The following is a 288,358-nucleotide window of genomic DNA, read 5'->3' on the forward strand; positions in this document are numbered from 1 at the left end:
GGTTTAAAAGACTGATACATCATGCTATTTGGTCTTGTAGGCAGCACAGTGAGATCTATCTGCTGCCTGCCAGTCTGGTAAAGAGTTCTATGGGTCAGGTAGGAATATATATCACTCTTAGAAGGACCCATACAACCTATACATATTCCTAAGAGACTTGTAGAAATTTCTATCAGTTCTTTTGCTAGGGTACTGATATTAGGTTTTAAACTAGTGATGGCACTCCGAAGAGACATTAGTGGAGACATGCCCCACTTTGCACGTGCAGCAGCTATAAGCCCAGTGGGGGGGGGGGGGGGGATATGGACTGGGCGCCGGCTTGCGAGAGCAAGGATGACGTGGCATTGCGGCGGCGCCCTCTCCCCTCACGCAACACCTGGCGCACTAGAGTGATGGCAGATGTACCCTTTCACCCGCTCTGCTCTGTAGAGGCACGCTCGCAATGTGGTCACAACCAATGAGATTTGAGGTTCCATTTCGCTGAGACGACAGACGCTGGCTTTTTTACTCAGTGGGCCATTTGTTTAGTCTGTTTGAACAGAAACGGACCTGCCAGAGTTTGGTTGTTTCACGACAAAACATACAGTCATCAACAGAAAGTTTAGTTTTCTACGTTAAGTTCTTTGCGAGATCTAAAATGAGAAAAATCAAGGGCCTAAACACTCAGCATTGTGGCATGCCAGAAGTGACAAAAGACAGATTTGTGAATTGGAGTTGTTAACATACAAATTGTGTTTAGTCATGAAGAAAGCATTCAGTGAATTTTAGTAATTGCATGTGGATCAATATTAAGTTAGCTTATTCAGGAGAAGGAGGCAGTGGCACAAAGTAGCAGAATTTAAAACGCTAGAAGCATCCATTCAACGCAAGAACTAAGTTCAATGGAGGAGATCAAGTTAGTGAACATGACAATATAGTTATGTTTTTCATGCGAGACAAGGTCTTATGGCAACCATGTTGACATTTGTTGTAGAAGTTTTGTGACACAATTTAGGATTATTATGGAGATTGAAATAAATGATGTTAGGGAGGCTTGGCGATTGAGGCCAGCAATTGTTCCGCCCAAGTGCCTCTCATAATATTACTGCGGCAGATCACCACGTGCATTCTGTTCTAGAAGCTGAAAAGGTAATGCTAATCTGTGTAATGCATCTGTCGAATGCCGACAACAGTATGATGCTGATGCGGTGACAACGATGGCATGATCGACGATGGGATGACAATTCTAGAGTCATCACGACTGAGGCATAACGACTTTGGGATGATGAGTGCATGCATGGCAATGACTGCGTATCTACTACACAGCGTGAAGGCGGCAGCATCCAACGGCGTGATATTACAACTAATTTGAAATGACAATGCAATGATGACGACAGATTCAAGACTGTGAATGGTGAACAATGATGCGTCCACTTGGCAACTAAAAAAAAACATATGAGGACAGCTAAGCATGTCTTGTCTGAGTTGTGATTGCGAAAGCATTAATGCCCAATTGAACGCCACTGAGCAGTCCTGCGAGTTTTACGCTGCAAGTGATGCACCCTAGAGCTACATTGGGCCCGAGATAGCAAGCAGCAGCAGCCTGCGGTGCCAACACCGCATGCCACCGACGTGCTGCATGACCAGAGACCAGGAAACAGCAGTGGCCACCAAGGTCGGCAGGCACGCGCAGCAGCTAAGCCCAGTGGAGGGGGGAGATACGGACCGGGCGGCGGCTTGCGAGAGCAAGGATGACGTGGCATTGCGGCGATGCCCTCTCCCCTCACGCAACACCTGGTGCACTATAGCGACAGCAGGTGTACCCTTTCACCCGCTCTGTTTCGTCGAGGCGCTCTCGTGACGTGGTCGCAGCCAATGGGATTTGAGGCGCTGTTTCGCTGAGACGACAGACGCCGGCTTTTTTGCTCAATGGGCCATTTGACGCTTTCGCATAAATAATCGCTACAGAATAATGATGACGTGGTTATGTTGAGCTCGCGTATATTAAACGTGCGGGAAAACAGCTTACATGGTGCCACGCCGTCTTGACATGCCCGCTCTTTCCACACGCAGCAGATTGCCTCTAGAGCAGGGTGCGCGGCTGCGTATGCACTCAGCCGCGCTTACAGCCGCGCTCAGCCGTGTCTCGGCCAGTCATGGCCGAGACGCGCGCCAACTTACCCCCCCCCCCCACTCCGCCCCCTCGCGCGCGCTTGATCGCGTTACCGCGAGCTCGCTTTCCTTCCCCACTTTGCCATTGCTCGCGTGGGAAGGCCGCACTTATGAAGCCACCATCTTTCTTGTCTCACCCTCGCACACTTTCACTCGCACCTAAAGCACAAGTGCGCGGGGCGCGATAGGATCTGATCGCACTTGGACTTAATTTATACGGAACATGATGCGGCTCCAAGCTGTTGTTCTTGTCGCGCTGCACGCAGTTTGAGAGGCGCGTTTGCAAGGAGCCGCTTGTAATTCAGTCATTTGACTATCTGCGTCCGCGGAAGTTACCATTGCTTGTCTCAATTGGCACTCCTCTGCGGCAGAAGCGAAATTTCGTTATATTGAAGTTGCACACAAACACACTTCTTTATATTGAGGCTCTAAATGCATGGTGTTCTATGGAGAAGAGGTTATGAAAAGTTAAATTCTTCGTTATATCGAGAATTTCGTTATATTGAGGTTTAACTGTATAGAGATTTGAATTTATATACCTTGTTGTGCAGCTCCTTGGGTCATGGTTTCTATGACTATGACTCATATGACTCTGTATCTGTTGCGTAGGAAACCTCTCTCACCCCGTTTCCCTACGGTTCTCCTTTTGGAGGAGGCCCCCTTTTGATGCTATCCTTGTTCCACTCTTGGCCCACATCATTTCATAATTGAGGCATCTAAGGCCACAGTTCCTTATGCTATGCAGCTCTGACATCATGCGTACCATACAGAATTGTACATGAGCCTGAGCCCATGCATAACCATTCTTCTGATCAAATGTTAATTTTTAGACTGACGTCCTTTCCTCTTGCATGACAGTTATCTCTGCTGTATTGTTGCTGCTCTCTCATGTACGTATACCAATTTTATATTTATTATTTATTTATTTACAGATACTGCCAGCCCTTACACAGGGCTATAGCAGGAGAGGAATACGAACAATTATAAATCACATATTTTGTACTTGGAAAATTGTACATTGAAACACAAAAAGGGACAATAAATTAAAATTAATAACACCAAGAGGTAACAGCGTAAACCGCTGAAGATAACAAGGACACAAAGTTAAGTATATTATTTACAAACTAGGATATTTTCAATGCGTTTTGCGAAAAAATCAATTGATGAGGATGAAACGGCTTCTTCCTACAGAGAGTTCCATTCTTTGATAGCTCTTGGAAAAAAGCTGTACTTGAAACAATCAGTATGTATAACAGGGGGACGAATAAACATTGAATGACGATGTCTAGTGGTTTCACTAGAAAGAATTTCAAAAAAGTCTGTACGCTTTATATGAACATGATGATGAATGATTAGGTAAAGATATCTAAGTCTTTCATATTTAGATCTAGCCTGGAATGTCGGTAGGTCTGCCTGTACACAAAGTTGAGAAGGGGAGTCCGTCCGCCGATATTTATTGAATATAAATCTGACTGCCAGACGCTGTATTCGTTCGATTTTTGATATATTTATAGCAGTGTAAGGGTCCCAGACCACCTTAGCATATTCAATTATAGGTCTAATTAATGTTTTATAGGCTAGAAGTTTTGTTTCTTGCGTTGCGAATGGCAAATTTCGCCTCAGACACCAGAGTGCCTTGTTGGCCTTGGCACACACATAATCTATATGGTGGTTCCAGCGAAGATCACTTGTGAAAATCATGCCAAGATACTTATGCTGATCAACTCTTATCAGTTCATGATTATTAATAAAATAAGAATAGTTTAAGAAATTTAACTTTCTAGAGACTGTCATAACTACAGTTTTTAACGGATTTAGCACCATTTGCCATTCATCACACCATTTCTTTATTTTCTGTAAATTTGCTTGTAATTTTGCCTGGTCTCCTACCGCATCAATTTTATTGTATATAATGCAGTCATCTGCAAAGAGCCTGATGGAAACGTCTATTTCATTCGGGAGGTCGTTTATAAATAAGAGGAATAAAAGGGGGCCCAAAACACGGCCTTGGGGAACTCCCGACTTAACACATGAAATCTGAGACTTTGTACCACTAATTTCGACATATTGCTCACGAGAAAGAAAATAGGATGAGAACCATTGAGTAATAGCAGCATTTTTGAACATAACATCAATTTTTCTTAGTAGTTTATGGTGAGACACTTTATCAAATGCCTTCGCAAAGTCCATGAACATCATATCCGTCTGTCCCCGAGAGTTAATAGTTTCTGAAAGATCATGGGCTAATTCGATGAGCTGAGATGTTGTGGATAGGCCTTGACGAAAGCCATGTTGGTGGATAGATAACAAATTATATTCATTAATATAAGTTAACAGATGGTTCGAGACGATATGTTCAAGCATCTTTGAACAGGTACTAGTGATTGATATAGGGCGATAATTTGCTAAATTATCAGCACCGCCGTTTTTAAGGACAGGAATCACTTTAGCTTGCTTCCATACCTTGGGTAAAAAACCGCTATGAAGTGAAGACCAAAAAATTAATGCAAGATATTTAGAATTCCATTCGGCATAGCGATAAAGAAACTCGTTAGGGATGCCATCGGGTCCAGGGTTTTTCTTAATGTTCAAACGAAGCAAAAGGTTGAGCACACCTTGTTCAGAAATCTCAACGTCAGCAATAGGCGGCCTGTCAGATGGAGTTTCAATACTCGGCATAATCCCGTTGTCTTCTGTGAACACAGATGCAAAATAATCATTGAAACTCTCGGATTCATTGAAACTCTCAATAAATTATCTTAGTCAATTTCTTCTTGAACATTGAGTCCAATCTTTGCCAACTTAAGTGTGTGTTGAATGTTAATTTTTTAAGACCTGTCTTCACAATCTGCCTCCACCTCATCCATTTTAGCATCCTCAATTCAGTCACTTCTCCATCCTGACTTCTAGGGGACTTTATTAAACTTGTTTAGGTTCCATACAGTATTGCTGGTCATGTATTGTCTTATAAGTTTATTAGACAGTGAAAATCTTCAACTTGACTGGAACCTGTGTAACATAAATATCATAATGCATCTTTTCAGTTTTTCCAAACTATGCCAATTCTGCTGATTCTGTGGGCTGTCCAAATTTTCCATGTTGGTGTTTTCAGTTATCAGTGAACCAAGGTATCCGTCTTCTCTGTGGTTTACCCTCAAGGCTTCCCTTTCATCTACTCTGAGAAATTGGCATGCGGCTACCAGATGTGGGCAGCTTGCCTCACAACACATGCACATGCTCAGCTACTTTCGCCAACCTTTGTGCTAGATGTCAATCAGCATGAGCGAAGCAGTGAGAATGGGGAATTATGAAATTAAGGCAGAGGCTCGAGCATTAAAGGAAGTCATACTTATGAGGTGAATACATGTGAAGAAAAGTATTCAGAAATGTTGGGAATTTGCAGTTTCCTGTTTATTGGTCTATTAAACTCTCCCTAGCTATTTCAGTTATTTCATCATGTGTTGCAATTTTTAGTTGCAATATGTTTTTCTTAAGTGCTGCCACACTTACTACTAGAAGTTTGAGAACCTATATTTCTTATTCACTTGGTTCATTCATACCTACAAGCAGCAGTCTTTTCACTTTACATCAGCTATTGAATGCAATGCCCAGATATGTTCTCAGTCTACTTCAGTGGGAGTCACTAACACAGTGAATGATCATGAAGCATGTGTGTTCTTAGAAAGTGCCTTCGCGTGATGCAGCTGTAAGTTAAGGTAGGGGATGCTTTGGAAAGCATGTTATGTGGCTTACATGATAATTATTTTATGCCAGAAAGCACACAAACATTCGTGTTTATTTCTGGTGTTCTTCTTCCTTAATTACCTTCTTGATTCAGCGCATATATATGAAGCAAGAGATCCTGGCTTGTTCTTTCTTTACATTAGCAAATTACATTAATCATATAATAGCACACTTTACATAATTGAGCACACTAAAAGTCACTTGGCGAGCAAAACATGTACTTGTCTTTTTGAATATCCCAGCTTTATGTTTTAGTGTGTGCAGTTTGGACGTCATTCTTCAGAAGCACTACATCTGCTTCAAGTATATCAGGTATAATTACTTTAGCTTAAAAATAATCCTAATCTTCCTTGATAGCTGTCCTTTTTTTACTAGACAACATAAGCATGGTGCTTAATTCCAAAGTAAATATGCCTGCTGTAACTGTATGCATCAGTGTTTGACTATTCGTTACCTACTATTCCTATTAGAAAAATGTATTTTCCAACCTCCAATTATTTGCATTGAAGTAGTGAAGAGTTTGATGGCAGCCTGTCTGGTTTGGTCAAAAGAGGCACGGTAAGTAGTTTAAAATTAGATGCCAACCATAAAAATGAAACATAAGAACTGGTTCAACTGGAGCTTTGTTCACAATCTTTGTGAACAAGGCTTTCAAGTGGGAGCCGAAACATCTATCTTGTATGCCCAATCTTCATTTGCTTATTATTATTATTTGAATTCATCTAGCCCTAAAGAGGTGGCAATTTATTTCGAATACTACTCTTTGCATTTTGTTTCCATTGCCGAGTTGTTGTTTTTTAAAGTAACTTCATGCACCACACAAGTACAACTCAAACATTTTCATTCTTTCAAGGACGTCACAACTAGTGGAAGGTATTCTGCACTAACATAATTATTTTGAGATTACCAGTAAATATGTAGTCCTCATAAGAAGTATCTAAATAATTTTGGCCTAAGCGGTTATACATTAACTATGTAGGCTTCATCAACTTCTGATATCACTTGGTCTTGGCAAACTTGTGAGCTGACAAGGTTGAGCATGCAGTCACTTCCCTCCATATTTGTTTCGACGAAGGGTTGCCCTTTGGTGCTACTCTGGATCCACCCCCGTTTCCTGTGATTACCACTACGGGCTTCAAGGCACACACCCTCAGGAAAGCTTTTCATGCACAAACCTGGTTCTTTCACACTTTTACTAAGACAGACATGGAAAGCAAGGATGGCATAGCAGGCATGTTGGTTACAGAAGTACTTTATTAAATAGCTTTGTAAGTATTCATCTAGTGGACATGTCCATATCCTCTTCTGCTGAAGTGCAAATTAGCTGGGGGAGCATGTCTCCTTCTCATGCATACGCCAGCCCAGCCAATCAGAACTTCAGGAGCGGATGAAATGGACATTTCCACTAGGTGGACACAGAATACATCCCCTGTTCTCTGTCCTATCTTTCCACCCTTCTCCATGCATTTTACTCAGTAAACTACTGGTTCAGCATGTTGGTCACCTTAATCAATCTTCCAGTAGCTCAGCACTTAAAAGGTATACAATACAAATAAGGCACTGTAAACCCAAGCAGTTAGGCTGGCGATTGCTGCTGTTATGCACCATACAGGCTGAAGCAATGGCTTCACCGTAGCTTTCTAAGTTAACTTTACTGAAGTTTGAATTTAGAGAAAACAGAATATAAATACAGACTAGCATTTTTTTATGTGCTTCACCACTCTGCTTTTTTGTGTTACTAAAATAAGTATATTGAACCTAAATGAAGTAAAAAGACAAGGAAATTGTGTTACTAATTTCATTTCACTGTCTTTTTAAAAGTATAGCAAGATTTTTTAATTGCATTACGAGTTGTTACTTATGTTTCGATCTTAATGTTCATTTCTCATGCTCCAAATAGGGCTACAACTGTTCCCTCATCCACAGCTATCAAGGCCTTATGGCAACTTTGGAAGCTCTATAAACTGAGTAAATGCTATGCATTGCATAATTTCTTAATACATTTCCATGGCTGCCTTTAACCTCTATAGTTCCTCATTAAAGCCAGCATCTCTCTTATGGCCACCTTTAAAGACCTTGTAGTAATGTGTGCCTAACAAAAAAGATGTGTGCTTTGTAGTGCTAGTATGCTCTATGTAAATCGTCTTATGCAAAAATTGCTGACATAATTGTCTGACAAATATTGCATCATGTTTGCTATTTTGCCTTCTGTTTCAATTTCACTGCATCTATACATTTTACCAGTGCATGAGTAGGGTTCAAGGCTGTTCTTTAAAAGGCTCATGAGCACTTATCATGATCAGTTCCCCATATAAGTGGTTTTGCTGAAGAGAATACAGGAATATGAGCAAAATTGACATGGAACCAACATATAGATAACGTCTGCATAACTGCCTAACAAAAGTTATATTTTCTTAGAAAAAAAAACTGGAACGTGCATCGCGTAATGTAAAACTTATTGCATACACCGCCTTCATTAGGATGATACTAGAATATTCAGCGTTGTTTGGAGTCCCCATCAAGCGACGCTTAAGAGGAGGTTGGAAAGAGTCTGGCGGCGCGTTTTATTTGTTCGACATACCGAAGGAAGGAATCGGTCACGCTTATGTTACAGCGTTGCAACTTCGATCTTCTTAAGGTACGTAGAAAAAAATATAGGCTGAAGGTGCTTTATCAAATAATGCAGGATCAACTTAAGATTGATAAGCTCAAATATCTACATGCTCCAGGCAAAAGATACCCGCGAACTAACCACGACTACGTCATAAAGCCAGACCATACCAACAGTGATACATATCGATACTCATTTTTCCTGGATGCGATAGAAATGTGGAACCAATTGCCAAACGCTATTGTTAGCCTAAAAGATGTCACCGACTTTGAAAATGCTGCTGAGGCATATTTATGGGAGTTTTCGATTTAGTTTTGAAGTGCCAAGTGATATGTGCGACTTGATATTCATTGTACGTATTTTGATAAATGTCATAAGTGTGCTGAACAGCATTCAAGTGAACATCTTATTAACTGTGAATTGACAAGTGTTAAGCAACTTTACGTACATTGACATTGTCCATATTTGATTTATGTAATTGTATTGTCCTCTCTGTTATGACCCTCTATGAGAGTTGACAGTATTAGTAAATAAATAAATAGACGAGGAATGTGGGTAAGAACACTTTATTTTCAGCACACATGTTTTTTTAATGAACTGCTGTTATACTGCTAAAATCTGCACATTTAATAAAAGTACACTGCTCTGCTTCATCACTCCATGCTAAGTGCAAGTATCCTGTACCAGGAAGTCAAACCAAGACGTGGGATGTTCAGTCTGTGAAAATAAAAACGAGTTTGAAACATTAACGTGCAAAAACTAAAGCACACTCAAGAAAATAAACACAGCACAGGAACATATACAATGAATCAGAATTACCTTTGAGAGCAAACATATAGTTTCTATGGCACAGTGAAGAAACCTTATTCCTCCGGCTTTTCTTGTGCGCGAGAAAATATGAAAGTGCATGCGTTCTCCCCATATTGTGTATCTGTCACCTTTTCACACACAACAAAGATGTTGTCTCAATGTGCCCAACTGTCTTTGCATATCCATTTCTCTGCTCTCATACCATGATACCTACAGTTAAAGGCTGTAGCACTGCTTAGCTTGAATGAACCAACACAAGCTACATGCACTGTGCTGTTGAACATGGCATTGTAAGTTAGATTCATGCACAGCACATTCATGTGCCATAAACATTTGATTGTGATTGTAGGCGAGATAAATAAAAAGAAGGTATGTAAATAAGAATATTCCCTAATAAGCTGTGCAGAAGTGCTCTCCCGTTTGGACAGAAGCCGAGCACAGCTGCAGTGAACAAGAAGCCAACTTATACAGCATTTAAAATCTAGGTTCTAAATATGCTACAGATTTTTCTGAATTCACGGTCCAAAATCTAGGTGGTAAAGGTGACAAACATTTAAACAGGTCTCTATTCGGACTGGTAATGCTATGTGTCCCCTAGTTTGATAAAATATGCCATATCACTGGTCTCCCAAGCTACGGCTGCTGTCCAGTTGCAAGTGCAAATCACTCAATTATGTCTAGGGCACGTTTGAGCAAAAGGCAGCCAAGATTACTGTGCCATTGAGATCTATTTCCTGACATCTGATTTCTTCTCAGAAAGCTACCTGTCAAAAAAAACCTTCACAACAACATAACCCAAACCTTTCTTGAGTAAAGCCATCACACTGGTCCTTGAACACTAATTACACAGTGGCTCTTTGTGATGTAATGTTATGTACGTCAGCACCTAACGAAGTACAGGAAAATTTAATAATGGCAGCGTGACAGGTACACAAAAAAGTAAAGGGATAAAACATCACACAGGCTGCCATCAGTGTTCATATCTCCATTTCAATGTGGATGTTTTTAGCAGTGAATACATGTTCTCATTAAAGTGAGTCATATTATTACAAAAGCGAAGGGCAAGGGTCTTTACATTCTAAACTGGCCAATGTGCTTTATTACGATTCACCGCAATACAGGAGGTGTTTTGCAGTGAACCATCACATAAGGTTTTGGCTAACTACGGCGGGCGTGTCCTGTAGCGGGGCCTCTTGTGTATTGCGGTAAAGCGTATTATTGTGACAAGAGCTAACCTGGCACGTATGGCTTTAGCCAACAAAAGTTCTCAAGACATCATGCATCCTGCCACGAAAATGTGCTTTGATGAGAGTAGAACATTAGGTTAGTCGCTGACAGAAACCATACATTCCAGATTCACGTACATCTTTCCCAATATCGACTTGCTTCACCGCAACACACAAATATGTTGCGGTGATAACGGTGGTCGAACAGGCTGGTGCAAATGTTTCGACAGGGGAGCGTGCCTTCATCAGGGCAACTGCTTTCCTTGGTAGTTTTCATATACGTGAGTCCCCCCAACTCCCAACAGGGGAGATTTACCTGGACCTTTGCCAAGAGACGTACCGACAAGCGTTTGGTAGTGGCTGGTAGAGATGCAGGAGTCTAAAAAGCGTTGCGAAATTCGGTTCCGTAAGGTTAGCTTCACCGCAATACAAATATGTTAAGCGGTTAGACATACAAAATATGTTGCGGTGAATCATAGCAAGGGTACCTGGCCTTTGATGCAAAGCAACTTCCCAAGAGGCACGGTAATCCCGTGGCTAGTTATGCAGTTCCCCGCATGCGAGTGAGTTCCCTGCGTTCGGCGGTTTCCCAGTGACATACAAAATTACATTGATTGACTGTGTTGTAAATGGGCGACGGCACTATATGCTGATGCAAAAGCGTCGTGTCGCTTTCGAAAACTGCGCTCGGCTAAAGAGAACAACCTTGACTCGCATATGACCAAAGCAGTTGAACAGGAAACTACGAAATTACGTAGCTATTATGGAAGAAATCAACAGCTCAGAAAAAAATGGCCGTGTAAACATTAACTGGCTTACGAGGTCGACAAACCAACGGTTCAAAGCATCACAGCCACGTCCGAAATAGCGCTGAAGGCCGGCCAGTACACTTAGGCGCCTCGGCGCGCGTAATGTAACAGGAGACGGCAGGTGCACGCGTACATCATCAAGGAATACATATTATTTATGTCGGTGAAAGCGGTCACTCTTCAGTTCTGACATGCTTCAGCGCGTAACACTAGTATACTGCGGCGAAGCTGACTTCAGGACGCCGACTTCTTCAACTCATTTAGCGAGGCAGGTCCGTTTATCACGCTTGGCAACGTTTGACATTTGCTGCCTTAATTTCGTTTGTTCTTTTTAATTTTCTTATCACAGTGACCCTGTATCACGCAGTAGCAGAGCTAGTGCCGCGTCTTAACTGCGTTAGGAAAGGCAAGCGTGTATGCAGCAGGCACGGCAGCATTGGCTCTTGTTTGGAAACTTCAAGAGACGCTCTTCCGCGCAGCGATGTCATTTATATTATTAAAAGAATGCAGGTGATGATTAAATAAGCCACAGCAAAGCTGTGAAAAAGCAGTAGTAATGCTGTTCTAAGATCCTCTCGCTCGAGCGAGATGGTCTTAAAAGAAAGCGCGATGTAACGCGATCTGACGGAACAGCTCGTCATGCCAGGGTTTTCTTACGTCCTCGTTCTTTCGCGCATCCTCCCCTGAACCAGGCTACTGAATCGTTCTGTGCACGCACTGACGATCCTGACGGAGGCAATACCACTCACATGAGCAGCTCCATATAAGATGCCACGGCCCATTCCACATGCCGGCTGCAATTTGACGCGGCCAGGAGGCAAAATATGCGCACAAGGTACCTAATGGTCACGCATCAAACTGCTCACAGCCCCAATCCTTTATTACACGCATATAGCGTGGAAAGATGAATTACTCACGCTCTAAGTGGGCACGGAATACGGACCGTTTCGCAGCGCAGCCGGCTCCGTAAGACGGCCGCCATGAAAATGAGCGGATGCGACATCATGGGTTATAGCGGACGTGACGTCATGGGTGAACGTAGACATTTCAGGCACCTTTCGTCTGCTGTGCCCCGGGCACAGCAGACACGGCCTATTTTTAAAGAAATTTGGGTCGACAATTGCCTGCACATTGCACATCGGATACGAAACTAAAGCTGCCTTCACGGCATCCTTATACTTTACCGCATAATACGGATGCGATGCGGCAAAGCTGACTAGAAAAAATAACTGTGTGGCAAAGCTGATTTGAGAAAACCGGCTGCCATTGGGCAACAATTTTTCTCGCTAAAATATCGGGTGCGCATCAGTTTTCTACTTCATTTAACAGCTTTAATGTAATTTGTTTAATATTAACGTCAGTTGTTTTACGACCATATTTTGCTCACGGTGATGTGTTCCGCTAATCTTTCTTTCCCTGCCGTGATTGAACTTTGGAACACGATACCAAGCTTCTTTGCAGCAAATGTCAGTGATGTTTGTGAATTTGACAAATTGTTCAGCATGTATTTCTGTGATTCCACTGCCGCTTGATGAAGCCTCCCTGTAAGAACCCTAAGCAGAGGGTTGACGGTATGAATTAAATAAAAGTAAATAAATAAAATTTCTGTTAGACACCTAGAAAGCGGGCACACGTTTGATTTGGAGGCGTGTTGTAATCGGGCAAATACGGCCAAATGAATTAGCAGTGTGTTTTGGTGTTGTTTTTTCTGCATCTTGTTTAATTCGACCTGCCGGAATAATTCGACCAATTTCGTTGGTCCAGTCAGGGTCGAATTATTCGAAGTCGACTGCGTATACGTGTGGAGCATTTTCAATAACACCCACTGAAAACCCTTGGAAAATAGAAAGAAAAAGTATGCATATTGCTGATGCAAATAGCTGTGTGCAAGAAAGCTTAAATGTTTATGTATACAGTCCAGCATGAATTATTTGAAGGCCATTGTTCAAGTGCATTATGGCATGACGCTTTGTGCATGATGCCGTGATGCAGTACACACTAAGCCTTTCTGTGAGACAGCATTCAGGTGAGCCCATACCTCTGGTTACCTATATTACGCTGCAGGTAATACATAGGGAAAATACAATAGTGCATTATTCTGAAACAAAGTGCGAAGTAAACATTTTAGTGGTGTATGCACGTGGCAGGATGAGTGAAAGGATGACTTTTTAGGCTGTGATATTACCATACTTGCACGATTCTATGTGCCACTGAATCTAACGCACACCCAGTTCTCGCAGATTTAAACTAAGAAAATGAAAGTACACTTGAATGTCACATAAGTCCAATTTATAACAGAAAAATATAGCTTGCCCTCCACGTTGGTGTCCAGGCAAAGCTGGACATTCACAGTTTAACTTCACAGAAGGGAAACCTTTTTTTTTTAACTGAGTATTCATTAGGATGTGGAACGTTGTCGTCGCAACTTGCACTTCATTCGCCACAGATACCAACCATACCACGGTGTTATTCTCAAGTGATCACTTTTAGCGACACTGTACAATCACTTTCACAGGACTTCACACGACTCTGCATCGGACTTTTTTAAACATGTGACCAAGAAAGTTCCTGCCACTGCACGCAGATGGCGAGGTTGGCGTAGCGCCAGAAATGATGGCCGCAGCACATTCCGATGCATCTGGTGCCGAGTCACGTGAAATATCGCAAAAGTGATAGTTTCTCCGAAAGCGATTTACCAAGAATACTGCTCCAGATCGTAGTTCAGAACAGAATGACCCCACAGCACCTTTCGTGGAAACTTGCTCTGTCACCATCGTGTAATGGCGATGATGCTGCTTCTGACGGCTCTGACAGTGGGCTTCTGCCAACGCCGCCAGCGTGGTCTTGGTTTCGTATCTTATTGTAGTGTGCAGGCAATTTTCTTGGAAAGAGGTGCACGTTAGGTTCGTGTTACATAATACAGTACTTCTAGCAACCTCTCTGCTTCTCTTGACCTTTTCCCCCATGACACTTCATTGAAAAATCTTTTTGTTCTCCAGCAGCAATCGACATCAAGCGGAACATCTACGATCTCAAGCCAGATGAGTCGGACTACTTCCTAGCTGTTGTGGAGGTAAGTGGTGCGAATGCCTTAAAAAATGTGAAACAGCCAGGCTAAGTTAGAGTACAGGCTGGTTAAAGGCACACTGAGGAGAAAAACAATTTGCGCATAAAGTTACACTTCTAAAACGCGAGAAGGAATCTGCACTTCCTGTAGTAGCAGGTTTGGCAAGCCAGAAAAGATGCAAAAAAATGAAAAATTTTGCGTGTTTTTCGGAAGTACCTGCACTGGCTCGGTATGATGTTAGGGATTTTGATGGCGTCTGCTTGAGCTTAGTTAATTTTTCATCAGGGAGAACAAGCCAAATTGTAAGCCCTTAATGGGTCACAACAGCCCAAATATCAAACAAACAAACAAAAATAAGGAATCTTATAAACTTGTGATGTCAGGCTGAAATACCTAGGCTTGGATCTCAATGCAAAATTCTAAAAAGAACCTTTGGCCTTCATTCTTTCATCTAATCACCAATGTATTACGACAAAATTAACAGAGGTGTAGTTTTGAGAGAATACTTTATAAATAAAAACTGACTTTTTTTTTTTTCACGCGGTCCCTTTACATATACTAGTAAATGTTGATGCACAGTGACGTCCACCTTTAAAGGGTGCAGAGCATGTGAGTTCAGAGCACGTACGAAATTCTCCCTCTGTCAGATGTGCGATTTCCTGGCTTTGCAGCAGACGACTCATAGTTGTTGTCACTGGGCCACTTTTCTGTGCATTTTGCAGTGCAATGACATACTAACTCCAACAAGCTCCGGTGCTACAGTGCCTGCAAGGCAAGAGCCATGCATTAGAGTGTTCCCTTTAACATGGCATTGTGTCGTGCATTTATTGGGCAAGAAAAGGTTTTTTTTTTAGCAGGGTTAAAGAAGGGCCAAACATTTCTGTTCTCATTTCACACCTGAACTGCAGCAGCATTATATTATTGCGACATCACCGATCTTAAAATGACGGACAGCCTTTTAGAACATCAATCAAGATAGCCCCGCTGATGAAAATATCATGTCCGTGTGACTAACATGAGCACCCTTTCTCTAGGATTTAAATTTTTTTTATTCTTTACAAGTCACGAAAAAATTACTTTTGGGACCCCCACACGGCTAAGGCATGACAACACATAGGATGGCTTATCACGTGACCGTCTTTTAGTGTACATCACGTAAGTTAAGTACTTAAATTTGTGGAGTGGAAGTGGCTGTCCAAAAGTGAAGCCGGTCGCCACCGCCATCTGTCTAAATGCAAGAAGCCCGAACTGCCGTAGCGGCCATTACAGAGCACAGAGTATGTGCGTCGTGTTTATTGGTTGTGCGCTGTTGCAAGTGTTTAACTGATTGTGGCACGCTTTCCGAGGGCAGTTCAACACCTCAGTAGGTCATAGTCGCACCAGTCGCGCAAAGATGACACCAGGTGTCACGTCTCACTTGTACCATAAGATCGCATCGTCTCTGCTCAGGCCTGTCGTACGTCGTGCATGCGTTTGCTTCACTTGGCAACGGTTCGGAAAGTGCTCGTAAGATACCCGTATGTCAGTATTAAATTTGTGTTACCGTGCTATGAATACTTAAGTATTCATAGCACGTACGTCGCGGCTATGAATACTTAAGTATTCATAGCCGCGACGTGCCTACAATTGTAGGCACGTCGCGGCGTGCGCTTTTTATGCAGTGCATGCATGGGCTACTTATTAGAAGGAGAGGATAAGATTTCGCCACTGGCTTGCAGCGGTCTCGGGTATATTCCTCAAATACATGTGCGGTGTGCTTGTACGACGATGTACCCTGTTCGGTTTGGACCGTGTACGTTTGGAGCCGCGACTGCGTTTTAATGGGGGAACCCAGCGAGACAAACACGTACACAGGAGAACACACAGACAGGACGAGTGCTGTACTTGCAAGGGAAGAGTTTTAAGTTCAGTGCTTATTCTGGCCACCTATCTTGCGTAGGCGTCTTCACGTTTCGTAGGCTTCCTGTTGAATCATTTGCACCAACTAGCCCAGCAAGCGATTCTGTTGTAAAAGCCGCGCGGGAACACAAGAGCGTGAGCCCTTTTATAAGAATATTGCAGAGTGCTGTCTCAGGTTTTAGGTACACCACATCACTAATACTAGCTAAACCACCGAATTGCAAAGAAAATACTTGAGCACTGCTAAAGGTAGTAGTATTTAAAAATTAATGAACCATTACGGGCATTGTAAAAGTTCAGGTGTCAATAGGAAATGTTTTATTTCTGTCTTTTTATCTCTGTGTAGCATTTCTGACTGATGTTTCAGTTGTCTCTGTTACAATACGAAGTTTTAGGTGGGATGGATGAGTAGCATCAATTTTTCTGAAGACATAGGAACTGTAGAAGAACATACACAGTGAAGTTCATCACGCTAGCTCTAGCTTCAGCATGTGACTGAAGTTGTTCGCGATGCTAAACACATGGCATGTGGCACCCTGTGTTAACCAGCTCAATAATGTTGTGTACTAAAATAGAGAGTAATTACTGCATTTGCATGTAAATAATGCGACCACGAATAGTGCGAGGGAACTTTCGGTCTCTCAGAAAATGAAAAAAACTGCTTACTATAGAAATTACTATACCAACAAGAATTATGACCATAACAACTGGAAGCAATGCAAAAACGCGGGTGCCCGCAAGGCTTTTATTCATCGTCGCATCGAACTGCCGTCACAAAATAAAGTAAAACCACGAGTGCTGACGTATTTATCCCTTTCAGTGAGAACGGCATTGTCGTCCATAACATCCATCAAAGTTGTTAGCCAAACATCACTTCAAAAAATGCCCGCGATACAATTGAACATGGCAGCGCCTATGGTATCTTTCACATTAATTAGTGGGTAAACAGTGGTGAAAGTTCACTATGAACTCACATCGCAGAAGGACAGTTTGTGTGTGGAGACCGTTCATAATTTAACCAAGCGAGGATGTGCGATTGACGAAGCATGCCGCCGATAGCTTTTCTCAAAGTCCGTGTCTGAAGTGCGCGCTGTAAATAACAATAATAATGTTGCAGGGATAGCTGTATTCTGAGCTTTCGCCTTCTGAGCAGTTCCATCTCACCCAACACATTTGTCCCTAGTTAAAGACAGTGCAAGAAATACTTCACTGGAGTGTAACTGCGTCGCTCAGTTAATTCCAGATCCAACGGCAAAGTTGTTAGGAAATTCAAGCTTGGCAATTTTCGCGTGCCTCGAAGTTTCATAGTCAGCTGCACATTGTGTGACTGTATCGAGCATTTCAATCTCTCTGCACGGTGCCGTTTGCTACCGTTACGACGATTGGGCCAAATTATTTTGTCGCCGTAATTTTTGTCGCAGAACCAAGGCACCAGGGATGCCACGATGAGCAGCTCGGAGAGCATCTGTCGTCTCTACGAGGTCGGTCGGCAACGAGAGGAGGACGACGACGAGGTGAGCGGTCTGGCTTCGCGCTCTCTCGGCAGTGGTGGCTCTGGCAAAGGCCAGGGACTCTAGGGGGACATCTGGCGCCAGTGTGTCTGTGTGCATGGCGGAAAATGCGGCTCTTCGGCCAGTGCGGCAGCAGTGGGCAGTGCGGTCAAGTTTCGTTAATTGGACCCTGGCGGGTCCGACAAAATAAGGTCGGATTATCCAGCAGGTCACCAGCCGCAGTGGTTTATCGCCTGTGGTGTTGCACTGCTAAGTACAACACCGTGGGATCAAATACGGCCGCGGTGGCCGCATTTCGATATGGGCGAAATACAATAACGCCCGTGTCCCGTGCATTGGGGGCACATTGGAGAACCCCTGGTGATCAAAATTAATCTGGAGTCCCCCACTAGGGCGTACCTCATAATCAAATTGTGGCTTTGGCATGCAAAACCCCAGAATTTGTTCATAATATGGTGGGTCGAGTTAAACAAGATGCAGGAAAAATGCCAAATTACACCACCGATTTATTTGGCTGTATTTACCCGATTCCAATATTCCCCCGAATTAAACGCACACCCACTTTCTATGTGTCCAATGTGGTTAACTAACGTAGAAATGACATTAAAACTTCTAAACCAAGTACAAACCTAACGCACACCCATTTTCGGCAAGAAAAAAATTACAGGGTCTCTTAAGATCTCTCCTAAAAGCAAACGGCGAAAGCTACTCTTCCTCCTATTATCATTTGCCTCTTTCTTTGCCTCTTCTCTTTCTCTTCTTTCTTTTAGACATTACAGCTCACTACTAAGCATGTTTAGTCATTTGTAATCAATTGGGGTCATTACAATTCGTTGTTAGACGTATTGGTCATTTCGTAGTCATTACAAGTCATTTCAGTCATTATAAGTCATTACTGCTCACTAGTATGCATCTTTAGTCATTTGTAATCAGCTGTGGTCATTACAAGCCGTCGTTAGACATATTTGTTATTTCGTAGTCATTATTAGTCCTTACTACTCATTACTAGACATTTGTAACAATTGTGGTCCTTACAAGACGTAGTTAGACATATAGGCCATTTGAGAATCATCAGTAGTCATTACAAGTCATTAGTAGGCATTAAACAGTGGCGTAGCAACAGGGGGGGCCGGGGGGCCCAGTGGGGCTGGGGGGGTGTCATGTACGCCTGAAGACACCCCTCTTACCGCCGGCTTGACTGGGCGCAAACTGCAAAGAATGCTCCGGTATCAGTAGCCCGAGCTCATGCACCCGATGCGTTGCGCCGCAGAATTGTCGACTGCAGCTCTATCAACACCCCACGAAATAATTGCACGAATGTGCGGGCTAAAAAGTTTAATTCGCGAAATAGTCGCTAAACTACTCGCCTTAGGGGAACGTTTCATGTGGGGTGCGCTCGTGCTGTGCGTTCATGCTGGAAGCAGGAGTCGCTAAACGTACAGTGAGGCGTTGTAAGCCGTTGGGGCTCTTGGGTCGCTCTTCCGTTCAGAACGCGCAGCGAAGACGAACAAAGACAGCAGCAAGAGGGCGTTCAACCAGCGCGCCCGGCGCTCGCGTTTACGGCGCAGCGTTCGTTGAGAGCGACGTTGCATATGTGGGGCCGTCAAAAGTCGCGAATGGGATTCTCTGGATCGTCTTCAGACTCGGTTCGGCCGAAGAGTTTGGCGGCGTATGACTCGACAGGCTGTAGTCATAGAGAAAGAAATTCTGTAGTCGCGGCCCGCCGCGATGTCCGGCTCGCTTTTACTTCCCCTCTCCCGCTCGCTCCGAGAAGCCGCTGCGAAACCTGCCGTTATGTTTCACGCTTTCCTCCTTACCTTCGAAAGTTTCAGAAAACTGTTGTTGTTGTGTGGCTTCATGTCACAAGTACAGTGTCTGTATCAGCTGCACTGACTTTTATTTAAAAAAAGGTGAATTTTGTAAGGATATTTCCCGATCGAGGTTCTATGAAGCTATGTCTTTTTGTGATTACTAGGAACTCGGTAGTGCGAAAAACATGGCAGATAAGTAAAACCATATCCTTAATAATCCCGTAATTAGTACTTATAGAGGAAGCACTTCAATTCGAGAATTGAGGACTTGAGAAGAATTGAAAGAAATTGAAAAAAAGAAAGAAAAGGTCGCGATGAAGCCAGTGCCAGCGAAAGCTTGCACTACTGTTGTTCTGCACTCGCAATGGAGAGGATTAAGGGATCAACGTGACTGGTCCACTATTTCATATTTCTTTCGCTGCTGCCATATACTGGGCGCCGCCCGCAGTGCCAAAGTACTGTAGGGGCCCTATAACGTAAAACTATTCCAACATGTTTCTATTCCAATCTCCTGACGTCAAATGGAGAATTGAGAATGAATTGAGAAGTCGGATTATTAACTCAACAAAAACTTCTTAAACAAAATCGTTTTGGGTGCTACAACCTAGGGCGCTATAACGTAAAACTATTCCAAACTTTTCTATTCTAATTCTGCTATCAGCGCTCCACGATTGGTCAAAAACTTTTTTCGACCACGCCCACTTCACCTGTCTGTCACGCGACGTCACGAAAACAGCGATACCTCCCCATCTGATATGATGGGTACACACTGATTATGTATGATGTCACAGAAAAAAGAAAAAACAGTTATTTCTGATTCGACGCCTTTTCGCCATTAGCCCCCGGCTATTGGTCAAAAGTTTTCGCGCTGCACCTACTTCACCTGCCTGTCACGCGACGTCACAAAACCGCAAGAACTCACCGCGTCAAAGTGACGTGTACGCATTAAAGATGCATTAATATGCCGAACAAAACTCAATTTTCTTCCGAATAGCCGGAGGCTGCCCCGTTCTGAAAGGAATAAAAGATGGCTATATATACCGCCGATCGCTCAGGTGCATAATAAAACTTCTTGCGTGGCCGTGTAATATTTTCGTGCACTTTCGGCACGTTTGCCATCTCATTCTGCCAACTCTTCTTTGCTGAGGGTCCCTTTTAGCGTCATTCTTAAGCTTCCGTTGCATGCCGCCGCGATTTTCGACCAGCCACCGCAAGCTAAGTAAGGAAAGCCGAAACCCGATCGATCTTGGTCTGAGTAACACAAGCGTTGAACGTGGCTCACAATTGGTTTATGTGGTGATCGCAATTTTCACGCAATATGTATAATTTTGTTCTGTATTTGGAGTGCATTAGATGTGTTGTGTGTTTTGGCTGTACAAAATATCTGACTTATGCGTACGTGGACTGAACTAATGCAGAGAACTTTGCGACTGATGTACTGTTGGACTGTACATTTTTTATTCATCCAGTGTTCTGCTGAGTGCCATATTTCGTGTCGCTATTCTCTCTTTTTTTCGCAAATTTGTTTCCTTTGCCAAGTGACAAGGAGTAGCCGGTGCCACCATAAAGGCACGCCAACCTCTCCTAATATTCACTTCAATATAAAAAAAGGGAAAGCCGACCAATCGCAGACGCCGCCACCACCCTCTTCATCCAGTTATCGATTTTCAGTGCACTGGCTCTGCCGCATCGAATCCCTCTCCACTTGAGCGTTCTCCTCACCTCTTGTCAGCCAATTAGATACGACAAGCCGCTCAGTGTAGGCAATGTTATTCGTTTTTCAAGCAAACAAAAGTGACCTCCTATAAACGAGGAGAGCGCTTTATTGGTGTGTTCAGACAACCCTGCGGGTGACCGCCCGGTGCTTGCGTCGGTGGTTACGCAAATTTGACGTCAGGAGATTGGAATAGAAACGTATTGGAATAGTTTTACGTTATAGGGCCCCTACAGTACTTTGGCACTGCGGGCGGCGCCCAGTATATGGCAGCAGCGAAAGAAATATGAAATAGTGGACCAGTCACGTTGATCCCTTAATCCTCTCCATTGCGAGTGCAGACCAACAGTAGTGCAAGCTTTCGCTGGCACTGGCTTCATCGCGGCCTTTTCTTTCTTTCTTTATGGTGACGCCAAGAATCGCCGCGAAGCGTGCTCTGTTCTGTTCCCAATCTTGCGGTGGCACCGCAGCTCGGATAATCCCGTTTGTCCGTATAGCAGCAAATGAAAACAAGGCTTTATTGATCAGAATGAAGAGAACTCGTAATTTTCATAGCATTGGCGCCGGTAGCGTTTTCTAATAGGGTGGGGAGATCAGCGTCACTGACAAACAATTTAATTTTCGTTTTCGTTCAGGGCTGCCCACAGACAAAATATTGCGTGCCATAGTACCTACGACGATTTTTGTGAAGTTGTTGTTGGGCAAGATATGAATGTCGGGCTTCAATTTTGCAAATGCAATATTGCCGCTAAAGTTAGTAATTAAAACTTTATTATAAAGATATCTTTTGTTACTTGTTACGTGAGTCATATTTTCCACGATGCCGCATTTGTATCGGCTGCCAAGCCTTACAATCTGACAGAAGATGTGCACATAGGCTTATCACTCGTTATCAGTGCAGCACCCTGCGTTATTTGGCGCAGGAAAAACAGCGTGTGTATCTGCTGCTTTCGCGATCTCTGGGAAAGAAAGCGAAGGAGAGGGGGACCCGGGGAACATGCGCGGTATCCAAGGCGGCTGTACTGGTGCTGAAACCCGGAAATTGTCGATATCCTCGCCTTCCTCGACTACATGAGGGGGGGGGGGGGGGTTGACAGAAGACCTATGGGCCCCGGGTGCCAGACAACCTAGCTACGCCACTGGGCATTATTAGTCATTACTAGTCATTATTAACCTCTACCAATCTCTATTATAATGTTATCTTTCACTAACTGCCAATATCAATCATTTTTCATTATTTAATCTGTCTTCGTATGGCGTGCTGATGCTTCGGCAGACACTCCTGCAGTCAGGTCTGCTGACACACACTTCACCCTGGGCCTAGAAAGGCCTTCACCTTAATATTCTTGAGCATTGGTGGTTGGTTTTTTAAAGTCAGCTTCGCCGCAATACGCCTTCGCTATGCGGCAAAGCATACAAATGTTGCGAAAACTTGTTTTGGTTTCGGTTTCGTGTCAGTGTGCACCAAGCAGGCAACTTTTGGACCAATCTTTCTTTTAAGAAAAGGCACCTGTTGAATTTGTGTAAATACCATCATCAAACATTGCAAGCTACGGTTATTGATTGAAAATCTCCCCAGGGCGGGCCAAAAATGGGCATTTTCAATGAGAGATGACGTGCGTTCAATGCGTACTCTGTCCCTTAAGCTCTGTCGACACTTACGCTGACCCTAAAGGGTCGCTGTTGGGGTCAACATAGGGGTCAGGCACGTGCATGCCGACTGGTCAAGTTCGAGTTATCCGGCGAAGGCCCGTTTTATTGTAAAAATAACAAAAGTTTGGGCCCATAGAAATACATTAGTACCAGCTGGCACCTTCGGTCAGGATCAAATGAATCCAAAAATTGAATCAAACTGAGTCAAAATAATGGAAGTCTTGTGTAGTTGGATTCATTTAAACTGCCCATCGGTCTGGATTCGCATACCGTATTTACTTGCATAATGATCGCACTCGCATAATGATCGCACCCCTGAATTTTGTCGTCAAAATTTGATTTTTTTTTATTTCCCGTGTAATGATTGCACCCTGAACTTGCCGCAGCGATATGTTGTGTGCCAAGTCTAGCTAATAATGATAGCGCTTACCAGCTGTCGAATGCTCTTCAAGACAAACCAAGCGGTCTGCACGCACCGAACCTTCTTAAGCAGATGCCCCATTTCGTTCCTTTCATCACTTTCTGCGCTTCCATGACAAAAAAAAAAGCTACAACCAAACTTGCCTTTATTATGTGCAGGATTTATAATGGTTGTGGTCAACAACAACAGCATTTGCATCCCGCAGCAAATACGGGATGAAAAAATATTTTTTTTTTTTTGCGGGAAATTTAACCCGCGCAATGATCACACCCCCGAATTTGCGTTCCTTTTTTTAACAAAAAAGTGCATTCATTATGCGAGTAAATACGGTATTAACCGAATGCTTGAGTGAGTTGGTTGGAGTGATCCATTATTCTGGCATTGCGCACGACGCCAGTAAAGGGACTTGGATCAGATACACGTGAGCTATTGTGCCTGTCCAATGAAAGCTTATTATCGGCAGGAAAGGATACATGTAAGCACGTGCAGGTAGATGCCCATAAATCGTGTAGTAGGAGATATAATAGCAAGTGTCAGTAGTAAATATGCAATGAGGAAAATTCGGCTTATATATTGGTAAAGAAAGATAAAAATACTGCAGTGTTTGCAAGTACTTTGAGTGAACACGAATGCATGGCATTCCATTTTTAGAATATCATTTTTTTGCTTCGTGAACTAATAAGTTTAGAGGTACAAGAGTGAAAAAGGACCTTAAGAATCCTTGCAGGTGCACAACGCTGTGATGCATGCCGATGCTGTGCAAAGAAGTGAGTGTAACTGGATATGCTGGGAAGGCTTCGACATAGGGAACTGCGTAGTGTTGTGACTTTAAACTTAAATGAAAATGATCCGTACTTTGCATTTATGTGTGGGACGTGCAGTTGGATGGATCTCCTTTGTCTAGCCTTGTCTGCAATGCATGAATAACAGATCTCGTATTAACCCTGTGGGTCATCACATATTCACTGAATAGTCATACCTGTTTCCATTCAGCTCCTAAGCACTACCATTTCATAGTTTTCAAATTACAGAAACCATTGCTTGGAATGCAAAAAAAAAAGGAATTGGGAGGTTTGGTTGCCAAACGTCACCTATATTTAGTAACCTGCTTGCTCTTATATCGGTCAGGGTTAATTTATGCATTGTAATTTACTTAAAAGTGTATTTCTATAATAATAATTCAGCAGCGTGTTGCACTCCTGTAACACGTTAAGGCGAATGCCTGCTGCACACTCGGTAATGCACTGTCCCGCATCGTCGCATTGCTGCTTTCCCAGTATTGGTGCTTGAGTTAGTTTTCGATGCTTAGGTTCATGCTTACCTTTGCACGCCCTTATAGAGGGGTCAGTCCATACTCGCGCCAGCGACGTTTCTCTTCGACTTTGTTGCATCCTTTCAGCAGGAGATGGAAATGTATGCTGTTCTGTGTGCTGTACAGGTGATTTCAATGATTGCATGCACTGTTCGCTTCAGTTTGCGGAGTGCTTGTCGCCTCAGCCTTGTGAGGGTATAAGCCACTGCATTGTTTGCTTGCTTACAGGGGTATGAGCCATTGTTTACGGGTGTATGAGCCATTGAGAAGGTCATGCGGTCTTTTTTGTACGACTCGACTATATGCCGTGTTTCTATGCCTTGTGTGCACGATTCCAGTGAATGTATGCACTGTACGCTTCACTTTGCTGAGTGGTTGTAGCCTCTGCATTACGACAGGGATGAGCCATTGCGTTTTTCGCTTGCTTAGGGGGGGGGGGGGGGGGGGAGTATGAGATATTGCTGATGATGATATGTTTTGGTACCATTGGACCAGAATACGCATTTTTTGAGGTATGAGCCATTGCAATTAGCCATTTAAGACTTTCGCCTTATTAACGTAACACTATTGCGAATGTTAGGTACTTACGTGCTGCAAGATGGATTTTCGGGTTAGTTGGTCGACGTCCATGTTGAAATCTGTACAGGCAGTACAACGGAGACAAGAGCACACAGCGCATAAATGCGATTAATGAACTTACCTGCTCTCAAGAAATGCTATGTGAGCCGTAGCATTTCGAGGCTGCCACATACATAGCACAATTTAACCGCCGTGAGCAACAAAAGAACGGCACTGTGCTTTTTCAGCGAAGCCATGTAAAATTGTAGAAAAACAAAAATAATATTGATGGTGACTTAGTACTTTGATCTAGATTTGTGTCTTCAGCAAACTTGGTATGAAAATCTATCTATGGCTGAAGGCATTTGTGGGGCCTCTTTTCATACAGCTGTTGCCCACGTGTCGCATTTGTCTGGAGAAAAGTGTGCAGGCTTCGAAGTCACTCAGCACTTGAATATGCAATGACAACAGCAGTGTTGTGTGACTTTTGGTTTCGCTTAACGTGCATTTGGCTAAAATATGTCATAATTGATTCTTGGGACTGGTGGAAGAAAACAGCAAATCATAACCAGCGCAGAAACTTTATGTACTCAGTGATTGGGTTCTGCGCCTAAAAGCTGCACAACAGGGTATGGGAGTCGCCGTAGAGGAGGACTCTGTAACAGTTTTGACACCCTTGGAATTTTATAAGGAATGCTCCAAACACACAGTTGAGGGGAAGGCTGGGATGTGCCAGAGCTTTATCTTCGTCACAGTGCTGTTGATAAATGTGGACTGGATAAACTGCAGCAAGGCACAACACGATCGTTCTGTCCGTTCTTATCCCATCCTTAAGTTCACATTTATTGTACCGTAACCCGTCCGAAGAAGCTACTTGGTCAAAGCCTTGTTCTGGCTTACCCGTGCGTGTGCCTCGGGAGTTCTGCTGGGCAGCTTTGGTGCACGAAGTCGGAAAGGAATCGAAACACAACTGCTTGCTTTTCACCGCACTTTCGAGAAACGCAAAAAATAATTTATTTGTCACGAAACCGCTTCTTCCTCACACGAACGCCACTGTCTTTCGGCTGTCCTTTCCAGCGCTCACTTCCCGCAGCGGCCGCGCTCTTCGACTTCACGGGCACTGCTGCCGCCGCTGCCGCCTCTGCTGCCACGACCACTGCTTGCGCAGCTTCCCCATCTTCGCCGCGTGTCTTGTGTTTAGGAAAACCTGATGTTCATCACAATTTCGTTACTCCCTGCATGTGGAGAGAGAAAAAAGAGAGAGATTCATTGCCTCATTTTTTTGTTGACCCTTTGTCATCTACACAGGCATTCATTCAAACACGCCTGTGCCGGAGGTGCACAGCGTGCTGTTTCTACAGTTGCTAGTTACTGCGTGGGTCACTATCGCCAGCTACATGCTGTTAGTGGTCAGTGTTTTTTCTTTTTTTTTTCTTCGGCTCAGCAGGGTCACGGCAGAAGCAGTGTTGTCAGCAGCAGCGGCAGCAGATTTACTTTTAGCTTGCAGCTAAAATAAGGCTTTCGTATGGCACGGGTTCTAAGTGGTCTTGGACCAGTAGCTGTTATGAGATTGCAGGAAGTTGTCGAATGATAGTGCTCGATGTCTTATAGGCTGGTTCATTGTTGCAAGTTCCAGCATTGGTGCAGCAGCTTATGGAAATGCGCAAGTTTCCTCAAGCCTATATTTAGTTCATAAAATTACTGTATCTTTATGTGTATGTCAACATGAGGAGAAGGCAGCAAAAATTATGATTCTTGCACCTTGGACCATTTAAATGTTCAGACATCTCGGGTCTTTTCTCGTTCAAGAAAGTTTCACTTTTCAAAACAACAATGGTGTCCTAAAGTTCACATAAGTATACCATGGGACCCTCCATTTACTCATGTTTATTGCCCATGTTATTGTACAGTCGTTTATTGCTGGACGTCAAATATTGCACTGCGGTGAGCCGGTCTTGTTGACTACTTTTCCAGGATGCAGGTGACGACGAGTCTGACAACATGGGTGAAGAGGACACCGATGAGGACGACGACGACGGTGAGTTCATGCCAAAATCTGGCAGCATGTTGCATCAGCATCTGGCGGCTTACGGAAAAAAAAAAACATTTGCCACAAACACCCAAACATCCCTTTCAAGTTCTTAAGCAATCAGAAGTGTCGCTTTAGATGTTGCAAACAAACGTGCAACCAGGATTTATTTTCTGCTTTGTTTCTTTCTTCATTGTAAATGAAAAGACTCCGGTGAAGATGAAGACGGTAAGTGAGTGCTGGCCAAGCCAGTTGCTACGAATCTCATTTGATGGCTTCTGCAGATGAGTGAGTTGAGTGAATTGATATCTAAAAAAAAGAAAGAGCACATTTATACATGGAGTGCCAGCCAGGGTTTTGTAGAAGTATTGGGGATGCAAGTCCTAGAGCCCCTGGACGTTTTCACACGCAAATAAAACCCGGATGAAAGTGTTAGTGTGGGAATGAACGTACAGGCATGGCCACTGCTAGCGGGAACGCGGGGCGGGGGTGACAGCGTCCCGTGGGGTGCCACTCCCCGCGCCTCGTGAAGGCTAGGCACACAGCTCACTATAGCAGACAATTCGCCTGGCTTTTCGCCAGTCGCTTTGATTGCGCCTGCGCCACAAGTCTTCGTGAGGCGTCGGGGGTGGGGCTCTGTGCGGAGCCATACCACAGCTCCCGTGTTCCCGCTGGCAGCGGCTGTTCCTGAACGTTTGCTTGCAAAGTTCACGCCTTCAGTATCGAGATTTCAATGCTAGGCATATTGCTTAATAGCCACGATTTGTCCAGTCACGCATGGATATCGCTAGTGTTTGTTTCTTAAGCGTTATGAGAGGGAGCGCGTTGATACAGGATGGCTAGAGTAGTATCGTTTTTCTTCTTGCATGCTGGCGGAAACCTCGAAAGAAGACAGCTCACTGATTCAGTTGGTCGCTGAGGTGACCTTATATTGAGTCAAGACACGGCATGCATTGAAGGTGCGGCTTCGTTTCTTTCCTCATCATCTTGGACGACTCGCTCAGCACCAGCCACCATCCTCATGTCGGCTCACATTGGCAGTTGCAGTTTCAAAGGAATTAAAACAACTTAAGAAAATCCCAGTATTTTTTTCACTCGTTCATTTCACCTGTGCTCAAAAGTTCTACCATTGTTAAGTCGTATAGCCCCCCAAAAAGCGCTCTTGCACAAATGTGCGGCATGCCTTGTGTCACCGTAGCGTTTGGGCAAGAAGTCGCCCCATACCGTATAGTAGTTGTGCAGCTATATGAGCTCTACATTAATGTGTTATCTGTTAACCTGCCATACATGCGGTAGCATGTATGGCAGGTTAACGCTTGAACATGGCCTTTGACTGGACTATCCAGTGCTGTAACGATATTAGAATTGTGTGGAAACTCTGTGAGAAATGTGAGGACAATGCATGCGATAGCCTAACGAAGTCGCAGCTAGGCTTTCATGTGGTTGTCATGTCTGGTTGTTAATTGTTTTATCTAAATGGCACAGATTTTCTCCGAGGTGTTGCTATACTGAAGTCGCCGATTATATTGCATGTAAGATGAAATTCTATTTAATGCCACAACGAATTGATATCGGAATGATTGGTTTAATGGATATCCATTTGAAAAGGTTACGCACGCATCCTTTTGAAAGCCGGAAGCTTCTGACATGAATGTATGGCACGGATTGTAGAGTAGCTATCGTGCCCGTCACAATAAGCACAGCTTAGCGAACATTGCTATGCTGAGAGAGAGAGAGAGTGTGTGTTTGTGGGTGTGGGTGTGGGTGTGTCATAATAGCTAAGGTTTATAGGATATGAAGTATATATACTGTCTAGCTAAGTAAACTGGGGTAGTACGTAAACTGTCTTACAAGGCTTCCTAGATTTGTTAACTGTTGAATGCATACTGTACCTTTTCTTTGTGTGCTAAGCATGCAAACGTAGGGAGCAGCTGTTTTGCTAACCCTTTTCTCTAATGTGACAGAAGAGATGAAGTCTGGCAAGTCACTAGTATCTTTTAACGTGGGAAGTTCTTTATTAATGCATTTTATGTTGCTCCTCTTGGGAGTGAAGAGCATTTGTTGCGGACACTGCCTGATTCCTATTGGGCGATAGGCGACTCTAGAACCCAATAAAAAATGAAGGAATGTGAAGGAATGAAGCCATGCTACGCATTCCGATTACCCTTTCGGATTTCTCTCTGTGGCAAAAGACACTTTGTACCAACGCAAATCACAATACCCTTGTCGCACACAGAGTGTGCAACGTGTGATGCCGCCAACCTAGGGGATTTGCAGCCAGGACACAAAGAAAAACGAAGCAAGCGATGTAACTGGCCGCTTCATTCACCGTACCTGTGGAGGCTGCACTAATCCTGGTGTCCACAAACAGGCTCGATTCCCACTGCTGTCTACTCTCTAAGGACTGGAGGGCAGCGCTACCACTTAGATTGAACTACTGCGATATGTGCCGCACTTAATAGGTAGCCACGTCAAGGCGCTGTGCGCACAATGTTCAGCAGGACTCGTAACAAGTTGCGTGCATCGGAGACCCCCTTAAATGTGGGCTACAATGTGCACACCGTGTGCACATTGCATGCCGAAAAGGTGCTTTGTCTTTTCAGGAGCTGCAGCTTTTAGAATGCGACTCTGCAAACTGCTTCGATGTCTGAGTGTCTCTCTTGTGTGCGCTTGTTACGTGTACCGTGACCTTTCTAGGAGAGGTATGTGTGTTGTGATTTGGCGTCAAGGCACGGGCAAAAGCTTCGGCATCCATGTGCGAAGAATTGCCAAGGGCAGCCAATAAACAATATCCTTTGTGAACGTGAGAAATGGCGTGTGTTTAGGGCATGTCGCGAGCAAACACATTTTTTCGGCATTCAACAAACAGAATGCCCTGTGTGGCTGTTGCACATTGCCTCTGACGCACATGTGGAACCTGCTTTCGAGAAGGTCATACTTTGCGTGATAAATGGGCTGGGTGACATCTTCTTGGTGGGAAATGTCTCGCAATAACGCAGTAGTCGTTGAAACCTCGGTCCTTCAGATTGGCAATTCCATTTACTGATTCCCGTTTTGTAATGAAGTGAAGCAGCCTATGTGAAGTCTATTAGACGTTTACTTGGAAGTGTGTAAGGCAAAAGGTATTTCCCCAGTATTTGTTTGTCGCCGGAATTGCCAAGTCACACCGTTGAAGCACAGTGGCTAGTTGAGGCCCGCACTGCCGCCTACTGAGCACACATGTTGAAGATGCCAATTGTGAATATGAACTTGCGTCACTAGTGCAATTCAAATGTACCAAAAGAATGATAAAACCATGACATAAAGCCATTGAGCACAATAGAAAGGGACTCGTTACATATGCTGCCTCAATTTTCTTCTGCTGTTGCTTCCTTATCTAAACCCAAGAATAATCTAGGGAGTTAGCCTGAGCTATTTTTTGCGCAGTGTTGTCTTAATTGATCTCGCAGGATTCTTTTTGTGGTGGCATAATGTTGGCTGGCTTGCTGTGAAACCTAATCTCTCTCATACAAGATCTTTCAGTGAAATTTAAGTGTTTATGTTCTTAATGGTAGTGCGCTGAAGTTTAATCTTTAAAACATAAACCACTGAATTTCTTTGGAGTTGTGTGATAATCGCTGATAAAATTTGCCAGTGAGCCCTCTGATCAAGAACTTCAGTGCACATGTAATTGCATGCAGAATTAAAGATAGCCAAGGCTCGGGTCTGTCTGTCTTTGACCTAGTGCCAGTTTTGACACAACCTATTCCCTGGTGCAGTGAAATGTTCCTACTCGGATCCCGCACAGCACTTTGACGCACTGTACAGAGTAGCCTTTCTGGCGAACCTTGTGAAGTACTAACGTGTGTCATGGAACATTGTGCAGGCACACATCGAAATGGATGCTAGTGCTAGGATTTCTGGCATAAATGGGCATCTCTTTAGCATTGCGTGGCTTAAGCAGCACAGTTGCATCCACATCTAAGTACTTAGTTTTGGTACGTCATTTGTGAACTTTGGTTAATTAACCCTTTAAGGACCAGTAAAGAAATTACGGTAACCTGTAGGGAAAAAAGCATTTTACTTCGACAAATGACTCTGTCAAGTTTGTAAAAGCAACGTCTTAAAGTTGTATCAAAAAGTGCACGGTTTACCTTTTGCCTTCAGTGCACACATACCTTTTTACAAAAAAAAAAAAGGAATATATCCAATGTTATGTCTTGCAGAAGTTATGGAAGGCTCCTGTGAAAGCAGCAGCTGCTTTTTCCATAGGTCTTTTGTGTGTGTGTGTTTAACGCACAGAAATATGGTATTGTCCGTCTATGTTACAGTAGGGGAGCATCTTTCATGTCAAGCCTAGTACATGCAGTAACAGGAAGAAATGCCTTCTTCGAGAAGTTTTCCTTGAAGAGCGGTTACTGAGCGGTATTGTTCCTGTTTCAAACCCCACAGTGAAACTGCACTAAGCTTACAATTGCGTGCTTGTTCATAAAATTTTCCCGCCGTCATTGTACAATGTCCTCTTGTTCTGCAGACATGTTTTCTTGCGCAAACATATTGTGCCTGAACGTTGCACAGCGCTTTGCACTGCTGTTTTGTTGCAGTTGGCAGCAACAGCCATGGGGGTAGAAAATATTTAGATTGCTTGCAGAACTGGGAAAACTTGAGTATTGCTTTTGTTTTGAGTCCAATTCAGGGGCTTTCACTGAAATGTTCACTTCAGTGCTAAGGTTCTTTTTTAAGCTTTGAAGTTGGGAGCCACGATAAGTAATTGATGCCCATCTGAGGACCACCTTCGCCATTGTGCCAAACTTGTGTTTATTGGCTGCTAATAATGTTATTGAGTTAGTGCTTAGCTAGTCTCTCTCTTTTTCTCCTTTTTTTAAGCGTTGCATTAACCACTTCCGTGACATGCTATTGTGCTGAAATCTGACCAGAAATTGCTTAATTCTTCAATCATTTACCCCCAAAATCATTTAAAAAGGACAATGTATACAATATTGAAGCATTTATTAGTTAAATGTTAAGCAATTTGTTGCAGAAAGTGAAATGTATTATACAAAAAAGAACGAAATGTATCGCCAACGAGAAAATTAAAATTGCAAGAGTAAAAATACTGTCAATGAGCTGAGCTTGTCACGGGCCGCTTTTACCAGAAACACAAATATGAACCCTGTTCATCAATGGCTCGGAAGTGGTTAACAACGTGGGCGGTGTAAAGCCCTGACAGCAGTTGGCATTTGCTGTGTTGAAAAAATTTGCAACTGGAAATAAACGAAACTTGAGGAGATAATAGAACTGCGTGGGGTAGCCTAGTTGCGGAGAAGGGGACCGTTCAAGAAGCAAAGTTTCGTTGACGTTGCACTGTCACAGCAGATGTAGCTTGCAGTGGAAATGTGTTGGGAGACCCAATGTTGGCGTTGTTACTATAGTTGCGTTGGACACCAAATTTCCTGCACCGAGTGCACTTGTGCACAGTCCCTTTGCATGCCACTGTATTTTGTTATTCTCATCACCTGTTGTGGTTTCTTGCAATCCACTACTTATCGACTGTAGTGATGAAGCAGGAATGGCATTCTGGGTTGATCAATTTTGGTGATGTCACTTTCAGAGAATGCTGCTAGCTGGCTAAGCTGGCAGACAGAATGCTGATAACTCCAGTGAGGCATTGCACCAGATATTGCATCTGGCAAAAAGTGAAAGTACGCCAGAAAGTGATCACTCAGGAATGCAGCCCCAGTTAAAAGTCTAGCCTTTCACCTTGGTGCTTTGATGGACCCCACTTTAGCACCTTAACGGCCACTTTTCTTTCGATGTCTATTGTCTATGGCACTCTTATCCAATCAGCACATTTTGGCAGATGCAATAAGCAAGAATCATGGAATAATGGGTGTTAATTAATGTGCATCTTCTCAGGTGCCTAAATCCATTGCGTAGCAAAGGCAACAGAAAAAGAAAGAGGATGTTGAGGGAAACATTATGTAATGTTGTATTTCTTCAATTCTTTGCTCTGTATTGACCAGATGAAACCTGCCACTTGTTCCTGCAAACCTGTTGAATTACTTTTTCACTTTGCCATTTGTTAAATACCTGCTCAATCTTACACGTTCTTGTTTCTTTCCTGTTCCCCCCTCCCTCGTCCATTTTGGTTCACAACTCAGTGGAAGACATGGAAGCCGACGAGCATGATAACGAAGATGGCGATGGTGATGGTGTGGCGTTCAACCTCTCAGACGTGAGCCCAGACGTGAGCCCTGATTCGGACAATTCGGATGATTCGGACGAAGACCAGGTACTTTTTGCGCTGAACGAAATCTGAGCTTGGAAGTGCCACAAGTCATGGCCGCAGCGGCAAACACGGTGCTTCGCGGAGTGTGAAGGGAAGAGAGAGAGAAAGAAAGAAAACTGTCTTTTAATTCATATAGATTTGTAAGATACTACAACGTGACTACGGCTGACTGGCAGAGAGGACAGTCTGGTCACTGTGATTGATATCTCTTCCCATCTTTTTGTAACGCAAGATTACGAGCTGCGGCGATGGACCGTCAGTGTGCGGCAACACGCTCGTGTTTTTCTCGTGACGCGTCGACAGGACTCGGCGTCCGACCTATGCCGTGATGTTCATGTCTGCGCAAGTACCGAAGACAATATTTTTTTCATTCTCCTCTATCCAGCACCCTTGAATTCTTTAGGCCTCCTCTCCCGCCCCTTTCTTTCCCAAGTTCCATGCACCATGCTTCCGTTTTTATGTTGGCAGCACAGGTTGCCCTGCGAACTGTGTTTACCAGCTGGCCGCTAATTACCTCATGCGCTCCCCGACCACGTGCATGTGCGCTCCCGTTTTGCTTGTTGCATTTCCTTCCCACCAGCCCACACGTTTCCCTGTTGCGTGCTTTCTTAATTTATAATTTGTTTCATTGCATGCTGACGGAATCTCGCTCGCTGGGCTGAAGCAAGCTTGTGCGAGCGTTAGATTGACAAAATTGTAGGTAGTCAAATGCCTTTATAGCAAAATGCTTGGGCACTGCGAAATAATTAGTCTTGCGGTTTGTTGTAAAGCACACAGCGTGTCTATAGCAGGCTGGGCAAGTTTAGCAAAAAGAAAATATTATTCATAATTGATTCAGAGTACGCTTAATTAAACTAGTCGGTAGGTTTCTTCCATACACTTCGTTCAGAGGAATGTGCAACTGCAGTGGACCTTCATCATCATCATCATCATCAGCCTGATTACGCCCACTGCAGGGCAAAGGCCTCTCCCATACTTCTCCAACTACCCCGGTCATGTACTAATTGTGGCCATTTAGTACAGTACAGTGGACCTTATGGCATCGAAGTTTACAGCACGCTTTGCGGCAAAGCCTAGGAGCGATGCAAGGTACAGCTGCACAACGTCGAATGTCGCTATTGCCTACCTTGTCGAGATTCCTGGTTCTTCTGTAGGCTCTTCATCACTGCTGCCTTCGTGGACCTTCACCTCTTTTCCTGTCTTTGATGGCCCAACCATGTCGTCCTTCATTATTTCAAAGCAGGTCATTACATCATCAACTGCGATGTATTCATTAGCCAAAACACCTGCTTCTGCGTTAAAACAGGTTGCATGCAAGTTGAGCAATGCCTGGAGCTATGCAGCAGTACTTGCAACACTCACCATCACGTGCGTTCGCTGTTCACATGTGAACTCTAAGGAGATGCTTTTGTTGTAAAGCGACAAATTGGACGTCGGGACACCTCAGTTCCTTCGTTGTACAGGCAGATTCGTTGTAATAGTCTTCGTTGTAGAGAACTTCACAGTACGTATGAAAGATAGGAATTCGGCCCGGACATAAATAAAGAACCCTTCACGATATAGGTCATCTTGTTGTAGAGGCATTCGACTGTATTTCCCATTCTGCCTTTCTTTTTTACCTGTTCTTCTGTTGTGTTGCCTGCATCTATTTTGTTTTATTTGTTTCTTCCTTTTCCTGTTGAGCAAAAAGTTTTCCCCAACTGCAGCTGGCGAGGTGACGAAGCAGCGAAGGTGTGCGCCGTGGCTTGCCGTGGATGGGTGGAGCGGTGGCGTCATGGTGAATAAATGAATTATGACCCGCACATTGCCGTTATGTCGGGTGTCGAATAGACTGACGGAAAACTGCGTGCGTGTGTTCCTTGTGCACGAACGAAACTGAGTTCACGGCGTGCCTGTCACTTGTCTCGGAACACCATGCAAATATCTGTTCTTGAAAGTGATTAAACCATCTTTTTTACTCAATCCTTGCAGAGGCCTGCTTTCTTTGTCAAATGAATTGTGTTTTTCACAGAATGGCACATGACTTCCTGACCCCCTGGGTGGGTCATAAATCGGAAGAGCGATAGTCAAAGCCTGCCGACAGGCGAAGACATGAAAGGGGGTGAGGGTCCAGAATTGGGCACGCCAGCCCACACATAGAGTGTAGGCTTTCATGTTTCCAAAGTAAAAGTGAATATCTCGTAACATAAAGGTGCCATACTGCCTTGCGTATGTTTCATCGTGGTAAATTTTGTTTTGATACAAGTTTATCAGTTGGGGCCCATGGTTACGCATAATAAAAGTGGTCGATTGGCTCGCTTTCCCGTACGTCATTTTGCCTCGCATAGATTGATTATGCCCTGCCATGGCAACGTGCACTACATAGAACTGGTTAGAGAGCTTTAGAATTGTGGAGACAGTAGCGTACAGATGTGTACCAGAACTTGTAAAGCAAGAACTGTGGTGGTGACGTCTTGCAGAGGTGTGTTGCAACAAAGCACACGGCATTTCTTTTACAAAAGCCCATTTATTGTAGATGTAAATATCTTTACACTTTTGTGCCCTTCAAAAACTTGTGCAGAGCAAAAGAAATGGAAGGTGGTTAAACATTCTATTGATGAGCTGAGGCAATGTCTTCCCGAGGGAGCTGGGGTTGAGAGTGGAACGGTTGTCAATGTTGTTTCTCTGTTTTTCTTTTTTTTTGTTTGTTTGGTGTTTTTTTTCAGTTTCTATTTTATTTTTTTACCAATTTTTTACTTTATACACATACACTGACGCTTCGACCCGTAGGACCCACGCACCACAAACGTAGTTCAAGGGCGCGTCACAGGTCCCCGAGCCCACGGGGTATGTGCCATTGAGCTTGGACCCTTTCTGCAACATCACGAGGATCGGCCCCCATGATTTCTGTTGCCGGAGGCCGAAAAAAAAAATCGACGGAAGGTTAGTCGCATACAGCTTTCGCTGTCAAAAATGATCACCCTTTATATGGAAACACAATGCTCCTGCTGTAATGACTACACTTATTGTTATAGAGAGCACCCGCAGTAGCGGTGTAGTGGCTTTGACGTTGCACTGCCAAGGGTGCGGGATCAAATCTCGCCGCGGCGGCGGAATTTCGATGGGGGCGAAATGCAAAAATGCCCGTGCATATGATGCACATTAAAGGACCCCAGGTGATCAAGATTAACATGTAGTCCCCGCTACGGTGTGCCCCATAACCATATCGCGGTTTTGGCACTTAAAACTGCAGATTCCGTTTTTTTTTTGTTACAAAAGAAGGCCGGTCCGTGGTTCTGCGTATCGAGAAGCAGATTATGCCAGACAACCTAAAACTCTCTACTCGTTACGGATCGGCGATGGATTTTTGAGGCGACCGATCGAACGCCACTGGCATTGTTCAAGCAGCTGCGCGATCGAGGGGGCATTTTCACGAGGTCGCGTTGCGGAAGTCTGCAATGCTGCACAAGATACTGCGAAAGTGTGGCATTACTGTACACCTCTTGCAGCTGCATGCTTAGGCCGGTATTATGACCACCGTAAAATTAACATATATCCACACACTCAGCGCTGCCGCAATTTCATGTAAGCATATTCTTAAGGCTGCAAAGCAATTTACCAAATATCAGTAGTTGACACCGACAGCGTCAGTATTCTAATGCAAGTCGCATAGCTTATAACACGTTCAGAGCATCAAATTTCGGTTCGACATTAAGTACTCCTGAGTGCGAGTTGCTTTTGTCATTTTTCTTTCAAGTGCTGGTGAAGAGCAGGTAATTCTGCATTGCGCAAAAAAAAAACGTGATTGAGAACACTGTCACGCTTCCTAGCTTTGTACTCGCAGTAGAGCAGCGAGCCTTAATTGTCACACTTGCAACTTCGTATTTTGGCATCATGCAGAGTGCTACAAGCAGTGTACTAGTGAAGCAATCACACGCATGCATGCCTGTTCTGTTAGGCACTAGAAATCCAGTCAGCAAAACGACAGCACATGTACTTGTCATCTTTTTGTTTATTGTCACTGGGAAACAACAACACAACCGACACCGCATTCTGTAAGTGGCTGCACACATTCGCACGGACGGATCACTCCACATCTTCGCTTGTGTTCAGCCGCATTAAAGCAGCACATTTTTAACAACCATCGCAACGTTTCTCTTATGCGGGTAGTTGTTACCTCTAATAGTAATAATAAAAAAAAGCATCTGGGCAACTTAGCTTCGGTAATGTGCAGTGGCAAACTTGTTGAAGCTGCCTTTCACATTCCAGCTTTCTGACTAGAACTATAGTGTATGGAAGCTAAGGCAAAGCAAACAAACAAAAATAATAATTGTTTGAACAAGAAAAGAACAGAGACACTTTCTCAACATATTTCACGTAGCACCATGCCCATTCTTGGTGTTCAACTCTGGGCTTCTTAGCAACAATATCTTTACCAGCTTTCAATATTGCAACAAAGGAAAGAGTCTTCTCTGACACAAAATAAATTATAAGCGTAAGGGATACTGAAGTAAGAACAGTCTGCACTATGAAGAGCTTCGTGCTGATGCTCCTATTCGGGGATACCGAAATGCTTGCACAAAAGCGTACAGGAGCCAAGATACAACATATTGTTTGGTCACCATAGGTAATACAGCAGTAATCTCAAGGTGCATTACGACGGTGTGACATTTTTCAACAGCGACAGAGGAATCTTTAGTTTGAGCGATGACGGGGCCTTTTTTTGTTTGTTTGTTTGTTGTTGTTGATAACCATTTCAGTAGTCCCATTTCAGATGCAAAAAAGTTCACAGAAAGCATGTGCACGCAAAGAAGAGTACTGTCAAGTCACATGTTTACAAAATGCCCTGTTTTAATAGCTAACTTAACGAGCAAATACTTCAGACTCACTGAGAAGAAAGTTTCTCACACAATTCACAGCACCTTCATTTGCACTTGGGACGGTTATGAAAGAGAGTTAACATGGAATTCTCATTTGGAAGCTGCAGAAAAAACTATCTTCTGTTAGCAATTCAGCATTGCATAATCATTCAACAGCTTCAACACAAGGAAAGTTTAGAACATGCATTATAAACCACAATCTGATTGTCAGACACTGATTCCACAATGTTTTACATTGATGATTAGGACAAACAAGTAACATTAACAGTTGTAAAGCTTTGATATGTTACATATAACATGTTCTGAGCATTTTGGTTGCCTAGCTGAAATTGTTATATTTCAATGTAAGGTCCAAGTGCATGTTCTTGAACACCCTTTCTTGCTTCAAGCTGAGTAAAGCGAAGATCTTTCTCATAGCATTTGTCCACTCAGAAACCTTTGTTTTCTTGGGAATAAAGAAGGTAGTAGAAACACCTCTGCACGAGGCATATAAGCTTTTCTTTTAAATTTCATCTGTCAAGATATATTTCTAACAGTTATTAAGTGAAACAACATTGACATGGTAAGCGCTAACAAAGAAAGCTCATTCACAATGCACAGGACAGTTTTCTTTAAATAACACCAGCTCATCAAAAAAGCAGCATTTTCCATGCAGGTGTTGTATATTCATAAAAAAATATCTGTTGTAAAAACAAGAGATAACAGTGAACAGGTTAGGGAGTTGCACAATATTTCCTGTACCACAACAGCGCAAAAACGGCTGCTGGTCACCACAATTGCAAATACATCAACATTCAACATGGCAAAGAGAACCTTGAAGCCATGCCAATCTCATCTGGATGTAATCCTTCACGACAAGGTTGCGTGATTGGCTGATGACTTACGTATGCTAGCGTTTCCCAAACCATGGGATGCATCGTCCCCCAGGGGGCGCCCCAGATCCCCTGGGGCGGGGTGAAGAGGGGCCGTGAAACCTCACAATTATTGTGAACTGTAAATTTTAGTTATATAACAGAGAGTTCGCATAGCGAACATGGCGGGTACAAGTGTAGACTTGTAGTGTGCATCTGCAATGAGTGAGAGGGTCTGGTGATGCTATGTTCAACTACTAAAATCGGCAGGATATTTATTGCAATGATCAGCTGTGTTTCACTCATCTGCTGGCGTGAGCATGCCAGCCCAAGCAGAGTCGTCTCGAAGATATTCGCGCTTTTTTTTTTCGATGATAAAAAGTGATGTCTCCCGCTTTACATCGGCGCTGCAGGCGAATCTCGATTTAACGAAATCCGCTATATAACGAACCTTTTTTTTTTTGTTTCCCGGCGTTAGTTTAGTCGAAACCGCCTAATTTTTTGTTCCTGCGATTAAGCGAATTCGGCGCCACAATTTCAATTTCACGGAGACGCATACATGCACGTGAGGCCTAGGTGACAAATCATAAAAAAAAAAGTCGTCCGACAGTATTCGCTTGCGCGCGTTCGCATATAAACGGCACCGGCGAGTGGCCAAAACACAGGACGGATTAATGACGGAAAGCACCGCTGAGCCATCTGCCCTGCCTGTATACGAAAATCGAGCTCGGCGAGCGCCATTTGTGCTGTCGTATATGCTCTTAACCCGCAATGTGCCACACTAGAGTGCTCAACAGCCAAATGCGTCAGCGGACCAGGAGTACCTCAAGCAGGAGTGAGCTCTGAGCGCCTCGGCTGTGACGAAATGGGAACGGTCGCGCTGTCTCGGTCTTGTCGAGAACGAGGGTGCGTCATTCATCCAAAGGTAAATGAAGAAGCAGTTACCCGACCTTGGGCTTTGAAGATAATCGAGGAAACGTGGATGAATCTGCTCGGGGTGAAAGTAAAAGACGGCTGGAAGATTCGTAGCATAGAGGTGTAGGGAACACTCAGAATGAAAGAATAGCGTTGGTCTTTAGGGCAATACGCTTAAAAATAAGTCATTAACACGAAACACAGATCTTAAGGGCCGGAAAGATGAACATAACGAGCTTGAAGCCCCCTCCGCTAATCCATTTCGAACAGGGTGCTCATAAAATCGAGCCCTTCAGTAAATAACGGCCTCACAAATCAATAGGCCATTAAAATAACGGACTAAAAATCAATAACAGCACGGAGGAAGGAAATAATCTAGAAAAAAAGCTTCACGTGCCGACGCCAGCCTTTCCGAGCCAACTCTGCGCCCCAGCCGTCCCCATCACTTTTTCTCTCTCATATGCGTCCAGAAGTTGAGCCCAACGCATAACGCTACCCTCGGCGAACTTAGTCCAGTGTAGTTGGTTCCCGGTAGGTTTTAGTCGATGCGCGCTCGTTCGAAGGATTCTTTGCCACTCGCTCTGTGGATATTTTCTTCCGGTACGCTTGTGCAACTTCGCTCGTTCGATGCAACGTACGCATTTATCATATATTTGTTGGAACGCACGGCAGATGTAGAGACGACACGTTAGTGGCACCTACCCACTCTGGGGTATCGACCGAGAACAGGGATGTTCAATATAAAATAAGAAAAAAAATATGTATAATTGATTATAAACAAAATCTTAGAAGAGATAGTGCGGCAGCCACACGCTGCTGCTGCACCCGTTGTCTTCTCGGGAGAGCGCGGCGCTGGAAGACACTAAAACCTACCGCGACGTGATCACGTTCTGTGCCTGCTTCTTTATGGCTTCTAATTTTATCACGTAACGCTCCCTCCCGGCTTTTCCTTCCTCCATGAGTGACACAGACCAGCGTTGGCGGGTCGCGACACGACAATGACAGACGTGCACACTGTCGCCATCTGAAGGCGGCTACGCAGGCGCCTTCAGCCGGAAGCTTTGCTCTCGACGCGACCTCTGCCACACGCGCTGGTGCTTTTCAATTAGTAATTATTATGTCGAATTTATTCGGGATCCGGTTCACAAATGTTCACTTAAAAGACGATATCAACCACGCCTGTTCCAAGAACCTACGAGAATTTTTTACCGATGATGCACGAAAACTTCGGAGTAACGAAATTCGCGATTTAACGAAGTTTCTCGTTTCAAGAACGACTTCGTCATATTGTGGCTGGACGTCTTCACTAGCTAGAGTTGTGTGTTGTATACTGTAGTGAACTCAAATGTATGTTCATATTACAAAGTACTGTAAACGACAATGATCTCCTTTATTATCTAGACAGCAAAATCCAGTCCAAACTTGCGACTTGAAAGCATGAGTAAGGTATGACACATCATGTATTTCCTACACTACTCGCCCTTAAAAATGTTGAGGACTTTGCCAAAGGGGCATAAATATTTAACACTAGTCACCTTCATAAGGGCTCCTAGTGATAGGTGTGTTAAATACTATCCGTACTTAATATAACAAAACACTGCTTCCCTCCTAATATTTCCAACTGATGCTGAAGCCTGAATTTCTGAGAGTGTCTTCTCGCAAATGGTTTAAGAAAATAGTAAATTATGCCCTCTAATTCCGACATGCTCGTGAAAACGCATACGAAAGAAATCTGCACTACAGTTGCAAAGCCCAAAATTGGCATAAATGAGCTTCAAGCTACAAATCCTATATGCATTTAGGGACTCGATGACTGACATGAGAGTTTGAGCATTACGAACATTGCGGGAAGGAAAGCAGATATGTATGCAATGTAAGTGGATGTTTGCTTTTGTGCAAATTAACAATAGTGCATAACCTAATAAAGCTTTCACACTGCAAGAAAGCACTGTAACGACGCGCATTATCACTCGTAAAAAAACGTGATCGTTGTGTTGCTGAACACCACATTATGACAACTTTGTTGATGGCAGAAATGAAGCATTTTGATATCAAAGTACAAAAGTCTTTCTCCTCACATATCCGAGCCAGTGCAGAATGCCATTCGTATGAAATATTTCTCATAAATGACCAGCATGCCACTGATTAAAAAAAAAAGAACATGACTGTGTTAGGGCGTACCAACAGTGCACGCCACATCAGCATATTATGACACGGAGTCTGGGAGCACAGATTCCCCCTGGGGTGATACGTAACTTCTAGGTGCAAGCTCTAAATGCGTCGCTCTTCGCGCTCACACATTGCTTTGGTACAAAAACACAACTATTTTGTTCGCTTTCCCTAAGTTTAAGGGAGCCCTCTTGGACCGGGTGCATTGAGCTCCAGTCACAGCAGCTAACGGCCATTACATGGTCCAGCATTCGTTCCCAACCACAGTATGCCGAAAACTGAGTGCACAGACCGAATGTCGGTCCAAGAGGAGAGCAGGGAAGAAAAAAAAAGAAAGACTAGCGCTTCTGTGAGCAGCTTGCATTGCCTCGTGCGCCGCGCAACGCCATGCGACACTATGCGGGAGCAGCTCCCACCAATTAAATTAACACACACGCCATGCTCAAGTTCCTAGGACGGAGGCCCATCACTTTCGAGGCTATCAAACTCCTTGGACTCCATCCTGTTGCAGCGGTGGTTGCTGCCATTTCCGCTAGAGCCCGGAATGCCAGCGTCGTCGTCGAAGCCGAGGTCCCACAAGTGGCCGTGCCGGCTGACTTGCTGGGGCGCAACCGACAACGGGGCGGCCCCCGCGGTTCTGGCGACAGACCGGCTTCTAGGCTCTCGGACGTGGTTGTCCCACAGGCTTCGAGACTTCCTCAGGAGCGCGGCGTCGTCCCGGTCCCTGAGCTCCTGGCTCCAGAGGCCCGAGTACTCTGTGTCCCAAAGCGCGGAGCGGCGCCTGGCGGCCGCCCTGGGGTCGTCGTGGAAGCGCGGGTAGAAGCTTTTCCGATGGATGCGCTCCTGGACGCTCTCTTCTCCCGGACTGCGCGAGCCGGGGCTGGGCACGCTGGCGTCGCTCGTCCTCCGCTCTATCGAAATGGGGATGATTTTGGGCCGCTGTTGCGCGCTGGGCGGCGCGGGCTCCTTAGCAGAGTTAGTGTCCATGCAGCATGCAGGTGTCTCGGGCGGGGCAAGGCTCGATCCGGCCGCAGGCTTACCTCGCTCGGCCTGCGCTGGGCGGTCCGGGGGCTCGCCGCCGCCCCGCCTCGGGCTCACTTCGCGCGCCAAGGAGCCGCTGCGCTGCGACAGCAGGCTTCGGAGTCCGCGCGTCTGCAGCGCTTCCAGCAGCGACGAGTCGGCGCCCGGAGAGTCGCCCTCGTCTCGGCGCTCGTCCTGCGGCCAGAGCCCGCACTCGGTGCGCGCCGTGGTCGGCGGCGTGGTGATGACGATGTGCGCGTTCGGGTTGCTGTTCCGGTTGTTGATGGACACCTGCATCCGGACCAGGGGCCTGCGGCCGCCGCCGCGCTCGTTGACGCTCAGGGAGCGGCTGCAGGGCGCGCCCGGCGGCGCCGTCCTGTTGCTCTCCACGCTGATCTCGCTCTGGTAGACGGGTCGGCTTTCCTCGCCCAGGTTGAACTTGTCGCTCTGCGAGCGGTTGTACTTTTGTTGGCACCGCGGGGCGCCTTCGTCGCCGCGCGACTGCTGCGGGTCTGCGTTGTCGTTGGACAGGTGCAGCCACTTTTCGACTCGGTGTCGCGTTCCTTCCGGGTCCTGGTGGACGCCCCAGAAGTCGGGGTTGCCAGCGCCGCGGTCCAGCGACGTGCCGCGGTCGCCGTGGTGACGTCCGGGCAGGTCCTGAAACCTGTTCCTGCGCAGCGTGCCGAAGAGCGACGCCCTGTCGACGGGGTCCCAGACTCCCGACGACCGCTTGGAGAAAGGATCTCCGCCCATGGCGCGGGTGTGCGGTGTTCCGGGCTCGCTTCCGGTCGCTTTCGACGGCTTGTCGACCACGAACCGAAGCAGGGTCTCCCTCTGGGGTCGAGAGGACTGCGACGACGGCTCCTTGGCGGACCTCGAGAATGGAGAGGTGGAAGCGGGCAGGAAGCTCTTCCAGTGGTTGCGGAAGTCGCGGCTCATGTTGCGCATGAACTGGAACAGAGCTTGCGGATGCGAGTTGTCGAAGTGCAGGTCGAAGTCGTCTTCGTCCGAGGAGTCCCTGTCGGTCGACGTCGACACCTGACCGCCGCCGCCGCGTCTACCCCATTCGCGGGCCCGCTTCTCGGGCGTCCGCTCTCGCCGGAACGTCTCCATGCCGGTGAACGGGTCCGCGCCGCGAAACAGGGAGCCCTTGTTCAGCTTCTTGATCGAGCTCTTCATTCGCATGAGGTTACCGAACGGACTCGAGGTGCGCCAGTCGGGGAACATGTCGTTGAAGATGTCGGTCGACTCGGACGAGCTGCCGCTGGCCGACCGCGGCACCGTCAGTTCGTCCTTGGGCGGCGGGCCCGGAGTGCGCACCACCTCTTCGTCCACGCTGGTCGCATTGCTGGGCCTGCGCGTGATCTTGGTCTTCTTCTCCACGGTCGTCCACGAGCCGTCCGACTTTGGCTGCGCGTAGACGCGGCCACTCTCCGTGATGCACGTGCCGTCCTTGCCGAACGTGAACTTCTTGTAGCTACGCACGGGCGAGTCCGCGGCCAACCTGGCGTGCTCGTCCGCGGAGGAGCCTTCGGGAGACGGTCTTCTCGGCGGGCCGTCCGGTTCGGGAATTTCCTCTTCCGGCGTGCCCGGAGTCGCGTTGTCCCACAGGGCCGAAGACTGCTTCTGCTCTTGCTCGGCTTTCTTCCGGTTACTGAGTGTGATCTCCGCCGTGCTCTGGAGAACGTTGTCTACTTCCGGTTCCTTGCTGCCTTCTTCTGTGGACAGCTCGCGTTGCGGCTTGGACGCGCTCCTGCGCAGGATGCCCCTGGAGGCTGCCGCGTCTCGCTTCCTCACCACGGTCGGCGACTTGTCGGACTGAGCTTCGCTCGCGGCTGCGGGGAACGCGATGTCCTCCCTTTCCCTGGGGCTGGCGCTGAGCGGACTCTTACTCTTGGGCCGTTTAGGCACGGGAATGACTCTCTTGTGTCCCACTTTCTCCGGTGCGGCGGACTCTTCCGCCGCTGCGGCAGTCGGTTCCGTAGTAACGAGACTGGGCGGTTCTACGGCGGCCGACTTCGGCGTCTGCGGGAGTGGCGGTTTCTTGGTGTCCTTGAACTTTGGAGACGCCGAATTCGTCGCCGGCGACGCCTGCGAGCTCAGGCACTTTGGAATGACTATCTTGCCGGGGCAGCGCACTCCCGAGCCTCGTCGCGCCAGCACCGGCGCCACCGACGGCGGCTGCTCCTCGGCGGCGGTCTCGGCTGTCCCAGCAGGAGCGGCAACGGCGATCGCTTCCGCCGGCGTCGTCATGTCCTTGGGGGCCGCGTCGGCCTGTGCGGCTGGTTTGTCCGCTTCGTCCTTCCGGGGCGGCTGTTCCTCCTGTTTCGGGGCCACTTCGCTGTTGGCAATCGCCTCTCCCTGCTCCATCGGTCTCTCCGCGCTTTCGAGGGCTTCCGTGGCTTCCTGGACGCCCCCTTCATCCTGTCGAGTCGGCGCCGCTGCGTCGTCATTCTCCTTCGCGCCGGATTCGTCTCGAACCTCGCTCTCGGCGGGCGGTTTCTGCGGCTGCTCGTCGTCGAACTCCTCGTCGTCGTGCACGAACGGTCCTCCCAGGAGCCCCACGCTGGACCTCCTAGACGAGTCGGACGTGCGCACCTTCTTGTTCTTGTGGGAGACGCTCGACATCCTCATCAGGCTGCCGCCGTCGGTGGAACACTGGCGCTTGATATTCTGGCTCTCGAGCTCGGCCGCCAGCGCGGCCGGTATGAAGTCGGCCGAGTCGTCGTTCTTGAGCGCCTCCTCCTGTTCGGCCGCCGCCACCACCGCCGGTTGGAAGTCGAAGCTGTCGCTCTTCTCTGCGCCGTCGGGCGGGTTTGCCGCCTTGTCGAACGCCGCTTCTTCGGGCGTCGGCGAGGCCGGCGCCAGCGCCAGCAGCAGGTCGAGCCGCACGGGCGTCAGGTTGGACATGTCTTCGGCGAGCTGCAGCAAGGAATGGTCAAAGCCCTGGTTGACCCAGCGATCCTGGCATATGTCGATGACCGTCGCTCGCTTGGCGGGGTCCACGGTCAGGAGGCGACGGATCAGCCCCGACGCGTCTGCGCAGTAGAAGAGGGGAGGGGGGGAGACAATGTGAAAGCGGAGTAGTGCTCGTTCCTGTGCAGTCCCGGTGTGTATGACTCCTTCAGCTAAACCGCTCGCTCATTTGCGCTCAGATTTCAACCAGAGGTAGCATTTTGCAGTGAGTTTGGTTTAATACCATTACTTACCCCTTTCCCCCCAGTTATGTCCACAGTAAATAAAAAGTGAGTGTCGTCTGTGGCGACTCCACATAAAACTTATCGATGCCACCCACCATTCCGTCGCAGCGGAAACGAACGTCGCCGCAGACGGCACCCCGCCTTGTGATGTCTTAAGGACAAAACTATCAAACATACGCCCCCAGGCGTCGTTTCAAACCGAACTTGCTCCAAAGTGCTAGCTCCATGCGTGATTTGAGGGGGGAACGAGCCAGCGATTTAGCAGGTAGTCACGTATACCCGGCGTAGTTATTGATGTAACAGTCGGTACGAATAATCTGCCTGAAACGCTTTCGTGTCTACGACGCATTAGGCTCATCAACATTAACGGGAACACATTGTGTGACAAAATGAGGCTGCCCACTGCCCGCGCACTGCTCGACGCACTGCCCGACGAAAGGGATCCAAAACGTTTTTTTTTTTTTTTTTTTTTCTACAATGACGACCTACATGCCAAGCGAGAAAGCTGCGATCTGCGCACCTGTCACTCTTATACGGTAGCATTGACCATTGAGCGCGTGCCGTGCTCTTCGACGCACTCGCAAATTGTTTTAGCCGCCTTCGTGCAGATAGCCGCACCTGAACGTCCTCGACGAAAACATTTCCCGCTTCCCTTACCGCACCTCGCCACTTCCTCTTCTTTACGTCCGTTTGGAAGCCTGTTAAGGTAACGCGAAATTAATGGGCAATTGATGCGCAACGCCGAGGCGTGGTTACACGGCGGCGGCGGCGATCGTTTCCGCCTTCTATATACAGGCGGCGTCTATGCAGACAATAGAAGCCTACTCTCCATTATCGCGTAAAGGCAGCAATAAATACTGACCAGACTTCCGCTTCGGTTCGTAGTAGTCCGCCTCGGAGATCTGACGGACGAGCCGCTTGAAGTTGCTGCCGTCGAAGGGCATGGCGCCGTACACAAGCGTGTAGAGGAGGACGCCCAGGCTCCAGCAGTCCACCTACAGGGCGGAGAGGCACGGGAGGGAATGCCACGAGTGAGATCGTGTGCCGCCGGCACGCGGTGTCAGTCGGATAATACGCAACTCCGGCCGACTCGAGTATTTTGACTTCCAAGTCGTCTGCTACCTTTTCTATGCGTTCTGAAATAGGTTGACTAAAGCGGACATCTGTTCTATTACATGGATAGATGAAGAACACTACATAGGAATCGTGAGTCAAAAGAATAGAACTACGCACGAGAGCCTTAACTAGCGAAGTCAATAATACGTTTACCCAAAGAGCTGGCTGTGAAAGTACTGACCGATATCACCTTCATGTATACGAATGGTACATCTAGCCGGTCCTCCATCGAGCCATGCTTAGACGCAGTTACATTGCGTGGGTTACTGTTAAGAACAATTAATTTTTAGGCTTGCAAAAAAGACGACGCACCTGAGTGCGTTGTATTTTTTTGTTGCGCTAATCCTAATCATCAGCAAGGGTTACTGTTAACTCGGGCCTACCGCTTTTTCGGCCACGTGGATAGAAATAGGTTTCGCAATGCAACACTGTTACGCGACCTCGTTACTTTTACTTCTTGTGGTTATATCGAGGTGTTACGTGACACTGTGTTACTTCCTCAGAAAGTGTCGTGACTCCCGTTAAGCAGCGTCCGTGGCAATGCGCACACGGCTGATGATGATGAAACCTAATTACTATACCACTACTTCCGTCTGTCTTCCACTGCACGAGCACTGCACGAGCACTGCAGGAACAGCCTCGAATTTATACTGCATTTCTATTTTTACAATCTGCACAATTCCTCCGGCACACTACACTTCGTATACCGTTCCAGCTGTTATTCCGGCGCACGTTGCTAATCGCGTGCTACGAATATGCCCGAGTCACCGACATCGGGATGCTGCGTAGTAGCGTGCATTAGATATGTATAATCACACACCTCGGGTCCATAGTAGGGCGTTCCCTTGACGATCTCAGGCGACGCGTAGAGCGGGGATCCGCAGAAGGTGCTGAGAAAGTGCCGCTCGTCGTAGACGTTGGACAGGCCGAAGTCGGCGATCTTCGCGTTGCCTTTCTCGTCCAGCAGGATGTTCTCGAGCTTCAGGTCGCGGTGGCAGATCTTGTTCTGGACAACACAGACGGAGCGGAAGGGTTAGAAAGAAGAAAAGAGTGTTTGTATAGTGTCTCCTGACTTCCCGATGAGGATGTTTAGGGCAGCTCGACGACGTCAGTATTAGCGCCAAGGCTGCGTGATGAATTAAATGATTACCGCGGGTAACGTGAGCCCCGTTATTAGAGAGATTTAGCATAAGGCTGTCGCGCTATACCGTTAGCGCTTTGGCCACCAAGGCGCCTGCTTTGCGAGTGCCAGTTAACCCGCGCGGTTTAGCATGTGCGAAACTGGCACGTGTTGGGGCCACTGCAACGGTATAGGAATAGCGCTGAACTAAAATGGAAAGTTGTCTGGTCGGTACTTCATACAGTTTCGGTCCGCACGGCCTCCACCAACACAGCGGAGGCGGCTGCAGTAGCCCTGGCGATATAGATAGGCACGGGAGGGGAGAAGACAGGCCTATATACCTACGTTCTTATTAGACTTTTGCGCGCACAAAGACAGGACGTCGAACGAAGAACATGCAAAAGTCTAATAAGAACCACGTACAACCAACTCGCCCAAAACGTAACGCTCTTGAATTACCTACGTTCTCACGGACTCCCAGGCTTGCCGACTCTTCCTCCGCGTAGGAATCCCCAGGATCGCCCTCCACATTTTGGGCGGTCTACTAGGACAAGAACGTCACATTGTATTGTGTCCTTTGCACGTTGGTATCGCTGGCAACACAGAGGCAGAGCTCCTGCTCGCGAGACTTACAACCCCAGCAAGGAGGGAGACCCCAATGGGAAGCAACAAGCAAGTACTAGCGTACGAGTGTCTCAGAAGATCAACGTCGTTCACGCCAAGAACTCGCCGAGCCAAACCCGCAATTAACAGTAGATGAGGTTCGGCTATACAGAAAAATTCCGACAAACACCTACTCGCATCTGGGGCGGTGGCATGCCATCTGACCAACCAGATACGCCAATCAATGCCCCTGGTGTACGTGTGAGTGTAGGGAGGGGCGGGGAGAGGCCATCTTTGCCCCATGTGACATGAGAGTGCAAATCACGGCCGCAAAATACAAATTCACACCATTTAGCACAACATTCCTTTAGGGAGCCTCGGACAGCCATCGTCGCCCGAAGTGACCTGGAGACTCGGTCGAGCACTCTCGACCAGGGCCGGTGCATGGCGGTGGCCAATAGGGTCCTGGACTGAGGACCTACCTTCCGGCCCCCCATAACCCGATTTTTCTTCGATAAAGTTTTCTCTCTTATCGTGAAACCGAAGCTGTGCAACGCCCCTTAACAATTATAGCAAACTCGATCTGACGTGCACACAGGATTACGCGCAAACCAAGGAGTATTTTATTACCGCTCAAGATGCAGGACACGTAAGGTGCAGTTCCAAGAAGAGTAAGAAACCAAGCACTACAGAAAACGGGGAAAGAAATACTCAAGTAGGACAGGCATGCTCAATCAACCAGTTATGATTGCTTCGTTGGTCTAGATTCGGTAAGTGTATTTCACACGCTGCTGTCAAAGCTCTAAGTGACCTTGAAACAGGGCTTTGGTGTCTAACGGCACCTGCTACTGAACGAGTAAAGTTGTGCGGGCCATGTGATGCGTAAGCTAACCGACGGCCCCTATCAGCGTAACAGAATGGGTTGCAAAGATGGGAAACGCAGTCGAGTACGGCAAAGCATTAAGGTGGAGCTAAAAGATTAGAGACATCTGCAGGCTTGGGATGGCGTCAGCTAGCGCAGGAATGGGTTAACTGGAGATCGCTGGAAGAAGCCTTTAAACTTGAATGGACATAAACGTGCAGCTAATTGCGATTATGAGCTGCGCATGCATCCTAGTAAAAAAAAACAATGCATTACCTTGTGGCAGTAGTAGACTGCAGACGCCACCTGGCGGAATATTCGGCGCGCCTCCTCGGAGGTGAGCTCTTTGCGTTCGCTGACATAGTCGTACAGCTCGCCGCCGCTGGCGTACTGCATCACCAGCACGATCTTGTCCTTGTTCTCGAATACTGCCGGGAAGAGATGGGAAGAAACAAAGCACGAGCTCAAACTGGCTGCGAGACAACGAAGCGATGCCGAAGCGACAGCGTCGAGACGGGACACAGAATAAGGACAAACGGGTAACGGTCCAATCGAAGAACCGGAATGACCCACGCTGGAAACCAACTGACGCGTGCTCGCTTATTAAGTTATCTCTAGCGACACTCAACTTGAGCCTTTCTAAAGCTCCGAAAGAAACGAGTAAAGCAGGCTTCTCCTTAATGGAACTAATATTGCGGTGAAGCCAGCTTTAACGAGCGCTCCTTTAGGGAACTACAGTCAGTGGGAACCTAAGATACAGTGTCAAACACACCGCTGTCGAACTGGAAGTTAATTTACACAGGTGCGTGAGTGAATGACGTTCGCTCTTTGCTTGACGTCACGGAGGAGGCGAGCTCCTCAATATCGGCGCCTCTCGGAAACTAAGTTTAGGAGTTCGTATATATGCACAAAGGGCAGGTAGAGAGCCGCTTTGTGGACGGAAATCGTATTGGTGTCCAATGTTATTGCCCAGTATAGGCCAGAGTTGTGGAGTGAGACCCTCCATTCCATTTCCACTCTTTATGGGAGAGTGGCAGTCCCCGTTAATACCACTCCATTTCACTCCTCGGAACGGTGAGAGGTGCGCCATTCCCACTCCTAGAGTGGCTGAGCTGATCTGTTCCATTCCTCCAATTCCAGTAAAGCAAATGGTTCCTCTATAATTGTACATTAATTGCGCTTGTCTGCTTATATTAATTAAGAACATATTTTTTTATGTCGTAGAAGCGTTACAATGTTACGTCGAACTTTCTCGTAAAAGAAATATGATTTGCGGCCTGTTATCTCTGCAGCGCGTTGCTGCCTGTAATCTCCCTAATGTCTGCTGCTTTAAAAGGAATTTTTAGCTCGGGCCTAACTCCGACGTGGCCTATTCAAATACATGTAAAACGCAGGGACGCTCTTTTGAGATAGCCCCTTGAACGATTTTAATGAAATTTGTTGAATTTGAGAGAGCAAGTTAAATTATAGTGACTGCGGAAAGAGGAATTTCCATTAAGGGCCTTAATTTTGTTGAAAGAATTTTTTTAAATTAGAAAGTTCGAAAAAATGTAGAAGCACGAAGTTTACAAATTAATAGCTCTGCATCAAAAACAGCTATCGCGGTTCTGTAAACGGCGTCCATTAGATCAGTCAAAGCGGACAAATTAAATATGTCAATTTTTATGTTACGTGAATTCCTTACGATGTGCACAAGGGTTCTGCAAAAGCTGTATTTCCATATTACAAACTTTCTTTAAGTTCAAGTGTAACATATCAATTTTGTCCGCTTTAGACGTACTATTATATGCAATTCACATAATTGTGATATAATTTTTCATTGCTGAGTTACAAAGTTGTCAACTTGATAGTTTCGTTTTCTGAAAATTATTAATAAAGAATTGACGACCTAAATTAATAATTCGTAACCAACAGTGACTACGTTGTAAGTTTGTCTTTTGAATGCAAGAAACTTCATCAAATTTGGTGCAGTGGTTGCCGAGAAAAACGAATTCTCCTTTTAGATGTATTTAAATAGGAGCACCCGCGCTAAAGCTTCCTCTTAAGAAGAGGCCTTTTGTCAATTTTGGCTTCGGTAAAAATCTGTCTGTGCGCTCTGAAAGTGATCATGAGCACTTAAAGAAAGCAATGCGCGGACATTCGTTTGGCCGAGTACATGCCTGGTCAACGCAGTCCTTACACCTGTAAGGGACCTCATTTCATAAACGCCAATAGGAAATGAGTATCCAATACGATTACACGTGAAACAGGACCAGCCAAAAAAAAATACATAAAAGATTATTACGTAAATTTTGTTCATTTACATCTCTGATAGCATCAACAAACATATTTTAGCTGCGCGGGTTAGAAACCATACATATGTCACGTGATTGTAAAATATGCTCAGTTCTTGCGGTCAAAATATCTCCCAAACATGTCAATTTGTGGTGATAGCCTGTCATGCGGTACCCTCTTTCGAAGCCCTACCCTTGCTCATATTTGAAAAGAAAAGCTAAGAAAGACAGCATTAAAGGTTATGCCATTCTCTAGGTTTCTTCATAATCGTAATGATTGATGCCTTCAGAAGTGATAATACGGTTCGCCATGCTTATGCGGGTTTCCTTCAATTTAGTACATCGCCAAACATAATGCTAATTTCTGGCATCATGGCAAACCTATCTTTAAAGTAACAGCCTACAGCTGCCCGCCCGTTACCCCTGAAGTTTGCTTTACCTTAGCTGCACAGCTGTTAGACGGTTCACGACCACATCGCACGCTGTAATACAAGCACAGCTTGCCTTATAAATGATGCGCCATTCCGAAAAACCTGTAATTCTTCTGAAACTATTTTCATACGAGTAAAGCGAATTTATCGGTCGTGTAAACTTGTAAACATTTGCTTACTAACTAAATTAACAAGCACGGTGTCACGCGCGCAGTAGAAAACATGAACACATCTCACTCGATGACCACGGAAACTCGCTGTCAAAACGTTGGAGCGAAGGAGCACGACAGCAGCCGCGAGCGAATTGACCTTCGTGCACGGCTTCCTTCTAAATAATGCACCATTCCGAAAAGCCTGTAGTTCTTCTGAAACTATTTTCATACGAGTAGAGCAAACTCGTTTATCGGTCGTATAAACTTGTGAACATTCGCTGACTAACTAAATTAACAAGCGTGGTATCACGCGCGCAGAAGAAAAGATGAACACATCTCACTCGATGACCACGGATACTCGCTGTCAGAACGCTGGAGCGAAGAAGCGCGGCAGCAGCAGCGAGCGAATTGAGAGAAATGGATGCATAGAAAGGCAGGGAGGTTAACCAGAGGCAGTTCCGGTTGGCTACCCTGCACGGGGGAAGGGTGAAGGGGGCTAAAAAAACTGGCCTTCGTGCTGCCTCGCTTCACCGAGAAATAAGCGACGGGAACACAGCGCACATGGGGCTATCGGCCCTCGGTGCGCCTAGACTCTGTCCCCATCGCAGATCGCTTTCAAGATGGGCCCGCGCGGCCACGCCATAAGTGGTAGCCACCGGAGTAGAACGCCCCCTCACCCCCCCCCATCCCCTCCACCAGGTGCCTCGCCCGCGACGGAAGACGGCACGCTTCGTCTCCGCTTTTTTTCCACCCTTGCGCGCGCGAGATTCAGCCGCCATCGTCGGCTCACCCTCGCACGCATCCACTCACACATGCAGCATACGGCGCGCGGGGACGATGTTATCGACTTTGAGCTTTATGCGGAACATCACGGCAACGGCGACGGCAATAATGCGCCTGGAGCGTCCATATAACTGTTATCGCAACAATAATCTTACAACGTTGGGCATGCGTCTAGCTAGATTATTCTGTCACTTTGATCATTAAGATAAACGCGAAAAGCAGTAATATGTTTTGCTAGGGCGATGTATATACTTCACATCACCTGGCATATATATTAATGGGCAACATTTTCTTTCCAGGACATGTCAACTCCTGATATCGCGCGTTCTGCATACTCAGCAGTATGCGAAAAACGTGGCGCGCGTTCCAAATTACAGTGGACTCCCGCAAGGTGCAACCATTTGCGAAGTCGTTCTTCGCCTCTATCATTGTGTCGTAGGTCGCGTCTCCTCTTGCTAAACCAAACAATGTTGATAACTATAAGTTGCTCTCCTTAAACCTACTTTAGTCTTATAACGCAGAAAGGGTTACGGTTATTCGGAAATGTACACATTGGGCACGCAAAATACCGTGTTTTCAATTTCTGCGGCAGAATAAGCAGTCACTTAAGGGTGGATACCGAAAGAAGCGGTAGGAAAATATATTGGCCAAGTCTTGTTTAGCCTAAATGACAAATATGCCGGTTTTGTGGTTTTGTGTGGTCTCGCTTATTATCACATTTAGCGCTCCAAGATTATAGGCGTGCATTCCATTCGAAGTCCACTGCCGAATTTCTAGCTTTTATTTGATTCCCATTTGATCCGCACAACCGGTGTCCTCATTCCATGCTAATTCCATTCCGGGGATATAAAAAATGTAGAATAAATCCGGAATCAAACTAAGAGCTGCCGCTCCGCAACTAATGTATAGGCTCACAGACAGCTTTTCGGGTGCATAGACGTGCTACATAGACGAAAGCTAGGAAGGCATACAGTGCGGCCCACTGTTAAAGGGAACAGGTGTGCCCAGAACACGCGCGAATGTTTCGCTCTGGCAAGTGTACAACCGCCCGACCTTGCTGCATACAAATTGAGGTTGTGCGGCGCTAGCACACGAGTGGATTGCTGGGACTTGTGAGTATTGCATTGCCATATATCTAAGAGCGCGAACACACAGAGACGACGCTGAACCATCACAACGCTCCTTGATAAAAAGTCGCCGCTTAGCCCGAAAGGTGAAAAGCTATATGATATTTGATAGCGGCAGCAAACTATGTATATATTAGACAACTACACGAACCAAAGGTCGTAAATTCCAGTAAACATTCGCTTAGTGATTAAATTAAGAAGCATAGTGTCAGTCGTGCACAGAGAAGCATGAACAGATGTCACTCGATGACCGCGAACACTAGATATGTCACAATGCCGGCGCGATGAAGAGTGCCGGCAGAGGGCTACAGCAAACACACGCTTCGTGCTGCCTCTAGCTCGCTTCAACGCGCCTCCGAAACTTCAGGCACGCGACTTCGTGACTAGGCGCGCAAAAGGGCCAGCGCACACTAAGCCACCAGCCATCCCCGCTCGCCCAGTCTATGCGCCTGCCGCAGATGCAGATTACCTCCAAGGATGTAAGGCGGTCGGCTCAGTTGCGCCATGGCTAGACTAGAAAGAGGAGACGCAACTCACCAGCCCTGCCCCCCCCCCCCCCACCCCACTCCCCGCCCCATAGCGCGCGCTCGATCGCGTGACTTTCAATATTGTGAGCGCGAGAAGACAGCACCCAGCACGCTGGCACGCTTTCCCTCGCACCCACGGCACACGGCGAATGATATATGTTCTTAACGCACTTGGACTTTACACGCAACGTGACGGTGATGACGAAAATTCGTCTGGAGTGTTCCCATAATTGCTATCGCAATAGTAAAAAAAAAAAAAAAGCGAGAGACCTCTGTGGTGTTCACCACCGTCTTTGTGTGATCACCCTGTTAGACATATAGTAAGACGCTAGTCATTCTACAGCCCTGCAAGCGAAGCGCCTTCGCCGTCACTCGCAGTTACAACGCCAGCAAAGAGCCGAACATTGGCCTGTTCCCTCTAACAGTTGACCACGCTGTACAGCGACTCAGCTTTCTTAACATGGTGCACAAAGCTTCTGCGGTTCAGTGGGTTTCAAGAGCCTGGAACAAAGGCGCGGGCAGGGCGCGTCCTTGCCCTTCAAGCGCTCTCGCGTAAAATTTGGCACAATTTCCGCCGCCTTCGCTCCGGCACGCGCGCGCACACCTCGGTTTGAGAAAACGCAGGCTCCTCTCCTAGGTGAAAAAACGAAAACTACGCAACACGGATCACGTATTCACGCCAAGAATAACGAACGCTCCCTTGTCGCGGGAGAAAGAGCAAAGCGCGAAAAAAGAAAAATCGCGCGTGCTACTTTCTATCCTATTGTCGAAACCCTCGGCTCTTTCAAATAAGCGGTCCGTCCTAGGAGGCCTTGTTCACCGTTTTTCTCTGCCGGTCCAAGAGTTGCGCAAGAACGCGACAAGGACTGAAAAGTTCGACGAGGGAGAGGGATCAGGCGGTCAGCTGCCCATGCAACGCATGTTGGGAGCTCTTCACCGCGGAGAGGGAGAGATGCACATAGGAGAGTTTTATCTTGCCCTTACTCACGCTGCTCTTTTGTGGAATGCCGTGTTGTTGGGGGCAGCCAATGGTGATGATGGTCTCTAATAACATCTCCTTTGGAACGGGGCGACAAGAAATGCGCACCCATGGCTAGCTTTAGTTAATTACGCTTTACTAGAAGTATTGCAGTCTGGTATTTTGTTCGTACATATATATATATATATATATATATACTTTATGTTCTTTCTATTTGTTAACACCTCTATTCTTGCATTGTACAGTTACCTATGCCTGTAACGATCCCACCACCCCCGTCTCTTCCCTGCGTTTTCCTCACCAGTAACTCAAGGTCTCTCGCTTATCTCGACCACTGACCAGTTAACGTTCCCATCAGCTTCCAATCCCAGCGTTTCTGAAAGGCGGACGTTCCGTACGGTTCTTGCTGGGTGAACATCTTGCCGTTCCATTACGATGCGCTGAGTCGTATCCGGATTTTTTTTTTTTTTTTTTGCCGTAGACACAAGCCTCACCCTGTTGCGAATATTTGCTCGTGCGTGTTCTCTTTTCTTATTTCTTTTTTTTCTTCGGCAAACGTGGTCACTATACGTCTATAGTACCTGCACTTTATTGGAGCCAGTGGCTATCGCTGCGCGCTTAATGAAGAACTATTGCCTGTCTTTCTCTCTCTCCCATTTCCCCCGACGTGTCTCCTCCCCTCGCCCGGCGTAGGGTAGCAAAGTGGAAGCCACGTACTCTAGTTAAACCCTGCCATTTATTTTTCATCGTGAAGCAGCAAGCCGAGTTGCACGAGGCCAAAGAAACCTCGATCTCTCGCTTCCTTGCCTCTCTCGGTGTACACCGCCTCTGGCCGCCCGCCCGCCTTTCTTTCTTCCTTACTTTCGTTCTTTCCAAAAATGCTGTCGTTCGGCTAGTCAGCCGCCAATATCAGCAGTTATACTATACTTCCCCAAGCAGTATACATACCAACGCAGCGCGAAGACGTTACTGTTGTTATTAATATGACTTTCGTTACTTCTTTTTTTCTGCCGATGTCGCGCCCGGCCCAGGAAAGTGCACCCAGCAGCTCCCTTCCTCGTAAAAAAAAAAAACGCGCACAGCTGGACGTCGGCTGCACGCGCGTATATCAGCGACCGCTCGCGTATCTTTTGATGATCTTTGCGATACGCAGAGTGGACAGCGTGCCGCGCGCGGTTGTTCGCCAACGAGCGTCGATCAAGGTGCGCATCAAGCTGCGCGTTCGACGACCGCTTTTATTCGAAGCAAATAACCCCCGCCCTCCCCCACTCGTACCTCCATTTCTTTATCGACTGCGGCGAAAAACGCTATTCGAACTGAGAAGAAATGGGCGGCTCACTGGCGAATAATTACGCGCCGAGCACCATTTATAGGACCATTTTTATCATCCATACTATCTGAAAACGGCAGGGCGAAACCACGCGGCGTCCGCGAGATCACGCAGTGCAGAGGATGTATTGACGTCACGTGATACCACCGAGCGCGTTCATCGTAAACGCCCACATCGAAAGCGTTGCACCGTCGACGTGAGGGAATGTATATACCCGCACCGCTGCATCTTTGTTTGCCGCAGAGGGTCGTGGTACCATCGCGTATTTAGGAGGAGGGTATGCTGTGAAGCGCTGTTACAATCGAGCGAGAAACGGACGTATGCACAATTACTTGAAGTTACACTGCACCGGTATACTTGCGGAAAGCGATGGTGCGCGCCGCAGAATAAGAGGAATAAGACATCACGTGAGCGCGAGAGTTGTATGCACTGGAAGCTGTAGAAATGCGCCAGCGGGTACCAGATACGAGCGCGCGCGGAATGCGCACCGCGGTGGCTCAACCGCCATGACAATCCGCCGCCGAATCCGAGGTCGTGGGTTCAAATCCCGGACGCGGCGACCGAATTTTCGCTAGGATGGGTTATGCACATGCATATAAAAAAAAAAGAAACTGCTGGAATATGCTCAGCGACAACTGTGGAAAGTTGGGCATTGTAACATCAAGCGTTTCGTTATATATATCATAGTGTCCACAAGCGTGGCACAAACGACTCGGCGCGATGTTCCCGACGGCGAAGGCGATGTGATGCATTAACGCAGCCGGCGCGTAGCTTGAGCGAGAGAGGCCTATAGAAAGTGGCTGCTTAAAGCGCAGCCAGGTAATCTCACAATTTCGTCCGTATACTTCACTCACACGCCATGCACGAAAGCGTCCAGTGAGAAATAAAAACTTCAACGCAAAAACTATGCCTGTTGCATCGCGAGCTCAAATATACGAATCACGGGGCAACTTATTTTTTCCTTAGAAGACGAATTCGGCGTCTCGTGTTACAGGAATGGTGCATCGAAACCGCACGGAGCGATCGAACTACATCAGAACGTTTCGTGAGCCGCATATGCAGGGGGGGGGGGGGGTTCGATGAATAATTCAACGCATGGACGCTCGAGGCAGTCGTCCGCACGTAGACGACAATTGGGCGTGGCATACCTGAGTACGCGTTGTCGCCGCTGTTAATGCGTTCGTTCCCAAGCAGAGCTAACGCGACGTCGCGGTCAGAGTGTCTTTTGGAAGCAACGATAAGAAAGACTGCACGGCCTGCGAACACGCCGTCAAGGTTAACGAAAGACGCGTGCTGCTTCCGGCACGTTCATTACAAAAATAAAAAAGTGTATCGTTAAAATAGAAAGAAAAACATGCACCTTCCAGATGCAGCGTCCCATTTCCAGACGCCAAAAATATAGGAAAACGGCGTTACTCGCGTTTGCTTTCACATTCTGCCAAAGAGCAACTTTTCCACAAGTTTTGTGCAAAAGCCGAGGCACTACAGTCTCCAAACAGGACGCTGCTGCTCATTTTCTTTGAACAACGTAACCTACTGCGACGTGAGTGAGCAAGAAGTAATTTAAAGCAGTCACCGCTGTTAGATACGGGACCTTTTCCTGAGCCTACTTCGAGTTCACCAGACCACATCGAATCGCGTCACACCTAATTAAGGAGCGCAGAAGCACATCTACCACGTTCCCGAGGCGCGGCACGTCCAAACAAGTTGGCGTCCCCACCTCGTGCGCCGCATGTGGAGCTGTTGTCCCACTGCTTGACTCTTCCCGAAAGTGTAGCGGGAGCCTGGTACTGTTCCAGGTAACGTGGGTCCCGAGCAAAGCTGCTTTGCGGCTCTGAAAGGTCGCTCGAGAACAAACCACCTGCCCCCGCCGTGCACTTGCAAGCCGCGAGACAAGACGGCTGTAATGCACCGTGAAGCCCTGGCAGCAACCCCCTCATCCGCCTTTGTGACGGCAGTTGCAGACCAGGAAGGCAATACCGCAGAGAAGTACTCCCTCGGACAGGTGGAGACAATGGAGCGACCCTCTGCGTCGGGTGTGACTTACATTCGCACGGGCGCCTACCATTGGCCGAAAATGACGCCACCTGAGCGGGCTCGCCGATTGGCCGAACGTGACGTGACTTCGAGACGCCGAAGGGGTTAAAAGCCAGAGACCGGGAGCAGCAAGAGAGCATACCTTCATTCATCTCTTTCGTGCTTCTTGCCACGGGCCGCAGCGTCCGAGTTGCTGCCGACCCGTAATGACTTTACGACAGTTAATTTTTTTGCACTCTCACTGTAAATAATGTAAATAAACCTCCAATTTTCATCCCAAAGTCCTCCTCAACCTCGGCCAACTCCCGCACCCAACGGCAAGGTCCAAAATCTGGGGGACAGAAATTGGGATTGTCCTCCAGATCCAACACCGCTCGCTAACACGACGGACATGGAGAAAACTGCGACAAGGACGAACGCTGATCCTGTAGCATTCGTCTCGCCGTTTTCTCGTGGTCCGTCTCGTTAATTGTCTTAGGTACGAACCTAGTAGCCCAAGAGCAAGTTCTATTGAGAATAAGTCAGAATTCCTTTCTCAAATAGGCGGTGTCCAAATCAAGCGCCCAACGACTGCTTCCTCGCAGTAACAGAAACGGATCTCGAAGGCGATGCTTTTGCAGCCTGTCCGCGCCGGAAGCAACTGCAGAGCCGGAAACAAGTCAGAGCCGCCATGTTTGAGACACCACTTATTCGCCGTTTTCTTTGTGGACGCTGCAGGTCCTGCCATGGGGATATCGGCAATCCCAGTGGTGCACCAAATGCAGGTTGTAGACGGCCTTTCACTTCGTAACGGGGAAACCATGGCAACGGAGGAAGTGGCGTTAGCCTTAGCCGCGACGCACTCCGCGAAGGAATACATTAGTGCAGATTCGCAGGCGGCTTATAGAAATTATACGCGCGGCAGAATCACGCCGCTAGACTGGAATATTATGAGTGAATCTAAGCCTCGAGCTGCACGGAACACAACTGATATTGGCGCCAGGTCACTAGGGTTTTTAGGGAAACGGGCGTGCACGCGCTTCGGCCAGAGCTTTTCTTCCCCAGCATCCCCTCTACGTCCTCCCTTGCTGACTATAGGCTCCGTCAACAACATGGTCGGAAATATTACAGCATTTGCACTTTAAGAGGCACGCACTACCGGGGCCCGCTAAGCAGGTTAATAAATCGGGAGATCGTCGCCTCCGTCGATCGGCTACAAACTATGTCGTTTAATTAATAATCCAGCTAAGCTTGGCGCCGTTAAGCCCGAGTCCTTATATGCGCAGTACAACTTCTGTGGCCAGAAGGCAGACTTATACCATGTGGCTTGGGCTTGTCAGCAAAACAGCAGTGTTGCCATAACAAATCGTCGAACTTGGGAAGAATGGTAGGCGGCCCTGTACAGCTCGGATCTCGAGGAGCAACGAGCCGTCGTCGAAAGAGTGCACGGATAGCGGCTTTGCCAACCCGAGCTCTTCTTGGTTTTCAAGAAAAGTTTTTATCATCGTCACCGCCTAACAGTGAACACCCACCTGTGCTTACTGCTACCATCTGGCCCCATTTTCTTAAATTATATTTCTTCCTTTCCCTTTCCCTTAGCCATAATTCTTGCTTGGTCAGCAACGGTCATCACTTAATCTCTAGTCCCCTATCTTCACTAATCAAAGAGAGTCGTAGCAGAAAACTCGCGGTGTACTGCCGTTCAACCGAATTGTTGGGTTTACAACGTCCCGAAGCTGGCATATATATATATATATATATATATATATATATATATATATATATATATATATATATATATATATATATATATATATATATATATATAGGAAGAAAGAAATATAACTTTCTTGGCTATGAGATACGCTTCAGCCAAGAGCCTCGGATGAATTTTTCATCTGTGCTTCATTAACGCGCATCTAAATTTCAGTAACCGAGCGTCCCTTTCGTTTCTTTTCAAAAATTTATTTCGCCGCCACCGAAATGATGCCGACGCGGTCGGGAATCCAATCCGCGACGTCGCGTTCAGCAGCGGAAAGCATAAAAATCACCGGGCCACCGGGGCGGGAGGTAAATTACACAAATTGGCACTGGCAACAGTAGCAAAGGACAGCTGCGAGCGAGCGCGCCAAGGTTTCCTCCCCCCGCCTCAGACTTTCCAAAAAGACTCGCTTTCAACGCGAGCCAAGCGATTCCCTCGCTTTTAAACTCGAATTTCATAAACGTCAACGCGCGCCCGTTGTGCGCGGCCCGCCGCCACCGCTGCTGCGTCCAAGTCCACGCAACAACCACCCGCGGCAGGTCGGCCCGACGAGCTACTAAAACTCTCCGTTGAAACGCAGCCAGCAGAGGCTACGGGACGCATTGCAGCGGCGCCTCGGCCGAGCACCGCATGCCGTAATGGCGGCAACCGCGAAGGACGCGCTCACGAGCACGCGGACGTGGCAACCCGACAGGGCTCGCACGCGAGAAGTCCTCGCGGCCGACGAATGAACGACGCCGCTTTCCAGTGGTTGCGTTTGCCCCAACGAGTGCCACGGACATAACTCTTCTTAACGAGAGCCAAGACGACGCTGGCGCAGTGTATATACACGCTGCTTCTACGGAGTGCACGGTGTCGACTCGGCAAGGAGGAGGTGGCGAAAGAAAGAAAAGGCTGCACATCCGTCTTGCGGGTATATACTCGGCCGCGCGTGGTAAGCACCAGATCTGCTGGACTCGATAACGCGGCCTTCCGTTGTGCCTGTACAAGAGCACGCGGGTGAGAACTTCCGCCGGGACGTCGACGGCGAAAGGAGAACTCGGTTCCGGAAATACTTATGGTGACGGATGTGACGTAAGAGAGAGGATGACGGCGGTTTGCACGTAGTGTACAAACGGGGGTAGCCGATCTTCTAGTTGAGGTTAAGAGGAACAATAGAAGTTGCGAGGGTCATGGAATGCGGGGTAGCAGATAACAGCGGTGGTCAGTCAAGGACCGCAGAGGTTTCGGGCGGTGCGGTAAAGCTCGTAGGCATTGGACGAAGTCATTCGACATAATGCAGGGTATCCAAGGGGAATAAGTGCCACCCGCCACAATTAGGCGGACCGTCACTTTTCCCCATCACATACCGTCAGCCAAACGAAGCTGTATGCGGTCATCCGCACGACTTATTGACCCAATGGGTTACTCCAGCATCCTGCGATTCAAGTTGAGGCATTAGTAGTACTTTCTTCGTCTCTCGTCATCACAGCGCTCCATTTTCCTAAATAGCGCTGCACTTTCCTAGAAGTTCAGTCTATCCTCGTGCAGCTTGCTGCGGGCTTCCAAACTATAGTTCGGCTGCTACAGCGATTGTGCAGGTCCGAACGCTGGAACTCAACGAATTTTTCCTTCAACTACGAAGTTCCGTTCCAGTGATCCCATATCTGGATTTCCTTTCAGGGCGATCACGTTGATGTGAATGAACTTTTATTCCCCCCTTTCCAAAGCAATGTCATGCGGCGAGCTAAGCCTTCACTTGCTCTCGGCTTTTTCACGGGAGTTGCGTGAAATAGCCAACCTCCGCTCTGCATAAATACGACTGCGGAGGCACTGGGTATACTTAGAACGAAAACAGCGCAAACGTATGAGACGAGGAAAACTTTGTTCTTTGTACCGTTAATGTGCATCGTTTCAGTACCATTTACCATGTACCAACTAGCTCAACGGCAACCCCTATTGAAGTACACACTGGTACACAGCGTCGTATTGTGACCGAAGTGCACTAAAAACGCCTCCGCGAAATACTGAATATTGATGTAACACTGTCATGCCTTGAGATACGACATTTAGTTGGCCCAGGGACTGCTGGCTACGCGCAACGAAGGCACTTTTAGCCTTCCATAGAGACACTGGTATCAATGAGTTAGTTAGTTAGTTAGTTTGTTTGCTTGCTTGCTATTTGATTAGTTGGTTGTGGAATGCTCTGTGTATGTTATGAATCTGACGTGCACTGTGCATATAATTTCATTATACTTATATGTGGTAGCACGATGGGCATACGCCGCCAGGATAATCCTTTCCATGATTCATTAAACAGCTCTCTCTCTCTCTCTCCGTGAAATACCCAATACAGAGAAAGCCACCGCAGTTTGCTGCATTTATTCGGCGGTGGATGTCTCTAAACTGGCGTTACAGTCCCAGAATTGGCAGCATATGAGCACTGTTCGATATCCACTTTCGCAATATAATGTTCACTAATGTTACTACGTGAACATTACTGAATTTTGGTTCCTAAACGTGCGTACATTAGTCGTTATCGCCACAATTCGTTCTTCCAGTTAGCGAATGGCCATTTCAACGTCAACACATCAGGAAATATTGCGCATCCTTGGGGTTACGCCACTCGTAAATGACACAGTGTGATGATTAACTTCGCGGATTAATTGTTATAAGCACTCCTTTCTTCCTAGAACTATTATTGACTGCAATACTCTTTCTAATGATGTCGTATCACATGGTGCACTGTCATTGAAAGAAGCATCACTCGACCCTCGCTGATCATTGTATTGTATCGCACGTTATATTTCAATTATTGTATATTGTATTTTTTTTATTGTGCACCCGCGAGCAAAAGTATACGGACCACAGAGTCGCCGGAAAAGCTGAATTTCTTCCTAATTACCATGCATAAACTGAAGTTGGCAAGCACACTGGAAAGTTCGCAATGCCAAGTTTGGACTGCAGTCCTCAATTTCAAGTTCCATTAACCGACAGAGGAAATAATCAGCTTTATCTCGCAATCCGTGGTCCGTATACTGTTGTTCAAGGGTGTATTGCACTGTCATTATTGTTATATCGGATTATTGTTGTTCGTTCGTGCCTGTATATTTTGTTGTTTTCTTCCCCCCCCCCCCCCTTTAAAGAAAGATCGCAGTGTTAATTAATAAATAAAAAATTAAGAATTTCTTTATGAAAGAAAAAAAAGAGGTGAGGCGTGCAGGCAGGACACAAGAGTAGAGAAGTGGACAACTCTTTTTCTGCATAATGAATCCGTACTAACTAGCTCACCTTTCTGTCGTTCTAAAGAATTTCTGACGTCCGCTGCCGCAAATAACTTGTTTGCGAAAAATATAATCGCCTTTTTATACATACCGCACTGCCTTTTAAAGCCACGGTATTTAGGCTTCCGCAGCGAGACGCAGGCGAGTCAGGTGCGGCTTTGGCGCCCATCTTCGCCTTCTTGCGTGTTTTGTCTCCCGTTACACGCTGGTCGTAATAATACAGGCGACATTGTCGCACAAAAAGAAAAAGGAGAGAAAAGGGAAAAAGAAATACACTCCCCCTACGTGCTCACCTTCGTATATGTGGATGATGTAAGGGTGCTGTATGGAGGACATGATCTGGATCTCCCTCCTGATCCGCAGAGAGTCCTGTTCCGTCTCTATTTTGGACTTCTTGATGGTCTTGATCGCCACCTGCAACAACGAACCAAAAGAGGGCACCACTTTTAGATGCGCACAGGGGGACCGGCGAGCAAGCCGAATACATTCTGGCACGATTCCCTTCCTGGTAGTGCTAATTACAGAATGAACAATTCTACAAACAAAAAATTGCATTTACTATTTTTGAACGGTAATCTACCAGCTGCGTCTACAACCTCATTTACGTGATCCCAACGCGGGCGGGCCGCATCAGAAGCACGTACGACACGCACCAACGGGTCGACCAACTCGACTCGCCGCTTCGAGGTCGGTCTGACCCCGCCCACCTCACGATGCCTCCCTCGGCCCGACAGTTTACCGTGAATCCTGCGGCCGAATTTCGACTCGACAAGTCGATTCGACCCAAATGATTTGTCGGGTCCACGTAATGCAGCTGACGTTCGCAGCGTGCGCTCCAAGACAACAGTTTCGCTTGCACGAGCCGCACTTAATGAATGCGACAGTAGCGTGTCGCTTCGTTTAATAGCGTCAGCTCTTGCTCATCACGTTTCTCGCTTTCTTGGGGTCTGCTACCACCTCCCTTCGGCGTGAAATTTTCAGTCCGATGAATTCAAGATGGCGGCCCCCCATAGTAAATCGATATAGCAGCCCAATTGGTGATTGATTGGTGACGTCATCGCATATCGAATTGGTGATTCAACAGTGACGTCACTGATATATCCAAAATGGTCGCCAATTGATGACGTCCCCTATAAATCCAAGGTGGCGACCCCCATAGTAAATCAATAGCAACCCAACTGGGGATTGATGACGTCACGTGACTGTGACGTCATAATCCAAAATGGCGACCAAATGCTCGTGCCAATGACGACGTCATAATCCAATATGGCGGATACAAGTGAATCCACGTGATTATGACGTGATAATCCAAGATGGCGGCATAGTTTAGGAATCTAAAATCCAAGATGGCAACCAAATTTGGGTGCCAATGATGACGTCATAATCTAATATGGCGGCTGGAAGTGAAACAACGTGATTATGACGTCATAATCGAAGATGACGGCATAGTTTCGGAATCTGAAATCGAACATGGCGGCCAAATTCGAGTGCCAATGATTACGTAACTGTCAAATATGGCGGACAGGGGTGAAACCACGTGATTATGACGTCACGGGACGAAATGGCGCCCTAGTTTCGGTTTCCCAAATTCACGATGGCGGCCACTAAAATTAGTTGTGATTTCGTTAAGTTCACGTAAATGTAACAGAGGATGAGAGGAAGGGGCGACGGACAATGACAGTAGCCTCGGCAGTACCGCCACCGCTTTGTATCGTCGGTGCTCCCCCGCCTCGTTTACCAGCGAAGCCAGGAAAACTAGTGAGGCCAGCCGACGTCGCCGCTTCACCAATTGCCCTTCATTTTCAATCTGACAAAGTTTCAAAGTTTATATACACCTTCTATGCTTGCCATACATGAAACGCTTTTCATAATGTTAAGGCTAGCTTTACCGCGAGGCAATTACAAAGATAGTGGCGAGGTAGTTCATTTTTCAATCAGATTGCCAAGGTCGCAGTTTTCTGTTGCCTTATGACACCTCGTAACACGGAAGCACCTCTTGTGCAGAAAGCAAGCGCGAGAGACAAGCCCCAGCGCGTGCAAGTAGCATTCTGTCTTCAACTGAACCCACGACCTGTGCTGCCATTAGTAGGGCAATTGTCCAATGCATGAGACGCACAATCGAGAATTAAAACGGCCTAACGACCCAGCCTTTGGCTGGAGACAATTTTCACTTAGGGATTTGCGAGGTACATCTATAGTGACATGTACAGAATACACTGCAATCATGGCAGCTGTAGATTGTGCTGGCGATTCAAACTACATTCCCCTATACGTCCAATAAATTCCCTCTCCATATTATATGGCGGCAGCTGTTGCGGCTGTCAGTCCCCCTGCCCTTCGCCGGGAGAGGCGCAAATTTAACCGAAGTCTACAATCTCAATCTGCAGACAAAGCCATTGAAAAAAACAAAAAAACTACGCACACGTGACGCCTGGGCAGAAAGCATGTTCTACATCCGCCGCCAACGCTTGTATGTATGTACGTATATATATATATATATATATATATATATATTACTATAGCAGGTCGACTCTACGTTGCGTGCACCGCTAAGAAGCTGCCCTTCACAAGATGGCGGCCTGCTGCAGCCGCAATAGTGATGCAGAACTACCGATAATTCTGCCGATGCTATAGTTTAGTAATTATCCGAGTATCGATAGCGGGGAAACTGCAGCACTTTCGATATCAATGGTGCTATCGAGCGCACTGTGGATATTGCTATAGATAGTGCACCATAGATAATGTAAAAATAAATATCGAGTGTCGTACCGCAGATAAACACTGCAACATAAACATGGCTACGTTCTCCGGTTGCCAGCCGCATGAACTGGGTGTTACCCATGGTCAGTTATCGCAAAACTTCGGCTGATATTACTAGCCAAGAATTGCAAAACTGTCGATCGCACTGTCAACAGCGAACTACATTACAATGCTATCAATAGTACTTACAGTAATACCCTAGATAGCCTTTTTTTACGCTATCGATAGTTGTCAGAAACTATCGATCCTATCGGTAGTCATTCTACCGATAGTTTTGCATCATTAAGTTGCACTGAGTGAGCGCAGAGATGAAAAAAATCGCTGAAATCTGCTGACATGACGTCCTTGACGAAGACAGACATAAATGAACAAATACTACACGCACGTGAACGAGCTCGTGAGAACCAAAGTGAAGAATATAATATGAATCGATTAGTACAAACGGCAAACGCACGCAAGAAATGTTTCCCAGCTCGCACCACGCGGTAAAGCCGCCGACAGCGGCACACGACTGTGGACTTGTCTTGGTCGCACCATTTTGTTTTCAAGTGACACCAAAGAGCAGCATTGTTTCTAAACCATATTCGCATTTAAAATACATGAGAAAAAAGGGGTTAGGTGTAGCGGCAGAAAGAAAGAAAAAAAGAAAGAATGCCAAATCACCATTTCTTCATGGTCGCGCTTGAACCGCGGCGTTTTTACGTCAGCGTGACGTCACGGATATAAAAGTATTTCCTTGTAATTCGACCGACCATTCTATAGCACAGAAAGCATTCTCTTGATTCGATGAGTCCTTGGTCTCGTTAGAGCGCAATGTTAATTGAAATCCTTCCTTGCCGAGATCAACCAGACGCGAACAGACAATGCCAAAAAATCCGTGACGTCACACATCGTAGTGCGGAAAATTCAAGGAGGCGCCGCCACCAGTATCTCTTCTTTGCCTATATTCTCGCTCGCAAAGCCTCGGATCACGGTAAGAGTGAACGTTTTGTTAGTATAGAAGCGTGTTATACTAACACAGCTTCACTTATTACTCCTAATTAGCGTTTCAATAGATTACTGATTAAACTGCGTGTACCAGCCACGAAGTGAAAGTGCGTCAAGGTTACGACAAGTTGACGGGAACCTATATATGCACAAAGCACTTCTGCTTTAAGGCGCTGATGTCGCACTGCCACCGAAACAGCGTACTTTCGGATCGTTGCTGCGTACTCGCTGTTTCAATCAAATTCCGTTCCTCTGAGCTGCAAACGGCGAGTGACGCAATTCTGAGATACGCCAGCTGAAAGTGCGCATCTGCGGCTTCGTACACAAGAAAGGCACATCGCAGCGGTCCTCATATAGTAGCGCACACTGCTCTATATAGGCGCATTCCAGACTAGCTACAAATCTGCTCGTCCTTTCCTTCTTGTTTTACCATGCGCATTTGTGAAGCGTACAGGACATGTGACGGCATGCAGAAAAACAAAAGGCAAAGAAAGAAAGAAAGCAATCAAAGGAAACCGGCATCACTGACGGGCACCGCATATATCTTTCGCCGTTTAAAAAAAAAAAAACCATACAGAGCGACGGCACGAGATGTGGACACACATTTGCGCGGTTCCCACCACAGCGGCTGTCACACGCACAGCTCGCAGCTGCTCGCCGAAAGGGCGGCCGGCTTCGCTACGCGGAAACCAAAGCGGACGCCGCGAGCAGCCGCGAGAAACAAAGGCGCTCCCTTGTCTTATCAGATCAATCAGGGACGTATGCGGGAGGAAGCCGAAGAAAGAAGCGCACGCAGCTCGGCGCGGCTAATCTACACCACGTGTCACTGATGTCTGGCCGACGAGTGCGGCCACACACGCAGGGAACAGACGAACAAAGCACGAAGACCAGAAGGCATACGAGCACGCTTTGGTCGCGAGTTCACTCCTTGGTGAGAAGAGCGCAGAATCAGGCGGAGAGATACGCAGACTCTGTTCGGCGTTTTGGTGCGTGTTACGGGCAATGAATGACCGGCGTCAAACTTTCGGAGCCAGTGTTTTTTGGGAACTTGACTTTTTGTACTCCTCCGTTGCTTGTGGTCTCCCTCCTACTTAACCGAATCAGCGCTGGTATAGCGACATATTGCGAGGCATTTTTTCAAACACAACGCCATAGAAATGCTATTTGTATTGCCGTATTGGGTATCGAGAAGAAGCAACAAAGAAAAAAAATCTACTACACGCTATAACAGTTGTAGCCACGGACGCATTTGCGCCAGGAGACAGCGGGAACATGGTCACTGCAATTTAGCTCGGCGCGCGCTCTAGCCGACGTCACAAACAAGACCAAGGATTCGCAGGAAGAAGAGCAATTCAGTTGATTGGTAGAGGGCCAACGAGAGAAACCTCGAACCGAAGCTGAGGTTTTGATGACGAGGACTATCTTCGGGCAAGCAACAACTGTTTGTCGTAGTTCGAACAAGACAGAAAGAAAGAACCGGACTTCACAATGGTTGTCGTTCGCGCAGGGAATCTTTATCTTCCCTATGTTGGACCACTGTGAATAACTGCTGTAAGAGCTGGGGCCGGGCATGCCAAAAGGGGTAGCTGGCCCATGACGTCGTCCGACTCATCCACGCTAAGGACGCTGTTGAAGGGAGGAACATGTTCTCCTCGAGAACGAGGAGCAGTGCGTTTATTAGTAATATCTACATGAAGAGAGGAGGACCTTACATCTCATCAGTTACACGAAATAACGATATGAATTTTTCCGAGCCACGACGACGACACAGTACCAGCAACAGTGCACTAAGTACATACGATCATTAAAGCTTTGAAATGAGAATATTGTCATCCACGCTAATGTGGCATGAACCTCAAAAAAAAAAAAAAATCGGGTTTCCCGAAAACAGCTCTTCATTTTCATGAATCTTCCATCTTCTGGGTTTTCGCATAACTGCTTTACCATATAGCTGGCATTAATTCCCCCAAATGTTCCGAGTCCATGAGCTGCACGGCAATGCACACATCACGCAGAACTGTAGTCCCAATGTTCGGACGCCAAGTTCTCGGTTGGAAGCGCTAGCTTCCAGGGGCCGGGCCCTCCGCGTGAAGCAGGCCAGAACTACATAGACCGAAGCACGCCCGTGAACACGGATATTCAGGTTCCACAGCGTTTCTCGCAGAAACACGGTTGTGGCGCCGCGGAGGCATAACTTGAGGTCTATAATTGTCTATAATGTTGGCTGGCGTCAACAGGTCGCCGTTTGTTTTCAATACACGTCGGCTTTTGGCCCTTCTTCGTAAACGGCTCCCGAACGCGCAGTCAGTCGGTTCCGGCGTGAAGCCTGGCTATTGAGTCGACCACGGAGCTGGGCTGAAGCCAAGTGTATAACAGCGGTGTCGCGCTATGCTGCCGCCGGGGTTACTAAATAAATCTGGCTAACTTGTTCGCGAAATTTTTCTTGCTTCTGCATTGTCTTCTCTCCGCGCCTGCTTGGGCTTCTTCGCCGTGCTTGCTAATGATGCTCCCCTCCGCGAGGCGGCTCCTCGCAAACAACTTTTGCTGACGTCACTGCTCGCGCACATCTGAATCGTAGCCGTCTTTAAACTCGCCAAAAACGCGAATCACGTCGTTATTTACAGATAGTGCTGTCTCAGGTTTAAGACATTGAGACATATAGAGTCTAGGTAAAAAAAAAAATCAGTTCCGGAGTTTTACGAGCCAAAAGCATAATCAGATTACGAGGCAAGCCGTAGTGCAGGGGACTCCGGATTAATTTTGACCACTTGGGGTTCTTTAACGTGCACCAAATGCCCGGTACCCGGGCATTCTTTGTCTTTGTTTTTTTTTCGCCGCCATCGAAATGCGCCCGCATTTGGCAGGATTTGATCCCGCGATCTCGTGCTTAGCAGCGCAGCGGCATAAGCACTAAGCCACCACGCCAGGGTTATTACATATCTATAAAAATGTTTTACTGCAAGATTCACATGAGAGAGGTGGTGGTAATATATACTGCGCCAGGGAGGCTGAAGTTGCAGCGCGTACGGCCGGAATGACCTGGAGCGTGAACCACTATCGCAAAGAAAAGTGTACAACCAGCGCTTCCTGATCAGTACCAACGTATTCGACAGAAACTTGGAAGAATTTAGAAGCTAAGGCGCACAGCAGGCGATGGCATGGAACATTGTAGGCGTATGCGACGTCGAGAGCTGAAAGACGGTGGTGCAGATTATAGGGAGCAGACGGGGCTATATAGCCGACAATCGAGTTGAGAGTGAGGGGGAGAAGTGCCGTCCGCCAGGCCGTGGTAACGCGTAGGGCGGATAACCGATGGTTTACGGAGCGACAGAGTGTGTACCAATACAAGCGGTAGTCGAGGTCGGCGGAGAACCGGGCAGTGCGATGAAATTCAAGAAATCTGCACGCATGGGATGGAGTCAGGGCCGGACGCAAGACAGGTGGTAATTGGCGATCGTTGGGAGAGGCCTTCGTCCTGCAGTGGACGTAAAATAGGCCGCTGACGGTCTGTATAAAGGGTCGTCGTTCACAACTCCTTACCGCGCGCTCACCCAGCTCTTTCGACTCCTGAAATCGGCCACAAACATTATCTAATTTCCGTGTCACCGTTACGCAGGCTCGAGGTAAAAGAGCAGTCTTTCAAGAGCAATCTCGTGTCGCGAAGCAGGGGGGCGAGTGAGGGGGGGGGGGGGGGGAGGGGATCGCAGCACACCCAGATGCCGCCGCCGCCGTCGGGGGCTGCTCAAAGTCGGCCGACCTCTATCCGGGGCCGCAGGCAGCTAGGCGCCTTCGCCAGGGTGCCGGCACTGATGCCGGGCCGGCCTCCCCGAAGAGACAGGGCGAGAGCTCTTGGCCGGCCGGCAAGAGCGAGGCTTCGCGTGCCGCCGACTCGAAAATAGAACCACCGGGCGCGACCCCCCCTCCTCGCTAGAATGCGAGCCGCGGCCGGCGACAGCTTTTTTGCCGCGGGCGACGGAGCGGCTAAGAAAGCACGAGCACGCCACACACACACACACACACGGTTCCTCTTTACGCAAGCACCCCGACACTGCTGCACCAACCAGACCGGCCGGCGGCGGCTGTCTGTGTGTACGTATACACGCTGCCCCCTCCCCACCCCCCCCACCTCCTTCCGATATACCCCTCGCGACTCCTCGTGTTTTCCAACGCGGCGCGCACACAACACTCTCTCGCCGTCGGCCGGGCAGCTGCTGGCAGTGCCGTTAAGTTTTCGCAAACCCCGTACGTCCTACTCCGACCGAGTCCCTCATCTGCCATCCTCGTGGCAGACGCGCCGGGGGCCGTCCCACCTCCCGACGCCGGTTGCGCAAGCGGCGGCAATCAAACTCTCGCGGGGCCGGGCCCGCGGTCCTTTCCCTAGCCCTATAATCCTCGCTCGCAGCGCCCGTCAACCGCGGCAGCATTCGCGAACTTCGCGCGGGCCCGGACGTCTTTCGCGAGCCGCGCGGCGTGTCGAAAGTCTGGCGCGTGCGAACGCTCTCTCTCGCGATAAAGGCGGCGGTGTTTTTGGCTCGGTCGTGGCGAGTCCGCGGCAGCGGTGGCGCGACTTCTCAGCTCTTTCTGTTCTCAACTGCGTCGCATCGAACCGCGTGCTTTCTCAGTGCGCTACGCTTGCTCCCGTGTCGGCGCACGCAAGAGCACACGCCGCTCAAAATACGTGTACAGTTTTGTTGTAGTCGTACGTAGGAGGTCAGACGTGGGCAGGGAACGTAGTACGCAGTGGCGCATTACCTAGCAGGTGGTGCTCATAGTCTTAAGAGCCAGTGCTTGTGTCAAGAGGGCGCGCGCGCAGCAAAGCCCCAGTCAGAGCGCTTGGGCCACGTATACACACACCGCTTGTGACAAGGGAGAGGCCCATCACGGGAGGCCTCTGCAGTCGTGTCGCGGTCGAAAGAGAGAACGAGCTAGTTGGACTCGCGTTGGAAACCGAGCGCTCAAGCGACGCTGTCGAAGAAGCGCGCGGACGTTGCGCAACTACAGCAGTGCGAACTCCGAGTGCCTGTCGGTAACCGCGTCGCTTGCGGGCCACGTTTCCAGCGTCGAAGCAGAGGTATTCGCCTTTTCTTCACCCAAAGAGGGAAAAATAGGCGACTCCGTACTGTTGTTCGTCACCGGTATACGACGAAGCTTGAATGACGCGTTGTTCGTACGACTGCCGCTCGCAGGAGCTTGCTCACACTGAAACCGCGTTCGGCTCAGCGGACGGCAACACACTGCCTCTTACTTAGCAATCAACAATCCTGAGTCGCACCGCCCTGATTTGAATTCACAGAGAAGTGTCCGTCTAAACTATAGAGCGCGCATGCGCACACGCACTCCGTTGCCTGAGACTCTTTACAGTAGCTTTTGATGATGGTTTAGGTTAAGTGTTATGCTGTCTACAAACGTACAATAGTGCGTTACGAGCTCAGTAGTAACATTAAAAAGAAAATACGTATTTAATTTTTTTTTAATTCATATATAAACCCTTCGTCGAAGTTGACTTCGCCGCACGGCGAGTTCTTGTGAGGTGGAGCCCGCTTCAATCGTTCCCTTCGTTCAACTTGAGACGGCGTGTACAGCGCGAGCGCAGCGTCGCCTCCTACCGAGACCGCAGTTAGAACCTCGGAACGCGCCTGCTTATTGTGTTCGCCTGCTCGTCCGTATCTTTTCGTAGGTGGCGTCCAAATACACGTCCCAGCGACGGCCATCTCGGTATAACGAATGCAGATCTCGAAGGCCGTGCTTTCGCTAGCTGCGTGCGACGGAAGCGATTACGTGTGAGCCGGAAACACGTTTTAACCTCAAATTCTGGACACCACCTATTTCGCCCTCGTCGTAGGCCTCGTCGTCGCCTTGTCTTCGCGATTCTCGCGAGGTGAAGAGAAACTGAAACGAAGCCATCGCAATCATAGGTATATGGCGTCTAAGTTCACGACCCAGTGAGTTGTTCCGCAGTACCAGAAACGAACTTCGAAGGCTTTTGCGAAGTGCATGCGCCGGATGTGACTTCAGAGCTTAAAACACGCCACAAACGCCATGTCTTAGACACTACTCAACGGAGACGCGTGCTCCAGCGACAATGTGCTGTTTTGCAAAAGGACGCGCCAACCACTGATCTAGCACGCATCTATTTATTTACTTGAATGCCTAATGCACTGACACCTGCAGTTCCACATCGAAGAAAATTACGACATCCCGTTCACCTTCATTTCTAGCCATGCAGGATGCATTTGTACGTAATAATATTAATAATAATAATAATAATAATAATAATAATAATAATAATAATAATAATAATAATAATAATAATAATAATAATAATAATAATAATAAAGCACTATGTGAAATGGTATCGAGTTAAACTTTAGATTATTAATTAATTATTTAGAACAATTCACAAATGAAAACTCGCTTTACCGTAACAGAAACTCCATTCCAGGCTAAGATTCCAGTGCTTCAATCAGAATTGGAGGTATCGAACTCAGCGTAGCATACACGATACGTTGGGTAGTACACGGTCAATTTAATTACGTAAGGGGCGATTTGCAACATTACACAGCAGTGCTTAAGGGGAAAATGTTATAAAAAACATGCCACCATGAAAACGAAGAAAGAACCGTCGGCCACAAAAGTTTACACGACACTAGATTTGCGAAAAAGATGAATTCCTAGTAAGCCCGAGGCCGCGGCCTTCAATTCAAAGTTTCGATCTGTACATACCCTTCGCGGCTTTACAAAGCACTCCAATAAATTATAAGCGTCACGTCTTAGAGTGTAAGCCGTGCAACTCGTGTCCCTTAAGCATCTGTGGCCGACTGCACGTCCAACGTTCAAGAACAGGAAAAGACGTGGAAGCCAAATTGAAAGAACCAATGCGCAATAAGAAATAAAAAGAAGTAGGACAACAAATTCGTCAACTGTACATAGTCTCTTATCTATCTGCTAAGATTTCTCATCTAAATATAACTACGGGGTCTTGCGCGTGACAAAATCGCGATCCGATTACGAGTCACCCCATCATGGGAGGAGCCGGATTAATTTCGACCACCCGGGATTCCTTAACGTGCGCCCATCGCACGCTGCACGGGCGTTCTCGCACTCTGCCTCCATTGGGATCGAACTCGCTACCTCGCACTAAGAAGCGCAACGCCACCTTCATGCACTGAGCTACAGCGACGGGTATCAGTTATCTGTTCACAAGTTCTGTTGAAAGATAACAGAACATATTGTATATCGCCTAAAAGAAGCAAGCGGCAGGACTTTTTTCTTAACACGATTATTCGGTTAGCGTGGATCAACTCGATGGTATGAGCATTGCAGGCAGGGGCCTCAGCACGTAGTGACGGGTTTATTCAAGGGGTGTTAGAAATAGGAGACCGAAAGTTAGGGGACGCTATCGCCAGGGTGGTATATTAAGCAACGCAAAAAAGAAAGAGTGCAAAAGAAGCCGAGCGTAGCTTGGGCCATGCGCATGCGCATGAGCAGTGACGCTATTTCATTGGAACGTGCTGTGCAATTCGGGCGCGCTGTTTCCAAACCTCCCTACTGCGCTCCGCGCATGCGCAATTCTGACACGCCATATTATAATGCACGAGAGTTCTTTGCGTACGGTATGTTAAACTGTATTACACGCAGAACGCCAGACAGGATCGACCTATATGCTAGCTGACAGCGCCATGTTAAAGAAAAAAAAAACGTAAATTATAAGGGACAGAGGCGCGAGAGACTGGAGCATGGTTGGGTCGCGCTACACGTCGAAGCTTAACGAACAAAAAGATAAGCTATATATTATAAAAAATAGTAATAATCGCAGCATCGTCGTAGGCAGGGAGCGCTGGAGGAAAGGAGGACGCACCGCACGCGTTGTCGTGATCGAGTCGGCGTGCGTCGAGAGCAGACGATTTCGCCGTTGCTTCTGCTGCTTCTGCAGCGATTTCAAGCGCGCCCGTGTCACGGCCGGGTCCGCGTACGGGTCAGCGTTCTCACGCGTCGCACACGGCCCCCTGCAGTCCAAGGGCAGTGCGGCTCGGACGTTGCGTTGTGCGCGGCATTCCCGAACATCACGCTCCGCGGACACAGACATGCGCCGGCGAGAGAGAGAGAAACATTCCGCAGGAAAAGTGATGCCGCAATGGAATCGCTGAACGCGAGCGGCGTCTGCTGCGGGTGCGTTTATGCTGCAGACGATCGCGTATACACCCTGATGTACGAGTACAACTTTTTTTTATATATGTAGTGCGAAACGTTCTTTTCCTCTTCGAGCGGCTTTACGGTACGTAATGTATACTACTCTTGCGTGACCTTTAGTGCACGGTCGGGATCGGCCCAACATGCTGCCTTCAATGTCAGTGCCGTGCAGCAGTGCGGGGGATCGGATGGCGCTGTACAAGGCGTCGTACAACAGGCCGGGCACGGGGCGAATTGGGTAACGCAAAACACGCTAACGTTTGTTTGCCCGGGGTAAAATAAATTGGCTAAATGTGGCACATGGATGTTAAATTCGGTACGGTTATCTCAGGATGCAACACGTCGCGCAATATAGCAGACGTCTCAAATTTGGAACATACGTACCGTACTTTAGACGGACACGTGTACTCGACGTCATATACAGCACTGAACCATCTACGGAACGCCAGATTTTCGCAACAAAGTGTCGCAAAATCAATAGTAATACAGCAATGGTCGCATACAATAAACGTGTACAAAATTATACCACCTTTGTAACTATGCCTATATATACAAGGCCAAAAACATGGCGTGCCATCGCGCACGGAGAGTTAATCGCTATCACGTGAACACAGATACAGATCGTGATGCGTTCTGCGCCACTTATGCAGATTGTGTACTGAAATTCTTCGCAACACATTCTCACACTGCGTAGTGTCTGCATATTTTTTTTTTTCTAAGTTCGAACTGCCCTTGTTGCGTTGGGTATCCACTCGAGGTCTGAAGACCTACCAGCATACGACGCTGACGTCACGTATTTTTCACATCGTTAAAAAAATTAAATTATGGGGTTTCACGTGCCAAAACCACTTTCTGATTATGAGGCACGCCGTAGTGGAGGACTCCGGAAATTTCGACCACCTGGGGTTCTTTAACGTGCACCTAAATCTAAGTACACGGGTGTTTTCGCATTTCGCCCCCATCGAAATGCGGCCGCCGGGGCCGGGATTCGATCCCGCGACCTCGTGCTCAGCAGCCTAACACAATAGCCACTGGGCAACCACGGCGGGTTTTTCACATCGTCTGTTAGTCAGTTTACCGATGAACAGTAACTACAGTTACATTAAGTTGGAAGGTAAGCGAAAAACTGAGCTTACGGCTTTCCCCAACTCTCTACGCACAAGAACGGCGAGGGGGGAGTAGGATTCCCAACGTCAAGCTGACGTCACAGCGTGGCGGATTGGACGCGAAAGTCCAAAATAACAGTATTGCCACGTAAAAAATACGTAACTTAACTAAAACGTAAGAACTTGTGCTTAGTTATACAATGGACACTTTTCCCTTTACAAAGCTAGCTCTCCCGCGAAACGGTGCGCTTGTGAAACAACGTTTTTAACTCCGCGATAGAACTGGATGGTACCAGCTGAAAGCTCTGACGTAGTAGTTCTGCGGAAACCCGCAAGGTGGAGAGAAGTAAGCAATAAAGGGAAAATCAGACATCCACCCGTTCGTAGCAATTGCTACAAAGGAAACCCATACGGGTTCCTCGAAAGAAAAGCCTCATAGTTGAAGAAAAATTCGTCCTGGTCCGGGACTCGAACCCGGGACCACCGCCTTTCCGGGGCAGCCGCTCTACCATCTGAGCTAACCAGGCGGCTAGCAGATGGCAGGGCGAAGTCGGTCCTATACCGCCTTTCCTTTTTTTTTTAACTTTAACAAAACTTTTCAATATTACCTGTGGCATACAGCGCCTATCTACTCATTGAGCTGGATTACTAGAGGAGGCGGACATTGTTACACTGGAAATCAAGACGCGTAATTGACTAATTAACAAAATTTCCCAATGAACTTTTCACGAAATTCTTTGGCGCATTTGCTGTGACATAGTTACTTGCGCTAAGAAGACTAACGGAAAAAGAAAAAAAGGTGGGACAGGACAGAGCGCTAGGTCAGAGCGCTTTGTCCTGTCCCACCGTTTTCCCGTTAGTCTTGCTAGCGCTAAGAACTATGTCACATCAAATGCGCCAACACCAACTAGCCCAACTTTCTGTGTTAATTACTTTGGCGCACATACTATTGCAGTTTACGACTTGAAGCCAGTGATTTCAGAAGGCACATCCACTTGGAACGATCGAATTTTGATACAAGCACCAGTTTTGAAATTAGTCAGTCAGACTTGCGGTAAAAATACTGTTGTTCTACTACTTACTTTTTTTTCAAAAGAACATTTTTTTTTTATTGAAGCTCAAAGGTTACTGAAACACCAACGCATTTCGCCGCAAACTTTGGCAACGCATACCTCGAAATCGGTATCACCATCATCACCCCACCTATACCCATAACTAACCCCCCTGCTATCCCCACCCTTACGAGCGATGGGAGATCATGCTGTCCAGCCCCGCCCTGGAAGACCAGCTCCGACTGATCCACAGGGGCCAGGCGGCCCTGGAAGCATATGGAGCCCGCGAAGAGGGAGCCACCCCATCAGACGCTTAACGCGTTTCATTTCATAATGGACCAGTAAAGTTGTTTCTCTCTCTCTCTCTCTCTCTTCTTAGTGGACATGACTTAGTGGATATGACTGGATATGACCGGCTACAATTCGTAAACTGCAATATGTGCTAAAAGTATTTCGTTTAAAAGTTAATTAGCCAAGCTTTGTCAAATATTTGGCTGGATTTCTAATACACATAATGCTCGCCTCTAAGTGTAATCCAACTCAATAAGCAGAATTGTGATACATGCCAGGGGTGATTTTTTGGCATCCATGGGTGATGCCACGGGCTGTAAAATAATTAGTTTAAAAGTTAACTGAAACCTTGTTAATGAGTCAAATAGTGTTATTTCTCGTGCGAGTAATGTCCGCCTCTGAGATTGATCTAGCTCGGGAAGTACAACTGTACTACATGTCGCACGTAATTTAAAAAAAAAAGACTTTGTTAACAATAAAATAAAAAGGGGGGTATATTTTAAAGGCTATGGCAATTTGCATCTGCCTTCGTCACGAGGGCTGCAATGTGGGCTTGTTGGTAATGCATCTTCAAGGGGTGCACGGTAGCGCGATTAAAGGACGGGACAAAGGAAGACGCACAGGGACACACACAGCACTAACTTCCAACAATGTTTATTATCGAAAACCAGGTCGTACTTATACACTCACTAATGCGAACTCACTAGACTTATAATAGAAGCCGGGCAGATTGATGCCCTAGGGGATTCATGTATCAGCAAACCGTCATTGGCTCTCTCTGAAAAAGAACTTAAATTTTTGCGCACGGCTTAGCATATCACTTACAATAACGTTTCGCTCTGATTGTTAATCTGTTCACGTGGCTGTGACTCATGTTGTCTGAGTGTATAAGTACGACCTGGTTTTCGATAATAAACATTGTTGGAAGTTAGCGCTGTGTGTGTCTTCTTTTGTCCCGCCTTTTAATCCCGCCAGCGTACAGCCCTTGAAGATGCCTTCGTCACCCGCTAAATTTGGCGGGCTGTTCCAGACGGCGAAAGCGGAAGTCGTTTTGGACTTGTGAACGTAAACAAAGAAAAAGGTCTCGAAAACACGCGCTCTCTCAGCCCATCACGCGTTCGCTCCCTTTCATGCCACTCTACCATGGAGGGGAGCAAGTTTCGCTTCCTCCATGCCAAGCGCAGGCCCCTTACACAGGCTGTCGTGTGTACTTTGAACTTACCGGGCTTCCCGCTGGATGCAACAAGTCCAAACGACGGACCGTGCCCTTCCAGAGATGGTAAGGGGACACAGTTTGCCGCTTAATATGGAGTGTCTGCCACTTATTGCGGACTTGTCTATAGCCCTACAAGCGGAACGTTCGTGTTTCCTTCTACAAAGCGGCCACCGATACAGTCACGGCATGATCACTGGACACACGACAACACAACAGATACGACAAGGCGCTGCTTGAATTCATGCGCAGACCTGACAGCGCCCATAGAACACACGTAAGACATTATGCTTTATGGTATACGCCTTCATCGCAAGAACAGATATCGAAGACTTCAGTTCACTCTCTGGCCGTTGCAAACGAAAAGAAGAAAAAAGGAGAGAGAGAGAGAGAGAGGGATAAAAAACGACTATGGAGCAATGAAGACGGGCGCAGAATAAACAAAGGCGGAACGAATATGACCAAGCGAAGCAGCTAACTGGATGGCAGCACAGAACTTGTTTCGACGCTGAGAAGACAGCGCTGTGGGAAAAGTCAAGGTGGCACAGGGAGGGCGGTTGGAGATAGGACGTAGAAATAGAAGGGCAAGGGGGGGGGGGGGGGGGGGGGGGCGTTGCGTCGAGGGTTGCGGAGGCATCAGAAAGTCTCGCAGCCGTGACGTATTCGCCGCAGCAGCAACGAGAAACGCCACGCTCGGGCCGGCGCGTCGACGCCGGTCAGTTGCGTGAGCGCACATATACCGTATGCACTCGCGTGATGGCCGCGTTGACGTGACGGCCACGTAGGAAAACTCCGAACGAGAACGTCAAGAAGCGAGCGAACTTCTTTACACGATGCCCGTGTGTCAGATTGTTAAGCTGAAACTTCAATACGGAAATGCGCGCTCTTCCTGCGAAGAAAGTAAGCAACTCTCAGCGTGCCGTCCACTGTTGTAGTGACGTATCCGCACATCAATGCGTTCTACGCGTTCTATGCTTATTGGCGTGACCCATATTCGTCCACAAAAAACTTAAGTTAAATGGACACTACGGCAGCGCACACGGGAAGGTGCACTTGTTTGCTTTGCGTTAACTTAATCTCAAAAAAAAAATGAAATGATGACCTTCCGTTTCTTGAATTCTGCGCGCAAAACGTGACGTCAGTACCGATCACGTATCGACATTTATTCCCACTGATGTTTGGACGCTTTACTTATTTCTTTATTTTCATTGGAATGACTGCGAATTGAGATCGGCGCACTGGACATTTGACCGCTTTGTAACGGGACGTTGCTGCCGAACAACTATCGCCTAAATGAGACTCTATGGAAATCGTCACCGAGGCTAGCTGCCGAGGGAATGATTACGCCGCGTCGCGCGCCCGTACTTGGTCGTTTTTTTTCTGGCTCACAAAGTCCGCGCACGGGTAAAACCGGCGTCACTGACAGAAACGGAGAAACGCCACCACACAGAGGCAGTGGTGCACTGGCCGTTTTATTCGCCTTCAAATGACTGGTGTACTTGTGTTTTCCAGAACAAGTGCGCGATCTTTCGATAACGCTAAACTTAACGTATTTGGATCCGTTTAATGGCACTCAAAAAATAACCCTTCGCTGAAGACATCGGTAGGTGTAAGATTGCATTTTGCGTCGATACATACCTGTTTTTACATACGTACATACATACATAGATACATACATACATACATACATACATACATACATACATACATACATACATACATACATACATACATACATACATACGTACATACATACGCAACCAAGAGATACAGAGGGATAGAGAAGCACTTTTTCTTAAGAGAATCAAAGCTTTTCGTAAGAGCTCTGTGGCAAGGGGCTGCCGCCTTCGCTAATTATATGCGTCCAACACGACGACTGACTTGCACCCGGTCTTACGAACCGTACTCTTTCTTTCTTTCTTTTAATACGCGTCCCGGTTTCTTTATCTACGCAGCAGTCTCGGCACTTCCGCTCTTTCTGAGCAAGATAACAGGAAAAGTAGCAGGTGCCGCTATTAGGCGAGTCCGTACGGCATCTACGCCGTAAATTCGGCGATACGCGGGGGATTGCCCACGCGCGCGCCCGTGGTGTGGAGGAGAGGCCGCGGAAGCGACGGTTGCGCCCCCCTTAAATGGCGCGGCGAGGCATGACGTGCGCGCGAGCATTGTGTGCGGACTGCCGCCGCCCCTGCCGAAAGCTTCGAGCATGTCCGGCCCGGACGCGCAACGGCGGAGGACACGCCAAGTCACCGCCCCGTAATGTGCCTCCCCCCCCCCCCCCCCTCCCTTCCACCATTTAACTCTCCTCGGTGTTCGTAATGAACGCCATCGGGGAGGAGTGGAGAACAAGAGAGTTGGCACACATGGCCTTCGGTAGTGGGGCCGTGTTCTCCGCTGTAGACTGCGAGGTGAGGCCTGCATCTACCGACAACCAAGTAGCCGCTACCGTGCAATTCAACAGTGTCCCGGTGAACAGCTGATGACGCGCAAAGAAGAAGAAAGAAAAAGAACAGCCTCGACTAGGGAAACACGATGTTTCGATAAACTTATTGCGTACAGATGTCCGCAAAGTTACGCTGCTAGGTGACCGACTGCAGTCGTACGTAAATTTTTCGTGTAAAATTATGTCGTCCTTATGTTACGCAATATCCCCTTCTGATATTCGTTTTTTTTTTTTTCTGCTGTAGGTACTTTATCTCCGGCGACCGTCCCCCCTCGTGGGTAGGAGCCATGATCTGAGATGACAACAACAACCGATTATTTATTAATCCGCAGAGGGTATACACGCGGGGTTGAGCGATAATATCAGCGGCAACACCAACCCCGGCTATACGACTATCGTAAAAGCTTGCGTCTTGAATCGATCCTGCAGGATCAATTCGTGGACCGACTCCCCAGCGTAGGTTTGTTCCACTGCCACGGAAAGTCGGTGCCGTCTTCTAAAACCTGCTTTCTTCGCGCCTACCACAGCCTTAAAGGCCCTGAACACCGGTCCGTAAAACTTGCTTTAAAAAAATAAATTATGGCGGTCAAGGTCCCAGAACACAGTATATGTTATGAGGGACACCGTAATAAATGGCTCCAGATTAACTCCGACCGTCTGGGGGTTCTTTCACGCGCGCCAAAACTGCGCACATGGGCTTTTTTTTTTTTCTTCCTTTTTGACTTTTTTCTTTTTTTGGCTTTCGCCACCATCGAAGTGCACCGCAGTCTTTCCGCAATACTGCCAGCTCGCGCCGACCATCGTTTAACTAATAATTGATAAGTTCTTGATTTTTACGCGCTAGAACCACGATCTGATTATGATGCACGCCGCATAGTGAGGGGCCTGCGGAATAATTTTCACCGTCTCCGGGGTTCCTTGACGTGCACCCAATGCGTGTCACAGACGAGCATTTCTTTTTTTTTTTTCGAATTCCGCCCCCATATCGGAATGCGGCCGGGATTCGAACCCGCAACCTCGAGCTTATCGCAGCGCGACGCCTGTAGAGCACCTGCGCTACCTCGGCAGGTGCGTATAACTAACCATACAGCCTCGTTGCAAGGTGTGCATATACGCGACGTATACACCACTCACTTTCAAACTCTCCCATCGCATGCCCCGCGCGCGCGATATACGCGGCACTGCAGTTCCTCTCGGCGGCGAAAATCGCTGATCCATTTACCGCGGTCCCCCGCTTGGCGGCCCAATTCGAGGCACCGGCGGGGCATTAGCCGGGCCCACGGAGCAGGCTTAACGAAGCGGCGATAGCATTGCCTGCGGCCAGCCACGACGAGTGTATACGCTGCCTCGCGAAACTGTCGCGCGGGCGCCTCGAGGTGATTGTGGGGCTTGGCGGGCCGGAACACTCGTGTAAACGGACTGGAACACGTGGTCCCGCTTACACATGATACCGTCGGGAGTGGCTAAAGGCTCAAACCGGCTCGCTTTAATGATGACTGCCGAGGCGCGTACGCACCGCGTTTACTCGAATCCCATCATGCCTTGCTGGTGAAGCAGCGCACTGAAGCGGACACAGTGAAGACGCACAAATGACGACACTCGATTTCCTTCCACATTACTCGAATCTCGTTTCGATTCTGTAGGCCGGCTCCCACAAGTTCGAAACATTCGAAAAAAAAAAATTTTTTCCTCGGGGGTGTGCGAATATTCTCCATATCGAATGCGAATCGAATTGTCTCTGCGATTTGATTCGTATTCGGTTCGACAATGAGCCGTGCGAAATTGTCGAATATTCGTTTCTCTCAAATGTTGGGAGTTTCGAGGGAGCGAAACCGACACTGATTCGGCTGCAACAGCGCTGCGCACACTGCAGGCAGATGGCCCAACCAGAACGCACGGGGCAGCTAACGTCTGACCGACCATCTCCAGTTGGTCACTCGCGTTTTAAGGCGAATTCACTCGAATTTAACGGTTCGATTGTATTCTTTGGCTGCAGTCTCACCACGTTTGCATGGTTTTAAAAACAAAGTATTACGATGGTGTATTGTTACACATCACCCCTTCAGAGCGAATCTGGTGACGGGCTCTTCTAGGCGCAGCTCGCGCGCTTTTATTGCTTTTTTTTTTTCGTTTGGCGAAGTCGAAAACTCCGCGCAACCTCTTCTGTGAGCCCGAACGCCCGACTACATCCGCGCCTTTAAGCGGCACTGGATTTCCTGGCTCTTAATTGACTTTAATAATAAATGAGCCATAAAAAATCAATTTAAGAGGGTAGCGAAAGCACCTTCGCTGTGCGGCCGTCACAGCGTAGAATCGGTGTGGAATGCACTAATAATAAAAAGGAAACGAAAGGAGAAGCGGGTTTATCAGCCTGTTAAACTGTATACAGTGCGCCGCGCACGGCAGGCCTACACGCCGTGGGCCTTATCGCTTCGCTATCTTCAGGGAAGATAACCGATGGTCATTAAGGGTTACGGACTGGATCCCAAGGGAAGGGAAGCGTAGCAGGGGGCGGCAGAAAGTTAAGTGGGCGGATGAGATTAAGAAGTTTGCAGGGACGGCATGGCCGCAATTAGTACATGACCGGGGTTGTTGGAGAAGTATGGGAGAGGCCTTTGCCCTGCAGTGGGCGTAACCAGGCTGATGATGATGATGATGATGATCTTCAGGTCACAGCGCTTATCATCGGCGCGCAGAAAGGACCCTGTGAATTAGTCGGCTCGGGCGGTCTTCGGCGCCCGTTTGTGAGCTGCAGCCGTTCCGTGCCGCTGCGTGCTTGCAAAGCTGTATGCATACCTCGAGACCAATTAACTCCGACTCAAATACATGCAAGGTGCGGAAATGGTCTCACGGGAAAACCGCTGGACCGATCTGAATGAAAACGTTTGTATCTGATGGAGAAAGTAAAATCTTAGCCACTCCAGGAAGCGAACTGTTTTGATTTGCGATCTCGCATGTTCTCACAAAAGTTGACGGAAATCCGTAAGTTATAATAAAACACACACACACACGCAGAGGCGCAAAGTTTTAACTTGCTAAAGCGGTTCTACTGACGCGTCAAGATTGCTCCAGAATCGGGAAGATTCTAGAAATGTGTTAGACGTACAACGTTAGAAATATGTAATTACGATGATGAAAAGAAACCGAGGTGGTGGTGGTGGTAAACATTATTGAAAGTGGGAAGGGGAAAGGGGGAGGTGACTGAGGGATCGGGCTCAAGAAAGGCCCTGGGGCTGCTTGGCCTTCTCCGCTCAGTCCACCAGTTCAAGCTGTCGGTCGACGTCCCCGGACCTGAGCCAGGCGGTCCAGTCAGTCTCGCTGCTGACGGGGGGCCATGAGAGAACGGGAGCGAGGTGCATTCCCACATTATGTGTGTGAGTGTCCCTGTTTGCGAACAGAGCCTGCATAGGTCGCTTTTCTTGCCCCCTGTGAATTTGTTAATGTACTGTGGGTGTAGGTATGTGTTTGTCTGGAGTCGCCTAAACGCGACCACTTGCGTTTTATCGAGTTGGTTGGCCAGTGGTGGGAGCGCACGACGCCTCAAGCGATGTCTATGGGCTATTTCGTGATAAGTCTCGCTGGGAGGAGTAGAATACAGAGCTATTTTCTTGAAAACTCTTGCACGGCCCTAATTTTGATAGAACACAAAAAATAACTCGCTCGTACGCCGCCATTGTCGAGTTTTTTTTTCTTTTTTTTGACAATGCCAGGGCCAAGCAGGCTTCGCACCCTGCTTATAACCAATGTACGAGACACGTTTTCCTTCATCACGCGGTAACCCGCCCCCTCGTTTTTGTTTTTCTTTCTAAAAAAAAAAAGAATACAAGGACTTTTTATCCCCCTCCGCTAACTGAAGCATGCTTTGCAAACTATATTTGTCTCTGCTCCTGCTTCGCCCCGCTTCGGTTTCCACGCCCGGCCCCGAGCTTGCCTCGCCCCGTTCCCATGCGTTCATTGAGCCTCGTCGAGGAAAGAAATGAAGAGCCCGTCCTACATCCCCGGCCGCAGTAATTGCCATCCGCGATGCAGAGACATCCCGCTACACACGGATACGTCCGCGAGCCTGCACGTGACACGAAAGCGCAGCACGCAAACAAAAGGTCGCGCGCGACAGCGCCCGCAGCAGTACACCCGCCGGGCACGAGCGCGCGTTGCCACGGCAACGAGGAAGGACACGCGCTGCCAGCACTGCTCCCGCAGCAGCCGCTCCCGCGGGTGGATATCGGGCCAGCCGATCCTTATCGGCGCACAGTTAAGATTATCGGAGGCTCGCGGTGCCAACGTGTGAGAGAGAGAGAGAGAGAGAGAGAGAGAGAGAGAGAGACGGTTCTGCCAAAGGAAGGAATTTACACGACTCCGCCGGTCGTAACCGCGAGTTGTTTGCTCACCGAGACGGCAACGCGCAGTCGTGTGTACGACTCGCTCGGCGTCCCTTCGCTTCTTTCGGATATGCATAGCACGCTATATATCAGGTCGCGGATTCGATAAAATTGTCGTCCACCCGAGCGTGGCAAGAAGCTACTAGGAAACCTGTAGCTTCGCGCTAGAGTAGAGTGGATGACAATATTTTTTTTTTTCTTTTTTACAGTTTAATGCAGGAGCAGGACATCCAGTTTACGGTTCAAACTCGCTCAACAAAAGAGAAAAAAAGGAGCATTTAGGTACTGCGCATTCGTTGCAAGTTTAGAGAAAGCGAGCGCAGCACAACGCAAATGACAAGCAACAACAGCACAATGCGCGGGACGGCGATACTAACGTTTGTTACTAAAGACAGTCGCGCGCAGGCCTCAAAAAAAAAAAAAAAAAAAAAAAGAAATCAAGGAGGAAAAGGAAGGTCCCGTGGCTGCTATGCAATAATGTGAATTCACACACGTGCCTGAACAGAAAGACAAAACATAAGGATGAATGACTAAATATTTACTGAAAAAAAAAACAACGATGGCCCGTGACCTGCTAGCTTACTCTTTTTTTTTTTTTATTGCGACAGCAATATATTGACACTCCAGGCGCATGTCTGCCGTCGCAGTGAGGTTCCGTATAAAGTCAAAGCACGATAAAGTCGTCGCTGTCTGTATGTGCGAGTGAAGGCGTGCGAGGGTGAGGCGGCGATCGCGGCTCAATCGCGCGCAAGGAAGGGAGGAAAGCAGGGAGGATGCACGCAGTCTTCTGTCGCGCGCAAGACTCTGGGGGGGAGGGGAGGGAGATGGGGGGGGGGAGCCGGACCGGGCTGCTGCATCTTTAAAGGCACCTGCGATGGGGACAGAGTCCGCCGCTCGCGCTGCGCTTTCGCGGCTTCGTTCGCGTTGGTGCGAGATACAGCACGAAGGTCAATTCGCTCGCTGCTGCCGCCGCGCTTCCTCACTGCAGCGTTTCGACAGCGAGTTTCCGCGGTCATCGAGCGAGAAGTGCTCATGTTTGCTTGTGCGCGCGTGACACCATGCTTGTTCATTTGGTTAGTAACGCATACGTTTAAAAGTTTATTCGGCCGATGAAACTACTATCCTTACTTCGTGCAGTTGTCCAGCTCATTTGCTATAGCAATCGATGCTTCGCCTTTCGGGCGAAACTGCGACCTTCTTTACGTTAGCTGGGACAGCTACAATGGTGAGTCCACAAACTGCACGTCTGCTTGCACGTCTGCTTTCTATGTCGTGTGTCTTGCGCCGTGCCGGCTTTCAGACACACGTCTGCACTGTCGGTATGTGTGCAGTGCCGGCGTCGCGTGCTTGGCTAATCAGCCGAGCGCGCCGTTATCGTCCGCAACGGCGTCTCCCGCGCAGATGTCAATCATTGCGCGCACGAGTGCTCAGCTTGGAGCGCAGCCAAAGCCACACAGCCGTCCCGCGTCCGCCAGGCCAGACTCTCGCGAGCAACTTATTGCGAAGGAATGTGCATATCTCATCGACCGCGTTATATTTAAATTAAATCACGGGGTTTCACGTGCCGCAACCACCATCTGATTATGAGGCACGCCGTAGTGGAGAACTCCGAAAATTTAGACCACCTGGGGTTCTAAGATAACGCGCACCTAAATCTAGGCACACGGGTGTTTTCCCATTTCGCCCCCATGGGAATGCGGCCGCCGTGGCCGGGATTCGATCCCGCGACCTTGTGCTCAGTGGCCTAACACCATAGCCACTAGCAACCACGGCGGGTCGTATTATACTTAGGGGTTGGCAACCACTTCAGTAGTTCGAAACTCCACGATTTGCCTTCTTTCCCCCGAGCAATCTGACAAGAATTTACACAACTGGGAAAATAGAATTGAAAAAAAAAGTTCCATAACAAAAAAGCAAAGCACATCTCGAAATGTGCGGTGCTTTTTTGGAGGGCGTGCTCTTTAACGCGCTAAAATGCTCGTCTTGCGGTTTTCTTAGAATATTTTTCATTCATTTAACGATTCCAAAGGGGGGAAAGGGAGCTCTAATCCTGTGTGTATAATTTAGGTGTATTTAAAGCAGATATGATTAAATAAAACTAGCGAAGGTAAGAAAACTAGGCTGCATATAGTGAAAGTGATCAAAACCGGGGCATTCTCCTTTAGGTACACGCTTCTTTCTTTCTTTCTTTCTTTCTTTCTTTCTTTCTTTCTTTCTTTCCTTCTTTCTTTCTTTGTTCGGCACCGGCGACATTTGGCAAGCAGTTTTCGCGCAGCAAACATCCGCCCTGCAGTACAGAGCAAAACCACGCGATCCGCTTTCCGACTACTCCTCGAAACCTTTTCGGCAAACGTCCTACACACGCTCGGACTTTTTTTTTTTTTTTTTTTCTCCCAGAGGCCCGCGGCCCAATTCGCGCGCCCGCCATAAAGGGTGTCCTCGCCGTGTGCTCGTTCGCACGAAAAGGCGCCCGGGAAGCGACGCGGGGCGAGTCGCAAATCGCCCGTTTACGCCGAACACTCAATTACGCAGCGACGAACGCGCGAATCCCATGGAGAAGGAGGACGTCCCGCCGTTTCATCATCGGGTGAACGTTCAAGTGCATGCGTCATTCTTTCGTTCGGTTTCTTCTACATATTTCTTTCTCTCTTCTTTTCAAAAGCCCGCGCGCGTCCCGGAAATTCCGCCTATACAGCGCCTCCACAAATGCGCGCGTTTCGTGTGTGTTTCACGGAGATCACCAGCGCACACAGAAGAAAAGGCAAGAAAAAAGAAAGAAAAACGAACAGACCGACGTCACGCACAAGCGTGCAATCAGTGCCGTTTGAGTTCTCCCTTCCTTCCTGCTAACCTTGTACGCAGGTGACTCGCACACTTGCGCGCGATCGCAGGCAGCTTCTCGAAATGCTTGCAGCCAGTGACTAACTTTTTTTCGTGTGATTCGAGCAAACCATATATATAAATGAACAAAAAAAAACGCAACGTGAACGATTCTGGCCTCAATCAAAATTTAATTACTTTCACATTACGAGTACTCACTGTAAGACGCATGCACAAACGACCATTCTATACGTAGCGCCCATAATTTAATCCAGCGTCCCCAAAGTGCCTTGGAAATAATTTGCCTAACCCTGACGCATTTATCGACAGCCTATCGTAATTCGTGACCGATGGGACATACCCGTAAGGCGTAAGTTAGGCAAATGACAACGTTTGTACTGAGTATCTTCGGAACTACGCCCTACAGGGCAGATGTTCCGATTGAGAATGTTGAAAACGAGCTGCAACGAAGTCACATCCGTTTAGAAGAAATCACGTGATTATAGTCGTCACCCCGACAGCTTACCGCTACATCGATGAGAAAAAAAAGTGCACAATCATTGCATTCTGCCGCGGTACTGACATATGGGACAGAAACTCGCGAGATTTTCAAGAAGAAGTTAAGGACTGCTGCAACAAGTAATGGAAGGAGAAAATGTTAGGCTTGACGTTAAGAGACAGGAAGAGAGCTATGTGCGGATCATAGAGAACACGGGGCTAGCCGCTATTCTATAGTTGACATTAAGAAAAAAAAATGGAGCTGGGCAGGGCATTCAATGAGTAGGGTATATAGTCGGTGGCCTACTATAACTACAGAATTGGTGCCAAGGGAAGAGAAGCTCAGTCGAGGACGTCAAAAAAGAAAAAAAAAACTACGTAGGTGGTGTGATGAAATGAGAAAATTTGCAGGCATAAAGTGGCGGCAGCGCAGCAGAAAAAAAGACAGCGGTAAATGGAGATCGCTGGGAGAGGCCTTTGTACCGCGGTGAACGCCGGTAGGTTGATGATTATTAGGATGACTGCAATGATTAGCACCGGTTTCGAGAAGTGTACAACCTCTACCTCTTACGCAAAGCGCGCGGGAATTCGAGTAATACACTTGTGTAGAATAACACTTTTCCGCAGTGCTCATGGGTGTTGTAGGGAACATCACTTCGACGCCGAATGAAAAAGACGTATTTCTCGAAACTGCAGTGCATACCCAGAGATTATTTTTCTTCCCCACGTAGACGCGTCTTCGTTGCAGCTGGTCTTCAATTTCGCAGTTCGAACATGTGCCTCGAAGCGATTACAACTACAAGTTTAATTAATGCAGTTTGACGTGGCCGAATAGCTCTATCTGCCACAGAAGATTATTGTTCAGTCTGCCTGTTCACTGATAAACAAAGCCGCCTCGTTCGTTCACACCAGTCGAGCGACGCGTTTGGGGGACGCGACGCGTAAAACGCAATCGTGTGAACGCTAACGAACTGTCGCTGGCGCGGTGCTGCGTCGGAGAAAAAAAAAAAAAAAAGAACGCCGAACGTGAGAGAGATGTCGCATCTCAAATTAATGTTTCCTTCTTATCAGTATACTGGGCGCCCCAACTATCACGCACCAAGATTTTCAAAAATATATATGCAAATGTCATGTAGCTATACAGAACCAAGGTAATGTTGTTTGCCGTCGCTTGGAGATACTCAAAATATTTTTTTCATTCCCCGTAACTGCATAATTAGTCTTAATTAATTAACCGGCTTCTCAACTATTAGAATTAGATGAAAGGTGTCAATGAGAAAATCGTTGAGCGACATGAAACGCTCCCGGTAAAGCTTGCTGCTGCTCCGTACGTGCTACATAAAAGTGTTTTTTCCGGGCGTGAAAGAAGCTCGCGAATAGACGCAAAATTGCCGCGCGACTGGCCGCTCGAGCCACGTTGCATTAGATGTAGAAACATTGTTTATCTTTCTCAATTTCCAAGCAGCCACAGCTTTCCCTAAACGCACGAAGGAATTAAATTGCTGCGCACACGCATAGTCACTGTGAATTTTAGCGCTTATAACGCATTAGCGTTTTGTTGGAATTGATAAATCGGCAAAGCCACACAGTCGCTCGAAGCCAAAGGCCCAAGTTTAAGGCAAATCCACGCGCCGTATCGGTCATTAGCGTGGTAGATGAACCGTCATGCTCGAGGGATCCCGTAGATTCTGCTAACGCCAAAGTGCCGTCTAGCAACTTTCGTAGGAAGCTGTATAGCTGTTTCATTTCCTCCGGAATACAGATCGCGCCACCGAATCTCGGAGGTCATGGCTGGATGGATGGATGTTATGAGCGTCCGCTTTGGAACGGGGCGGTGGGTTGCGCCACCAAGCTCTTGCTATTATTCTGTCTAATGTCCTATGAACTCCCACAACCAAATGTTCTGATCCCCTATTGCGAACTGTGCTTTTGTACGTCTCCGTTTTTTTGTCGTTTCCCTACTTTTACTCCACCAATCCTCCAACCGCCCCTTACTAATCCCTATTGCGGACATGTTTACTTTTCCACTGCTCTCGCTGAACCCAAGGGCTTCAAGGAGGCCAGTGGTGCCTAAATCGACCGCTGGAAAGACGTCTTCACATTCTAATAAAACATGCTACGTCGTTTCCCAGCTTTACCGCAGCAAGCACATGATTCTTCTTCTTTACTATATCTCGCTTTATAGGTGCATGTTCCAAGGCATGCCGATCTCGCTTCGAAAAGTAATGAGCTTCCCTATGAGTTATCATAAATTGTTTCTTTCCTGATTTGGTTTTTTCCTGTGCCGAGCACTGCGACTCCACCTGTTGGAACTGGTTGGAACCTGCTGGGAATTTACTGGATACGGTTGTTGGCGCGACTGGTAGTATGTGCGCCAAATTTCACAGGCGAAATAGCACCGCGTGTTTGCTGTTTCATCTCCAAAACTAATTGGAAAAGAAAAAGAAGTAAAGATACTTGGGTTTTAAGTGCGAAACTTGGAAGACGCCTAAGCTTCGCCTTTAGGAGTGGGACGCAATAGCATTCAAAGATCACCGACTGCTTCTCACGCTCCCCGGCAACTGCAGCCTGTGTAACCGTGATGTGTACCGGGAAACGCTGTCGGCGGACGCTGTGAGCTTTCCGGTAGAAACGCGGCCTCTTGCGTGGACCGATCCCGGAGGTAGCGCACCGCCGCGACAGAAAATTACACAATTTTCAGGTTTCTCATGTTGTTTCGCACTTTTAATATTTCACTCATGAGAAGACTTAATACCGAAGGCACGCGCTTTCGGTGTTTTGTTTCGTGACATTTATTTTTGGGCTGTCGTTCTCGAAATTCCGAGAAGATCATTTGTCAAGAACGTGACACAAGGCTCGAGCAACCTTAGCGATACAACGGCGTGGTAATCTAACCCGCATAATACCGCACTTCATGTAAGCAAGGCGCGGCACAGACATACGCCTAAACACATACGGCAATTTTCGCTCACAGGACGCGCCGACGCCGGCTGTTCGACGCCGACAACGGATTATCCGCGACACGGGGGCCCTTAACGCTGCGTCGCGTTAAAAAACGCCCAGCTCGACGACAAGCGGCGTGCTCGCGTTTTTTTCCCGAGCCACAGCGTTTCGCGACGCGCACACATAACGTCGCCGCTGCCCACTCGCTCCGTTCGCGGGTCAAAATAAAAAGAAGCCGTCGATATAAAGAAACGCTGTTCATTCTCGCAGACGTACGCTCTCTCTCGCTCTCTCTCTCTCTCGAAGCTTGCCCAGCACGCACACACGTGGCGGCGTCGGCGTATGCCAACAAACAAGCGACTCCCTCCGTGAAGGAACGCACGTCCGAGAAGACGCACAGCACACGTGCCACGTAAAGAAACAGCGCGCGCACCGGGAGGAGAGTGAGGTAAAGCGGGGCAATAAACACCGGAGGGCGCGCGAAGAAATCGCCAACGTGGGCGCTCTCTTCGGGGCATCGCGCCGCGATACAAACAACACCGTGCGACCCCAGACGCAGCGCCTACGCACCTCGTATGCCCCCCCCCCTACCCCCAATAGACCACCTCCTGACCACGCGGCGCCGTCCCGCGGTTTATTTAATGAACGAAGAAAACAGTGCTATAGTTACGAGGACAAACAGACCCACGGGACGGATGTCGTTCGAGACCGTTCGATTAATTTCGCTTCGTCGGGACCTAAACCGCGTATTACGGACACGAGCGTTGCAATGTGGGCTTGTTGGTAATGCACCTTCAAGGGGTGTACGGTAGCGCGATTAAAAGACGGGACAAAAGAAGACACACAGGGACACACACAGCGCTGTGTGTGTCCCTGTGTGTCTTCTTTTGTCCCGTCTTTTGATCGCGCTACGGTACACCCCTTGAAGATCTATTATGGACACCAGCTGCGTTTACGTGAACCCGGCGAAGTCGAGTCGAGTCGGCTCGCGGGTCGTCGAGTTCACGTTAGCGCCGGCGGGTCGGGTCGCGGGCGAGCGTCGAGGCGAGTTCGATCGACCCGACTATAGACAGCGAGGTCGACCTTCCTAACCTGCTCGGCATGATGCACGTGTAAACGCGCTCGGCTCAACTCGACCCGTTCCCGTCGAGCTCACGGAACGAAATCTAGTCAGTTCTGATTGGCTCGCAGGGCTGCTGGATACGGCCTCTCCGACTGGCTCAAAACGCCAACGCGGCGGCCATTCCAGTGTCCGGAAAATATGCGTTCCAGATCAATGTTGCTTTAACTCGAGAATCGACGCATACCGAACTTGAGGCAGGATCACCATCGTCACGATCGTTGTCGTCAACACCCTATAATTTAGGTCGAAGGCATAGCTACTACCATTTATTTGCAATTATGCGCTTGTCTCGCGATACCCGACTCTTATCCTCGTCTCATTACACCACCTAATCCTCTGCGGTCCTGGACTGGGTTGTTTGTATATCTTCCCTTGGCGTATGCCAGTCTGTTACTTGAACAGACAACCATCTGCACTAAGTCACTGCGTGGCGTTCCCAACTACATTTCTTGTTCGTATTCTCAACTACAGGCTTAAGCTTTCGGTAACATTGCTCCGATGCCAAAACAAGGTTAGGAAGAATGTCACAGAAACGCGCAGGACTGCCGAGGCAAATTGCTGACCTAATTTCCCAGTGGCGGACACCAGAACGTACGCACTGTCGCAAACACGATTATAAATTAAGAAAGGTTCGCTAATTAACTATAATTAATGACATTAAGGGGGACATATCCTGCAGTCGCAGGAATGAAGTCAGCGAGTACACTCAAAGCGCAACCTCTTTCCAAAGACTGTTATACAAAATTTTACTAAAGCCTGTTCTAGTTAAGCTTCCGCAGTGATGAAATATTAACTAGAACAGCGCAATACGCATCTCGCTGCAGATGTTAAGAACTTATTCCACGAGAATATGCTGTAAAATTTTAGAGCGAATTCTTCTTCAGTATGGTCTCAATTTCCATAGAACAAAATTCTAACACTAGGCTATTTTAAGCGACATAGAAAGATTCACATAGTTCTTTATTTCTTAATTCTCTTTTTTCAAGAGAGCACGCTTGAATTATTTGGCTCAGCTTTCTTGACGCAGCCGATTGGCTCAGGTTACGCACGTGGTTGGCTCACGCGTGATGAACGCATTATTAGATCGATCAAACGGAAGTTTAGTCGGATGAATCATCCAGTCTTACTTACAAAGACGCTAATAGTAGCGGGAGTAAATCAGTTCGGATCGCCAGAGTATTATTTCAAGTCTGTATTGCCGTTCACTTCTTCATGAGGCGCTAGAAGTCTGTTAATTAGCTGCCCGAGTCACTTTACAAAACATACATGTCCTTACTAGAAAACCTGTATACACGCACTGATTTGCAAGCACTCCGTGCAACTCGCCTACGGGCAATTTTTTTCCCCCTGTATCACGAGATTCCTTGTTTTATTTTATACTTTTTGTTTGTTTCCCTACATTGCAATTAGGTGCACATATAGTTTTCAAGTTAACATTTCCAATTATTTGGCAAACGAGTTGCGCGTAATTACCGCGTATAGTATAGTATGCGTATTAAACGCCGCATATGTGTGTTGCGGCTGAATATTTCAACGCATATTTTCATCCACTTCTCATTGTGCTAGACGCACCCACAATAAGACGCGCCACCTGCTCTCACTCGAAAGCGGCAGCATATGTCACGCACACAAACGCCTTGATGCAAAATAACGGAGCCCAATTTCTCGTTCGCTATATAGCGCCCCTGCGATGTGCATGCGACACTCTTTCGGGAATCTGAGCCCGTTCCGTTGTCGGGGAACGAATGGCCGAGCAAGGAAAGAAGACGGTCACGCCAGAGAACGGTAATGAGAATGAAGAGAGTAACTCAGAAATGAGAGAGAGAGAGAGAGAGAGAGAGAGAGAGAGAGAGAGAGAGAGAGAGAGAGAGGGGCTCTCGCCGAGGCAGGCCTCCAAGTAATGAGAATAACAGCTGCTCCACGCCACACCCTCCGCACCTTCCGGGAGCAGCTTCAATAAGTCTTTTTTTTTTTTTTTTTGGCGCACACGAGCCCCGAAGGTTAATATAATGGCCGCCTCATCACTATCTCGTCCAGACAGCCGCCGCCCTTTCTCGGAGACCTCTAGCGAAGAGCAGCGAGATTCTCGGAGCTTCGTTCCATGGGACAGTGTACGCAATAAGCTCGCCACTTCGTCTCATACATCTATACTTAACCCCTCCCTCCCCCCATTTCTCTGGGAGCTTATTTCTTTCTTTCTTTCACTTCCTCTAACCCTCTTCTCGCGAGCACCGTGTAAAGGCTAACCAAACGCGGTACCCTTTACGGCGTTAATTCGCGTGTGCTCTACTCGAAGTGTCGTTCTCCCCCCCCGCTTTTTTTTTTTTTTGGTTCGCGCGAACACACGCGCGCAAGTTAGTGAAAGAGATATATCCGCCGCCACACAGTTCCGGCTTCACCTACAGTGGGGTCGCTAAATTAAATTAACTTTTCCCCTGCGCGTAGAGTGAGTGGCCTTTCGAGTAAAGAACCTGCGACGTCGTCGGCTTCAACGCAGCGCATATTTCGCGCACAAACATCTTTCGCGCGTTCTCAGAGACGACGGCTGGGGCTCCGAACTACGACGCGCATGGCCGTTCGAGGGACATCAGAGAAGTACAATTTAAAACAGGTCATAAACGCCATTTCAGCCGACAATGCTTTAGAGGGAGTCGAAAGAGCGACGATAAATCAGCTTGGAGCGGCGTATACTTTTCAACACCTCCTTTGCGTTTACTTGGCGGGAAAAAAATGATTTACTGCGAGCGGGGGAAAACTCCAATCAAGTTAACGTTTCGAAACTGCACGATGTGTCGTGAGGAACGCCGTATATGAGAGGGCGTGAAGGCGAAGGCATCTTTAGTGATACGAGTATCGGCTTCGTCGTATGCGAGACTGATGAGTCTTTCGGAACAGGCAGACGGCGCGCATCAGGTCGTATCTTCGTTCTCGATCTTTTGGGCGCATCCGCCGAGACGGGGAGGAATGCAATAGACGCTCGTGTTCTTAGATTCTTTGAGGCGCACGTCAAAGAACCCCATGTTCATCAAATCTTATCCGCAGTCCCCAACCATGCGGGGTGCCTAATGATCGGATTGCGGTTTTGGCGCCCAAAACTCTGTGGAATTATCTCGTGCGAATGTCGCGTAGAACGTGCGCTCCTGTCACCTTCTTGCTTGTGATCTGTAGATCAGACGGTATACGGACGCCGCTTCGCGGATAATACGACGCTGTTCGAAACAAATTATTCTCCCGCCGTTTTTTTTAACGAAAGACATTTTAGAATCAACGTTCAGACAACTTGGTTTAAACTTTTCCATTCTGAATATTCTTTCTCTAGGAGCTTCCTATCTTGGAAACTACCACAGACATGTTTTCTCAGCCGTGGAGGAATTCACAGTTGTTTCATGGAGATTCGCTTAAATTCTTTATACGTTATTTTTATTCATTTCCTCCTGACAATTTTACCAATTTTAGTATTAACAACGACTTCCTAATACCATCCAAAATCTTGGCCGATCCTCCGCAGTGGGTATTCGCCATCGGAGAAGTAAATCCTATCCAAACTGCCAGCTGTTATTTAACGTTCACTTGAGTTGAAAAAATTATCATTATTCTTTTTTTTTTTTTTGCCGCTAAACGAATAGAACTGCGATAATTGCAAGAGTGATGAGCGAGATAGTGGCCCAATACTGCACCAGGGTTAAGCGAATTCCTGTTCTGACGAGGGAGTGTGTTTTGTTGAAGCTTAGTGGGCCTTCCTAATTTGGTTGCACCTCGATTGGTATAGCCCCACTGGCTCTCGCCAATCTTCTTTTTTGTTTTTTTCACTCCGAGGCGCCTATCTAAGCCTGAAAATGTAGAGGACTGGAGGAGAATTCGAACTTACGACCTTCAGATTAGAACCGCGGTGTTCTACCTGTGCTCTGGCGCCACAGGTAATGGCTGCCCAGGTAATGGCAAGCGCAGTCGACTACGGCGGGAAACTAGGTGCGGTGACGAAATAAGGAAATTTGCAAGCGCAAGTTGGAATGAGCTAACGCAAGAAGGGGGTAACTGGAGATCGCAGGGAGAGGCCGTCCTGGGGCAGTGGGCATAAAAAGATGATGATGATGACGACTACGACGAAACGAATACAACTAGAGTCTTCGAAGGGTCCCTTCGGGGGTGACATCCGCTACGCGGCGGAAACAAACTTTATAGTTCGAGCTGCAGGCCGCGGGAGAAAACGATGCCAGCACGGTTTTAGCCTCGACGACGACTGCCCGTGCCACACGTCAGGCGGCAACGTCGCGAGGAAGAATCACGCGACGCAGACGCCGGACCCGCGGCGCAGCCAAGCGTCACGCCGCACGGTTTTTTCGCCGACGCGTAAACCGAAGTACTCGAGTTTCGAAATGCGCGCGGGCAAACCGATGGCCTTATGTACAGGAAGGAGCTCGGCGGGCTGCTCGAAACGCAGCCTCTATACAGTACTCAGTGTGACGTCGATTCCTTCGGCTCCGCCGCGTCAGCTTCGATCGAAGAAGAGCGTGCCATACAGACAAGCACCGCGTGCATGGGGGGTGAAAGTTTTCGGTCGAGACGAGACGATGGCGTGTAAAGACAAACAGCGAGGGCAGACGTAACGCTACAAACTGTTAAAGCCTGTACACAGAACTTTGAAGGGGCTGCACGGCTCGTTACAATGCGAAGCATTCTGGACGAGTTCAGCCCAGTTTTCTTTAATCGATACATCCGTCCGGCATATCTTACAGTTCTTGTGGCCCGATGCCGCAGATAGCGCCGTCAGAAATTGGGGGCCGATGTGCACCTGCAGGTGTGTGCCACCGGGTGAGTGCCGCTCTTCAACGAACCGCTTTTTTACGCCAACCCGGGTCACCGGCTATCGCAACATCGGCAAAACAACACCTACGTAGTGACATCTTACGTGATGCGAAGGAGTTGTGATGTCAGCGTGGAGTTGACTATATATTTTTTTTTTTCGCGAGCAACTGACACACGTTAAAAAAAAAATTAAATTATGGGGTTTTACGTGCCAAAACCACTTTCTGATTATGAGGCACGCCGTAGTGGAGGACTCCGGAAATTTCGACCACCTGGGGTTCTTTAACGTGCACCTAAATCTAAGTACGCGGGTGTTTTCGCATTTCGCCCCCATCGAAATGCGGCCGCCGTGGCCGGGATTCGATCCCGCGACCTCGTGCTCAGCAGCCTAACACCATAGCCACTGAGCAACCACGGCGGGTCTGACACACGTTGACTCACATTCTTAGACAAAGGTACACCCTTTGGGGTGTATATCTGCCACACAATGATAATCGTAATCTGCACTGCTTGCGCTTCCTTTCTTCAATACGCCGCGCCCGCTACTTTCCGGTCGGGAAGGCTATGCCATGCTGATAACGCGCGAGCCGTTCGTTAAGGCCGATCCACACGACGGACCAAGTCTGCGGGCCGATCGGTCACGTGATGAGACGTCACGGCCCGCCGCGGTCTGGTGCGGCGCAGAGCATATCCACACGGCGGACCGCCATAGCAGACGGCAGAGCAGACCAACCAGCTACACTCTCGGCCAGACTGTTATCATTGTTATCATTCCGGCTCGAGTCCCACAAAGCCGGGAACTGCTCAACGAGGGATACAAAATTAAAAAACCTCTTCGTCACTCCATGAGGACGCGGTGTTTAAAAAATATATCTGCTACACGCACGTGTAGGCGGAACGGCGGACATGAAACGACTGGCTTGACTGGCTTTTGCTGAGCCGAAAACTAGATTGGATTTTGGCTTTTGCTGAGCCGAAAACTAGATTGGATTTGGCTAAAGACACTCTGTTGCCGGACAACATTCGTTGGCTAAGCCATAATCGCTGCGGTTTGCATGCGGTCCGCCGCCAAAACGGAAGCGGGAAAAGCCTCGGCGATTTGTTGGACCGCGAGGGCCGCGGTCTTGCGCGGGCCAACGGCGGTACGCACGAACTAGTGACGTCCTATCACGTGATGCGCGGACCGCGGTCCAAAAGAGCAATTTGGTCCGTCGTGTGGATCGGCCTTTACTGGGAAGTACCGGGCTCGCCGCGTTAAAGAAAGGAAATGCGGACAAGACAGATGGCGATTATCGTTGTGCGGCAAGATACGACTCAAAGGGTGTAATTTTGTTCTAGAGTGTATGGACAATTACGCGCAGGACAAGCGCCGAAGCGTCGTCGCCCCTGGAATGTAGCACTACACTGCATTCACTGCGCGCGCGTGTGCGAGTGTTGTTATCTCGCGTCCTGAGGCTGCGTCACCCCGATTCAATGCGCCGTACTATATCGAAGGCTGCTGCTGCTGCTACGGAAGCGTCGAATCAGATAACGCGCATTCCATCGCTATGCATCACGTCGCCGGCCCACCCCGACGGGACGCGCGCTTATCGCATCGGGTGACGGTCGGAAGCGGTGCCCACTTGCTTGTACGGTTACGCCACATTCCTTTCGAAAATGAGCGGTGGATGGTATTGTGTCCCTTTCTTTTTTCGCGCTTCTCTGTGGCTCTCGTCTAACTGTCCATCCTATCTTAAAAGTATTTCACTCACCTTAAGTAGTGCCAGTGCTTTCATTCTGTTACCCCTCTCTTCACGACACACCACTTGCTTCGACCGTAGTCTTGTTTAGTCTATGCACGCTCCCACATTAATTACACTTGTTGTTGTTGTTGTTGTTGTTGATGATGATGATGATGATGATGATGATGATGATGATGACGACGACGACGACGACGATGATGATGATGATGATGATCCATCCTCCATACCGTCTAAACGGGCTGGAGGCACAGGCTCGTTCTTTTCCATCTCTGTAGTGCATGCATTCTTGATTTTTTCAACACATTTATTTTTTTCTGCACTAAGCTACACAAGACGAAGCGTTTTGTTCAAACTAGAATTGAGACACCGAAAAGAATCTAAATCCCGCCCTGGCTGATTTAATTCAGTGATGGAAGGGCCAAGCTTGGGGGGTCGTCTAATTAACGCGTTCGTTTGTTCTTACCAAAACCACCTCTCGCGATCGGCGTTGCCGTACGGCAGCGACGGCATCGAAAGCACGGAGTGGAGGGGCTGTATGGCAGAGTGGCTGGCTATATAAAGCAGCTGCCTATAGTAGCAGTCACCTCTTATTGGGTCGCAGGAAAGGGCACTTTCAGCTAAAAAGAAACAGGAAACGAATAGAATGCCGCTCAATAAACAACGACGCACCCGTCATGGTTGCTTAGTGGCTTTCGCGTTGGGCTGCCAACAAGCGCGAGGTCGCGGGATCAAATCCCGGCCGCGGTGAGGCCGCATTTCGATTGATGCGAAATGCGAAAACCGCTCGTTTACCGGCCGCACAAACCCTGTGTACATGATCCTTGAGGTATATTAAATAAATAAATAAATAAATAAATAAATAAATAAATAAATTGGGTGTACGGTAAAGAACCCCAGGTGGTCGAAATTAATCCGGAGTCGCCCGCTACAGCGTGCCTAGCAGTCAGATCATGTTTTTGGCACGCAGAACTCCAGAATTTAATCAATTAACCAACGAGACCCATCTGAACAGTCTTGATGATGTTCAACGCGCATGCAGCCGCATATTTAGGGAGGTGGTAATTGGTGCTCACGCATTCTCAGACATGCTTCGGGTAGGCGCCTGCAGAAATTAGCAAGCGCGTATGTCGCACAGTATCTGCCACTGTGGCGTTTAGAATAATGCCCCGGAAGAACACGCCATCCTTCGCATTACGCGTGCGATGCTCGTGGGATCGTTCCCCACCTACGGCAAGTTGTTTTTTCGTCCACTTTCATTGCAATTAAGTTATCACTTATTTAATTCAATTAGTAACTACAAGTAATTTCCCCTATGTTTTCCTTGGCGTCCTTGTTGGCTTCTCATGATAAATAAATAAATTCACTAATAAAAAATCGGGCCCCTCGGTTAGCCCCCTTCCTTCTCCTTCAATTTTTAGTGCTTTTTTTTCTAGAATGTTTTGGTCCCATGTTGTAATGATAAAAAAAAAAAGAAGCTCTATAGTTTGCGAGTCCGCTTGTAACTGCACAATGATGCTAAGCTGAAGCTGGAGTTCAATCCCAAGATATGGAACAATTTTATTTTATATACATATTTTTATCTTCTATAGCGATAGCCGCTATGGGCTCACAACGTCTCCTGGAAAGCAGGGATGTGTACTCTGCGTTATGACGTCACGCTACTTGCACCGAAGTTTCCGCTGACGAAAGCGCTGGCGTCAAAATCATCGCGGCTTAGTCGGAAGTATGCCCATTAGATTCTGTGGCAATCGGCGCAGGTAGCATGACGTCACAGATCGAACTGCACCGGCCTTGTATCATCCAGGAGGCGTTGGCTCACTCCCCTGGTTGTTTTCATGTGCGTTGGTGCCGTGGCTGGAAACCCCAAAATTATTTGCTAAGAACAGTGTATATATTATACATCAATTTTGTCCGCTTTAAATGTATTATTCACGCAGCTGACATAATTGTGATATTATTTTACAGCTGAGTTACAGAGTTGTAAACTTGATACTTTCTTTTTAATTTTACGATTTTCGGGAATCTTTCTCATACTAATTGACAGCCTAAATAAAAAAAAATCTGGTTCCCTTTTAGCACGAGATCATAACGTTTTCTTTTGCAAGCTACAAGCATAAAAATAGGTGCAAAGGTTGCTGAGAAAAACGATTCCTCCGGTCCCGTGTAACCAGTTGGGAGTCGCCAGAGCTAAAGGTTGCTTCTCCTAAGAGCACTAATAGGTAATCAGCAAAAACTGCAAGTGCGCTTTCCCACACACCTAGTTTGACCTAACCCCGATGACGAGCCTCGGGTTAGAATCCTAACTAAGGTGCCAACATGCGGGCCGTTGACACCATTCCTGCTGTCTTCCGTCCCTCGCACCGTCCAAGCTTTGAACAGTGCTACTAGTTGGAACGCGGACATCTTGGTTAGGGCAAGTTAGCTGCGTGGCAAGATCCGCCTACGGAATTTCGCATTTCGTCTGCTGTGAAACCATAACGCAGACGGCCGCTGTCACAGGTGTAACGAGACGGCAGACGGACACAGAAAACCCGGTTTCGAGCTTGTCGACACTGTCGCTGTGAAAAAAAAAAAACGAAAAATAATTTAAAGCCATATGCACTGGAAAACTATGCTTACGGAATTACAAATAGGTCAGTATCATACCACGAGCGTAAACTTAGTAAGCGAGGCATGAGGTGGAAACAGGCTTGACCAAACGACTTATTAAAATGCTTTACGATGATAAGCTAATGGCATAGACTTATGCATGGTGCGGCGCTGATCGGGGACGATAAGCGCACACAGGGTGTTATAGGATGTAGAGAGAGAGAGAAATGAAAGAAAGGAGAGGCAGGCAGATTAGCCAGACGCGAAATCCAGTTTTCTACCTTACACCGGGAGCGAGGGGGGCGTAGAAAGATAAGTAAAGAAAGAGAGAGGCACATGAAAAACACACAGAGTACGCTCAGCGCACGGGATAGCAGGTGTAGATCAGTAAGACTCTCCATCTAGACAAATCTAGACGCAGTCTCTCAAATAGAATGGCAGAGAACTTGAAAGGGTACACCCCGCTGGGTACACACCCCGGTGCGACGCGGGTCGGGCGAAATACGGTGCAGCGCGACCAAACCGCCGCGGTCCACAAGGAGCACGCAACGAAGGAAAAAGACGCACGTCAGAGACTGCGTCACGGACACGCGGAGAGGTGCCAAGGTATTTGGCGACCGACCGACGCCAAAAACCCGGCGTAGAGGAGGGCGACGTCGGGAGACCCGACGCGGCGACGGTGCGCGAGCGAAGGAAACTAAAAGATAACAAAGATATGGGACCGGGCTTGGCCGAACCGAACACTCCGGAGATGCGACGCCAGAGTAAAGCTTTCAGCATGCGCGGTGGTAGGAAAACAGAAATAAGCGCGCCGTCTGGGTGATCCAGTGCCCTTTTCTCAGTTGGAAAAGAAAATAAAAAAGGTAGCCGCGGGCGAATTGTCGCGTAGCTGCGCGCGCCGTGCCGTAGCCAAGAATGCGTTGACGATGATACCGTAAACGGTTACTGACCAAAGAAATTATGTAATTTAAGTGTACTGGTCATCATCATCATCATCATCCTTGCTGCGCCCACTGCAGGGCAAAGGCCTGTCCTATACTTCTCCAACTGCTACTAGTATACTGATACATATAGGTGTTCTCCGAAACATGGCGGATATGGCGTGCTTCCGGCTCTGCAATTACTTCCGGCGCGTCTAATCCGCAAAACATTTGTCCTTCGAGATTTGTGTATACGTTGCTCCGAGGACACGGTCGCTCGGCGGCGTATGCGGACAGCATCTATTCCCTAAGTTGCAGAAGCTACGTCGCACGTTTTCCCCCGCTTAAAATGATGACGTACTCGGCAAGAATGTATGGTGGAAAGCAATTATAACCGATGATGTTCGACTAGCGAAATTCCACAATCGAATGCGAACATTCGAAAAATAATTACCTTCCAACATCGAATCGGATACCGATCGATTCTGCGCTATTTCGGCTTTCCCTCTGAACTTGCGGGCGTCTTCGGATATCCATATATTTCCTCATATAGGAACGGACCAATGTTGATGCTGTCGTGCATACCGTATCATAAAAGGAAGATACTTATCTACATTATTTCGAAAATGCAAGTAATGCAGCTCGAAGCTGCGTACGTCCGGTCAACAGAGTAGCTTGCAAGTGAGAAACATATGATTTTCGTAGGAGTGTGCGAATTTCTAAGGCCGAAATCGAATCAACCGAATAGTGCCACAAGCGAATCGAATCGAACAGCGAGTACTTCACGAATACTTTTTGAATAACGAATGGGCGTTTTCACGACAAATGTAGAACAATGCTCACGTCCTAGTATTCTTATTCTTAGCGAGTTTCTGTCATTACATAGCACGCTATGAAGCGTTAAGCGTTGTTTATGAAAAGCACAGATGGATCACTAGGAGCAAATAAGTAATTTCTTGGCATAGACGGGACTTTTCTGCTATGGCTAGATAGCGATAGATGTAGCAAAACCTGATTAAGTCAAGAAGGCAGAGGTCCGTCCGCGCCCCGTTTCAAATGGTATGTCAACAAACGTCATCGCCATCATCATTGCATTAGGAACAGTCCTGCGCTGAATGCATCAAACTCTCTCCCTCGGGGCTATAACCATTAAGAGTGGTTATCCCATACAGTTTAATTATCCCATTCAAACATATACGAATATTCGACAATATCGAACAGCGAACCTTAGAATCAATAGCAAGGACTGTTCGATTCGCGTTCGAAATTTCGTGTATTCGAACACGTGCCCATACTTATACATCCCTTTGGTACTAAAGTTGGTATCGAAATTACCTATATAGCGCTACGTCACGACGCAGAAATTGGTGATGTTGCAGCGATAAAACCAGGTATATATGATGATGTATCATTAAACAACAATAAACAATAGTGCAGTGCGCGTTTGTTCTGGCTGCGTTCACGTGCGGCAGCCGAGAAGATGTCGCGGGAAGGGGCTGCGAAAGTGCAATCATGGCGTCATGACGCGTTAACTTCCGGAGTACCGAAACTGGTGTGTGGAAACAATTAGAAGTATAGTATACAAGCCGACTCCGCTTAATGCGATATCTGATAATACGAATTTCACTTAATTCTAGCGCACTGGATGGTCCCGGTGCTACGGGGGGGAAAATTCGTTTAGTTCGAACGCGAGAGCACACGGCTCGCCTAATTCGACACCAACCGTGGCGCCCCCTCATGCGCGTATCGGCCACTAAAAGCCTGAAAATACAATAATTTCAGCAAGACGGCGCAACTGATTCCTATGGGCGTAAAAGCGGTATTATTATTATTATTATTATTATTATTATTATTATTATTATTATTTAACATTAAGTGGCTGACGCTCCTTTTGCCCGTAAAGCCTTCGGTTATCGCTTGTTTCGTGTCCTGTCACGCCCCCCATATTCAAAAGTGTCTACAGTGCTTCGTCCGTTTCGCTTGGCGTAGCGTTGCCATTCTACGGGACATGTGTATGGATGTCAAGAAAGAAATTCTTCAGAGTCTCTTTCTTGATCTGAAAAAATAAAAGATTCGACGTCGTTCGCTTTGCCACCATTCGTTAATTCGACCTTTCGGATAATTCGACCAAGTTATTGCAGCCCTGCAAGGGTCGAATTATAACCGGAGTCGACTGTAATATTTGTGGGAATGTAACACTAATGCCAGCAACTTCTTTTCTTTGGGTTAGAAAGTTTGGACATTCGCTTATCGCAAAACAATTTGACGGCGAAAATGTGACGTCGGCGCTCGTTTATAACCAGACCCCATATCGGCGAGAGGTATTAGTCACGCAGGCTTCAAGTGAAATGACAAACCACGTCGTTGTCCAGACATAAAGAAACAAAATTTGGGGGGAAACGTGAGAAATACATTTGTTGAGGCGTTTTAACAAAATTTAACCAAACATTCAACATTTAAGACATTTAAAAACATTCGACAATAACCGTGTCAGGAACGGCACCCATACAGCAAAGCAATTTTTCCCAGAGGACGTGGGCCAAACTGCACAGCTTCGAAATACAATTCATTTTAAACAAGACCTTTCACGCAATTGTTTTATTATTATTATTATTATTATTATTATTATTATTATTATTATTATTATTATCGCTTCAAACTAACGTTACTTCAGTATTCCGCGGCAGCCAAGCGTGCAGAGCGTACGCTATAGTGCTGCTAACGGTGAAAGAAAAGGCAGGAACTGCACATTTATTTAATTATTATTTCTTTTTCTTTATCGTCAAAGCGCGAGCTCGCGTTCACGCTGCCCGCATGCCCGTGCAGGTTTCTTTGTGTGCGCGTCGGCGGAAGCGTCCCGTTTTCGGCCGGGTCACACACACTGCTCCCTCCACCCGCCGTGCAACAGATTTGCGTTACAAGCACGGCCGGCTTTGCGTCTGGACGCTTTCCTGCCGCGGGTGGGACACCCACGACACCTTCTTCTATACTTGCGCTCGTTGTGCGAGCATCGCATGCACTGCGATTTCCCTGTTACCCTCTATCTTTCTCTCTCTCTCTCTGTCTCTCTCTATTCTTACGCACACACACACGCTCACGCACGTACGTGCGTATAAACAACAGGAGGGGCTTACTTTCATTTCCCTTTTCTTTATTATTTGCTACACTGCAATTTCAACCACAGCCAATGAACCTGGTGCTTTCCTTGGATATATACAGAAGTGCCAAAAACGCAATACACCGAAAAAAATAAATGAAGCGGGAAAAGTGTTAACTCCCAGAATGCGACACTTGAAACTGTCCGCGTCTACCCGAAAACACCCAAATGTCCACGCGCACTGTGAAAGCCGGATACACGTTGCAAGTTGACGCGTAAGCAAAGTTGCGGGTGGCGGTGTTGATTTGGCAATTGCTTGCGCAAGGTAATTTTTCTACAGCTTTCAAAGCAGTATAGTGCCGCGAGGAAAGTCTGCCAGTATTTCTCATCCCGCTCACCTTCTCCTCCCCCCACCTTCCCTCCCCATACGCCGACGAGAGCAGTGATTCCAGCGCCGTACTCAACGTGGCGCATTCGGGTGAACGTTAAGTGAACGCTACGCCAAGGGACCTCAAGTGACGTCAGTGTGTCGCGGAGACGAGGACCCAAGCTTCGTTTGTTACGAAACGAAATGCCGGCTTCCTTCCTTCCTTCCTTCCTTCTCTCTCTCTCTCTCTCTCTCTGTACTCTTGCGCAGTAGTGCGAAGCATTTCCAAAGGCTTCGCGACGGTTACGATTCGAACCGGGCCACGTGAGAGCAATCTCACTCATTCGCGGCCTTCGTGATAGGGCGGCGCACATGGCATGAGCACATATCTCTGAGGCAACGCTCTCGAAGCCCCCCCCCCCCCCCCCCCAAAAAAAAAAAAGAAAGCACGGAAGATGACTTCTAAGAGCGAGCCTGCGGCGAAAAAAAAAAAAAGAAAACATTGAGCCGCACACCGTTTGACCGGGAGACGCGCTCAAAGTGGATATCGCAATCCTGGGCCTAAACAACAACTCTACGGTGAGTGAGTTCACTAAAACCAATCGCAGCTTCCCGTGTCGCTTTAAAGCCCTTCACAGACAGGGTTATATCGCTTTACGTCACCGCAAGTGTACAGTAATAGAGTTCGACAACAGCGCCCCTTGTGCCAAGGAGACTGCTAGCGCTCAACGATGCGTCGCCTCCCAGTGACATCGTCCATCTAGTTCACGTACGTATACATGACAGCTGGCGACCGCTCATAGACGTTTAAAATTCCAGGCCAATCAGGGTCGCGCTGGCCTAAAGTTTCCTACAAAAATTACTAAGCGGAACTCAGGCGCGCAGTGCTACAGTTCAGTTATCGTAAGAATGATAGTTCATCATCATCATCATCATCATCATCATCACCACCACCACCACCACCACCACCACCACCACCACCACCACCACCACCACCACCACCACCACCACCACCACCACCAGCAGCAGCCTGTTCATGTCCACTGCAGGACGAAGGTCTCTCCCTGCGATCTCCAATTACCCCTGTCCTGCGCCAACCGATTCCAATTAGCACCCGCAAATTTCCCAATTTCGTCGCACCATCTAGTCTTCTGCCGTCCTCTACTGCGCTTCCCTGATAGTTAGTACACGGATTTGTCTAATATTCGTGTGTCTGCGGCTTCAGACACTCTTGTGACGTCATTCATCAAGATTTAAGTTTCTAAATTTCCGAGCGCTGGTCGTTTTCTGAGAAGAGCACGGAACTTCAGACTCCGCGAACGCACGTAATCATTGCGAATCGTAGCAAACACAACGCAGCATCTTGTCGAAAAGTGTCAGTGTGCAAAAGTATAACAAAACCGCTCGAAGCCAGATAAATGGTAATTTATAGACAAATCCACGTACTGCGTACTCATCATTCGCACGTTGGTAGAACAGCCACATTCGCAACTTGCGTGTAATAGATACTATGACGCCTGCGTTCCCTGCAATGATTCGTAGGACCGATTCGTAGGACCAATTCGGCAGGGACGCACGCGTGCCTTCGCCGAATGAGTCACGTTGTGTACATATAGCACGTGCACGCATTGACTCAGGCCGCTTCGAGAGAGGCTATACGGGAACCGCTCGTTACGTGTCCAGCGTGGCGATCCCGAACCCGGTGCCAACGCGGAGTTGACGTTTTAGCCGCAATTCCGGCGAAAACGGAGGCAACTCTTTCTTGGCGAACGGACAAAAAAAGGGCCAGGAGTCAGCGCGACGCGGTGAGTCACGGCCGCCGAGTCATGCGCGGGAGAAACCATGGGGAGAGCGCGAAAGGTGTGCTGCTTGCGAGGGGCAGGCCTCTCCGACACCCATGTCATCGTTATGCACCGCGCGTTGCTTCCGTTCTTGGTGTTGTTCACTTACGCTCCGAGTATACATAGTATGCACGTACCTCATTCAAGGATACTCAGCGACTTCCGGTTTACGGCGGCGCCATCTTGGGGAACCTATAGCCTATGCGCGCGCCTGTTGAGAAGGTTCCCCAAGATGGCAGAAGGTAGCGGAAGCAGACGACAACGGCGGATGCGACGTCACGTGCATACTATGTATAGTTCACACGTGCTAACCGAGAGCGAAGTTTAAAAACTCGCACGCGTGGCTTCAACGTGAAACTATATATATAATTGACAAACTAAACAATCACATATGACAAGCTTTCGGCAGCTTGCCGAAGCCAGCCCCAGTGAAGGAGTCGTGGAACGACTCCGAAACATTGGGTTCATTTCTAATGAACCTTCCTGGTTGGTGATTGTTCAATTTGTCTACGTTCAAGCGTTCCGCAGCGATACTGATTCCAGTCAAATTACACAATGTCATTTACACAATGGGCAACTGTCGGAGGACCTCTTGGTAGGCGCATGGCCAGAGTTGGCAGACGACAGAGACAATGCGTGCTCTTTCACGTTTCCTAGGTGACACGGGCCTGGACTCACGCCTGTGATACCAGTTGTGTAATGTGTCCTTCACTTCGTTCCTCCCATTATCATCCCCCATTGTGACCCTTTTTCTTCCCCTCTTTCCCTTCCCTTACGTAGAGTAGCGGGCCAGATGTTCCATTATCCGGCCGACCTCTCTACATTTTCCAGTCATTAAAATACTTCTTCTTCCAGTCAAATGTTCATCTTCGTGGATTGAACACGAGCGATCCGCGTCTTGCCTGCTCTTCTCCGTGCATAAACCGGTGCGCTGAGGGCTCGTCGGTAATAACACGCCGACAAAAACTTCCCTTGCGCCAGAATACGCGAACCGTTATTGTTAATGGGACGACCGTCCTTGGGCGAAATTGGTGCCCCACGTTTCCAAAAAAAATTCGCGGTGACCTTAGCTAAAATCACGGCGGCAGCTCTGCGCGCGATCCAAAGATGCAAATAATGCGCGTTCCGACTGTTCACGTCAAGATGGCGTACGCCGAAGGCACGAGCAGTTCGTTTACTCCTCAAAGGGACGTGGGGGTTTGGTATGCTTGTGCTTAACATAGGCTAATTAATTATTTATTAATTAATGCCGGCTACACCCGTTTGCTCTGCAACGTTTGAAGGAACCACATTACATGGCAAATACTAGATATCAACCGAGTTTACGGTAAAAAAAAAAAGAAACATGAAATTCAGCACTACGTGTACAGTTCGGTCACCTTACTTATGAAACCAATAAAGAGAGGTGGGGGAAAAAAAGAAAAGTGTGCGTGAGCACCACGCAGATTATTACTCCGACAGCCATGTTTGAAGTTACCGAAATTATTATTGAGCCACCAAAATTATTAGGGTTTTACTTACAAAGACTTAGGAAGGAGGAAGCATAAAGGAGCAGAGCGGTCTCTCCCTTCCTTTCTAACCTTTCCTTGTGAAGTCTTTCTTTCCTTGTCGCGCCATATATTATGCATTAGTCTTCGACCAACTCGACCAGAAACAAATTTTACCGAGAAGAATTTCAGATAGTGGATTCTAACTTGAGGAGACACATTGTTGAAGTCGTAGAAACTTTACCACACGCAATAGGATGACATGCAAAAGACCGTAAGCGGGCTTTCCCACAGAGCTAACTTTCCCTAACCAAGATGGCCGCGTTCCTGCCATCAGCGAAGTTTAGCCTGAAAAACGTGTTTTGAAACTTTCGACGGTGCGAGGAACCGACGACGGCAGGGACGATGCCACTGACCCGCGTGCCGATATATTCGATTGCGATTCCAGCCCAAGGTCCGCCGTCTTCTTGGTTGCGTCGTGGGATGCGCGCGGAGAAGCACACGTGTAGGTTTTGCGTACCGTCTATTCTCGCTCGTGAAAGGATGACGCTTAACCAGTGTGAAGCTGGGGAAATATTAGCTGTCTTAGTTTCACAACAAGAGTTGGTCTCGGAACGCCAGACCCATGCGTGGCCTCATCTACATTATGGAGACGTCACGAGACAGAGCAAGTTTTGCTGGCGTCATCTACAGATGTACGATGACGGCATGATGAATACACCATCCGGGCACCAGAACCAATACGGCTCGGAGAAAAAAAATATTACGATAAATTATAGAAGGAGATCTGAAGCTTGCCGCTAATTCTATGATTTTCGAAGGTTTCGGCCTCCATTAACGCTAAAGAAAAGAAAAAAAGAAAGAAACGACAAGTCGAAAATGTCACGCCAGTACTAACTAAGCACTGCAAGGGCACGAACAATGCATAATGCTCTTTCACGTACTTTTCTTTTTTTTCGCCATAAAGTCGGTTGGTATAGTTGGCGGTCGCCGTGTGCTGCATGGATTTCTTCGCGCGTTTTTTGACATTTGCCGAAGTCAGCGAAATGAAGTCCAACCAACTGACGCCTTTCCTCGCGTTAAGCGTATACTGCTACACAGAATGTCGCACTATTCGTACAGCGGCAGTCAGTTACGTAAACGAGACCTCAGGTTTAAGTGCTGGTAGCTGAAAAAGCGAACGAATCTGCGGTAGAGACTATAATGGCACCCGCCTTGTGCCCGTTTCACAGACAATCATCACAGGAAATCACTGCGTGAATGAAAGAAAAAAGGAACGAAAAACAAAGAAGGACACAGACAAACGTGCGCTATAAAAGTGCCAGTTTGTCTTCTGATTGTGGCCCCTCTTCCTTCCCATTCGCGTAGTAATTTCCTACGACGATCGCGAAACAACTGAACCCCCGAAGGGGTTAATAGGGCCAGACTCGAGACTCTGGCGCCACGTTGCCGGCAGACGGTGACGATACCGATGCGACAGCGTCACAGGGCGAACACTTTTAATGGACACATAATAGGAGAAAGCACAGAGTTTAACCCTCCTTATAGCTAACTCATCGGAACGGGCAATACATTCCGTTATACTAGATATTTGGCTAATAGTGAATAGGCTACTAAAAGCCGTAGTAAAGCGGGTCGCTTATATACTCCAACATCGTGAGAGCTCGCAATGTTAAAGCACCCCCCCACCCTCCCAACCCGCTTGGGTTGCCACGCGGCATAACGTCAGTATGAAACTAAATATAACTGTGCAGGCCCGTTTCATAGAGATACTGCAATAGTGACTTATAAAATGCACTCTCAATAATCCATCTTTCATAGTCTTCAGCTCGGTCACTGTTCAGTTTCACACCTTTAAGTACACTTCACGAATTGCAATGAGCCAACTGTCGATAACGACGACCTGAAAGTGGCGCATTTCTGCCGACAACCGTGGTAACCCATGGTACTACGGGTACTATATGTATGCTCCGTGGTACACCAGCTGGTACCTCGGAGCAGCCGGCCCGTGGCGGAGGGGCCTTCACAGCGCCCTCTGCACCTCTATGTGTGCTGGTACCGATCGAGAAACGCTAAGCGTCACCGCGTACGCAGCATCATGCATTATGGTGGGTTGCCTATCCTTGCACTTCGCATTAAGCGAAGTCCGGCGCAACTTCACTTCGAGTAATCCGGTCGGATGCGACGACGGTCGGGACCGCGAGAAACATCCGAGTAAAAATGACATTTCGAATAAAGCGATTTCGTTATAACGAGCGATTCGTTATAACGAGAAGTGCTCTGCCCTCTACGTCGCCGTTTCGCATGCTTGTTTATTCGAAACTCAAGTTTCGCCGCAAGATCGCATTTTTCGGTTCGCATCATTCGATAAAAACCTCGCATTGTTGTTGACCTGGTTTGTCCATACGTTTAGTTGCCGACATACGGCGCAACCAGTATAGACGTCTCTATAGAGTACAGCGCACCCGTTCCGGCGATGGTGAAATGCACATAAAATAATGGCGTTTTTTTTATCATTGATTTTTCTGGGCAAACGAGGCAAGCACGCAGAGATGTCGGGTCTTTTACTGAACGATGCGCAGCGAAGGAATGCGATCTTGCTGCGAAATTTGAGCAAGAACAAAGGAACTGTAAACACAGAATCTATATACAGTCTATATATAGATTGTACGCCTACTCGTCAAGCCGAACCTAGCTTCAGAGATCACATGTGTGTGACGAGCCACGCGCATCGCACCGCTTCAGCTGCGCAGTACGCGCACATGCCCGGGGCCTTCGATCTGTTTACTTTGTTATCCCGCTCGGGGCGACATATGCGCTAGAGACACCTGATCCAACCGTTGACACGGGCGGCAAGGTTATTCACATCGCTTAAAGAGGCGGTAACGTGGCAGAACGCTGCTGTCTTCCTAAGTAGAAAACAACACGTAAAGAAGTCACATGTAAAACACCTTCTGCATATTTGTACCTCCATTGTTCGCCTTCTGTTTTTCCTCTTCCTCGAAACAGGAAGTTAGGGCTAGCAGCTCGGCGGGCACTCTCGATTTCGCAGTTCCTCGCACGAAATTGCGCGCACAAGGGGAACGTGCATAAGGCCCCCGGACACCTTTAAGCGTGCGCTGTCCCCTCAGACGAGGACACGCACACGTACGGCACGCGAGAACAGAAACAAATGAGGCAAAGTCAGCACCGCCTATTTTTGGCTTTTCGTGCCCTCTCGCTGGAACGGCGTTGCCCCCTTCGAAACACAGCCGCTGATCCGTACAGACGAGCCAGACGACATCGCCACGGCAGCACAGCTATAGCAGACGACGTTGGCCGTTTGCAGACGACGCAGGCGCGACGCCCGAAGGGGGACAGCGCTTGACTGACTACAGGACTCGTACTTTTTTTCTTCTTCTCTTCTCTAAGAGGCGTCGCGAGCAACAGTCCATAACGAATAGGGGTGTTCCAGGCACGCGAGCAGTCTGCTGCGTTTAATCAATCTTTGCTGCGCTGTCGCGGCGTAGCAAGGGCTACGGCGAGACGCGATGCTAGAAGAGAGCCGCCTTTATGCACTCGTCATCTGTTGGAGTACGTCAGTTTGCCCCGGGAAATGCACGTCTCGGGTCTCGCCGCATGCCCTGCTCCAGCCGCGGAGCCGCTTGTTTACCCTTAATGCACTCCCTATTAGCGTTTCCTTCCATCAGACGCCGCCTGACTGCAAGCCTCGACGTTGTGGACGTCACGCAAACCGATTCGAAGCAGCAGCTCCTCGATGGTTGTTGAACTTTCGGGCGCTACATTTTCGGCGGATTCTTTATCTCTTTTTGTGCGTAAGTATACTTCGTTACATGAGTCAGACCGATCAGCAAATTGGCAGTTTCATGCTACATTTAGGACGCATCCATCAGTTTTGGATCAAAAGCGTTCAAAACACACGCTGTGCCTTTCTCCCTTCTGTGCAGCCGGAGAAGACGCATTCCGCATGGCCCCGCGAACGTTTCTCCATATGAATGAAAATAGCCGAAGTTCACGGTGGCACTGAGGAGTAAAAAGAGCGCAAGCGTGTAGGACAAAAAATATTCCATAAGAAGCGTTGTGCTGCTGCACTTCTGCGCCCGACCATAATGCCGCCGACCTGCTTTGTCGTCTGCTTCGCAAACGACAAACAGACGGGTAATCGTCGTCGTCGTCTGGTGCGCGCCCGCCCCCTTTTCTATTGTGACGTTTTCGTCCGTAGCTGGTTTTTGTACATTCGTTTACTCTACTCTTCCTCGCTGCTCGTTGTACAGAGATATCTCCAAAACACGAGTCTTTCGTCCATGCCACCCCTCCAGTCGTTGCAGGATACAACAACGTGGGTGCTTAGTTGGGTGCCGCGTGGCCCCATCGCCCTGAACAAAGGGAGTGGAATGACCACAACGCGCGCAGGCAGGCAAAATAGCTCGCACGGTGTCCAGCAGAACCGCGTCACACACGAGACTCGACGGAGAGGACATGCCGGCTGACCCTGGACAAAAGAGAGGACTCCTCCGTCCTCTCCGAAAGTTTGCCATTGTCAAGGGCATAAAAGAGACAATTGCACCCACTCAGTGCCACCGAATGCCCGCGCGGGAGCAGACGACTTCCCGCGAAGCAGACGACGAACTTCTGGAAAGGCACACGGCACCGACCGCCAGTTGCGGCTCAAGAGGTCAACGTGCGCTCGTGTGGTTTCTCGGCATCGTTAAAACTCAACGGCACTGTCTAAGCGCGATAGGAATTGCAAGCTGGACTCTGAGGTATTACGTAACGGCATGCGCGGGGGAAGAGGGAGAGAGGGGATAATGGAGAGAAGAGCGCACACATGGAGACGTGACGCACGCATATGCATGCCCCCCCTCCCCCAGTTCTGTTTTTAAAAGAGTCTCTCACGGACATGTTGACTGCAGTGGCTGCGACGTCCTGTTAATGAGCACGACGTTCAATCCCCAGTCCCATACTAATGCGCTCGGAATGTAAAGGCGCTCGTGTCCATCAACGCTGCTCAGATGGTCAAAATTAATTCGAAAACCCATTTCTATGGCGTCTTGCGGCGCCCGCGTGTCGCTTTGGGATTTTCTGTCCTATAACAGATATTATTTGAACGCGACAGCGTTAACGGCACCGTGTCGCAGAAAATCCGGTGTCGGCGTCCGGCATCACGTGAACGAAAAATTCCCGTATATATTTAGGTATATGTATACGCCACGCCTTGCTATATAACGGACATACGGTATATGCGGGTAATGTTGGAACACGTTCTATCGCTCAAATTGCTCGTACCGTGTCTTAATTTCTTGACAAAGTTATTTCTCGGACTTTTGAGAATGACAGCCCACAAACAAATGTTACGAAACAAAACACCGACAGCGCATGGCTTTATGTGAGATCTTCTCAGACTTAAATATTAAAAGTGCGAAACAATAACAGAAACCTGGAAATTATGTAATTTTTTTGTCGCGGCTGTGCACTACCTCCGGGATCGGCCCACGCAAGAGGCCGCGTTTCTATCAGAAAGCCCGCGTTCGTCCATAGAGTTCGCCGCCAGCGTTTCCCGGTAAACATTACGGTTACACAGGTTGCAGTTGCCGGGAAGCGTGAGAAGAAGTCGGGGATCTTTTAATGATATCGCGTTCCACTCTTAAGTTCCCTCCAATTTTCTTTTTGATCTCACGACCATACAATGGCTGCATGCATGCGCATACATACGCAGATGCTCACATTCAACCCCTGCCCCGCAAGAGCTGTCGAAGCATAGAGTCCGGGAGAAAAAATAATAATTTAAAATTATGCAGATCCAACGCGCATATTGAAATCTGTATGTCGAGCGAAGCTTTCGGGAAGCGGTTAATGAAATGCTATAAATTTGCATTCCATTCCTGCTGCGTATTTGGCGTAAAGCAGCCTGTCGCGCGCGCACGCGTTCTCGCGTGCCACGCAGTGTGACAAATCCTACATAGACTCGCATTTTTTTCTCCTTATTTATTTCGAAGTGCACCAACCGCTTGTTGGCCAAACACTCGCTGTGGCTACGTGACGTAGTGTGGAAATAATCATTGTCGATCATTTCAGACAGCTAGTCGACGTTGGCACGATACAAGTATATGTGCGACTGTGGCCTGGGGGGGGGGGGGGGGGGGGGGGGGCTATTCTGCAAGTGTCCACCTAGTGGACATGTCCATTTCGTCTGCTACTGAACTGTTGATTGCAAGTGATTGGCTGGGAGCGCCTGTCTCCTCCTGACGCACACCCCAGCCCAGCTAATCGCAACTTCGGGAGCAGCTAACGAACTTCAGCTAACCGAACTTCAGGAGCATGTCCACTAGGTGGACCCCTCCCCCCCCCCCCCCCCCCCCCCCCGCCCCTCCGCTGACACGGATTAGTGAAGCATCTGTTATCTACTGCAGGAGAGCAGCAACGCAGCAACAGCAGCACCAATACACGGTAGGGAAAGTCCGGTGGGGTTTGCTAAGAAAGCTTCGCTTAAAAAAAGAATTATGTGCAGAAAACGCAACCGCGCAAGTTTTGAAAATGTGGTGGGGCAACTCCCCGTGGGGCCATATTTAGTGCCCTCGAAATCTGGGGCGAATGCCAAAGCCACAGAGAGATGTGCCACTGTTTCGTTAGTTCCGTGTTCTAAAAAACTTTCCTGGTCGGATGTAATGTGCGTAACCATTGCGCCAATATTTAATGGAACGCTCAACTTAAATATGCGACCGGTTGAAAAATATGTCCCGAGTGCCTGTGTTCAAACACCGATTCCTGCGAGCGTAGACGTCACGACATCACTGACTGATATTTGCTGTGTAAGTTATCCGTTGAAGAATCTCTCCAACGGAATTTTTTTTTTTTTTTTTACCACTTATGGTGTACGCTTTCGCACTGGCACGCGTACTTACACCGCACGGACATTCTGCACAGTTGGTTATGCGGTATGCCGTACCGTTGGTAATTTTGACCACCTGGGTTTCCTTGACGTGCACTCGGAGCGCGCTACGAGCTCGGCAGCTACTGCAGCGCAAATGCGGCCGCTGAGGCCGGCAATCGAACCCTCGACCTCGTTCTCGGCAGGGCAAGGCGCACAGCGGCGGGGTTCACATTCTTATTATCTTGCCCCGTGCTTTCTATCCCTGCAGCGTGAGGTGGAACGATCTCATATTGCCATTACAACTGATTACGTAATTTAGCGGCTCACAGAGAACCACGCTCCTGTTACGCGCATTGGCATAGCTGGCTAGACAAAGCCCCCAACACCCATTCATGCGCTGGCTAATGCCACGCATATCGCCGAAGAACAATACAGGCGACCAACTTCGCTGAACAAACGAGGCGCACACAAAGGTCGTGGGTGCGTACGCGGACGAAGAACAAACGCGCGGTACGGCACGGATGATCCACGGACGGCGAGGCGAACGTCGCTGGGACGCGGCGAAGGTAGTCCGTGGGTTCCCATACGCGAATGCACTACACACACAGAGACGCAAATGCCAGCGGCCCGCGGCGAGACCTTCAAGGAGCGCAGGCGTGCCACCAGCAGGTAACAAAACACCCCCGAGTATTCCCTCACGGCCAAAACGCGACGACGCTCACGCCTCGAGGAGGCCCGATCGAAGAGACCCATTTACGCGCGTCGTTAAAGCCGCCGTTAAAGCGCGCTCGGCCGTACGGACTCGAGTTTCGCCTGTCCCGCTAATAGAGCCGACGCTCTCGCAAGAATCGCTGTCAAGTGTCATTTGCAAACGTCGAGAGGAAGACGGTAGGACAATCGACCGTTCCCGAGCGGCTGATTGACGCGCGGGCGCCCCACTACGCTTGATTGTTTTAAATTGGTGTATCTGGTACGGACACAAACGCAAATGTCCCGAGAGTGGGGATCTGCCGGGATCAAGGTTAGCGAGTCGCGTACCGTACCCCGCTCCCGCTGACACCCCGCGCAATCGAAGGTGAAAACTGGAACGCGATCGCGCGCCGCATGCATATATCGGCATTGCGCAATCGCGCGCAGCTCTCTCGACGAAAGTCTGTACGCGCGACAAGCGGTGTAGCGGACACCGTAACCGCTCGCTACGCGGGCGAACCACACCGGTAGAGGCCTCGCGAGATTCGGTTAAATCCGGATGGATGTGGTACGGCGCGCGCTCGATCTACAAACAGCTGTCGGTGTAGGTGTCGTCTGCTGCGCGTTTCCAAGCGCAGCCAGCCTCGTGACGCGCCCGGATCGGGATCGGTCAAACAAGTATAATGCGATTCCGGTGCACACGACGCAGGCAAGGAGGTGGCGATTCGATAGAACGAAGAACAACGCAGTAAGCAGTCGGCACGCAAGCACCAGCTGCGAGACAATGCGAGCGAGATCAGTCGGGGATGACTCACCTCCTGGTTTGTCGCCCGGTTAATGGCCAGTTGCACCTTGCCATAAGTCCCCTGTCCCAGCTTCCGAATCACCTGGAAGCGCTGCTTCAACTTGTGCTTCTTTTCGCCTTTCTCCTCGGCCGCCGCGGGCGGCGGTTCGACGTCCTGCTGGACCACCATGGTGGTGGTGCTGCGTGTGTCTTCGCAACGTCGACAAGGTACACCACGTCGCTGTCACTCGTATCCGCGCCGCTGTGGAATCAGCGCGTAGCGCGCGACATCGGACCCTACCCAGCGCACACCGCTAGCACCGCTGTCGTCGGAGGCGCGTCGACGACTCGTCCGGATGCTGAAGCAGCAGACACACGCGGGAGGATGCAGAGATTGCCGGTCGTCGGACACTCGAGACGGGACGTTCGGGCATGTGGTCGTCACCGAGTAGCGCACGTGCAGTGCCTGCTACCACCGCCGCCCGATTATGCGGAACGCGTTGCGGTGGACAGCGAGCACGCTGTCACGGGCACGGACGCCGAAGGGAATGAGCAGTGTGCGACCGCCGGCTGCTGCCGATGGCTCTCCGGCGCTGGGCTGCGGAAGGGACGCTGCGGACGACGACGTCATCACCGAAAAGTGGTGCTAATTTTAGCGGCCCGATCTCATGTTACGAACTTAGCCCAGTGATCTCGCCTCAGCTGCTCGCTGCCGCCGCCTCGTCGCCCATCCGCCGTAGCTGCTGCTCCCAAGTCTGCGTGCGACTCCTCCTTCGCTGCCCTCTCTCGTTTCCTCCTCGCTCCTTTGGGCGATGGAGAGCGCCTGGCGCGACCAACCGATCAGCCTGCACCTGTCGGCTGCTCGTCGAGTTCGCGCGGCGAGGAGTCCGATTCGCTTTGAAAACAGCGTTTCGGACGCGGGTTCTAGACCTAAACGGGCGCCCGACACCTTCTCGGTATTGAAGGATCGCTTTCAGCGCCGTGTCACGTCTTCGGCAACGTAATATGCATCGAATAATTTGTCGAGGAGACGCCGGGTGTGTGCATGCGGTTAACGGTTCACTCTCTCCCGCCGTTCATCTCATGTATGGGGAACCAGCGCTGGAGTTTTCACGGCGCCTGCAGCGCCGCCCTGGCGGTCAGAACGTGCACAATGCAGCCTCCCCCGCGGAAGAAAATTGCGTTGCGTGCCCTTAAAGTCGAAGGAAAACAAAAGGGCGCCGACGATACTGTTGCGTATACAAGTGCCACAACTAAGTCGGGATGAGGGAGGATGTATCCTTCTGCGTCTTTCCATCTAAACCCTACGAACAAGAACGGAGGCGGCGTTGTATCCAAGCAGTCAGGCGAGCGGAGTAAGCTCCCGTCTTGTCGCCCTGTCAAGCGGTGTCGGGCAGGTTTCTAAATCAAATTTCGCGTGTATCCTTGGTTTATTCGATAGTGAAGACGGTCAGCCATGGCAGACAGTACCAAACAGCAGAACCTGCTGTCGGTATTTCGTCGGAAACAAAATGAGCAATAGCATGCACCATCCGGCATATGTACCATTTTTCCTTCGCAATGCCACCTCCAAGCCCCTTCCAACGCCACCGCACCAAGTGAACGATACGAAAGGTAAAAATTATCCATTCATTGTCAAGAATTATGTGGGAGGGAAGCTGCCTTGTAATACGAGTTGTATGCGCATAGTGCCGGCGCACGCGCGACTAAGCCACCTATGTGTTTATAAGAATGTGCATGCGGATGAGGACTCGGCGCTGAGATGCATCCGGCAAACTAATGTAATTAGTGCTAAATGTAGCCAGGATTGTTACGGATCAAGCAGCCGAGCACTCAAACCTTTGCTTGCGCGAGTAAGCTGATGCGATAAAGCTTTCTTCTCCATTGACTGCTGTGGCGAAGTAACATCAGAATTTTTTATGTCTAGCCAGAGAAATATGGAATATCTTCAGGCCAACTAATACTTACGAAACCATAGCGCAGCACGACCGGAGCCATCACTGCTAGATTTGCGAGGCAGGCAGCCACGCAAGCATGGCATCGATACACGACGCAACCGTTAAAGAAACACACGTGCTCGCCGCGACGCACTGTGGAAAATGTATAAAGCTTAAAAAGCTTCTTTCGTCATTCTTCACTTGATGGCGCTAGCTTCTTTACAGAAACTCCACTTGAAGCGGCGCGAAAACGGAAACATACGAACTATAATACGGCTGCGTATGTGTGTGTCGTCTGGTTGTGTGGCTGGAATATGCCGCGTTTCGTCGCCAGGGCGGCGTGCAACGCACTCTTTTCGACGCGCCGCCTATCCAGCGCTGGTTCCCCATAGCTACAAAAAAAATGGTTAATACAGACACGGAAACCTTTGGCTTAGTAGCGCACTATATTTACGCGCAATAAAAGATGGGCAGGTCAGCGACAGCAATTTCACTGAATCAGAAGCGCACGACCCATGACTCGAGCACATTTTGTTTTGCTCATCAATTATTCTGTGCGGCTTTGGCCAACGTTGCCAGCGCATATTTTGTTTCCTGCTGAGTGAACATGTATTTCTTTTTAAAATATCGCTTATTAAATTGCAGACTTGGTTTAAATTATTTTAAAAAAAAATACAACAGAAAAGCTTTTGTAAAGTTTCTAAATTTTGCTTTTACATTTGGTTGATTTTGGTTGTAATTTTTTTTTACGGTTTTTTGATCTGTCCAATGGTCATTGTCATCAGCAACATATCGGTGTCACCATGGCGACAGTTAGCAACGCGTGTGTTTTGAAGTTGCGTTTTCGGCGACGATCATGTAACCATCTTGGACGGGCACTTTCCAAAGGTTCACATCGCTTTCAACGATGCGAGCTGTCGCGCTCTGGGTGGACAAAGTCCATGACCGGGAGAACAACGAGCAATGGTAAACATAATGATCGAAGTGTCGAACACTGACGCCTTTGTGCCGGCTTCGTATTGCAGTCCTCTCAGCACACTAGCGTTTTCCTTGTAATCAAGAACTAAGCTTGAGAATGCCTTCTGACAGTCGAAGTGAGAAATCTATATAGAACTCGTGAAGTTAAGTGTCCTTGTGTTATCACTAGCTGAGTTGCTGAATTGTAGCTCCTGCAATGCCTGACGAAAACCAGTGACAGTTCGGTGCAGTAAAGTTATCTACGCATTCTAACGTACGTGAGACATAAAATTCTACCAGGAAAGTCGTGCGTATTTCTTTTTTTTTTTTCCACTACGTTTGCTGCTTGCTACATGAAAAAAAAAAAAGCAAAGCAACGCAAATTGTGAGGCCCACGTCGAGAACAACGTCCGCCGAGATCGAGCTCCTCTGGCCCGCAAGGCTTTCCTGTTGCACGACGGGCTTCCGAGAAGCGCAGTCGTTTTCCCTCGAGCGACGCAGAATGTCGGTGTCGTCAGACAGATCACTCAAGTCTACAGAAGTTTACATAAAGACCGTTAGAAATTTTGAAGAATTTCCGCCAGGCCTTATTGCCAGCGCTATCAAAGTTGATTGCAACTATATTGATCATGCGAGCTTCAAAAAGCATTCGAGCTGTCGCACAAGGTCTCGATTTCTGCATCTCAACAAGTATTCCCGTCAGCCTGCGGCGATCATTAAAAATCATCCGCGCTCACATTATTAAGGCGTGGAGGACGGGAGCGTGGATATGAGCTTTTAGCTTTTGACACTGTAAGATGATGTATATGATTTCATATCACAATATACTAATGACATCATGAACTAATGTTTCATGAGTGCATTTATGGTATCAATCTATAGAAACAAGGAAAGGGAAAACAATGAGATTAGCTGTGCATTAGATTATTAGCTTGTTTTTGGGTGACAATTATAAGTTTTTCGCATCCACCCACTTGGCCGGAATGTACTTTGCACTACTTGTTTCTGCGTTAATTGGTTAATACTTATCACGGTGTATGAGACGCGAAACAAAGTGATAATCTTTCCTGTCCCGGTCTTCGCTTTATTTATGTCCCGTTACAACGTAATAAATACCGTGATACCATGTATTGAGGACATGTGACTGCAGCTTACTATTGGTAACAAAACTAATTATTGCACTTTCGTAATTGTGTATAAAAAGCAGGCTGCACGGCAGTGGTCCAATCGAGATTGTACACTGCTGCAAGGGAAGCATCTCTCACAATGTAAAGAAATTTTCCACAGTTTCTGAGAGTTTTACCTTGTTGCCAAGTTGAAGACATTCAACTGGTTCAATCATTTGTAACCTGTTAAAATAATCAGATACCAGGGGTATAAAAGAAAGAGAATGGTCATGTGAGCTAGGCTTTGTACTACAAAGCAATTCACTTATAAGTTATAATTTCACTTGGATGGCAATATAAGAAAGGCAGAGCGGAAGCTGGATGTCTCAGATTCAAAATTCGCTTCTGGCTGTTTTGGTGGTTTGATTGCGGCAATACAGGTGTGGATTACTGTGCAGCCAAGTGGTCCTGTATTACGGCAGGGTGCCATGTAGAAAGCCTGTGTGCTGAGATGTCTGTCTATGTTAAGAAAAATTGTTTAATCTGTGCAGTCTTCCACAGTAATGGCCCCAGTAAATCACTCAATCAATAAGTTTTTTTTTAATTATTATTTAAGAAATACACTTGTGAAATACAGCATTTGTCTAAGCACATTATGCTTGTTGATCAGCCAGACAGTAGATGTAACATCTAAATATGTTTCATCACATCACATGCTACAATATATTTTTACAAATTCAGAACAGTCATCTGAATGAAAATTAAGAAGTAAGTGACATTCCACGTGTATATTATAGCAGCTTACAAAAGCAAAATTTATACTGAGGAATCAAAACCTGTGTTCTGAAGAAAAAAAATGTATTTGATTTCAGCGTATTGCAGTACACTAAAGGACCCTTATACTGCATTATATATTGGCCCCTGCAATAACACACTATTTTCAAATTTTTCATGCATTTTTCTTTTGGAAGTAATTCCGAGCAAGCCATCATGTCATCATTTCATTATCATCAATTTGATGAAAAACTGTTGGAGCGTAATGTTCACGTCTCTTGTAACCATAATTAGTATAGCAACATGGTTTAGTGAAGGGCTGTGTTTGATGTAATGTTACATTTATGGGAACAAATATCTTAAGATAACTAAAGGAATAACACTGCATAAGCACAACAAAATTAAAAAATTGCATTCGTTGCTGAACTGCAGGTCAAGGTCCATCAGGGCATTAAAAACAAGTGATGAATGTTTAGAGGATGCTTGAGAGGAATATTAAATTGTACATTAGATACATTATTGCAATATCAAAGTGCCCTGTCTTATGCTGAGAGAAGCTTTGATGAACCAGAAAAGACAAAACGAAAGAAAGATCGGTGGCACTGTGTACACGAATATAGTGAATCGTTTGCTGGCAAAGAGGGGCAATGTCACATTCTGTAGTAATCAAAGGCTCAACCTGGCACGCTTTTAAGATGTCCCTTGCACCAGAATGGTGAAAATACAAGTTTCTTGGCCAAATGTTAATAATAGGGTCTTGAAATTGTCTGTGTATTCTCACATTTTCTTTTTGTCCTCATTTTATTTTCATTGAGTATTAGAGGCTCTTGCTTCTTTCTTGCGCAGCATATACGACCTGGTCTTCAAGCCGGATGGCAGCCAACTCATAGTCGCGGCTGGCACGCGGGTCCTTGTGTACGACACGTCAGACGGTGCGCTCGTTCAGCCACTGAAAGGCCACAAGGACAGCGTCTACTGCGTCTCTTATGCCAGAGACGGCAAACGTTTTGCGTCCGGAAGTGCCGACAAGCAGGTCATCATCTGGACAGCGAGCCTGGAGGGCATTCTCAAGTATTCGTATGTAAACACATGCAATCTCGTAAACGTGGCCACATGATGCGCGATTGCCTGCCGTTATTGTTGGGCATTTTTTTAGAGCTTGTTACGATTGTCAGGTATACAACATGAGTGTTCAGATGTAGCTCTCATCTTTTGAGAAGCTCGCAGACTTTGATGTCGGCACAAAAGCTTGAAGAGAACGTGCAAAAGAAGACATCACTGTGATTTAGACGTTGGTCATCTCTGCTGCATAACATGAATACGAGTTCAATAGTGTAAATCAATTGGCAGCCATCTTCAGCTACTCTAAAAAAGAAGTGGCCACATTTAGTGGTGCATACAGCAGCAGACAGTAGCTTGCATTTTTTTTACAGTGTCTGTATGTCTTTTTGCATGAGATGCAGGCTTTTACTAGTGAATGCCTGTCTTACATCGTGCGATTTTTAACATTCTTCAAAAGGCTGTGCTTGAAGTCTTGTGACTCTGTGATATTTGTTTCTACTGCTGCTAGCGCACGTCTTAAAATGATTGAATTAAGCGATAAAGTGCCTGTTGTGCTTGTTATTTGTGTTACACATTACCGTACAACTACTATTTCACTGGCAACATATTCCTCGGTTATTTTGACAGACTGAACCATGTCTGTATGCAACAGAGACTGAATGTTATCTGTAAACAAGGGTCGTGCTCCTACTTCTATCATCTTTCTCCCTTTCAGACACCACGACTCCGTTCAGTGCCTTACTTACAATCCTCTCACCCACACACTTGTCAGCTGCTCTTGCTCTGATTTTGGTGAGTAGTGACGTTTTCTTAGTGTACTAGTGCTATTAGGCTGCATGGAGGCTTTCCCGCTTTTGGCCCGCAGTGTGGTATGCTTATAGGGGCGTTTTGATTTTTCACTTGGTCACCAGCAGCTTATAAGTTTCCTTTGTCTGTCGCTCAGCTTGTGGGGCAGATGTTCCATGCTTAAATTATTAAAGGGAAACCTGCCGGTATAGTCATTTAACCACTGTGATGAGTAGTAGCGGACATTTCTACAATTAGGCACGTATGACTCTATTGGAGAGCACACTATGGCTTCTTTTGCCGTTTTGTTGTGTCGGTTCCACAACATTTCTTTGGAACAGTTGAGCACTTTACATTCACAACTCCTTAATGCTGTCACATAACTCTGGGAGCATAAATAAGCCTCAGTGTTTTTGAGTACGCATGTGAGTAGACCTAGACAACATTCATGATGTTGCTGTCACAGTGGGTGATTATGCTTTACATTTAGACAGCTCTTGTTCAACATGTACAGAAAACTGTACTGAGACTAAGTGAGACTAGTCATTGTCATGCGACCCTTTGTTAATGGATTAGGTTAAATAAGAAACAAGACACCTGTTTTTCACAGACCAGACAGACGAAGTTCACACAAACCCAGTCTATGGCCAATTACTCCCATTCTGGATGTTGCATTATACTGGCACTGTGCGGAAACGCTAGAACCAGACTAGTACTCTTTGTACGAAACTCTGTGGTCAAACCTGTGCGCCTCATCATGTCATTAAGATGGACTACTTGGTGTCATGTGCAGGGCTGTGGTCTTCAGAGCAAAAGTCGGTCTCGAAACACCGCACTAGCGGAAGAGTTACCAGTGCAAGCTGGAACCCGGATGGCCAGTTCTTGGCACTTGGACTCGCGACTGGCAGTGTCACCATCCGTGGAAGGGTGGGCCATTTACCTGAAAACTTTCCCAAACTTCCTGTAATGTTTACAAACTTGGGCTTATTCTGCGATTTTACGAGTGTTGCGTCATCATGTCTTTTGGGTGTCAAAAACTGTTGAAAGAGGGGCAGCACAAGGTTGTAAAAAAAAATGCATCCAGGAAAGCATTTGTGATAGTACAAGTCGCCATACGAGCATAGCTTTTTGTATACTACTTTTTAGTCACTGTGTCCGAGGTTCCACAGAATTGCAGTGATAATGCCATGGATCCTGTCAATTCCTGACAGTAAGGCTGAATGTAAATAAATATTTAGTATTGCAAATAAGAACAAAACGTAGTTTCACTCGTCTGTCTCTGACCATACCCATGGAAGTCTTCTAATATTGAAAACACACTTCTTAAAGGTACACTAAAGGCAAATGTTAAGTCCACGTGGACTGTTAAAATACCATTCCGTAAACTTCACAGCATTTGTTTCATGTCGAATAAAGACAGCGTGAACAGGAAAGATCCATTAGATGTTCTATAAGCCTCCCGTATCCCTAAAAGGAACAGCTAATAGAGGTCACTTATGTTCAGCTGCGACATCCTTTTGACGTTACAGCAGCGTGATCTAGATGGGACTTAGATTGTCCATAGTACATATTTGTAATGTTGTTTGGATAAATATAGATATCTATAGGATGTGTGCAATATCTAAAACATGACGTTCTGTGGACATCTATGGGACATAAATGGTTCACTGGGTTAGCTTCAAGAGAAAATCGCGTCTGAAGATTCTGCATACCTTTAGTGCAGTTCAAATCGCTCGCCCCGCAGCACGGGAGTGCTGATGTTGCATATGCCATCAGCACCCTTTACTGCCATCAGGGAGTAAAATGGCGGCCGACAGACGGCGCTACATTTTTTAGCGCAGAATGCAAGCGTGTGGCTATGTAGGAAACCGAGTTAAGATCCTTATGGCCAAGACAGAGCGTTGAATATGCCACTGCAGCTGCTTTCGGGCAAGTGACATGGACCATGTAGGCAACCCACGACACCACACGGACGTGGGATTCTCTGCTACTTGCAATGTGTGACTTTCGCAAGCTAGCAAAACCAGCGCTGCACTAAGCGATAGCGAAACTATCGAAACGTGAAAGTGCGGGCAACGCAGAATCGAGCAAAAGCGAAACCTTTCGACTGACCACGTCGTTGTCAAGGGTAATATCAATGAGTTTTTTTTTTTTTTTCTAAACCTCGGATAGAACTGAACAAGTAGCATTTTATTCCGTCTTATAAGGCAATGTAACTTCCTATTTATTTGGACAGGCTGAGTACTTGTGACAGAATTTTAATGAGGAGTGTCTATGTCATCGGGCTAGTACTTGAATGTCCTGGGTGTGTCGCAAATTTTGTCCTTTGTTTACCTCAGTTCCTCGATTACTAAAGCTTTGTCTGTAATAATATTGACACCTTAGACGTTCTCTAGCATCAATCTATCAATTTGGCTTGACTTAATATTTGCCTTTAGTGTCCCTTTAAGACAGGTTCCTGAAGCTGGCAAGATCAGCAACACCAGATTTGTTGAAGGAATCACTATGCTCTAAAAACAATTGTTACTTGACAGTCTGTGCTCTTCCCAGTTTGATGCTGCTTGTGGGCCTCATCCGAAGGTAATTCATCACTTATTAAGTGCATATGTACCCCACAAGATATGTATTCAAGGCAAGCTTAAAAAATAAAAAATACTGTGCTAAAGTTACCTTATGGCGCAGATAGTGAATAGTGGAAATCATCTCCGCAATAATTTTACCAATTTTAATGTTGCCTTTTTTGGAGGTATGCACTTAAATCTCTTTTTCATGTCATGTGTGTAGAAGAATGTAAAGAAAACAAGTCGAATCAACTGAAATGAAATAATGATTCTGTCTTTTTTTATATGTGGATGATACATTTTTGTGAAAAACATGTTTTTGTGTAAGTACCATGCCAGTTTGCACTTACCTAAGGATATTCAGCATCCTCCGTGTATGCATTGCAGGCTCACAAGGGGCCCTTCTTTTACGTGTTTTTCTTGCTGTTGTCAAGTCAGTCCATAAATACCAGATGCGTTATCTTTTTTCCTCTCTTTTCATTCTTGTGCTTTGACATGTTGTGTCAGTATATGTCAATAAGTACGAAAAGTTGTTAGTGCCTTTGGCACTTGGCTTTCGTCTAGCTAAGCCAATCACCATAGTCTTTTATGACCACATTGAACTCATCATCTACGAGTGGAATTTGAAAAAGAGGATGCTATTAAAATGTGCACGGCTTATATCTTTGCACAAATCTTGTTGCAGTCTGGAGAAGAAGTTGTGCGCATTGACAGACCTGGTGGACCGAAGGCAGCAGTTTGGGGCGTCTGCTGGAATCCTGTGAAGTATGTTGATAAGAAATATGTGCCAGTGGTTTCTAAATGGTTGCAAGCATTTACCAGTGAGTCTGATCTGCTCACTTCTGTAAGTGATAGTAGTCATTGCCTTGGTACCTATCACCAGAAAGGTAGTTTCAAATTTTGACACTTGGCTACTTTGATTTAGTTGGTTCTCTGTCATATCTGTAGATGGCCAATTTTCACTGCACTGATGCAAATAAATTTAAATATAGATGCCACCATTGTAGTTAGCTAAAAGCGATGCAGAACCCAGAATGTTGGTCACCAGTGTGGCTCCTCAGAAGGACGTCCAAGATTAGGTGCCATTCATAGTGCACTGAAAATCTCTGAGGTGATCTGTTGGGATTACGTCATCAGAGAAACACCAAATGCATGCAGATTTGCTTAGGCACTATTCAAAAGCTGCTAATAAGGTAATTAGTAGGGATGTGTGAGTACTCTAATATTCTATTTCGAATTGAATGTTACTACACAGCACTGCAGCTTTGCCAAGATTGCTTCAATAGTATGTACAACTCATTCATAACCAATTTAGCCAAAGAGAATTTTTATTGCAGTTGGCCTTTGGTATGGGTTGTAAAGATGTCAGCAACAACTCAGCAATTATGAACATTTCTTTTGTTTTTTTTTGTACTGCAAGAGCAGCTAAAAGCTTGAAACTTGGTTTGCCATGTCCACCTCTCATTTCCATGTGACATCAGTGCCCGTCATCTTCATTGCTGTGTCATTGTCATCCATACCTACCACATAGGCTCAGTGTTATGCTGCTGAGCATGGGACCGTGAGCTTGATTCCTGGTCGCGGCAGCTGCATTTCGATGGGGCCGAAGTGAAAAAAACGTCCATGTACTTAGATGTAGGTGCATGTTAAGGAACTTGAGGTGATCAAAATTAGTCTGTAGCTCTTCACTACAGTGTCTCCCAGAGCTACAGAGTTGCCATGGGGCATTAAACCCCATGAATCAATAAAATCACTCAGTCACTGATGTCAGCCCATTACCACATCTGCTGTGTCACACTTGTCATAGGGCAAGGAAAGATCCTTCGCAGATGTCTGCCAATCTCGCAACAAAAAGACAGGGAAGTTGCATGAGCGAGTTCTTACACCCCTTGGGAAGGACTGGGCAATGTTGAATTTTCTGGCTCATGGGAGTCATGGCCTTGCTCAAATACAGCAGCAGCTGCGGCTACGTTCGAGTGCAACTGTAGCTGGCTGTGACAGCTCCCAAGCATGCTGCGTTGAAGCACCATGGCATCGGTTTTCACCACCCCAGCCATGCAAATTCTTAGCTAACCTCCAATGTGAAGCCGGTACAACGTGACGTGAGAAGCAAGAATTTCGGGTTGCGCGTTACCACGCATATAAGGTGTTGTGTGTTTGATTGAGTTAGATGTATGCAAGGTGACCTTTATATTATAATAATTTATTACAGTGAAACCCCAACAATTTGAAATCTCTTAATTTGAATGGAAGAATAATTCGAAGTGATCTGGTAGTCCTGGCAAACTCCCATGTATTTGAATAAGGAAGAACTGCTGTAAATTCTAACTCCAAAAACCACGCAACGTATATTTAAAAAAAAATTTCTCGCTCCCATGGACCTCCTTTCAGACAAGTCCGAGTTGAAAGTGAAGGTTTTACGTGTCCCTAGCTACCGTAATGTCGCATGCTGTTAATATGATGTATGCATGGAGAGCCGAGACCAAACCAGGGCAAGCAGCACGGGTCACATCCTTCTAGTGCATGCTTGATCGCATTACCGCACATAAAGCCACCATTCTTCTTGACTCATTCTCGCACGCTTTCCCTCACACACACACCAAACGGTGCACAAGGTGTAATCTTATTGCATTTGGACTTTACATGAAACCTACAGCGTTCTGGCACATGTTGTGCGCCAATAGAGGAAAGATAAGACTTTTCAATGTGAGCCCAGTGATGGCTTTGGTTCTGTGTGCTGTACCGCAATATTTATTGGGTGCTATATTCAAAGGGGCCCTCCTTAGCTTGAACTCTCTTTTGTTCGACTGAATTTCCGGTCCCCTTGAAGTTCAGTTTAATGAGATTCTACTGTATTATGTTTCAAGGAAAATTTGGGGCTTCGGCACATATTGCATTATATATACATTTGATTGTGACCAAGCCATGGCACTCTCCTTAACATTTTTGCTGTAAAACAAAACTTTGTCCGCCACCACCTCCACTGGGAGTGCAACTTGCATCCCTGCAGTAATGTGCAGTTAATAGCTGGACGCGCTAACCACTGCACTATCATGTAACATTCATGCTTGGTAATTTCTGGAGGGTATTGGGCCCTGCACAGACACTGATAGCGGTAGTGCATCCGCACATGCATTTTAGAGGCCACAATGTGTGATGCTGTAGCAGATGAGGGCAACATTCTGTACATTGCTAACAAGAGGTTCTTTAGAAGATTATAGTGTCTCCACTGTGGAATGTTACTGCTGTCTCCGTAAATCAGTTTAGAGATGGTGAAATCGCTGAAGTCTGCGGATTGTTCTTTCTTTCTTGATTGTGGGAAGCTGCACGCTGCAAGAGTGTTGTTCCTAATGCATTATAATTATTATAATTTTTTTTCCCACAAGCACTGCTATTTTCGGCATTGTCCTGATATTCAAATGAAACTTGAAGCAAATGGATGATAACATAGACACATTACCACACGACCTAAAGCTTTTCGGTGTCACTATAAGAGCATAGCATGGATGGTGCAGCTACACAAAGGCAGCTAGCAGCTGTGGGCACATATAGCAAATTTGCATAGTTTCTGTTCCAGTTCACTGCATCAACTTTGGGACAGTTGTCGTCTGAAAGGCAGTTTTCTCTTGAAACAGGAGGGGCTAATCCAACGTGGATAAATTCAATTCAGCATTTGCTTGGTAAAAAAAAAAAAAAAGAAAAGAAGGGGCTTAATAGCAGACAGAAAGAATTTCATTTTGAAGTGGACAGACTTTCCAACATCACTGATGACATGACTGCAAAACATGATACATTTTTGTCCTTTTGTAGATGTCTTTGTTTTGCTAGCAGGAAATCCCACAGAAGTTGCAAGCTTGAATGCCTCCCTTTTTCTAGCAGGTGAATGCCAGTTAAAACTAGTCCACTATCACAAATCCCTTTGAAGAGTGTTTGGTGCTACCTTCTTAGTCCATCACTTACTGTTTTGCCGTCTATTTTTTACTTGGGGGACTTGAATGGCACAATAATGTTTGTTACTCATTGTGGTTACCTGCAACCTCACGAGCTGTCATCACTTGTACAGCAATCCTTGTCTCTGCAGCTTAAGTGTTGCAGTAATATACGAGTACGTAGCTTGCACGTGCACTAGACACTGTTGACATTCTATTTTCTATTGACACAGTGGCCTTTTAACAGAGGTGTTGCAGCTATAGCATACATGTGCCAGGTCTGTAAATGAAAGTACACTCAAACCCTGTTGTAACGAAACGAGGTATAAGGAAATAATGGATGTTATGAAGTAAGTGAAATTCCTCTTGAAGTCCCCATTGAGATCCATGTATTTAAAACCTCGTTTTAATAAAGTGAAATTGTCTGGCCAATGGAAATAACGAACGAGATTCGTCTCCAAAACCAAAATATAACCAACTGTTGTGCACTGAGTACATCACTTTTCGTGGAATTTGGCACTCGTTCGCCACGGCAGTTCATAACTCCCACATCCTTGTCTAGTATGTCATCGAGCAACACTGGCCTTTTTCATCGCTGCGTGTAGCTGCGCGCCGCCAGCAGCTTCAGCGTCATACTTTTCCCACTGACCTTTCTTTCTTGTGCATGCTTGGCTGCGCGGCTACGCGCGGCAGTGCGAAAGATTAGAGCATTCACTTCTGCGCGGCATGCCCCACAGGCAGGCGCAGCTGGGTGTGACCTACGAGGTCTCCCTGGCGCAATTTCGCGGGTCGCGCACCCTGCTGCACAGCTACGCGTGGTGGTGTGCAACATTGGTGCTTTCATTTCTCTATTTCTCCACGGCATGCTGCTCGGGCAGATGCACTGGCCTCACAGACCACCCCGGCACACTCTCGGGGGTCACGTCCAGGCCATGCATTCACGTTTCACCTCTCCCTGCAGCGCACCACTGGCTGGCAGCTGGGCATGACCTCTGAGATCGCATTGGCATCGGTGCAATCTCGGAAGCCACAAGCTGGCCAGGCCAAGCTCGTGTGGCGAAATTCGCTTACTTCCTCGATCACACAGAAGAGTGCGGTGTTGTGTGCCACGTACTGCTGGAGCATGACGAGCCAAATGGAAAGCGAATGCGTGAGACCATCAGAATAGAACAGAAGGCAACTATCTAAAGGCTGTTACGTCAGGTGCCAAGAAGTCATGTGACGTGCCGAATATTCTTTTGTTGTTTTATTCATATTTCATCGCATGCATGGCCAAATAGGTAGTGGCTCCACAGGCCGCAAGGCCGTCTTCTTATTTACGTGTTCACAATCGTGCACCCCATTGGGCATACATTGCAGTAAATTGCAACAATGGATATAACGAAGTACTTTTGGCTCCCTCTTCAACTTCATTATAAGGAGGTTTGAGTGTAATTATAGCATCTGCATCCATGGACCGATGAAAGGAGATGGATAATGTCACGCTGTTGCTTGCATACAGGCAGGTAGGTAAAAGAAACAATGGCGATTAGAGTGAAGCTATTTATTTGAGTGAACTTGTGCCCACCTAACAAAAGTGGTGCTAAAGGTCAGAGATGGTGATAGAGGAAACCAAGAACTGTTCAAAGTCGTCAGTTGAATGACGTGACTTACAGCCAGCCACTGTATGATGAGCATCACTGTGCATTTGCGATCAAGCAGCATTCAGAATATTCTATACACTCCGTGTGCATTGTGGACAGCTAGTGAAAATGAACCCACCTGGTTAGCAGCTGCAACACTTGTGATGAAGTAATGATCTGATGCTGCTAGCACTTCTCTTTGAAACAGCTGAAACTAAACATAAGTAACAAAGAGAAGGCAAGCTTGATGACACCGGCAGCACAACATTGTAAAAGATAAATAAGTGCCAAAACAAAGTGGGTGCCGTGACATTAATTCCTGGGTTTAAGTGGACTCCCTCGTGAATTTTCTTGCTACTGATGATTTCATGATTCAGGGAGGAAGGTGTTGGAGACGTCCTTGCCGTGGCTGACTGGGCACAGACGCTCAGCTTCTACAATGTGGCCGGCCAGCAGACTGGCCGCGAGCGAGCCTTGGGGTTTGACCCAACATTTGTCAGCTACTTCCCCGGTGGCGAGTACCTCGTGGTGGGCGGCTCGTGCCGTGAGGCTCGCGTTTACACTCGAGATGGCATCTGCGTAGGACCTGTCTCTCAGCAAGCCTCGTGGGTGTGGTGCTGTCAAGCGCGCCCGGATGCCAGCCACCTGGTGAGCCTGAATGTGGTAGAGTGGTTTTGACCAGGGCTCAGTGTTGGCGGCGTAACTGCTCGTCATCATCAGCAGCAGCCTATTTTTATGTCCACTGCCCCAGGATGAAGGCCTCTCCCAGCTGTCTCCATTTACTTTTCTCTTGTGTCAGTTGACCCCATCTTATAAGTGTTGTTTGCTGGGCCAGTTACTGTCACCCCCATGTTACGTCTGTAAATTACCTAATTTCATCACATCATGTAATTTTCTTTCGTCCTCAGCTGCACTTCTCTTATTTTGGCACCCATTCTGTAACTCCAAAAAGCCGCCCTATTACACGTCCTATGCATGTCATGTCCTGCCCTGTGCGTTACATGCCCTGCCCAGTTCCATTTCTTTCTCTTAATGTCAGCTAGCATATCGGCCACCCCTATTTGCGCCCTAATCCATACCACTCTCTTGTACCTTAATGTTACACCTATTACTTTTCATTCCATTGCTTGTCACACAGTCCTCTACTTCAAACTTCTTTGTTAACCTCCAAGTATCTGTCCTATATGTTAGCACTGGTAGAATGCAATGATTGTACACTTTTCTTTTCAGGGATAGCAGTAAGCTGCCTGTCATGACTTGATCATGCAAAGTAAGGACACTCTCATGCTTCACTGCTCGTAGTTCATTTATTAATTTTATTCCCTTCGTCTGTAGCAGCGGCTTGACAGGGGTCTGGACTCCTCAGTCGAAGAGAGAGACGCACTCGCAGAGTACAAATGCCACGTACATGAATGACGGCTCAGCCAGTACATTTGGAATACTCAACATAATTGTAACGTGTATACATAGACGGCTGTGCACTGCATCAGCAAAATGCTATTATCAGGAAACGAAAGCACTTGAATGATGCATTAAAGAAACCCACGATGCAACATCATGACGACCCGAACGTTGTGAAATCCTAATTAACTCAAAAAAGTATTCAAGCGCTGATTGACCTGCCACGTTATTAATTCATGTCGACTCCCAAACAAAGCAGATGCAATCCAGCGAGGAAAATACAAAAATGCTTGTGTGTCATGCTTTGACGGCAGGTAGTTGAAAATAATCTAAAGCCCTGCACTATGTTGTTTCTCATAGCTTGTATGTTGCCTTGGAACATTAAGCTGCATAGTTTTGTTTTGCTCCTTAAACAGGACTGAGTGCTTGTACAGTGCTTGTACAGTGTACAAGTGCTTCACAATTCTGTATGAGATCATATTTTATCCAACTTTGTATAATTCAGAATTCTTGTAATTAAAAATGAACACCTGTGGTCCATGCAAGTTTGTATTGGTGCGAGCTATTCTACTGATATATTCATGCAGAACAAAATGATGCAACCAACTCTGCAGCGGTAGCTGTCATTTTTGCATCAAGCTTAAGAGAGCTACGGCAAGTATAATTTCAGGATTGCGCAATGACAACTGCGAATAGCAAAAGGTAAAACAAATATTAGTTCCCGCTGCACAAGTAATTAAGACTTCAGCCACCTTGGTGAAAATTTTAATATAAAAAGTAGTAGCCTATTAGGTTATTGACACTTGTATTTGATATATAGGTATGACAGTAGGACAAGCCTAATAAGATATAATGCTGGTAGGATTAGACTAATAGAAATAGGTTGGTAGCCTGTATTAGTGAACAGCATGTTCAGTTAGGTTGTTCGATAGTAAATCTTTTTAAATAGCTGATTTTTAACAACACTACACAGGACACAGAAAAAAGAACCATACGAAAACATCGACTTGTGGCTCTTTTCCTGTGCCCCATGTTGCACTGTTAAAAATTGGCTGTATTAGTCAAGTAAGCCTAATTGAGCTGGCACTAATAGATGCACATTAGGCCACTCTAATCGACATACAGTTGCACTGGATAACTAGAGCCAGTACTTCCAGTGTGGCACAGTAGATGGGTTTGGTTTCTGATTACAATGTCCCTCTATGGTACGTAATTAAGAAGTTAATTTATGCTTTTACCAATTAGCAGGCTCATAAAAACAAAAATCTTATATATATATATACACACATACACACACACACACACACACACACACACACACACATATATATATATATATATATATATATATATATATATATATATATATATATATATATATATATATATATATATATATATATATATATATATATATATATATCTGTGTGTGTGTGTGTGTGTATCACCTGATTTTGACTGTGAAAGTAATGTACAATCAAACCCACTTATAATATACAGTTGACTTTCGTTAGTTTGACACAGGTTAATTGGATTTTTCAGTTAAGAGGAAGCTTTAGCTCGGGTGCTCCTATCTAAATACATGTAAAAGGAGAATTCGTTTTTCTCGGCAACCACTGCACCAAATTTGACGGGGTTTGTTGCAGTTAAAAGACAAAATTAAAATCTAGTGACTGTTCGTTTCGAATTTTCGATTTAGGTCGTCAATTTTTTATTAAAAATTGGCAAAAATCGCAAATTTTAAGAAAACGAAACTATCAAGTTTACAACTCCGTAACTCAGCAAGAATAGGTGATATCGCAATTCTGTGAATTGTACCTAATAGCACATCTAAAGCGGACAAATTTGACATCTTATACATGGATCTCAAAAAATTTATTAATATTTAATTACAACTTTTGCAGAACCCTCGTAAACAACGTAACAAACTCACGTAAGATGTAAAATGACATATGAAATTTGGCCGCTTTGAATGATCTAATGGATGCCGTTTACAGAACCACGATATCTGTACTTGATGCAGAGCTATTAGTTTGTAAACTTCGTGCTTCTATTTTTTTCAGACTTCTGAATTTTTGAAAATCTTTTTAACAAAATTCAAGCCCTAAATCGAAATTCCGCTTCCAACAGTCACTAGAATTTAACTTTCTCTCTCAAAAGCAACAAATTTCATTAAAATCGGTCCAGGGGTTATCTCAGAAAAACGTTTTTGCGTTTTTACATGTATTTGAATAGGCCGCGTCGGAGTTGGGCCCGAGCTAAAGCTTCCTCTTAATTCTATTCCGATTGAAGCTCCCAGCCAGTACCCATGCATTCCTATAGGCCCAAACTTTTGTTATTTCATTCCTAAAGTTGGTCTTAATCATACAGTTCGAGGTTCACCAGACCGCGCGCGCGCGCCTGACCCCTATGGTGACCCCAATAGCAACCCCTTGGTCGCGATTAGGGGACAGCGAATTCGTTCAACACGCGTCATCTCCTGTCAAAAGTGCTTATTTTCGGCATGCCCTAAGAAGATTTTTAAGCATTACCTGTAGCTCACACTGTCTCATTACTGTTGTTACCCTATTTTAAGGCACCCCCTCCCCCTTTCTTTTTCAAGGAAATTGGGCCGTAAATTGCGTGTGTGGTTCAATCGGATACGAAACCAAAACCTCCTTATCGGCGTTCATCTGCTTTACCGCATAGCACAGATGTATAGCGGCGTAGCTGACTTTAGGTAACCAGACGCTGTTTTGCAACACATATTAGACCATATTAGACCCTTTTTGGGCCAAAGGGCTGTCAAATCGTGACTGCCGACACCAGCTTCAGTGTCGGTAATTGTTGCAGATGTTCAAGGGTGAGTGCATACATAACGGAACTACACGGATATAACGACCATTTATTGCAGAACTGTCAAGGTCGTTATAAGCTGGTTTGACACTGTTACTAAAGAATTATCCTCACATTTATGGTGCCATGGTTTTATTATTTACTTAGCCTTCATAGAAAAACTTGCACAAGACTCATGCATATTCCTATTAGCCTAGTAAGCACCATACCATAACTAATAAAATATGATAATGTAATAAAAGAAATTTATACCAACCGGTTAGCATCTAATTCTACAAGACCACTACAGCACTGTATAACAGTGTCTTTATCCATGTCACTTGGCCACTTTTCAGCAGTTATTGAGTCGATGGCCATTGAGTTTCTCAAATTCTACTGACTCAAAGGAGTTGTATCGCTGCTACTCAAATAACTTTATGGCTGTTGAAATGCTTTAACACCAAGACCCTGTGGCTCTACCATTCCAAGCGACCGTTCGGTATCTGCAAAGGAGACCAGTACTATACAAATTATTCTAAGTGCCTAGAAGTGTTCATTGCTGCAGTGCATTTAAAGAACTTATTGAAATAATGTAACATATTTCCTGGTGTATAAGTCATGATTTCTTTCTGAATTTTTTGTCGGTGCGTCTTAAAAACAGTGTGACTTTGATACATCTTTTGTTTTGTTCGTTCGGAAAAAGCTGCCGCCAAAATCGGATAGGATGCTATGGCTACACGAAACGTGCTGCGTCGACTTCCTCTGGCAGTTGCTACGAGTTGTGTGCGTGCTATAGAGGTACCGGGTTCTTCTCGTGATCGAGTTGCCGAGCGCCGTGTGAGAGGGACGGAGCAGCAAACGCGAGCACCAGCATGCCGACCACGAGTCGACCGACTCCAAAGTCATCGCATCTGCAGATCGCTTTCAAGATACAGCGTATGGCTCAGCAAACTACGCAGTTGCTGCCAGAGTACAAGCCACCTCCCCCTCCCTACTGCGCTGCTTTCCCACTTTGCTCCTTTGTGCTTGAGTCGGCTCATTTTTGCATGCTTCCACTCACACATGCAGCATAGGGCGCGTGGGGACGATGTTATCGCCCTTGGACTTTATACGAAACATTGCAACGACCATGACGGCAGAAGTGCGCCTGGGGTGTCCATATTATTGCTTGCGCATTACCTGTGTTCATGAAATGAAACATCGCTGTGTATTTTTTAATCGCTTACAGAATGAACAGGTGCGTCTTATACACTGGTGCGACATATATGTTCTTGTTTTGTTTTTTCGGAAAAACTGCTGTTTTGAGGGGGGTGTGACTTATACAAAAGTGCGATTTATAACCGGTAAATACGGTACTATCTTTAGTGACGCTGTTTTTGAACTTGCACATTTTGTATGAATCGTTGTCGGCTTTGTTTGAGTGCTCTGGCAACATCGGGGCTTCTTGGTGCAAGAAAGTAAGTTATGTTTACAAAGTAAATAGTTTTCTGGAATTTTCTCTCTTCAAAATCATTGCTTACTGCTCGCTAGTCTAAACACACCGTTGACAAAGTTGCCCATGTCCACTGTTTTAAGACTTTCATCATTTTGAATAAAGTTCCCCACAACTTCATCTACTCAAAAGGCTACTGATGTTATGCATATAGCATATCAAAACTGCCTGTATAGCAGCACGCGCTTTGCTGTTTGTAGACTATCTGTGTGAAGGCCTTCTGAATGGCCATGTGACACCAGTATTAGACTAGCACAAATATGTCTAGTTGACACTTTTTGTCATGGGAACAATGATGTGCTTCCATCTCCACAATCACTCTGAGCATATGCGGCCTGCAAAAGCACTGCTTCTGAGATTTGTTTTTGTTATTGAAAGGCCAACATCGCAGGGGTGTGGATTTGGGCACCACCTATTAGGAGTCTTGCTATTGTGGCACTTTGGCACGTGTTGTGCAATGAGTGGTTCAGCAGTGGGCACCAGGAGGTACAGGAAAAGCTATTCTTGGGCTCAACTTTTATTTTTCTATAAAAAACATGTAAAATGCAGAAATAATCTCGTTAACCTTGTGCGGTGCTGTGTATGCAATTGCCTATGTTACAGTAACACCTGATAATTGGAAAAACTTAAAAAAAAATAAGCTCTGAAAGATAAAATCTGCTAGCAATTATTCCTCATCAGCCTGGTGATGTTAGGAGCAAAGTATTCCTGTGCTAATCGCAGGCGGTGTTGGTTTCTTGCGGATGATTCAAATTCTCTACATTTCCACTACTTTTGGCTCAACTTTTTTAGGCTCTGGGCTGTCAAGATGGCACAATTGCCTACTTCGAGCTGGGCTTCTCCACAGTGCACAGCTTGTACCGCGAACGGTATGCCTACAGAGACAACATGACAGACGTCATCATTCAGCACCTCGTAACAGACGAAAAAGGTGTGCATCACTAATGTTTTCTCTGTTTGTGTGTTACGTTTGTTTGCCGGCCTTCCAAATGCTTCCACTTGCTGCAACTTGCAGGATTCCTTGAGTGCAGTGCTCGAATTGTGCTTGCAATTTGTACCATTGCTGTTTTCAACCTTTGCAGTGCGAATCAAGTGCCGTGACCTGGTCAAGAAATTGGCAATCTACAGGCACCGCCTTGCGGTGAGTTCACTGGTGGAATGTTTGCTGTTGTTGCTTGGAAAGATTAGGTGACAGTGGCAAACATTGGCCTTTCAAGGTTTTCTGAAGTGCCACCACAGGTGTCCTTGCACGTAAACAATGCTGTAGTTGAGATTAAGATGAGTTCTTACTGGTCACACTGTTTCTAATGTGGACAACCCATGGACGTTTAGATTAACAGAGTGGGCGTCAAGCCAAGCAAAGCACAGTCAAGGATGGCAAAGGGTTATGCAGAGGGATTAGGAAATTTGCAGGAGTAGAATGGAATTGGCTGACATGGGACAGGTGTAATTGGAGATTTCTGGGAGAGGGCTCAGTCCTGTACTCTGCAGGAATAGGCTAAAATGTAATAATGATAAGGGTAAAATTATCGCTGTAAGACGACTGCACCTACACTTGAGCAATGTAACCTTGAGATGGTTGAGCTATTTTCAGTGCCTACAGAATAGCCTGTGTTGATTGCCGAGCTAGCTTTGCTCTTCAGCATTTGTGATAACATTGTGTGTGTGTACGTATGTGTATGTATGTGTGCGTGCAAATTCAAGCGCAGCTGCCGTGGCTGCCATTCCACTGTGGGCTGTGATAGCATTGAATGTCTGTGCTTATTTACAATTCATATGTATGTCTGTACAGTCAGGTGATGTTATGTGAAACCAAGGTATTTTCAGTTACAGCCTGCTTATCCTATTATGCATGTTATTCAAATTTAATTTTATGTTGTTATAGTGATAATGTATCATGCTCACTCGATGCTTGCCCCATAAACAACAGTGCTATGATGTCTTGGCACAAACAGCTTTACGAGCAGGGTTTGAATTTATAGATCTTCTTACATACGCAGCATTTGTGATTGGCTATTACTATGATGATCTTCTGCTTATTGCGCCGATCACAATCAAGAGTGGCCAACCGATGAAGATCCACTCTTACGTAAAAAAAGTTTCATGAATATGAGCCCAGGTCTTTGGAATAATGTGTCTTATTTGGGTTGAAGTACGGACTAGCTTGTTTCCTCCTAGCCAGTCTGTAATATAGTCAACATGCGACATTTCAAGCTCCCAGAAAATGAAGATCTTTTTCTTGAATCAAACAAAAGCTTAAATTATCAAAGTTAGAAGAAAATGTGGCACATAACCAAATTCTTATATACACGTAAGTTTTCGTTGGAGCAACTGTACAGCTAAAACAGATGCACAGAGCAATCTCAACATACGTAACTACCTCAATGTCAAACGCAGGCATGTTTTGACTCTCTGTACTTTGTGAAAATCTCGGCAGTTGCTTTTGGTTATGCCTCTTCATGCTGGGAAACCAGAAAGCTTGAATGAACCAAAAGCCATGTTCAAATAAAGCTGATATCTGTTATATTGAAAACATAGTGGACCAGCCAAAGTAGTGTAGTAAAGTTGAGTCAACTGGAAATTTGGATTGTGTGATACCATGTTACGTGCCACTTACAGGTCCAGCTGCCTGAACGAATCATGGTGTACGAGCTGAGTACCGAGGCCTCTGACATTAACGACATGCACTACAGACTGCGAGACAAAATCGTCCGCAAGGTGGAGTGCACGCTGCTGGTCGTCTGCTCTGAGCACCTTGTTCTTTGCCAGGTGGGTGCTCCCCCATCACCCAAAGCACCAGATCTCACCTACTATCATCGTCACTGGTCTGTAGCAACTACTAAAGCCCCGCTTTAAGAGTGAGACAAAGTGCACATTGTGTTTTCAACTAACACTGAGAGATGGCGCCATTGTTATGTTCCTGCGAAAATCTACATTTCTTTAATTTACATCTTATGTTGCTACAGACATGAACTTTTTATTTGTTCTGGCTGAAATGGGCAAAAGAGTGCACCCGCACCTGGTATTAATTTGCGTCTGCTGCAAAATGCAACCTTGGTGTGAAGTTTGAGTGTAAGCGAAGCAGTGGTTTAGTCACAACAGTCATGTATACCTCGCACTGCTGTGTATGGCATGGTAGATGCTGTAGAGAACCGATAATTAGAGCTAACGAATAATTCCTACTTGCCCTGAGGTTCTGTCACAACGACTAGCATTTCATTGAGGGAAAAGCTTTTAGTTGTTGAAATGCACGAGGTGCGCAATGGCTAATTTAAACAGGATTTCCCACTTGTGCTTACTGCTTATTGTGTAAGCCTAATTTATTATTTCAGGGTATTACATAATATGGCGGCAGTATATATGTAGATATGGTCATGAATTTCATATAGTCATAAGAACAGTAAAAATAAATTTAAATACAAAAGTTGCTAATAAAGTTCAGGTAGAAAGGAACATTGAAGGAAGAAAAAAAGGTTAATATGCAGAACTCAACCATTTGTTAAAAATTCAGGTGCTTGCAGGGTCTGCTGTATTAATCAAAGTAGTGGAAAGCAACTCACAACAGACACAAATACTCACTAAAATAAAGGCAACTAACTTATAGTCTGTAGTACTGTTAGTTAGTTGCATTAGCTTCACTGCATGCAGCTATATATTGGCAGAAATGACCAAATACAAATTTTACTTTTTGCATCACGCTATTGAACATCCCAGCACATACAGTACGGTGGTGTGTTTCCTTCACACCATCCATACACTGGTGCATTCTGCAGCAGGAGTTGTGAGTACTGTGTATCATCTTGGGACTGTGCGACTTCAGCACAACGGTGTACAGGCAGCTGCGCAGCTTCATTCACGTTTGGTTCTGCCATCGCTTTGCATATTGTCAGTGCCTTTGTATTCATTCAAATTATGGCCTATTTTAAGAGACAGCAGCCATAAACATTGTCACGCTTTATTTGTAGCTTGGGCTTGTGCAATGCAAAATAAGTCGGTCTCACTATGGGTGGAGGCTTACTTAGTCACAAACAATGGGAAAGACAGGTAGTAATGCCATCTTGAAATTTTCACACCAGCTCCCCATGATGTCATAAATTTTGACATCATTTGAACATTAGCTCGAGGCTGCTTAATGATCTAATAATAATAAAAAAATTGAACTCCTTTATAAGTGTTTCCAGCGTCAATATGGAAACATTGCTTGCATATAAATGATCCATGTATGCAAAAATATGGTGAAATCCCTGATGTCACACTGATGTCATGTGGTCAATCGCAGAGTGATGATAGGACACCAATGGAAATGGGCGCGATGCAACAGGCACAGAAAAAATAGAGGAGGCGCTGTTCGTATGCCTTAGTCCATATGCATGCAGTCCATTGGACTGTGGACTGCATGCCCATCCACTTTACTGCTTCCTGTTCTGTTTCTATGCTACCCCCTTCTTTTTCTGTGTTACTTTGCAACATAACTTCTATGCTGCAGTGATGCTGAAGCATTGCAGGGCAAACAGCTGCAGTGCAGCCTGTACTGCCCTATGGTTATGTGGTCACGTGCACTCAGTGCGGTTACCATGTGGTGAGTCATTGAATGCATTGTAGCCAAATTTATTTTTAAAATTTAATGTCCCTTCACAGTTCCTCTCTTGCCCCTATTTTTCAAACAGCTAATGCCATCAAGTCACTTTTGCTTGATCAAAACAGCCACGTAGATTGCAAGCAGGTGCTACAGGGCTTCCCTGTCTTGACTCATAACACCGCACTACTATGGCATATGGCAAGTGGTAACCTTTGCAGAAATTCGGGGCTGCCAGTTGGCATTTTATGTCGACTGCAGGAACGGCGGCTGCAGTGTCTGCGTCTCCGTGGTGGTGCCTGTGAACGGGAGTGGGTCCTGTCATCGGCGATCCGCTACATCCGGGCTCTCGGTGGCCCCGTCGGCCGTGAGGGCCTCCTGGTTGGCCTGCGGGACGGGCAGGTGTTGCAGCTGCTATTGGACAACCCCTTCCCGCTTTTCCTCGTCAAGGTGTGTGCCTTGGCCGCACAGGGAACGCAAATGCATGCCACTGGTGGTATAGCATGTTAGCTGCAGGCATCAGTGGAAGCAGAGAGACATCTGGGGCCGTATTCTGTAGTTATCACTTATGGGATGCAGTCAATTTCACGTGATTTCACACAAATCGGCATCGGTCACGCTGAATGATGTGGCACTGTCGAGTGGTCACTTTCGGGGATACAATCACTTTTACGAGATTTGCGGGACTTGGCAAATGGTGCCTGGAATGCCGTCAGCCGTATACTTTTACACCTCTGATGCTGCGTTGTGCTGTATCTTACAAAGCTGACGGTATCCCCGGAAGCGATTGCTTAAAGATACTACCCTCGGCAAGCTGTCCTTTTCGGATCCCTAAGAGGAGCCGCATCAGGGGAAGCAGGGTTAGTCCTAATCAGAAAACGAGTTCTGTAAATGTAGTGGTGGAAGTGAGAAGCCACTTTCAGTCACTGTCAAATGTTTGCCATGAGTTGCGCAGTAGTTCTGCTGCATCTAGCTGAACATTTAGCTCTAGCACGCAATTGATTGTTAACTGCCATCTTGTACTTGGGAGAGCTCACTGCTGCTTCAAATGCTGAAATTTGCAGCACAATAAACAGAATGGGCTGGGGTGCGTTTGGCACGCATTTTCAGGTCATGAACAGCAGGTTGCCATTATGCCTCAAAAGAAAAGTGTATAACAGCTGTGTCTTACCAGTACTCACCTACGGGGCAGAAACCTGGAGGCTTACGAAAAGGGTTCTACTTCAACTGAAGACGACACAACGAGCTATGGAAAGGAGAATGATGGGTGTATCGTTAAGGGACAAGAAAAGAGCAGATTGGGTGAGGGAACAAACGCGAGTTAATGACATCTTAGTTGAAATCAAGAAAAAGAAGTGGGCATGGGCAGGACATCTAATGAGAAGGGAAGATAACCGATGGTCATTAAGGGTTACGGGCAGAATTCCAAGGGAAAGGAAGCGTAGCAGGGGGTGGCAGAAAGTTAGGTAGGTGGAGGAGATTAAGAAGTTTGCAGGGAAAACATGGCCACAATTAGCACATGACCGGGCTAGTTAAAGAAGTATGGGAGAGGCCTTTGCCCTACAGCGGGCATAGCCAGGCTGCTGCTGATGATGATGAAACAGGCCTTTTCTGCCCATTTTTTTCTGTCTCAGTCTGCTCTTTCATTTTCCTGTAAAGGCTTGGCATTTTCAAGTGAAGCTTGTATTGGCACACAAGTGGTGTTGTCGTGGTCATGCAAAAACCCAGGTGCTCCCATAGCAGAGCAGCTGCGGGAAAGGGCAGTTTCTTGAGTTAATAGCTGCGCCGGCTTCGGAGCGTGAGTCATTAGTAAGGATTGCGCAACCAATCAGCCGTTTCGCCTCTGCTGGGGAGGGAAAGGGCAGGAAAGGGTTTCGTGCATGCTGCACCGGCTTCGTTTCTGTTCAGTTCATTCTTGAAAAACAGATGGGACAGCCACGTCTTGTCCGTTCCCCCGAAGAACTGGCAGCGTTCAACGAGCGGCTGCGAGAGCTTGCCCATGAAAGGGCTTGCCAACAGCGTGCCAATCCAGCTGTTACGGCCTAAATATAGTCCGACATAGCGTGAACGCATGCATATGTTACGTCACGTTCGTGAGAACAACAGCGTCTATAGTTTCACTGATGGTTCGACGCACTGGCGCCACCAACGTAACCGACCGCAGCCAACACGCTCCAATGCACCCGGTGTCTAACGACGCTTGGTCACGTACTGATAACATCGGATTATAAACGCACCTCTAAAGCCGCCCGAGCCCAGGCAATCCAACAGCAATGAGAAGATGCTGAACTGAGGGAGCAGGAGGCCGAAGCAATCCGGCACCATTATCTGTGGATTACATAACCGTGACGAAGGTCAGGTGCATGCAGGACCAGCTTCGCTTATCCCCATTTTTTCGTAGAGAAGGGTAGGTCAGTTTTTTAAATTTTATCCTGAAGCACTAGTACAGTAGAACCTCACTGATACGTTTCCACTACGTACGATTTCCCGGCACCAACATTCGCTATTGAGACCACAAAAAATGACCCAATAGAGTTGCGCTTATTCTTTACAGGTTGTCATGTTCCCGGAAAACATGATTCTTCGGCAACAACCTTCAGAACATCGCCAGACTGTGATCATATCATACATTTTCCAGCCGCTAAATCCCCAGTAAACGAGAAAATACAAGAGGCGCGCGCAATCTAGAACAGTACAGTTAAACCTCAATGTAACGAACTCGCTAAAATTGGCAATTTGCTTCGTTATATCAAAATTTCGTTGTATGGAAATTTGGCCTTTTATGCGAATAAGTACAGTCACTGATCAATTTTTCTTACACGGAAAGGGGTCACAAAATTTTCCATATTGTTGGGCAATTGAAAAAAGCAAATTTGAATGAGAAAACAATTCATTTTAATAAATTTCGGAGTCTGCGATGAATGAAACGGTTTCATGCCACGTCGACGATATCTTCACATCAACTTATTCATTCTGACTTATTCTGACTTGGCACAAACAGCTTTACAAGCAGGGTTTGAATTTATAAATCTTCTTACATAAGCAGCATTTGTGAATAGCCATTACTGTGGTGATCTTCTGTTTATTGCCTTTTCTGACTTATTCGTTGGTGCGTCTTATAGAACGATGCGACTTATATACAGTCAAAATCGGATCGGATGCTATGGCCACGTGCTTTGTATCGAGTGGCCATCAAATGACACTCCACCTTGTGTCACCTTCTGCCATGCACAGCAACTACACCTCATTGCACTAGTTGCTGTTGTTCCTGCACACTTTGCACGTGTTGTCACAGCCTTGCTAACCATGATGTCACATGTGAAGCAAAGTCAGCGAAGTTATGATGTGAAATTAAAGCTTCGTGCACTGCGGTTGAATTTGCAGTGGAGCATGGAAACCGAGCAGCAGGGAGGGAATTCAAAGTCAGTGAGAAAATGACCTGGGACTAGCGGTATGAAGTCAGAAGACGGCAGTGATATGCCAGCAGAACTCCAACCTAAAGTAGCTGCATTGTTTGTAAGCAACTCAGAGGAGGACGACTTTGATGGCTTTGGTTAAACACTGTCATGTAAGCTATCAATAGCATCGCTCATGCTGTCGGAATAAAATGCAGTTAAACCTCTATATAACAAACTTCAGTGTAAGAAAATTATTGATATAACAAAGTATTTAACTTTTCATAACCGCTTGTCCATAGAAAGCCATGTATTAAGAACCTCAACATAACGAAGTACATTTGTATGCGATTTCAAAATAACGAAATTTCGCTTCCACCGCAAAAGAATGCCGAGACAATAAATGGAAACTTCCACGGACGCAGATGGTCAAATGACTGAAATATAAGCGGCTCCTTGCAAACGCACCTCTCAAATCGCATACCACACGACAAGAGCGACAGCCGAAGTGGAGCCGCATCGTGTTTCGTATGAAGTCCAAGTGCGATAAGATCCTATCGTGCCTCACGCACTGTGTGTGTTAGGTACGAGTGAAAGTGTGTGAAGGTGGAGACAAAAAAGATGGTGGCTTCACGAGTGCCACCATCCCTGTGAGCAAAGCGAAAGAGGGGGAGGAGAGCTCACTCATGGTAACACGATCAAGAGCGCGCAAAGGGCGGAATGGAGGTAAGTTGGTGTGTGTCTCGATTTCTGGCATGAACCCCGGCCGTGGCTGCGCATGGCTGTAAGCGTGGCTCCGCGCATACGCAGCCACACACCCTGCTTTAGAGGTAATCTTCCGCGTGTCTAAAGAGTGGGCGTGCCAAGGTGCCGTGGCATCATGTAAGCTGTCTTTCTGCGCATTTAGTATTGGTGGTTGCATAATCTCGAGCTTTGGAGACCTGTTGGAGTGAGAGGCATACAAAGCATTCGCTCCCAGCTGCCAGCGCTTTTCATCATAGCGTCGTCCCAGTCCAGGCGAAGCTATCAGCCGCGCAGGCGGAGTGCACGCGAAAGCATGGCTGGCTTTGCTTAATTCGTACCGCCGATGTTAACATATCGTCGACTTGGCATGAAACTGTATCATTCATCGCTGACTTCCAAATTCATGAAAATGAATTGTTTTCTCATTCAAATTTGCTTGTCGATCGCCCGATAGTTCGGAAAATTCTGCGGCCCCTTTCCGTATAAGAAGAATCGATCGATGACTACTTATTTGCATAAAAGGTTGGATTTCAATACAACGAAATTTTTATATAAAGAAGGAAACTGCCGATTTTACCTACTTCATTATACTGAGGTTTAAATGTACTTCTGAAAAGTATTGTCTAGATGTTGGAAGGTGCTTGCATGCGTGTCAGCACTGCCTACTGCGGGATGTGTGCAGAGGCATCTGTTTTCATCATACGTTCTCATGACCTGATCGTCAACAAGTTTTTAAATTGCTTACCGAATGAATAGGTGCGTCTTATACACTGGCATGAGTTATATGCGTTTTTTATTTTCAGGAAAGCTGCCATTTCGAGGCGGGTGCGTCTTATACACAGGTGTGAGTTATAGACCAGAAAATACGGCATTTGCAAAATGAGCAGTAAATGCAAAAATATTGCATCAATTTATTTTGTTCTAGTTCATTGCACACATCTGTATGCAAGGAATGAGTGTGCAAAAGTTCATATCAAAATTTTCATTTAACAAAAGTTATCAAAGTTTACTAAATGAGAGGGAGAAAAATCTTGTTTGAAGAAAAATGTTAACAAATCTTCAAGCCATGTGAAAGATGTCAAAACTACACAAAGGCCTAAAATGTGTCAGCTTCATAGCTGGAGCCTCCAGGAGATGCACTAGTCTCGCTTTGTTCATGTCGCTGCTGGACGACAAGATAAAAAGAAAAAAAAGTATTTTGAATAATATTTATATAAAAGAAGTAGTACTGATTTTCCGTGTCGCAATACAAGGGTACGGGTTGGAAAACTCACTGTAACTCCAGCACTAATGACGATAGGAATATTATTTTTGTTGCAACGTGTTGTTGAATGCTTGGGCATACGTAAAATGTAAAAAAAAAAATCAATTTTGGGAAAGAAAGTTAACTTTTGAATGTGGCCTACCACCTGAAGTTACGGTTTAGTGCCGAATCGATGCAAATCTATTCACAGAAACTGCGCGACACTCGGAAAGCTGGGAAACCGCCTCGCAAACGAACGCGAGTGTACAGGATGGCGACAAAGTTGCTCATGGCCTCCATCTTTGCGACTCGTCCACACTGTACGGCAGCCTCTTGTTACCGATGCCGTTCGTAGATGCACATTGGTCTCTTTTTGTAGCCTTGAGCAACCGCTCGTAAGATAAGCTTTGGATTTACATGGCCGACGTCAAACTGTTGTGTGACCAAAGTGAGCTGACCTCTCGGCTGCATACATTTGCGCAGGTGGCAAAGTAGGGGAGGTCGTGCAAACTTGCCGTGACCCTCCTGATTTCAGAATTTTTTTACAGATGCCAAATCACACCAAACCAGACAATGAAACGGCGCCTGCTTTTTTACCATCGGCACCGAATGCAGTCTACCTGCCCGCACGGAGCCAATGATGGCTAACCGTGGAGCAGTAATCAAAGTTACATGATGCATGGTCAGAGCTTTCGTCTGTCACACAGATTGACCTTAAATCCAGGGAAAACACGGGGAATGTGGGAGATCGAAATTCAAGACGATGAGCAAAACGTGAACAAGGTGAATGCAGGAGCCAACGTTTCGAGAAGTGGACTTGATTTCTTCAAGGCGACGTACGCTTTCCTCGCCACAGTATATATATGCCTTGAAGAAGACAAGTCCACTTCTCGAAACGTTGGCTCCTGCATTCACCTTGTTCACGTTTTGCTCATCAGATTGACCTTAAAGTAATTCACCTGCCGTAATGGTGGGATAGCCTTTTCACATTTTGGAAAAAGACTGGAAAGCAACAATTTCTCGCCAATAAAAGATCACCATAAAACATGCATCCACTATTAAACTGAGAACCTCACTGGTATTCAGTACAGCACAATTAGTTCTCTAGTTTCAGAAGGAAAAAAGTACTTGATCCTATTTACAGACATTTTCCAGTATTTCCAGACCTTCATGCTCTGGAACTGAGCTGTTATCAGTGCTGGCATGCTAACTTGGAGTTCCCTTTAATAAGAATACACCATACTGTACATCTTGATTTCTATGCACCGAATTTAGCTGATGGCGTGCTACATTCTTGTTTCTCTAGAGCATGTGGAGCACCGCTTTTTCTTTCCCAAAATTTGTAAGCATTAAATTTTGTAGTATATTTACTGGCATTTGATATTTGATTTAATATTCGGCTTTCTTTATCAATTCTATTCAATGTACTATCCAAGATGTACCATTTGGTGTTTGCACACCCCTAATTAATTACGTCCCAGCCAAGTTCTTATCTTTCATATGTATTGTGAATGCCTCTACAACGAAGACCAATACAATGGATTTGGCTGTACAACGAAATTTAGGTCTGCCCAATGGCTGAATGGTTGCTTTACATTGAGCGCCACATAGCAGCGCTGTCGGTACCCTTTGCAGATGCCACTGACCTGCGCTCTGTGCTAGCTCTGCGTGACAACGCACCTGACAAGCACGCCAATGTCAGCAAGTGTTAATTAAGTCATGCTGCGCTGCTCCATGAATCACTCCACTGTTACGCTGGTTGTTGTAACACAGCAGCAGGAGTGGCAGCTGACAAATATGTCACAGTTGACGACTATGTCATGACGTAATCATCTTGACAACATCTTCAAAGCTATCTATAGTGAAAAAGACACGAATGTCGACAAAGGCAAAGGTCGTGAAGAGTCTGTAAACTAAATAAGAATTTTGACAGCAAGTGAGGTGGCAGCAGCATGCTACAATCTATAGCCTTACCTTGTGTCACTCCCACGTTTTGCCACGGAGCACGCCCTGACCCTCGGCACAATAAGGTTGCTGGCAGTCGCACATTTCATCAGATGAAGTGTGCACAAAAAGATAAGCAACTCATTTCACTATGCCTCTGTTGATATAATGTTACATAAAGGTTTCCTTTTCTTGGACAAGCTTAGCCTGGTTAATTGCAAGCAACGTGGTGTGGGATTTTTTACAATAAAGTGACCTGTATAATGTCCAAGTTCTTTGATCCAAGTTCTGTCCCAAGTTCTTTGATACAAAGGCGTTCAACTGTAACTCTCCTCAAATGACTCTCCTCAACCCCAGGTGACAAGCCCAGTGCGTTGCCTCGACCTCAGTGCAGATCGCACACGCCTCGCAGTTGTGGATGAGAAAGGCACCTGCCTTGTCTACCAGCTGGCCTCAAGGCAGCTGCTCTTCCAGGTAGTACATGTCTCTTGTGCACGTTACTCTTGTCCTATGTATGTAATAGTTTGCTATACTCAGACTTGGGTAGACACCCAAGCTAGTTTGTCTTGCAGTCTGCATAAAAGCTTTGCTCTATACAGAATATTGCTGTGCACACCTGATCAGTGCTATTGATAACAGGTATATTGTTCAAGCTTCTTGTACACTTTTTGTTTGCAAATGTTTACCAAGAAGATGCTATCCACAATAAATTTTTTGACAACCTGTAAAGCAGTCTTTACTGCTGAGGCTGGAGATCTTGATTTGATGAAATTAGTAATTTAGCAAAGGTTTTGCTGCAAGCACAGCTTTGTTAAGTTAAGGTTCAACTCCTTTACTAATATCTGTGAAAGCACTTCCAAGGATATTTACTTTTTGATCAGTTGTTCTTGTGTCGTGCATTTTGAGGCCAGTTTCACTGTTGTTCTGCCATAATTTGTGTGCTCCGTTACTACAAGTAGACAGTGTGTTGCAAGCTGGTTGGCTTCCACCTGTGTAGCTAAATGTTTCGTGCCATCACCACATGGTTGTTCCTTTTTCGTTTGTTCCCACACCATTTCAAGGGGGCATGTAATGCAGCTCACTTTATATGAATTAGCTCTTTGTAATAGTTGCTGTCATATGTTCTTTTAAGCAGAAACCCCGTGTGCAAGTGTTGTTGTCCTTCGCTCTCGTCGAAACACACCTGTTTCAGCCTGAAATCAAACTGGCAACCCTGTGCTCAGTAGCAGAACAAACATAGCTATATGTACTTGTATACCTAGCTTTATGGGTACGTTATTAAAGAAGTCCAGCAGTTAATATTAATCAAGAGCACTCCACTATCGAATTCTGCATAACAAGGGGTGTGCGATTACAGTTTAACCTCTATGTAACATAGTAGTTTTGTTCTGCAGTTTTGATACAGCAAAGTTTTCATTATTGCAAAAAATGAATTTGGGAAGATTCTAGCACCTGCAAAGTAAAACCGTTTTTGCTTATTGTAAAAACATGAAGGGTCTTTGTAGAGGCAAGAGGTAAAAAAAAAAAAGAAAAGAGGGAAATTTTCCTTTTTCGTTGCTCCTCGGCGTACGGACATTCAAATAGCATATGTGAGGTTTTCATGTCTTGAGTGATGTTTTGATATGCAGTGACATTTTGCAATCTCGAGCATCCAGTTTGTTCGTTGGCACGTAAAGACATGCTAAGGCAGTCATTTCTTTGCCTTGTAATTATGGTGCAGCATTTCTTTTATGCTTTGGGGAATATTGCTTTTATTTTTTTCTCTGTCTTTGTTCTGAATATGTTATGTGTGGGATTGCATTTACATTTCGTGTGTATGAATGTACTGTTGATCTGTTTTCATAGAATCTCTGTATCAAATTACTGTTTGATTTACATTGCTCCTCTATATATTATTTTATAATTGATGATCATATTTACAATTTCAGTTTTATGAAATTCCATTGCACATACGTTGAATTTTCTCCACTTGAAGTGTTCACTAGAGTAAAAGCCCTTGTCAGGCTTTGTTCTTTTAGCTCTTGCTCCACTTTCCTTTGTATTGAAAAGAAAGACACTAGCAGTCATCGTTCAGATGCACAATTCACTGCGTAGTGCCTTGAGTTCCTTTAAAGTGTCCCAAATGCAGTCTTGGAAAGCGTAGTTGTGCCACTCTCTTCTAGGAACCCAACGCCAACAGCGTGGCATGGAACACCGAGAACGCTGAGCTTCTCTGCTTCACTGGCAGTGGCACGCTCGCCGTCAAGGCTGGAGAGTTCCCCGTGCTGAGACAGAAACTGGAGGTTGGTGTTGTCGCTTCTCAATATCTCGGCACTCTTCAAGCTTTAACCAAGACTGGTCAAATGATGAGTGAGATCAAAAGCAGACAAAAGTTCCATAGGTTTTTTGCAATCCTTGCCTGTCACAGTGCTGTTGGACCGCATTGTGTGACACTTATCACATTTTCCTTCTTTTTTTACCTTCTTTATTGGCCCACACAGATCTGCATTCTTGCTATTGTTGTGATTGGCCACTCTACATTATTATGAGAAGTAATGAAGAGTATACGATGAAAAGAACTCTTACAAAATGTGGCCCCTGGTCTTCCAAGTGTCAATTCAGCTGCTTCAAGCTGCTATCAAGCATCTGATATCAAGTTTCAAAATCATAGCACTGAAACATTTTAATCATCATCATTGTTGTCTTATTTCAAGTTTATTGCAAAAGATAGCCATTTGCAGGAGATCTGCACTTCACCGTGTTGTCCTTTGTTGGGGTATGCAAATACTGGAATATTCTATTTCGAATCAAATAGCAAATGTTTGAATAATTAAATTCGGAAATCGAATATCTAGTGTACGATTTCCTGAATATCTGATTTTTCAAATAATCGATGCCCACAGTGAATGACCCAGCTGTTCCCATGGCGAGCGATATCTGTTTCTACTAGGTTCGACCAGGTTAACCAGACCAATCGAAACAATTAATGGTACGTGAATGGAGGGAACAACAAAAGCAGCATGTGTGGAAAGCGTGGAAGCATGTGTGAAGATCGGGCCGGTTAGCCATCAGAGGGCACGCTGTTTGCATCGGATATGAGAGTTAAGTGTTCACGTACATAGATTTGTGCATTTTGCAGCTTTATACCCACATGCGAGCACACGTACAAACTTGGCACGCATGCTTGCGGCAGTTGCAGGCTGGTCGACCGCGCACCCGAACGTCGCTTCAGTGGCCGTCAATCTAACCCGTATGCGTGATCTTGCGACCAATCACTAATGAGTGACCTGTAAGAACATTAGCGACAAGCTTTCTACGACGTTTTGCTGCTAGTTATCACATTGGCCAGCGGTGAATTTTCATCACGGCCGGACCATTGGCCACACCGTTGTCGGGTGTCAGCGACTATGTAAAGCAGATCTATGTATGCAGATCTATTTACAGCAGTCGCACCACTATCAGAAGGCCAGCAAACCGCCTCGCCAATGAAAGCGAGTGAACAGGAGGACCGCTGTTCGTGGCCGGCATCTTTGCGAAATATTGTACGGTGGCCCTTCGTTCCGAATGTCGTCTGTAGGCGCACAGCAGTCTCTTTTTATAACTTCGAGCAACCCGTCACAAGACTAGCTTTGGATTTACGTGGAGGGCATGAAAATATCATGTCATAGCACACTGACCCCTTGGCTGCTGGTGCATTTACGCGGGTGGCAGATGGGCACGGGCATAGAAAAAAAAGAGAGGGGTGGAGGCATCGGGTGAGCTTGCTGTGGGCCTCCCAATTTTAGAACTGTTTACCGTTGGTGCCGATAACCCACAGAAACAACCCGCAATAAAGTTGTAAAAACCCTCCTATTGCCTCGAAGCAAACTGGAAAGCAAAACTTTCTAAGTAATAAAAGATTGCCATTAAGCACAGTATGGTACGCTGTTAAACTGAAAACTGCATTGGTACTTAGGACAACATTGCTATTTCTTCAGCTTCAGAGGGAGAAAAGCACTAGATTCTATTTGACAGACATTCTGACGATAAAAAATATTTACTAGACCTTCATATAATAACTGAGTTGTTATCAGTGATTGCATGCTAATTTGGTGTTCCTTTTAGTAAGAGTTGAGCATACTGTACATCTCAATTCATATTTGCCCAAGTTACTGATAGCAAGCAAGATTCTTGTTAAGTAATGTGATTATCCTCCTGAGTGTGCAGCACATTTTTTTTTTTGCATGAAATTTGGAAGCATAGAAGTCTGCTGTTGATAAAAAGGTGATAGAGGAGAACAGTACAATACTGTACAAGCAAGATAGGAAAGGACAGTAAAGGCTAAAACAGCAGCGCTGAGTGTATATTGTGCTTTGAGCTATTCCTCTGTCATGATCTCATGATTATGAGGCTGTGCCAACAAGCTCAAGTTCAGACCTTATTCCATCTGCGCACTGTGCCACTGCGCTGAAGAGAACAATATTGTTGATGTTAAATAGTGATACTGAACCCGTTCAAGCGTACCCACGGGGTGTTCACAAAGGAGACCTATCCAGTAGATAAGAAAGAAATCATCTGTGATGTCATTTCTAGTGAACCTCCTCTATGATTTAAGAGAGGTGCGAGTTATGGTGAGGATCATGGAGCCAGGCTCAGAGGACATCGGGGTCAATGGACAAGATGGCTAGTTGAGGAAGGCATTTGGTTTGTCCATCTTCTGTCCTAGGTGATTTCCAGAGTAGGTGTTTATTCGTGCTTTGGCAGACAAGATGGACAAACCTCTGTGCTCGTTTCTCTATGGCTCGAGGAGGTTGTTGATACTTTCTTTTCTCAGTGTTAGGTGTGAGACACCACAGAATCCACTCATTTTCTGCAGAAAGGGGTCCATTTGGTCTGCGAATACATTTTATAACAGTTAAGCTCTCCCGCCACATATCTTGGGGTGATTAGAGTATCATAGGGATGAGCAAGTTAGGCCATTCTTCAGCTTCACTGTGTTTTGCATGTCTGTGAATTGCTGCCGCTGTTAGTAGTAGGGCCAATGCTAAACTTTTTCGTTCCATTCTGCTCTCAAACAGGGCTTTGTGGTTGGCTTTGGGGGCTGCAAGCTCTTCTGCCTCCAGCACAACAGCGTCACCACTGTCGAAGTTCCCCTGTCACCATGCCTTTACCAGTACATTGAGAAAAACCGCTTCAGGTGAGTGATGTACCACTTCGATGTGAAAACATTAACGCTAACAAAAATAAAAGACCTGTTTTTGACATTTGGAATGGCAGGGGCTTGAGGATCATGGAAAGTCAGTGTTCCATACACTGATTTCATAATTGTATGCCACAGCTGTACTCGTGTTACTTGGGGCTAAAAAATTCATATCATGTATTACAGCCTGTAGAGCACTTGAGTCATCCTGAAACAGAACACATTTTTGTTAATGCTTCTTGGCTGAGAGCTTTCCAAATTTTGTATGACCCTGAAATTCAGATGACCTGTGATCGCATTACCGAGATTCAACTGTACAGTTAAACCTCGATATAGCAAAGTAGGTAAAATCAGCAATTTGCTTCATTATATCGAAATGGGGTTATATTGAAATTCAATCTTTTATGCAAGATAAGTAAAGACTGCAAAGTTTAAGGGACTGTTAAGTTTCCTGAATTATCGAGCAATTCGAAACAGCAAATTTGAATGAGGAAAAAAGTTTATTTGGTTGAATTTGAGAGTCGACCACGAGAGATACAGCTTTGTGCCGTGTCGATGATATTTTCACATTGGCTGTACAAAGCAACCCATGGTTTACCGTCTACTCCTTACTTCACCTGCCTCTCACTTCAATGCATCTCCAAAACTCAAGATTATGCAGCCTACAGTACTAGACATGTGGGAACACAGTGCGCATTATGCCACGCCATCTCAGCACACCCGCTCTTTGCACAGACATGGCAGATTACCTCTATAACGAGTCTCACGAGCTTTGTGTGCGCTCAGTCGTTCTGACAGCCATGTGCTGCCACAGACGCTAGAAAAGGATACGTGCACCAACCTGCCCCTACGCCCCACTTCCTCACCCTACCCTCCTTTCTTGCATGCTTGATCGCATTACTGTGAGCTCACTCTCCTGTTTCCCCATCCACTTTCTTGTGTATTTATGTTTCCTTGTAGAACCCTGGGAGTGTTAGCCAGCGCCACCACTCACAGACCTTGGCGGCGTACGTGGAACATCCTTTTTTTGGCTTCTTATGATATGACTAATAAAAATCGGGCCCCTTGGTTAACCCGCTTTCTTCTCGTTTATTACATAACGAGGGTCTCAAATCCTGCAACATTGATGCCTTCAGGTAGCATGTGTGGGTTTATTGACCGGTTGCCTTCACCCAAAAAGATCACATTCTCGTGACGCCTGTGGCAGAAAGGATGTTCCACATTCGCCGCCAAGGTTTGTGAGTGGTGGCATTGGCTAACACTCCCAGGTTTCTACAAGGAAACATAAATACCCAAGAAAGTGGACGAGGAAACGGCGCCGCAGTAGCTCAATTGGTAGAGCATCACATGTGAAATGTGAAGGTTGTGGGATCGTTCCTCACCTGCGGCAAGTTGTTTGTTCATCCACTTTCATTTCCATTGATTTATCGTTTCTTTATTTCACATATTAAGCACAAGTAATTTCCCCTATGTTGTCTTTGGCGTCAGTGTTTGTTGGCTTCTTATGATATGACTAATAAAAATCGGGCCCCTCGGTTAACCCCCTTTTCTTCTCGTTTAATGCAGTTCTAGAAATATGATCATCAGCCTAAGGCAACATTTTTCTGTCCCATTCAATGGGATGGTTGTGACGTCACTTCCACGTTTTAATGCATGCGTGCCGTGTTTAGGGAGGCCCTCACCATTGCCTGCTTGGGGGTGCCCGAGGAGGACTGGCGATACCTGGCCAAGGAGGCACTGGAAGCCCTCGACCTGGCTGTGGCCAAGCGGGCAGCCGTGCGTCTCGGGGACCCCACCTTGCTCCGATTGGTGCGCTCACTCCAGGTTCGGTGGTTTCCATCTTAGTGCAGTAGTACAGTAGGACGATATAGTACAGTAGCTGTTCACTTTATTTCTTTATCACATACCCACAGCACCTTTTGGCATTACAGCTGGGGGGGTTTGCAGACAAAGGAAATCTTGCTCAGCCCAAGTAAAGTGACATGGCATGGGGTTTGTTTACACACATAGCCATTTAGAGTGCACTCATTCGGAGGTACTCACAGAATGCACACAAAGTGCACACACTGTTATCAACCAACAGGCAGAGAAAAGCAAACAAAATTTACATGTCCAGCATCTTTTGCGTAAATAAACACAACATGAGTACAGTGTGAGAGCAGCGCCGTAATGGAAAGAACTAAGGTCTTCATAGCAGTACTCCTAAATGTATAAGGCCCCGTCACGCATGCCTTGGCATAGTTATGGCTATGATGCTGGTGCAGCTGGGCTCAGTCATCTGGTGTCACCAATTAGTGGAGACATCCTTGGCTGAAGAGGGAGCCATTCTGGCCACAATTCATTGGAAGTGGCCAGCTGGGATCGCAATGGTTCCGGGAGCAGTAGCTGGATGCGGCCGCTCAAACCGGATGTGTTAGTGTGTTCTATTTCTCGCACTACATGCTGGTCAGCTGTCGCCTCTGTCACTGGCATCGCAGATGGCTGTCGTTCTACCACTATGATGTTCAAATTATTTTGATGGAAATCTGTTAGGTGCATGGTGCTGAAAGCTCTCATTGCAATCAAACCTTGATTTAGTGAACACAGCTACACGATTTTTTTAAATTTATTTATTGTTAACAGTATTTTAAAAAAATCACCCTTGGCATGTATAGTACAATTCTACTTCTTAAAGGGACAAAACCAATTTTCATGGTACCTATTTTTTTTAACACAATAGAAAGCTTACCGGTCGGAATGTCTATTCATGAGGCGCTATAATGTAAAGCTATTCCAAACTTTTCTATTCCACTTGTGCAATCGGTCCTTCGTGATTGGTCAAAAACTCTTTTGGACCACCCCTACTTCGCCCATCTGTCATGCAACATCATGAAAACTGGGATAGTCCCTAATCTGACATGATGTGTACACACTGATTATGCATGATTCAACCCAACAAAAGAAAAATCATTATTTATAATTCGACACCTTTTCACCATTAACCTTCTGCTATTGGTCAAAAGGTTTCAGGCTGCAGCTACTTTACCTGTCTGTCACCCGACATCATAAAACCATTGCGTCAAAGTGACGTGTATGCATTAAAGGTGGATTAATATGCCGAACAAAGCTGGATTTTTTTCTGAATAGTTAGAGACTGCCCCGTTCCGAAAGGAATAGGAGATGGCTGCTGCCAATTACTCAGGCACTGGTTACTCACACCTGGCGGAGAGCATGGGTTTATTTGCGTGTAACAAAACTTTTTGCATGGTCATATAACACTATCGAGCCCTTTTGGCACGTATGCGACATCGCTCTGCCAACTCTTCTTTTCTGAGGATCCATTTTAGTTGCATTCTTAACCTTCCGTTGCACGCTGCTGCGACTTTAAACACGCCACCGCAAGCTAAGTAAAGGAAAGCGGACCAATCGCAGACGCAGGTACTTCCCTCATCATCTGGTTATCTATTTTCATTGCGCTGGCTCGGCCCCATTGAAACCCTCCCCACTTGATCTTGCTCCTTGCCTCTCGTCAGCCAACTAGATAAGAAAAAAACGCTTTATGTAGGCAATTTTATTCGTTTTGAAAGCAAACTAAAGTGACCTCCTATAAATGAGGAGAGCATTTGATTGGGCTGTTCAAGCAGCGCTGCAGGTCACAGAGTTCCAAAGCTGCTTAATTAGCAGAATGCTAATTAAGATTCCCTCAAGATTCGAGCCTGGGGCCTCTGTGAGAGTCAAGAGCTTTATCTAGGAGCAGAGACCCTCCGAGTAGTTCAAGTAAAATCAGTTTCAGTGTGCGCTCCCTTGAATATGAAGGTGTGTCTTGCACCGGTTTCCTTAGATGGCGCAGAAGTCTGGTTTCCCAGTGGGAATACTGCTCTGCAGTATCATGCCGGAATGAAATTTGAGTGCGAGAAAATAAACTTGAAGTCATATTTTGCTTTCCACATCTGTTGGCATGTATGCCACTGGTTTGTTTCATTCAAGATTGCATAGGTTTGGGAATAAAGTGCATTCAGCAGTCAGATATGCCACAATCACACTTACATTTACAAGCAATTGAGCTTAAGAAACATGCTGCTTTGTATCGTCCTGTTTGTTTTTCATTCTGACGTGGTTGTACATTTGCCCGCTATTCGTAGTCGTTTTGCACTGTGTATGACATGGGAAAGAAGAGAGAGGGATGCCACAAACAGCAGAAGGTTAGTTGCAGTCATGAGATTAGGATTTCCTTGCAGACACAACGCGAAGTCAGCTAACACAAGACAGGGACAACAAATATTGCTTGGAGAGCCATTCATCCTGCATTGAACACGGTAACGATGATGATTTAAAAGTTTGAGCAGTTTTTCTTACGTGTAGTTAAGGGACAGTAGGCTTTGCTATCTTCTGCAAGTCTTGGGGGGCAAATAGTCAACCAAATGGAGAGAACTTAACATTCACAACATTATCTTTGTTTTCTGCACGCTCTATCACCGACGTCTCGTGTTCTCCATCTTCAACAGGATCAAGAGGCCCGTGGCGAGAAACGAGAATCCCTGCTCGGAGACGTGATCGCCCAGCAAGGCCGGTTCGCAGAGGCCGCCAGGCTATACAAGAAAGCTGGCCGCAACTCCAAGGCTGTGGACATGTACACGGACCTGCGCATGTTTGATCTTGCTCAGGTGGCGCACCTTTCTCTTTCATAACACCACTGTTGCCACAAAACAATGCCGGTGTGAGTAATTCTTCATGGAATGAAAAGCGTCAATGGTTCAAAGTGACTGCTTCCCTCTTCCCATTTCATTGTTCAGTTTTTTTAATGTGTTTCATACTTCACACAATTTCCATGGGCTAGCTGTGCATGTGTGTGAGCTCATGCTCAGGTATGTGTGAGAGACTGAGTGAGTGACCGTTTTCCAGTCTACCTGAGTAGTCCATGGTCGAATGAGTGGTGCATCAGGCTGCCGGGCTGAGGGAACAGGTGTTCGAACCAGCTGTCAGACCGAGGTCACTGAGTATATGGCAATGTGTACATACGGCATGTGCCACTTTACAATGAACATATTTCCCAACAACATAGGTCACTGTAGATGTAGGGCTGGGTAGGTACCATCGTACAATGAACCTCATTGATGTCAACTCAGGTATCTGGGTACATGCCAGTAGGTGTGTGCCACTCTTCAATGAACATCTTTGATGCCAGCTTGGATACCTAGGTATGTGCCATCGGGAATGTGCCACTCTACAATGACAAAAGAAAGGTCCCTTATATCTGTTTGCTGCTGAGCTGAATCGAACCCGCATCACAACACTTCCTCAAGGACAGCAACTCCACGCCTTAGCAGGTTGCAGCACAAATGCACTGGAGGAGAAGGAGGAGGAGGAGAAGAAACAGTTATTAAAAAAATAAAGGACAAGCAGGTGTCTTTCTGCTTGTGCGGGAGACGCCCTTAGTCCAGGGCTCCTGCGGCTCTTGCTGTCTCCCGGGCCCGCCGCACCAGTTGCTGCTGGTTACGAGGGTCCGAACTAGTCAGCATGGCCTCCCACTGCTTGGGTGTGGGGTTGGGTATTTGCAGGGCTGCCTTCACGTTGGGGCACGCCCATTTGGTGTGATATAGGGAGGCGTAATCGTTACAAAGGGGACATTTTATGAATATAGTGTAGTGTGTATTGCGTGTAGTCTGCATAAATGGGGGTATGTATTGGTTTGTAGTTGTCGCCATGTTACGGCGTTTTCACGTGAGAGGGTCTTGAGTGGAGGTGGGTATTGTCGTCTGGTCAATCTGTGGTGTTGCAGTATGGCATTGTATTGTAAAGGTACGGGCTCCATAGATGCGGCCATATCCCTCTCTTGTGGCACCCGGGAGGCATGAGCTCGGGCTACAGCGTGCGCACACTGATTTCCACGGAGGGACTTGTGCCCTGGAGTCCATACTATTTCAATGTCTGGGAATTGGGAGGCTTGTTTGAGGAGTCGGTGGGCGATTGAAGATATTCTGCCTCTCGCGTAGCTACGGCAAGCTGCCTGGGAGTCAGTAATAATTGTGACGTACTCGTTGGTCAGACCAGAGGTGATGGCCAAGGCGATGGCTGTCTCCTCCGTTACGAGGGTGCTGGCAGTGTGGACTGTCATTGAGACCACCTCTTGTAAGTTATAGTCGACAACGCTGGCCGTCATGGCTGCTTTTAGGGGGTACTGCGTGGCATCTGTGCGTAGTGTGGTGGGGAGACTGCCATATTTTGTCTGTAGAGTCATTGCGCGAGCTTGGCGACGATCGGCATGATGTTCCAGGTGCATGCTTCTGGGGATAGGGGCTACCTTGATGTGCTCCCGGAAGTTGGGGGCCAGATGGATTGCTTGTTTGTGGCCTTTGCCGTGTGTGGGGTAGCCTAGGTGTGCTAGGACGGTTCTTCCTGTTGGTGTGAGGGCTAGGCGTTCTCGTTGGCTTGTGAGGTGGGCGTCTATAATTTCTGTTATAGTATTATGGACTCCTAGGGCTTCAAGCTTGAGTGTTGCTGTTCCCGGTGGTAGGCCCAAGCGCCTACTTGTAGGCTTTCCGAAGAAGTACATCTAATTGATCTATCTCCTTGGGAGTGAGGGGTAAGTACGGGGCAGCGTAGGCAATGCAGCTGATTATGAGTGCCTGGACGAGCTGTATTATCTCATCTTCTTTCAGTTCGTATTGTTTGGTGGTGATGCGGTTGACCATTTGCATGATTTGGAAGGTGGTCTGCTTGAGACGTTGGATGGTGCATGTGCCTCCGCCGTCCTGTTATATGTGGAGGCCGAGAATGCGGACAAGGTTTACTGCGGGTATTTCTTTGTCGTCGAGGGTGAGTGTGATGTGGGGTAGTTCATTGCGTTTTCTTCGTGATTTCTGTCGAACGAGTAATAGTTCTGATTTCTCGGGGGTGCACCGGAGACCACTTGTTTTTGCATATTGCTGGACGACGTCGGTCGCTCGTTGAAGGGCGTCTTGTTTCTCTCCTTCGGAACCAGTATTGGTCCAAATAGGGATGTCATCAGCGTATATCGCATGCCTGATTCCTGGTATTGCGTTGAGTTTGTCAGGTAATTTCATCATAGCAATGTTGAAAAGGGTGGGTGATAGAACAGCACCTTGTGGGGTTCCTTTGTTGTGGGTAAGTAACATCGGGGTTCTGAGTGAGCCAATGCCTATTGTGGCTGTGCGGTTTCTTAGAAAGGCACGTATGTAATTGTAAGTATTACGACCACAGTTCGTGAGACTTAGGTTTGTAAGGATGGTATGGTGAGCCACATTGCCGAAAGCGCCTTTGAGATCGAGTGCTAGAATGGCTCCGGTGTTGTGTGGTGGGTATGTGCCGCTTTCAATGAACGCCTTTCGCACCAATGCTTTAGCGAGCTGTGCCATGAATTGTGCACGTGATGCTCTTCGATGAACCTCTCGCCAACTTGGGTTATGGAGTATGTGCCACTGAGTGTGCGAACCTCTGAGCAGCACCACTCCATGACGCAGCATGTCTAGAAGGAAGCACAAGAGAGGAGCCCGGTTTCCACATTACGTGTTTCTAAACTTTTGCATGCATCGGTGCACTGTGCATTTCGGAAGCGGCAGGCCTTGCAGCGGCAGTGGCAGATGGCGCCTAGTGTTCTTAGGGAAGTGCAAGAGAGGAGTCCCATTGCAGTACACGCCTCATACATAATTTGTTTCAATGGTGGCAATACATTGTGTCGTTATGTATATTCAATGCTAGCTGGGTTACTGTCGACAGTCATCGTAAGATGGGTTCTGCTGATTTTTCTTTTCTTTTTGTACAATTAGCATTATTAGGAAACCACAGCACTTTTCTATATGTATCTATGTTGCTTCCGGTATCTAACTGTTTTTATTTCATGCCAACTAGGGTAACTGGATATGTGCCGCTGGGTATTTGCCTTCTTTAATTACAAGAAAAAAACATCTTCAAAATTTATTTGATGTAGGTTGGAATCAAACCAACATTATATACATTCAGGCAATGTTGTCTGAATATATATATTTAGACGCAGGCCACATGCTGACTTTGCAATGGCGCTGCTAGGTAGCAGAGCATGTCTAGAGGGAAGTGCAAGGGAGGAGTGTGGCTGCAGTACGCGCCTTATACATGATGCGTTGCAAGGTGATAATACAGTGTGTCATTACAGTACTTCGATGCTAAATGCATTAACATTGACAATCACCCTTAGATGGCTTCTACTGGAATGTTTTAAAAGTGAAGCTTCCTGGGTCTTCTTCTCCTTGCTTTGGTGCCCGTTTCCAACCATTATCAACTTGCTGTGAGTGCACTTAAGTTGGATTAGACATTGTGCACCCTCATCTATCATAACTGCCTAATCAGCCTCGGTCAGCTGTGGCATTTGACTAAAAATTGCACGCATCACGGGTTCTTAGTTCACTCATGTCATGTATGATGCATGCGCATAGCAGCAAGCATGTATTAAATGCTTGGAAATCAGCACAGCTTTTCAGCAGTAGTGAAAGCAGTTACATTTTTTAACTGCTCACCGCTATTAGATGTTGCGATAACTACATTGCGATTTCGTAGACATATCTGTCACATATTCACTTGCGTAATCGTCAACTTTGGAACCGTTAAGTATGCATCTTACTTTACAGTCTACAGACTGATGATACATGCAGCCACGCTAGGATTTGACACCAAGGACATCCGTAATGCTGTATATGAAGAGAAGATGCCTGCACATTGTGCATACCAGGTGTTGTGCTTCAATGCACCATTCTGCAAAAACTAAGAAAGATTCGCTTACTTAGACAGACATAAAGGATGTGTTTCGACCATATTTTGTGCCCTTGATCAGTTCTTGAACAAGAAGTTTTTGAACGCAGATTGCGCAAGCATAGTTTTTGGCAATCAGATTCTGCCCTTGCCATGTCATCACAGCCTTGCCCTCAGTTGCATCGATTGTACTACTTCCCAGCCCGGGAAGAATTAGCAGTTTGATTTGGACAGAAGGTGAGCAAATACGAAAAGAGTAATGTAACATCCATCGTCGTGAGTAATGTCATTCCCAGCTGATTTCACCTCTGGCCGCGGTTGTTTCTACCTTGACCTGCAGGAGTACCTCGGCTCTGATGAGACCCTGGACACGCGTCAGCTGATGCTCAAGAAGGCCGAGTGGGCTCGGAGCATCAACGATCCCAAGGCAGCTGCAGACTTTTACCTCCTGGCCGGTGAACCTCTGAAAGCAGTTGAGATTGCAGGAAAACAGGGCTGGACTAACATGTAAGCGAAAACAAGAATAGCAAGAACAAGCGAACAAAAAGGATGTGCTGCATGTTTTTCCTACTGTTTCCACACCTCAGTGGCTCCCTCGTGATAGAGCTTTTGCCTCGTATGCAGGAGGTACTGGTTTCTAAACCTGGTGCAGACTAGAGCTGACCAACCAGTAAAATAGCTACGAGCACGCTCCTGGTCAGGTGATAGGCCATTGCGGCTCCTCAACGTTTGGAAAGGGATGCATTTTGTAAAAACAAGCATTTGGGTCTGCTGGTATTCCATGATGGGAGGTGTTGGAGCGTGGAAATAAGGGGGAGAAAGGTCAGGCACTGATTTGAAATTGATGATGCCCCTGTGCAAGAAAAAGACTAGGGTTTGCCATATAAATGTGTCATATTATGCATAATGGCATTTTCAGATTGCGAGAGCAGAATTGGACAGACTATCATTATAATCCCAATAAGCATCATTATCATTCTTAGAAGAACCTGACCTTTCTCTGTCAAGAAAGCTTGAATCTGCCCATGACTCTCACCATTTCATAGAAGCTTTCTGATGAGTGCCATGAAACTAAAGGTCAAGAGAAGCGTACTTCTCGGCTCGTGGCTACTCATCCCAAACAAAGGCATGTGAGCAGGAGCCACGGCTATTGATTGTTCATGTGTCCTTCATCATTTTCTTTGCTTGTTCCTGTGTGCATGCGAAACGTGATTTCGCAGGTCTTGCCGCGTAGCAGCACAGTTGAAGGGTCCCTCAAACACCAATTTTTGGTCACAGGTTGTGTAGATTGATGCTTAGAGAGATAAATTCATCAATAACGGTAGCGATAGGGGCATGCAGTTCTGAGTTATTCAGCTGAGAAATTTCAAAATACAAGAAAAATAAACACGCCCTCAACTCGAACAGTGCTTGGTCTCCTGTCCCTATTTCTTTCACCCACTGACATAACCCCTCACTGTGAATGGTGCAAGCCTGAAGCGCCTACATAGCGGAATTTTGCACTCCATGGTTGCCTGTTCCAGGTGCACAAACTCCGGTACATTTATAGCTCCGGTATAGTTGATGGCGCCGTTACCATGGTAGCAAACCACATGGAGCCGCAGTTGCGCATCCTGGGACATTGCAATGTCTCTTTTCTTCTTTCATAGCCTGAGTAAGGAGTTCAGCACAGCACCACAAACAACGAAAAGAGTGTGGAAACAATAATGCACTGAGGTGAAAAACTTGCACCCCTTGAATAACACTCACAACGGTACTGCACAGGGCTGCTCACGAGCATACAAAGTGATAAGAGAAGCTTTCGCATAGATGCACTACTCAAGTGCGCATTTCTCTATAACAGAAATCAATGAGCCAGAGAGAAAGAGCAGGCAGGGTTCCTGCCATGTTTGTAGATCTAGCTTTTTTTTTTTATTACTGTGTCTATTCGTATTCATATAAAAAGTACAGCGAACAAAAATAAAAACAAATCTTAATTTATAACTTTCTTGCTGCAGTGCAGTGGTTGTCTGTAACTTTTCTCGGACCAATCACTGATGAGCGAGACGTGGCATCAATTCCGGCACAGATGCTTCTGGCGCGCGCCAGTGGATGGTGATACCGTTGACATTGATGCAGTCCATGTGATTAAGATATTAAATATTTTGATGTTGGTTCTTTGACCTACACAAAAAGCACCTCCAACCATCCATCTACAAAACCTGCAACAGAAAGATGGAGGCTTGAAATGTGTTTGAGGGTCAGTCCCCTCACCAGGCCCCATAGAAAATTTCGGTTATACACTGGAAGTTGGTAAGTGCCCTCTAGGGAGTGTTCTGCTACAAGAATCTTTAAGATTGGTGGACGAAGACGACGAAGTGTCTTCTTGGCAGAACACTTGTTTCTGTGCTCTGTGAATTTTTGGTAAAATCTTCGGCTTTCGAGGTGCCTCGCCTCCCCGTCTTGCAGCCATGGACGCGGAGCATGCTAGAGGCCCGCCTGGCCAGACGTCATCACAGCCATCAACCGCAAGGAAGCGAGTTGGCTCCCCCAGTGACACCGAAGACACCGAGCTGTACTCCATGTCGGACGACTCATCCGACGACGGCTTCATACCCGTCCGGAGTAAGAGGGCGAGAAGAAAAATCGTCAACACAGCGCCGTCAACTCCTGCGAGCACAACGACTATGAAGTCAAGGCCTGCGCGCTGGCCACACGTCATCATCTATATGCCGGAAGAGCCATCAAGCAACCTACGATTGCTGAACAGGCAAGCCCTATCCATTTTTCTGGAACGTGCGGTGCCGGATCAAATTAAAGATATAAGAATAAATCCACGCAAGAATATACTCGCCATAGATGTGTACAACGCGACTGCGCTTGGAAAACTTCAAGCGATCACGGAGCTAGGCGGAATCAAAATGCGCCCCTTTATCCCGATCGACGACACATCCATAGCCGGTGTGATTTACGACATCGACATAGCCATTCCTAATGATGACTTACCTAGCCTCATCAAGCCGGCATACGAAGGCACGATCATTACGCAAGTGCGCCGCCTTGGGAATACGCGCTGCGTAAAAGTAATATTCAAGGGGGATTGTATCCCATCCCACGTTAAAGTCGGACATTTTCGACATCCGGTTCGACCATTCATCCAGAAGCCGCTTCAATGCCATCAGTGTTTCAGGCTAGGACACGTCAAGGGCGTGTGTCCCAACTCGCTACTGTGTCCCCGTTGCGCTGAACCTCATGCAGAACAGACCTGCGGTGCCACGGTCCTGAAGTGTGCCAACTGTAGCGGCCCTCACGCGGCCTCGTCGAAAGACTGTCCCCGCATCAAGAGGGAACGCGCGGTTCTCAAGCAAATGGCCAGAGACAATTCGGCCCACAGGGAGGCAGCCAAAGTAGTCCGGCGTCGGCGTCGACGTCGGCACCATCGTACGTCTTCGAAGAAGACGCATGCGCGAAGTGACAGTACCCACTCCTCTGCGGTGCCAGTTAGCCGCGCCGCGAAAGGGCCCACCACTTCCACGAAGGAAGCAGAAAAGACTCTATCTTTAGAGGAATGGCCTACGCTACCGAGCCGCTCCCTTGCGAAAGAACCTCAGAAGGTCGGGGCCCCACCTGATCCTTCTCCGGCCATGGATGATTCACCCAAAACAGACCGTCAAGTCATCTCGGTGCTACGTTCTCTCATGGAGGCCATTCGAGCGCTTTTAGTGGACATGAGGACACCATCTGCTCGAAGCGCACTTAAAGTGTTGGACGCCTTAAGCCCAGTGCTTGCATCCCTCAACTAGAAAGATGGCTACTCATACCCCATCCTTCCGGAAAGAAGTCAAAGCAGCGTCCGTCATCCAGTGGAACGCCAGAGGGCTAAAATCACGAATTTCAGATTTTCGTCAGTTTGTCTACACCAATGGGTTTCCACTCATCGTCATTTGTGAGCCCAACTTGTCGAAACCAATAAGACTGTCAGGATACGAGTTTATCATGTCATCAACAAACGGTGCATGCAGCAAAATCATCGTTTTTGTTCGTCGTGAACTCACCTATGTTTTGCAACCAATTGCGCCCCACGACGACAATCAATATATATGCATCACAGTTAAAAAGAACAAACTCTTGTTTACTCTCATAGGCGTGTATATATCGCCTTCCAGCAATTTCGATACCAAAAGATTTGAGGATATCTTGAGTGTTTGTCCCGCCCCATGGGTCATCATAGGAGATTTCAATGCGCACCATCCAGCATGGGGAAGTACAAGGACAAATGCAAGAGGACGAAGATTGGCAAGTATCGCCCACAACTATGGCCTTACTCTCCTGAACGATGGTAGCCCCACCTTTCTTCGAGGCGTGACATACGGCAGCTGCCTCGACCTTGCTTTCGTCTCCAACTCTCTCGCCAGATGTGTTAAGTGGTTTCCAGACATTGAGACACATGGGAGTGACCACATTCCCACCTATCTGAACATCAAAGGCTTGTCGTCTACATCAGGCTCACGGAATACCATTCGGACGATTCAATGGGCCAACTTCAAATCTGAGATGGAAGATGCCTGCCGCGAGGGCCTACCCTCTGGGTTAGAGCAAACGATTAAAATGACGATGCAAAACGCCACTCGCATGATGACGATCTCTTCCACGCGAAATGACTTCGACATAGAATTAGAGCGACTTCGAGCGCTTCGTCGCCGGGCGGAACGTCGATATCGACGTACAAAATCAATCCATGACCTTAGGGCAGCCAGGAGGATGCAAAAGAAGATTCAGCGTCGTATGGATAGATTAGCGTCGGAACGGTGGGCAACGTTTTGCCAGACACTCGACCCTCGCAAGCCACTGTCTCACATTTGGAAAACGGTGCAAGGTCTGCGTTGCCTTCCGGAACGGCGTTTTCCATTCAAGGCGCTAGCGCTTTTCCAAGGGCGGCAAGACATCGATGTCGCAGAAGACTTTTGTGCGCGGATCGCAGACCAAGCGACTCGTCCAGATCCTCCAGCCCGAGCTGACGTCCCCCATTCCCGTGATTGCCGCATGGACCTTCCTTTTACAATGGAGGAGCTCGAAGCGGCACTAGCTCTCTGCAGGCGCTCATCATCTCCGGGTCCAGATGGTATATCATACCGGGCCTTGTGCTATCTCGGAGAGTCCGCACGGATAGAATTGTTGAGCCTTTACAACTCCTCATGGCAGGAGGGAAATGTTCCTGACGAATGGAAAGTAAGCCGCCTGGTGCCACTCTTAAAGCAGGGCAAATCCCCATTAGAACTCACCTCTTACCGCCCAATAGCACTGGCCAGCTGTGTAGGAAAGATAATGGAACGGATGATCCTTGGCCGCCTGGAATGGTACCTTGAATTTTACAAGATTTATCCGCTTTCCATGGCTGGTTTCCGACGTGACCGCTCTTCCATCGACAGTGTAGTTGATCTCGTTTCATATGTCCAGCACGAAAGGTCCCGTAAGCGTTTATCTGCAGCTTTATTCTTAGATGTGAAAGGGGCATATGATAACGTATTACATGAGGCCATTCTCGACGCTCTTGCGACGGTTGGCCTAGGTGGTCGAGTTTTCTTGTGGATTGCAAGTTACCTGTCTGCAAGATCATTCTATGTGTTAACGGACGATGGCCCAACTACGCGACGCTATACCAGCAGGGGCGTTCCTCAAGGCGGTGCTCTCAGCCCGACGCTATTCAACCTCGCTCTTGTTGGACTTGCTGAATGCTTGCCAACTACCATCAAGATTTCAACATACGCTGACGACATCTGTGTCTGGACTTCGGCAGTCACACGTCCTCAGATACGTGCGCGACTTCAAAGAGCGGCCACTTTGACAGCAAACTACTTGTGTAAACAGGGTCTCAGCATTTCACCTGAAAAATGCGCACTAGTCGCATTTACTCGGAAACCGATGACGCCTTATGTCATCTCAATCAATGGGCGGACCATTTCCTATGTCCGAAACCACAGATTCCTTGGCGTCATTATTGACCGAGACCTCTGTTGGAGCCCACACGTGGCCTACATGAAACGGCGCCTGACAGCTACTTCCCAGTTGTTCAAATACTTGACAGGGAAGACGTGGGGGATGTCAGTAGACGCAATGCTTAAACTCTACAGAGCTCTCTTTCTCGGTTTTTTAAGATACAGTCTACCTGTACTGAACAACACCTGCAAGACAAATATTCGTGTTCTGCAGGCAGTACAAGCTCAAGCACTCAGAGTCTGCCTTGGTTTGCCCAGATGTACGTCAACAGAGGCGACTCTTGCGATTGCTCGGGACCATCCAATGCGAACTCACATTACGGTGGAAGCCCTGAGAACGCACATCAGACATTTTGCACGTGCCCCCTATCACCACCTTGCAGCACTACCTTCAGACAGGCACCAATCATCATTCTCTAAAACTATCAACAAGTACAACGACAAACTTCCCTCGGGCTTCACCGCTGCATCTAAACCATCGATACCCCCTTGGTGTCTTATCAGCCCCACAGTACATCTCAGTGTACCAGGAATCGGAAAAAAGTCTGAACTGTCGTCGCCTGTCCTCAAACAACTGTCTCTGCTTCTTCTGCACGAGAGGTACGCGGACAGTGAACACATTTATACTGATGGTTCCACAAACACCCAGTGTTCGTCCGGTGCTGTGGTTGTCCCAGCAAAAGCTATTACCATCAGCTTCAGGACTGACCACCCGACAACGTCGACATCTGCTGAACTAGCTGCTCTTCGCGCTGCACTCCGTTTCGTCAGTCGGGAGCCACCTCGACAATGGTCCATCTTCAGCGACTCAAAGGCAGCCCTACAATCTGTACTATCAGCTCTGCGTCGCGGGCCATTCGAACAGCTCGTATTCGATATTAGATGCCTACTCCATACATCACAGGAGAAAGGACACCACGTGACGTTTCAGTGGCTGCCAAGTCACTGCGGCGTCACTGGAAACGAAGACGCCGATAATGCCGCTCGGGCAGCTCTTGAAGACGCACAAGAAGAGGCCATACCGCTTTCACGATCCGACGCAGCTAGCAGACTTCGAGTGCTTGCACAGGAGATGACGCTCTCTTCATGGTGCACACCAAACAGCCAGACCAACCAGAGCAACCGTCAATACCACCTGCCCTCTTTGATGCATCTCTATATGCCAACTGGACTCCGCCGAAGCGAGGCGACTCTGCTTTATCGCTTATGGTTAGGGGTGGCTTTCACGAAATCTTACTCATTCCGCATTGGAATGGCCGACAACGCTCTCTGCAATGCCTGTCTTTGCGAGGAGACGCTGCAACACATTCTGTGCGACTGTCCTGAATATAATGTTCAGCGACAGTCCCTGGCATCCGTTCTCGCGCACCTTGACACTGGACCATTGTCCCTCGACACGATTTTCACATGCCGCCGACAGAAGACATCGCAGGTGAAGGCGACGAAGGGACTACTTCAGTTTTTGAAAGAGACGGGATTGGACAAGCAGCTCTGACAGTGTTATCACGTACAATGCCAGATTGATGGACTCTACCGGACGATGTTTGTGTGCTGTGATATGTGCTCTCTCTCTCTCCCCCTTCCCCATCTTTCATCGCCCCCATCCCTCTCCCATGTGTAGGGTAGCAAGCCGGTTACGCTAAACTGGTTAACCTCCCTGCCTTTCCTTCTCTACTTTTTCCTTCTCCTTAAGATTGGTCCATTAATAGCTGAGATAGGAATATTTCAGTGTCACAAACAAGTGATTTCAGCAGGCGGGTTCCACTGCGAAGCAAGATGCTCTCTCCACTCACCCCGTCTAGCCTCCGCAAGCGAAATTCCTTCCCTGCATTATCCCATACAGGAGGTGAAGGATCACGCGATTCATATGTCACGGGCCCCGCCTTCGTTTTTTTTTTTTTTTTCTTGCTTTTTTGCTGCGCGGTGCACTTCCACTGACGGCATCGTACGCAAGCTGTTGCGTTTGTGTCGTTCTGCACAGCACGCGAATTTGCACGCTCTGCACGAGGACACCTGACTAGCGGTATAAGTCAGTGTTACCCGAATACTGAGGCAGACGCAAGGGATTCATTGAGCATGATCACAGTAGAAAATGACATACTTTCATTATCCACATGTGCGACTGCACGACATGGGAACAAGCAGACATAATGGAAGTACATCTTTCTTGCTGTAGTGCAAAGTAAAACAAGAACATGCAGACATTCGGTTTGTGTGTTTTATCATTTCTCTAAAATTTAATTAATCTATTGAAGCAACATATTACACAAATAATAGATGTTGCCTTAAATAATTCTTGAAGTCACATGCCTCCACGAGCGACATCACGGCAGTGGGATGTATGTAGGTGGACTTGTGTGATGTACGTCGACTCTCCTGCTCGGAGCGTGGCACCCGTGAGGAAAACAGTAAACGGCGTTCAGTTCGAAATTTCAGCTCTTAGCGCGGCACGTACCGGTGTAATACTTAGCAGACATGATCGTTAGCATGCATTGTATGCACGGTGCTTGTCAGCTCAAAATGGCCAGACTAAAGGGCCCCTCACCAGGCCCCACAGTAAATTTAGGTTATACAGTGAAAACTGTTACGTGCCCTCTGAGGAGCGTTCTACTGCAATAATTTTTCATATTGGTTCATTATTAATACTCGAGATAAACAAATTTTCAATGCCACGAAGCCATGATTTCAGGGGGCCCGCGTCACCGCCAACATAACTCTCTCTCCACTTGCACCCGTCTAGTCTCTGCAAACGAAATTTCTTCCCTGCGTTCTCGCATACCGGAGCCGAAAGATCGTCATGTAACGCATACGTCACAGACCCTGCCTTCTTTTTATTTTTTATTTTTTTGCCTTTTTGCTGTGCGGTGCACTTCCGCTGACGGTCTCTCGCACGAGCTGTTGCGTTCGTCTCGTTTTCTTGTGCACTGTGCATGAGAATCCCTGACTAGCAGTATCAGTTAGTGCTACACAAATACTGAGGCAGACACAAGTGGATCACAGAGCATGATCGCGCATTGGAATTTTATAGAAAATGACATAGTTTCGCTCTCTGCACATGCAACTACACGACATGGAAACAAGCAAACGAAACGAAAGTATACCTCTCTCTTGCTACAGTACGAAGTAAAACAAAGGCATGCAGACACTCGGTTTGTACGTTTTATTATTTCTCTAAACTTTCATTCATCCATTTAAGCAACAGATCAAACAAATAACTGCTGTTGCCTTGAATAATTCTGAGTCACATTAACAACATCACGTCAGCAACATCACAATAACATCATAGCACTGCCATGTAACTAGGTGCACTTGTGTGATATACGTCAACTCTCCAACTGGGAGCACGGCACCCGTGAGAAGGGCAAATGGCTTTTGGTCTGAAATGTTAGCTCTTTCTGTGGCGCGCAGGGATGCAATACTTAACAGGCACAATAGTTAGCATGCGTTGTATGCACAGCACTTGTCAGCTCAAAATGGCGATACCTGGTGAGGGGCCCTTTAAAGAGTTAGTGCTTCTTCTATTGGCTTTAACGTCCTTGTTTGTGTTGCTCTGTGCTTATTACAGAGAATATTAACTCAAATAACTTTTTCCTGCCAGAACACTACAGAGTACAAGAAACAAAGCTCCTGTTTTAGCTGCATTCTTCATTTGAAACGATCTAGAGTTCCATTTTGATATGTCGCCATTAAGCGGCTTTAGATTGTCCTTGAAAACGTACTTACGCTTTCATCGCTTTAGTGAGTATAATTATCAGTTTCTTGAAATGTCTGTGTTATTTATGGTTGATGCTCTTGCCTATGTACTTTTTAACTGTACATGCTGTTTTGCTAACCTCAGTTCATTTCTGTGGTTACGGCAAATTTGCTTTACCTAATCCTGATGGGAGGCCTTCCTACACATTTTACATTTGGGTCTCCTCCTGAAAATGTATCACCTTGATCTGTGTACTGTAAATACATTATCAATCAGTACATGTCTGTACATTTATTCATACATTTCTTCTGCACAGACTCGTTGATCTGTCCCAGAGGCTGGACAAACGCGAGAAGGAGGCTCTTGCCACGTGTGCTCGGTTGCTGGTGGACCAGAAGCAGCATATGGCCGCTGCCGACGCTTTCCGAAGGATTGGCGACACCGAAAGCTTGGTGAAGCTCCACATTGATGCAGGCCAGTGGGATGAGGTGGGTGCAGCAGAAAAGGGCTCTGTCTAAGTATTAACACGACAGCTCGTCACGATTTAAATGCCTCTATCTGGGCCAATTTAGTACACGATTCTGTTCATCGTTATCCAACCACCCGACTTGCTAATCTTGGCTCTCAGGGCAGCACTGAGGCACACCGAACCCAGGTTTCTGAGTCTGACTACTTTGCACCAAAGTGGCCACATTTAGGTCAAATTAGCTACGAATATTCGGCTTTTCTATTGCTTGTCTACTGCTTGGTTTATATCAAAATCAGTATTAACTATTCCATAGTAGTATAAAGCTCACATAGTTAGCGTTTGCATGGTGAGTTATGTTTCTTGCAATAACAATCGCATGCATGCTGTCGCATTTCATAGCATTTGTCTTTTCAATAAAATATCCAGTCATTGTAATCATCTGCCATGGTGGTACAGTGGCTATGGCGTTTTGCTGCTGGTCACAAGGTAGCAGGCTCAAATCACAGTCGTGGTGTTGCCTGCATTTCAGAGGAGGCGAAATGCAATTACTTAGATTTATGTGCACATTAAAGAACCCCAGTCAGTCGAAATTAATCCGGAGACGCCCACTATGGCATCTCTCATGTGCTAGACATTAACTCTCATGAATCAATCAGTCTTCGTTCTCAAGTGCCTTTTATGCCTGTGTCAGTAATCCAGAGTGTGGCTTCCTGTGACAACCATGTAGCACTACTGTCTTCGCTATTATTTGTATGTACGCCCTAGATTGGCTAGTTTGTGGCTACCTTGGAGGACTTTGTGGCTGTTGGGAGCTAGTGATCTGGCCAGAAAGTGGAGTGAAATGTTATTGTTTCCTTGACCTTGAAGTGCTTCGGTTCCTGTGAATTGTCACTTAGGGTGTCCGAAAAGGGCAAATTAGATATTTTACACCATTCTGAAATATCATCATCATCAGCCTGCTTTATGTCCACTGCAGGACGAAGGCCTTTCCCTGCGATCTCCAATTACACCTGTCCTGTGCCAACTGATACCAACTTTCGCCTGCAAATTTCCTAATTTCATCACCCCACCTAGTTTTCTGCTGTCCTCGACTGCGCTTCCCTTCTCTTGTCACCCATTCTGTAACTTTAATGGTCCACCAGTTATCTATCCTATGCATTACATGGCCTGCCCAACTCCATTTTTTTCTCTTATTGTCAATTAGAATATCGGCTATTCCTGTTTGCTGTCTGGTCCACACCACTCTCTTACTTTCTCTTAACGTTACGCCTCACATTTTTCGTTCCATTTCTCTTTGACTAACTTATCAATAAGACTTGCAAAACTGGCGTAAACAATGTGTCATTTTCATGTAAGATAATAGATCGACTCTGTCACTTTTAACTTTCTATAACAGATTGAGTTTACAGAATTGCATTGTTTCCGCTGTGGAGCCATAAAGTTCGGGGGTGTGTGATCACCGAATACAGTTAACTTCCATTAATTCGTCCTTGACGGGACCGACAAAACTGATCATATTGTCTGGCGGGTTGAATCTAACAAGATGCAGGAAGAAACACACTGCTGAGTCATTTGGCAGTATTTGCCCGATTCTACCATGCCTGCAAATCAAATGCGCGCCCACTTTCCATGTGTCCAAAGTATAAAACTAACATAGGGATAACTATAAAGCACCAATACACAGTAGAAATCTAATGCACACCCGTTTATGTAGCCAAAAAAAATTGGCAAAGGTCTAATATGCAATGCACAGTGGCGGCCGATTTCCTAAAGTCGGCTTTGCCACAATACAGTTGCGTAATGCATCAAAGTGTATGAATGCTGTGAACATGGTTATTGGTTCAATTTTCTTGGGAAAAAAAATTGTGTGCTTGAGAATCGGGTGAACCGTTATTGGTTGAAAATCTTGCTAGGGCAGGTTGTAAATAAACATTTTTTATTAGAGATTACTCGTCTTCAATGCATTCACTGTCCTCTAAGCTCTGCCGAGACAGACGCTGGCAGTAAAAGGGTCGCTGTTAGGGTTGCCATAGGGGTCAGGCGTGTGCATGCTGACTGGTCAAATTCAAATTATTTGGCAAAGGCCAATTTTAGGATTGAAATAACGAAAGTTTAGGCCCATAGAAATGCATAGGTACCTCCCACTTTTAAACATTTTTACACCCTTTGGAGCTTATCTATATTCCAAATCACGAACGGCTTGCGCGTTATCAGCATGACACAGCATTCTCGACAGGAAAGTAAGCAAGGCAGCAAGGCAGACAGGCAAGTAAGCAAGGCAGATGACGATTATTGTTGTGAGACAAGATAAACCACAAAGAGTGTAGAGCTTTTTAAGAGTGCAGGACCTTTGGTCGGGACCAAATTAACCAAAAAATCCTATTTACCTGAGTTGAATTAACAGAAGTCTACTGTAGCAACTTTGAATTGAATATCGAATCGAATCTAAAAAAAAGCAAAATATCATATTTAATATTGTATATCAGAAAATTTAGCACAAACATTTATGTTTACAAATTTTGTGCAAGAACCACAGTACTGCACATTCTCAGGTGGCTACTCACATTACGTAACAAGAATCTTGCTAGCTATTGGCAACTTAGGTACCTAGGAATCGAGATGCATACTGTGTTCCACTCTCTTTAAAGGGAGCACCAAATTGGTATGCCAGCACTGATAACATCTCACCTTGCTTGCAAAGATGTGGAAAATATTTGTTATAGATAGAATGTCTGTCGAATAGAATCAGGTGCTTTTTTCCCCTCTGAATCTGAAGAAATATCGAACTTGTCCTAAAATACCAATGTGGTTTTCAGTTTAATAGTCGGCTGTACTGTTCTTAGTGAGAATCGTTATTGCTTAGAAAGTTGTGCTTTTCGGTTTTATTCCAAACAACGAGAGGGTATTTCTATCCTAATGGCAGTTGGTTTCTGTGGGTTATGGCCAGCTCGTTATAAGGTAATCTGCGTGACAGACAAAAGTGAACATCCATCATGGCACTCGGCACCACTCTGCGCAGTCATCGGCTCTGCACGGATCGACCACGGTCGGTGCTGATGGTAAAGAGTTCTAGAGTTCTCAAATCGAGAGGCCCACAGCAAGTTTGTGTGACCCCCCCTCCCCTGCTTTCTTTCGTTCATGTTCATCTGCCATCTGTGTAAATGTGTCTGCAGCGGGGGGAGGGGGGGTCAGCATGCTAGTCACATGATATTTTCGAGCCCACCACGTAAATCCAAAACTAGTCTTAGGATGGGTTGCTCAGCTCTACGAAAAGAGGCTGTTGTGCACCTACAAACAACATTCGAAAAGAGGGGTCACCGTATGATGTTTCACAAAGATGGCAAACGTGAACACGCAATGGCCATCCTGTACACTTGCTTTCATTGGCTAGGCAGTTTGTTGGCTTTCTGAAGGTTGTGCAACCGCAGTGAATGGAAACGAAATGAGTGAGTATGCCGATTATAAGGTGCACAAGCGCGGGCGTGAGCATGCGGCAGTAAGATAGGCGAAATGAAGATACTGCCAAACTACTGCGGTAGCAGACACCATAGAGGGACGCAAAAAGGCAACTTTGGTGGTAGCCGAGGAGCTGCCGCACATTAAAAATACTTACTAGAACTCACGGTAGGTTGCAGCACTTCCAGAGTGATGCTAGGCACCGCTTTGTTTCAAAAAGACACATTCTTTCAAACGTTCGGTCGCCAGCGTTCATGTCTGACTTTGACCATTTCGTATTCGTGTCCGCTGCCTTGTATTTGTGGCTGTGACCCTTAAGAGGGTTAATACCACAGTACAGCCTGAGCTACATGCATTCTCTGTCTTCAGTCCCTTACATAGTTGTTGCCTATGTTTGTGCATAATTCATATCGCAGGTTTTCCTTTATCTTATCATATTATCTCACAGTTAATCTGCTGTACAGATTCAAGCACTTGCCCCTGGGTATGAATGTTTGAAAGTTCAAATTGTAAACAACGGTTATGCACAAATTTTACCTTTGACTGCAGCTTCAGGACAATAAATCCTGAATTTTCGTGGAGCTGCATCTGAAGACAGAGCTTTTGTTACCATGAAGCCCCATCGGAATGCAAAATTTGCTACAAATGTGTTCTCCATTGCCATAAACCCATACTGCGCTTCAATATCAAGCAGCAGTAGAGTGGCACTGAATGAGCATGGCAAAGAAGATAGTTGCTGGAGCTTTGTTTTATAGTTGAGCTTAACTGAAGTTATGAAAAGAAATCGACATTGCTGTATGGAGCCACTTGCATGCCTTACACCCGCAGCAGCTGTACATGTTAAAATGTAGTGATTTTGATATCTGTTCTTGCAGATCTCAGCTCAATATTTAAGTGCGCCTTGTGTTGCGGGCGCATTCTTTCACAGGCGTTCGCAGCTGTAGGGCAGAATGCTGAACTTCGTGCCAAGATTTGTGGTGACTACGCAAACTGGCTTGCAGAGAACGACCGTTTCGTTGACGCACAAAAAGGTAAGCCCGTTCCTTCTCTTTGACTGCCAACACCACATTTGCGGTGCCTAACACATAGTTTATTCACAGCATTCTATGAGGCTGGTCGACAGGACGAGGCACTGAACGTACTGGAGCGCCTGACTCAGTATGCCGTTGACGAGTGCCGATTTCGTGATGCTGGCTACTACTACTGGCTACTCTCTAGGCAAATCCTAGAGTCTGCAAGCAGGGAGAGTAAGTACTCGTTTGGATTCTCACTCCCCATTTCAAGAGCTTGTGAAAGAGACCCCATCTTACCCATCTGCAGTACGGCTCAAGAAGGAAGAACTAGGTGAATTTGCATTGTTTGCTGGATTTGGCACTGTTTGGAAGATTAATTACCATGTTCCTTGTTAAAGCACAAAAATTATGCAGACAAAACATATTGAGACAACGGGACCACTGTCTTGCAACTGAAGGTTTGTTGAAAGCAAACACCATATTTGGTAATGATTCTTTTATTTTTTCGTTGTTACCGCCATACATCACTGGCTGGCATGATGCCTCATCTTCGTTATTGCTGTTACAGGTCACTGCAATACGATACTGCAACAGGGTATCAAAAAAATACAGTCAAAAAAAGAACGATAAATCTACTAGTGAACACTATACAGCACGAAAAAGAAAGTGATAAAAATAAGGAGACTACCAAAGATGCTAGCAGATGCTACAAAGGTAGAGATCGTTTGAAAGACGTGGTTGTTTTAAATAATTCATGAAGGCAAACTCCCTTGTTAATACAATGGATGACAAGTGTGAATCTGCACACTTTTTGTATGGAAATCCTTTGCAATCTCATGTGTGGTGTAAGAACTTGCTGGGCAAGTTGGTATTGATTCATTATACCTATATTTAAGGTGCCAAAAACAACACACAGCACACGAGAGAGGACAACGAGACAGAGCACCACTCGCAACTACTTTATTTTCACAGAAGACAGCTTTTTTAATGTGCATCGGCATTTTATGCAGTGAAACGCACTGATCCGTGAGCATAAGAGGCACGCAAGTTACACCACGTGTGTGTGTGTGTTTGTGTGTATATATACACACACACACGCGTGCACGCATGCACACACACACACACACGTGGTGTAACTTGCGTGCCTCTTATGCTCACGGATCAGTGTGTTTCACTGCATAAAATGCCGATGCACATTAAAAAAACCTTCGACTGAGAGATAGCGCTTGTGCCACACTCTTGATTTTGTCTGCATCATTTTCCCACTGTAAGGATGCCAATTTGAAGAAAGCTTGACATGTAGAAGTATTTATTTGATATCCACCTGGAAGAAAAGGGAATTGTGTCTTTTTAAGAACAGTTCGTTCCTCTGGGTGGTTCAGTGTGTCATTCGAATGGAAGCTTATATATTTGGAGAAATGCCCTTCATGAAAGAATGAGTAAGTACAATGACATACGCAAGTCGCAGCTTTAAACTGCTGATGGGTGTTTATAGCCCTGCTTATTTTATGCCTCTTATGAAAGACACACCAGAAAGCTGAAATACAAGGGCATAAACTGCGGGATATAAACTTTGTGGGGTTGCATTCTAAGCTAAGTGGTTGGAAGATGTATTCGCTTAGTTTTCCATAGAACGAATGAGTCTCTGTCAAGTAGTTATGTCATGTCTTTCTTGAGCTGATCTTGCTTCCTAGAATGTTTCCTAAAATTTTGCTATATTTAACTTCATCTTTTATTATCCTGTCGAGGTGCCGTAAGTCAGTGCTATATTCATAGATGTAAATTTTGTGTGTGTGTATTTTGAAAATGGTGTGCATTGTACTTACAAAAGCTTTCTCTGTGCCTTACTATGAGTGGTACAAATAACATGAACTAATAATTTCTGAAACCAGTGGATCCTTACTGTGGATACGTACCGTAAAAACCGGACTATAGGTCGGACCGGAATATAGGTCGATCCCCCAACTAACGAATTCTAAAAATGAAAAAAAATCTTTTTCATTGGCAAAAGTACCGAAAGACATGACACCCTTACCTATAAACAAATGCGACTCAGCGGGTTGCACAATGGTGACAGTATTTATTTAAATGCTGCTCGCATGTGCACCTGGCCATGTTTTTAGCGATATCGCGCGACCATCGACCCGCGTGCTTGTCAACACCGTATTAACGGCGATGAGCAGCGAAACAAACGAGATACGCGCATGTGTACACATGCCCTTACTTTCGCTATTTCGCCGCTCCGTGCCGTGATGATAAAAGGTGCTGACAAATACGCGGGTCGACGGTCGCGCGATACTGTTAAAAATTCGTCGGGTGTACAGTACACAGAAGGGCACGAAGTGCGCAAGCGCTACTCCGAATCAGAGCAACGCCTTTGATCAGAGTCGGATGACGAGTGCTTCTCGCTGCCCAGTCCATAGGCGCGTGCGATCTCTACCGCTTTCAAACGGATGCATTCGGCAGTCACAGGCAGCGATCTTACACGCAGCTCGCGGACGGACTCCGCAACCTTGCCTTCCAGTTCTGCAGTCCACTGCGATCCGGCACGAAATGACGTTTTCTTTTGGTTGCTGCAAGTTGTAATACGTTGCTTTTGCCTCCGCCACTACCGAATGCTCTTTTCGGATACTTCAAGTGCGCGCTGTGCCGCCAGGTTGCCGTGGGCTTCCGCGTACTCAATCGCCTTTTTCTTGAAGGCGACGGTGAATTGACGTCGGCTTCCGCTCCCGCTCATTTTGAAACAAAATGAAAGTGCAGCCTTTAATTAATATAACTTTGCGACAATGGAAACGCAAAATGCCGGTGTCACAGGTGCCACAGCGTCGCCACGCCGCTATGCTGCTGATGGCGATGGCGAAGGCGGCTGTTTACTTTATCCGCCCATTGTTGCAAGACTTCCGTAGTTTTTCCGCCAATGTCCGGTATATAAGTCGAGGGTCGACTTTTCGCGATGGGTCTTTGAAAAAAAGTTCGACCTATATTCCGGTTTTTACGGTACATTTAAAAGGTGCCAGAAATAATGATGCTATAGTCAAATGTATGACATTTGCAGGTGATGCTGCTAGCAGAGAAGCACTGATAAGCCGTTCAGCCAAGCTTCAGAATCTAGCTGACGTCTACTACATTTACCACAATGTTCACCGCTATATTGTGAGCAGCATTTTCAAATTTTACTTTTGCCGTCTTCACATATCATGCTTATATATGCATGTTTATCTAATTCACTTTAGAATTCAATCTCATGAAATGGCCTCTGCTTATGACTGGTGCCTTATTTTATATAAGTAGCAGTTTTTAACAGAGTGCTAATAATTTATTTGATAATCTACTTTTGCAACAAGGCTTCTGTACAGATAACCAATTTCATCCCAGAAAGGTCTAGTGGCTTAGGCCATGAAATTGAAAGGGTCCCTGAAACTACTTTTCTTGGAACTGAGCATCAAGCTGAAATGTGTGCATTTCCTTTCACTGATAATATTCCGCCCCAAAAAATATGTCTGAAAAGAACCTAATATAAAATACATATTAGATGGAAAAAATTTTCATGTCTATGAAACTATTGGAGTGAGCAAGTGATCACTTATGTAAGATTTTGATTCCTGCAGCAGGCAGCGGAATAATAATTGTCTTGTATGTTGATGGCAGCGTTGTCTAAAGATTGGAAAATTTTCTAACTCCATTCAACAAGTGTTTCAGTACCATTTTAAAACATAATTAGGCTGCACCTATTGGAGACGTAAGTCATATTTGCTGTGACTCAGAAAAGAATAGTGAATTTGTGACTGCAGCAGACTAAAATGAGCTCTGCTAAACTGAATTTTCTGATAAGCTTAGCGTCCGGTGTTCCTTATAGGGACGCTGAAACAATTTTGACAATTTTGTACAAATGTACGGAGTCGTTAGGTTAGGCACTTCTAGTCATGAAATGATGCATTTAAATGCTCCATGTAAAGCTTGTAATTTGACGTAAGGTTTTAAAAATGCTGATCACTACCAATTGCAGCAGCGCTTCTCTCCCGAATTTTCAGCTGCTCCCTGCCAACCGACGTGGTTAGCCCAGTTGACGCCACTTGGGCGAGCTATCCAGTTGGCTACCCAGGTCGTGTCATCGATAATTTTTCGAACTTTCTCGTGAACAAATGTTGTTTATAATAGCTGGAATGTTGGTTAATTTGTTTCTATAAAAATGTAACAGAAACGGACTACACACTGACAATTTGTCACTACACTCAAGCACTTCCGGCACACAACAAGTGTCGTCTGCTTGTGTCACAACATTCTCTGTGTTGACGTGACCTGCACGGTCAGTGTTGGTCTCGAGCTTTCTTTTCGCAAGTGCCATTGATCGTCTTTGTTACATTGCGGGCTGCAAATCTAGCGATCGGTGACGTGTCAAGCTGCGGCATCGTGCCCCTCTGCAAGGCAACATGCGAGCGAAGTGGCTACGACACATTGGGCTGTCAGTATCCAATCGGGTGCCAGCATCTACACATTTGGAGGTCGTACACCATGCAAAGACAAACTCTAGCACTCCTCGAACAAGAATGCTTTGACAATGAGGATACATGTCATTGCGTTGCCGAAAGAACACTTAGCTTAACTTCTGACAAACATGTTTCATTTCTAAGGTATGCAGCCACTTCACATCAAATTATGATATCATCTTTATGCCATTTTTAAAAATGATATTTAAAAATAATTTTGTTTACGAATTATTGATGCATTTATGTAATGTATGTCGATGACTTAGCTGGTACATGACTTGGAAAAATGAACGGCGCTAAAAACAGGGCCATACAAAAACAAGATAGCACACTATTGTGTGTCTCTTCCGCAGGCCAGACTTGTTGCAGCCCAGGTAACAGTGAAGATAAGCGTTGTTTTCGAGTCAGATCTTCTAGCGAGTGGTACAGCCACGGCTATGTACAGAAGAGGGCTGGCATTATTTTGCATGTCGGCTATCACTCAATCACACTTTCGGTACTGTGAGCATGCTATATTACTCTAGACTTAAAAGTACAGGAACGAAGCTTTGCATTAAAACTTCGATAGTATGATATGTTGCAAGTTTCACTCACTTTTGATGCCTTGCTGTCCTACTTGTTTGAAGAGATGTTTGGAAGTAACTTGTGATTATGGTGTTGTACATAGTCATCACGTCACGCATATTGTTGTTCGATCACACTCGGGAACCGATGAGGCAGGCAGTGTGAAGCAGGGCTGCTTCCTGTTTAGAAGCTTCTGTGAAAATTACAGCATCCATAGTTCGCAGTAAAATAAGGGCCAGTAGCTCCGAGAGATTTGAAAGCGTCGTGTCTGGTGACACCCGTCTATTCTGAATATTGCTGAGACGTTTAATTAGGATGCGCTCTCTGCAACAAGCAGCATGTGTTACGACAGGCTAGGTGAGCCTCAGCGTGACGGCTAGCCACAGCCGTCTCGTGTTGAGCATCGGGCAATGACGAGATGCTCTCCCTATGTCCATAATTATCTGCCAGCTTCATTGATGACGCCTTTTATGCATGTGTCCCCACCCCCCTCCTTGTATCTATCACCCCGCTCCCCTTCTTAATATTTTTTTCCGTTAGTCACTGTCGCACTCTTCAACATTCACCGGGTTGTTGATTGGTGCAGTGGCCCCTAGCATTTCTATATTTATGTTTCTGCGTGGACTTCAAGGCCATTCACCTACCTGCCTACCCACCTGTTTGTTGTGGCGGTTTCTTTGCTTCTCTGGCCCAGCACCCCCTTCCTTGATATATTTTGCTGTGCGCAAATCAAGATTTTGTAGGTCTTCCTTTCTTGTCCCATTTTCTGCCCTGTTCTCATTCTTAACAGCGTGTACAAACTAGCCTAACAGCAAGCTCTTCTCAAATTTATTAACATAATGAAAATCAGAGACAAGGGAAAGAAAAAGAAGAAACAATGGGTGGGTTGTTTATTATGTGTTTTCTAGACAAGCAAGTCGCAATATTTTTGGAATGATTTTCTTCCACGCTGCGTGGTCTACGATTCGGTGATGTACCAGAAATGAGAAGCTCTTTAGCGACACGAAAGCCTGGTGGGGAGCAACAATGCCTTTTACCTGCGCGTGAAATTTTTAGCACTGATCCCCCCTCAGCAGTTATGGTTAACATGATCCAAAATGAGGTAGAGGCGCACCAGGAGTGGGGCCGCAATGTTCTGTGCATGGGAGAGGGGATCGCCCCATGACACCCACCCCCGCCCCTTCGGACCGCCACTAGCCCTCACCTTGCTTTCGCATTTGATCTTTCCCTTTCATCCATGTTGCCTGTTCGGAGCCCACCTCCTGAAACTTTCTGTTCCATGGGAAAAGGGAACGGGGGGGGGGGGGGCTCACCAGAAAATTTGGGGGGGAGTGTCGGAACGCCCAACTCCCCCCCCTGGCTACACCAATGCTCCTATGAAGTATAAAACAAAGGGTAAAGCTCTATATATATGCAAGTAGACGGCAACACAATGTGAGTATACAACACACACAATTTTATAATTTCAGTAAAGCTTGAGAAAAAATATTAGGGATTGTACATACATATTAAAGCATGCAATACAAGCATACATAAAAATTAGCGACATACATAAGAGCGAAGGAATTACAGTTCGTGTGAACAATCAACACGTACACTATAAAAATATTAGAAATTATAATCAGGAACGAGTTTTGGAACCGAAGTAATTACATATACTGTAAACAGTAATGAATGTGCTGTACAATAGTAAGAATATTAACAGTAGTGATAGTAACAAAATATATTTCCAAGGTCCTTTCAGGTTCATCTCAAATGCAGTTAACTTGTTAGAAATTTAGGTTCATGCAGCAAAGAATCCTCTTTTACATCCATCAAAAAGAAAAAAAAAAGCAGGGAAGTTTGGTGTGCTATAGTAGCGTACTTGTTAGTTTCGTCACCTGTGTGCTTTTATATCTTCATCCATGTCTCTTTTCAGGAAGAACCTTTCACGGCGTACCTGCCTGAAGCACTGTTCAACATGTCCCGTTATCTGTTCCACGAGCTCATGGATCAGTCAATACGTGGAGTTTCACTGGTGTATCCTTTTTAGTTGCTTTCTCACACAGATGGATGCTTACCGGCATGACTTGTCCTGTACCCCAAAAAAACAGCTCAGGAAAGTACCGCCTTGTTTTGCTTGCTTGTTCATCCCATTATTATTGCTTTATCTAAAGTACAATACAGTCAACTTCTGATGATTCCAACTCGATTACTTAGACTTTTTACCTAATTCAAGCACACTGAGAAGTCCTGATGAAAAATCTGCATAGCTGTGGAAGGAAAACTTAAGTTCAAACGTGAAAGCATGTTGCTTAAGTTAATTCAAACCCCACAAGCTCCTCATCATGAGCGCAGCGGTTACTAAAGAACTTGTAAATGCACTAAATTCAGCAGACGCTCCTGCTGGATCCATGTTGTGTAACAGCGCGAAGGATGGCGAAAGGGGCAACAAACGAAGAGAAAGTCTGACTTCCAGCTGATTTTTTAAGTTTCAAACAAAGCACACATATATACAGAGGTGCATATGTGTGATTTCATGCTGATGCTTATTCATATCAGTGACACAACACAAACCCTCAGCACCTGTCATTGTTAAAGAGCAGGTGCATCCTTTCTGATGCATCCCATATAGGATAGCTCCTTGGTCATTTGTCGTTCGTTTGTCGCCTCTTTTGCCGTTCTTTGTCTGCATTCGTTCTGTCTCGCATCATGGATTTACACCAACTAGCCTAGTCGCACATGTTACTCTGGCCCTGTTGGTTCCCGAGGCAATGAAAGTGACGGCAGCAACTTGTCTTGCAGTGATGATCATGACTTGTGCTGTGTCCTGGGCAATGTCTCTTTTAACAATTTTGTCAGCACTGATGACATTGTTCAGGTCTATCAAATACTGGTGCAATGATGATGACCCGTATAGTTATTGCTACTTCAAGCAATAAAAAAAGATTTGAATCCGTTCATTTTGCCCCCGTTTGATAATTCACCTTTTTGGATAATTCAGTGCTAACATTTGAATTTCAACTTGTACAATTTCTTAACACGAACAAACACATTTAAACATTATCTGCGCGAGTACTTCTTTTAGGGCTTACAAAGAGTTGTTGCTGCATAACAGAAATTAGTTTATGTATTGGGTGTAAGAGCTGTTAGATCTTAGATGGTGTCATTCAATGCACGTTTTCATAATGCGCTACTGATCTTACTTTATATTCATTGTAGTGAGGCATGATTGCTGCTGTCTATCAAATGCTTTGACTGTTAGTTGGGGGACAGCCCTTGTCAAGCATTTTGCCTTTTGCCCTTCTCCTAAAGTGTACCGTACAACTGTTACACTTTTGATAAACTTCATTTCACTTCATTTTAAAACTTGCAACAGATTAATGGGAGTCGACTGTATGATGCAAAAAGAGCACGTTTCAGGGGCATGGGAAGTAAGGAAGAAAAAAGGTTGTTATTTGACAGTTTGTTAAAGAGCCCCTCACCAGCTCTGGCCCTTTTGAGCTGAAAAGTGCAGTGCATAGAATGTGCGCTAATGATCATGTCTGCAAAGTATTATACTACTATGCACTGCGCACCCTTGTCCTTGTGGGCGCCACGCTCCCAGTCAGAGAGTCGACCTCAATTGCACAAGTGTGTCTACGAAAATTGCAGTGCTGTGACATCACTTTGAGGTTTATTCAAGGCAACATCAACTGTTTGTTTGATGTATTGCATCAATAGACGATTTAAAATTTAGAGAAAAAATGGAAGCCTACGAACCGAATGTCCGTGAGTGTTTTAATCTGTGCCATAGCAAGAAGGACGTACTTCCGTTTCGTCTTCTTGTTCCCACATTGTGCACTCGCGTGGGCAGAAAACGAAACTATCGGCCATTTTCTACTTAGTTCTAATGCGCAAATGCACTCTGATTCCCCTGTGTCTGCCTCTATGCTCGTGACTGTGGCACTGACTTATACTGCTAATCAGATGTTCTCCTGCAGAACACGCAAAATGCAACACCTCATGTATGAGCTGTTGTGAGCTTCCCCTCGCATAGTTTCCAACATGTGCCACATAATTTTTTTTTTCTCCAGTTTCTGCACAACGGAATAAAAGAAAATCTGTGTGCCTGTTTTGTGTGTCGGGAGAAGCACTTCTGGTAAGGTATAGAAAGTGCAGTGCGATTTTGCACCCTTGACACATGTGCACCGCAGCGGTGTGCTCTACGCGCTGTCAAAGCAGAGCCGTAACCTCGGTGCCCACCGACTTGCCCGACACTGCTACGAACGGCTCCAGAACCTCCACGTGCCCATCCGGTTCCGGGACACCCTGGACCTCGCTGCACTGACCGTTCGATCAAAGCCCTTCAGTGATGCCCAGGTCAGTCTGCACTGAAAGACTCGCCTGTTCTGCCAAGTACTGCTGCAAGTAAACATGTATGAACATCATTAAATGTTTTCTGGTTTTTCCCCCTAATTATATGTGGGACTTTTTGTGTTGAGAATATGAGATAAATTGGTAGTTGAAGGTTTACTGGAAAATTCAAAGTAGTGGTGTCCGTCCTCACAGCACAGCACATTAAATGCATGTACAGAAATGGTGGAAACGGATAGTGGAAAATAGTGGAAAAGTTTAGTGGAAAAGTAACGTGTGATTATATTTCTAGAAAAAAAAAACAATTATATGTTAAATTTCTTTCAAAATTTTGGGCACATTGTAATGAGTCATTTCATCATCTATGGGACTACAAATGGACCCTTCCCATGAAATTCATGCTTGGATCGCCTTGTTTGTGTATTATTTACTGACAATTGTACATCTGCAGCCCATTCACCAAGTCTATGACACCACACCGAGCATTACTAAGTTGTCATCGCAGCGAGTTGTACTGTCACAGCTGATGCAACTTGAAAGATTTTGTTAGTATTCTGTTAGTTACAGTCGTTAACGCAAGATGGTGAGGCCTGTGCTAGCGGCTCAGTAACTGTAGCATTCTACTAGTGAACACGTGGTCCGAGATTGATTTACTTGTTGGTAGATTTGTGGGTATTTAGATCCAAAAATTAAAGCCTGATTTTTTTTGCATCAAGTGAAGGCACTGGAACTCAGAACCTCAGAAAATATGCTGGCAAACCTCACAGCGCCATAAATAATTTACTATAATATCTCTTCTACAAACCAGGTTGTCTCATTTCACAGAAGGTGTATGTGTCGTGACATCATGGCACCAAACGTAGTGACATGGGAACAGGACATTGTGCTGTTTCATTCACTCCAGCTGTCTTGGTTCCTTGCTATGCTGCTATGTCAGTCTGTGCAATGAATTCCATCACAGCAGGCGATCGAGAAATTTGGAGCAAGTGCGAGAGCATCACGATGTCCTGCTCCCGCATAGCCATCTTCTGCATTGTAATGACGCAACACATTGACCTCCTCAGAAGTAAAACTCCTAGTGGTTTCTGGTAACCAGGAGTTCGACCAGTGTTGCCAATTTAGCAGTTTTCCTGCGAACCTGTGCTGCCTAGCGGGATAATTTATTCATTTGTGGATGGCAGGTTTTTTAGTGGTTTTCATGCGATGTTGGCTTCTTTTCTGGTGGTGTCGTGCTTCACGTGTCGCAAATGTGCAGATTAACCATGCCCCTTTGGAAGTGAGAGGGAATTATCATCATCTACAAACAGTGTGCCTTTACCTCCACCCATGCCTCCTGTGAACCCTAGCAGTTTCACCACATTTTCACTCTTTGCCATTTTTGCCAAAGCACTTTAGGGGATCTTGTCTCATGAATACTCCGGTAAAAGCTCCAGGTGATGTCAGGCAACATTTTTCTGTAGTTTTAAGCACTACCTGGTTGTTCAAGCTGTTTTCTGGCCAGTGATTGTAGTTCATGGAAGCATCTTTATTCTTTGTTTCGTTTTGCAACACACTTGTGCACTTAGCAGTCACACAAAACAGCGCTTAGTAACATTGATAATGTTGTAAGGAAGAGGAATGGTAAATAAATTTGGGAAATTTGGACTCTACCTCTATGGTCGCCCTTTCAACATAATTACAGGCCACCATGCACTTTGTGGGCTGTCCACATTTAAGGTCCCCTCAGACCAATTATCTCGCTCGGCTTTATGGTTGCAAGATTTTGACATGAGCATTGTCTACAGGACTGGTCACCGCCACACCGTTCCCGATGCACTTTCCCGTTCGCCTCTGTCAACTGCAAGCACTGCCTGCCTGTCTGCCAATAATGAAGTACTTTCGTTCCCAGCAGGCTGTGACAGCTTCGGTGCAACACAAGGACGCCTGGATTAATGGTCTTATCCGCTTCCTTTCAAACCCATGGACTCTTCCTCCACCTTCTCAAGCTTTGTGCCGGCTAGCATCCCACTACAATTTGGCACAGCCTTCTCTATCGCCGGAATTACGTCTCTGACGTGCGCAAGTGGTTGCTGGTCGTACCTCAACATCTTCATGGTGAAATATGTTCTGCCTTCCATACTGATTCACAATATGCACAAGCGGGTGTCTTCAAGATGTAGACCCAGCTTCACTCCAGGTTTTATTGGTGTGGCATGTACACCTTTGTGTGCAAGTGCATTTGATCATGCCCTCAGTGCCAATGCTGCAAGCTTCCTGCATATCTGGTCTAATCCGGCCAATCTCGTGTCCTTCCAGGCCCTTCAATCACATTGGCATTGACTTGTATGGACCCCTTCCAAGCACGGCTTCCAGAAACCACGGGATAGTCGTCACCATCGGCCACTTGACGCATTATGTGGAAACAGCAGCTCTGCCTGTTGCCACAGCTCTTGATATAGCATCCTTCCTCCTGAAAAAATTTATTCTCAGTCACGGCACACCTCACAAACTTTTGAGCAGTAGAGGGTGTTTGTTCCTCTCTAAAGTTTTAAACACTCTCCTTGCTGAATGTCTCATCGTTCATCACACCGCCACCGTCTACCATCTTCAAACTAATGGTTTGATGAAAAGATTTAACTGCACCCTTGGCGATAAGCTTTCCAAATATGTCGCCTCTGATCACACTGACTGGGACCTTATTTTGCCATTCATCGCGTGCACCTACAACACTCCACAACAGGCGACCACAAACTTTTTGTCATTCTTCCTCTTGTACGGCCAAAAACCTTCGACTGCATGCGACATCATTCTTCTGTGCAGACCCGACTCATCCGAATGTACGCCCATCTCTGAAGCTGCCCGCCGCACCGTGAAGTTGTCACTTTCTCCCAGACTCCCTTGTGGGGCTTTGGGTTCCAGCTGTTCCTGCTGGCCTCTCATCCAAGCTTGTCTCCAAATATGGAGGATCCTACCAAGTTGTAGCAAGGACATTGCCTGTGAACTATATCGCCTGCCACACCACCTACGAACCAACACTGTTGTGGTTCACAGCACTTGAAGCCGTATTACGACCCACTCATACTGTGTTCACCATCAGTTGCCAGGATGGCTCCTTTTCAGATGGGGTGCAATTGTAGTGAAGAGGAATGCTCGGCGCTGCAATCACATCACCATCTGCCGAGGAGGAGGAGGGGGGGGGGGTACACGTGCTCGAGATTGCCTGGGCTGCTCTGGTTGAAAAACGCTGCCAACGCTTCCTGCTGCTCTTGTGTCCTGTCCTTCACTCATATATTTTGTTCCATTATGGGTGAAAAAACAGACTTTCTGTCCAGTATAATTTTTTTTTTCACCTGTGTTTTCCATAGATGCAATAAAACATATTTCAAATGTGATTCTGATTGTTGCCTGCATTTAGTGGTCTTTAGCGGACCGTGGGTGCTCATGTTGCTGGTTTATGAGTTTTGGAGGGTGTGGACTAGCAGCTCTTTTTATTTATATTTGGCAACACTGAATTTGTCCTGTAGCTTCATGCTCAGGTGGTTACTTTCCTAGATCTGGCCAGTCCCTGTGATTGATACTGGTCTTCAATGCAGGACCTGCTACCACTGTGCTATCGCTGTTCCTCGACCAATCCACTCATCAATCCACGTGGTCGTTGCTGCGTGAACTGTAACCAGCCGTTCGTCCACTCCTTCATTGCATTCGGTAAGCACACAAGCTCCAAACACTGTTGTTACTGCAGCTTTCACTATACAATGAGGCTACATAACACCCACCAACTATTCCGAGTTTTGAATAAAGCTTGCGAATTTGGGTTCATTGTACGATTTTACAAATGCTGCACGAATGTTTATGAAACATCAGTTTTTAGTTTACTTGCAAACTAATAAACCTTTGTTGGACATATTGAAGGAACCAAGATGCAACGTGTAGTGGGCACAATTTGGAAAGCGCCAGGGTGCGGATGGATTGCCAAGATTACACAGGATCACAACGATGACGCAGGGAATCCTGTCACTTCATCAGAATAACACTGAATGCCAGCCGAGTTTCACTTTTCTATCTCCGACCGTACCCTCAGTTCTGAAAGAATATCAGAGGAGCACCTGCTTCGAGTAAGCTTATTTAGAGAAATTCCCAGAGCAAGCAAAATTGGCAACAGCAAGTTGCTGGAAAAGTCACTGCAATCTAATAAAAACAATGTGTTGTCAGTCTCTGCTTTTCCCAAGTTTGCTGCAGCTTGTGTGTTGCGTCTAAAGGTAAATTATTTTTAATATTTCATATGTATGCATCAACTAAAGTTGAACGTGCTGAGGCTCGGGGCAAACTATAAAAAAATGGTGTGCTATACCCCTGACCCTGTTGTCGTGTCCTGGGTATTTTCACTTATTTCCAAGTTTATAGGATGGCAGGTATACCACTGCACTGGTTGTGTGTTTTGTCTTTGTTAGTACGCAGCACACTCAGCAGTGTAGGTGTGCGCTGGGGGTGAGAGGGTGCTAACTTGACACAAGCTTTTGTTAGCTCCATACCCGTCATCTTCGTAAGCTTATGTGATGTCCACTGCAGGACAAAAGTTTCTTCCATCGATCTCCAATTACCCATGCTTTGAAGCAGCTGATACCCTATGCCTGCAAATCTTTTAATACCATTGCACTGCCCAATCCTTCAACCTTGACTGCATTTCCCTTTGCTTAGGAATAATGCTGTTAGTCTAATAGGCAACCAGTTATCTCCTGCACTAGTTTAATACTAGTGCGCTACAGATTAGCTAAACATGTAAAATGGGGTCATTGAAGAATACTTGAATTATAATGAAGTTTTGCATGCTATTTGACCCCATTAACTTTTTTGGCTCCATTAACTCTGCCCACAAGACACAGGAAATATTTCCAGGTTACCAGTATTTTAGTATAATCTGTTAGATTTACAAATGGCTACACACTGTGAGTGAAATCTGGGCCCTGCTTAGCGAGATCTGAGTAGCCATTGCTCCATCACCCCCACCTTTGCGAGCACCTATGCCCAGCGCTATAACACTTCGAATTTCTGAAGTTAATTGAGCTCCAACTAGAGTAGAACTTTGTTGATACAATCCTACTTCGTATGAGTCTGTGACTGAGAACACAAAAAAATACCCAATATAGTTATGCTTCTTTTTCTGCTGGCTAATATGTTCCCGGCAAACATGATCTTTTGGCAACAATGTTCGGTACATTGCCAAACTGTGTTCATATGATACACTTTCCGGCCACTAGATCCCATGTGAACAAAAAAAGAAAAAGTTGTGAGGCGTGCATTAGCAAGGACTTCCTGCTGCAGCAGCTTCCCTGCAATACTTGCCCACTCGTGTCACATGAAAATGCTGGCATGCACCAACAAATCTCTTTGTGGGTTGTCGCAGGCTGCACTCACAGCCATCGCTGGTAACCCTATCACGATAAGCATATTCATTCATTTATACCCGCCATGGTTGCTTAGTGGCTTTGGTGTTACACTGCTAAGCTTGATGTCGAAGGATCAAATCCCAGGCACGGCGGCCGCATTTCAATGGGGGCAAGATGCAAAAACACCTGTGCACTTAGATTTAGGTGCACGTTAAAAAGCCCCGGGCGGTCAAAATTAATCTGGAGTCTTCCACTATGATGTGCCTCATAATCAGGTCTTGGTTTTGGCACATGGAACCCTATAATTAAACAAAACTAAAATCTTCATTTATATATTTCACAGCACCTGTGGTGTAGTGCTATTGGAAGTGTACTGCACGCTTTTGATAGGCAATAACCTGAAGGCACCATCGTTCGATCCCTGCTGCAGGCAGTGCGAAGTGAGCGTCACGTTTCACTTTAGCAAGGTCGTATTCTGCTGTTGCCCATCTGCTCGATTTTGTTTTGGTTTCCCTTTACCATCTTAAAACACTGCAGAACAGAAAAACAACACAGCATGCCTTTTGCTGCTCCAGCCTGACCAGTTTGATGTGCATTGGCGTCTCGTGCCACAACTCTCGCCGAGTAGGCATGTAAAAACTTCCCACGAATATGCACTGACCAAAGAAGCTGCTGACTTTGGCGGAATTTGAGGAGCACGATTGTAAACTCACCGAATCAGCCAAAACGACAACACATGTCATCTTGTGCTGCAAATATTTGCGCAATGCTTCACATTATGCAGATGTCTAGTACAGTTGAGTCTGTAAAATTTATAGTGACTTTAAATCGTATGTTTTTTTCTTGCACATTTTTTCAAAATGTATTAACGAGGTTCTACCGTACTTACATGCTTCGCCATTCTCAGTCATCACAAGTTGGTTTGTTTTGTTGGCACTAATTTGTCTGCTGCACTGTGTAATTTAATGCCGTTTTACCCAACCTTGTATTGTACTGCAGAACTTACAGTGGATTAAATAGCAAGGGGCAGGACCTGCCAGAGGTATCAGACAGTATCAAATAGGAGTGTACAAACATTCGATGTTTTGTATCAACCATGCATGGAGTATACAAAGACTGCATGGGAAGTACAAGAGGGTTTAAATGAAAAACCCAATGCGATGCACTTGTGTGGAACAATATGACACAGAACACAACCAGGCATGTGTTTTAACAGGTATGAAGTATAATAAGTAAAAAGAGGAAAGGTAGAAACAGTAACAAAAGGTGGCGCATATAAACGCCTTCTGAAGCTTGTCAGTGAAGCCCATTGTCCAAAAATAATGAGAAGCTTGTCAATGAAGCCCATTGTTCAAAAATAATGAGAATGCTGAATGTGAAGCTTTATTTTTTTTTTTATTTCCTGAAGGGCACATCATGGAGCACTATATGGTTCCCAGTGTTAATGGTTCTTGGGAAATTGAGTTCAGGATATCTTGTTCTTTCAGATCTGTTAGCTGGGCACTCCAATGAAGCATGTCCTGATGCTTGTATCAAGTTACAGTTATTGCATTGAGGATCTATGAACAATACTCAATGCAATAACCAAGTTGCTAAATGTAGCTGCTTGTGGGTGTGGCATTCAGGTAAAGCTAATAAATCTAAAGCTGATGAACGTATGCTTAAGAGCAATACCGTGCAAAGAACACAGGGACATGAGAAAGAAGTGGATAGCACAGACGGTGAACTTGCAGGAAGAGGTTTAATCTGGAAACAGCCGACATATATATATATACTCGTGATGTCGGATGTTACAAACTGGACCCGTACATGCCTACTGCAAAGATGTTTTTAGAGTGCTTGTCACACTGAATGTCTTTGCTGCAGACATGCGTTGTTCAAGCTAGTTTTTTATGTGAGATAGCATGAGTGTACATACGTTGACTGCTTCCAGAATAAATCTTTGGTGCGAGTTCATCACCTGCGTTGTCCACTTCTTTTCTATGTTCCCATGTTTTTTTCGCTGTTTTGTTCTTGATCATGGATTCGTACCAACACGCCCCAGAAGCAGCCCTCTTGAATCAAATGAGTGTTGTAGTGATGCTTACCAACCCTGCTGGGCATTTTCTGATCATTTATTGTGTATGCCCGCCCTTACCTGCCCCGCGGACAGAGGTCCTTCCCTTGGTAGAATTCAAACTGGCCGAGGGTATCACAGACACCGAAGCACTGGAGATTCTTGAAGGCAAGGCCAGGGTGACAAAAGAACAGAAGAAAAGCCGGCCAGAGTCACCAAGCCGCCAGATCATCAATGGTACGCAAGAGTGATGTACACTTTGCAAGTTGAACTGGCATAAGCGACAAATTGTTAACAAGCTCTTTCCTGCCCTTAAAAAGATGCATTTTCAGGTAGTCTCATTGGGTCAGTCGGCATGGTTTAATGTCCCAGTGCAATTCAGAAGGGCTAGTAAAGTTATCTGCATGAATGATTTGGCTTCTCAGAAATGCCATCATAGCAAGAAAGAACATGTGAACTCTAAGTTCCCGCAAAAATGTCGGCACTCTTTCTCAAGGGCTTGTGCGTGTGCTTCTTTTTTCTTCTTTGTTGAAGTTTTACCTCACATTCTTCTTTAAGCTTTTTTGTGAGGCTGTGCAATACAAGGTGGTTATTCTACAAGTTTGTTTTACGTCTTTTGCAAGCATCGCTAAGCCATTTTGGCAGGTTCAACCTATTAACGTATTGCACTCTCTAAAACACTGGGCTCTTCATGTGGCTATTTCTCAACTTTTATTTTATTTATTTATTTATTTCAGATACCCTCATGGCCCTGGGGGCATTATTGAGGGAAGTGGAACAAGACGTACAATAACAAATAACAAGAAATGTAAATACATTCATGGGTCACAGCATTACATATCATTGCATTATAGCATAGCATTGCATACATAGCATTACATAGCTCACTGCACTGATGTTTACAAATCTCAGCAATTGTGCACATCCATGGAAAACAAAAAAACACGAGAAAAGAAAACAAGAACTAACAACGCAAACTAGAAATCAGCAACACAGAGTTCGTCAGGGACCACAAAACGAAAGGCACGCATGTCATGAAGAAGAAATGTAGACACTTAACTTATTCTTAAAATGCTCGAGATCGTCGGCGAGTGCCACATCTGCTGGCAAGTGATTCCACTCCGATGACGTAGTTGGAATGAAAGAAGTTAAGCGAGCGGTAGTGTGACAAAGTGGAACGCCCACTTTGCGTGGATGGTCAATGCGCGATGAAACATAGGCGGGTGAAAGGAGCAAAGCGTTTTTCAAAACAGGATTCAGATTGTAGATCTTAAAAAATAGACAGAGTCGTGAAATTTTCCTGCGTAATGAAAGTAATGGTAGTGACAAAGTGTTTTTCATTAGTGTGACACTTGATGTGCGGTCATAGTTGTGGAGGATAAAACGAGCGGCACGGTTCTGAACAGCTTCCAACACAGATATAAGTGACTTAGCTTGAGGGTCCCATATCGACGCGGCGTATTCAAGCTTTGAACGAACCAGGGTTTTATAAAGAAGGAGTTTGACTGAAATGGGCGCATTAGAAAAGTTTCTTTTTATGTAACCGAGCATGCGGTTCGCGTTTCCAGTAATGTAGGAGATATGTTGATTCCAGGATAAATTTGATGTCAGATGTACACCGAGGTATTTATACGAGGTAACCGGGGCTAACGAAACATTGTTGATGCTATAAGAGGCTGGTGACGAGACGCCTTGACGTGAAAAGCGCATGGATTTGCATTTTGATGTGTTTAAAACCATTTTCCATTTATTACACCAGTCAGTAATGCAGGTAAGATCTGCTTGCAATAAGTGGACATCATTAGTGTTTTTAATTTCACGGTATAGTATGCAATCATCTGCAAAGAGTTTGATAGAAGATTTTATATTGTTAGGCAGATCATTAATGTACACAAGGAATAACAAGGGTCCGAGTACCGATCCTTGTGGTACCCCAGACTTAACCGGCATTGAAGATGATTGAAGACCATTAACGTGGACAAACTGCGAGCGATTAGATAAAAAACAACGAATCCATGCTAGAACATTCGGGTCGATATGAAGATGAGCAAGTTTATACAACAGTAGACTATGGGATACCTTATCGAAAGCCCTGCAAAAATCTAAGAAGATGACGTCGACCTCTGAACCTTCATCAAGAATGGAATAAATCTCGTTGCTGAAAGATAATAACTGTGTTTCACAGGAAAACTGCCTCCTGAAACCATGTTGTGTAGGCGTGAAAAACGAAAATGATTCAAGAAAATCAGATAACTGAGAAAAGATTATATGCTCCATAATTTTACATGAAATGGAAGTTAATGATATGGGACGATAATTGAAAGGTGAATGCCTGTTGCCAGATTTATGGAGTGGAATCACTTTAGCCACTTTCCATTCGTTCGGTATGTCTCCTGTTTCAAGCGATTGCTCACATATCTTCAGTAAAAAAATTGCGGAGTACACTTTAGTATTTTTCAGGATTTTGGTGTTAATGTTATCAGGCCCACAAGAAGAGGAGATTTTCAATTTGTTAATTATGTTGATAATTCCGTCAAAACTAAACCTGACAGGGTCCATTGGAAAGCTCATGTTACATGCATAGTCTCTAACATTAGTAATGTCAGTTACAGTACTTGAAAAAGCTGCACTAAAGGTCTCGTTAAGGATCTCAGCGACATCAGTGCTTGAAATAGGGTTTGACTGAGGGTCAACTAGAGATATAAGTGACTGGTCTCGTTTATTGACACTATACCAAAATTTTTTTGGATTACTTGTTAAAAACGTTGGCAACGTCACATTGAAGTAGCCACCTTGTACTAACTGTTCCACACGATGGCATTAACACCCTCACAGGGCAACCAGGGTATAGATTATCTGGTAATATTATTGTGTTGCAAACTGAACACAGATGCAGACCACAGAAATATCTCAGCATAGTCACAATTCGTTGTATGAAGGCAGTCACAGCCTTCATGACAGCTCGGTTGTGCTTTTTTATCACCAAATTTCACAACTGTTATAATTCCTTCATGCTACTATGACATAACAGCCACAGGTGGGATTGACGCCACTTCTGGAGAGCTCTTGTGGCAATCTACTCAACTATAATTCATTCAAAACATGCTTGTACTGCATGACTCTTACTGGGGAAGAAAGAAAAAAATGGCCAGGAATACCGTCATCTACTACTATCTTACTAGTAGAGTAGTAGTACTAGTATTAGATACTAGTACTTGTGTCTGCTAGTGTCTACTAACATCTTTGCACCAGCAAATAAATTGAACACGGTTGTGTGCAGCACGAATTCTACCATTTTGGTTGAACGCAGTGCTCAACTAGAAGCATAATTTTCTTTATTTATATGTACGTCTCTAGTATTGTAGTAAAGTACCAATCGTAATATGCGTACTGGGCCAATGCTTTCAGTGCACACTGTAGCGCTTATCGCAACACATTCAACGTATATGTTACTACATGCCTGAAAATGGATTGGCTCTCCTTTTGTTGTGTCTAGTGATTGTAAGATAGTTGAGCAGTAGAAATGGCTGCTGACATAATCAGGTGCTGACATAAATGCCATTGTGGCCAGTTTGATGAAAGGCCGAGCTTCGAATGTGTTTAATATTCACAGTGGTGTTTACGAGCTCATCCTGTCTTCTTCTAGTCTTCGTCTGTGCCACTTTGCCCAACGAACGAAGAATATGAAACACATTCAAAGCTCAGCCTTTCATCAAACTAGCCACAATGGTATTTACGAGCTTGTCCTGTCATCATCTAGTCTTTGTCTGTGTCACTTTGCACCACAAACCAAGAACATGAAACACATTAAAAGCTCAGCCTTTCATCAAACTACCATATTTACTCGCATAATGATTGCACTTCCTCATAAAAAAAAAATTGACGCGAATTCAGGCGTGCAATCATTACACAGGCTAAATTTCCCGCGAAAAAAAATTTTTTTTCATCCCACGTTTGCTGCGGGATGACAACAGGTCAACAAGCAGGCGGCTGCTGCTGTAACGGTGTGGGACACCAAAACAAATATGGCAGCCGGCGGAGCAGGCCGAACGCACCAAATGCTATTTTTGTTCTTCTCGTGAGTACATTACGCACATTGAAACAGTTTCTTTCATATCAGTAATTAATAATATCGTTAATATCTGCAAGTTTGCGATAATACCGTAGCCATGTCCACTTTAAGAGGACAGAAACAGAGATGGGCGTGCGTAGCTGCCAGTGACATAGAAACACATGGCGGGCATGCTGTGGAAACTGCAGCATTTGTCTTCACTACAATCCTAATATGGCACGTTTCCGCCAAGGGTGGGCAAATATCTTAGCTGTGTTACAAGCGTCGGCGTGTGAATAGGGTACACTTCTAACGTATGAGTGTAAACGTGGCCACTATATTTGCCGCTCGCGATTTGTTGCATGCTCACAAGTGCAGATGAGAAGAATTGAAAGGCGCCTTTTTCGTTGTTGTTGGCCAGAACCGTTAGAAGCCTACAAGTAATAAAGGCAAGGCAAGCTTGGTTGTAGCTTTTTTTTTCATGGGAGTGCGAAAAGTTATGAAAAGAATGAAATTGGGCATCTGCTTAAGAATGTTTAGTGCATGCAGACTGCTTGGTATGTCTTCAAGAGTCGTTCGCATAGCATTTGACAACATTCTATAGGTGGTACGCGCGGTCATCATTAGCTAGACTTGCCACACAACATATCGCTGCGACAAGTTCGGGGTGCGATCATTACACGGGAAAAAAAAAAATCTAAATTTGACAGCAAAATTCAGGGGCGTGATCATTACGCAAGTGCTATCATTATGCAAGTAAATACGGTAGCCACAGTGGTATGTACGAGCTTGTCCTGTCTTCTTCTAGTCTTTGTCTGTGTCACTCCGTGCTACAAACAAAGAATATGTTACTGTACGAACTAGCCCAACTGTCCATCCTTTTGCATCCTTTTCCAATGTGTCCCTTTACCATTTTCCAAACAGGATTTGAGACGCTACAGATAAACCACAGTGATGCTGCGGATGAAGACCCTTTCGCTTTCCAGCTTTCAAACTTAGAGGTGAGCTCTGCGTGCATAGTGAAGCCTGCTTGTATACTAGTGGGAAATTGCAGCTGCAAGCCTGCAAGCCCCCTGTTATTAACAAGCTCTAGAAGGTTGTTTCTAGCTTGATGTTGGAACAAAATCACAAAAGCACCTCGCGTAATACTCCTCAACACCACGCTGCAAACAGAAGTTGGCATGTATGTGCTACAAAACACATATGTGTGTGTGTGTGTGTGTGTGTGTGTGTATGTATGTATGTATGTGTATATATATATATATATATATATATGAAGCCGAGGAAAGCATAGGGGAAACCATGTTTTGTTTTAATTTTAACTGCAGAAATGATAAGGTAGAGGGAAAATGGAAGTGGACGAAAAAACAACTGGAAGATGTGGTTTCAGCTCCCATGGGCAGCAAGTAGTTTTTTCTTCCACTTTCATGTCCATTTACCTTAAAACATCAAGTACATAATATTTAGAAAACACATTAATTCCCCTATACTTTCCTTCGCTTGATTATCTGTTGGCTTTATATGGTTTTAACTAACAAATTCATGTGGGTGCTTGTGTGTGTGTGTGCATGTGTGTGGATATGTGCACGCATGCACGTGTGGGTTTTAAGCCACCAAAAACTTCTTGTGTATTATATTCGTGTGAGTTCAAAGGCAATATTGTCAGTGTATGGCTGAAACATCCAGTGCCGAGTCATGCAAAATAACATGAAAATGATCATCCAGAAATACTGGCCTAGTACTGTCTACATTCATGTGTGTTGTGCGTGGCTTTTCTCCTAGGAACCAGATGAAGGGGCAGGTGGCCTGCCGGTAATTCTGGATCGTGAATCACTGGCCACGCTGGGACCCCGTGATGTGGTTGTCTGCCAACAGCCCACACCTCTGCGCTGCCGCTTCTACCGGAATGTTGTTCCAGACGTCGTCGTCGTGTCGTGTCCGAGTTGTGCCAAGGTGAAAAGCCGTTGTTTTTAAGCAAATGTCTTTGCCTTTGACTAACTCCCCATGGTTTAGCATGGCTGCTGTTGGATTGGTGTCTTGCCAAATATAATTATATTTGTGGATGTGCAGTCAGAATTCCATTAATTCGACCCTGATGGGACCGACGTAACTGGTCAAATTATCCGGCGGGTCGAACTAAACAAAAGACAGGAAAAAGGTGCCATCCCGGCCCTGCGAAAGTGGATGTCCAGTGAAGCTGTGGAGAACCACCACTACAACTGCTTAGATGGTATTTTTTATAAATACAATATCATTATATGGCCCATGAAGCAAAAAATTCCGGCATTAACATCCGATAGTACCAAACCCACGGGACCAAGTGGCGACGGCACGTTTGACGCGACGACGAAACGCGATTATGTAATCACATCTAACATCGAATGGTGCAATCACAGTGAAAAGTGCGCGATGACATCATCACGACAAACGTTGCGTAATAACGCCATGGTCGGTGGCCATATTGCCTGATGACTTAATCTGATGACTTCATCGCATCAAAATTGCCATCACGCAATGACGTTTTCGTCAAGTGCTGATGTCACCTGATGACGTCATGTTATGCCTCTTGGACAACTAGCACAAAGCGTGCTTCTCATTGTCTCCAGGATCGGCCCGCATTTTTGTACGAGCAAAGGGCGCGCACGTGGGCACGAAAAATATCGACCAACGAGAGGCTAACAGCTTCGCTGTAAAAATGCCGAAGAGGCAGTATTTAAAAATAAAAAAATACGCCTTTAGAGGTAGTATTTGCCTCTAAAGTTAGCTTCGCCACGATACAGCCGTGTTATGCGGTGAAGAATACAAAGTGAGGAAGGGTGCCACTGTTACAGGACATAGCACGTATTCCTTAATTTAGACACACACATGCGCCGTCTCCAGTCACAGTATGAGCACCAAAACACCTAAAAAGTTTACTGGCGATCCTTCAGAGTTATAGATAGACTCCTGCTTTATTCTTGGCCCTAAATAACGTCTCGACTTTCGGAGTTTTTCATCTTACCGCCTTCCTTTTCGCTAGCCTTCCCTAAACACAGATGGTTTTTCTCCGCTTCTTGGTGCATATTGCGCGCACGCACATGTAATTAAAGAACGCTTTCTAGGCCCCGTTACTGGTCTCGTATACGCGACACGCGTGGTTGGCGAAATGAAGGCGCAACATCGCTACAGAGGCGTCAGAAAGAGCTCTGAATGGCTACCAGTATGCTTATTTAGCGTCTATGTGCTCGCACTATGACTGAAGACAGCGCGTGCACGCGTGTATAGTTAAGCAGCGCATACCATGACCCTTAACAGTGGACCCTCCCAATTCTTGGTGTGCTTCACCGACTAACATGGCTGTGTTGCAGCGAAGCTGATCAATAAAGTGCGAATTATCAGGCGAAGGCCAATTTTGAGATCGAAATAATGGAGGTTTGGGCCCATGAAATGTATGGATGATGGCCGGTACCTTCGGTCGAGATTGAATTAACTGAAAAATATCAAATTTACTAGAGTAAAATCAACAGAAGTCTACCGTATCAGTATTGTATGTGCACCAAATGAAAGCGCCAGTTATTATATTATTATATTATATTAGCCATGTTAGTCCAGTGTGCCTACCAACAAAATGTTGCCAGTCAGTTCTTTATGATGAAACACTAGATCTCCAGATACAACTTCACAATAGAATGTCGATTGATACGTACCTTATCTCATGTTAATGAAATAGCACATGATATTGAACATATTTGTATATCTCACATTTTTTATATTTGGCCTACAATTTTTGGACCACTGAGTATGAACCCATTCGACTTTGACTTTCACTTTATTGAAATTTAGACAACATACAATTGTCCTGGTGAAGAGGGCTAAAGGTGACACTTGTGGTCACCTAACGACGCCCTAGTCACCCTGCATTCATGCAGGCACAGTTTCGACATAATGAGTGGCGAAGTATACAGGAAGACTACAACAATTCACATACGGCAATATACATATGAAAAGTACACTGTACATTCAAATTAGTACAGTTAAAATTTATAATAACCATAAACATGTTCACTGATAAAAAACAAAGCAAGAAATTCTAACTGGATCTCCTTAACACAATAAACAATTTTCACTTGACAAACACGTTCACTTGACAAAAAAACAAAGGAAGAAATCCTAACTGGCTTATACACGATTCAAGAAAAATCTCTTTGCCTGTTTTCGGAAAGCAGGCAAAGAGGAACAGGTTTCCATGGTATCCATCAGATCAGGACAAAGGTTTAACAGATTAGGAATTTGCCAACATAATAGCTGTGTTCCGTAGTTTGTCCTACATTTAAACTTGGTGAAATTAGTTCTCCTAAATTTGTAATAAGGTTCATGTTTGGTATACCTCAAAAAGAAGAGTTGTGGATCAATATTGATATCTGTAAATGCAATCTCTGATAATTGCAGTTTATATAGTGATTCAATGTCCAAGGTTCAATTCTGCCTAAAATATACTGATGTTGGTTCACGTTGTGGTAGGTTTTCAATAAAGCACACACTTTTTTCCTATAATTGATGGAGGCTTTCCATGTTAGGGCTAGTAGTGGTGCCCCAGACAAGCAGGCAGTAGTGTAGTCGCAAGTGAACAGTATTAAAATACAGTTGACGTAAATAATGAGGCAACATTAAGCGAAACTTATTAAGCATACCAATACACTGTGCAATATTGCATTTAATATAGTGAACATGACAAGACCAATGAAGGTTTTCGTGAAACCGAACACCTAAAAATTTAATTTCTTTTACGTTTTCTAGCGGTCGCGACTAGAATGTCACACTATTATTATTCTAAACAGGTCTGTTAACAGGGGTAAGAACAATGTAAGTTGGCTTGTATTGTTGGCTAATCCTCCACTATGGGTATGTGCCATTGTTATACAAGAGGTATAGATTCCTTAAATGTATTTACGTGTGGTGTCATACTTCTTTGTGCCTACCACCACCATTCTTTTCTTGACAAGTATCATGCGTCACCTTCGTCCTCGTGCCATTGCTGTACCGTGGTGTCAAACTGTGCATCTGCCCGACTTAGTGTTGGCGTTTTGGCGCAGCGCTTTTGGTGCTTTGGTCTTGCTACGAAAGCGCAGCTCAGTGAAAAACAAAGAAAATCTATAATTGTTTTTCATTTTTTATTTAGAAAACACCTTACGGCCCTTGTCGGGCATTGAGTAAGGGGCATTCAGTTCTGAAGCTTATTCAAACATCTTTGCTATTGCAGGTGTTTCACGGTGATGACTTCGAGATGCACACCCTCCAGACCAATGCCTGCCCATTCTGCAGAACGAAACTCGAGGATGGCGGTGCCTAAAAAGTTTGAATAGGAGCACTGTTGCTACTGGGCTGGTCTAGTGGACCAGGACCAGTGGACCAGGACCAGTCAAGTTCATGTGGTGGCTCAGCGTTCATGGCATCTTGCTGCTGAGCCCAAGGTCATGGTTTCTATTCTCAGTCAGCGTGACCACATTGTGATGGTGGCAGGATCCAAAACTGCTTCTGCATATAGCTGTAGATGCACAATTGAAGAAGCCCGGCTCATGCAAATCAATCCGGAGCCTATGATGTCTATTGTAGTACCTGTCACCTTGGGGTGCTAAAACATGCAATCAGTTGCGTGCTCAGCCAATCGATCGATTTTATCAAATAATCTATTAACGGAAACTTTTGTTGCCTTCTTTGCTGCTGGCAACTGCAGGTCTTTTCACATTTGGATGCGATGACTGGTTGGCACCATGTTTGCTGCCAAACTGTCTAGCTATGCACCGGTAGAACCAAAGAGTCAAGGCGCAAGGCACTCCCACACCCGGGCACTATTTTAAACCGTTGCAGTTTAAAACTGGACTTGTGTACTCGATTTGCACAAAAATCTTGAGCCTTAAAGCAGCTGAAAATGTAGAATTTAACAGTGCAGTTCTTCTTGAGTGCAATAATTTTTGCATTTATCTCCTCCTACTAACAAAGTTAGTGATCTGCTAAATGTGTGTCCTAAGATGATATTTATCTATTTATTTATTTATTTATTTATTTATTTATTTATTTATTTATGGTAACTGCAACAGCAAAGATATCTTACTTATCTTTGTTAATAGTGTTAAACTACGTAACATTTTATTTCCGAGTGCCTGACATTTCTTTTATGATGGGGCAAATGCAAAATGTTCTGGTGAACTAACCTCCTAGGAGGAACGACGAAAATCACTTAAAAACATTCTCGCCTGCCTCGGCTTGATGACCCACAGTCTTGTGCATTCCACAGCTGTCACATTTGTACCCATGCTGTCAGAAATTGATGCTTGCACACTTGCACAGTAAACTTGACTGCTGTGTACTGTCCTGTATTGTCTCAACGGCTTTTGTTAAATATACAGTCGACGTTCCAGCAAGTGGCCTAAACCATTTTTATTCGTGTGATTGGCACATAGCTTGCAGGAGTCAGTACAAGGTCTGAGAAGAAAGAGAGAGACGGCCAAAATAGGCGCATGGCGTACACTACAGTTGACAACTATACGTGCAAAAATTGCACACAACTTTACTGGGTATTCACAGAGACCTCATAAATGCTTAGTCACTAACAGCTTCATAGCAAAATGCAGCATTAAGAAACAGTTGTTACCTATAACAGTGGTTACATAAACACTGCTGCATAGAAGTTAAAGTAAAATAGAACAGGGCACGGTGTTGCTTGTCAGTATAACAAATAGTGTTCTGTACAGCGGCGCACACACAAGTTGAACCTGTGTCCACCTTGCCGTGTCCCATGCTAACAGTGAACAACAGTCTGACACTACGAGTGGAACATCACACTATAAGGCTCTTGGGCAGTCAGAACTTCCATCCCTTTGAGGACTGATAGCGACAGCAAAGGTTTGCATTGAATCAACCTAGACAATTACATTACCCTTGTAGAAATATCACAAGATTTAAGAAACAAGTTAGTTGCTCAGAAAATTGCAGCTGAAGGGAACAATGAAGCAAGAGAAAGCGTGGGGTCTTTCATTATTAATTTTTTTTAAATTGTCAATCGTTAAATTGTTAAGACAATATGTACAGCGCTCTCGTTCTACTTGAGCAAGCCAGTTGGTGTGCTGTGTGCCCGAGTCTTTCATATTCACACAATTCTCTCTTTCTTTTTTTCTGATTTCAAGTATAATGAGTACTTTGCATGTCCCAGATAATGTGCATTATGGTTGTCACCAACGACACACCCTTTCAGTGCTACTGTGTGAAAATTTTGAATGTATTATATGTGAAGTTAATTAGAGCTCTAGTCTCTGTAAAACGGCACTGTAATAACCCTCATTCCTCCTCACATGTTGCCTTTTGGAATAAACGTGGCTTTTCCTGAAAAAGAAACTAACGTCATATGCATGTCATTTTGTCCTCGCATATCCTGACTGTAAAATGTGCGTGCGGAACCAAAAGCAAGTGCATGAAATTTGTTTGCAATACCACCAAGTATAGCAGCACATGCCCTTGCAGATACGTAAGGTCAGCTGCACATGGACACACTATGCATTCTTTAGTTTGCTACATTGCACATCAGTGATGCTAACCTTTTCCGTGCCGTCGTCGAGGAATTTCATTTCGTCTACTGAACACCATGACAAATGGCAGTAATTTTATCATTTTTATATAGCCTCACATAGACTGTGTGGCAATGCCTATCTGCAGCTCAAAAGCATGAAAAGCTGACAGCAGCAGATAACAGAAAATTAAAAATGAAGTGCCGATATTGCAATAAATGAACACTGTTCACAATGAACAAATGGAACATTTTCAGTAGTTTTCTAAAATTTAAAGAAAAATGGCATGAAAAGGCTTAAAGGGAAGCTCTGTCACTTGTAAGAAAACTCAATTTCTATAAAAATGCAGCAACAATTCTACACAGCAAAGAAGAAGTGGCATCAATATGGAAGATGAACCATGCAGCCCAGAAAGCTGCTTCTCATGACAGTGGTGATGACAGGCGCCAAGAACAAGAGTGTCAGTAACAATATCTTTGGACAAAGTGTTCAGATGTGACAAACCCTAAAAATTCATGTGTTGTAAAAGACTTCTCTGCAGATGCAATAGAACAGAAGGATTGCTTTGAATGCTTACAGTAATAGCTGTGTAAGTGTTACCTGATCTTTTCAACGGCAATAGGAGTTCTGACCACTTTGTTTAACGACATCTGCAAAATACATTGGCACTAATGCTGCTTTTCCTGTGCTGATGTGACAAACAGCAAGCATATCCCCACCATTTGAAATAATCTGTTTGACAAAATGTTTGTCAGAAGGGCAGACACCAGTTTTTGAAATTAAAGTGCTAAAAAGCTACATGACTGTCAGTCACGCTGTTTGATGCACGTTAGTATTAAACTGCCAAGGAGAACTTATGATACAGATTTTGTTGAGATCCTTAACCTCGAGAAAGTGTCGTAGTTTTACTTAAGAGGAAGCTTTAGCTCGGGTCGAATTCTCACCCCGCCTGTTCAGATGCATGTAAAATGCAGAAACACTTTTCTGAGGTAACCGCTCAGTCAATTTTAATAAAGCTTGTTGCATTTGTGAGAGAAAGTTGTACTGTTGAAACTGGAATTTTGATTCAATGCCTGAATTCTTATTACAAAAAAGTGCCACAAATAGGTAAGTGAAAAAAATAGATGCACAATGTTTACAAATCTGTAACTGTTCACCAAGAACAGATATTATGCTTCTGTAAACTGCATCTGCTAGAACACCCAAAGTGGACAAATTTGATATATTAGATTTATAGCTTACGTGAATTTGTTGCAATGTTTACAAGGGTTTTACACAAAGGCTACTCATGCGTTAGTGGTGTACTTAAGAGGCATGTATAATATATCAAACTTGTCCCCTTTATACATACTATTAGTTTCAATTTACAGAATTGTGATATGCTTCATTGGTGTGTTAGAGTTGTAAACTTAGTAGTTTTGTTTTCTGCTTCCAACAGTCGTTACATTTCAACTTATTCTTCTAAATGCAACAAACCTCATCAAATTTGGTGCACTGGCTGCCGAGAAAAGCAGTTTCTCCTTTCCCACGTATTTAGATAGGGGTGCTTGCGCCAAAGCTTCCAAGCTCACCTCCCCCCCCCTCCCGTCATACCTACTTAAACAAAAGACAATCTTCAACGCATCAGTGTGGTTATAGTGTTGCTACGTGTTCACATTCTTGCTAGTAGCTGTAGTGAGTATCCCATGTTGCAGGACTGCAATCTAGCATTAAGATAAAAGGCACAGCTAGCCACTGGAGCTGCCGTTTTTTTTTTCCTTCTTTCTCCTTATAAGTCCAACCCAGATATGACGATCACGGATATAACGAATTACCGTATAATGTGACTATGTTTATAACGAGTGTTTGATGTGACAAAGATATTCTTATGTCGAATTCAACTTCGTTATAATGAGGTACGAGTTATATGTCCAACACGTTAACAGCTTCACCTACTGACTAACATGGTCATCGTACACACATTGTGCCTACTGTTGTGGAAAATGAAGTGCAGTTGAGGGCATAAAATGCTGCTACGAGTGCCTAACCACGAGAATTATCACTTTTAACAGTTTAATTATGCAACTTGTTAGTGAACTCAAAGCACTACATGGCACTTGTAGGAATCAAATGCATCACCAAGTCATTGAAAGTAGACACTGTGTTTGCTCATTATATGCTGTCTACAATTTGACAGGGCAAGCATTCGTGGTAAAAAAAAAACATTCTTAAACAACAAGGTATTTTCCTAGATAAGTAGATGTCTTCACAACAGGGAATAATCTTCGATATCACTTGGCATGGGAGTACATTGCAAATGTTTATTGGACTTTGCCTATAATGACCGTGTGACTGTAGCCATAGCCTCCTGTATATATTTTAATGACTAGTTATAGTGATGCCACAACAAGCGGTCACATAGAGGGCGCCCACACTTTCAGAAGTTACATCTTACGAGGGCGCATTTAGAATCACATCGACTGTATTTAACGCATGCGATGCGGAAGCAGAGGAGTGGCGACAGTGCACAGCAAAAGTTGTCCATGCTCTAACAACAACAGGGTTCTATTTGTGTGGACGTGGGACCACCACAGCAGGCCGGGCCATCGGTGGGGTCCACAGAGTTTCGTACAAAAAGTTCGTATAAAACACAGGTCATTCCCATGCATTTTGAGGCGTCTGGGCAGGCATTGTAAAAACAACAGGAGGTTATGGTGTAGCTCAACACGCAATCTATGCATTCATGTTGAGCAAGGTGGTTGCGATGCCTCCACCCTGGCTCTGGCGGTGGTTCTGCAGCACTGCTTAATCAACATATGCAAGTGTCACCTACTGGTAGCCATAAGCACAAACTGCACATTTCCACCAGAAGATTTGTAGTAGTAATAGACAGCTTTAGATTAGGGACACGCAAGCGTTTGGGGCCCCCTAATCTAAAACTCTCTAATGACACTACAGACGTCGGCTTTCCTCGTGGCCACGGTAACGTTGGGAAAAAAAAGAAAGAAAGATATGGAAGCTGATTCAACCTCTTTCTGAAGTCCACGAAAGACATGTCTCCCTGGGTGAGTTGGGTGTGACAATGGGGTGTACGAACCGTATAATTCAGTCTACCTTGGTCAGCAATCCCTTCTGCATGGCAACGCGCGGGTCTTGTATATCATGCCGCTCCCCCCGATGCACTGAAATGTCCCCCCCACAAGCGCGACGTTGCGCTCCTCCACGTGCTGAAGGCGGAATCACTGTGCACGGCACTCTATCGCGTCACGTGAGGGGAAAGAACATCAGACTTCTGACTCCCTCTTCATTAGTAATGTGATCAAGCACATGCTAGCAGGTAGTGGAGTTGAGGGCAGGTGACCGTGGTGGTTATGTGATCCACGAAAGGAGCTACAGACTAAAAACACACTACATAGCCAATACGGAAAGAAACTTGGAGGACGCTTAAGCTTTGCCTTTAAAGGGACCCTGAACCACTTTTCATCGAAGTGGAGAAGGACATTTGAAGTGAAAATATGTTATTTCATAAATACTTTGTCGCAAAAAGTAGTTCAATGTGTTCAGCAGAAGCGGAATTCTTGGCAATTCTTGGTTCTTGGTTCTGAATTCTTGGTTCCTTCTTCAATGCCTTGCACTGCAAAGGCTACGGCGCAGTGGGGCGTACCCTTCTAAATGCCACCATGGGGCGCTGTTCATTTTGGATGTTAACGTAGACGCCACAACTCCAGCTTTGGTGCCTACGATGTGCTAAACCTAAGCCAAACACCGTTCTCCTCAATGAGCTGTAGTGTGCTTAGCCAGTGGATTCATGGCAGCACCTAGCGGAGGCTGCGGTATCTACACGACGTAGCAGATGGCAGCTACCAATAGCAGCCGCATATGGGAATCCGCTTTATCACGAAAAGCGTCCAGGAAAGAATGAGGAGCAGGCTTCTGGTGAAGAGAGAGCGTGTGAGAGAAAGATGACTTCGCACTCCGCTTGCATTTCCATGCACCGCGTACGACAGCAAAACTTGGCTGAGATGTTCACAGCAGCATATGCTACCCACGGAGTATGTTATTTCACCAAGCCTGAAGGGTGGTTCAGGGCCCCTTTAAGACTGGAATGCGATAGCATTCAAAGATCCTTGATGTCTTCTCATGCTTCCAGGCAACTGCAGCTTGTGTAATCGTAATGTTTACCGGGAAATGTTGGCAGCGAACGCTATGCACGAACGCAAACTTTCTGGTGGAAATTCGGCCTCTTGCATGGGCCGATCTCGGAGGTAGTGCACAGCTGCGCCAAGAAAAATTGCATCATTTTCAGGTTTCTGCTATTGTTTCGCACTTTTAACATTTAACTCTGAGAGAATTTAACATAGAAGGCATGCACTGTTGGTGTTTTGTTTCATGACATTTCTTTTTGGGCTGTCATTCTCAAAGTTCCGAGGAATAACTTTGTCAAGAATATAAGACAAAGTATGAGCAACATTACTGATAGAATGGTGTGGCAGCATAACCCCACCCCGCATATACCGCATGTCATATAGGAAGGTGTGGCACATAAATATACCTAAATATATACAGAAATTTTCGCTCACGGACAACTTCGCCGATGCCGACACCGGATTTTCTGCGACACGGGGCCCTTAACACTGTCGCGTTAAAAGAAGTGACAGCAACTCGACGAGAAATACATTGCCTTCAAAACTGCAGCGTTTAATCCACATTTACTAGAGGAAGAACTGGCGTTGTATTCATTCACCTATCACAGGAATGATGGGAGGTACGAATTTCAGATTGGCCTTCGTGAGCTAACATACTGCATACCTGCAAAACCTCTAGAAAGTCGTAAAAGTGAGCCCAAATTCGTTAACCTTACGGAAAGTTTGCGCTATGAAATGAGCACACAACCAAACTGAGCCGACACTTAATCACACTTGCCGTCATGCCCGCTCCAGTTGCGATGCATGGTTAAAAAGCACTCACAAATCACGTAGATTGTACGTGCCCATAATTTGGGAATGCAGACCGCTGGGTTTAGAAAAGAATATGAAAAGGCAGTGGTATAGTCATGGTGGCACCCCGGGCACGAGCCCCGACCCCCCACTTCCTGAGAGAGAGAGGGATATAAGGAAGGCAGGGATGTTAACCAGTCGTGAGTCCGGTTGGCTACCCTACTCAAAGGGGAAGGGAGGAGAGGAAGAGAGAGGGTATGCACAGACACTACTTGAGTCAAAGTCGCTCGTACAAACCAGACCTTCTTAGAAAGCACAAAAGTGCCTTCACTGCCTTCTGAGCCGGTGATTAATTTATGTATTATTATGGTGCCTGTCCAGCGCTTTCTCCCTCCCTCCCCTTTCTTGTTCCCGATAAAGTGGGTGCCCCCAGAAATAAATTTCTGGCTACACCACTGGCGAAAAGCATGCAAAAGAAAGAAACGGGTATACACGGTTTTGTACTGTGTAGAAAAGATGGCAAGCAGGGCATGGTGCTTCGGGAGCTGAAAGGTGCGTTTGCGTACCCAAAATTTTTTGGCTGCGGGAACTCAAACTTTCCACTAGCTCCACATGTCACCCAAGGTTCAGGCTTTAGGAACTTGCTCTAAATCGCTAATCGGCCATTCTCTCCCATATCGGGCCATTCTGCACAATGCTAGGTGAGACACAAGGTGGCACACAACAGATGTAAGACACGACGCGTCACCCGGAGCACAGCGCTGGCTACGCGGGAAGTGGTGCGCATCTCTCACTGAGTCCGCGGCCATCACGGGGGATACGTCAGCGGCACTTTGCTGGAAGAGGCCAGGGTGGCCAATAGGAAGAGGAGCAGCAGCGGCCCCGCGGAGGCATGGCCTCGCAGAGGGGGCGGGGCCGCATTGCAGCCGTCGTTGTTGCACGTCAAGATGCAACCGCGCAGGATGTCGTCCCCGTACCGGAAGACGCCGCAAGAATTGTCCATGGTCTCCAGGGAGCAGATCCTAATCACCATCTCGATGTTGGTGTCCACTGAGGCAGCGCCGAGGAAAGAGAAGACACAGCGGGCATTAGAACGGGCGCACACGTGGTACGGTCACGTGCAAGTTTGTGGGCCCGTGTTTGTCTGTGTTTCCTGAGGTACCATCTTCGTTCGCGCTTCAAACTTATTAGTTTGTGGCTCCCCAGCCATTCTGCTTCGCACAAAGTTTAATTGCTTCGGCGCGTGTGTGATTGACACAGGTGCTATTCTGGCATGGAGGAAGAAACATTTGGGAGAGGAAATCGCGCAACACGATTGACGCCATAACTTATGGGACCAATACGTGATCATCGCGTTAGAGCGCGCGGTAACTTTTTAGCGATCCCTTCAGGCTGAGCTACGGCAGCGCATCTTTGGTGGCTAGAAGCACAGCGCAGCCTAACAAGTGCGTATCGATTAAAAACTACCGGGGAACCTAACTTTAATACGCTTTGTCTCAGAGGTTACGTGTTGGGCTTATACTGCGAGGGAAAAAGCGAGGAGAATGACTTCGCGGAGAGTTCGCTTGCCAAGGCTGGCTGCGTGACATGATATGCTCTCTCCTAGTTTATTTAATTCATCCGTGTATTCTGTGCACTGTCGAGTTGCACCATGTTGGCGTTGTGAGCCAATCAGAGAGGGCATTGGTGGGGCTTTAGTGAACCAATCAGGAAAAAGACGAAGATGGCGGAACTTGGCGATGTCCTGAACGGTCCAGAATGGCATTTCAGTATAGATACTTGGGCTAGTTGGTTCGGCCTTAGTAATAGTAAATCAGTGCGAAAGACATGGAGGAAAGGACCTAAGTCAGACGTAAGCGCACCTGTGCGTGTCTGAAGTTTTCGTCTCATGTCTTTCGTGTTGCTTTACCATTCCTAATAGCGCGTATGATTCCTTTGCAAACCCGACTTCAGCCCACTTTGGCAGAGCAGCTGTGTCACCTTTAAAAGGCGGGCAGCGCACAGAACATAACATTATTACACAGAAAACAAATGGAAGTGTCAACCGGATGCCAAGTGGACACTCCACGGAGGGGCCCAGTGCAAGTGAATGTGACCTGGACTTTTCACTCGATCAGAAATTCTGAATGGTTGCACATCACAGAATCCTATAATCACGACCGCCGTGACCACGTGGGTACGTTGGTGCGTGGTAGCCACGTAATGCTGCCACAGCGGTATACATACTCGGTGTGCGTTACTAAACGGCTCGGACACCGCTCAGCATTTGCAGATGCGTAAGAATCGCGTGACAGATTTAAAGGGCCGTAAGTACTGTCGAGTCAGCGCCATGGCGGCACCGTTCAGTAATGACGCGTGATAAAATTAATATAGTACTTGTTTCAGGGTGTGGTACCCTCGTGCAGAAATAACGGACCCTCCGTTTCCGACATCATGCAGTTTTCATCAAGATGTCGTTTCTACTTGAGAATGTACTTCAGACGTCTGAATATGACCTAATTCGTAGCAACTGTTCCGTCAAGCGATGTCTCATCGTGGTTTGAAAGATGCTGGGAGGCTGATTGTACGATCCGTGGCAGAAGAATCCTTCAGCACTTGGCGTTCCCACCATGCCTCGCAGGTATACATATAGCCTATAGGGTGTCCCATCTAACTCAAAACTAAAGACACGATTGTAAGACCTACGGTGTTCACTTGACGGAACGCCGACGACCAAATACCGTACGCCTTATAATTGTATCTGTACCGTGTCTTCTTAGCATTTTTTTTTTTTTTTTTTTTTTGTCGTTGAACAGCTTAGCTAAAGTTAATGGGAAACCTGTAGGCCGAGCAAAGTACTGCTTTGATTCGGTGATTTGGGGCCCCCTAACACAAGGCTATCCCAATTTTTTCTTTTCCAATTCTGCAATCGGCTCTCGACGATTGGTCAAAAAGTTTGCGGGCCACACCCACTGTGCCTGTCTGTCACGCGGCGTCACGAGAAACGCGAAAACGCCCCATCTGATATTGCACACTGATTATGCATAATTAGATCGAAAGCAAGAAAAATAATTCGTCATTCGACGCCTTTTTCTCCATTAGCGAAAAAGGCGTCGTTTGACCTATTTCTATCGGTAAGACGTTTTCGGGCTGCGCCCACTTCGCCTGTCTGCCACGCGACGTCGCGAAACCTCCCGCGTCACAGTGACGTGTAAGCGTTAAAGACACATTAATATGCCGAACAAAACTGAACTTATTTTTCTGAATAGCCGGAGACTGCCCCGTTCCCAAAGGAATAGAGGACGGCTGCCCGCCAATCGCTCTGGCAGGCTACTCGGAGCTGCCAGGGAGTATGGATTTATTTCCGTAAAATAAAACAATTTGCGTGGCAGTATAACGTTATCGAGACCTCTCGGCGCTTATGCGCATCGCTCTTCCAACTATACTTTGCTCGTGAATCGTTTTAGTTACATTTTTAACCTTCGGTTGCACGCCGCCGTAATTTTCGACCAGCCACCGCAAGCTAAGTAAAGGGAAGCGGACCAACCGCAGACGCCGGCACCACCATCGTCATCCGCTTTTCTATTTTCACTGTGGAGCCTGGGCCCCATCGAAATTCTCCACTCGAGCGTACTCTTGTCATCCGAGCAGATTAAAAAAAAAAACCGCTCAATGTAGGCAATGCTATTCGCCTAGAAACAAAAAAAGTGACATTCTATATATTTGATAGGGCTTTTCAAGTAACGGTATAGGTCACCGCCGGATGCTTGCGTCGGTGGTTAGGTAAATTTGACGCCAGAATATTGGAATAGTTTTACTTTATAAGGCCCCTGTAGTGTGGCATTGCCGTAAAACGTCATATATACGCCGATTCTCGCCAGGTTTAAATCAATAGCTGCGCAGACTTGGAGCGCGAGGAGAGAGCAGTGGCTATCAAACCTTTCTTGGTGACGTTGAGGTCCCGCTTCCCGTTTTTCCGCTCGTCGCACAATACCGCCGACTCCACTGGTATACCGCTGCATGCAGGCGTCGTCGATTGATCACTACAGTTTCCCTTCGAGACGTCGACGCGCGTTTGGACTGTGCTGTTAAATTGCTTCGACGCGACCAGGTGATCGTTGCCTGTACTTTCTTTTTGTTGTTTAGTCGCTTGCTGTGAACGCTATAAAACCCTGTCGGATCGGGACATAAAGCTTTAATTTAAATTCAGCAGCCTCTTTGAAGCTTAGCTGACCTTTGTCCTACCTCCCGCGTCGCGATATTAAAGAAGCTTCGATACCAACTTGTCCAACAGTTCCTCTAATGTTCTTGTGGACGCTCGCTCGTCTACTACACATGGTAAAGCCGTCAGGTGGAATCGCCACAATAGGATACGGAAGGGCTGCGTCGTGCTAGTTGAGCACGAATTTTTTCTGCGAGATAGGCAGTCGACACTGCACGACCCTCGCTCCTGCCAATCCGGCAATGCGCGCATGTCCTCCTTCAACGGCCCTTCCCCTTGCTCGCTGGCGCCACCTACGTCGGCACCAGCGTCTGCGAGAACGGTTTTGGCACCCGCTCTAAGCATGTCCCTGTGTGCGTGCGTAGCTCGCTGAAAGTCGCGAAAGCCGGCTTCGCCACAACAGGAAGGTTAGTGGGGAAAAGCCCACTTCACTCACTCTGCAGGATAACCTGTATATAGGTGGTGAGGGCTCAGCACGCCTGAAACCTACAGCGTCACCGCTGCAGCGATTAGCAACATACCCATCACTGGATTCCCTCGATTCCGAGGCCGGCGCTCGACCAATCGCACCCTCTGGGCATTGGCTTAACCTCGATCTTGCTGGTCGTAACTTATAAGAAGGGTGAATGCCTCAACGTGCGTTATATATGATGCCGACGTCCCATGTGCCGAGCGCAAATCAGAGGAAGTGATAAGCATAGATAAGCATAGGTGCGATTATTGTAGCGGGAGATGAAGGAAAATGCACAGCAAGAGACGCGCACTTAGCGCGCTGTCGTCCCGTGCGCGTGTGTTTGCGAGATTCGAGCTGCGAACGCTCCCAAAAGTTGATGACTGCAGAGCCCTGTATAGTGTGACGCGTTGAATAAATTGGCAACGGTGATGGAGCGAGCACGCGTGAAGTTACGCACCTTTTTCGCCCGTAAAATTCCAATCTCCTCGTTCTAGTCGCATGTATTTCCACCATGCCCACTGTTTTCGCGCGCCTGCACCAAACCTACCGTGTGTCCCAGCTAATGTGAGCCAAACCGTTCAATGAAAAAAAAAATAATTGAAAAGCACGGCGCAAGATTCAATGATAAAACCTACGGTTTTCAGTGGTCAGTATTCTGGCAACATCAATTTCTTTTTTCGATTAACGAATAACTATTCGTCATTTTGGCCTCTAATCGATTAATAGCTTTCGATGCAGGGCTTTTCAACGGTTAATTGATTACACGACAATATTGCCGGGCACTTTCAGCAAGTTTGAAACACAGGTACCTGCTTTTGTAGGGCCCTATCTTAATATTTGAGAGGTGGAACGAAGATTGAAACGCAAGTGTGCAAACGTTTGACGAAGGATAATCTTTAACTTGTTAAACACTAAATATAGTTGGCACTAGTGACTTTGGAAAGATAATCAATATATGTTATAAAATCGAACTTAGTGCAGAATTAAATAAGATACAAACCTAATCTAACCTAATGACACTGGTGACACTGGTACAGTTAAACAAGAAATAACAAAAATGGCAAAAGTGAGAGATGAAGACATCGATGAAGATAATCGTCTTGCGGGATACATTTAATCGGTTAACCCTACACCGTAGGTCTTAAAGCCGTATCTTGCACCACGCTTTTACAGCGAAGCTGTTAAGGGCTACTTTCCCCACTATGTGTCCGCGCGTAGAAAAAAAAAAAAAAAAACTCGAAGACAGTACAATGCCGGGTCTACCCGCGACGGAGGTGACGCAGGGGTTAAGCACTCTCCATACGTGGGCCGATCCCGGAGATAGTGCAATGCCGGGTTGACTCGCGGCGGAGGTGCAGTTCGCCATTAAGCGGCCCACATACACAGCTTCGCTGGTCATCCTTCTTCACAGAGTGGAAAGGCAATGAGTCTTCTTTTTAATTTGTTTCGTTGAACATCTTGGCTGACGTTAGCTGGGGCACCATATATATACCGGGCACACAGTGGGGCCCACCGTGAGGAAAGGCTTATCAGCCAGACCTTTGCTCTCCTGGTAGACTGAATCTCGTATGCTGCGTAGCTTGCGTCATTTTTTGTGTAGATGAGCAGTTCCAGCGAGTAAACGGCATCACCTGCTACCTCTTCTTGGCGCAGAGCTGCTTGAAATAAACCGTACCAATGAAGCGAAGTCGCTTCACAGTACCTGTGAAACGCAGGCATGTGCTCTCCTAGAGTAACCGAATCGTTCCAGATTAAATGTGCTGCGTTTCGGCAGAACCCTGAAATGATCGTATGGAGGCACTTGACTCACGCCTTTAACCTTCCTTTACGAGAACAGCTGGCAAATCGAATAAAAAGAGGCACCCAGTTATCGAGTATAACTTAGCTTTCAGTTAGCTATAGCTTGCATTACTGTCAGCAACTTCTATCAGAGCACTTAATGAAGACAAATCTAATGCATTAGTTCGTCTGCTTTAGATTACTCTTAGGGCGTTAAGAGGAAGCTTTAGCTCGGGTGCTCCTATATAAATTTAAATACATGTAAAAGGAGAATTCGATTTTCTCGACAACCACTGCACCAAATTTGCAAGGTTTGTTGCATTTTAAAAGAAAAACTTACGATCTAGTGACTGCTGGTTTCGAATTTCTGATTTAGGTCGTAAACCTTTATTAAAAATTTGCAAAAATAAAAATGTTCAGAAAACGAAACTATCAAGTTTACAACTCTGTAACTCTTCAATGGAAAATGATATCACAATTATCTGAATTACATCTAACAATACATCTAAAGCGGACAAAATTGATATGTTACACATGAATCTAAAAAAAAAAATTTGTAATATGAAAATACAGCTTTTGCAGAACCCTTGTACACAAAGCAGCAATTTCACGTAAGATATAAACTTAGTAACTCAGGGGACCAACTGCAATGCATGCTCACTGATCTGGAGAGGCAGAGCAGAAGGGTGGGACTAAAAATGAATCTGCAGAAAACTAAAGTAATGTTTAACAGTCTCGGAAGGGAACAGCAGTTTACGATAGGTAGCGAGGCACTGGAAGTGGTAAGAGAATACATCTACTTAGGACAGTTAGTGACTGCTGATCCAGATCATGAGAGTGAAATAATCAGAAGAATAAGAATGGGCTGGGGTGCGTTTGGCAGGCATTCGCAGATCATGAACAGCAGGTTGCCATTATCCCTCAAGAGAAAAGTGTATAACAGCTGTGTCTTACCAGTACTCACGTACGGGGCAGAAACCTGGAGGCTTACGAAAAGGGTTCTACTTAAATTGAGGACGACGCAACGAGCTATGGAAAGAAGAATGATAGGTGTAACGTTAAGGGATAAGAAAAGAGCAGATTGGGTGAGGGAACAAACGCGCGTTAATGACATCTTAGTTGAAATCAAGAAAAAGAAATGGGCATGGGCAGGACATGTAATGAGGAGGGAAGATAACCGATGGTCATTAAGGGTTACGGACTGGATTCCGAGGGAAGGGAAGCGTAGCAGGGGGCGACAGAAAGTTAGGTGGGCAGATGAGATTAGGAAGTTTGGAGGGTCAACATGGCCACAATTAGTACATGACCGGGGTAGTTGGAGGAGTATGGGAGAGGCCTTTGCCCTGCAGTGGGCGTAATCAGGCTGATGATGATGATGATGATGATGATGATGATAAATTGACACATCGAATTTGTCCGCTTTCAATGATGTAATGGGTCCCGTTTACAAAACCGTGATAGGTTTTCTTGATGCAGTTATTAATTTGTAAACATTCTGCTTTATTTCTTTTTCTAACTTGAATTTCTGAGAACCTTTTTAACAAAATACAGGCCCTATATAGAAATTCCGCTTACAACAGTCATTAGAATTTAGGTTTCTGTTTGAAATGCAACAAATTTCATTAAGTTCGGTCCAGGGGTTATCTCAGAAAAACGCTTTCGCGTTTTACATCTATTTGAATAGGCCGCGTCGGAGTTGGGCCCGAGCTAAAGCTTCCTCTTAACAAAACTTTTCTTTTAATCAGGGCGAAGTTTTATAAGACGGCAGGCACTTGTAAAGAAAAAATAAAAACGTCGTGCAATCGAGAAGCGATCCCATGACTTCTGTATATGTCGCCCTCCCTGCTTCACTCGGCGGTGGTCCTTCCCCAAAGGAGAAAATGTTTTTCAGCTGCTCCGAACAGCGAAACTCTCTCATATATATATATATATATATATATATATATATATATATATATATATTGTCCACTCACTGGTTGTGCCGACCACCTTGACGCAGAAGTGGGCCGGGAATCGTCCCACGTGACCGTCCTTGGGCACGGTGCAGTCGATCACGTATCGCGCATGCGCCGGGTGGAACGGGTCGTGGCAGTTCGGGTTGGTGCCGTTCACGCTGCTGCACGTGTAGCAGTTGATGGCCGACGCTGCACGGGAGAAGAGGCGGCAAGGGATCAGCAGTGGTCGCCGACAGCGTTGCCAGAGATCATAGTCAAAACAGAAGCAGATTTCTGCTCGAAAGGGAAGCAGAGATAAGTAGATTAATTGTGCTAGCAAAATATGTATCTCTCTATTCTCTCCCCCCCCCCTCTTTATCTCTCCACATTTTTCCCTTTTTCTTTAAGCTGAATGAGCCTTTAATTCGGTTGCGCCTGCATTAGCATATAGCCCCCAATGGGCTCTCGGCAGTTTATTTTCTCTTAGGATTCAGGCGTCACTTTCAGCCTGACAAAGGTGTGGAGACGAGAACTTGAACACGGGGCCTTGACAGCAGGCGTTCTGTATACCTCTACTCTACGCCACCGCGTGCAGTGGTAACTGGAGTTTGCTGGGAGAGGCCTTCGCCCTGGCAGTCGATAAAAAAAATATAAAAAAGATAAGCCGATGATGAAAAGCAAGTAGACGAGCGTTTTCGCATTTCGCCTCCACTGCGGCAATGCGGCCGCCGCCGTACTGGAATCGAACCCGCTATCTCGTTCGTGTCCAGCAGCAGACGCTGGTTTTGTATAGCGAACACCCATCGGTTTCACCCGTTCAACCTGGCTGACCTACCCGACAGACGGCTGGCGCTATCGATATGCAAATGAACAGCCGCTCGTTCATCAAGGCGTATGCAGACTAACCCATATCTGGATCGAACATCTTCCGCCAACCCCTTTGGCTGCGCCGCCGGCCCGATCTCTCTGCCTTCCGTCCGCGCCATTAATCATCGCAGCGGGGCCGCGCGGCATGTGAAGCTGGGCGGAGGCGCCCGTGAGAGCAACAAAAAAAGCGGCGGAGAGAAAGCGGGCAAAGCGTACAAGCGCCGTCGTAATCGTTGCACGACGCGTGTATACTGGCTGCCACACCGCCGCTGGCCTGTTACAGTACAGCGGCGGTGTCACAATAGCGAGCGTTGTGATCTCACCCCCCCCCCCCCCCCTGCCCGTCTGTACAGCACTCGGTGCTGTGCGAAGGGGCGTGATTCGGTGCGGTCATTTGTGACGCGTCCTTGCAAGACTGGCTCCGGCTCTCGCCTGTCAGCCGCTCACTCTCCAAGGTGAATACGTGAGACAGGGTTGTGTCGGTGGTCGCATTTAGTAGAACAAAAGATTTGGAGGACGCTTGAGCTTCGCCTTTAATAAGAGTGGAACGCGATGACGTTCAAAGACCCTTACTGCTTCTCAAGCTTCCCGGCAACTGCAGCTTATGTAACGGTAACGTTTGCCGGGAAACGCTGGCTGCGAACGCTATGCACGAAGGCGAGCTTTGTAGTAGAAACGCGGCCTCTTGCGTGGGTCGATCTCCTGTCATTGTTTCGCACTTTCAATATTTCATTCTGAGAAGAGCTAGCATAAAGGACATGCGCTGTCGGTATTTTTTTCCCCGTTACATTTGTTTGTGGGCTGCCGTTCTCAAAATTCCGAGGAATAACTTCGTAAAGAATGAAAGACAAGACGTGAGCAATGTTGGTGGTAGAGAAATCGTTGGGTGTGCGTGGTTCGGAATTTGCTTCGATAGTCTTTTGCCTTTTGTAATTCGCCGGACGCAAGACGCCGGATTTCCTGCGACACGGGCTCTTAACCTACGGCATATCGGTGTATGCGCACGCGTTTCGTTTCGCTGGTCGCGTTGGAGGTGCCCAGACATAATTTCTCTTCGTACTGTAAACACCGAAAGACGTTCTTCCTAGTTTTCTTGATATATATATATATATATATATCATAAGAAGCCAACAAATAAAGAGACAGCAAGGACAACACAGATGAAATTGCTTGTACTTAATAATTTAATTATAGAAATGATAAATAAATGGAAATGAAAGTGGATACAAACCCACGTCATCGCATTACGCATACACCTTCATTTCCGTTTATTTATGATTTTTTTAAATTCAGTGAATAAGTACAAGCAATATCCCCTATGTTCTTGGTGTCTCGGTTTGTTGGCTTCTTATGATGAGATTAATAACAGTTGGGCCTCTCGGGTTTCTTTCTTCTCGTTCATATATATATATATATATATATATATATATATATATATATATATATATATATATATATATATATATATATATATATATATATATATATATATTGGTAGAGCATCGCACGCGAATGTTTTTTCATCCATTTTAATGTCCATTAACTTATCGTTTCATTAGTTCATTTATTAAGCACAAGTAATTTCCCCTATGTTGTCCTCGGTGTCAGTGTTTGTTGGCTTCCTATGATATGACTAATAAAAATCGGGCCCCTCGGTTAACCCCCTTTATTCTCGTTTATATATATATATATATATATATAGCTTACAATATAAATGACTAAACAGCTAATTTTGAACTTACTGCTGCGCAAAAGCCTAAATTAGAAAAAGAAAAAGAACTGATATTTGACCTTCATTTTCTCTTGTCAGAACAACCTTCTCATCGCAAAATTAAAGAAAACAGAGTTCCGAATGAGTACTTTATTGCATCAAAGTTATTGTTTCCCTTTAGTGCCTCTTTAAGGCGTGTATGAGCATAGCGGAGGCTACACATGCATACATAACGCTTATTTAGTGCCTACCAATAGGCAATACAAAGGGGGGGGGGGGGGGGGGGTGAGATGATAGCAAGAAAAAAAACTAAAGTCGAGACAAATACTCGGCGCGCACGCACAAACACGCATTGCGCATGCTCACAAAGACACGCGTCACGAGTTGCAGCGCTCGCGTCATTTAACGACAAACGGTATAAGCAGCGCAGCGAACGACCCACACGAGAAGGCAGAAAAAAAAAATAATAACACACTTCGTGCCGGTCGCTACGCGCAGAGGGCGGGAAACAATAATGGTGACGTGAAAGAGGCGGAGTTCGCGTTGACGCCGACCTCTGCGCTGAGGGGCCTCTATAAGGTATCAGCGAACTTCGTTCAATTATTCCGTGTTTATCGACCTCATACCGGGCACTGCCGTAACGACACAAGGGAGGCGATCGATCACAATTTGGTGATTCCCACAACGGACCCCGTTGTTTGCGAGCAAACGACGCGCCTCGGATCAACAACCCCCGCGGGTGCGTCACGGCGGTCATCTGTCGGCTGCCTCGCGACGAGCGTATTGTCGCAGTCTCTTTTTAATATTCTCCTTCTATTAAAGCGAATAGCTTTCTTTGGCTCTTTCGGCTATTTTGGCAGTTGGCCGATGGTTGGACTCGGCAAGGAAAACGTCGGTCGGTCGGTCGGTCGGTCGGTCGGTCGGTCGGTCGGTCGGTCGGTCGGTCGGTCGGTCGGTCGGTTCGTTGGTTGGCTGGTTGGTTGGACGTTGGTTCGACGAAAAAGAAATTGTTGGGTCAAATGGCACGGGTTCATGCGCACAGTAGCGCATACATGCACGTAGAAAAGGTGACTGTCTGTAAAGTTAGTTGAGGCAAAGGGAGCCACAGCCGCCCGGCGTGCTCACCGGGCCCGGCCGGGCTGGTCCCGGTAGTCCAAGCGGGACAGAAAAACTCGTCGTTGTGCGTTCGGGGGTGCGTGACGCGGTTTTTGAGTTTGTTAGCTTGGCACGCCCATGTGGCGTGGTATAAATTTGGCGTGGCCGGTGTGTTCTAGTCGGGACTGTTATATCTTAACACGAGTGGCATTCTTTGGGACCGTCCAGCTTGCGCTATATCTTTCCGTACATGCAAACTCTTTCGCATCAACTTGGGTAATACAACAATATAGCAGAATGGGTATGTCCCACTGTGACACAGGATTCCTAAATGTTGATTGATATATATATATATATATATATATATATATATATATATATATATCAAAACGTTTATTTAAAAGAAAGGAATGCAGAAAGCGAGTGGGTGGAGCCCCTAGTCCAGGGCCCCACTGGCTTGAGCGGTCCGCCGTGTTTGGTCGAGGAGCGCTAGTTGCATCTCCCGATCCTCGCTGGCGATCGAGCCAAGTCTTCCACTGCTCCCTTCCGGAAAGTTTGCCGGCTATTTTTGGTGTATTAATTTTGGGTGGCCTGTTTTGGCAGTCCCACGTAATGTGGGCGAGAGTTGGCCGGCCTCCGCACCAAGGACAGCGAACGCTGTACAGCGTTCGGTGAATGGCATTTTTCAAAGAAAGGTTTGGAAATGTGTGCGTCTGTATTCGGCGCCAGTCATAAGAGCCCTGCCTGGATAGGTCAGGGTGTGGTGGACTGTACTTTCTTCGCTCGCGCCGCTGGTGCTCAAGGATGTCTCGTGGTAAAAAGGGGTTTTCGTCAGAGTGGTCGGCCGCTCGGTTGACAAAAGCACTGCGCCGTCCGCTCTCTCATTGCCCTCGAGTCCTGCGTGACCCGGGCACCAGATGATCATGTGTTTCTGCGTTAGGTTGGATCCTAATAGGTGAGTGGTGCTGTGTGGTAGCCTCCCGGTGAGGAATAGTCTACATGCGACTTGGGAATCTGTAAGAGTTATCGACGATTATCCCAGAGCGTCCTTAGTTTTAATAGCTAGCGCGATGGCTGAAGCTTCTGCGGTATTCGCAGATGCAACTCTAGCCGTGGCGCAAGTCACAAGCCCTTGATTTGCGGCCACTCCTACCACTGCGAGGGCGTATTTGTAAGCACCACATCGAGCGACATCTGTGTAGACTGTATCCGGGTTTCCAACGAATTGCTGCATTAACTTTCGAGCTCGAGCACTTCTACGACCCCGGTGGTATTCCGGACTCATGTTCTTAGGGATTGGGGCTACTATGATCCTTTCACGAAGGACTCTGGGCAGAGATTCGAGTTCTTCTCCCACATACCGTGGACGAGTAGGGTAACCCACGCGGCAAAGTAATTTTCTGCCAGAGGAGGTTAAGCTAAGCCGCTCCCGTTGAGATATGAGCGTCGCTGCCCGTAGCTCCTCGTAGTTATTGTGAATCCCGAGGGCCAGCAGGCGTTCAGTAGAGGTTCCCTGTGGTAGGCCGAGAGCCGCTTTGTACGACGTTCTAATCAACGCATCTAGGGCCTTTAGTTCTGTTTTCGTGGGGTCCTGGAAAGGGAGGCTATATGTGAGACGACTTAGCACAAAAGCCTGAACGAGCCGGATCGTCTCTGTTTCCTTGAAACCTTTTCGGTGATAAGTTACTCTACGGATCATACGGGAGATCTGTTTCACCGTAGTCCTAAGGGTTTTAATGGTGTGGTCTACTCGTTTGTTGCTTTGCAGCCACAGTCCGAGGACTCGCATTTTCTGGACCTCCTTTATCTGGCTGTCTCCTAGAAAGAGGTTCACCGGCTCGTGAGTTTGACGGCCTCGACCTCGTATCCTGATAAATTCTGATTTATCGGGAGCGCAGCTCATTCCACTGCTGCGAGCGAAGGTTTCAACAAGGGTCGCTGCTTCTTGCAGGATTTCTTGATACGTGTCGTACTTTTCTGTGCACACACTTGTCATCACCAAATTGTACGCTTCTCCGTTAGCTGTAAATCATTTAATAACCCGCTTCACTTAGGCTTCGCTTCGCATAGATGCCAACATGGGCGTTGGAGCTGCATGAATATTTTTTTTATGTTTCATTATTGTAACAAAAGGCACGGGATTAGACGAATTTCTTATTGGCTGCTTTGGCTAACTTTGTATCTGGCACTTCGTTTGTGATGTGGCCCTATCGTCTCTTTTTCCCCTATCAGAACCAATGGAACGAACTATGCCTGCATATGCTACAATTCCGCGATCTCATTAGCGCGTTTGTCTGTGTCCGAAGAAAAAGCTGCTGATGTTTGCGAAGTGTCTCAGGTGAAGTCCCTGCAGACGCAGACAGCTACAGCAGCGAGGCGACTAATAATCTGTCACTGTCGCATGAGAGGGAAAGAAATAAAAATTGTGGTAACGACAGGAAAAGTATACGGAGATCTCCGTAGATTCGGAAAGCGATGACAAGGTCATCATCATCATACGCCTATCACTATTTACCTTGCATGCAGGACGAAGGCATTTCATAGCTATCTCCAATTACCCAGGTGTCTTGCGCTATAGCTGATCCCAAGTTAATGCGCCCGCAAATTTCTCAATTTCATCAGCCCGCCAAATTTTCTGCCGTCCTCGACTGCGCTTCCCTTACCTTGATACTCATTCCGTAACCCTAATGGTTCACTGGTAACGTGTCCTACACATTGTGTGGCCTGCCCAGCTCCATTCGTTTTCTGCTAATGTCAGCTAGAATATCGGGTATACCCTGTTTGATGTCTGATCCACAACGTTATTTTCCTGTCTCTTAACGTTACGCATAACATTCTTCGTTCTATTGCTCTTTGCGCGGTCCTTGTTCTCGAGCTTCTTTGTTAACGTCCAAGTTTCTCCCTGTTTGCAGGGACAACATGGCCACAATTAGTACATGACCGGGGTAGTTGGAGAAGTATGGGAGAGGCCTTTGCCCTGCAGTGGGCGTAACCAGGCTGATGATGATGATGATGATGAGGATGATGATGATGAAGTTTCTCCCCAATGTCAGTAGGCCTACCGGTAGAATGCAATGATTGTTAAGAGGAAGCTTTAGCTCGGGTGCTCCTATCTAAATACATGTAAAAGGAGAATTCGTTTTTCTCGGCAACCACTGCGCCAAATTTGACAAGGCTTGCTGCATTTAAAAGAAAAACTTAAAATCTAGTGGCTGTTGGTTTCGAATTTTTTATTTAGGTCGTAACTTTTTTATTAAGAAGTGTCAAAAATCGACTATGTTCAGAAAACGAAACTATCAAGTTTACAACTCTGTAACTCAACAACGAAAAATGATATCACAATTCTGTGAATTGCATCTAATGGTAAATCTAAAGCGGACAAAATTGATATGTTACACATGAATCTGAAAAAAAATTAATATTAAAATAGAGCTTTTGCAGAACGCTTGTACACAACGTAACAAATTCACGTAAAATATAAAATGACACATGGGATTTGTCCGCTTTCAACGATCTAATGGGTGTCTTTTACAGAACTGCGATATCTGTTCTCGATGCAGAGCTATTCATTTGTAAACTTCGGGTTTCTATTTGTTCTTTTCCTACTTTGGAATTTTTGAAAATATTTTTAACAGAACTCAAGCCATAAATCGAAATTCCGCTTCCAACAGTCACTAAAATTTAGGTTTCTCTCTTAAATGCAACAAATTTAATTAAAATCGGTCCAGGCGTTATCCCAGAAAAAAACGTTCTTGCGTTTTACATGTATTTGAATAGGCCGCGTCGGAGTTGGGCCCGAGCTAAAGCTTTCTCTTAACGATAAGGTATTCCTTCGCAAGCAGAAGGATGCAGGATAGGCTTGAAAAATCAGGACATAGCTCTTGCGATGGATGCGGGGCTCTACATCCCGCCGTCTCCATACACGTGGAGACGCTTCCCACAGGGCCGATTTACGCTCGAGCCGCCCATCGCCGCAAAGCCGCACCGCACGCTTGCGGTCGCGCGAAATATTGCACGTATCCAGCACTTGTGCACAAATTACCATTTACACTGTGTCCACAGTGTATACTTTACAGAATGTAAAGCGAAATTTGTGCACAAGTCTTTGATACGTGCAATCTTTCGCGCGACCGCACGCGTGCGGTGCGGCTTGCGGTGATGGGCGGCTCGAGCGTAAATCGGCCCTTACTATTGGCCGGGGATGCGGGCCGGAATGCATGAGGCGTGCTTCGCGGTGCTTTAGAGAGAGAGGGGGCTCTGTAGTGAATCTTGGGGAGGTATGCTTGGCAGCACGCCAAAGATGCCGCCCCGGATGAGAATGATGAAAAATAAAACGATATGCGCCGAGCACGTCACAGACATATACACAACATACATAAACACCAACAAAACACTCAACAAAGCGTATAATTGAGGTATATCATGTCTCTGGGAGAGTGCGTAAGAGATTTCGTTGCGCAGGATGCATAGACAGCGTCTAGTCTGTGGGCCAGGATTGTCTTATCTTAAGGGATGACACTCTTCGATAATGAATAATGAGAGAGGCGTTGAGAGCTTGTGAGCGCTATAATACGAGGGGACGAGCCACTGACATTTATTATATGGGCTCTTAATTATTTGTGGCCTCACGATAAGAACGAAGATGGTGGAACCACACGATCGACAAGGCGCCTACCTGCAACTATAGAGAATTTATTGAAGAAGCTTAAGGTATACAGTATACATACAAAACATATTGAATTTATGAATGGCAACCAAATAACGCGATTATCCAGCTTGCTGCAATATTAGGTCAGGCTTTGCAAGCGCTGAAAAGCTGTGCGAGACAGCGTTAGGGGCGGGGGGGGGGAGGGGGTCAATTCCGGCAGAACCTATCTGACGATGACTGTGCACGTTAATGCGGTTAGCATTCAAGCAATTTAGCGACACGTCGTATTGCTGACACCTTTATTTGCAATATGTATTGGGAGAAGTAGACTAAGAATGGTAATTGCATTAATACGTTGATTTATCGGCATCCCCTTCGAAATGGGGCGGCGACAAATAGTCACATAACCTGTTTGAGCTAATAAAGTTATCCATACATGCTTATCAAGCTAGCGTTTTGCCTAACTCTCCTTAATATTTTCTCCCTTAATACCTCCATGTCTACCTTGTATAGTTACCTATGCCTGTAACGGTGCCGGTCTTATCAATTTCTTCCCCGCTTTTTTCCCCACCAATACTCTAAACGTATCCTGCTTATCTCGGCTACTGGCCGGTTAATGCTCCCACCAGCTTTAAATTCCAGCGCCTTGCAAGGTGGAAGTTTTCTACGGGTCTCGCTGCGTGAATACTGACGCGTGTATTTATTTTTCTCCGGTGACCGCTTTTCACCGGCTAACAAATGTTAAACGTTATCTCTCGTCGCAAGGCGCCCGCCTGCACGCATCAAGACGGTCTCTTTCCTTGTAGCCGATCCTATCTGTTCTCCGAGTTGTCGGCCGAGCATTTTTTAATCAGATTACATACCTGACGCGAATGCATTGTACATTCTAGAACTTGTGCGAGCACCAGCGATAACGCTGGAACGTTCGACGAGTCACGCATAAATAGCCGACGCGTCTGAACCGCAGATCAGATACGCCGATCTACGAGCGTGCTCGCCGCTATCATCTTACAGAGTGTTATATGCGTGTTTTGCTGTGCACAGGTTCGCCCTATAAACAATTAGTTTCGGGACTTAATTGCGCTGTGCCACTGTGGTAGTTCACCGTCACTACAGCGTCATAATATCACATTCCGTCAGGGCGTGCTGAGTTGAATTTGGCTGGACTCTGCAAGGAGCGATTCCCAGCAGTATAGCTTAGCTGCCTGCTGCTCAACAGTGGCAGTGCTTCGTGCCGGAGTGTTCGCCGACACAACCAGCTTGTCCAAGGAGCTTAAATCGTTCTGGGAACTTGAGAGCATTGGAATTATCGACTCTTGTGCCCAAACGAACGAAGAAAGAAGTCATGAGCACATTTTTGGCATCGGTATAGAGAAAATGGACAAGCGCTATGAGGTAGCACTGCCTTGGAAACCCCTGAACATGCAACTCGCCGACAACAAAGCTGTTACAAAGAAGCGCTTGACTAACCTCACGAAGAAGTTAATGAAAGATGAGACGATACTGATCAAGTATTGCGAGGCTATCCGTCAGTACCTGGAACAAGGGTTCGCAGAACGACTTCCATCGCAAGAAACCAACAACGATGTAGGCAGATCATACTAAATGCCTCATCGTGCAGTTTTTAGACCTGACAGCTTTTCGATCAAAGATTAAAGTCGTAATTGACGCATCTTCTCACGATGCAGGTTGTATATCTCTGAACGAAGCCCTAGAACCAGGACCGAACTTGAATCCAGATTTGCTTAAGGTGTTGCTGAACTTCAGAATTGATCGTATTGGATTAAGTGCAGACATTGAAAAAGCATTTCTGGAAATTTCAGTGCGACCGGCGGACCGCGATGCCCTCCGATTTCTCTGGTATGAACATCTTCCAAAGAATGAAGACCCAGAGCCTCCTATTGAGGTCTGGAGAATGACACGTGTCCCTTGTGGCGTGATAAGTAGTCTATATTCCTCCTCGCAGCCACCGTGCCCCACCATCTGTCCACGACAGGAGATCATCCAGAAATAAGAAAAACCATCAGCGAGAGCTTTTACGTGGACGATCTCATATATAACAGGAGCGAACACAGTGCAGGATCGAGGCTTCAGATTTTTACCGAGGGGCAGTAGATGCCATGAATCGAGCAAGCATCACACTGCGCAAGTGGAACTCAAATTCCAAGAAGCTGCAACAGCTGTTCAACGACGAAGGAACCGGATGCGCCCTTGGCTACATGGAATGTCCAACAACAAGTGTCTCACGGGTCTTCGGACTTGTATGGGATAAGGACAGAGATCACCTAGAATATGGAGGCCATCTTAGATTTCCTAGACCGAAACAGCAACACAAAACGGTTCATCTTTCAGGCATCGGCTCGTATATATGATCCACTTAGTCTCATTTCTCCAGTCACTGTGACAACCAAGTTGATGTTCCAAGCATTGTGGCAATTCGGTATTGAGTGGGACGACCCTTCTTCCTGAAGAAGTCAAAGCAGCTTGGACGCAGTGGCACACCCAGCTACACCATTTAACGGACGTAACAGTGCCAAAAAGATATGGTAGCTTACCTAACGATAGCTCCTCTCAAAGTCCCGAGTAGCACCAATTAAGAGAATTTCTCTTCCAAGACTGGGATTGATGGGCTTGGTGATAGGTGCTCGACTGAGGGAATACTTGGAGCGGCCACTGAGCCTTCCAATAGCCAAATGGTATCTGTGAACTGATTCATCTATTGCGCTGCACTGAGTGCGAGGTCCCGCACAACAATAGAAACCCTTTGTCGCCAACAGAGTGTTGGAAATCCAGCAGTGATCGGATCCAGACACCTGGAATCACTGTTCTGCGATCGAAAATCCCGCCGACCTTTTGACGAGGGTAGTCACACCTCAAACACTCAAGTCGAGCTCACTTTGGTGGAATGGACCTACTTGGCTTTTGCAGCCATCTATGTGCTGGCCAAGACATGAAGGCATCGCTGACATGACCATCGCAGAGGAGGAAAGAAAAACACTTCGCGTTCACAACGTGCCTGTAAAGGAATCTGTCTTGCCTCTGCAAAAATATAGCTCCCTCTCTGGACTGGCTCGAGTGGCAGCCTGGGTTTTACGATTTTTCCACTACGCCAGGCACTCCGGCCAGAAATACGAGCGACATGACAGAGGAAGCTCAAAAGGCACATACTTGTTTAATTCTTCAAGTACAATTCGAGGCCTTCCAAGAGGAATTCCAGTGTATTCGCCGCTCGACACGCATGCCAAGCGATTCCCCGATACGTGATCTCAGCGTTATCTACGACGACGATGGAGCGCTGAGAGCGGGAGGACGGCTCAATGCAGCCGAGTTGTCCTTCAACGTGAAGCATCCAATTATCCTACCGTCGAGACATCCCTTCACAGAGCTAACGATCAGCGCAACCCACCGCCGTCTCCTGCATGCAGGCGCACTGGAGACTCTTACCGAATTGAGGGAAATGTACTAGATTGTGCAGGGAAGGCAAATGGTGAAAAAGGTGCTTAAGAAATGCGTGACTTGCAACCGTCTACCAGCCGAGCTGCTACTGAGCCAATCGCTCCTCTGCCTCGTGAGAGGGTGACACAAGCTTCACCCTTTGATGTTAACGGTGTAGGTTTTGCTGGCCCACAAAGGATCAAGGAAATAACCGGAAGTCTTACATCGTTATTTTCACGTGTGCAGTGACTCGCGCAATACACCTTGAATTGGTGGCCAACATGTCCACCTCAAGCTTCCTTATGGCGTTCCGAAGATTTATCTCGAGAAGAGGAGTTTGTTGAGTGATCTTTTCTGACAACGCCAGGACATTCCAGCGCGCTTCTAAGGATCTAAGGCGACTATGGACAACGATACGAGGAAAAGAAATTCACAACTTCTTCACAAGCCACCAGATCCGCTGGAAATTTATAGCTGAGAAAGCTGCTTGGCGGGGAGGATTCTGGGAAAGAATGGTTCGGTCCGTGAAAACATCTTTGAAGAAGGTCTTGGGAAACAGCTCCTGCAACTTCGAGGAGCTCACGGCAATCCTAACTGAAATCGAAGCTGTCATCAAGTCTAGACCCTTGACCTACGTCTACACCGAGGCGAGCGAACCCGAACCACTAGCACCATCTCACTTTCTAGTGGGAAAGGAACTGACAACTCTTCCTGACAGTGGTTCCGCTACAGAGGTGGCTCAGCCTCCTGGTCAACTCACTCGTCGCTGGCACTACCGGCAAAGGATGGTCGACCAATTTTGGCGTCGCTGGTAAAAGGAGTATCTGACGAGTCTCCGATCAGCACATTTCGCTATGCCAAATTCGTCAAGTGCACTGATGAAAGGAACTCTCGTTTTAGTCCGTGAACACTATCTACCGAGGCAACTCTCGAAAACTGGACAAGTGGCAGAGGTGCTTCTCGGACGAGATGGAAGAATCAGAGCTTGCATGGTGCGCATGCCTGATGGAACCACATTGAGAAGACCGATTCAACTGTTGTACCCCATGGAATACATGGAAGAATCACCTGAAGCTCATGCCGGGGGGAGTATGAAGAAACTGCCAGCTTTAGCCTCACTCTTTTCGTCAACGGGCAACCCTGTACTCCTCCGAACTCGCTCAGCAACGGGCATCACTATGCATCACTATCGAAATAAAGTTTAGTTGTTCACCTCAAACGAAGCAGTCGGTGCTTTTTTGACCTGCCATAATTTCCTCATATGCTTTTCAATTTTGGTGGAGGAATGTGAGGTAGCGCCGTGTGTCAGCCGGTTGACATGTCACGGTAGGTTCCATTTTTCTTGGAGGGGGCCTGGACGACGACGACGGGGGGGGGGGGGGGGGGGGAGGTGATTATCTGCTCCGCTGGAGGTCAGTGAACTCTTATGGTTTGGTTCCCACGCCAAACGATCAGATATATATATATAGAGAGAGATCAGATTTTCCAGTTCCCCCTGCCAATTCACAGACGCCCGTTCACTTCGTCGAGTTGAAAACCGATACACTAAAAATAGTTCACAACACGCACGCACACCGCGGCTGATGATGCGCGTCGCATGTTTGCGCAGCCAATATAAATTTTCGAAACCCGTATAGTTACCGCTGCACCGAAAGGCTACACAGTGGCTCCACGACGGCATCGTATGAACTGGCGTCCCGCAAGTTTCACGGAGAGCGAGTGCCAGTTTCCAGCGTCCGTCCGTGTCCAACGCCTTTTCCTTGTGTGCACGTCGTTTTGTGTTTCGCTGGTACCCCCTTTTTCAAGTTCATCGTGCACCCACTGGCTCAAGAACTTGCGCTAATGCGTCTCCAAATCATTCCGCATCACGTGACGGCAACACATTCAAGCAGCGCCGCGCCAATTCGCAAAACAGAGATAGGAGGAAAGGCTCGCCGCACGGCCTTCCCTCCTTGCTCGACGAAAAGGTCTGCAGACCCTTTTCACGGCCATCCGGTGAGCGCCGCCATGTTTGATCACGTGATGACGCGTCCATTGCCGACCTCAGCTGCCTCCGTGTTTACAATGGATGTGCCACGATGCCCTTGGCGGCTCAGCAAACCTCTGTTTCGGCGGATATCGTAGACGCGTTGATTGGGCGAACGACACGAAGCTTTGGTCACAGCTTTAGAGGACATGTAAGCGCTTTTGGTGTTAGAGAATAAGGTGATTGTGCTTTAAGTGGGACTAGAAATGCATTCGAAGCTGTCCAAGCTTTTCGCTTATAAATTAAATCGGGATCAGCGTGTTTCGCTCTTCATTCTTTATTTGACAAACACTTTGACGCAGCGGTTTGTCCTGTTTTTAACAAGTAAGGTTCCCCGGCGCGGTCACTGTATGATTGTTTATTTTCTGCCTAATGGCTCACGAGTGTGCTTAGCTGCGGTAGATTTGTTGTTGGAGAGCACAAGGCTTGGGATGTAGATGTTCCGCACTTTGGTAATAACTTGTAGCAAGGACGTATTATCGATAGTCACTCGCTTACTCTGTAGAACGTCACCAAAGGTTCAGCTTCGAACATTTGTGTGCTGTCGGTGTAGACGCCGTCACCCACGCTTCGGCGCATTGATTCAAGTATGCGCCCGTTCATTTATTCTTGATACGTCGGCAATAGTGTTGGCGTAAGTCTGCGTGTGAGTTGAGGTGGATGCGTGCGTGAATAACTTGCGAGAAACTTACTTGGCCACGAAACGACGCTACTCCCTTTGTCACCGTGTAACGAACGGTATACCCACTGTTGTCGCCGTTTCGGGGTTGAAGTCATTTCCTTGGAGGTTACCGATAGAACGCTGGCGGATGAGTCGATTTTTTTTTTTAATCCTCGGGGAAAGCCATGCAACGAGAAAGGCCGGCAACACAGGCTCTCCTAATGTAACAGCGTTCGCTGAACTTGTCCACACAGATTGATTGCACTTGCTAATATTCCAGTCACTATGTTCGCAGCAAACTGTGCAGCAGACGCCTTCCCTCCATCGCTTCCCGTTTTGCAGCATGATTGGAGCGCAGCGCGTCAGCTGACACCCAGTTGCGTTTCCGACAGGTGATCGCACAGAAGCAGGCCAGAAGGTTTGGTGGTTTCGTATTCGCGCGATCTCGCTGAGGCCACGTGCGACGCGCCACACAAAACGCCGTCTCCTTCCTCCGGAGCGAAATGCTTCGCGAAAAGGGCCTAAAGTTGTCCTTTCCCTGGGGAGAAAATGCTTGGACCCTGGTCATGCCCCAACAAAGAATGAATGAATAAAGCCTTTATTTTAAGGAAGGGGACGGCTCTAGGCCGCTGATGGGGATTAGGAGGGAAGGGAATGTGGGCACCCAGACTGTTGGCTGAAACACTTCATCTCAGTCTGGGATCTTCCGCTTTATGCAGGCTCAGGTGCATGTTCAGGTCCGCCGCTCTCACATGGGCTGATCGACCCCTTCTACACTACTCGAAACAGGCCACTTTGTCTGCCATATGTCGCAATGGCTTTCTGTGTTTCCGGGTTAGTTTGTATTGCAATTCCTAGTGTTCTAATGTCTCCGTGTAGTAGATGCTGAATGTTGGATCTCCCTTGTGAAAAAGCTGCACAGCTCCAAATGAGGTGTTGCAAGTCTGCTCTGCATGACTCCTGGCAATGTGTACATCGGGTGTAAGTCTTCGCAATCGTAGCTTGTCTGGGTTGGTGCCATTTCTCAAGTATGTGTGGTGTGTATGCAGCGTTGGCCATAACCAAATCTCTCGACAGGATTTTGTCATGGACACTGACTCGATAAATTATTTGGGAATGGTATTATAACGCAATTTTAATTTTCTCCGTGGTTACCCTGCTGACCTTTCTGCCTTCTTCTTGCATCAATACAAATTTACCTTTCTTTAGTTATCCATGCAATCAATGAACTCGCTGTGTTAGTGTTACGTTATGTTAGTGATTTTGTAAATGTAGTATTTTTTTTTAATTTTTTGAGCTATAGGACTTTCGGGTAGCCGGTCCTTTCTGGGACCAAACTTCCCTGTTGCACATTTAATGAAGAAAGCAAATAGAGGCAACAACGCCACGCACGAGATCAGCCTGAACTATTTACCCACGTGAAGGGTATACCCGCAAGTCTAATTAACTCACTCGTCTTTCCTTCCCGTTTATCTCTCTCCGATTACTTCACGTTACCCAACCTAAGTCAACATTTGGCGTATACAGGGGGCCTGCTATAACCAGTTGACTGTACACATCCCTTGAGGTGAAATAAACTAGTAGTAGTAGTAGTAGTAGTAGTAGTAGTAGTAGTAGTAGTAGTAGTAGTTAGTAGCAGCAAGGCTCAGCATAAAACTAACTTGCACGGTGCGAAATATTGCTCGGTAAGGCCGCAAGATGCTCACGTCTTTTCAAAGCCATGGCTTCATCGCATATGTTGTTATACGTGTATATATAAGAAACAATGCGGTGTTTTAACAGTCGTTTCTCTAATCATTCTAAAATGTTTATAAATTTAGGCCGGTTGCAAGTGTGTCATGGGTGTGAAAGTAGCCGCACAATGTACGGCTTGCTGTTACGTTGGTAAATACCAACAGCACGTCACGCCATCAAAGCCTTTGATGGTATGAAGTATAGTAGCCATAATATGCAGTCGCGCTCATCACAATTGAAGAACGATAGTGGTGAAGTTTAGAACCGACAAGCTACAATGCTATTGCTGAGCGTAGCACCGGATACAGCAACATACCACGGGCCCTTATTCACAAATCATCTTACGTTACAATTCTTCGCATTGGAAAATTTCAGCCACTCCTGATGTTGCACATATCATTAACGAAGGCGGCCGACCAATGGCAAAAAGCACTTGCTAACGAAAAGCTTTACGAGTTCGGCGCAAGGTTACCAGCTGCAGACACATAAAACCGCAGTATTGGGTGATCGATCGTTTTTAAGTTTTTTGGAATATTTAAAAATTGTATGTGGCAGATATCGTAATTTCTTGTCCTTGAGCTGGATTATTCGAAGAGGCGCATGTTGGTAGCACGAGAAATTGAAACACAATGCACGAGTAAACTAAAGTTTTGCCGTTAAGTATAGGGAGCATCGTCAACAACTTGAGCAATGCGCACGCCGGGATGCGAAACTATTTTCTCACCAACTGACGAGCTACCGAATAAGCGCAAAAGTCAAGACGCGATCCTCTTTCAATTACGTTTTTGTATATTCGCTGCCGATATGTCCGCAGGTTAACAGGTTACTCGCTTTTAAAAAACCTCTAGACCCACCCTCGAACCGGGAACCGTAACTGTCTCGGACAGGAATACGCGACCACGCGTTGCGCATAGAAAAGAAGATGCGAAACCGCAAGAAAGCCGCTTACCTTGGCGCAGACAGAGGGCTAGGATCGCCAGCGATGCGACGGCGGTGATCCGATAAGCCATCGGCGGCGGAGGAGGAGTTTCGCGGAAGCTTCCGAACCCCACCAGGTTCAAACCTTGCGAACGCGATGAACGCTTGTGAAGCTTTTCTTCAATATTGTTGCGGGCACCAAGCCGCGCTTCTACCGTCTCCGCCGCTGCAGCTGCCGTCGCAGACGGCGACAACTCGGTGGGTCGCCGCCATGTTGCTGTGTTGATTTTCTCTTTCCCCCTTTTCCGCGTCGTTCCTTTCCCATTCCGTCGCCATTTACACTGTTTATTGGAAACAAGGAACCCCTACGCGCGCTTAGGATAGGGACACTTCTCGTCGGCGGAGTCCCTACGATGGCGGCAGCCACGCTTTAGGGAAAGAGTATTGAAACGCGGAAGCAGAGTGTGGACAATGCGAGCTCTGCGGTCCAAAACCCTCGCGGGGGGGGGGGGGGGGGGGGGGGGTATGATGGATTTCTCGGCGGCAAAGAACGGGCCCCGGTTTCACGGCTTGCGCGGGCCGAGGAAATGAAATTATATTGGATTTAAGGCTTTGATTGATTGATGATTGGGTTTAAATGGCGCAAGGGCCAGTTCTGGCCAAAAAGCGCCATAGATTTAACGTTTTAAGGCGCGACTGTGAAGGCCGAGCGTACGGTGGTGTGGTAGATATGAAATGTAAAATCAACGCAACGTGAGTCGGAACCTCGAATTTGCTGTGAAACGTAATGATAAATTATTGTACAGTCAAGGTTACCTTACGTATATGTCTTTTGAATAGACAACAACTGATATATGCTCGGTTTTTTTAACCAGTAACAAGTAATCCGTAATTTTTGTTTTTCACGTCGAGTTATTCCGACTCCATGTTGTAGGTAAATTTTGTACGAGTGCGGTTGCACACGAACGCAGTATTAAGTGCTGCTGCTTATGAGCGAGGCTGGCAAGCCGACCCTCGAAGTGTACGAGGACACGCCCGTACAACTTTCGCTGTCTTTGATGTATCAGTTGTCAGATTTACATACACCTGTGAAGGACTATTTTGTGAGTACTGTTATTAACATGCGCATATAAATCCATCAGCAGTCACGGCGTGCACATTTCTCTCAGTTCTGTCCAGTATACGCCAAGAAACAGAGCTACTGACATTGAGCTGCGGGTCATTTTAACTTTCTTGCTTATCAAATACGACTCTATAGTTAACTTCAGGCTGCAGAATTTCGCTACACATGACTATTTTACTAAAGGCACTAGTATTATGTTTGGCATGATGCTCGACACGCCGCGATCCCTCAGAAATAATGAAGGATTAGTTAATCTCACTCTTTCATAATGCCTGCAGCCAGCAATTAACTTGTTCGTGCGCTTTGAGCCGGTGATTCAAATCTAGTTGTGAAAAAAGAAGAATCGTGACATCGCTGATCATACACTAAACAGGAAAAATTCACTTACTCTGTGATTATACGATGACTCGTTAGAATATGCACAAAGGATCGTCCATTTCATCCGGACCCTCTTTCACTGGAGTCTGCAGCACGTTGAAGTAATGTAGGAAACTGGCAAATATATATTTGACACCACATCGTTATTTGTGACTGATGGTGCTAAGCTAGGAGATGTTAGCACGAAAAGCTGGTGCCGGCTATTCCTCTTCACGGGCGCGACATAGAAATTAATGACATGGAAATATATTAAAGGTAAAGAATACATTATGAAATGACTCATATTACAGATGGCACGAACAGTGCAGGTGCACAAACTGTCGTAAAGAGAGACCTGCACCCAGCGTTTACATATGCTCGCGTAAAAAAAAAAAAAAACCGAGGACATTCAAGCACTTCGTAAGAGTTGTGAATGCGAAAGCACTAATGTCTAATTGAACGCCGCTCAGCGGTCCTTCCGGCTATGGACTCCTCGCGGGCAAGCGAGCGCGTTGAGACGCTTGACGAGTTTTGATTTAGCCTTACCAAGGCGCAGTTAGAACGCAGGCGAAGGCTTGCGCGGACAAGGAACGCGAGGATAACCAAAGCCACCTAGAAAACTAGGTGGCTTTGGGATAACACGGGCTTCCGAGCGCGAGGGTGACGTGGCATCGCGGCGATGCCCCCTCCCCTCATGCAACACCTGGCGCACTGGCTGGAGCAGGCGAACCGTTGGAAACCCGTTGACACTACCAGAAAGACAGGCCTTGATACAGGTTGAAGGAGAACGAAAAGGTAGCTGTACTCCCTGCGGATAAAGGGAATGCAAACGTTGTTCTCGACCGCACTGGCTACGTCTCAGGACCTGCTTCAGAACGATGAAACGTATACATTGATAAAACGAGACCCAACTCGAGAAATCGAAGGTGAGCTGCAAGAACTTCTCAATGGCTTCCAGTTCGTTCCACCTGAGAGTAAGCACCTTTACTACAACCTGCTAAACCATATATATATATATATATATATATATATATATATATATATATATATATATATATATATATATATATATATATATATATAGTCCTATAAGTCGCGTTATTTCTTCAATTCTCCACCTCCCCACCTCCTAAGTATACACGCCTATAAACATCACTTCTTTAAGAATAGGCCGCATATCTTACGTGCCGTGACTTTTCGCGTAAGCGGTAGGGAACGTCATCTTTAGCACATCCAGAGCGCATCGAGCTATGTGCGTTCGTGACTGTTGTTTCGTGTGCGATTAAATTGTTCACCGGAGGAGACCGCTGGTAGATTCTGAACCACGTTGGGGAGCACGCCCGGACTACGTGAAGCAGTTGTCGTCCGCAGCTATTGTTTTGCGTGCGAATAAATTGACTGCCGGTGAAGGTGACCGCCAGCGGAGCACGTCGAGAACCAGTGTGCGCGTGTATGATCGATTTGTGCGTCTATAGACAGCAAGAGGTGAATGGCAACGCGTCGAGAGGTTTGTACAAAAACGAGCCGTTCCGACACTTCGCCAATCTGATCCGGAGAAGTTGAATAAACGCTGAGCAACTCCCAGGCAAATAAGCCGCCGACATCACGTTCCGACACCGAACACCGCCAGCCCCCGTGGAAGTCAGCCACGGACGTCGAGGTGCCGCCGTCGAGGGTCACTAATTACGGGCCGCAACGGTTGGGACGGGACTGTCGACGCGCCCGTGTTACTGCATGCTGCAGTTTTAATTCTGTGGGCTCCAAATATTTTATTTCCCGGTTACTGTTGAGAAATTCAGCTTGTACTGATAGACATATGTTACGATTGCGCATCTTGATTGTTCTACATTGTTTCACCTGTCCTTTGGAGTGGTCATTTCCATACCTTTTTTTCTGTCTAGCATATTCACGGCTACTACTTAATGACGCCAGTTTGCTTTGTTGTTGAGAGGTCGCATTAAATTACTGCCTTTTAATTGTTTGACTTCATCAGGCCTTTGTCTCGTTCACGACGGCAATTGGCTAAAGCCAGGCACCAGACTCCACCCGCTTGTGCCACTGCTCAGGAGGAGCTAACCCATAGACTCCGAGTCATGACATTATCTGGCGTCCGCGACAGGACCTCTGGTGCAAAGTAGTAGCCTTGAGCGGGTGGAAAACCTTGGTGTATGATCCCCTTTAGGCGGAGGGAAAAACCGGAAATTTTTTTAACGCTTTTTGCATACCTAAAGTTTCTTTTTTACCATGGAGTTAGAAAAGCTGGTATCTATCGGCACTCAGTTCGGTCTGTCAGGAGCGGAGCTGAAGAAGTGTATAGAGGTGGACCAGGCGAGACAAAGGGAGGAGAGGGCTTTGGCTCGAGAGGCAGCAGAAAGAGAACGAGAAGCAGCGAAGAACACGCCGCAGCACTTAAGGCAAGCGAGCGTGAGGTGGAAGCATTGCGTCTTAAATGGACACTAAAGGAAAATATTAAGTCCAGCTAGACCGTCAGAGTATTCGTCTAGAAGTCTATCATCGTTTTCTGTGTGTCAATATATATATTTCTTGTGCAGGAAATCGCCGTCCAAGGCACAGCTGCTGCTGCTCGATCCTCAATTTGAACAGCCCGCGCCAAAGGGGAGGACTCGACGTCGTATCGACGTGACCGCCATCGATGCCATTGTTATATCTTTTGCAGCCTCTTTGTTTAGCTCTATAGTATACGAAGCCTGCAGGTTGGCGGTTGCAGGTGTTCAGCTAGCCGGAGTTCGCTCTGCAGCTCTGCTTGGGTTCAGGTTATCGGTTACGGTCACTTGAGGCTCCACAGCCGGAGCCGGCAGTGTCGTTGTAAACAGAGAAAAGCGATGCCACCCGCAATGGTGGGTCGCGGCCGCTCTCTGCGCATCAGAGGTGCTGATGCCACACATAAGATGTGCCGTAGTGAACAACAGATGGCGCCACTTCAATTTTTTATTTACGTCATTTTCTCGCTTACAAAAGCTCTGTTTTCGTCACGAATGAAGAATTCGTTATTACAGAAGGCTAACCTTTCAATCTATCTCGACTTAATCTTTGCCTTTAGATATCCCTTTAAACTGGACCTTCAAAAGCTGGAGAGGGATAATCCGAGTAATGTTAGCAGCACTGAAGAGAGGGACTCAAGAGATGGAGAATATTGGTCTATACCTCCTTCAAGAACCAACTATTGCTCGCAAAGATGAAAAAAAATAAATTACCCAGACTGCTTAATTCGTTTCATGACGCCGGCATTGACATCATTAGCATAACACGGTCAGAGCTGTTGTCACTTATCCGAACCTTCTCCTAATTAATGAATAAAGCGTAATTTCTTTTTCACATGTATTCTCATATGCGTGTTGTTAAATGTTTATATTGACATAATCTTTGCTCATCCTATTTTTTTCTCCTAATCATTCCAATACTAATCGAGCATCATTTCTTTTCACCTTTAATTATGCATCGTCAACTGTACGCAATTTTCGCTATTTACGTATTGCAAGTGTATGTAATGTCGTGGTGTGTACTATATGCACTGTTTTTACTTGCCATTATCCAATTTCTTTGTTCCCATATTGAAAATTCTCTTGAATTGATTAATTATTGTACTTAACATTTATATGAAATGTTTCTGCGTACGGTTGATTGCGCGACTCACTGCCACCATGTAACACGGGGGCTAAGGGCACCTCAAGCTGCCTCACTGCAGCTTTTATCTTAGCCCCCGCCATTGTATTTTTAGCAATGGAAAGAAAGAAATTAAGAAAGAAAGAGAGACAGAGAGAGAGAGAGAAAGAAAGAAAGAAAGAAAGAAAGAAAGAAAGAAAGAAAGAAAGAAAGAAAGAAAGAAAGAAAGAAAGAATGCCAACACAGGTTTGAGACTCAATGCAAGCGAGCTTCTCGGCGCATTCGACGAAAGAAAAGATGACCTTGACGCATATATGCGTCGTTTTGAGTGTATCGCCAGGAGCCAGAGTTGGCCGGAGGGGCAGCAGTCTACAGTTTTTAGCAGATGCCTGAGCGGGGAAGCGCTAAGCGTTTTTGGAAGATTGTCACTGGAAGACGCGTTAAGCTACCCCAAGGTCAATGCTGCTCTCTTGAGGCGTTTTCGATTCACCATTGAGGGCTTCATAGTTAAATTTAGGAGCACAAAATCAGCAGACGGTAAGACTACTGCGCAATTTTTGGCAAGGCTGTCATTATTAACGCGATAGCGTTAAGGCCACCGTGTCGCAGAAAATCTGGCAGGCCGCGTCGACCGTCGTTCCGGCAAAAATCATTCAGAACCACGCAAACTCATCCACGCACACCCAACCACGCACACCCTCCGTTCAGCATAAAGAACTTACTGAACTAATTGAATTTTCTCAAAAATACGTCCGAAAAATTGTAACGTATGACTTACACGCAACATACAGACATGATAGCGTCGGATTGTAATTTGAATATACGAGAAAGCATAAATCTGTTAAGCTGAAACCCAAACAGACCCATTTTCCAGCGTTTCTGCCATACATGGACCGGCCACGGTGTCTACCATTGGCGCGTGCCGGAGCGCGCAAATCTTGGAGGCCACGGGGCGGAGCGGCACGCCCTGTTAATTGCAACACCTCCAGATGGCGCTCGCCTCCACCGCATCGCGACACACGCAAGAGGCCGCGTTTCTACCAAGCTCGCCTTCATGCATAGCGTTCGGCGCCAGCATTTCCCGGTAAACGTTACGGTAACATAAGCTGCACTTGCTGGGAAGCGTGAGAAGCAGTCAGGGATCTTTGAATGTTATTGCGTTCCATTCTTAAAGGCGAAGCTTAAGGGTCCTCCAAATTTTTTTGACCGATTGATAGAGATGGCCGGGGTAACGAAGAAGTACACTTCCCTTCCCGAGATTTTGATTAAGGAACAATTTTAGCAGCTGCCACCCAAACTTGTCGCTTTACCTTAAGGAGAGGAAAGCCAAGTTATTTGTTGAAATGTTGGGACTGGCCGATCGATTTCTAGGAGCACAAGAAGGCACTAACCTGGGAAAGGTGAAGAAAGACGGACGAGAAGACGCACGGAGAAATGAAATTGACGACAGGAGAGTCAGCCAAAGAGTACCACCGAAGTGTTATGTTTGCGGTAGGATGGGGCACCATGCCGCACAGTGCAAGAGCAACTTTGTGGACGGGTATGTTTCCGTTTGCTTTAAGTGTGGTAAGAAAGGCCACAAGGCAGATACTTCCCAACAGATATGGAAGTAAAAGCCTCAGGCGGTCGTGGATTTCTGCACCTGGAAAGGCAGACAAACAGGAATGCATACGCGACGGACACGTTGAGTGAAAGCGTAGCTCCGGCGATTTTTCGAGGTCCACTGATAATACAATTTTGAGTATATGTTCTCTTTTGCACTCTGATCTGTTGCAAACAGTATGGCTGCAAGTCATTTAGTTTTCCTGAAAATGAATTTTAAAGATTGGTTGCGTTCCCGATTCAAGACTTTTTGCTGGCCACCCTTTGTTTGTGGCATCAGAGACTAAACCGCCACTGTCGCTGAAATCTTCCCTGAAATCGCCGCTGTCTAGTTCGGAAACTCTGTAAAAGCTCCCGTAAACGTGGCGTTATAGCGCCACGTGTACTGCGTGTTTAGCAAGCGTTCTGTCTGTTTACATTACGGTAATGTAGTATCTGACGTCATCGACTCATCGTGACGTCACACGAAGCAGCTACGCCCGTTTCGGTTTCGGTATCTCGTTTATTGGTTATTTAAAATTATTGATAAATTTCTAAGCAACTTGAACCATATCCTACCGGTGACAGGACTGTCAATGCCATAAAAATGATAATATCCTAATTTCGTTAAAGAAAGAAACGCCGGAGATGTCATTTAACGTGACACCTACATCTAAGTAGACGGCTGTTTTTGCCTTTCGCCTCCATCGAAATTCGGCCGCCGTGGCCGGGGATCGAGCCCGCGTCCTATAGAGCTTAGCAGCGCAATAGCTTAATCGCTAAGCTGCCGCCGCGGGTAAGTCAAAATTTCAATGCATGTACACACCGGATTTTCCGTCTGATGGCCCGCCGCAAAGGGCAAGGCATCAATAATAATAATGAACAAATTTCCTCCAGCGGGCCCAGGCCGGGCCTGGTCATGTACACGCGGGCCCTGGCTAAACTTAGTAATAAACAATTGGGTCCGCGCCGGGCCCGGGCTTAGTAACATGGGCCCGGTCTTCTTATCACGGGCGCAGGCTGTGCTCCGGCTTCATAAAGCGGTCCCGGGTCGGGCCCGTGTTGAGAAGTCGGGCCCGTACAGTGCTCTAATAAATGAAACAGTGGCGACGAGCCTGGTTCGCACTCACGCAGTAAAACAAGACCCGGAATCTACACCCACAGAAGCAGCCTCGACGACAACAGCCGTGGCTCATCAAATCCTCCTTGCTTTCGACAAGGACACATGTAAGTGGAAACCGTATCTCATTAAGGCGGGTGCCTATATTGAAGCGAACGAAATCGCAGATTCCGCCAAGAAGAGAACATTCTCGTGGCAGCATGAAGTACGCAAACCGCACAAGTATTGTAGGGTAGGGTCGTGCACAGCGAGCACCACATACCTTGAGCTTCGATGAAGTTGTCAAGGTGCTCAACAAGTATTATGATCCGAAGCGGCATGGAATAAAGGTGAGCTTTAAGTTTTGCAATCGTGAGATAGAAGGGGAATCTGTCAACGAGTTCCTGGTGGAAATACGCCGCATAGCCGATAACTGCAACTTTGGCGGCGCTCTTAACTCTATTCTCAGGGACCTTATTGTGTGCGGTGTTCGTTCAGCGGCTCTGTAAAAGGAGCCACCGGCGAAGACCGACCTCACACTATACAAGGCCGAAGCGATCGCCATTTCGGCAGAATAAGCCGAGAATCGACACATAGAAAATTCGCCTCCGATCGAGCCGAACGTCTCTATTGAAAGCGCATGCAGGTCGTAAAACACTGTCAGAGAGAAGCATCAAGTCCGAAGCACATTTGGAATGTGGAAGATGCGGCAGCACAAGGCATGATCATGTCGGTTGTGGATGGGCCGACGCACGTTGCTATTGCTGTGGTAGGCGCGAACACCTTGCCAAGAAATGTCAAAACCGCTCTGACCGCGGCAATGTAACAGCCAGAGAATTCACCAATCGGCTGCCCATTTATGTGGGGTGGGGTTGACATAGCTGTATAGAAGTCGAGAACGGGTCGAGAGTGTGCGTCATTTCCCAGGAACTGCTCATGGAGGGTCAGAAGCATTGACCGGCCCAGAAGCCATCACGCGTGTAGTTGCCTCGTTACGCAGGACAGTTACCGGTGCTAGGCGACCTGACACTACGTGTCGGCTTCAAAGACGTGCTCGAACACTGCCCCCTCACAGTGCTCAACTGCGGGAGACCAAGCCTATGTGGACGGGACGTGTTGGCGCCGCTGGACAAGGCTGGCGCTCCTTAGGTATAAATGCGTATTCTGCCCGCGGAGCCACAAGGACAAGCGAAATGGACAACCGCAAGGTTAAGACCATTTTCAGCGACTATCGTGATGTCTTCTCGACGGAACTCGGCTTCGATCACCAAGGGTCCTCGAGCAAGCCTGCATTTGAAAGCAGCCATTCCCAAGTGTTGCAAGGCGAGATCCCTAATTTATGCTCTTCGCGCGGCAGTATCGCTATAGAGCTTAACCGACCCGTTTCCCTTGGCCTTCTATCTTCAGTCAGCTATTCGAATTGGGCAACGCCCATTGTGGCGGTGAATGTACAGCACTCTCGACATCCGGGATGCTTACAGTCGGGTACATCTGGATGAAATTTTGCGCAAACCTTGTATAATCAATAAGCACAAAGGTGTATTTTGCTATAAGCTTCTCCCGTTTGGAATATCGTCTGCGACGTCGATTTTTCGGATATACATCGGCACGATTCAGATTGGTTTGTCCGGTGTAAGTTTACCTCTATGATGTCATCGTGTTCGAGAGGAAGGGCGACAACAGTGATCGATTGAAAAGCGCGTTAGAGTGATTTCGGGAACACGGTGTTAATCTACGATATTACAAGTGCAAATTCCGTCAGTCAGCAGGGTCACTTCGTGCGATAAGACTGCTAGCTAATGTACCGTGGAATGCTCATACCAGACAATATTTCAGGCAGTTCAATATTTTAAGAATAACTACCTTGTACGTGTTCAAACTGCTTTTCATTTACAAAACCACTGTAGCAACGAACAATAGCCTTATGCTTACAATGTTTCATATAATACGTACGTCATGAACCTACATATATTTACAATCGTGGACAAATGAAACGCGAACAGCGGAGCGCGTGAGCGATATTACAATCAGCGCAACCTGCTGGCCATGCTCAATTCAGGCAGTGAGTGCGAGAGTACGTGTCCCACTGCAATATGTTCTAGCGCAGTTTCCTGTTTGATAGTTTTGTCATAGCGCCGCTGTTGCGGCGCGCCGGTGGGGCTTCAGCTGCACATGCCACGATTTGAAGGTACTGGTCCTCTGCCGTAGCTCGACGTCTGTGTCCACGAGGTAGATTTCCAAGCTGTCCCTCGTCACGGTACGCCTGGAGAATCCGATTAACAGTCGACAACTGGCGGCCTGAAATGCTGGCAATGTCACGTTGCGGCACATTGTAGCGGTAAAGAGCAATCATCTGAAGTCTGTCCTCTGTCGACACACCAGGCATGGCTGAGCTCTAATGGGCTTAGGAACACCGGGTCCTGCAGTTATATACAATAGCGCCGACACGGCAACACCGCCACGTTAAGGTGTGGCTCCTGTGCAAGCGGCGTTTTTAACGGTACAATTGAGTGGCACGAGCAGTGCTGCCTTCCAGCAGCATAAAGTGCCGGCGGTAGCGAGGAGACGATGGTGGCAAAAATATATACATAAGTAAAAGGCAACGCTTGATATCGAGCGAAGCAAACGCTTGTCTTGCACATGCGGGCTGCCTTTAGGCAGCCCCGCGTGGCACGAACAGCTGCTTCGACGGCAACGTCAGAGAAGTGGTTCTTGTGGGGAAGGAGGAAAGGCTAGCACTATCTTCTGTAACCCATGCGGGAGCACGGCTCAGCGCCAGCAGGGTGGGGGCGATGAGATTAAAAGAGAGAGAGGGTAGGAAGGAGAAAGGTAGAGGGTCGTCCCAGCAGCATCAGAGGGCCGTGGGGTCGACCGGAGGAGCAGGCTGGAGGTAGACCGTATACGCGAGGTGGTGGGACGGCCGTTAGGCTATCCGTCTTTGTAGAAATTTCCTATAGTCTCGCCGAGAGCTCCGACGAGTCGAGGTACTCGACGACACTTAGGAAGGCTGGTAGCTGATTACGACAGGGGAAGAGGATATCTTCCTGTCGTGAACATATGGGAGCCCCAGGATGTGGAACTCCTGCAGAAGTCGGCCGCGGTGCTGCAGGTGAGCAGGGCAAGCCAGCAGGAGGTGCTCCAGAGTGCCTGGTTCACCACAGGAGGCACAGGCTGGCGAGGTGGCTTTCCCAAGGCGGTGCCGGCGGGCTGCCGTCCAGTAGCAGCCCACTCGCAGTTGGAGCAGCAACGAGGCATCCCTTCGTGGGAGGCCGTGCTGTGGAAGAGACCATGGAGGCCGGCCCAGGAATACCCGTTTGTCCGGGTGGCAGGCGATGATGTGCCGGCGCAGTCTGTGTCTCGAGAACTCTGCGGCCGTTACAGCAGGGCTGAGGGAGACGCTTGAGTGGTGGGCACTTTTTGCAAGAGTGTCCGCCTCTTCATTGCCCGGGATCCCCACGTGTGCCGGTAGTCAATGCAGGGATAGTGAGCATCCTGCGTCCTGAAGGGCCGTCAGTCTGGAATAGAGCAGCGCAACTCCAAGGCTAGCCCTGTCAGGGTTCTGCAGGCAGAGCAGCGCCGCATTGGAGTCGCAGAAGATGGCTGCAGGGGTCGCTGGTAGCTCCTCTGCCAGTAGGTCCACAGCAAGGTATGGAGTTCTGCTAGCTCTACTGCGGTAGAGCTTGCATGTCCCGGGAGACGGCACAGCTTGCTCTTTTGTAGCGCCGGTGCAACGCAGGTTGCTGTGGATGACCCCGTCTCCGGTATCACGGATTCATCGACGAAGATGTGAAGGTGGTCCCCAAGTCTCTCTTGGAGGAGAGAGGCTGCCATCTGCTGTAGGGCACACGTTGGGGAACGGTTCTTCGAGACACCTGGCAGCTCCGTCGAGATAGGGATTGGCGGTCGATGTGGTGGGCGAGGCTGTACAGCGTTTGCAGGCGTCCCCTATGACTTCCTTATAGAGGCCACACAGCCGTCCCATGTGTGATGCTGGCCAGTAGCGTAGGTGGGTCAGGAGTGCTTGACCATCTGCGGCATGGTGTAGGCGATCAATGTGTCGTAGACCCTGTTGCACGAAGAGTAATGACAGGTGCCGGTGCGGCGGTTTGGTAAAACTAGCACGCAGGCAACAAGACGCTGCGTTCAATGAGGCTAAACGAAGCTTAAGAGCTGCTCAAATTATCGTGCATTTCGGCCCTAACTTAAGCTAGAATGTGATGCATCACAACTCTGAGTAGGGACCGTTCTGTTTCACCCGGTCGGTAACGTGCCTACTGATTTTCGTCCAAGGACCCAAGCAGAGCGTAACTAACTCTATGGGAACTTGAAGTGCTGGCACTAATTTTCCGTGTGACCAAGTTAAGCGACAACCTTTTAGGTCGTGAACTTACATTGGTCACGGATCATCAACCACCGGTGAGCCTTCTGAGACGTGACGGCCAAGCACCGAACATGCATGGCGGCTGTGCGTATTCAACGATGGGCACTATACCACGGAGACTACAAGTAAAAGCTTCAGTATTTTCTTGGAAAGCAGCTGTTCAACTCGGACGCACTCAGCAGATTGCCTATTAGCAGGTCACTGGAGATGGTATCGAAGGTGAGCATACAGAATATGCGCTAACACTGCTAAGTTTTGACGAAGGCGTCGTGTCAACCCGTGAACTGAAAGATCTAGCTCACAGCCGTCGACTCAACATTGCGTCAAGTGCAGCATTACGTGTTACATGGGTGGACACCAAGCAAGAAGAACGTTTAGCCCAGTTTGGCACCATATCATGAACGTAAACTAAAACTGGTCATGACTTATCGCCTCGTGTACTGGGGAAATTGCGTCATCGTAGCATGCAATGCCAGAAAGCGTTCGCTACAACTTCTGCAAGAAACACAGAAAGGGTCATCAGCAATACGAAAGCCATGGCACGCTCTTTACTTCACTGACCGGGACTTGACTGTGACATAGAGCAGCGTTCAGTTAATTGTTAAAATTGCTCAACTTTGCTTATGCCATCAACTGCCCCACCTGTAAACTGGTCGAATGCTCACGAAAAGTGATCTCGCATTCCTGCTGATTTCGCAGAACCGGTGGCCGGGAAGACCGCGGTGGTTATGGTGGACGCGTATCCAAATGAATTGAAGCCGCTCCTATGAAGCAAGCAAACGCGGCAAGCACTATATGTCTAAAGAGAATCTTTGCCCGCCTAATTTGGTGTGACAGTCATCTCCATCAACGCCCCACAATTGGCTGGCTGCGTAGTACGTCTTCTTTTTCCTTCCGCGCTCCCGCTGCCCTTTCCCCTGCCGGGGATAGAAAGCAATCGCAAACCCCCGAATAAAAGAAAGGCTCCTTTCATGCTCGAGCTGTATGCGCCTCGTGGTTACTGCTCCTGCTGCAGCGTGCCGTGGATGTGCAACGCTTTCAAACAGAGCATCGACTGTGTTTAGCGAGCGGAAACCCCGCTTCATCAACGCATCTCATCTCAAGGCATGGTCTAGTGGCAAGGATACCGTTACTTTCATCCAGGATCGGTCCGGGCTCGAGTCTCCCGTGGCGTCGGAAGCGTGCGGTTTCGTGGTGTAACGTCTAGCACTCCCGACTCCGAATTCAACAACCAGAGTTCCAATCTCGGTGAGACCTTTTCTTTCTTTCTTAGCCGTTGACATGGCCAATAATGACAAGAAATTAATCAACAAATTGCAGTTATGAAGACTCCCTGTACATTTCGGACACGCACGTGGCGCCATCTAGCCGCGCCGCCACGAAGTCCACGCGTGTCTGAATATACGGGCAAGATTGTCTGCACGAATGACGCGTGTTCGACTCCGCCCAGCACCGGATATTTGTTTATTTTTGGCCATCGAAAAGCGACGCATGCCTCGTGGCTCAAATTCAGTGACCAAAGTTTACCCGACATACGTTCATTCAAGAGCGGCACAAACACCTATATGTGTCACATGCCCAGTGTCAGTGGCGTAGCCAGAAATTTTGTTCGGGGGGGGGCTCACGTTGCAGCTCGGCCTCCTACTTAAGAGGAAACATTAGGTTGGATGCTCCTGTCCAAATACATGTAGAAGGAGAATTCGTTTTTCTCGGCAACCATTGCACCAAATTTGACGAGGTTTGTTGGATTTAAAAGCAAAACTTAAATTCTAGTGAACGTTTGTCTCGAATTTTCGATTTAGGTCGTCAATATTTTATTGAAAATGGCAAAAATCGGAAATTTTCAGAAAACGAGACAATTAAGTTTAGGACTCTGTAAATCAGCAATGAAATCAGCATATTGATATGTTACACATGAGTCTCAAAAAATTAAGTATTATGGAAGTACGGCTTTTGCAGAACCCTTGTACATAACATTACTAATCCACGTAAGATACAAATTGACATATCGAATTTGACCGATTTGAATGGTGTAATGGATGCCGTTTACAGAACCGCGATATCTGTTCTTGATGCAGAGCTCTTAATTTGTGAACTTCGTGCTTCTATGTTTTTCGAACTTTCAAATTTTTCAATATGTTTTAAAGAAAGTTCAGGCCCTAAATTGAAATTCCGCTTCCAACAGACACTAGAATTTAACTTAGTCTCTCAAATGCAACAAATTTCGTTAAAAGCGATTCAGGAGTTATCACAGAAAAGCGTTTCTGCGTTTTACATGTATCTGAATAGGCCGCGTCGGAGTAGGGCCCGAGCTAAAGCTTGCTCTCAAACAATTTGCCTAGGGATCAAATACATGAATAATAACTGCATTGCCATTGCCAAAGATGCTGCAAACGAATTCTTGAACGCTAAGCACTGTCAATACAAGTAAAATATGTATTTTTTTCATAAAAGAATATATTCGTATGTGCCAAAAATTGTGCCCCACATAACTGATGTCAATGCTTTCATGTGTTTTGTCTATTTAATAAGGAAAGAAAATATCACACGAACTTTAGAACTACATCAGTTCGAAGCCAGCAAACCAGTGCATTCCGCTGATATGAAAAATGTAAAGGCCATGAAATGAACAAGTTGAGAACAAATATATTAACGACACTTTGTCATACAAGATCCTTGTTTACATTTTTGTACATATGCAACGGCCAGTGAAAAATCTCAATGACGCTGTCATTTGTTCCAGCGTATTACGCAGCAGCAGCTGTCGCCGGACGTGTATCGTAATTGCACCGAAATTATAGTCGCAACAGAGCACGTATAAAAAGCAAGAGTTCTGCAGAATATACGAGGGCGAGTCAAATGAAAGTGAGCCAATGCAAATATATGACAAACGGGGTACTATAATTAAATGTAGTCCCCATGAGCATTTAGACATTTGTTCCATTGACTAACGAGTCGCGCAATTCCCGTCTCATAAAGCTCCTTGGGTTGCTCCTTCAAAACCTCTGCAACTGAATTTCACTTCATCGTCGGAGACGAATCTGGTTCCCTTGAGCTGTTTTTTTGTTTGCCCCAAAATGTGGAAGTTGCAAGGCAACAGGTCTTAGCTGTGTGGCAGATGTTGCAGCGTTTCCCGCTTGAACTTTGCCAGTTTTGTATTAACCCCATCAGCGACGTGGGGACGGGCATTGTCATGGAACAAGATGACCTCATTCGTCAATTTTCCACGTAGCTTGTTCTTGATTGGGGCACACAGCCGATCCCGCGTTTCACAATATCGGAAACAATTGATAGTCTCTCAAGATTTAGCAAATTCTATGAGTAATGGCCCCTGACGATCGAAAAATATAAGTCAACAACACCTTTCTGGCAGAAATGACGTCCTTTGCTTTCCTTGGGGGTGGTGAGTTCGAATGTTTCCATTGTCAGCTTTGCCGTCGTGTTTCAGACTCTTAGTAGTGGCATGATGGTTCGTCTCCGATCACAATTGCAGACAAGAAATCGTCACCCTTATTGTGATAGCGGATCAGATGAGTAAAGGCAACGCCGATCTTCTCCGTATTCTGGCGGTAGTTCAAAATCTTGCGCATCCACTGCGCGCACAAGAGCCGATAACCGAGATGTTCATGAATTATGGCGCGAACCAAACCGTGACTGATATTCACACGCTTAGCCAGTTCATCGATGCTTATCCTCCGTTCTTGTCTCATCAGCTCATCAACCTTTGCAATTTTGTTAGGGGTGATTGCACGATGGCTTTGGCCCGGTCTCCATGGGATCGTCTTTGCAACTTTCAGGTCCTTTTTTGAACAGTTTGTTCCAACGCTTCACAGTGGCCAATGAAATGCAATGTTCCATGTACACGGCAGTCATACAGCGACTAATTTCTTTTTGAGAAACACCTTCAGCTGTCAAAAACCTCACGGCACCACGCTGCTCAACTTCTGGAACGTCCATTACGGCACGCAACCATGTACAACCCAGTGGAGAGCATTAAAGAACATTTATCCTCTCACCTGCGTGTCACTTTTTAAATGAGAGATCCCTGTGTGCTACGCGAAGGCCTTGCAGATAATCAACAGAACCATAATTGCGCGCGGTGGGTAGGCTCACTTTCATTTGACTCGCCCTCATACATTAGAAATGCGAAGATACAATGGAATATACAAATGGGAAGAAACAGCTTGATAAAGGGCAATAAAGTGCCACTGGAAACAAAGTTCACTACACGTATACACAACACCTCGCAACAAAATATTTAAACATACGTATAAATAAGTCTCTAATAAATCTACGTATCTAAGAAAAAGTCACGGTATATAATGCGTCAAACTAGGCAAATAAACATGTTGCGCAATCATAGATTCTCAGAATCCTAGATCCTTGCCCCATTCCATCCACTCCATCCGATGCATGCACTCGGCCAGAGAAAACCGAACGCGCACCGAAGTGCGCTGCTTGATGGACGGGGCAACACGAGAAAAACGCATGCGCTCTGGCTGGCTCTGGCAGCGCGCGGGTAGGGGAGCGAGAACAAAAAAAATGAAGAGGCTCAACGTGTCCTCGCGATTAAAAGCAAAAGTAGAAACAATAAATAAGAACGTAGTTACCTTTGCTGGCTTTAGTGTCTTCACTGGATGCTTTGGCGCAGGTGAAAAAATAATTTTGATATTTTTTTATGTGACATGACGGCACGAATGAACCACCACAACGCTTCGTTTCATCAGGCCTCGCTGCGGGCTTTGTCAACTTGCCTGATAGTGTGTTAATTTGGCTTGTCTCGTTGTATGGCCCGATGTACGACTTTGGAAAAGTCAATGCACCTTTGGCGCCAAATATTTATGGGAGCATTAAACTTACAATGTTCCGCAATTGAAAATCTAAAGCGCACGTTTCAAAATGTCAATGCACCTTTCACATAAAACGTTTATGAGAACTTTATACCCATAAAGTTTCGGGATTGATATCCACGCGCTCTGTAAATTCCATGATAGAGTGTAGATTCCGCGGCCTCCGCGAGATGCCGCGGCGAGCCCGTTCGCCATCAAAACGTCCTTGAAACTTTGTGCTCGCATGGGGCTACTTGCGTTATGTGACTCCTGGTGCATGGGCGTTGCCGCGAAATTCAGCCCGAGTTCGCGATTTTCGCGGTGAAATGGCTTTTCGAGCGTGAAAAAGACGCTCTAGACAAAATCCAGAATGATTTCCGGCGCCGGGGGTTGCTTTGGTAGGCGGTGCATGAACAGCACAAATATATTTCGGGGGGGGGGGGGCTGAAGCCCCATAAGCCCCCCCCCTGGCTACGCCCCTGCCCAGTGTATATACCCAAGTTGGTTCGACCGACGGAAGGACAGACGAACCGCAGACGGCGTGTATTTCTAATAGAATAAGCTAATCGCAATAAAAGTTGTTACGTTATAACATTGTTCGTTAGAGCATTATTTTTAACCAATATTGGAAATCAGTCCATCCAGTGAATCAGCTTTAAAGCAGGCGCTAACTCGCAGCTTTCTTTATTGTGCAATGAAAAAAAAAAAATCCAACGATGCGCACGTGCGAAAGCCGGCGAGCATGCAACGTTGGTTGTTGGTTCAGGCAGTGCTAAAAAAAAAGTACATTTGTCTTGTCTAGAAAGCCAAGAAAAAGGAACGAATGCTTAACGTATACGACAACCACCGATGCTCGACTGATCAGTACACAAGGCAGAAAACATTGAATTCACTGTCGCACGTCATGATACTAGGTCGCTTATGATGGAAAATAAATGCATTATTATTATTATTATTATTATTATTATTATTATTATTATTATTATTATTATTATTATTATTGGTCATTATTATTTGTCATTATTATTACACCAAAGTAAATGGGTCAGATGTGCAATATGCAAAATTGTGGTTCTGGTTCCTGCAATCTTTCTCAGACGGGCTTTCTTTTCTTCTTCTTTTCTTTCTTTTTAAAAGACAGAGATTTAGTTCAGATGAAAGGCAGTAAATCAGTTCACAGCGGTTATTCTTCTCGTTCCAAACTCCTTAAAGGGACACTAAAGCGAAACAATAAATCAGTTTAGACTAATTAAGCATTGTTTGAGAACCCTGCAGGCAGTCATTTCAAAAGAATAGTTTGATTATTAGATGAGAAAATGAAGGTCCAAGTATCAGTATTTGAATTTCGCGCCGAAACCCCAGCGCCGGTACGTCAGCGTGACGTCAGGGATTTCTAAGTATGTTTTCGCATTTGGGCCGCGTTGGCTGAATAATGGTTCCCGAAACTTGCCGAGTTTAATATTTGGTTCCTTTAGAACACAATGTAGTCAATATGTACCGCTATATATAATTAGTAGGCTCTAGAAGATGCCATCAAAATCCAAGACGTCACAGCCCCCAGGTGAGGGAACTTCAGTAGGCGTCGCCACCCGTATTTCGTTCTTGCGCTTTTTCTGGCTTAGCAAACGTCTTATCGTTGTAAGAGTGGTGTTTTTGGTGTTGTAGAACGGTAATTTACTGATGCAGAAGAAATCATTTTTCACTTTAGTGTCCCTTTAACTTCGACTCTCAGCGCATACCACCGTATTGCTCGCTTACCCTGTTCCTTAAATGCTGGCGCCAGCTTCTAGAAAAAAAAACGTATTTGCGATTGGCCCACCGTCGTACCAGTCCACAGCACGTAGCGTTACTTTCACGCGGCCTTCGATACACACGTGCAGACGCACAATGGCAGCGACGGGGAAAGTTTTCGTTTCTCTCGGCGATGTTTTGAAAGCGAACGGTAGGTTATCCGGAGCTTTTAACTGCCATCGCAGTAACGAAAAAAAAGAGAGAAAAGATGCAGATCAGACGCGCATATTGGAATCCGTGTAAAGCGAAGCGCTATCGCGAAGAGTGCAAATAATTAATGCTATATAAAAACTAAATAAAAACTAAATGCTCCGCGTATGCGGCGGTAGACGGCCATCGGCACTGCCCTCACTCCTGTTGAGCAGTGCGTCGAGGCCACCTCGTTTATTTTTGTTACGAATAAACCTTGTTCTTCTTTCCCAAGGAGGCTTGAAAAAAATTGCGCAGACCACACGCACTGTGGGAATGGATGTAGGCGAAGCTTTCTGTGCTGTTTACGTTCATTGGCGGTGATGCTGACGGCATACGACAGTCGCGATGCGATGTTAAACGTTACCTTGCCTGCATCGCCTGTGTTTGTCCCGCGGCATGCAGTTGCCTTTATTTTCGTTTCATGCAACGTGTGGCGTCATGCGTTTTTTACGCCCCGCATAGGTGAAAACTTTAATGTCGTGCAATGTCTGTGCTCACGTACACACAGCACCGCGTGCACAGGCTATGGCGAGATACAACCGCCAGTTCATGCACACTGAGCGACATGACGCTATACGTGACGGAAGAAGCGAGAAAATTTGAAAGAAAGAAATGAGACCACAGGAGAGAGCGCGCCATTACACCCGCCAACTATTACGGCATCCTTATTTATCAACAGCACGAACCACATTTTTTTAGTGGCGCGACCACCACTTCGGACCACCACTTCGGACAACAATGCATGGCTGATGGCTTAAAATTCATACTAATGCCGATGCCGAATTACAGAGGGTGAGCCGAAGCACTCTGGTCTCCGTATATTTTTTTTTTATTTTTACTTATGCGTGAATGCTATAATCCTTGTGCAATCGTATACTTCGCCTCTTATTCAAAGTAGCTTAACTGATTTTGCAAAGATGATTGATCCACATCAAGGGGAAAAGGTCGTGCCGAGTTGCCTACCTTGAGATATGAAAGCCACATATCTGTATGTACCGTATTTACTCGATTCTAAGCACCCCCTTTTTTTCAAGATCGCGATGCCCAAAGTGAGGGGGGTGCTTTGATTCGAAAAATCTACAAATATCCCCCCCTCCCTCTTTTCGCTGCGAAATCACAACAAGACGGGTGCGAGAAATAACATATTGTTTTGCAAATATTCAAAAGAAAAATCGGCGCAGACAGTAAACCGACCGCTTGTCTCGGATGCTCAGCCAGTAACACTGCCACTCGAGTTCGTCGCACCGCTTGAGCCGTCGCTCTCGGTATCCCACGGCAGGTCGTCTTCCGTTCCGTCGAAGTAGTTTGCGATCGAGTACTTCTTAAATGATTTGACCACAACGTCCACTTGCACCCGCTTCCACGCGTCCGACATCCACTTTGCGAGGGTTGCTGGGGACGCTTTCTGCAGCTTTCCCGCCGGCGTCTTCTTCCGGTCAGGGTTTCTCACCCACTCTTCGTACTCCTGTAGGAGATTGGCTTTGAAGGGCTTCTTGACTGAAACGCGGAGGCACGCGGGCGTCACGAGCACGCGCGCCTCTGCCGTCTCGCTGTACGGCGCGATCGCGCCGCCGCGGACGCCGTTCCACCTCGGCACTCCGACGGCTCCGGCTCGATGACAGAGTGAGCACGCGCGCTTGGCGGCCTTGGCTACACGCTCTTTCTGACAAATAGGCCGGTGCTTAGATTCGCATGCACACTTCCTTTCCCAATTTTTTCGCGAAAATAGAGGGGGGAGGGGGTGCTTAGAATGGCGAAAATACGGCATAATGCACCCTTTGCGTCGCAGTGTACGCAGGCGTATGCACGTTTAATTTCACTCTCGCACGTACCCACCCCGGAAGATTGGCCAGGAATGGGTGCACACGTGTAACGAACAGCCGCAGTGGCGCGAGAATGGGTGACCGCCAAATGTGGGAAATTTCCAAAAAAGAAAAAAAAAAGACGTTTAATGTCATATGTATTGTTACATAAGAGTTATAAGCGTGCAACAGTCATATATATAGGGTGACATTATACGGGGGTGAACGTTTTATGTCGTTATTGTTTGAATACGCAAGACAGAGGTACACGCGCTGGCATTACAGTGGAGGCCACGGGTGCGCATGTATCATCATCATCATCATCAGCCTGGTTACGCCCATTGCAGGGCAAAGGCCTCTCCCATACTTCTCCAACTACCCCGCTCATGTACTAATTGTGGCCATGTCGTCCCTGCAAACTCCTTAATCTCATCCGCCCACCTAACTTTCTGCCGCCCCCTGCTACGCTTCCCTTTCCTTGTAATCCAGTCCGTAACCCTTAATGACCATCGGTTATCTTCCCTCCTCATTACATGTCCTGCCCATGCCCATTTCTTTTTCTTTATTTCAACTAAGATGTCATTAACCCGCGTTTGTTCCCTCACCCAATCTTCCCTTTTCTTATCCCTGTTAACGTTACACCCATCATTCTTCTTTCCATAGCTCGTTGCGTCGTCCTCAATTTAGGTTGAACTCTTTTCGTAAGCCTCCAGGTTTCTGCCCCGTAGGTGAGTACTGGTAAGACACAGCTATTAAACACTTTTCTCTTGAGGGATAATGGCAACCTGCTGTTCATGATCTGAGAATGCCTGCCAAACGCACCCCAGCCCATTCTTATTCTTCTGATTATTTCCATCTCATGATCCGGATCCAAGGTCACTACCACATGTATCATTTTTATTTATTTATTTATTTATTTATTTATTTATTTATTTATTTATAGTACCTTTCTGTGTATCAAATGACGCAGAAATAGTCCACGCGTGTGGTAAACACGAGCGAGGTTACTAACTAACTAAATAAACTTTATTGAAACCAGCAAGAGATGGTGGCTGGGCCTAGGCCTCCCACGTGGGGACGTCGAGGTGTTGCCTCTTCGCCGCCTCGTAGGCCTGTTGGGTCGCCCAGAGTTGGTCGTCAAGGTTGGGGCTACGCAGGGCAGCGTGCCATATCGACGAGAGGGTCGTGGGGTTAGTGTCGGGGTATTGGTGTGTACAGTCCCAGAGCATGTGTGGAAGTGTGGCTGGCTGTGTCTTGCAGATATATATATATATATGGCACGTGGGATTGGATAAATGTCTGGGTAGATCTTGTTTAAAGTTCTAACGAGGGGTAAGTATTGGTTTGTAGCAGGCGGAAAGTTCTAGCCTGCGCTCGGGATAGTTTGTTGTGTGGGCCGGGGAAGGTTCTACGCTCTAAGTAGAAGGACTTCACAAGATCATTGTAGCGTGCCAGGCGATCCCTACCGGTGGGGGCAGCCTCCCCTTCTCCCGCGCGGTTAACTAGGCCTCGCGCTAGGGAGTGGGTAACCTCGTTGAGGTTGGGGAGGTGCGGATGGACGGTGCCTACATGAGCCGGGAACCAGACGAGTGTAACCTGATGATCGGTTGAGCGGGGTGCTTGTTGCAAGATGCGCAAGGCTTGGTGTGAAATACGGCCGTTGATATAGTTGATAACGGCGGAGCGGGAGTCAGAGACGACGGTATGGCATGTTAGGTCTAGTGTGGCTAGCGCGATGGCCACTTCTTCAGCTTCCTCAGCGTGTGGGGTTACATGGTGGAGAGACCCTTCACGCGTGGTGACGGCTGCAAAGCGGGTACCGAGGGTATATTCGGCGGCGTCGACGAAAATGACACCGTCGTGGCGAGTAAGGGATTTGGTGAGAGCCGTGGCACGTGCTGTGCGACGTGCGTGGTTGTATTCGGGGTGCATGTTTCAGTGGATAGGGTCGGCGTAAATCCAAGCTCGTATGGTGGAGGGGATCTGGTGCTTATGGCAGTGTTGATGGTGGTAGGTGATACCGTGCGAGGTGAGGATATGAAGGCCCGTCGCTGTGAGAGTGAGTCACTCCAGCTGAGAGCGACGTTGGGCCTCGATGAGCTCGTCCAGTGTGTTATGGACGCCTAGTTGAAGGAGGAGGTCAGTGCTGGTGCAACTGGGGAGGCCGAGGGTTTGTTTATAGACACCGCGTAGGAGGATGTTGAGCTTGGTTTGTTCAGCCTTGTACCAGTTTAGATACGCAGCAACGTAGGTGATGTGGCAAATTACGAATAACTGGATTAATCGGAGCAGATTCTTCTCTTTCATACCCCCACGGCGGTTGGAGACCCGCTTCAAAAGTCTCATGGTGTTGGCTGTATTCATCTTGATTTTGGCGAGGGCCATGCCATTCGCTCCGCTCGCCTCTATGAGCAAGCCGAGCACACGGATATTGGTGACGAGGGGTATGGGGCTGCCATCCGTGAGATGAAGCGCAATGTCTTCGTAATGGCGTTTAGCAGTGGAGTATTTCGGACGGCGGCCACGGAGAGTAGGCCTGTAGATGAGGAGTTCGGACTTCGCAGGGGAGCAGCGAAGCCCCGTGCCTTGGAGATATGTCTCGACTGTTTCAATGGCGGATTGTAGTGCCGTTTCTATTTCGCCGTCACTTCCGTCAGCGTATATGGTGTGGGTGACACCGTCCACTTGCTGCAACTCCTTGGCAAGATCGATCATGACAAGATTAAAAAGCATTGGGGAGATAACGGAGCCCTGGGGGGTTCCCGCACCGCCCAAAGTCTGCGCGTCGGAGAGGAAATCCCCCACCGAAAGGAAGGCCGTGCGATTAGAGAGAAAGTCTCTGACGTAATTGTGAGCTCGCGCACCGATATTAAGGCGTGAGATGCGGTCAAGAATGGTGGAATGGGCTATGCTGTCAAAGGATTTTTCGAGGTCGAGGCCGAGTATAGCTTTAGTAGTACGTGTTCTACATTCTAGGATATGGTGCTTAAGTTGTAGCATGACGTCTTGGGTCTACAGGTGGGCCCGGAAGCCAATGACAGAGTGAGGATACGCTGCAGTGTCTTCCAGATGGGTGTTAATTCGAGTGAGGAAGGCATGCTCCATAACCTTTCCCACACATGAAGTTAGTGAGATAGGGCGAAGATGATCAAGGCTAGAAGGTTTGCCAGGTTTGGGAATAAGCATGACCTTTGCTGTTTTCCAGGCCGGCGGAATGTCACCATTACTCCAGCAGTCATTGATATAATCTGTGATGTGGGTGACGGAGACATCATCCAGGTTACGGAAGGCTTTGTTAGTGACCCCATCGGGGCCAGGGGCAGAGCGGCTGTTTATTTTATGCAGGGCGGCTTGGATCTCAGCGACATTAAAGTCTTCGTCCAGTGGGGGGTTGGGGGCCCGGTGTAGGAGCCGTGAGGTTGCACTCTGCCCATGGGGAGATACTTGTTAGTGAGGTAGTCTAAGACTTGGGCGCGGCCCTGTTTCTTCGTTTCTGAGAAGTTTAGTGAGGCGATCTTGTTGGGAAGAGCGGGTGGCTTGACTATCGAGATGTTTGAGAAGCTTCCAAGAAGAGGGACAGTGGATCTGTCCGTCAGCAGAATTGCACAGTTCAGTCCACTGCTGACGGCTCAGAGTGAGGCAATGGGCTTCGATTTCCTTGTTGAGGAGAGTTATTTTAGCGCGGAAGCGCCTGTTGAGACGTTGCCCTTTCCAGCGGGATAGGATGGATGTTTTAGCCGTGAGGAGATTGGCCAGTCTACTGTCCATGCGCTCGACGGGGGCATCGGTGGTAACGGTGTGAGTAGCTGCATTGGTATCGGAGTGGAGATTTCGGGTCCATGCATCAACGTCCGCTATGCGTTCCGCGTGCTGGTCAGCGGATCGATGCTTGCGAAATGCATCCCAGTCAACCCAAGTGAACTCACAGGGTTTGGCAGTAACTGCAGCTATCCGAGGGATAAGTATGGCAATGATGGAATGGTCACTACCGAGATCATGTTGTGTGTTGCTCCATTGGGCGTTGGTGACGTTCTTGGTAAATGTCAGGCCTGGGGTCGTGTCGCGGGAAGCGGAGCTACCGAGGCGTGTGGGGAACGTGGGGTCTGTAATGAAAGTGAGGATGAGGTCTTGGGAGTCGTTCCAGAGGTTTTGAGCCGCCGTCGTCGAGTATCCATATCCCCATACCGTGTGGGGGAGATTGAAGTCTCCACCGATAACGAGGGGGTTGGTGCCAGCTACGTTTAGGGCCTTCTTGAAGAGGGTGAGAAAACGGCTTCGAACTTTGGCAGAGGGATGGCTGTACACGTTAAGGAGAAAAATACTTTCCTTACGTCTCCTGGTGGGGATAAGTTCAACGAGAAGGTGTTCGATGTTTAGGTCGTGGAGATTGTGTTCGATGGCGGTGATTCTCTTGTGGACGAAAATGCAGAGGCGGCGAGAAGCATGTGACGGGATGAAAGGTTGGTAACCTGGGAGGGTGACCGAATCGATATGGGTTTCCTGAATCATGATGACGTCTGGTTGCTGGGTGAGGGTACGAAGGTGTTGACGGATGACAGACTGTTTGCGGAGATAGCCTCGGCAGTTCCACTGCCAGATAAGTGTATCTCTGTTAGTGTGGGCCATGATGGGGATTGGGGGATGCCGTCATGGGCAGTGCCGGCGTTTCGTGGGCAGGTGGAGCAGGCATAGGGAGAGTTTGTAGGTGGTTTTCAATGTTTGTGACGCGCTGTGCCAGGGCGAGAACGACGTGTTGCATGGATTCGACTGCGTTCTGGAGTGTGTTCATCGTGCTTTGAAGTGACACTAGCATTTTCGTAACCTCTGAGCGCACTTGGCCCACGGCTCCCTCTTGGAGGGCCCGCTTTTTGGGGGCTGGTGTCAGTGGAGCGTCGTGGCTAGAGAAGTGTGACGCTTCGGCGGGTGGTGTAGAAGCGGGTGTCTTGGATTGTTTAAGATCGCGAACCTCTTGCGAGAGCTTGTGAATTAGGTCGCGCATAATGACATTTTCTTTATTGAAGTGAGCTATTTCTGCGTTATTATTGGTGTTCGTGGACTGTGGAGATGTGTTGCGACCCTCTCGCGAGGCGCCCTTAAGGGGTTCTGCGAAGCTCAAGTTGTTAGTAGGAGACTTGGCGGGTGGGGTAGAGGTAGATCTGGATCGGGAACGGCGCTGTCTCGAACGTGAAGGGGTCCGGGAACAATGTTGCCTCGAGCGTGATGGAGACCGGGATCTGGAGAGTGGCTTGGAGTTCAAGGGCGGGAAGTCGCTTTCTTGAAGGGTGGCTTGCATTGCAGCTCGGCGTTCCCCAATGCGCTTGCGAATAACGTACGGTGTCTTGTAGCGAGCCGTACACGATTTGTCCGCTGTAAGATGAAGGCCGCCGCACAATGAGCATTTGGGGTTACACGTGTGATCGGGAGGTGGGTTGCGGACTCCGCAGTCTCGGCAGATCTTGTTATTGGGAAAAGGGCAGACATCCATGCGGTGTCCGAGGCGGCCGCATTGGTAGCAAATTTCTATTTGCTTGCGGAATAATGAGCACGGTATTAAGGTGGCTCCGTAACGGGCCAGACATGGCACGTCGGGGCCATTGAAGGCGATAACAACGGTGGTTGTCGTTCCAATGCCTTTTGCGGCTAGTGCGAGCGGGTTGCGGGTATTGGCGTTGATTTGCTGAGGGGTATCGGAGAGGGGGATTCCGCGGATGACTCCCTTCGTGGTGTCTTCGGCGGCCGTCTCATACGCGTTAACATCGTGCGTGACCCCATCGACTTGAATGGATTTTATGCAGACATACCGGTCGGCGTTCTGCAGACTTGGCTTACTGACAACGACAATGTTTTGTTGGGTGTTGGGGCACACGGTGTCTCGTTGAATATCTGCTGGGCTGAGCTGTGCGGCTTGGAGTACGGCTGTAGTCACGGTAGGACTACCAATTTTGGCGACGCTGACGGCTCCCTTGGGGCGAATGATAATCTTGATTTAGTTGGAAGGTAGCGGAGGCATGCGTCCAGCCTTGAGAACTTGTGCTTTGACTGGTGGCCTGGTCTTGGAGCGAGAACGAGTGCTTGAGGTTTGGGTGTGTGAGCGGCGCGCACTCTCATAACTTAGCCGTCACGCATTTTACGCCGACCTGTCAGGCAGCGCGCTCCACCGCCGCAATACCGTAGATCACGAGGCGCCCCGCATGGTACTTTGCTCCTCGCAAGAGACCCTTGAGTAAACACGAGGAAAGACTCTTCGCACCGATGCACTGCCATGGTTCCTGGGACTGTAAGAAGAGACCCACGAGTAGACTCGGGGGTTCGAGCGAGGCGAGAGAGAAGAGCCGGAGGCCAGCCGAACCGGAGAAACGGCACGAGAGACGAGCGAGAGACGCGGCCGAGGAAGGCAGCAACACGCTTCACGCCGACGCTCTGCAGATAATAAACAGTTTTCATTTAAGCAAGAACCCAGCCTTATTCATTTTTGCTGACAGGTGGAGTCAGTTTGGGGTGAAGAGTCGTCCCTCAGCTTCGCCGGTTGGCGAAGGCGAGTTGTTCGCCAGCCCGTCTCGACGGCCACTTCGAGCTCCATGCTCGTTGCTGGGGCAGAGAAACTTGATCGGCGTTACGGAGCTCGCTCGAGTGCGCGCCACGCATCCGGTGCGCCCGGCGCGCACGCGCAGCGGCGGCGTGGGCGATTCACAAAAATGTTCGCAGCACAGGGAAATGGAGTGTCCCACTTGAAAATGAGGCGTCTACGGAGTCCCGGTATCTTCACGGAGCGACTGGTGTAAAAATTAGGCCACAATTCACAAGAAAATGGTGCAAAATCATTTCACGAACACGGAGCCGACGCGAGCACGTCTACACTCCTCGGTGATCGCAGCGCCTCTCCGAGCCAGTTACGCCGAAAAAAACCTGTTCCTTTCTTTTTCTGAATTTGACACTCTTCTTTTTTTTTATTTTACAACCTTTGACAGGTAGCCCCGTTCTGTCTTTTCAGGTGATTTTTTGGAGGAGATGAAAATTGCCTGCGTGATAAAGCGCAACGTTCAGGTAGCTACTTTTTTTTTTAAATATGAACCTTTCATTATTAATCATTAACTTTATGGCACATGTCGAAACTGCAGAAATGAAGGCGGGTAATATTGAAGTCGAATCGGCTCAGTATAAATTTTGAGAGAATACAGGGCCGCTTTCGAGATATTCGTCCACGAAAAAGTGCTAAAAGATGCTAAAAGATGAATTGCAATTGTTGTTAATATCGTCCCGGAAGCTGACAGAGGAGCGTTTTTGGGGCAAACTGTTAGCTGAAACGCCAGTGTACTTCGTGGCACATTCCGGGTTTCGATTTTGGGCTTCGAGTGGCTTCGATTTCACAATTTCAACATGCCTTCTAAAGAAATGTACTTAATGAATTGCTGGAAGTTCTTTAGTCAGGGAAGTGACCTAATATGCTAACATAATGACAAATATCCGACACTTGCACTGCGGCACAGCGGACACCGCAAGAACACGTGCTGCTGGCAAAGCACATATCATGCTTGACAGGCGAACGTGTCGCGATGAACGCCCAAAAACAAAACCACAGAAAACAACCGCGAACGTAAGTGCCGACGTGACATTCATAATTGGCTCCCTTCCGTAGCATTGCGAAAGGAGCTAGCCACGATCGAGGAATTCAATACCGATCGGGCTTGATCGCGATCGAAAGTGACATTAAGCAGTATTAGTGAATGACTCATTCCGTTCGCATTTCACATGGTCGCGGTAGTTTAGTTTCTTTATTTATATGTAGAAACATGGGAAGGACGCCGTGGTTGTTCATTATGCGCAGTGGATGACGCAATAAGCTTGCGGGCTGTGCGCGCGTGCACGCAGGTATTGCATCATTTCCGGTAGTCGATCGAAAAAAAAACAACTTAAGACCACAATAAGGGCAGCTGGAGGGAAAAAGAAATAACGGCGACGACACTGACATCGATCAAGGAAAGACTGCTGTAGCGTTGTCGAGCTTTCAAAAAGCCGGAAGCGCATTTCCAAGCTCTTAGAGGAGCAGGAAGTTCGGAATAGCCGCCGACGATGAAGACAGGCTCACGTGCTGTATTTACTTACGTCTTAAACGGTGTCCGGCGTAAGACACTTGTGTAACGAATATCTGCAACGAAGCCAGACCGTGCGCTCCCGATTCAGCGACGCGCTCAAGCACGCCGGCGTCCTCACTGCGTGTTTAGTTTATGCAGATCACCGTCTCTCGCTTGATTGGTGCGGTAGCGTTTATCGAGGGCAGCGTATTCGCAAACGACGGTAAACCGTGCCGCTTCGTTCTTGTTTTTTTTTTTTTTTTTTCGTCTGCCCAGTTCTTGATGCGTCGTCTGTTCGTGCGGACTTAAAGCAGACGGCGTTCGGCTGCCCCTCAGTGAGCTGGCGGCCTGTACGCCCGCGTCCCCTGAGGAGGTAAAAAAGTAACAAGAAAACATCTGGGAGGGGAGGTGCAACGCACTTACCCAAACTACAACAATAAGAGAAACTTGGGACCGGGCTTCAGCACGCACTGTACCAAGTCTTTCGTTGGTAGGCGGAGAGAAAAAGACGATTCCCCCCTCCCCTCACCCAACTCTCTCGCAAACCTAGAATCAACCTGTCATTAGTGTTTCTCGGTTCGTTGTGTTCTCCCTTTGAGGCCTCTCGAGGTGTTCCGAGAAGGGGGGGGGGGGGGGGGGGAGACGTCATGGGGTACGGCAGGTGGGCTGTGAGGGCGTACCGAACAACGCCGCGTCATAACCGGCTTCGCTCAACCACTCAGACGTGCCTCCCCCCCACACACACTCTGAGCGCGCAGCTAGAGAGAAAGGGACGCGGCTCACGCCATCGCGCGAAGTCCCTCAAGGACGTTCCTTCGAGAAGCCGGCTGTACGCGGCCGTAGTCGTAGTGGTTGGTGCGTCGGCACAACTCGCGGAAGCGGATAGGCGTGTGCGTGGGCGACGGGATTGTGCGGAAGGTGTGACCAGGAGGACAAGCGTGCAGTCGCTCGGGGCGCGGATTATCGTCTGTTCCAGGAGACCGCAGAAGAGAAGGTGTGTCCCCTTTCTTATTATTCAATGCCGCCGTCGCTCTATGATATTTTTTGTCGGCGGTCGACACGTGGAACGTCGGCCCCTCGTCTGAGGACCGCTCTCGCCGTCTAGACGAGAGTCCTTTAATATTAACGTGCTAAAGTACCTTGACGCCCTGCTACATAATTCGTGTGCTCCTCGCACGTGGTGGTGGTGGTAGGGGGAGGGGGGTTGCGAAGGAGGGGGGTTGTGTGCTAGAGACAGCTTGCCGGCCGACGTATTCGTCCGCTGAACGCTAGTCGCGATGGCTGCTTTATCACCGTAATACGGTCCTCTCAAATATAGGTATAAACGACAGCCAAGAGCCTAAATGCGCGGGAAGACTAAAGGTTACGGGGTGATCTTGTATGTGAGAAAAGTGGCCTTTGTTACTAAAAATAAATAAAGAGAAAACTAGGTTATGTTGCACGTGTTGATCAGCTGCTGCGACTTTTAATACTATTCCGGGTTGCCACTAATCGATCGAATCTACACTGTGATATACATATCTGCGATAATGTATCTTTCATATATTTACCGAGTTATTACCTACCGTAGGGACAACATATGTTTTTTGTTTTAATAAGGCGCTTGTGCAAAACGGATGTGATAGGACTGTTAGCAATTCTTTTTTTTTTTTCTTTGACGGGTGAAATTACACGATCGATGATGACGATGATACACTTCATTATTGCTTGACCGAGGTATTATTCACACTGCCACCATCCAGATCACATAGCTCAGCGGGCGCGACCCTTCGCCCGTCGCTGCAGCTGCTGCTTGTCGAGGAATTTGCTTCGCTGGAATTTTGTGTCGGTGAAAGTCAAACGAACCGCAGTTGGAATTCCCGTGACCCTGCTCAGGCAGACAGAACAATTGGCTCGAACATTAAAATTTAAATAACAAGATAAGATACAGAAAATAATAAACGACGCTCTGCCTACTGCACCAAAGTATTACAGGCTGCCACATAATAAATAAATAAAAGACGAGGACAAATGTCAAATGAATTTGTGTGAAGAACAAGAAAAGAAAAGAAGTGGGGCGGAGTGGAGGGGGAAGGATATGCCATCGTCGGTCAAGCCATGGCCAAGTGAACGAGTGGCGCGGGATTTATAAATCTTTCAAATTGAATACACGTAATAAAATACAATATAGATGGCGAGCCTTGTAGTTGCCCTGACAGACAGCAGAATGAAGGTCTAGAATTTATGAAATTGAAAAAAAAAATTTCGAAAGACTAAGCAGTCGCGCGCGACGTTGGAAAGGTCCCACGCCAGCTTTCTAAAACCGCGGTTTCCGTTAAGCGTCGCTTGTCGTGTGCCATAGGTCCGAGCTTGAGCCTTTCTCAGAAGAAGGAACCACAACGTCTGTGCTACAGCTGAGGCCGAACTGGAGAGTTCACTACCACAGTTTGGGCGCAATCACTTTTTGCATGCGGCGTGTGTCGCGAGAGTCGACCGGACTTGTCGGGCGCTGCCAACCGCGACACGTTGCAAAGTGGAACAAATTTGACCGGCTGGAAGGTCCAAATAAATTTGTTTTCATACTGCCATGTAGCAGTGCCAAAGGACTAACAACGGCAGCGAGAGGGGGCGAGGGAGGTGGAGGGGTGCGATGGGGCCAATGACCTCCCACCGCTGCTCCGTATCCCTACCTTTCTGACACTCACAGGTTCATCAGATAGTTCGCTTGGACGGCCCGAGCTGTTACGCACCTGAGACTCCGGAGACGAGCCGGACGAAGTCGGGTCGCGTAGGCTCTCCGGATCGAACACTGGACATCGGGGCCATGTCAACTAGTGTTCCTGTATACGGGAGCATATACAGGAACACTAATGTAAACGATAGCGAGGCCGGGAGAGAGCCAAGACGTATCGAACCGGCCGCCCGCCCAATCCGATTGGCAAGAACGGGTCGGACTGGGCCAGCTGCATTCTCGACTCGACCCGCTCGCATGAACGAAGCCATTGGATGGCTTGGATGACAGACATCTTTCGGAGAATATTCTGAAGGCGTAGAACGACACTCGGGGGTGCCCTGCGAGCAACGAGGGTAGGGTGCCTCGATGCGCGCGCCCCCGCTTAGGGTGAGGTCACCCTTTGAACCAGCCGGCGCCGCCTAAACCTGTTTTCGCGCGCTCCCTCCGCCATTGCGTTGCCCGCGTCGACTTCGCCGCGCTGCTGTGCGGGCGTCCTCGAAACGCTGCTGCGTTCGCGCGGCTTTCATCGGCGTAGAATGCCTGGATGTTGTGTTCCTCAGTGCTCCAACCATTCGAGAAATGGTTGGAGGATGTTCCATTTTCCAAGGGACCCAAAAAGGCGGCTTCTGTGGCTGGTGCGAGTCAAGCGTGACAAGTGGCAACCGACGAACTCCTCGTGTGTCTGCAGCGTAAGTGCCACATGTTGGTTCAGTGCTGTTTTTGTTGCGATTTATTTGTATTTTGTTGCGTTTGGGCAGCTAAGTGTCGTTCAATATTCTTCTTGCTCGGCTTAAAAAAGCTGCGTGAAACACTAAAACAAAGTAAATGAGTTTCACTACAGCGCGGTACAGGCCATTGTCTGCCGCTTGCTTGTTCGCATCCGAAATTGCACGACACGTGTCCGCTGGGGAATACGTACCACGCGTGCTTTCGCCGCTTCTTTTCATTCAAAGGTAATTGCCTTTACTAGGCGCTTGCCAGCGAATTGCGGTCTGGGCCCAAACATTGCATCAAGGCACAGAGCATGAGGACAAGCAAGGGCACATAAGCTGTGGCAATTACTGTGCAAATGGATGGTCCAGGAACCAATTTTGATTAATTCACTCACGATTTCTGAAGTTGTTTTTGACATGTGTGCGGCGTTGGGTAGCTTCCGCTGCCTATTAACCGGACGCTTCGTCCTACGACGCCGCATTATGTCAGTAAATGAGATTAACAGAGATCGTTGTTATGTGCAGATTGAGGCGCTCTTTCGAGTAATTCGCCTGATATTTCGACTAATTTGTTCTTTGGCCTGTTAACCCGACGCTTCGTTCTGCGATGGCGGATTAAGTCAGTGAATGAGATAGACAGGATATGTTATGTGCAGATTGAGGCTCTCATTCGAGTAATTCGACTGATATTTGGACTACTGTGTTCTCTTGCGTGCTGCCTTCATTGTTTTCATTATCGAGCCGGAAATGCGCCGCTAATTTCAATATCAAATTCATCTGCAGGCTCATTTCGAAGCCAGCAGCTTCGAACAGAACCGCGCGGATGGGTGGAAGAAGCTCAAGCCTAATGCTGTACCAACGGTGTTCCCATTCAAAGGTGAGATGCCTCCTGACCCTGGTATTTGTTACCACGTTGCTTATCGGCTCATTATCTACATTTGAAAAAGTTATGTGAGGAAACGATTCATGCGCATACATATTAAATTTTCTGGCGCGCCTTCTATTCTGCTTTTAGTTAACACAATCTTAAATATATGTAATGGGCATTTTTTCTTATTTATCTGTTTCCAGAACTTCCTAAAGAGCGAAGGCCACCAAGGGAACGAAATGCACACGTGCCTGCATTATTCAGTGACGACGCAGCCGCACACAATTCTTCACGAGAAGTGAGAAACGTTCTTCCCTCAACTACGCAGGAATTTTCTCCCGCTGATTCTTCGTCAGACGGGGAGATAAATGAGAGATTGGCGGCTACGGAAACCAACAATGCTAATGGGCAACTTACTTCGACCCCCAGGGATGCACGGCTTCAAGAAACTGCAATAGTTACTGCGACCCAACCCCTCGATTCTGAGGCAGCTGAGCTTAGGAAGAAGATTGCAGATCTCACAGCAGCCAATAATAAGCTTAGACAACATCATAACGAATCTAAGAACACTGTCAAAAAACTACAGATGCAGGTACGCAAGCTGCAGAAAGAGGCAACTAATTTCTCACGAAATACGAAGTTTTTAAATGAAGACCAAATTCGTGCTCTTTCTCGGAACAACAATCATGGTAATTCGTGGTCAGCGCAAACAGTAAAGCAAGGTCTAAAAATTAAATTTGCTTGTGGAACCACCGGGTATGAAACACTCAGAAAGATTGGCTACCCTCTTCCATCCAGCAGAACGTTAGCAAGAAGAATTCAGGGCCTGAAGTTTCTGCCAGGTATCCTGCATGAAGTGATCGACGTCATGAGGTCGAAAGCAGAGGGAATGGAGGACGTGGAGAAAGACTGCGTTCTCTTTTTAGATGAAATGGAGATAGCACCCGGATTTGAACTCGACCGTGGCGAAGACGTGCTTCTGGGAGGAACGACGTTGCCCTCAAAGCCTGAAGAGCCAGCCAATCATGCTTTGGTGTTTATGCTAGGTGGGGTAAACCAGAGATGGAAGCAAGTGATAGCCTATGAATTCACTGGTAGGCACGTGGACGGCTCTGTACTCAAGGCATATGTCCTGGAAATAGTGCAGATATGCAGCCAGATTTCTCTAAGAGTCCGTGTTATCACATGTGACATGGGTGCAGCAAACCGCGCTATGTGGAGAGAATTTGGCTTTTCGAGCCACCGCCATTCGACAACTTCGTGCTCAATACCTCACCCAACCTTAAAAGGGAAGGAACTTTTTTTCATCTCGGACCCGGCACATGTCCTTAAGAACCTGAAAGGACAGCTTCTAAGCTCAAAAGTTTTCACACTCAGTGATACTACAGTAAGCAGGAACGGACTGACGGCCTCGAAGGTGAAATTGGAGCATGTACAGGCCGTCTTGGATTATGACGCAGCCAACGAACTTAAGGTAGCACCAAATTTGTCAGAAACCCACATTAGTTGTGGGCACTTCACCAAAATGAAAGTAGGAGTCGCTGTCCAGCTCTTCCGTGAAGCCCCACCAGCTATTCGGTTCCTAATAAAAGAAGGAGTGATTGAGCCAGAGGCCGAAACAACAGCGTGGTTTATGGACCTCGTTTCTAGGTGGTATGCCCTCATGTCATCGCGTCATCCCACCATGGCGCTAAGCCGCAGGAACATTACTAAATATCATGCCGCCTTGGACACACTACGCACGGCAACAGACACCATCAGAGAACTGAAAATGGGCACTGGATCTCAGTGGAAGCCATCGCAAGCAGGGGTCCTAATTGCGACAACGGCTGTCCTTCGCCTTCAAGAAGTGCTTCTTGGCAGTGAAGGGTATGAATTCCTCCTCACGAGCAGGCTGTTGCAAGACTGCCTAGAAAACCTTTTTTCTGTGGTGCGGCTCATGAAGCCAGTGCCCACTGCGTATGACTTGAAGTGTGCACTCCGACTCGTCAGCGTCAGCCACTTTCTTCACACTCCGAGATCAACAAGCTACGAACTTGACGACCGCGAATACCTTGTCGATCTGCTTGCACATAGCAAGAAGGAATGTGCAGAAAGCGAAGTCGATGAAATCAACGACACGGAAATTCTGTTCATTGAAGAGCTCACGTCAACCGAGTGCCGCATCTTGTTTTACCTTGGCGGTTTTATTTTGAAAGGAATTTTGAAATCTATAACTTGTCCGCAGTGCAAGGCTGCTCTCCTTGGCAAGCCTGACGATCAGTATGCTTCCCTGACTGCACTCAAGGAATACGTCAGGGATGGGCAAAACCTCGTATATCCAAGCGCTGATGTCATGAAAACTTTAAAAAACTACGAGGAACATTTCACCGCTGTCAACTCATGGTGCACAGGCAAATTTTTCACCATGAAGTCGCCACTTCGTTCTCTGATAGCCTATCTCGAAGGCATAGACAAACCCTCAGTGAACACATGCATGGCTCACAAAGAACGAATAAGCAAAATGCTGACTGCTGCATATGCCAGAGTGAGGCTCCGAATTCATCTCCGACAAATTCCGAGCACTCATCCTAGTGGCCACGGAAGCAAGACTTGTGCAGGGGTCAGCCTTGCGTAAGCAAGCTGGAATCTGCAGTTCTGCGAGCCTTTTCCTTCAAAGTCTGAAGTCTGCATCTATATATATAGTGATCACAACTATTTTATCAATTACGGTCTATTTAACATAAATGTCGACTTTTAAAAAGTGCAATAATGTTCAGTGTTCACGTTCCCATTAAACACAAATCTCTAACTTTGTGTGTTTTCATAAGCACTGAATAAATGATTTCATGTTTGCTTGGGTAACAGCTTTTGTATTCATCTGGCTGTTACCAGACGAAAAGGGGACTTTATATTTTATTACCGTTGCTGATGCTGTTTCTTCAAAGCGTGCAGAACCAAGACGTTGTTGCATTGACCGCGTCGGCTGAATTTTCTTACCGATCAAATTCACTCACTTGCATTGGGACATCAGTGAGGTTTCCCATGCAATCCTGTTTACCGCGCCTCCGTTCACGAAGAAAAATGCCCATTCAGCCTTTTAACGCCCTCCGCATAACAGCGCGGGAGAAAGGGGGTTAGCCCCAGTCGCTGCCGAGCGTGAGATAGGGAGCCGGAAAGCGGAGGAGTCCGTTCTCCGCGAGAACGAGCATGCAGTGGGAACGAGAATGGCGGCCGCCGTAGCAGACGACGCAGATGTCCTCACCCTAAGCGGGGGCGCGCGCATCGAGGCACCCTAAACGAGGGGGCTCGGCAAAACGTCGGGCTCAACTGAGACAGGCCTCTCACACCCGAGTCGCCCGACAGGCACGTGCACATTGTGACGTGCTGTGCGCAGCGAACGCACGCTCATTGGCAGGTGTCCATGATTCACCGTACACTTTCACCACGTCAACCTGCCCTCCCCCCCCCCCCCCCCTCGTCCCTTGTAGGGTAGCAGCCTAGGGACAGAGCTACTACGGCCGATGAGCTCTCCACTATTTCTCGCATTAATTTTTTTTTTTTTTTTTTTTTTTTTGCCGGGCTGAGAGATGCCGGGCTGTTTAAATGTGTGGCGAGCAACACCATTTTAAGAATGAATAACTGGGAGCGTCCTTCATGCGTGACTCATTCTTCTCAGTGATTCGAACGTTTGGATTTTGACTACACCCGGAGTTTGTTCGCCCATGCTTATCGTACTTGTACTTCGATAATAATAATAATAATAATAATAATAATAATAATAATAATAATAATAATAATAATAATTTGCTGACCCCTCAGCTGTGGGAATTCGCTTAAGCGATGCTTTCATTGGTGTTTGCGAAGAACACTGATCCTGGGCCAGTTGCGATCAGACCACTTTTCACGGTTTCCTCGCTACTGCAAACGTCACAAGCAGCGCTGTCGGCCATTCTGACGCGGCAAGCAGATGTATCTGTAAAAGCTGTACCATGCTACAGCCGGCAAACAGCGTCTTGTTTGGAGAAAGGGTTCTTACAGTTTCTTACAGGAACCCCCCTGAACCAAAGTAAGCGAAGTTCCACTCCGACCAGTACCGCTCTCTCTCTCTCTCTCTCTGCAGTGCTGGATCTCTTGCCGCAGTCGATTTGTATTCGGACTGCATGATCGATCCAGTTGAACGTGCATGGCGTTGAGGTCCTGCCGTCGGCGACCGGTGATTATGGTTGTGTGCAGCTTTCGCTTGGAGCTGTTTCGCATATAATATCCTTGTGAAACTTGAAGACATTCCGGGAACGTCGTCGCTTTTGAAGTCGGTTGTTATTGCACTGAGTGGTACGCTACGAATGTGGAAAACTAACTTTTTTTTTTTGTTGTTTTTAAAATGTTGCTAGGCTATGGACAGCACATGAAAGTAAATATAAGTCCTCTTGTGGTCGTCTGCTTCGCGAAAAAAATCTATTTGTTTGGTGCCTTCTTTTTTTTTCCTGTTTCTAAATACCGCAGTTAGGTGCCAGAAAGAGCGACTGCATGTACTTGGAACAAGTAACCGTCTCCGCACGTTTGAGATGGTAAAAAAACAGCCTTTATTTGCATAAACGCTGAAATTTCGGCGTTCATTTCGCCGTATTCGAAACGTCCTTCGTGGCTGTTCACGTTGTCTGTGACGACACAATGGCCTACACCAAACTATAGAGTCACTTATCACGAAAGCTGGTCGTAAGAATGCGATTAAACAGCTGTAATGCAGTTCCGTATGCATCTGACTTTATATACAAGGTGAATATGCTGAGTAATCACTTCCTAGTTCATTTTGGGAACGAATGAAAGAAATGTGTGGCATGTTGTACATAGGTCCTCAAGACGATATTTAGCGCTATGTTTTCAGAATATCGTTGGAATCCTATACGGCTTACTGATGTCGGCTGCCACGGCTTCGGTACTGCTTTGCTTCGAGTTCTAGCATCAATACACTACCAAACGGTACAGTGAAGTAAAGGTAACGGTAACAAAGAAAGAAGAAATAAAGAAAATGGAGCACCATCTACAACTTATTTCATGCCATCGTTTTTTTTTTTTTTTAATCAGTGTAGTTAATGTTGCCACTACTAATGCAAAGTGAGGGTTAGTTAAATCATGATATCACAAAAACAGATCCCATAGTTTTCTTTATAAACTACAATATTAAGCTTTATTAGTTAATCTGGCATCCGCAACAGCAAGGCGGCCATTCTCACCGGGAAAAAAAGCTTGGGGGAGTATCCTGTAAGAGTCCACCTAGTGGACACGTCCATCTCGTTTGCTGCTGAAATGTGATTGGCTGTGACGCCTGGTTGTTGCGGACGCGCAGCCCTGCCCAGCCAATCGGAAGGGCAGACGAAACGGACATGTCCACTAGGTGGACTGCTTAACCAGGGGACGTATTCTGTGAAAGTTAAGGCCACGTGAGAAGACGCCAGGAGAGACTGAGACGGTGGGCGGTCCCGATGTGAGGGTTCTCGCACCGGCGCGACGGGACGTCACAAATTGCGAGAACGTGTGCTCAGGTCTAGTCGATTGTTTATCGGTAAAGGAGCACTGCAATGGCCATTTTAAGAGACTCAACAAATCAACATGAAATGTTCCGAAAACTATTTTTTTTTGTGCATGTGTACGCGTCGAATCGGCCCGAATGCAAGGTCAAAGAACTTCAGAGTTCGTGACGTCGCACCGGCCATCGCTGAAGCCCCTTCATCAGCTTACGCTTGCACATGGAGGGACTCTAACGTATACCAGCGCCGATGTATAGGGGGCGAAATTTAATAAAGAAAGGGAAGTTTGGCTTTTATTTTCTTTGGGGAAAACGTCAATTTTTTCCCCGCTGATAGATTGAAAGTAGAGTTCGAATGTATTACATTTACAATGTTAAACTAATTTGTCGCAGCTTACGCTAGTCCCGCTGAAAGCCTGATGTATTATACGTACCATACGCAACTCTAAACGTCGGGTTTGAGCTGAGGTGGTCACGCCCTATACATTGTGTGCTTACAAGACCCTACCGTAGGGCCGTCAAAAAATTAATAAATAAATAAAAGATGAAAGACATCAAAGAGCAAATGTTTAATCTTCGTCTGGTGAAGCCAGGCCAGCTCTGACCGCTGGACGCTGAGCCTACAAGAGGCTTCACACAACGCTCAAGCGGCGCTTGCCCGCAGCCCGAATGGATTTGCTTTTTGCTTTGAAGCTTGGGGATCGCGCATGTTGACAAGTCATCTTTTACTTGATACAAAGTATTTTTTTTTTTCATTCTACCGTATTTTTTTTTCTTTTTTTCCTGCTTCTTGTGTTTCTGTCCAACCACACAGCTGTCCGCTTTTCTATAATAATAAATTTCGGGGCTCAATCTTGCCGCCTTTGTTTCTTTTTCGCACGTGCTCTCTTCGGCGTGTGCGCTGCTTTCGGATACGTCAGTAACGACGCAATCCGATGTCCCCATATGTGCTTCCTCCTGATGGGCGAGCTTATACGACAACACTAACGGTACTTTTGCGAACAACGCACCCCAGCGCGGGTTCGGCGAACGACCCACTTTGCGCTGTCCGTCGTCGTAGCAGAAAGCTGTAATGACGGATTGGAATGCGCCGTCCTGCCCGACCCGTTCCCTTCCCCCCACCATGACCCCCCCCGGTTTGGTTCTTTCTCTTCGTCTCTCTGGTTGGGAGCGTGCGCGGCGTCCTCGCGTGGGCACAACGCGATGCCCGCAGGTGCGGGGCCATTCTCCGCGCATAGATCTGCCGTGGCCGCAAGGTATCGCGCGCGTGCGGAAGGTAACTTTCCTGACGTCTGGTTGAACGGATTGCAGAATGCTACCGTGCTCCCTTCTGCCACGTGGCTGCCGTCTGCTACATTGCAGCCGTCTGCTAAAAATGGGGGTGAGGAAAGGGGCGGAAAGGGACGAGGAAAAGAGCTTTCTGCTGCGGCACGGCTCTATTATTCATTGCCAATTTTTCAGAGAACCCAGTAATTTTTCAAAGATTACTGGATGCACCAGTACTTTTTAAATCGAAGCATTCTTTGACTCTTCCTTCGACTTTCGAGCTCCTGGTGCATGCTTCCTTGCACGCCGCGTCGGGGGGTGGTTCAGAACGTGTATATACATGGCAGGAGCGCGGAAGAGACGATAGGCGACGCGAGAAACTCTTTTGGACCCTTGCATCGCGTCGAATGCGCACAATGCCCTCGGAGCTCCCTGGGCGTCGCCACAATACTCTCTTGACAGCTGTAATTATCCGCGACCCCCCCGCAAAAAGTATTGCTGAAACTGCAGCGTTTACGTCTCTACTATAACGTGCAACCGTCCATAGAGGACGCACGTAGAATGGAAGGGAGGAGGGGGAGAGGAGGCGGAAAATGGGTAAACCGACGCAGCCGCGAAGCTACTCTTCGCTCGCATACATGGGGGCAGGGCGAAAGAGGGAAAAGGCGATGTGAGAAGGCGAGAAAACGCTACTGCTTGGGTGCGTCGATGTGCGAGCCCCCGAGGCACCCCAGCTACCACTAAATACGGCTGCGGTTTCGGACAAACTGGATAAATTTAAGCTTAAGGTATGACGCGGTACGTTTCTGATGTTTCTGAAGAGTGAAGACCGCGTAAATATTGCAGGCGGACAACTGACGCACGGCGTGCAGACTCAAAGTCGCAGTAAAGCACCGTAGCGTCTAAGCGACATCGTAGCACCGTTGAGGCTAGGCGTCGCACTTCAACACTTCTGTGCCCGCCGTGGTAGCTTTGCGGCTATGGCATTGCTCGAGGTCGGGGGTTCGATCCCGACCGCGGCACCCCCACCTCGACGGGGGCGCGATACAGAAACGCTCGGGTACTTATATTTCGGGAGACGTTGAAGAGCCCCAGGGGGTTAAATAATCCGTAGTTAGCCGCTACGCTGTGCCTCATAATCCGATTGTGGTTTTGGCGCGCACAGTGCCACAACTGAAGTAAAGTTTAAAATTCCGCCCCGATGCAATGTGCCACGTGAGGCAATGACAATACTAACATTCTATAACAATAGCGCACAACCACGCCTCAAGCAACCACGTCTCGCTGTGTAGTCTGCGTACTGCGAAGGCAAACAGCAGTGGTGCACGCAAGGTAGCGTTTACCATGAACTCACCACTCTCGTATTGCACAAAACGCTGAAGAAATGAAACATTAGCCGTCAACATCACCGCTAATTATCATTAACCAAAGCAAACAGCACAGACTGCTCCGCTTTCGTCCATTCCCACAGTGCATGGGATTTGCACATTTTTTAATTACTTTTTTATATAACCTTCACGCCGGCCAATCATCGCTGTAGAAACCCCTACCCGACGTCCGGAATTTAAAGAAGAAAACCGTGCGCCAACCTAAAGATAGCGGCTGGGTATCGATTTTTCGTTGCTCCGTAACCTTGGAGACAAGGGCGACGAGTAGCGGCCCGCTGCCCCACTGCGGCCGACACTGGCGCCGCACTTTCACTCGCTGCTTTCGAATCCGAAAAAAAAAAGCTAGACGAAAAAAAAGAGGGAATCCCAAAAACTTTCGACTCCAGAGGAAGCGTGGAAAGCGTTGTATCCAGGAAGCGCGACAACTACGCGTGTACTCGGAATGGTCGAGCTCGTTTCCAGAGCCGTGTTACAGGCTGCCTCAGAGAACCATCGGTAGTGTGATTCCTGCTCCCTAGTCGTAGCAGACGACACACGCTGCACCGCTGATGTGCCTTGAATGCGAGAACAGTGGCGCTGCTTGTCCGCGAATCGTGAATGTTTGGGTTGTCTCATGAGTTGAAAATCAGGAAGCTGTTTTGTTGTCGTTTAAACGCCTGCAGTGTATACCGTCTAGCACAAACACTCCCGCCGTTGCAGCATTTTGGCGTGGCGTGTGAGCATGTACGGCCACTGGTTGATTCAGGCGTCGTCGGGTTGGCGGCGTTCCAGACGTCCTTGCGCAATATGCCGGGACAGCTAGACCGCACGGCACCGCGCATTATACGAGTTCGAAGGAAGCAACGCGTCCAGCTTGCGGCCGTTTGACCGTTGATGCGCTGAAATCGTAAGTGCTGCATTAATTTCCACGAAACCTTTAAACTGCATCGCCGACCACACAGACGACACGGTGCTGGAAGCAGACGACGCTTCACCTCGCTTTAGAGCCGCATTGATTGGCGCATACTGCAGGTACGGCACTAGGTATCGACATTAACTGCATGTGGCCCGTTTGTCTTCTCCGGAGTACATTATGACGATAGAAGCAGTACACTGTTAGTGTTCGCGGAAGGAGCGCCAACTCCGGGATTTCCCTCTTTGGGGCTGTCCTTGTACCGGTTATATCCTGTTTACATGAGCGGTGTACCGGATGAGTATTTCGCGTTTCTATTTCGTCGGGTCCACGTCGTCATGCGGATTCAAGGGATCGCAGCATATGTTCTTGGTTAATGACGACGGTGCGACGCGTTCTACCGACGCTTCATTGCAACGTTTGGCTTGCTGTTTTCGTCGTTATTTCGTCAATTTTAATATGATTCGTCAGAGTGCATTTATCGCTCCGTATGTTGCACGTAATGAGGTCATCTTCACCATGCGCCATCGTCTTGTCGACATTTTGCTCATTTTAATATGTTTGTGCGTATGCCGTACGCTTAATCGGATTCAACGTACACGGCCACTATTCGATCTGAAGCGAGGCTCGCACGTCGAACTAGAGCACGGACAGAGGTAGATACGTATCTTCCTAGTTTGGCGTATGCGCATTAGTGTGTGTGTGCGTGTGTTGCATGACGAGCCCAGTAAGCTAATAGGAAAGATTCACTGATGAAGTTTTTAGTTATTTGTTTTAGTTATTTAGTTATGAGAAATCGAAGGTAGTAACGAATGTCTGCTTGGCAGAAATATTGAAACTGGGGCCCTTTTCGAAAGAACTGTTCTTAAATTATGCTAAAAGATGCGGTGGCGCGTTCCAGGTAACAGTTTCACAAAAGCTTCCTCCTAAGAGTTCGAGCTGATCTTAGGGGGAAAGTTGTTGGACGTTTTATCAGACTTCGGGGACGGATATCTCAAAAAGGTAATTTGAGCGCTAGGATTTCTGTTAAACAGATATGACTTCGCTAAATACTGTTCTCTACGTGCGCGATGCGGCCTTATTACTACACTGGATGTCGCCTACACAGAGTGGCAAACCGTGTATGTGCCACTTACATATACACGTTTGATTTTTCGACGCATTACGGCAAATTGATCTGCCGTAATTAATGTGCTGAAAAATCAACACCATGCACGTGAATGAACTATATATATATATATATATATATATATATATATATATATATATATATATATATATATATATAGAGAGAGAGAGAGAGAGAGAGAGAGAGAGAGAGAGAGAGAGAGAGTTCAAAACGGACAAAGCCAAACGATTGTTATTAACAGGCAGCGCGCATTGGTTAACTGTGTTGCACGCAAACATATAAGACGTCGTCAACTTTGTTTCCGTTCGAATCCCACAAATTTCATTCAAATTGCGAACTGTTACATTCAGATTCCTTTCAATCTTTCATAAAGAATTCTGGTTTCGAGGTTTACCTGACGAATTCAGCTCCGAGCTTCTCGTGTATGCGGAGTCAGCTTGGATTAAAGCTGTGCGGCAGCAGAAAAGTCGATGTTTCTCGATTGAAATTCGGCAGACACTGCGAAGAATCACTAATTTACAATAACTGGACCCGTCATCGATTTCTGGAAGGAAAGGAAAGAGAAAAGTAGAAAGCAGGGAGGTTAACCAGAATAACGTCCGGTTGGCTACCCTACACTGGGGGAATGGGAAAGGGGAAACAAAGATAACAGGGAGAAAGAGAGGAGGGAAGGAAAGAAGGAAATTGCGGTGAATTCGCCGACGTGTGTGGTCCAACAGAAATTGCATTAAAAGTCACAGATGGTCGCACAAGCCCGTCGTCCTTAAGAAGCACAAAAGCGCCTTCACCGCTTTATGGGCCGACGGGCGATGGGGGCGGCGTTCCAGCAGCACCTGCACAGAAAGCGGTCGATTGTCCAGTATCGATTTCTGGTTTCTACTAGAGGAACATATGTGACGAGCTACTGAACAGGACGTGACAAGTTGTGTGACGAGCTACTATAGAGACACTGAAGAGTGGACAGGGCTGCCTTACATTATACCTCTATGCATTTGTCTTTTGCTTAAGTTAGCTTTGTAAGAGACAGAAAAAAGGAAAGGGAAGGCAGGAATGATGACCGTCCAGCGTGCTACTCTGAGGTCGCAGGTATGAGGCAAAGGTGCGAGAACTTAGCTTAAAGCGATATTGAAGATATGTCAAACTTGGATGTTGTAATTCGTATCACGGTTGTATATTTCGCTCCTTTTCAGAATCTGTGCACTGTGGGGGTGTGTAATTGTGTATATAGCGCCGCCTGTGAACTTAGCGCACGAAGTCATTGTCAGAGGGATCTCGCTTCGGGACCAGTTTATAAAGACAAGATATCGCGAAGGCGAAATCAGCAAGAGCAAAGTCACTGAAAAATTCGCCCTGGTCTTAAGATGTGTGCAACTGCTTTCTCTGCTGTTCCATGTTTTCTGCAGCTTGTACGATGCCTCTAAAGAGGTAAAGTCAACTTAAATAAAATGCGTGGTTGCACTCAGCAGGAAGCGTATGAACTTTAAAAGCAAGGCGTACTATCTTCCCTGTCCTTTGTCACGTCCACGGTTTCATTTTTTTTTTAACGCATTTAAAGGTTCACATGTTGGCAGCACAGGGTTCCCTACAAAAGTTACTAGAGGAAGCTCTATAGCGCCGGCGTGGAATTGCAAGCACGATTATTTAGCTATCATAAGAATGATGGAATCAGTACATTGATTTGCCTAAACTTCGTCCTTCTGGCTTCAAACGGTTCTGTAACCTCGCAGACCGATCATTTAAGACGAAACACTGCTTTATAAACGTAGCAATTCGCAGTGATTATGTGCATGCATACACGGAAAGTCTCGCCGTTCCCTTCCACGTTTCAGAAAACAGGAACTGCTTCGAAATTTAGGCCGATGGAGGCAGTAGTGCGTAATAAAACGAAGCCAAAGTAACGTCCGAAGTGACGAGCACGAATAGCAGACAAATCCTCGCGCCGTGACACCACTTCCCGCGGCAGGTACAGCTGCACGATCTCAGCGCGAGAGCTTTATGAAGAGTATAGGCTTGGGCTGGTTGGTAAAGCATAGTTACACTATAGAAGCATAGCGCGCAAAGGACGATCCACAAAGACTAGACAGGACAAGCGCTTGTCCTGTCTGGTCTTTGTGGATCGGCCTTTGCGCGCTATGCTTCGAGAGATTTATCCCTGGTAGTCTTTAGCAGGAAACTCTACGCAGACGACGCGTACTGCCCATCACGCAGCACTGTACGAGTCGACTTGCACCACGGCTGACAAACATCTCCTCCCTCTCTATTCACTCCGTCTTTCTGACGCGAAGCCTAATCTGAACTTCGCGTCTCCAAATATCGGTTTCCGCACGAGTGCGCACATTCTCCCGACGCGAACGCAAGGCCGGTTGTTTACTCGAGACTCAGTAAAGTTGACGGCGCGGACGCGTTACCGACATTTTGTTTTTTCGTTTGGGCGTAGGAGAATAACGACAGCTGGCCATCCCAGACTGCATTTGGGTCAGGGTGCTGGACTGGAACTAAAGAAGTGCAAGGGCGCGCGGACTTTTAGAGGGCGACGAACTTCCACCGGTTGTTATCGGCCCGTCGCTTGTTATTTACGTGGCACGTGAAAAAAAAAATGCGAGCGAGCAAGCAATTGCGATAAAGGAGTTTCGATCGCTCAAAGGAACCGCATGCCGCTGAGCGCGTCTAGCTGATGCACGCAACTTCTCAGTATACGCTGGGAAGAGACACCTGGCGCAGGTAATCCCCGTTATATACAGGGCGTTTCGCTTAACCTGAGCCACACCTCAAACATATGCGAGTGCTACGTACCTGGACAGAACCAAAGGTAATGTTGTTTGTCGTCGCTTGGGGAGACACTCAGATTATCTTCTTATTTTTTTGCACTCGGCCTAATTACATAATTAGTCTTAATTCGGCAACTTCTCAATCATTTATAATTATGTTGGAAGTGTCCATGCGATAATTGTAGGGCAACATGAGAAACTTCCGACGCACCTTTCTGTTGGTCAATACCTGCTACATGAAAGCGTTTTTCCGAGCGTGAAAGAAGACAGCGAATACACGCAAAGTGCCTCGAGGGGCTAGTCGCGCGGCAATTTTGTTACTGAATGTCGTTTTTCAAATTTTGAATGTCCTTACTTCGCGCATAAGCTCCTTGCGTGCACCCCGCCAAAGGACGCTTCACGTAAACACTGTGACGTCATTAATTGTGGATATGGCGGAAGCGGGGAACAAGGCCTTTCTTCGTCCGCTCTCTCGCTCTTCGGTATACGGTATAGGTATAGAGAACTAGAAGCCTTCTAGTTCACTGTAGTATAGGCCTGTTGGGCCTGCAAGCACGTATTGCGGATGGAACTGGCAGTGGTCTCGTGTTACAATTCGAAACACCGCGAAGTATGCGAACCGCCGCTACCGCGCACTTGCAGTGGTTTATATTCTCTAGGCGCTGTTGGCATCGCAAGATAAGACGGGCTTGGAGCGCAGCGGAATCCACGAAGCTGAAAGTAAAAAAAAAAAAAAGAAAAGAAAAGCAGATCCCACGCATTGTGGGAATAGGTGTAAGCGAGGCTTTCTATGCTGTTTGCATTCGTTGATGGTATTTGGCTGTGATGTTGTCGGCATCACAGCCAAAAATACACGTTGAAATGTTACCTTGCTTGCACCACTTGTGTTTGTCCACGCGATACACAAGAAGACGGAGGAACACGATCATTCGTTCGCTCTTTCCTTGACTGAAGACAGCCTGAATGAGCGGTGCTTTCAGACGAGGCATTATCCTGCTCCCGTGTCCATGTTAGGTGAACTGCCACGGGCACAGAGGGGGGTAAAGTTAATCGCCCCTTTTCCTGACTGCGTCGGTGCGGGACCCGATGTGTACTCATTCCCTGCCTCCTCTCTCTCTACTCCCTCTCTAAGATTCTCCCTATACGCCTCGTGCACGGCCTATAGAGGCGCCACTGAAAGCCACCTAGCGGACGCTTCCAACAGTACGCGTGGGAACAGTAGCAGATGACAACCCTTTGCAGCAAGGATGGCTGAAGTTCGCGGCTGCGATTTCTCCTTTGTTCGGGTGCCAGGCTGCTTCTTCTGCGGTGACAGCTGTAGGGTAGATGCTGACCTCTGGGCGAGCGGGTATGAACACGATGTTACTGGTGTTTGGGACAACATGGTCCACATACGTGCAACGTGTGTCCCGCAGACAAACGCCATGAACCCCATTTACATGATGTGGAGCTCATGTTCACTAGCCGATAAATTTTGTTGAGTGATGCGATCTCTCGACGGTTTTTTTTATTCTACCCTTGCCGCAATGCTGCTTCTGTACCTGAATAATAAGCACCCGTCGTTAGTACAGGCTTATATCAAACAAATCCGCACGGTGCAATCTCTGCATATGCCGTTGTGATTTTTCTGCCAATGAATACATGTGACATCGCCGAATAAGTGCAGTCGAAGTCGCCTCAAGAAGAGTAATTGCCAATTTATTGATGGAAACGCGTACACTAGCCAACGAAGTCACCAAACACACGGGCTAATAAAAGCGCGTGTTAGTGCTGTACCGCCGATGCAATTCTGCTGCATACACCGATGAACTACCGTTCCCGCTGCAGTTTGTGCAATTTCAAATTCCCCAAGGGAGCTGCTTGGAAACGTACAAAGCTAAAGACTGACTGACTTTTCAGTACTTTTTTTATATTACTGGAAAGAGGTGCCACATGATATATTTAAAGGCAGAGCAGCGCCAGTCAAAGTAGATGAGCGCTGGCGGCAAGGCCCGGTTTAGTCGTCTGCAGCGTAAGTATAAGAAAGAATTCAGTTGAGTACAAAACTCACATGCAAGAAGGGACTACGTTGTGAAACAAACAAATCACTCGGCGTGTTAAGTTTGCTCAGGCAGCATCGAGGTGTGATGACTTCCCAAACGGGACGCGAACTCTTCAGCGAGAAATGGAACACAAATACCATATGCAGCAGCTATTAGCAATTCTCGCCCGGAACTACCTATTTTCTAAACACATTTCCAAAAACGCAAACAATATCTAAGGTGCCCTCGGGCGAAAAGAATAAAGCTGTTAAAGAAGCACTTGCTTGGTATCATTCCGGTAAGACAGCGTGATTTATACCCTTTACAAACAAGGCAGGGTGAAAAGTTCGCAGCTCAAAAGAATCGACAAGAGTTATGCATGGAGCAACTAGCAACAGTTAAACATGTGCAAAGCCACGCATAAGATAGATGTAAAAACATGAAGTGCGCGACAACTGGTGCGAGGATTTACCGCGCCACATGAAACCAACAATTTCAGTTCTTGCAAACTTCAGTAGCTTTAACATACAACGCAATGCGCTCGTGTAGTCGTGCTGCCTAGCTAGCGCAACGCGGTAAAGAAGCGGAAAACAATATAAGCGGCAAACAGCATACCGAACTTTAGCGAAATGCCTTTAAACCTCATGCTGCACTGCAGCCGAACTTCGTTGCTCACGCGTC

The 288,358-nt window shown here is 46.7% G+C and overlaps 6 protein-coding genes, 1 long non-coding RNA gene and 2 other non-coding genes across 12 annotated transcripts in view; 5 read left to right on the top strand and 4 right to left on the bottom strand.

The window, feature by feature from the left end:
- Nucleotides 1-9,056: 9,056 nt before the first annotated feature.
- LOC140213229 (uncharacterized) lies at nucleotides 9,057-12,338 on the bottom strand. The gene is made up of 2 exons (XR_011890174.1): nucleotides 12,269-12,338; nucleotides 9,057-9,223 (listed from the first exon to the last, which is right to left on the bottom strand). It is a non-coding gene; the product is annotated as an uncharacterized lncRNA (long non-coding RNA).
- Nucleotides 12,339-13,337: 999 nt separating this feature from the next.
- Nucleotides 13,338-34,003, top strand: LOC126528387 (uncharacterized). The gene is made up of 6 exons (XM_072284571.1): nucleotides 13,338-13,377; nucleotides 14,354-14,424; nucleotides 17,739-17,831; nucleotides 27,272-27,335; nucleotides 27,534-27,554; nucleotides 33,467-34,003. The coding sequence occupies exons 1-6, from the start codon at nucleotides 13,338-13,340 to the stop codon at nucleotides 33,622-33,624; spliced, it is 447 nt and encodes a 148-aa protein (XP_072140672.1). The 3' UTR covers nucleotides 33,625-34,003.
- A 3,564-nt stretch (nucleotides 34,004-37,567) lies between these two features.
- On the bottom strand, nucleotides 37,568-121,034 carry LOC126528383 (uncharacterized). Its single transcript, XM_050176274.3, has 6 exons — nucleotides 119,983-121,034; nucleotides 65,246-65,366; nucleotides 50,586-50,737; nucleotides 48,545-48,730; nucleotides 47,471-47,603; nucleotides 37,568-46,446 (listed from the first exon to the last, which is right to left on the bottom strand). Exons 1-6 carry the CDS (start codon nucleotides 120,139-120,141, stop codon nucleotides 42,839-42,841), a joined length of 4,359 nt encoding a protein of 1,452 aa, XP_050032231.2. The 5' UTR covers nucleotides 120,142-121,034; the 3' UTR covers nucleotides 37,568-42,838.
- TRNAS-GGA (transfer RNA serine (anticodon GGA)) lies at nucleotides 78,448-78,522 on the bottom strand. The gene has a single exon. It is a non-coding gene; the product is annotated as a tRNA-Ser (tRNA).
- A 1,632-nt stretch (nucleotides 121,035-122,666) lies between the features above and the next one.
- Oseg1 (intraflagellar transport protein Oseg1) lies at nucleotides 122,667-209,006 on the top strand. Its single transcript, XM_050176276.3, has 27 exons — nucleotides 122,667-122,854; nucleotides 125,572-125,802; nucleotides 126,503-126,579; nucleotides 127,367-127,500; nucleotides 129,820-129,899; nucleotides 135,063-135,333; nucleotides 141,185-141,323; nucleotides 141,475-141,533; nucleotides 143,012-143,161; nucleotides 145,230-145,418; nucleotides 152,652-152,768; nucleotides 154,457-154,576; nucleotides 157,331-157,449; nucleotides 159,123-159,276; nucleotides 161,937-162,095; nucleotides 166,514-166,680; nucleotides 176,159-176,330; nucleotides 180,696-180,798; nucleotides 180,868-181,014; nucleotides 183,836-183,933; nucleotides 187,750-187,850; nucleotides 190,007-190,172; nucleotides 193,739-193,850; nucleotides 197,685-197,825; nucleotides 202,564-202,640; nucleotides 203,422-203,592; nucleotides 206,879-209,006. The coding sequence occupies exons 1-27, from the start codon at nucleotides 122,796-122,798 to the stop codon at nucleotides 206,966-206,968; spliced, it is 3,603 nt and encodes a 1,200-aa protein (XP_050032233.2). The 5' UTR covers nucleotides 122,667-122,795; the 3' UTR covers nucleotides 206,969-209,006.
- Nucleotides 158,770-158,842, top strand: TRNAS-UGA (transfer RNA serine (anticodon UGA)). Its single transcript has one exon. It is a non-coding gene; the product is annotated as a tRNA-Ser (tRNA).
- LOC126528386 (UPAR/Ly6 domain-containing protein bou-like) lies at nucleotides 208,038-239,904 on the bottom strand. Of its 2 annotated transcripts, XR_011890048.1 has the most exons (4): nucleotides 239,591-239,904; nucleotides 222,504-222,674; nucleotides 212,869-215,146; nucleotides 208,038-212,827 (listed from the first exon to the last, which is right to left on the bottom strand). XR_011890048.1 is itself a non-coding variant. In XM_050176277.3 (3 exons), the coding sequence occupies exons 1-3, from the start codon at nucleotides 239,649-239,651 to the stop codon at nucleotides 214,905-214,907; spliced, it is 474 nt and encodes a 157-aa protein (XP_050032234.2). In that variant the 5' UTR covers nucleotides 239,652-239,904; the 3' UTR covers nucleotides 208,038-214,904. The 2 variants fall into 2 exon arrangements, 1 of the variants encoding a protein (XP_050032234.2); XM_050176277.3 differs by having other exon boundaries at nucleotides 208,038-215,146.
- Nucleotides 239,905-269,255: 29,351 nt separating this feature from the next.
- Tdh (L-threonine dehydrogenase) overlaps nucleotides 269,256-288,358 on the top strand; it is an 81,951-nt gene continuing 62,848 nt past the window's right edge. The window contains exon 1 of one of the 3 annotated variants that reach the window (XM_050176281.3): nucleotides 269,256-269,404. The gene's annotated coding sequence lies outside the window, so the exon portion shown is untranslated. Of the gene's footprint in view, nucleotides 269,405-281,731; nucleotides 281,754-281,859; nucleotides 281,879-288,358 lie in introns of those variants that run through there. The other 2 variants (XM_072284250.1, XM_050176282.3) reach the window with 2 other exon arrangements.
- LOC129380871 (uncharacterized) lies at nucleotides 271,482-275,548 on the top strand. Its single transcript, XM_072284249.1, has 3 exons — nucleotides 271,482-271,812; nucleotides 272,620-272,713; nucleotides 272,908-275,548. Exons 1-3 carry the CDS (start codon nucleotides 271,660-271,662, stop codon nucleotides 275,319-275,321), a joined length of 2,661 nt encoding a protein of 886 aa, XP_072140350.1. The 5' UTR covers nucleotides 271,482-271,659; the 3' UTR covers nucleotides 275,322-275,548.

Source organism: Dermacentor andersoni, chromosome 9, assembly GCF_023375885.2.
Source record: "Dermacentor andersoni chromosome 9, qqDerAnde1_hic_scaffold, whole genome shotgun sequence".
Classification (NCBI taxonomy): domain Eukaryota; kingdom Metazoa; phylum Arthropoda; class Arachnida; order Ixodida; family Ixodidae; genus Dermacentor; species Dermacentor andersoni.

Coding starts and splice junctions, on each gene's coding strand:
- LOC126528387 (XM_072284571.1), top strand. CDS start 13,338: ATGCAGTACACACTAAGCCTTTCTGTGAGACAGCATTCAG. Junction 14,425..17,738: donor ACTTCCTAGCTGTTGTGGAG/GTAAGTGGTGCG, acceptor TTTTTGTCGCAG/AACCAAGGCACCAGGGATGC. Junction 17,832..27,271: donor GAGAGGAGGACGACGACGAG/GTGAGCGGTCTG, acceptor CTACTTTTCCAG/GATGCAGGTGACGACGAGTC.
- LOC126528383 (XM_050176274.3), bottom strand. CDS start 120,141: ATGGTGGTCCAGCAGGACGTCGAACCGCCGCCCGCGGCGGCCGAGGAG. Junction 50,738..65,245: donor CATCATCCACATATACGAAG/GTGAGCACGTAG, acceptor TCTTCCCGGCAG/TATTCGAGAACAAGGACAAG. Junction 48,731..50,585: donor CAGTCTACTACTGCCACAAG/GTAATGCATTGT, acceptor TGTGTTGTCCAG/AACAAGATCTGCCACCGCGA.
- Oseg1 (XM_050176276.3), top strand. CDS start 122,796: ATGCGAGCTGTCGCGCTCTGGGTGGACAAAGTCCATGACCGGGAGAAC. Junction 129,900..135,062: donor GTCTGCTGGAATCCTGTGAA/GTATGTTGATAA, acceptor TTCATGATTCAG/GGAGGAAGGTGTTGGAGACG. Junction 203,593..206,878: donor CGTGTCCGAGTTGTGCCAAG/GTGAAAAGCCGT, acceptor TTGCTATTGCAG/GTGTTTCACGGTGATGACTT.
- LOC126528386 (XM_050176277.3), bottom strand. CDS start 239,651: ATGGCTTATCGGATCACCGCCGTCGCATCGCTGGCGATCCTAGCCCTC. Junction 222,675..239,590: donor AGCCCTCTGTCTGCGCCAAG/GTAAGCGGCTTT, acceptor TCTCCCGTGCAG/CGTCGGCCATCAACTGCTAC. Junction 215,147..222,503: donor CAAGGTGGTCGGCACAACCA/GTGAGTGGACAA, acceptor GCGCTGCCTCAG/TGGACACCAACATCGAGATG.
- LOC129380871 (XM_072284249.1), top strand. CDS start 271,660: ATGCCTGGATGTTGTGTTCCTCAGTGCTCCAACCATTCGAGAAATGGT. Junction 271,813..272,619: donor ACTCCTCGTGTGTCTGCAGC/GTAAGTGCCACA, acceptor ATTCATCTGCAG/GCTCATTTCGAAGCCAGCAG. Junction 272,714..272,907: donor AACGGTGTTCCCATTCAAAG/GTGAGATGCCTC, acceptor ATCTGTTTCCAG/AACTTCCTAAAGAGCGAAGG.